This window comes from Oxyura jamaicensis, chromosome 15 (genome assembly GCF_011077185.1).
Source record: "Oxyura jamaicensis isolate SHBP4307 breed ruddy duck chromosome 15, BPBGC_Ojam_1.0, whole genome shotgun sequence".
Lineage (NCBI taxonomy): Eukaryota > Metazoa > Chordata > Aves > Anseriformes > Anatidae > Oxyura > Oxyura jamaicensis.
In genome coordinates, this window is record NC_048907.1 from 2,986,669 (window position 1) to 3,266,861 (window position 280,193).

At 44.0% G+C, this 280,193-nt stretch overlaps 13 protein-coding genes and 5 long non-coding RNA genes across 43 annotated transcripts in view; 9 read left to right on the forward strand and 9 right to left on the reverse strand.

The window, feature by feature from the left end:
* Positions 1-990: 990 nt before the first annotated feature.
* Positions 991-42,909, forward strand: IFT81 (intraflagellar transport 81). The gene is made up of 18 exons (XM_035340691.1): positions 991-1,380; positions 2,196-2,299; positions 2,966-3,146; positions 6,089-6,178; positions 7,240-7,305; positions 7,625-7,735; positions 9,000-9,084; positions 16,317-16,480; positions 18,665-18,760; positions 20,726-20,872; positions 29,122-29,271; positions 31,233-31,361; positions 32,392-32,481; positions 33,514-33,600; positions 35,213-35,284; positions 35,371-35,456; positions 40,314-40,359; positions 41,313-42,909. The coding sequence occupies exons 1-18, from the start codon at positions 1,237-1,239 to the stop codon at positions 41,493-41,495; spliced, it is 2,031 nt and encodes a 676-aa protein (XP_035196582.1). The 5' UTR covers positions 991-1,236; the 3' UTR covers positions 41,496-42,909.
* A 1,351-nt stretch (positions 42,910-44,260) lies between these two features.
* LOC118174915 lies at positions 44,261-49,775 on the reverse strand. The gene is made up of 2 exons (XR_004754805.1): positions 44,803-49,775; positions 44,261-44,602 (listed from the first exon to the last, which is right to left on the reverse strand). It is a non-coding gene; the product is annotated as an uncharacterized LOC118174915 (long non-coding RNA).
* A 5,834-nt stretch (positions 49,776-55,609) lies between these two features.
* LOC118175018 lies at positions 55,610-63,299 on the forward strand. 2 transcript variants are annotated; one of them, XR_004754851.1, is made up of 3 exons: positions 55,610-55,990; positions 57,524-58,002; positions 60,040-63,299. It is a non-coding gene; the product is annotated as an uncharacterized LOC118175018 (long non-coding RNA). The 2 variants fall into 2 exon arrangements; XR_004754850.1 differs by having other exon boundaries at positions 57,524-63,299.
* Positions 57,272-75,632, reverse strand: LOC118175021. The gene is made up of 2 exons (XR_004754854.1): positions 74,653-75,632; positions 57,272-57,768 (listed from the first exon to the last, which is right to left on the reverse strand). It is a non-coding gene; the product is annotated as an uncharacterized LOC118175021 (long non-coding RNA).
* On the forward strand, positions 66,934-73,857 carry LOC118175019. The gene is made up of 2 exons (XR_004754852.1): positions 66,934-70,210; positions 72,194-73,857. It is a non-coding gene; the product is annotated as an uncharacterized LOC118175019 (long non-coding RNA).
* Positions 75,633-75,642: 10 nt separating the features above from the next.
* On the forward strand, positions 75,643-120,809 carry ATP2A2 (ATPase sarcoplasmic/endoplasmic reticulum Ca2+ transporting 2). 2 transcript variants are annotated; one of them, XR_004754849.1, is made up of 21 exons: positions 75,643-76,302; positions 77,348-77,365; positions 77,457-77,539; positions 85,364-85,468; positions 88,329-88,467; positions 99,432-99,512; positions 101,300-101,385; positions 102,297-102,761; positions 105,428-105,516; positions 107,968-108,070; positions 108,602-108,733; positions 108,831-108,953; positions 109,130-109,348; positions 110,638-110,973; positions 111,197-111,417; positions 112,085-112,287; positions 112,715-112,800; positions 113,253-113,386; positions 114,382-114,499; positions 114,614-116,164; positions 119,709-120,798. XR_004754849.1 is itself a non-coding variant. In XM_035340882.1 (21 exons), the coding sequence occupies exons 1-21, from the start codon at positions 76,185-76,187 to the stop codon at positions 119,720-119,722; spliced, it is 2,994 nt and encodes a 997-aa protein (XP_035196773.1). In that variant the 5' UTR covers positions 75,643-76,184; the 3' UTR covers positions 119,723-120,809. The 2 variants fall into 2 exon arrangements, 1 of the variants encoding a protein (XP_035196773.1); XM_035340882.1 differs by having other exon boundaries at positions 114,614-114,734; positions 119,709-120,809.
* Positions 120,810-125,543: 4,734 nt separating this feature from the next.
* LOC118175020 lies at positions 125,544-126,839 on the reverse strand. Its single transcript, XR_004754853.1, has 3 exons — positions 126,765-126,839; positions 126,513-126,656; positions 125,544-126,319 (listed from the first exon to the last, which is right to left on the reverse strand). It is a non-coding gene; the product is annotated as an uncharacterized LOC118175020 (long non-coding RNA).
* A 4,442-nt stretch (positions 126,840-131,281) lies between these two features.
* On the reverse strand, positions 131,282-138,144 carry ANAPC7 (anaphase promoting complex subunit 7). The gene is made up of 11 exons (XM_035340884.1): positions 137,932-138,144; positions 137,366-137,552; positions 136,922-137,041; positions 136,142-136,253; positions 135,736-135,889; positions 135,488-135,630; positions 135,012-135,129; positions 134,365-134,561; positions 133,686-133,910; positions 133,143-133,293; positions 131,282-132,285 (listed from the first exon to the last, which is right to left on the reverse strand). Exons 1-11 carry the CDS (start codon positions 138,030-138,032, stop codon positions 132,096-132,098), a joined length of 1,698 nt encoding a protein of 565 aa, XP_035196775.1. The 5' UTR covers positions 138,033-138,144; the 3' UTR covers positions 131,282-132,095.
* A 1,124-nt stretch (positions 138,145-139,268) lies between these two features.
* On the reverse strand, positions 139,269-143,938 carry ARPC3 (actin related protein 2/3 complex subunit 3; the record flags this gene model as incomplete). The annotated part of the gene is made up of 7 exons (XM_035340892.1): positions 139,269-139,802; positions 140,640-140,734; positions 141,045-141,171; positions 141,426-141,494; positions 141,779-141,855; positions 142,627-142,726; positions 143,618-143,938. Coding segments are annotated over 7 exons (852 nt in total), but the record flags the coding sequence as incomplete, so codon positions are not given.
* A 549-nt stretch (positions 143,939-144,487) lies between these two features.
* Positions 144,488-148,771, reverse strand: GPN3 (GPN-loop GTPase 3). The gene is made up of 8 exons (XM_035340361.1): positions 148,623-148,771; positions 148,436-148,544; positions 148,174-148,341; positions 147,554-147,678; positions 146,743-146,858; positions 145,995-146,091; positions 145,706-145,834; positions 144,488-144,956 (listed from the first exon to the last, which is right to left on the reverse strand). Exons 1-8 carry the CDS (start codon positions 148,668-148,670, stop codon positions 144,894-144,896), a joined length of 855 nt encoding a protein of 284 aa, XP_035196252.1. The 5' UTR covers positions 148,671-148,771; the 3' UTR covers positions 144,488-144,893.
* Positions 148,772-148,804: 33 nt separating this feature from the next.
* On the forward strand, positions 148,805-155,284 carry DENR (density regulated re-initiation and release factor). The gene is made up of 8 exons (XM_035340362.1): positions 148,805-148,911; positions 149,650-149,764; positions 150,668-150,687; positions 150,934-151,018; positions 151,622-151,705; positions 153,245-153,361; positions 154,319-154,458; positions 155,011-155,284. Exons 2-8 carry the CDS (start codon positions 149,659-149,661, stop codon positions 155,053-155,055), a joined length of 597 nt encoding a protein of 198 aa, XP_035196253.1. The 5' UTR covers positions 148,805-148,911; positions 149,650-149,658; the 3' UTR covers positions 155,056-155,284.
* A 126-nt stretch (positions 155,285-155,410) lies between these two features.
* CCDC62 (coiled-coil domain containing 62) lies at positions 155,411-170,685 on the forward strand. 11 transcript variants are annotated; one of them, XM_035340351.1, is made up of 13 exons: positions 155,411-155,907; positions 156,026-156,171; positions 156,412-156,604; positions 157,233-157,399; positions 158,120-158,221; positions 158,572-158,740; positions 158,826-158,927; positions 159,776-159,864; positions 160,870-160,973; positions 161,579-162,307; positions 165,683-165,863; positions 166,032-166,163; positions 167,793-170,599. In XM_035340351.1, exons 2-13 carry the CDS (start codon positions 156,136-156,138, stop codon positions 167,853-167,855), a joined length of 2,067 nt encoding a protein of 688 aa, XP_035196242.1. In that variant the 5' UTR covers positions 155,411-155,907; positions 156,026-156,135; the 3' UTR covers positions 167,856-170,599. The 11 variants fall into 11 exon arrangements, 10 of the variants coding, with proteins under 10 accessions (XP_035196242.1, XP_035196244.1, XP_035196243.1 ...); XM_035340353.1 differs by lacking the exon at positions 155,411-155,907 and having other exon boundaries at positions 155,921-156,171; positions 167,793-167,883; positions 169,588-170,685; XM_035340352.1 differs by lacking the exon at positions 155,411-155,907 and having other exon boundaries at positions 155,921-156,171; positions 167,793-167,883; positions 169,962-170,685.
* Positions 170,686-172,723: 2,038 nt separating this feature from the next.
* On the forward strand, positions 172,724-188,974 carry HIP1R (huntingtin interacting protein 1 related). Of its 2 annotated transcripts, XM_035340348.1 has the most exons (31): positions 172,725-172,911; positions 176,703-176,766; positions 177,140-177,282; positions 177,469-177,525; positions 177,751-177,831; positions 177,963-178,039; positions 178,376-178,437; positions 179,529-179,669; positions 179,864-179,921; positions 180,011-180,086; positions 180,278-180,415; positions 180,501-180,632; positions 180,930-181,113; positions 181,205-181,293; positions 181,560-181,676; positions 182,083-182,184; positions 182,340-182,534; positions 182,730-182,877; positions 183,077-183,163; positions 183,441-183,548; positions 183,696-183,832; positions 184,620-184,730; positions 184,849-184,907; positions 185,204-185,234; positions 185,368-185,430; positions 185,937-186,037; positions 186,427-186,532; positions 187,347-187,470; positions 187,563-187,624; positions 187,788-187,991; positions 188,071-188,974. In XM_035340348.1, the coding sequence occupies exons 1-31, from the start codon at positions 172,819-172,821 to the stop codon at positions 188,116-188,118; spliced, it is 3,198 nt and encodes a 1,065-aa protein (XP_035196239.1). In that variant the 5' UTR covers positions 172,725-172,818; the 3' UTR covers positions 188,119-188,974. The 2 variants fall into 2 exon arrangements, with proteins under 2 accessions (XP_035196240.1, XP_035196239.1); XM_035340349.1 differs by lacking the exons at positions 185,937-186,037; positions 186,427-186,532; positions 187,347-187,470; ... (1 more) ...; positions 187,788-187,991; positions 188,071-188,974 and adding an exon at positions 185,511-185,697 and having other exon boundaries at positions 172,724-172,911; positions 185,368-185,480.
* Positions 188,975-192,939: 3,965 nt separating this feature from the next.
* On the reverse strand, positions 192,940-207,833 carry VPS37B (VPS37B subunit of ESCRT-I). Its single transcript, XM_035340605.1, has 4 exons — positions 207,679-207,833; positions 199,131-199,302; positions 198,424-198,506; positions 192,940-197,279 (listed from the first exon to the last, which is right to left on the reverse strand). Exons 1-4 carry the CDS (start codon positions 207,781-207,783, stop codon positions 196,782-196,784), a joined length of 858 nt encoding a protein of 285 aa, XP_035196496.1. The 5' UTR covers positions 207,784-207,833; the 3' UTR covers positions 192,940-196,781.
* A 6,205-nt stretch (positions 207,834-214,038) lies between these two features.
* On the reverse strand, positions 214,039-227,926 carry ABCB9 (ATP binding cassette subfamily B member 9). 2 transcript variants are annotated; one of them, XM_035340868.1, is made up of 12 exons: positions 227,802-227,925; positions 225,793-226,477; positions 225,348-225,462; positions 224,823-224,953; positions 223,252-223,457; positions 222,498-222,695; positions 220,789-220,917; positions 219,643-219,831; positions 218,873-219,046; positions 217,353-217,512; positions 216,821-216,957; positions 214,039-215,796 (listed from the first exon to the last, which is right to left on the reverse strand). In XM_035340868.1, exons 1-12 carry the CDS (start codon positions 227,883-227,885, stop codon positions 215,458-215,460), a joined length of 2,547 nt encoding a protein of 848 aa, XP_035196759.1. In that variant the 5' UTR covers positions 227,886-227,925; the 3' UTR covers positions 214,039-215,457. The 2 variants fall into 2 exon arrangements, with proteins under 2 accessions (XP_035196759.1, XP_035196760.1); XM_035340869.1 differs by lacking the exons at positions 214,039-215,796; positions 216,821-216,957 and adding an exon at positions 217,000-217,269 and having other exon boundaries at positions 217,327-217,512; positions 227,802-227,926.
* Positions 227,927-233,701: 5,775 nt separating this feature from the next.
* Positions 233,702-239,054, forward strand: OGFOD2 (2-oxoglutarate and iron dependent oxygenase domain containing 2). Of its 4 annotated transcripts, XM_035340872.1 has the most exons (7): positions 233,798-233,846; positions 233,929-233,985; positions 235,026-235,123; positions 235,885-235,984; positions 236,826-236,950; positions 237,456-237,713; positions 238,345-239,054. In XM_035340872.1, exons 5-7 carry the CDS (start codon positions 236,912-236,914, stop codon positions 238,618-238,620), a joined length of 573 nt encoding a protein of 190 aa, XP_035196763.1. In that variant the 5' UTR covers positions 233,798-233,846; positions 233,929-233,985; positions 235,026-235,123; positions 235,885-235,984; positions 236,826-236,911; the 3' UTR covers positions 238,621-239,054. The 4 variants fall into 4 exon arrangements, with proteins under 4 accessions (XP_035196761.1, XP_035196763.1, XP_035196764.1 ...); XM_035340870.1 differs by lacking the exon at positions 233,929-233,985 and having other exon boundaries at positions 233,702-233,846; positions 235,026-235,136; XM_035340873.1 differs by lacking the exon at positions 235,885-235,984 and having other exon boundaries at positions 235,026-235,136.
* ARL6IP4 (ADP ribosylation factor like GTPase 6 interacting protein 4) lies at positions 238,675-244,220 on the forward strand. Of its 3 annotated transcripts, none has more exons than XM_035340875.1 (6): positions 238,675-238,806; positions 239,822-240,003; positions 240,359-240,682; positions 241,117-241,234; positions 242,221-242,290; positions 242,523-243,399. In XM_035340875.1, the coding sequence occupies exons 2-6, from the start codon at positions 239,835-239,837 to the stop codon at positions 242,577-242,579; spliced, it is 738 nt and encodes a 245-aa protein (XP_035196766.1). In that variant the 5' UTR covers positions 238,675-238,806; positions 239,822-239,834; the 3' UTR covers positions 242,580-243,399. The 3 variants fall into 3 exon arrangements, 2 of the variants coding, with proteins under 2 accessions (XP_035196766.1, XP_035196765.1); XM_035340874.1 differs by lacking the exon at positions 238,675-238,806 and adding an exon at positions 239,363-239,430 and having other exon boundaries at positions 239,823-240,003; XR_004754846.1 differs by lacking the exon at positions 238,675-238,806 and adding an exon at positions 243,405-244,220 and having other exon boundaries at positions 239,709-240,003; positions 242,523-242,686.
* PITPNM2 (phosphatidylinositol transfer protein membrane associated 2) overlaps positions 244,099-280,193 on the reverse strand; it is a 133,992-nt gene continuing 97,897 nt past the window's right edge. For 2 of the 7 annotated variants that reach the window (XM_035340860.1, XM_035340861.1), the window contains 19 exons: positions 278,649-278,753; positions 277,697-277,767; positions 274,803-275,047; positions 274,120-274,309; positions 272,966-273,085; positions 272,469-272,680; positions 267,409-267,584; positions 266,884-267,054; positions 264,020-264,169; positions 259,016-259,180; positions 256,751-256,957; positions 254,851-254,999; positions 252,185-252,301; positions 251,362-251,478; positions 250,876-251,024; positions 249,975-250,124; positions 249,702-249,885; positions 248,273-248,401; positions 244,099-247,997 (listed from right to left, as the gene is read on the reverse strand). In XM_035340860.1, the coding sequence (XP_035196751.1) occupies positions 247,650-247,997; positions 248,273-248,401; positions 249,702-249,885; positions 249,975-250,124; positions 250,876-251,024; positions 251,362-251,478; positions 252,185-252,301; positions 254,851-254,999; positions 256,751-256,957; positions 259,016-259,180; positions 264,020-264,169; positions 266,884-267,054; positions 267,409-267,584; positions 272,469-272,680; positions 272,966-273,085; positions 274,120-274,309; positions 274,803-275,047; positions 277,697-277,767; positions 278,649-278,753 (3,155 nt within the window). In that variant the 3' untranslated portion in view covers positions 244,099-247,649. The remainder of the gene's footprint in view (positions 247,998-248,272; positions 248,402-249,701; positions 249,886-249,974; positions 250,125-250,875; positions 251,025-251,361; positions 251,479-252,184; positions 252,302-254,850; positions 255,000-256,750; positions 256,958-259,015; positions 259,181-264,019; positions 264,170-266,883; positions 267,055-267,408; positions 267,585-272,468; positions 272,681-272,965; positions 273,086-274,119; positions 274,310-274,802; positions 275,048-277,696; positions 277,768-278,648; positions 278,754-280,193) is intronic. The other 5 variants (XM_035340862.1, XM_035340863.1, XM_035340865.1 and 2 more) reach the window with 5 other exon arrangements.

The window sequence follows — 280,193 nt, forward strand, 5'->3', positions numbered from 1 at the left end:
CCAGGAGTCAGGAGACTCGGATTATGTTCCTGGCTTTCATGCGCCATCAAAAGCTCCTCATCCATCCCCTCTGTGACTTAGTTTATCCAGCTAAAAGCTAGGACAGCAATGTAGTGTCACTTTTCAGGCTCTCAGAGAAGATCAGTAAATTAGGATTTTATGAAGCATTTTATATTCCTGAGAAAGAAGAAAGGAGCTAATCTAAGATAGACGCAGTACTTAGAATTGCAAAGCGTTACATTTATGATTGCTATTTACTGAATAAAATTCCGCAGTGATTTACAACCTGTGCATTTCAATTGGCACCAATTTAATATGACTCACTGCATATTTTACTCCATCATCTGTGGACTCACGTGGGTTTCTGAGACAATCCAGAAAGCTAATTGTAGTAGCAGAGGCTCCAAAATCCACCTATTTAAGGTCTAAACGTGGTTTTTGAAGGATCTGCAATTAAAAAAATAAAAGTGCAAATTGGAGATTACCACTTTCATGAAGCAGCTCCGGAGTCTATTTTTGATTGTTTGGTATTTTTGAAGCTCCTGTCCTCGTTCAGATGTGGTATTGCTCACCGTGACTATGTGCTTATCGCTCTGCTGAGGCACACTGACAACCCAAGGACATAATTTGCCAATCCCCCCTCACGAAGCGCCCCGTTTTCCACACAGATCCCCCGTGCTTTCCTCCGCGGAACTGAGACAACCGTTCCAGTCACGCACACCGGCCCCATTTGCCGTCTTTTTATTGTGCCAACGACCGCCAGAAACCCTGACTGGGTAACTGCATCAATGTGTTCGCACATCTGCACGCCACAGCATCCCCCTAACAAACCGGGATGCTAATTATACGCGTTAAAGGCTGAATGCGTTCCACCCCCACCCCGCGCCGCTCTGCGCATGCGCAGCCCCCTCCCGCTCTCGGCCCCTCTCCAGCTACCCCGGCGCGTTGGCTGAAGCGCGCGCGCGGCAGCGTCGGAAGTGACGCCATCGCCCCGGCCTGGCAACCGTTACCATGGTAACCGGGAGGCGCTGAGGGGAGGTGAAGGCCCAGGCGGCCCCGGCGCCTCAAGGCGCTGCCCCCCGAGGGTCTCGGCCCTTCCCTCGGAGCCGTGGGGCTGAAAAAGGCCTCGCCGAGGTGGTGCCTGGCCCCGCTGCCCTTGCAGCCGTCCCCCGGTCCCGTCGAGGCCTCCTCACATCACCTCCGGCCGTGCCGCCGAGGCTCGCCCCGGCTTCCACCATGAGTGACCAAATGCAGTTCATTGTTGAAAAGCTCAATCAGGAGCCCTTCAGGAAGAGCTACAATCTGATCACGTTTGACTCCTTAGAGTCCGTGCAGCTCTTGCAGCTGCTCAATGATGTGCTGGGGGAGATTGACCCGAAGGTAAGGGGGGCAATCGGAGCTGCTCAGGCCTGGGGAACTGCAAGCATCACGGATGGGCTCGTCACAAAAACTGTGCAGAATGCTTTAAGTCTGGCTCCGTGTTCCTTGTGGCATGTTTGGGTTACCAAAATAGCTTGTATGAATCTTCCTGGAAATAAATGTGCCTGGCAAGAATCCTTTTTGTCTCTATGTCAATGTGGTTTTGGCAAACAAGCAAATGGTTCTTGGGCAAGGGATACTGGACCCTTGCCCCCTAGAGTCTGATGACTGTATTTTATCTTGGGAATCAGGACACAGATCTTAAGTTGCTCGAGACTGACAATGACTCCATTCTTAAGTCAAAAGTCAGGCTGTGTCTTGCCCACGTACATAGGACAGGGACTGACCAAGAACCGAGCCTTGTGATTTCTCAGTTGCAATAGATATCGAGTTGTTAAATGCCTCTGCCTCGAGGCTTCCAAACGTGTGTGTGAGATCAAAAGGGTTCATTCACATACCTGGGGTACAGATACATGTGCCCTGGTCTGGTAGGATCCCAGACTTCCTTGGTGGAAGCAGATGGTTTGTCTGTATAGAAGCAGTCCTGTGAGCAGGGAGAACATATGCCTAGAATAAAATTACCTAAATACACATGTAGGAGAAAAATCTGTTAAAGAGAATCTGAACTTGGTGATAAAAAAGAATGTTCTGTATGGAACATCTCACTTCATTGACGTATCATGTGATAATCAGATGAAGTCAGTTCTTTTAATGTTACCAGTTAATTAACATGACTTGAACAAATACTGTTTATTTGTTTATTTACAACTATGTAGCATGTTGTTGACATCAGAGAGGAGCTGCCAGAGCAAACAGCTAAAAGAATGTTGACTCTCCTTGGTATCCTTAAATACAAACCTCCAGGAAGTATATCGGACTTGTAAGTATATTTTTGTCTATAAATCACAGCAAAATGTGCTTTACAGCTTGTGCGCAATGACCTTTAATTCAGTAGTTTTAAAAATTTTTGACCTTGACTATCCAAACGGGCACGTGTAGCGCTTCAAAGATTGCTCCTCGACCGTCCCCATGGCGTACGGCTCCGGTGGTGGCAGCAGAAGGCTCCTGCAGGTGTAGGGCAGCCTCTGGGGCCCTGCTGCGGTGGCCGCTGTGCCCGAAACCTGCTACGGCCGCTGTTGTTGCGGAATCGGCCAGGAGAGGGTGCCGCATCCCTGGCAGGGTCAGTCCTGCCCCGTCTCCTGCCCAGCCGCACAAGGCTGCCTTGCACCCTCTGATTCAGGTTGTAGCCCCAAAAACCTGCGCTCTTCCCGCATTGCCTTTATTCCTGAAGAATATCGCTGGATAGGAAGAGGCATTGGTGCAGGCTTTAGGCTTTTGATGTGTTACATGTTTTTTATCTGCCTCAAGGTAGCAGAGTTAGGATCATAAACAAACTGGCATCATGAGTGTTTTTTGTTTTAACACCATTAATAAAACCATTAGGCAAATGGAGAGGGGATGTCAAAATACCTGTTCCCAGCCAGTGTTCTTGAGTTTGAGATTTATTGGTAGTAGATGATGTTTGCTTTTTCTTGTTTTTGTATAGGAGCGCATTTCGCCAAGGGTTAGTTACGGGAAGCAAACCTGTAATTCACCCTGTCTTACATTGGCTTCTTCAGAGAACCAATGAACTCAAGAAAAGAGCTTATCTGGCACGTTTCTTAGTAAAATTGGAAGTGCCAGTGGAGTTCCTGCAGGATGACACTGTGGCTGACGTCAACAAACAGGTAGTATTTTTCATGAATGCCAACATTTCTTTATGCTAATTAATTGAAGTGCCAGTAGGAGAAGGGATAAATGAATCGGAGTTACCGTTGAAGTAAATGTTCAAGTGACTTATGCTACCAGTTAAAAGCATGTCGGAATCAAGGGTGGGCAACAATTCATAAAGAAAAGTATTGACCACCTTTCTTCCAGTAACCCTGGGACTGTATGTTAATAGGTAGCATTGAATTAAAAGGGTTTAAGCTCATTAAATACTGCGTGCTAAATAATGGCTAAGACAAAGACTTAGTATTTTTTTTTAACACTTTTTTTTTTCGTTCCTGTGATCTCTGGCATGGATACTCTCAACTTTATAAATTACCGCTTCAAATCAGAAAACATTAGGACCAAAAGCCACTGCCTCCTAATTGTCAGCTGACTGTATAATATTTAGCCCCATATATTTATATTAGCATTACCCCACTTCTGCTTCAACCATTTATTTTTTTCATGAATAAGTCAATTTTTTTTTCTTGGGCTGACATTCCTACTCATTACGTTCCCACTTCTTTTGTGAGCATTAAGTGTTGGTTTTAGATAGCGAGGCTGGGTGGGTTTAAAATGCAAAGCTTAAAGTGAACCAACGTTACGTTTTTACATTTGTGTTATCTGAGGTACATATTTACTTAATTTTTATCCAGTTTTCTCTGCCTTTTGTTATACATAGTTACTTGCAAAATCACAGTGTTTTTTTAATGGTTGTAACAGGTAACTCCATTTATTAACTGTGCACCAGCAAAGCTGCGTAGCCTGTCTGAAGCTTGACTAAGCCTTTTCCTTTTTTTGTTGCCACTAGCAATATTTGATTTATAACTTAGAATAACTAAGCAGAAGTAGCATGGAGAGAAAGGAATGCAGATTGTAAGTTTTTTCAGTATGTCACAGTCCCAATATATATAAATACCCAACTCCATTAATTCCATTACGTAAAATGTGTTCCTTTTTGGGATTACAGTAATGTAACCATCTTATTAAAATAATACCCTACTGATTTAATTCAGAACAGAAGCTGGGTTAATATAGTGCCTTTATGTAATTTAGCATAAGCATGCAAATAATTTAGATACTAATGAATTAAAGAATTTTGCCTAGGTATTTAGATAGACAGGCACGGACGGGTGCATTTTAGAAGAAACATTTCAAATATGAGAATCTGGAAATCTTAGAATATGATCAAGTTTTATGGGTGTATAGAATGAAGCTCAATTATACTTTTGTAAATAATTTAAACAAGATAACTCCAAATACCTGCCACTTTCCCAGTGGTATTGTGATTTGGACATCAGACTGGCTGCGGTGTATAATTGTAAAAATAAGCAAATTTAGGCACAAATCCAGTCCAGTCTTCAATGAGTAGCTCCCAGGTGCCAGGAATCTCTAATTCCATGGTTTACACCTGGATGTTCTTTGGTCATTGAGTGTGTCACTTATTTCAGGTGTGCGTGGGCCAGCTGCAGAATGTCTTTCACTCAGTGAAAGTAAAAAACCTTCCCTTTACTATGATTTGGCAAACTGTGCTGTGCCCTTGTTTGAATTTTGCCATTGGTCTTGAAATTTCATATCCCAATAAAGAAGAGGCTCGCTGAACTCACCTGTTAAAAAATAGCAAGTCCACACAAAGGAGAGCTGTTGGACATCAGCAATCACGAATACAGTTGCTCAGAGATTACTTGCTATTTCATTATCTGTTGAAATACTTCTATAAAGCCTAAATGACTGCAGGCCAGTTGCTTTTTTTGCTAGTATTTTTTTTTTTAACTCATTCTTCATCATCCAGCCTGTGTATACCTTCTTATCATAACTTATTTGTTGTTTGTTTAACTAAGGTCTCTTCTATTATTTAATCTCTTTCTCAGTAGCCACTTTTTTTTCCTTTTTTTTTTTTTTTTTTTTTTTTGAATTCATTCCAGTTTGTCAGTGTGTGCTTGATAATGAAACAATCAGAAACAAATGAAGTATTATAGAGGCTGGTTTCTCAGGGTTTTATAGAATAGGATTGCTGCTTCACCGCTCAGGGATATGTCATCTTTGTTTGAACTGGCCTTTGCTGTTGCCATTTTGTGTTCAACAGTCATATCGATTGCGCTTTCCAGGAAGTCAAAAATGACTTGATATTCTTTGCTTAGATTTCTCCATCTTACTGAATGGCTGCTTCTGTGGAGATTATTCTTCCCTATATCTCAGCTTGCGTTTCTCCAAGTTGAATCTAAATTTATTTCCTATCCATATTTCTAAACTCTTTCTGTCCCCTGTTATTTCTCTGCCCACACAGACTTTCACACTGCCTCTCAGTTTAAGATTACTGGTGGGCAACATACTGGTGTGGAGCTAGCACACTGTCTACTTCTTTCTGACTGCCGAACTACATATATCAATCTCTATCACATACTGAGGGCACGATTATGCAATATATCAAAACTATTTCTCACATGTTAAGTCAGGTGTGCTCTCGGGCTGCTTTGCTGGATAGAAGAAGCTCAGTGCTCTATAAATTCAAGCCCTATTGCTTAGCTCAAGCATTTTGTTAGACCCAGCTCTTCCTTTTTAGCCTGATAATTTTAACGCGTGTGATGTACACAGATTTATAGTAAGAGAGAATAATTTGTTAATGTAGCTTTGTCCCTTTCAGCTAACATCTTCCTGTTTTGAAAATACACTATGCGTTGCAAGGGAAGAGGTGAAAACATGGAAGAAATTGTGAAACTTCCTAGTGTACCTTCAAATGGAAGATAATTCACTGACATTTTTTACTTTTGTTTTATAAGTTGATAAGCTTTAGTGGTGAAAAATCCCTTGAGTTCTTGTCTTCACCTTATTTCTCTATATTTACTGTCTCAATAATGCAGCATGCTGGTCTGACCGTAGCCCTAGAGCTCATCCTGCATATTTTTATCTTATTTTATAGTATGAAGAACTGATGGAAGCATTTAAAAACCTACATAAGGAGTGTGAGCAGCTCAAAACATCTGGCTTTTCTACTGCAGAAATAAGAAGGGTAAAAATATGACAAAACAGCACAACTCTTGGGTAGATTTTTTTTAAATGTCTGCTCTATTTTTCTGGTTTTGTAGACTCAGAGTGTGTACGTTGTAGAGGTCAGAGCTAATAGGCACTGCAGTTGCTTTTTTGAAACTGTTCTCTGTTGGCAAACATTAGAAAGTCCTCTCTCATGCTTAGAACTGAGCTTTCTGAAGCAGATTGGGAAACAAGGCTGCCAAGACTGTGTTCAGCCTGATTTTCAAATATTAGAACTCGTTATTTTTTGTGACCACAAACTGATATAAAACCTTTTCCTTTACTGATACAGGGTAATACTTTCAGAGGCTGTTGAATGAATTAAGGACTTAAGTCAACAAAAATGGTGCTTCTGTGTGGCTAGGGTGTTAAGTAAAGATATTTGCCCCGTTTCAGAAAAATATTTAAGCATGAATTCAGCTTTCCAGTAACACACACACACCAGTTAAGTAAGTTTTGGGATAAGGACTAAATTGGAGAATTTATTTCCTTTTCTCTCACAATTGTCAGTCTATGGAGTCCTGCTATTGTAAGATAGGATTAAAGGAGGATAATAATTGGATACATGTTTTAGAACTAGAAGGTGTTTCTTTTAACAAAATTTTAATGGGAAAAGTGGAAGCAAACATCTGTCCTGTGCAATTTCATGCAAATTATCTGCCAGGAAGTGTGTAATGGTGGTAACCTTTAAGAACATACGACTGCATCAGATGTTGAATCCATGCTGATTTTTGCTTCTTTCTGTTTGTTTGTTTTTTGTTTTAGAGAAATATACCTGGTTTTATTTTAAATGTTCACATTAGTATTCAAGGATAGAGATAAACTATTGTTAGCATAAAGAGTAGGGGAACTGAGGAGGAAGTAAGAGAGATGAAAGAGACTGGAATCCTGTGTGTTCTGATCATAGATCAATAAAACTACAACCAGTTCAATGTATTCAGAGAAGAATTATGATTTTCATATTAGTTTGTACAGTATTTAGTCTGATCCATGTTATATAGTAAAGTATGTTAACATTTATTTATTTTTGCTGCCGTTTAGGATATCAGTGCAATGGAAGAAGAGAAAGATCAACTCATCAAAAGAGTAGAGCGTCTTAAGAAGAGGGTAATAAGAGAAGTAACACTGTTACATTTCAGTGTCATAATCCTTGGCTTGCAACTCTGATTTTGGAATGCAAACAAGGATTAGGATAAACATACCGTATGTCTCGGAAGGAGTCAAATAACTAATTGACCCACAGGGAATCTCCCTAGGCGTTAGTCCAGACCTTTTAAGAATCTTGAGTCCAGTACTTTGCTGTCATTTCTGAGTAGTAACATGTATGGAAAGGAAGTGCTAAGTGGGCTTGTGAGACATATGATCTCTTTTAATGTATTTCTCAACTATCTGACAGTAACATGCACTATTTATCCACTTGCTGTAGGTGGAGACAGTACAAAATCATCAACGAATGCTCGAAATAGCAAGACAGCTTCGCTTAGAAAAAGAGAGAGAAGAGTCTTTGGCTCAACAGAAACAAGAACAAAAAAATCAGGTATTGACATAAAAGTGTACCTATTAAAATAAATTATTGTTGACATCTGTTTGGGGGTCATGCATCTAAAGAAGTAAATGAGAAACATTTCTCCCAACATCAGAAAATTAAATCCCATTTAAAATAGAAATAGCTATGTACATTTTAAAGGAAGAGGCTTGACCCTACAAGTTTTGAACATCTCATTTAAGATATTTGGCTGCCTCAGCTGCCCCTGACATAATCATTTAGCAATCCCAGGAAATGTTCCATGACTTACTGTGGTAGCACCCAAAGAGAGGTCATTATATTTATGGTAGTGAGCAAATGTTTCCTCAGTTTGATTATATCTCTGTACACTTGCACGAAGATTTCAGCGGCTAAGTAACACAGCAAGTACCTAGCTTTTCACCGTGGATTAGTGCAGAGGGAATAAATATTCAGGAGCAACCTTTGGGTTTTGGTCCCTAAGTCTGACAAAGATGATGCCATAGGAAGCACAGGAAGCAGCTGCAATCTGACTATAGGGCGGGTTTTATTCCTAAGATATGTTGTGGAAACAAGATTCTTTGATATAAAGTCCAGCACCAGACTGTTGTATCATCTCTCCAAATTCTGTTGATTTCAAATAAAACATGAGCTTCAACACTGTATTAAAAGGAGAAAAACTCAGATTTCTAGTATTGCAGTCTATATCTGGATTTCAAATTAATGTGAATCAGGGTTTCAAGCTATTGGGTCTTTGCTTGAGGGAGATCACAAGTAGAATGAAAGAGATGTCTATCTAATTCCACTTCTTATTGTGCATTTCCCCAAATCACAGAAATGCTATTCACTTGGATGTTGTTTGGCAACAAGCTTTGCAGTGTGTTCTCCACTTGGCTCAGCGATAGAACAGTGGATTGCTGTGACAACTCAGCTGCCTTGCAGGAACTGCAGTAAAAGATAGTTTTCTACTGCAGTCCTGATTCTAACTGTCTTTTTTTGTTGTTGTTCTAATGTTCAAAGCACTTAAACATTTTTTAACCAAACCTTCAATGAATTTCTGCCATAGAGAAAATATCACTTGGGAGTACAATAACACTTTTCTTAATTAACGCTAGAGAATATCAAGTCAATCCAGGCCAAGTGTTGAAAAATTGTTTTGGCATGTTTCCTTGCAAACCAGCTGCTTATAGCTACTGTTTTTTGTTTTGGTGATTATTTTTGATACTCTTTTGTTTTCATTGCTTGGATATGCATTTCAAATAAATTAACTTATATGTGTCCAATTGTCTCTCAAAAGTTGTTCCATGCAGAGCAGAGACTGCAAAGAGCACAGCTCCAGCTGAAAGAGATGCATCATGCAGTAGTGGATTCAAAACCTGAAAGTAAGTAGTGATCTAAAACGCTTGGGGGTTTACGCTTCTTCTCTGTTAGACCTGAAATCAAAACTTTATGACTGTCAGTAATATGGTAGTGCCAAAAAGTCTATAGGAGCACTGAGAAGCTAACAGAAGAAATGACTTGTGTTCTGAAGGCACGTGCTTGAGATCCTAAGGCTGAATGTGCCTTGCCATAAAATGCCAGTAAGTTTTATCTCTTTAATGTTTGTAATTGGGCATCAGTGAAATACTGCTTCTTAAAAAATTTCCCAGTGAATGTACAAATACATTGAATACTGTGTTTTAGTCAGTGTAGATTTGTGGGATTTTTTAGTTACATTCAATAAAACATTTGTGTGAAGGGCTTTAAGGTCTGTTTCCTATTGTAATTTTGAATGGTACCAAAAATAAAGCCACTTCCTAATTAAGCTTTTTATAGAGCATGGATTTTACACACGTACACCTATATATAAGTTTATATACACTAGATATATATTAATGTACAGACTTAATGTACAGGTATATTTATAATATATAAAATATTTTGTTCTCATGATGTCACTGTAGCTGATTTATTCGTATGTAGCTGTATTACATTAATAATGGCAAAACTGCTTCTGCTCATTTTCAGTGCTATCTCAGTCTGCAAATAAACTCAGCAAAATAAATTAGGCTACTTGTAGAGTAAGTTAGTCCTCTATGATCATTTATAAAAATAGCAGGTAGGAAGGAATTGCAGTAGATTAAATGCATAATAACTATCTCCAAAGGCTACAATTTTACAACATCTAAGCTGCTGATGGTACAGTTACTTTGAAGGAAATGTAAGATTAGCCTGAGTCAGTTTAAGGTTCAGTGTTTCTGATGCGTGTGACCACAGTAAGGTTATCAGTAACCCATCACAGGATTGATACAGGTTTTATGTGCTGTTTATACAGGCATTGAGGATAATTAATACAGAAAAATTCTACAGTATGGAGGATTGCATTGTGAAGGCATAAGACTCTGAATGGTTCTTCTCCCGGAGCTTTTGCAGTTGCATTCTAAGTTGCTCTGGTAAAAAAAAAAAAAAAGCCATAGAATGATTTTTGTTTTATCTACAAATTACTTCCCAAATGATAGCTATAGATTTAAATTTAGCAAAGTAAGTCATTGGCCTACTTTTTCAAGTACATTTAGTATTTCAGTTGCATCACAGAACAGCTTTGGCAGTTGTTTTGAGTTAGAGGGTTTTTCTCAGTCAACAGCACATTGTTTTTATTAGTTCATAATTTTTCTTTATTTTTTTTAACAACGTTCATCAGCTGCTGAACCACAAATGGAACTAAAAGAGTATCTGAACTATCTTCTTTACTCCAAGGGACCTGAAATTAATTTTGTAACTGTTCCATTTTTGCAGTAGCTACCAGAGAGTTTATACAGCAAAGCTGTGTCAACATTTCTATTTCAGTTCCAGGGGTATTTTTAAGGCCAGTGGAAACTTGATGGGTTCAGTTCACAGAAGCAAAGGTAACATAATAAAAAGTCAGTAAATATGTCATTTAATCATTGAGATGAAAATAAAGTTTACTCATTTAATTCCCTTGTCTTGAGTCCTGCTTGCAGGGGAAAAAAAGTGTTTAGATGATCTGAAGATAAACTTGGAGTCATTACTTAAGAAAACTTCTTTTGAAATTTTGCCCAAACAAAGACTTCAGGACTTAGCTTTGTAATTGCTTTTCTCCATAGTACTTAACAAAGACACTGCTTGTAGTAGCAATTACAGAAAGCCAAGTGTTTTTTTTTGTTTTGTTTTTTGTTTTTTTAATAATTAAAATTATGTGACCAAAGTGCATTGAGTAGGATTACATTTATTTTAAAAGCTTTGTTGGTCTACAGTTAGCACAATTTATTTTACTTAAAAAAAAAAATCCCTTTGGCTGAAGTTTTGTATCTCAGCTGCCTACTCACATCAGTATAGCTTGTATGCTGACAATTCAAAGGCTGTTTGGTAGTTGTGGATTTTCTGTGCAAATCAGATGCTTTCCCGTAAAATAATTGTGTTCCATTTTTAATACTTAGGTGTTTTTACTTCCAAATCAAGATAAAATTATAAAAGTTGTTGTTAATGAGTGGAAGCTTTTTTATACGTCTTATGGACACATGCTGCTTCAACTACTTCATCTTATAATTACTTTAGAATTAATTTTTTTAAATAAATGTAAAGGGATTCTTTAAAGGATGCACATGTTTAAGAGTGGCATTAATGTGCGATTAACATCAGTCTGCTTTAGCTGTGCCAGGAAAATATAACTTATGGTTAGTAGTTTATTTACTTTTAGAAATATAATACGTTATTTAGGAAACCTTGTATTATTTCATGAGAAACAGTTGATCATTGTGAAATGTCTTGTAGACTAAAATTGATAACATTGGTTTCCATAGTGCTCTCCTTCCTTGTTTATTAACTTCAGTACTACCCAGTATGTTGCCTAACTACAGAGAGGGAGTTCCTGCTGCTAGTACTGACATGAATTTCTGATTTTTTAAAATTCATCTTTCTTTGTTCCAGATATGAGTAGTATTTTTATTAATACTGATCACTAGTTTGAATAACCTAGCCCATGCTTCCTCAGCAAGGTTGCCATCTTTTTGCTTTGAATATCTCTGCTGGCACAAACACAAATTGTGAATGCCAAGAGGTGAACTGAATTACTGAAATTCTTGATCTCTGTCCATTTTACAGAACTTTATTGTTCATTTTATTAGCAGAAATACAGAGAAGTGGATGACTAGCTGGAAAATATTGATTAAAGAATGGGTTAAGAGGATTCTTGTTGATAAACAATGAAATGTGTAATTTATGCACTTAAGTTGATATGGAATAGCATATTTGAAGCAAAGGGAACATCAAAGATACCAGTTAAAGAGGAATTGTTTTGTACAGATGTCTATTTTATATCATTCAAAACATTTTATGAAAAATGGAAATTTAGGAGACTATTATTAATATTTTCCATTTGAATGAAAACATTAACATTTTTATTTTATTTGATTTAAATCTTCTTATTTGCCACAGAGCTATCTTTCCCTAAAATTCCAAGTTGAAATAACTTCCTCCAAAACTACAGACCAGGTTACAATTATGGCAAAGGAGAATGCTTAGGTGGAACTCGATAATACAATTGTTTAGAATTATCTATTGGAAATACAATCACTGTCAATTCATACAAGGTTAGGGGGAAACCACTTTTAAAGTCGTTTAATAAACTTTAAAAATTCAGCATGACCTATGTTAAATGGATTAAAAGGAGTTTACTGGAGATCCCAGGGTCAAAGCGTTGGTGCCATCCTTGCATTTAGTTATAGAAGGAAATGTAACAGAAAAGTTGTTAGCTCTTTTTTTAACTCAGATATTTCCATCACTGCAAAACTGCATCTGTGGTTTAGAATTTGAGATGATCATTGAAACTTAGATTTCAAAGAGACACAATAATATTATAGCATGGAAAGCATGCCTTACAGTGGAAGATTCAGGAAGCTGTTTAATTTTTGAAGGAGATATCGAAGGGATGATTTGTCATCATCTGTCATTAGTTGTATGTCCCAGATCTCTTTAACACAGGGAAATGGGAAGTGATATCATTAGAAGCTGCGGAGTGAATCCAATACTGCTTTGAAGAAGATGATTGCAGGCAGGGAAATGAAGGCTTTGACGTTTAGCAAGTGAATGCCATGTGGAAGTCTATTCTACACCTGCCTTTATCACATGGAGAGGCTATGACATTAAACAAAGCGTTGCCAATAACCTATAAAATGAGTGCTCCTTTTATTATTATTATTATTAAATCAGTTAGTGTTGCAAATGTTTTTTTGTATAGAATGCACAACTGGTAGCCCATAAAGGGAAAAGAAGTAATAATCTGAGCTCAAGGTGGATCAAATTTTAGATCCATTAGCAGAATTATGCAGGGAAACTTTGCTTTTTCCTACATGACTGAGCAAGCATTGAGAAACTCTTTCTCCCACCCATCTCTTTGCAATAATAATAAAAATTGAATGGAAAACATGAGGAATTGCTGTTAATAGCTCTTCACATGTAAATACATGGTTGGCACAGCCTTGCTAAAATAGCCTTAGGGCACAGAGCCAGACTTTTTGTGCAGCTTACGTATGTAGATTTTGTAATCATAAGTCAATGCTAAAACATTAAAAACAGGGTTTATATGTGTAATGGAAAGATTTAAAGTATGCTTGCTTTTCTTTCCTCGAGCCTGGGAATATGAAAAAGGGACGTCTTTCACTGAAAACAAATCTTAAAAGGGCTGCCTTGTGTTTGTTTTCTAAGGTTCAGTTAAGCAGCAAAAATAGCTCTTAGGTAGTTACTTCTCCATATGTCAAATCATATAGGAGGAAAAATATCTCCAGAAGTATTTAGGAAAGAAACTACATTAGTCATGAGGGATGTTGACATCATCATGTCTTTCCCTGTCAAGATGTCAAGTTTTAACTTGCTTCATTGCTTGGTGCACCTTCAAGAGCAAGTGTGAATGCAGAACCAGCCAGTGTTTAAAAGAAGTTGGTAATAGCTCTTGGGTTATCTGCGAAGCAAATCTAGATAGTGATCAGGGTTTTACCCTGTGAAGTCAACAGGCCTCTGCTCTTTTTGAAAGCAATCGTTTAGGCATGGTTGTTTCCTGAGTTTAGTGTCATATCTATGGTGAATTATTTAGGCATGTGCAGTTTTATAAGAAGGCTGGAGCAGGATAAGAAATAAAATATAAGTTATGTATGCAGACTTTTTTTTTTTTTTTTTTTTTTGCTACTAAGAAAAAAGCTAGAAAACAAGAAATTAGTTTGATTAAACTATTAATATTAAATATCAGGGTAATTTAATTGACATCACTTTGATTTCCACACTGAAGTTCTTGGTTATAAATATCTAGTTGGGAGTTGTGCTTCTAGTCAGTTCTGAGGTGATAATTCAGCTCACAGTGTACGTGGGAAGCTTTGCTGCATTTGCAGGGGTGGTAGATTTCTAGTGAGACTTGAAAATGTAGTCCTTCCTGCACAGCTCTGCGGTGGGCTGAGGAAGACTGGAACCCAGTTCTTTTGGAGGAAAGAAGAGGGAATTTTTATGGGTTGATTAATGTTCCCTCTGAAAGCCCAGGTGTGTTTCTCAGGTTACAGCTGCAGCGCCCAGTGCCTAACGGTTATTGCATGCATATAGTAACTACGCTTCCTATTCTGAAATTAGTACCGATGCTGTTTATTTTGTGCAAGATGAATGACCTTTCCACATGGAGGAAAGAACCTATGACACAGTTGCTTTTCATAAACACAGAGATCAACAAACTGAACTGCTGGAAAAGAGGAATTCCCACTCATTTTTAGTTTGCGTAGACTTTATTTTCTTTGCAGCACTGCCTTCCCTAGGGTCTATTTCCTTTCTTCTCATTCTTGAGGCTTTCTTAGAACTAAGAATGGCTTATTTCCTCTCTGGCAGCTAGACCAAGTAGCTTTCCTTTCAGTCTGAGCTGAGAGCAGAGGCTGAAGAGGAGCTATCAGTACTGTTTCTAGAGGTAAATAGCTGCAAAAGAATGGGCCTCTTTTCCGAGGCTTGTATTTCACTTTGTTCTATCTTCTTTTGCCAGTCAGTGATATGGTCAGCAGGCACTTTAGCCTGAGAGCCAAAAATCTTCTTTCAACCTGCATCCTTTCCTCTGTCTGTTTCAGCAACACCAGCCTTATTATTGTATCTCTGTACTCAAGCTTTTCTTTGTGCAGAGAAAGAGTTTTGAATTTCATGTTTTTCTTTGTGTTCCGTAGTAATTCCATATTCTCAAACAAACAACAACAAAAGCCACCCCACTCCCTCAGCAAGTAGTTTTAAAAAGTACCCAGGATACTTACCTTTTAGTCATCTAGATCATGAAAAATATTCTGAAATACCTGTTCCCACTCTCATCTGACATGTAACTTGCAGATCTTACAGCAGTCGTTCGTAGAGGTGTCTTGGAGGAGTAATTGCACTAAACTGCCTGTTGTCAGCAGACGACTGTGTAATGTAATTTAAATAGCAGCTTTATTTTATTCTGTCATATTTTTCTAGCTGTGTATTGTTCTTTACCTGTATGTGCCTGTGTTTATTTATAAATTATCTGTAGAGGAGGTTAAATTACTTTACCTGGCAAGAGCCAAGTCATTATAAGCATGGTATCATGCAGTGTGCATCAGGCTTGCGTAGAGAAAAACTTCAGTGTGATTGCTTTTCTCAGTAGAATTTTTGACATTACACAGCAATTTCTTATTTTTTTCAATTCTATTTTTTTTTCAGTATTCACAGTCAATATACTGTCCCAAGACCGAACATTTGTTCATAAAAGAAGCAATAGTCTGTTACTTAGAGAAAAGCAATTTATAAGTGTCACAGCAATATAGAAGACTCTGTTAAATGTATGTAGGCATCCGTTTAGTTCTACTCATTTTAAGGCCTTTTAGATGCCAAATTAGAACAAAGAAGTTTTATTTTAAGGGAGAATTTCCAAGTATATAACAGATCTTACATGAGGCTGGCCAAATTAAGATCTTTGTTCTATTTTGAGACACAGATAAAGGATTCATGCTGAGATAATTTCTGTCTGTAGATGATGTAATTCACATGAAACAATGACCTACGTAATCTATGGGTAGAACCGGCTTCAGGATGCTTGCTCCTCTGTGCCAGCCAGGGAAGCTGGAAGGGATACAATCTTCAAAGAAGCCCTGAGCAAGTCAGCACAGCTGTGACGTGTTTCGCTGTCCCTTACCCTGAATGCATATAAGACTAGCCATCAACTTTTAAAATTTATAAAGAATGTAATTCACAACAAAAAAGTAACACAGAATCAAGTATCTGGACTTGTGAGACATGCACAGGTTATCAATGTTGCATGTCGAATTTTACAACTGATTCAGCTAGACTTTCATCTAAGGGTTTTACTTGTTCATTGATTAAAATAATTTGTTGAGAAGTTAATAGTTACATATTAGAGATGCAGATGGATAATAAATGTAATGCATATTGTATTGTTTAACATCCAGATGAAAAAGCTAAAACAAGTAACTACCTGTTTCTTTGCGTTTTGAGAAGACTTGCACATTGTGCTGTTGTTACTGTAATCTGCTGCTGAATACTTTAATATGTTGGGGAAATGAAACTTAATTATCCTCTACATGACTTTGGCTATAGACATACATAGATTTAATTTGTTTTTAAGGTTTAATGAAGAAACTGGAAGAGGAGATAAATTTCAATTCATACCTGGCTACTGAAAAAATACCTAGGGAGCTTGAAAGCAAGAAGAAATCGGTATATTTCTTACAAAAGACAGTTGCAGAGCCAGCTATGAGTCAATCAGATCTCAATGTACTTGAAATCAAGGTAAGCACTTAACTGGTGTTCCAATAGCATCTCTAGAGTTCTTGTGTATTGTAGTTCTCCTATCCTTACTTTACACCCCTGAAAAAAAAGTTTAATTCCCAAAGGAACATCTTGCAGCTGTAAAAGAGAAGATGTGTTACTCGCTGAATGCAAGCTCTTAGATAAGTTAAAAATAAAATAAAATAAAAATCAAACCCCAAACCACAAAGCCCACCCTATCCTTAAATGCTGTATAGAAAACCGTGTTAGCAATTTGCTATGCTATGAGCAGAGATGTTAATTCAGCATTAAAGGTTTGAGCAAGTTAAATATCTGAAAGAAAAGTTGTTTATAGAAAAACTTAATTTATAATTCTGAAAAAGTGCAGGATTTGTTGCCACTTAAGTACATTTGTATGGTTCACTCAGTGAAATTTTCATGTTTGCATCGTTCTAAATTCAAGATTAAATATGTTATATGGTGTTTTAGAGGAATTTAGAGTAACGTGAATCATTAGTATCTGTTGCTGGTACTGAAAGTTTACAACAGTCTTAGCTAGGTAGCCTGCTTGCATTCACTCTGCGGCACATGTCAAACTAATGTAATCAATGCCCATCGTTTGTTTTTTGTTTTTCTTTTTTGTTTGTTTGTTTTGTTTTGTTCGTTTTTGGATCAGCTGTGAATCAGCAGTCAAGTGTCATCAAGAATCAATTCTAGTTTAAGGTTATGACTACTTTTTGTGAAAGAAAAAACAGCGACAACCCAATGCCATTTTGAATCCTGATTGGTATAACTTCTAAGGATGACAGCATTATTAAACTGTAGATTAGGTCTGAAACATTAAACTAACTCTGTGATTCAGCCTCTGCTTTCCCAGTTTCTTTCTTTAAATCAAAACAACATTTGTGGTTGCAGTTATTTCTTCTAGGCATAGTTGAAGCCCCGTTTTACACCTATCTTTTCCAAAAGTATTGTTAGGATTTTGGCAATATTTCAAAGAGCTTCAAGATTTCTTTTTCTCCATGAGGTAACCTTTTAATTTGTTATATTTTGGAAGTGTGTTCTTAATAGATAATAGAAACATATCATATACTTGGCTGTAATCGCAGCATGGCCTTAGCATTTCTTTCAACGGCAGTCTTCTATTACCTCAATGTCTTAAAAAGGAGCTGAATTGCAGTAAGCATGCTGTTTTCATGCGTTTTATAATATATAAAACAGGAATTTATTCACAGAAGGGAATCCTTGTGCCATGTTCACATTCAGATCTGTTCTAACCACTAATAGGAAAAGGAATAGGCTTTTGGAAAGGAACAGAATTTACCAGTGAGATATTTTTTTCAGGTGTTGGAGTATTCCTAGTCATATTAAGCACTTTATTTGAAATACTTAGCTTTAAAAGTGCACAGATATTACCCATAGTAATGTCAAGGTGATGTCCAGCACCGTACCTGCGTTATGTTTTGACTTTGTTGCATTTCAGCACATATTTACACTGCTTGCTTATCAGCACTCATCTAGGTAGCAGAGAATTAGAGGAAGGTTGCTAGGGCTGTGGTTCAATGGCTGATGAGAGTCCCAGCGTAGCATTAAGTTGGGAGTGGAAAAGCTGGAATCGGTACACTTGTGTAGCTGTTTATTGGTTTCCAGGTACAGTTAACCTTCAGCTAGAATGAAGATCAAGAGTTTGAGTCTGTGGACAAACAGGTGCAATTTGTGTCAGTAGAAAGAAGGTACCACAGAGATGGAATATGATGACTCTTCAAAGCAGTTCAATTTTATCTGTTTCTCTTTAAACTTCTGATAGATAGTTGAGTGAAAAGGAATTTTAGTTAATATTGATAAAAACACATTTTCACATATATGGCAACACTATTCTTTTTTCTGTCTGTGTGTGCCAATTTACATGCACCTTCTGTCTACGTGTACCACTTTACTTAATTTTCAGGGTAGGCTTCATGCTTCTGCCTTATCATAAAGGCACAGAACTGGAAATAGAAAAACATAGTCTCTTCCTGGCCAATGCTGAATGACTCATTCAGTTTTTTTTTTTTTTTTTTTTTTTTCTCTCTCTCTCTATTTTAAAAATGGAACTGGTGATATTTCCTTGTAACTGGGTTCTTAGTCTGGCTTGCAAAGCATTTAATTCTTGGAGAAGACCAAGTAATAAAGCTGTTTCTTTTAGTTTTCTGCTCTGTTTTTCAGATAAATGAAGTAAATGCACAAATAAATCAGCTTGTTGAGAAAAGAATGAGCAAGTATGAGCCAATTGATAGTAAATTTTCCATGTATCGCCAACAGGTAAGGAGGAACAAAACATTTTTTAAGTAGAAGCAGTAAAGCAATTTCAGTCACTGACTATTTTACATACTGATTTTTTTTCTTTAATTTATTAAAGCATAAATCAGTAGAAATAAATAACAGTACATGACAAAACCAAAATCAATAGCTGTTGAATAGATGTATGTTTAGGGCTTAGTCAAACAACTGTTTTCAGTCATACTAGTGAGCTTACGTCAATTGCTGTCCGAGGTGTCGCCCTCACAGTAATTCTGGAAGGATCATTTTGGAGAAACTATTTTGGTAAGTCTCCAGCTGTGGACAGATTCTTACAAGGCAGCATGTGGGCTGACTGCTGCAGTCAGACCTGGATGCAAAGCTTGCTTTGTGTTTGACCACATGCTACTTTTCCTTTTACATCTGTTAAGAAGGTATTCTTTGATTTTATTTATTTATTTTTTTTCATCCTGAGGCTATAAAATAGTCTCTCTATAAAATGGGTTCTGTGGTCTAGTCTTTATAAATTCGCAAGTTATAAAAGGGATTTATGAAATCTAAGATTTTTAGAGCTTACGCAGAAACATACGTGATTTCTTTGCCAGCTGACCTGCATAGCTGCTGATTTTATTGACGATTTTTATAACAATGCTTATGGTGATGATGTAAAAAATAAAAACCAAAAGGGCTTAGGTAAAATATTCAGTGGTAGGAAAAATTGTGATAAAATGTATACTATAGTTCAATCACATATGAAATATGAAACACCCAATTTTGTTTTGTAAGAGATAAACTTCTTCCCTAAAGAAAAGCCTGCTACATAATGTGCTGGTGCCAAAGACCACCTGGCTAGTGATACTCCTAGCTATTCTAGGAGTTCAGGTTGCTGCTGTGAGTTGCAAGCATATGGTCTTTGCTTTGTTCTTCTAGGGACAACTGGCTTCTGTTTCACAAAATAATCATATATATTGTACTACAGTTTGTTGCTGCAGATATCTCATGAAGCAAAGAGCTGAACGGATCCCAGCAGAATTCTGTTAGATATATCTGTTAGAAATAAAGCTGGCCCTCTTAATGTAGTCTGAGAAAGCCGTTACGTTTTGCTTCATTTTTTCTTATTTTTTTCCTTCAGATGAAGAAACCCACCATGCATCCAAATTCAGGCGCATACATCTAAATTCATGTGTTGTGCTAAAATATACTTTGGCAAGATAAAAATACTTTTTCCTGAACTAATATATACTTATGTTCCTAAATGTGCTAACTTCTAGCCAAACATTAGGTACTTTTAAATATTCTGCCTGGTACAAAACATTTTTTAAATGCTTTATGTTCTAGACTAAAAAAAAAAAAAGGTAATCTCTAATCTCTCTAATCTACACTATTTCTGTACTGTACCGCTTTATTCATTCTCTTTTAGCTATTTGCCAAGATTTAGCAGCTAGGTTCTGCTGTTAGCATAACATATTTCTGTAGGTTGGAGTAGGTTGGAGTTATAAAAATCTGTATTATGACATCTGTGAAATCTTGGATATCTTTCCAGTTAAGCCATGTTGATGTATCTCACATATGCACAAGAAGGGATTAAATAGATTAAATGGAGCAGCTAAAATGTGTACCTTTTTCTTCAATGAAAATTAAGAATGAGGTGAAGAAATGTGCATCCAAAATGTGAAGTAAATCAGCGTGAATCTGAGAAAAAGGCTATGATAGAAATCTTGGCTATACTGAAGAAAGTTGGGAATTTGCAATTCACTTCAATGAAGCTGTGGTTTAACTCTCTGTGTATAATGTGTAACTGATGCTTTTTTCATTGCAAAGAGAGATGCTCACGATTTGTAAGGAAAATTAATTTCCTACAGTTGAAATGTGTTTTCATTGGTGCCATGCCTGAAATTTAAGTGTTTACGTTTTAGTAATGATTAAACAAGTCTAAGCAAGTGCAATTTTTACTTTATTTGTCCTTACACATTTGTAATATTTGTGCAGGCATCTATAATTTCCCGGAAAAAGGAAGCTAAGGCAGAGGAACTTCAGGCTGCTAAGGAAGAGATGGCCAGCACAGAAAGACAGATGCTACAGAAGACAAATCAGGCCCAAGAGCTGGAAGGCTCTGAAGTTTTGAAAGGGGATGAGGTATGCAATTTAACTGTGCATGTAAGGAAGAGGAAATTTGTAAGAGAGAGATGGATTTTTTGTTGTTAATCAATAGTTTCCTTTTAACTTCACATTTCAAAAACTGTGTCTACAGTAGCTTATCCATTTTTATAGTACGGTGTCAAACTACATGGCCTCAGCACTGCAACAGGCTGAGCTCTGCTTTTTTATGAACTCTAAGTTAAAATTGGATGGCAAGCAATGTATTTGAAGACATTTTTGAAGTGAAGGTAGTACAGTGCTGTCTAGCACTTTCTAACGCTTTCCAATATTTATGCTGTAACACCACTTTTAAAAATACTTGTTTGTAGCTGTTTTCAAATTAATAAATTATTCACATGGTATCTAATAGATTATGAAGTATATGCAGACTTAATGTTGGGCTGTCTTAACATTCCAGGGCTTTGAGTTAAAATAACGTCAGTATCATCACAATGGTATAATGATAAATAACTTTAACCAACTATAGAAGTCAACAAGACTAATGAGGGGATTAGGACTTCAATTGATTAGTCATGTAGATCAATTCTATTATTCGATGTGTAATAAAAATCTACAATGTTATTATCTATTCTTTATATGATAGATGATCATAAGGTGCAATATGAGCAATTACCAGAATTGCAGGGTGGGGTTTTTTTTGTATTTATTACCCACAAAAGTTTTTAAGGCAAAAATTTTTCTCGGTTTTGAAAACCCTGCGAAATGCACTTACAGGCAAATTCCATAAAGATGACTTCAGCTGCATCATTCTCTGAATTAGTGTATCTCTTCATCCCTCATGTACTGTCTTCATTTGTACTGCTACACTTTAGTAAGAGTAACACTCTTTCCTTTCTTTTTCTTTGTTTCTGTGCTTTTTTTACATACTACTCAGTACAGTGAACGCCCTTTGTAGAAGGAACTCCCTTCCTGATCCCATAGGACATGCCCGGTCCACAAAAATCTGTTTTCTTTTAAAGGAGTCTTACAGAGTAAATAAGTATGGGAACTTGTGTGTGTCCACTCATGCATAAAGAATTCCTGCATATTATGGGCTCCATGCATATTTCTCTTGTGCCTTCTACCCTTCTGTAAATCAAGATGAAAATTAACGGTGGGATTATCACCCAGGTTACATTTAGAGCAATGAATATCTCAAGTCTGCCAAAAGTAACTCATGTTACAAGACTTCCGTAAATCTTTGAAGAATTAAGATGATGATTTCTCTTACCATGATGTACCACAGACATTCATAGGTAGCAACGGTAACAAGACCACTGGGTTAGACTTCTCTCCACCACAAGGTTTTTATCTCCACTGGGCACCTTGATAGAACCTTTGGCAACTTTAAGGATAAGAAGAGAAAGCAGACAATCTGTGTTTCTGTCGTGGGAAAGAAATATTTAAATAATCAACAGGAATGCATTACAGAGACATCACATATGTTTTACATTATCTGTAAATACACTTGTAAGGTAAGAAATATTGATGTGCCTACTCCTGAGCAGGGACAACATACTCTGATCCATAGCAATTTAAGGAGAAGAGGGCAGGTGGGAAACACGGTTACAGAACATAGGGTTGATAATGAAAAAAATGAATGTAACTGTCTGAGACAAGGAAGAGGCTCAATACAGGAAAAAAAAAAAAAAAAGACCTGTTTTGTACATAACATGCATTCCTTTTGTTCAAATCTGTTCTACTTTTGGCTTTTTAAATATTTTAAAGTCTTCGTTTTGATGCGTGCAGAATACATGATGGAGCACTTTGGGCAAAACATCAGCTTAAAATAAGAAGTGTTTGCCTTTTTCTAAAAACCATTTCCTGTTTTGTAAAATGCTTTCTGTATGTTGGCCCAAGGAAGCCAGCATTATATGATCACTGTTCTGTTCCTGTTTATTAGTTCATTAGGTACACTGTAGTGGTACTCACAGGCACTCCAAAGTAGTAAAAAGAGTGTTTCCTATGGCTTAAAACTAGCCAAGAATTTGGGTTCTTGAGGATTTTGATTGCTTCATTTTCAAAGGTCGCAGTTACCTCATCTGGAAGAAGGAGATAGTGATGTTATTTTTTTTTTTTTTTAAAAAAAATGTCAGCAAACAAAAATGCTGCAAAGGAGCTCGGTGCTATAGTTTTCCTATCTCCTTAAAGTAAATGCAAACACGTATTACAGAAGCAGTCCTGCTTCACAGTCAAGGCTATGAGAAGATGAGACTGATAGGTGATACAAATAAGTTGTTGGGGAAGAGGTGATGAAGCAAAAGAGAAGTGAACAGGTTATCTTTCATCAGTAAGCTTCAGTTCATCACTCACCTAGACAACCTTTCACTGTAGATTTATTTCTAATGTGATATGTTTTTAAATTTGTATTTTCTGGTTCACTGCTCTGTTACTCCAGCTTTGAGCCAATAGCAAAGGAAATCTTGATTAGTGTAATGGTGAGTCACTACTGCACTACATATGTTCAATAGAGACAGAGGTTGTAGATCCAACCTTCGCTTTCCACTGTCTGACAACTGAGAGCTTCTTTTATGCTTTCTTGTTGCAGTCCCACACATTTGCATTTAGTCCCTCCATTTTCAAAAAGGAAGAAATATTTTTTTTTAACAAATAGTTTCGCTGTCTTAAGTTTTAAGCAGGCTTTTAATCCTGCCATATTTAACTTATCTAAATGGTGTGTTTAAATCAAATAATTATTTTTCTCCTCTACTCAGTATTTCTCGTCTTCTCTTCGTCTACCTTTACTGCATCCGCTTACATCATAGCACTCGAAAGACTTGGCAATCATAGAATTAGTGCCTTCCTAGCTTGTGCTCCCGTACCACAATTTGGATCCTCAGTTGAGGTCTTCTTAGCACTTCATTCACCAAAAGGTCAATCCTGGCTTATGTTTTTAGGTGCTAGTATTTTGCTTTCTCCTCTAATCATAAGAAGGAATGTTACAGCATTCCAGTTGGTTCAAGAGGTTGTACAGCTAAATAGAACTTAGAAGAAACAGCAGGGAATAATCAATTCATTTACATCAAACACACACAGAAAAGGTAGGAATAAATTGTCTGCTTCAATGATTATGAAATCTTTTTAAGTACTTCAAACAAAGTACAATGAACACGGGGCAAAGTTGGCAGGCTCCTAGCTGCAGCTGTCAGATCCTGAAAATTAGGGAATCAAATGTTGACACTTAGAAGGCTAGATGGTTCAATTACAAGTGATCCTAGGTAAAGCTGTGATATTTTTAGTTCTTTACACAACACATTGTACTTTTCAGAGTTCAGCGTAGGGCCCCAAGAGCCTAGACTTTCCCAAGGTATCAGAATAGACGAGTACCATAGCTGTGCTTAGCTACAGTAGTTAAAATCAATGTTTTTGAGAATGTGGTATAGAAAGTCCTATCAGTTAGTTAGCAGACATGTGAGGTTTGCATATTAATGAGTTAATGCATATGAATTAACACATATTAAGGAGTTTAATCTTTTCATACAGATGCCTACCATGCCTGCCTGCACCCTGGTAAAACTATAAAAGAGGTAGAGGTTGATACACTTTGAAAACCCAGGACAGATATTTTGGCCATAGATCTTGTTATTCTTCCTCTAAAATGGTTGAGTCAATCCAAATCGATGAGAAACAGTTATCAAGCCCCAACCTAGGCAGATGGATTTTTAGGAGAGTAGCTGTTAAGGAGCTCACTAGTTGACCATTAAATGGCTTAAGCCAGACCAAGGACATGTTATCCTATGTTTACTACCTTTCTTTTGACCTTTTCATTAAGGTCTTAGGTACAATTATATTCCTGTCTGTCAAAGGCTCCTTAAGCATGAAACGCGGAGAATAGATGGCAGCGAAGTTGAGAGAACAAAAGTGGCAAATCTGTAGGATTCTTACAGAAGCCAGAAGCTTTTTGCTGTAAGAAGTTAACCGTCATTTAAGCCAAATGTATGCGGTGATTCAGACATAAAATATAGCTTCACAGAACGGAATGCTCTTTCAGCACCCACTGGCATGAATAAATCATCAATTTTATTGATCTGTGCATTTCCTGTGATAACTGAAAATGTTTTTTTTTTTTTTTTCATTAAAAATATTCTGATTGGCCCAAATTATTAGTAATGGCTACTTTAATATTTCTTTCCTGACCAGAAGCAAGCACTCCTAGAAGAGATATCCTACTCATGCTAATGAGTAGGATAGAGATATCCTACTCATGCTAATTCCTGATTGATCTATCTAATGAGCAGATTGTAGGATACTTTCTTTTCAGTAGATTGAGATAATTCTGGTTGGATCTTCTAGAAGTTTGCCCTTCTGTGTATGAGTTATTAACTATATCCAACAGTGGCTCTACTAGTTCAATTTTAGAGCCTCTTAAAAAAAATACTGAAAATCTGTCATGATAAGAAACTTTTCTTAACTGAGTGTTAATACTTTGGACAGTCTGTACCCCATTAATTGGTCTAGTTAGAAAATTAATTGGTCTAGTTAGAAAATTAAAACATCTGCTCCTTAATTGTTAATAGAAATAGAGATAATCAACTAAGATTTTCTGCAGTTACTGTCCTTATGCAAATAATGTTATTAACAAAACTGTTTATTTGGAACCTTCTTTTGATTTTGTGTTTCAGAAAGATTTTTATTTATTTTTTTTTACAATTAATACTTTATTTTCTGTAGCACTTTCACATGAAGAACATTTTGATGACTATAATACAATCAAATTGATACAGTAATCCACAAAACTTTTAATTGACATGAAAGTGAGGGATTAGTCTGGGATTTGTTCTTTTCTGCAAACAAGTTTATCTATTTTCTCCTTTAATGATAATCTTAGAACCTTTTGAAAACTTCACATGGGGCAAATGTTACTTTTAAGGAGACGAAAGGAAGGATTTATAGTTAGAATATAGGCACAAGCATTAGAGGAGCTGGGCTGTGATCATTTGATAGCTGCAATTCAATTTTGTCATATGTAGAATTACAATAATACTTAGTTACTTCAAAAAAGTGTTGTGAGAGAACCTGTTGATTGCAATTGTTTTCAGCTAAAGGAAGTGGAGAAGTCTAACATACCAGCACTGGTGGATTTTTCAATAAACATGGAACATAATACAGGAAATTTGCCCAGAGATGCTAGATACCTGCCTGCTCCAGGACCTTATATGAGATAGCAAAGTCCTGCTTCCATTCAGTCTGTTTCATAGTCTGGATTCCACGCTTTTTATGTTACAGTCACCCATAAAAATAGCCGAGGGGAAAATCATAGTCTTTCTTTGCTTTCATTTGGATAGTTTTTATATCTCAGGGGGCTCTGGCTCAGCTAGCAAACATGAGTCTACAGGCTTGTTTACTTTAACCGCTAACTCAGTGCCAGCATTTGGTCCTTGTCCAGTCATTTAATCTTTGAAGCTTAAATAACTATTTGCGTTAAGTTGCTTGAGAAAGAAGAGCTCACTGGTGGACATAGCCTTGAATGGTGCATTACTGGGGGCACCGACAGATCCATGGGAATTCTGTAGGTTGAGCCTGCAGGGAGCAGTTGACCTGGTCTATGGGAAAAGTGCTGTTGGTCAAAAATGCAATCCTTTTGGGTGGTTAACTTTACTTTAAAGTGGTATGTCTTGACACAGCTATTCTTTCTTGAACTCTTAGTAATATTTAAACCGTGGTAAAATCCAATCTTTTATAACATTTTAAGGGCTTGATTTTTCACCTACCTATAGATGGGAGCGTGAGATACACAAAGCTTGAGAAGTAATGCTTACACAAGTGAAAGCACTAGCATTTTGCAAGAAATTTATTTGTAGTTTTTGGAAGCCTAACAGAATGATTCTTAGCTTTTAGACTGGAGAAACCTAATTTTTCCTGAAGATCCCCACCAGCTGCTGACTTAAGTGGAGTTATATCTAACAGCCCCAGCTTTGAATTTGGCCCTGGATCTAAAGAAGGCTTCAGTTAGTGAGATTTTGAGGGGTTAATCTGTGCCACAATTGAAGTAGGTGAAGTCTTTTGAAAATTCCGCCAAAGTATTGATTGTTTTTCTACAGGTATTACCATTTTGCTGCCATTGTTTATATCTTGTTTCATCTTCTTTGTGGCAAAAAAAAAAAAAAAAGTTATGTGAAAACTTGCTTGCTTTTAAAAAGCCAGAGATTGTGGTGAAAGATAGACATCTATCTCCTAAAATGAAGAGATTTCACTTGTCAATGTGAGCAGCTTGTAGTTCATTTTGCATGAATTTTTTATTATATAGACTTAATCAACTAATAATAGAACTTCAGTGGAATCAGTTCTTTAATCAACAAGATCCTTTGACTCCCATTGTAAAATACATTATGCTGTGCATATTGAATATGCAAATACTCTACCTCCCACTCAAGCTATTTTCAAGACCTCAGAAGTAGTTATAAAAGTGAAGAGAACAATAGTTTGCTTTTCATCCTGGGATAAACTGTCAGAAAATTGTTCGGATTCAATTGGTGTATGTGGTCACACAAACGAAGTTTCATCCTTTACATATTTTTTGGTTATATTCCACTGATGGAATGAAATCTCTCAGGAACTACTCCATCAAGACCAAAGACTCTGCTCCTCTTAACTTTTCCTCGGTTTGCTGGAGAGATTCTATTTATACTCTTATAACCTCTTGAAAATCACAAAATACTTGGTGTTATCTAAGTGAGACCAGAAAAAAAAGTGTCTTTTGTATTAGCTAGGAGTATATAAGTGAATTTGCTATGAAAAATAATTAATTCTAGTGATTCTACACAAATTTGGCAATCGTATAATGAAGACAGTAGGACTGTAACAGAAGTGCCTCTGCTGTGCATTGCTGTGGCTTAGGTGACCTTGTCTATCCTTGTCCTAGGTAGTACGCACAATGTAAAATGGTATTCCAAAGCCACACATAGTCCAATCTGCATAGAGCACATTGAGTAATTTGTGGGTTTGTTCTTTCACCAAAAACGTTTATAGCTTTTGGCTTTAAAAATAGTTGTGGAGCATAGCAAGAGAGAAGCAGCTTTGGCCTAGATATTGCACAGGATGGCAGATGAACAGGGTTGATTTCATTTTGGGCGTTTTGCCCAGGACACTTTTTATAGAACATACAGTTACTCTGGGGGTTCTGAGGCTGTGGTCACATTGTTTTTTTTGAATTTCTTCTTTAGAAGGGAGAGTGGCATCATTTTGCAAAAACAAGAAAATTAATGTGCATTTCAAAATCTAAGTTCTTTTATGTTTGAGTTTTAAACTCGTATCAGTGGTAGCAGGGCTCCTATTTTCTGCCTGGGCCTGCCTGTTTTGCACTCACTCTGCACATGCTGAACCCTCCTCACTGAGGAACATTCTGCAGCCTGTTCTTACGCTATTTACTCTAATAAATTGTATTTGTTTTCCATCTTTGCATCTGAATGCATTTTAGAGCTGTGACTGGCAGCTCAAAGAGCCAAGCCTGTTTGACAGATGGAAAGCATTCAGGCAAAGAAAAACATTGTATGTTTCTTTCAGCACCTGATTTTTCGTATCTGTTACAAATTGAGCACACTTGGATTCTGATATAATTTAGCTAAGGCTGTTATCTGTAAGGATATGAATTGTTTTGCTTAGTCTTTAATAAAAATGTAAATTCTCCATTACATTAGGCTGGGGTGAAACATACTGCATTTCTTTGCTTTTGTACCTGTTTTTAAAACCTTAGCTTGTGATATCATTTAGTTCTGCAACAGTCAATGCAACAGAACAGAAAATCCTAACTATTGAGAACTAGTAGTTAAAAAGAAAGAGAATCTTTTTCCCATGCTCTATTTTGCTGCACTTTCCTACCATGCTTCTTGGTCTGCACAGCCTCTGCGGGTAGGCACTGCTGACCGGGTGCTCTGTTAAAAGTGCAAATTCCTATTACATTAACTTTTTATCATCTGTGATTCTCAAAACATTTTGCAAACAGCCATTAGTTTTCCAGCTGTCAACTGGTGATGAGTTGAAGTGAATGATGTCCGTATTACAAATGAGTGAGCTGGGACGTGGAGCAATATAGCCAGTTTTCTTATCTCACACAGCAAACAGTGAGCTGGAAATAAGTAGACCCTGGGAATCCTTAATTCCAGTCCTCTGTTGTAAACCCTTAACCTTCAATATGCAGTCCAGATAGGATAATTACATTTTATATAGCAACAGTCCGTGATGAGGTCCTTTTTTGCTTTACATTGAATGACAAATGCTTTGATTCTCGCTCTTCTCTCTCATTCCAGTTTAAACACTATGTTAATAAGCTGCGTAGCAAGAACACATTTTATAAAAAGAAGCGACTGGAAATAGCAGAAATTACAGCTGAGTATGGTATCCTCCAGAGGACAGAAGAACTTCTAAAACAGCGCCACGAGGCTATTCAGCAGCAGTTGGTAATACAGGCATTTACTACTCCCACAGTCCATCATCCTCGCTTCCCTGATAACTAGCTATATAATAAGATAGATGCTGTTTTGTTAGTTTCTAATATATACCATCCTCAGCGCTCCTGCTGTCATTAGTCATTAGGGTACACAATTTATTTTTGTCTGTTGACTATGCTAAGCTGCTGTACTTTATGTTCAGCAACTGTTTTTTTTTACAGGCATTCATGAATGTTCTGCAATTTCTTAGAATGAGGGGCTTGACCCTGCTTTTTGAAGTCAATGGTAAATCTTCACGAACTCCAGTTAGAGCAAGGCTGGATTCTTAAATTAGCTTTTGGTATCCACACACATAGTAAGGGCTTCGAAAATTACATCAACAGCAAGTAGGATTCAAGTTGCTGCTACAAAATATATAGGAATAATGTTTTTTAAAAAAAGAAGGGGCAGGAAGTAAAGATTCTATCCCCAGAAAATCTAGCAGGAAATGTGTTTCACAATAAATGAAAAAAGTTAAACTGGATGAATGATTTTTCTAGGCCAGAAGAGCAGAAATCTTTTTGCTCTTCTTAACTGTAATCATACAGGCAATATACAATCATCCCAAATGCAGAGATTCACTTTTTAGTTCACAAAAATCAATTGCTGTAGAATTTTCTTTTAATATCAGTATTCTTGTTATCAAAATATTTTGTTATTTATATCTGGTTTTGTTTCATGTACATATTTTGCATTTTTTAAACATAAAAGTATTTGATCGATTTAAAAAAAAAAAAAAAAAGGTACATAAAAGTCTGTGAAAAGATATTCACGTAGTTGCAGTGGATGATGTCACGGTATTTCAGTAAGGCAGTCACGTTTAATTAAAAATAAAACCAGAACTGCTACTGGGTAAAAAGAGGCACCTAAGCAGTAGGATCAGAATTGTTCCCGTGATTGCTACTCAGTGAGAAGGAGGGTGTGTGGATGTATGTTTTCACTTACTACATGTTTATTTACAGCAGGATAAGTAATGTACACCAGTCATCTCACAATATAATCACTGCAGACAAAAAGCACTGGAAGTCCTTCTGTGATGCGGCTACACATGGTCAATATATTCCTATACGAGTCTGACCTTTTCTGAACTACCTCGTAGCAAAACCAAAGAGCTTTGACTTCATAACATTCTTGTTATCCGTAGGTTCGTGCCTGGTACTCCCTGCCAATTCTACATTCTTACCCTCAGATGACTAGTGCACACATTTTCCCTATAATATCAAAGATAGCTTTTCTAGCCTTGGGCACAAAGGCCTGTCAGATTATACCCTGCTATTAAAGTCAGAATGCTCCCATCATAGTAGCAGTAGCTAAAAGTAGCTATAAATCTTTTCTTAAACGTATGGTTATAAAAGGTTTTTGAGGACAATGGACTTGGAGTTCACAGACAGACAACGCTTTTAAGAATTAACATTTTGTTTTGTAACAAACTGTGGATGCATAATCAACACCTAACTTTCAAATTAGAGCTCCTCCTTACTTAATGGGCAAGCATTGCTAAAGACCATTACATCAGCATATAATTAAATGTAAAGTTTATGTAATATAATGCTAGAATTGTTAACTTGGCATTAGTATTACTATAATGAATACAGCATTCACTTAGTTCAGCTTGACAGTTGTTTATAAAATAATTAGCTACATTGCATCTTCTGATTAAGCATCTGGATTTACAACCTGGGTTCCTTCAGAGCCTGACCTAAAGCTCACTGTACTTTGTGGAAACTTTCTGTTAATTTCATTGGGTGTTGCTGTACAGACACTTGATAAAAAGAGAGTTGTTGGAGCAGCTGAATTATTAATCACTTTCAAAACAAGTTGATTACAGTATGTTTCCACTTTCTTTAGAGTCCTCTTCCACCTCTTTGAAGGCATTTGCTTTATTACTCAATTAATGGACTCACACTCAGCATTTATTTATGTGTTTGCAGCAAGCAATTGAAGACAAAAAAGGTATTTCTGGATATAGTTACACCCAGGAGGAGCTGGAAAGAGTATCTGCAGTAAAGAGTGAAATGGATGAAATGAAAGGCCGAACACTAGACAACATGTCTGAAATGGTGATTTTTGTCTTAAGTTGTTGTACTTCTTCAATCTCAATTATCTGGTTCCTCAGAGCATAAAACTAAGTTTAATATTTTGGGTTGGATTTTATTTTTCCTTTAGTATATGTATATATATAAAATAGGTATGTTTTATATAGATGCCTAGTATAGACCTGCAAAGGCATCTTGGAAAGTTTTACTAAAATGTATATTTCTTTTGATGAGTGAAGAAGAAATTTAGAATTAAAAAAAAAACAAACATTTTTTTTTGTGGTTTCATATTTGTTCTCGCACAGTATTTGAAAGAGGTTTGAATCTTTAACAGAATCTTTTTTCTAAAATGTATCACTGGACTTAAGCATTCATTAAAAACCAATACTTAATATACCTAAAGAGCTAAATATTTCTTCTTTTTCTCTGTAGCCTAACTTTCAATTATACTTAGATCTGTGGTTTTCCAACTTCATACATAGCCACAGAAGCAAAATAAAAGAGCCCAAAGCAAAATAGCATTCTTTGAAATCATTAAGGCACGTTACAAATAAAATGGTATAATTAAATAGAATGAATCTCAAATAGAAAGCTGGATAGAATTTTAATTTTCAGTATAAATATTTTAAAGTGACTCTGTTTAAGCATGTTCAAATTTTCTTTAACCTGTGCATGGTGTTTTTGTTGTTTGTTTTGTTTTGTTTTAAGGATCCCTTCTATCAGTTCACGTCTATGCAGCTCCTTTGTGTTTCCCCACTCCTTAAGTTATTTAGGTGTCTGGCACATAGACTGTCTTCTGGACATGTCTGTGGTGTTCTCACTTCAAACAATGGGAGCAGAATATGTCTGCTTTGTGGTAATGACCCTACTGCAACATGGGCTCTTTCGCTTCATTAATTAGGCCTGTGCTTATATTATACATAGTTCAGTCTCCTTTTGTCAAGTATTTTTTCTCTCCATATTTTGGTTTTCTTCTCTTTTCTTCTCACATTCCTAATAATGTAAACGTAGTATTAATATATTATTAAAGTACATTATTTTGTCCTTCTATCAGGTAAAAAAACTGAATACTATGGTGGCAGAGAAGAAGTCCAGCCTAGCTCCTGTTATCAAAGAACTGAGACAATTGCGCCAGAAGTGCCAGGTTAGTAGAAAAACTTCAGAAAAGCTTTAAACAGTGCTTGCTAATGAGTTAGGGTAGGCAGCAGCAGACTTTGGGAGGCAGTCCTATGTTTTGCTCTGCAAAGACCACATAGAAATGGAAGTCAGAATATGATTAGTTTGATTCCACTTATCAGACACCTAAATGCTTCAAATAATGCAAATCCCTTGTGCCTCATCAACTTTATTTAATTGCACACCTTGTTTTGTGTGTTTTCTCTTGCCTTTGAAGTAGGTTTATTTTAATCTATTAAACCTTCCTTTCATTCTATGTAAATAAGGTCAAAATTCCAAAGAAACATAATTTACAGCTCTCTGTTGTGTTGTACAAGAACATAATCAACTCTGAAGGAAAGCTGGAAATATCAGAATAGGTCAACAGTGATTTTTAAGAAGCAACAAGAATGGAATTCTTAAAAGCTGACAGTATGGGCACAACATCAGGCAAATATTTTGTCCTTTATAGTAATTTCTAAAAATAATAATAACAATAAAATTTAATTACTATACCGGGGGAAAATTTTAAAAATCATGGGTTTGAAATCATAGCAAAGTTAATTTTCACATTAGTTTCAAAGCTTTTTCTGCTTTAAATGGATTGCAAATAATATTTCATTGATCTAAGACCTACGTTAGTCTGTATGAATGACAGATTTCTCTCATTGCTATAGAAGTAAATAGAGCTATCAAATTCTTAAATTCTTAATTTTCAGTTTTGTAATTCTTTTCCTTTCTTCTTGCAAACACCGCCTTATTTGTCTACCACATTAAAGCTATGGCTGTGGCTGTATAGAGGAAATCTGCATGCTATGTTGTGGTGTATACAGCTGATAGCTAGTATGCAGCTTTACCATGTGCAATAAATAATACCCACGTGCCGGCTAGTTTTATGTAAGTGCCGGTGAGCGTGCCAATAGGTTGATGTGCGACACCAACAAGAACAGAGTCTGCTTGAATGTCACATGTCAGTCAACTGAAGCTTTTATTTATGTACTCTTTTGCCCTTTCACATAAGGAATTAACTCAAGAATGCGATGAAAAAAAAATCCAGTATGACAGTTGTGCAGCAGGGTTAGAGAGCAATCGCTCCACACTGGAACAGGTAAGATGGTGGCTTGGTCACACATATTAATAAATGCTGTGCAACGTGTTATTTATTATGGCTCAATACATTCCCTGCCTTCCCTCTTGATATGGAAGCTCACTGCAAGTGGAAATGAGTAAGTGGTGATCTACAACTACGTAAATCACGCCGGAAGCTGCTGTGGACTAGCTACAGTCCCACACATCTCCTGTTCTGCATAGCAGCAAATGAGCTCAGTGGTACATCAGTGCACCCACTGAAGTCCAGGACCGATTAGCAAAAGTATTGTAAAAGATCCATCTGCCAGAAATCCTGCTGACCTAACAGTATGTGCTAGGAAAGAATCTGACAATGAAGTGTTCAGGATTAATTTGTGAAAACAAATCTTCAAATGCATTTAGCAGATTCGCTACATTAGCAAAACCAATCCAATGGTTAATTAATGCAGTGAAACCGATGGCAAGGATACTTCATTAAATGTGCCTTGTCTTGCATTCTTGAAAATTATAGACAAAAATACGTTATTATTATTATTTTTAATGCAGCCATATAGGTATAGCTAAGAGCTTGTCCGTATGTAGTTTACATACTGCTTAAACTACAGCACTTCTAGGAAGGGAGGTACCTAAACCAGTTCTGTACTCTGATGTGGGGTCAGTATTTATGTATTTATATGAATCTGCTTTATCTCACTAGATTACCTCCTATGAACTTCGTCTGGTCTTGATTTCTCAAGGGTTTGCCAACATAAGGAATGTATTTTGCAATATAAAAGGTGTACATTTAAAGTGCAGGTGGATATTTAGATATTCTTTCCCTGCAATAAAAGTATCTGTGGTTTAATCCAAGAATGATAAAAGAACATACAGATGAACCTACTATGAGATAGACCTTCTGTAAGAACTATTTTGCAATATCAACCCAGGCTTTTTCCTTGGCACACAAACCTTAGTCGTGTTCTAACACACGATGACAATCAAGTCCACTGATTAGGCTGGACATGACCGTTAACAAACTTTTGCAGTGAAACTGGTCAATTCAGTTTTCCAGCTCATGGTCTGAAATTCATATGGGTGACACAGCTTTGTTGACAACTTCATTGTGGCCTGGGAGTGTGTGAATTGCATTTGGATTACCAATATTCTTGGTATATTTTCTTGGACCATTTAAAGATAGGACTAGCCCCCTATCTCCATACCTCTCAACATAATTATTGATTGCTAATTGACATACTGTCAGCCTATAGCTTCTAACTGTCTATAGCTTCTAACATAAGTTTTGCAGACATGTTCTAGGAAATGAACCATATTTAGCACTTAAGATGTGCTTAGAAACAAGACTTCGGTAGTGCTTGTGAAGTGTCTTGTGGAAGTCAGACTTATTAGTAAACAACAATTAACAGTCTTCTATAACCATGACTGAAACTGCAAATCTAAAAATGTTACCCTTTTAGTTATCTTTCCCTTTAAAAGAGATTTCTGTAAAGCCCAAATATAAATATTTTAGAAATGATCAGTTCAGAATTATGCCTGTTTCTGTTATGGACTCTCATGGTTTATGTAGCAACACAGGGCATGTACTATGGACTTTGAGTTATGTTATCCATTGAAATCTTATTCCTGTACTGCAGGAAGTGAAAGGACTCCTTGAGGAGTGCATTCAGGAAGAAAGCAACTACCATTATGTAAACTGCATGAAGAGGGTAAGATCACAGGAAGGACTAAATCGTTCTTTGTGAAATGAAATAGGAATTATATATTTTTACAACATTTGTATCTTTGTTTATAGAATCTAGAAATACAGCTACAACGTGCTAAAGAAGAAATGAAGACATACGTCTCCCCAGATCCTCAGGAGAGACGAAAGGCAATTCGGTAAATGGATTATTGTGTTTCCTGGTGTTAACTCGAGGGATATTCATAAACTGAGACTGAAGTTAGGAATTTTCTCACTGACATTTGAACTGAAGGAGTTCACCTGATAAATTTAGAAACACTATAATAATCTAAAAATAAGCGTCTTGAATTCCAGTATATACTGTTGTAAACCTATGAATTCTCTCAGACATACCAAAAGATTTTCCCTTCCTGCTGGAGATTATAGGCCCCAGATAGCGGTTTTAACTTGCAGCCCCTGCTGGCAAAGGCTCAGAAAAGCTGTGCTTCAGCTAGGTCCCGCAGGAAGTGTGGCTCTACCGGACATAATGCCTCTGCCAAGTCTGTACCAAGACTCCGGCATGCAGAAGTTGGTCAACCACCTCTCAAAGACAGCAACCACACGCTGCCCTCAGATTCTGGCCACTTCTTACAAATCTTTCAGGTGTAATAGCTATCACCATCCCTAGTACAGAAATGGAGGACTGCATAGACACATCCTAAATGCATTTTGGTTTGCTACTATTTGCAGTTTTCACTTCAGACAGAATGATTAATGTTCCATACCGTCACAGTAACCTTCATTTTTACACTCAATTTAATTGACAGAACGGTTGCTTCAGACTGAGAGGTTTTTCAGGACCCCTTGCCTTTGTCTGGTAGGAAGAGAAACAGAAAAGGTTATGAAATAAGCTGATAAATTATTTTGTGGAGTTTTCCATTTCAAGTAATGCAGTCTTGCCAAAAAGATTGAAATGTTTTTTGAGAATGAGATATTTTGGTTTAATTATCTTTGCAAAGAAATCTAAATATTACCATGTCATACAGATTTTTTTATGCTTTACAACATACCAAATATTTTTGTAAAAGTATCCTGTTTAAAATTGTGTATATATTAAATCTTTTAATACAATATAAAAGTTGAAACAAAATTCAGGCCATAAAGTCTACAGGCTGGTTCAGCCCCACCAAAATTAAACACCAGGAAAAACCATAATGAAATATTTTTAACTTTCATTTGATAAAAGTGTGAAAATACCAGTTTTAAGCTTCATATATATTTTTTTAATTTTAGAAATGAAGTAGCAATTCTGTTTTCCAACTAGTTTTACTTTTGACCAAAAAAAAATCTTAATTCCTAGCTGTCAACAAACTGAGCAAGTTTAAGTTGTTGTGACGAGATTTATGAAGTTGTCTGTGGCTTTCACACAATAGTATTTGTCAGTCATGAAAATATTTACCCAAACAGTAGACTTGTAGTGGTACAATTAAGGTCTGCTGTGTTAGACCAAGAAGTCTGTTTTTGTTTTTTGTTTGTTTGTTTTCGTTTCACTTTTTAATGAATGAAATGAGTGAAAAACACTTTGATCTTTTGAAAGCAGGATTGGGCCTCCTTAACAGTGCCGTCACGCTGTATAAAGGAGTCTCTGCAGAGTACACCATTTTTAGTTCAGTGCAGAGGGGACAACAGCTCTGCCTTATACCTCTCCACCTCACAACCTGCATCAGTCAGCATTCCTACAGTTTGCTTTATTGTGTAGGCTTTACAAAGCCACAGCAATATCAATCTTTGACGTGTGGCCTCTTCCTAAAATTCCTGCATTTGTATTTCAGAGACGTGACAGATTGTTGCTTGAGATCTGTATAAACTGTCATGTCAGAGCTGTGGTTCACGTACAGCTTTCTGTGCAACGTGCCAAAATGCTTTGCAAAATCTCCCCATTCACAAAACAATTCAAAGACATGACTGAGTGGTAAAGCAAAGACAAAACTAAATTAGATAAATAATAATCGTTCTGCATTTCACTTTAAAGCTTTAGACAATCCATCATGCAGATGTCACAGCAGGAAAACAGAACCGCTAGTTGTTTATCACTTCTTAAAGAAGATGGAAGAATAAGTTAATTTCCCAAGATATCTGTCCTCTTAGATCTCTACCTCTCAGAACAATTTCTGGACAGTTCTCTTGCAGCGGTGACAACTAGGGAAGCAACCGTAAGTTGGTAGTAAACACAATCATAGAATGGTTTGGATTGGAAGAGACCTTAAAGATCAAGTTCCAACCCACCTGCCACTAGATCAGGTTGCCCCATCCAACCTGGCGAACAGTCAAATATCATTCAGTACCACCTGAGGCAATTTCTTCACTCATCGGGAAGTGAAGTGAAAAAAGGCAGTAGTTGATCACTAAGATTTTATGGGCTCTGGAGTGGGGCCATTGATAGAGACAGCCACATGTCAATGAGAAAGCTCCAAGGATTCTGTCAAGAGACACAGAGATGAGATCTCCTCTGTCAGATGCTTCATAAACTAGAAATTGTCCTGATGCACCTTGAGAGTGGTATCAGTGGAGCTGCATCTCCTGCTGTTCCAGAACATGAAGCAGAAGTTGCTAGGAAATGAAAGGCTAGATTAATATCCATCATAGAGGCCTTCTGCAAGGATCCGAGGCATGAAAATATTTAAATACTATGCAGAGAACAACACAGGAAAAATCAGAGTAAGAAATGAATTAAAACCAATAACGTTATGGCGAGAGAAAAAAAGGATGTAAAGATAGAAAGTGAGTGGAGGCTAAGGAGCTTCTTACTTCCACAAAATAACAGAATGCTGAAGGATGCAAAAGATTTATTGAATGAAGGCAGATAAAACAACAAAATGAAGCAGAAGGGTAAAAAGAGAAATCGCTGTGAGAAAAATCTTAGTGATGATGTGAACATTCATTAGTATGAAAGGCAGCAGAGCTCAGCCAAGCAGCTGAGAGGAAATGCGGGTCAAGCAGCAGGCACTGGCCTTTTATGGCCTTGCAGGGAAGGGGAGGGTCTGAGTTTATTCACAAATGTTATGCAAAAAAATGCTCCAGCTCCAACACTTGTGACAGAAACATCCACAATGTCGATACTCACGCAGACAAGACAAATGTTGGAATTAAGGGCGAGTCCAGCTATGTCATTCCAGGTATGGTGAGGAGAATGTGAACAGAGCGTTGCCACTCTCTCTGCTGTCCCTGCTTCACGTGCTAACTGTGGGCACAGAAGCTAGAGAAATTATCCCTCTCACGGTGACTACACACATTTCTGACCTTCCGTAAGAGGTCGCAGACCAGTTGTTTTTAAATGAATTACACCAAAGTTCAATATAGAGATTTTTACAAAAAATGAGAAGATAACAAAATGTTTCTAGACATCATTTTAGAATGTGAATGTATTTTTCAGCAGGCACTGGAATGTAAACGGAGCGAAAATGAACCATAAATAGAACAGCACTTTCCTAACAACGTATTGAGCAAAAAATGTCTTAATTCCAACACTCTTTTTTTTTTCTTTTTTTTTGAACATAAACTCTCTGTTCCGTGGAGTCAGTTCTTAGGAATGTGAAAAGTTAATTTTCTTCTCTAAAAATAGAAGTTTGTGTGTTGTTTTTTTTTTTAAATGAAGTTATCAAGTTGCATTCTTTCCAGTCATCATTATAAATAGCAAAGAAAAACTTACTAGGAAAGACATCTTATTTTCTGATGGTTACTTTGAAAATTCTATTAAAGAAAAAAAAAAAAAAGCACATGTTCTTGAGGCCAAATGTGTGTGAACATATGCTATGCGCCAGTGGAAATAAGAAGATTCAGTGTTGCTCTCATTTGGTGAGGATTGCTAGGGATCAGCTGCGTCTGCACAGCGCTTGGAGCAGTCTCAAGACTGCTCTGATTTGTTCTGGCTAGAATTGTCCGAGAGTGACAGATCATAAAACAATCCAGCTGCATTCCTTGCGCATCCCTTCTGCAGGGAGGATGGCAGGCAGGACCAGGTGGCCTGGGGCCCAAGTGCTCCAGTTGAAATCCTGGAGTAGCTCATAGAAATAGAAGGAAGGGATGTAAGAAACATGATGCATTGGTTCTATGCTGCTGCTCCCTATGTTGTAGCAAAACTTCACACTGATAGCAGGAAGGCTGGTATTTCTTTCTGGAAATTAGGATTTCTCTATACTTAGCTCTTCTATCCTGAGCAATTTGAAAAGCTCTTCAGATGAACTGAATTATTTTTTATTCCACTAGCAAACGCTCAACCTCCAAGTGTACCATGACACATGAAATACAGTAATTTTAGATTGCAATTGTCCTATTTAAAAAACAAACAAACAAAAACATGTAATGTATCTGAATCATGCCTTTATGGTTTGCAGTATTGTACTGTCAGGTTTCATGTATTAAGTTTGCCTGTGTCAGAAAGCAACCCAGCCACTTGTTACAAAGGTGTACAGCCAAGATTTTTAATAATGAATGTCAACAGTTACGCTTCTAAACCTATATTTAGGCACCTACATGTGACGGCTGTCTTCTGAAGGTGAGGGGCACACAGGGGTTCCATTGCAGTGACTGGATTTGTCAAACCTGGACTGAACTACTCCATTCCTGCATTTTCCCACTCATTCTGTCACTACGTTCATGGCAATTAATGGCTGTGGATTTGTAAACTCTGATGTTTGTACAAATTAGGGCCAAGGGCTAAGCTTAGAATGCCACTAGCATAAATACATCATTAAAAAGGGATCAAGTATGTCTTATCTAAACGATCTTGCTGTTGTCTTCAAGCTGGAAGCAGCAGTAATTATGCCTGCTTTGGAAATATAAGGGATTTTCTCCAATACCACTTATGCCAACTGCACAACTGAGAGAATCAAAGCAATCCCTGATATCAAGGTTATGTTGTCTAATGACAAAAAGGTTTCTTCATGCTTCCTCTTCTGACTATCTATCTATGAACCTCCTAACACCTTCAGAATTTTCCATGTTTTCATCATTATTCTGTCCTATTATATAGAACCAAATAAAATTGTAATAAAATTATCGTGTCTTTCCTTTAGAGAGCAGTACACACGAATGATCCTTGAGCAAGAAAACCTGGGGAAGGTAAGAATGAGGTTTTTACCCTGTAAAAACATCGTACAGTTCATATTTTTGTGGGCCTTACTACCAAATGTTGTGGTCAGTCTTTTATAAAAAGCATATTGCAGCCTACAAAGAAAATTCCATTACTGCTGGCAATGGTAATTAATACCCTGAAAAGAGATCATGGTAGCTCTTCAGGGCTTGATTTCCTGCAGAGTATAGCATGAGCCACTTGTAAAAGATAGTCAAACAGCTTAACGTGACAGCACATTCCCTGTAAACCATTTGGATAAGAAACTGAAACATGGACATAACAAACTGTGCCAGCTCAAATTTTATGTTGTATATAAAGCAACCCGTTGAAGACAATAAATTTTGAGCCTGTCAGCTTTATCACTGTTATTAAAGGCCAGGGGATCATCGTTGTAGCAGTGTTGAGCAAAAGCAGTTGTCCATTTTTAATCTTGCATGAAGCTCAGATCAGCACGGGAGAGGTTAGGCTTACCATTCACACTAAACATTTTTTTTTTATTAGTTTCCTTTTTATGAGTCAGTCTGTGAGGGATTTTTACAGGTTTGGGCCACCACTACTAATGATCAATAGCAGGTTTTGCTGTGAAACATTAATTTCATGTCTATAATATGATCATATGAATGCATTGCAGGCTGCAACTTGACACTGCAAGAGCTCTGTATGGAAATAAACTCAGATTTTTACCATAACTTCTCAAATATATGAGACCATTATTTAGACGGCTTTAAGACGCTGAAAGGATTGTCAATCCATACAAAGCAGATAGATCAGTCCCAGGTGCTGATTCATTTATTGCTTGCAAGGAGTGTTACTAACTTGAACAAAAGGTAATGATATTTCAGTAGCATATAAAAATCCTCGTCATTCCAAGCTGTCTTTGTAAGCAATTTTTGTGGTATAAAACCGTTTCAGTAATCTAATATTTTTGTATTTTTAACAGAAATTACGAGAGAAGCAGAAAGTTGTACGGGAAAGTCATGGGCCAAATATGAAGCAAATTAAAATGTGGCAGGACTTCGAGCAGTTAATGGAATGTAAGAGAGAATGTTTTCTAAAACAACAAAACCAAACAGCCATTGGTCAAGTCATTCAGGAAGGAGGTAAAGATAGGCTTGTACTATGAATTCTGCCTTCTTTATACCAGCATAAAGTGGGAAGACAGTGTATGGACTTCTTAAAGGTAACCTCTTACTCAACATTGTTGCTTTCATCATTTCTGTAAAAATTTGTTGTACTTTGTTTGGTTTTGGTGGATAAACAAGGACGGCAACTAAGCACTCGATGAAGCTTTTCCTCCATTGTTTAAGTGACAACAAACCATGGTTAGGAAGATCTGTTATGAAATCTGCACTAGGGTGAACCTCATCGTAAATCTGGTTTATGAGTCTGGGAATGGCATGCATCTGCAGAGAGATCAAAGGGAAAAAAAATCCTTTTCCAGGGTCACAGAAAACTTATGTAATTGCTCTGCTCCTTATTCTGTATCTCTAAGATTACATTTTTGCAAGGTCTGGGACTCAATATTGTATAATTGTGGACCTCCTGGCTTGGCCCTCTCCTTCCCTATTGTCTTTATTCATCTAGTGTGACTGGCAAGAATGGAGCCATTTTCTCTCTGAGCTGCACAGACCTTGCCTGCATACCCCTAGTCATACTTTCCTTGCATGGTTGAATTAAACTGATTGTGCTTCCAGGAGACAGTTCATTGCTACAGCGTCAGGAGTAGGTTCTGAGAACAATTACTTGGATTCTGAGCTTTTTTCCATTGTCTCTTGTTGGTTTTAACAAATGCGTTTTTTCTTGCACATACACCTTTTTCTGATTTTTCTTAGTTGCCCATGTGAAAGTGCCAACTGTGCTCCCCTAAAGGCTTTCTCCATTGAGGGCATTTTGCTGTTTTACCCGTGCAGCATGGTTCCGAAGTGGCTGCACTGCCCAAAGAGGGACATCCCAGGGAAGGAGGGCTATTGATGGATGTAGCTGTGGCACAGTGGTTCCTGTATACGTCCGGCCATGCCAAACAGGTAGATATGCAAAGCTCCCTCGTACTCTGGCTTTAACCTGTGAGCCACAGGCAACTGCCACTGCCCTTAAAATTGCATCGTGAGACCCGTGGCTGACCCAGGGTAAAAGGAATGCAGATGAGGCTTGAAACTGTCCCTCACGCTTCATCATTTCTGATGAGCGCCTCTTAGTCACAATCAAAGACTAGAAGCAGAGAGATAAGTCTGGGTGACGAGAGCTCCTGCTGTTCTTCTTTAGTCTCTTGGCTTACTCAATTTCTAGATAGGTTTTTTCTTCTTCTTTTTTTTTTTTTTTTTAATTTTTCCTGCCTAAAGTAGAATGGACTTCATCACTGATAGTTCTTTCAGATGTAATTTGGACACAAAAAATTATTTAACTTTCTCTGACACCTACCTATGAAATCTGCTGCTGTTTTCTCTATCAAGAGAGAGTCTGGTAACCGCATAGTTCCTAGTTTGCCTTTACATTAAATATGCTTGCTAACAGAACTAAAATAAAATATGATGACCCCATTTTGGCTCTGTAGTTTTATTTTTCACATTTTGTAGATGAAAGAATTAATAGAAAGTAAATTCTTTGCAACAGGTTTCTTGCTGTGCTACAGGAGAAAGAGGTTTGAAAAGCTCAGGGTCATTTAATGACATTTATTTCAGATGCCCCCCAAAAGGTTCAAAACCCCACTAATGCCTAAGGAGCACGTCCGTAGATGCTCAGGACATCCTCATGTAAGCCCTCCCACACTGCCGAATAGCTGAAGATTGTCTTTCTCAACAGCTGCACGCTAATCTTTCCCATGACAAGGAGAAGCATTCTCCCCTACGCACATTTTCAGGGAGCGTGGAGGGAAGGCCGCTGTGTAGGACACAGGCACAGGTAGAGTTAGCCCAAGTGAGGGGAAGGCGACGCGTTGCCACCAGTGGCTGCTTCCATGCTGGCAGCAAGAGAACAGGCTGGAGTAAGGCGCTGAAGGGAGACTGTATCTATCAGAAAGGGAGAAGCTCAGGAAAAAGGCATTTGTGGACTACACGGTGTAGGCACGGCCATCTCCAGAGACACCTGTAAATTTTCTCCTTGCTAGCCCCGTGCCATCATTACCATACACCACCTGCACTGCACTGTACAGTCTGTGGGTCTGAAGAAGGTTACGGGAGTCACATACCTGGACTTCCAAATGAGGGGTTTGCTGAATGGGATAATCACCAAAAACAAGCATCTAGGTTGCTTAGGATGCAGTGCTGGAGGACTGCCTGTGGTTCAAAGCCACCAGAACAAGGGGGGGAAGGGGATATCATACATTTCAATTCAAAACTTTTACCAAAATCCTAAAAGCTCCATTTGACTAGGCCATTTATGCAGAGATGTATTATGTGGATTAGTCTGCTGCCCAGGAAAAAGTAATGCTTTTGAAATTCACAGCAATGATGTAGAGTAAGACAGTATAATCATTTTCTGTTTTTCAGTTCAGAGTTATCCTAAAAATAGTTCATCTTTCTTCCTTGTAAAAACAGTTTATTGCTAGTTACTCAGCGATGACGTGATTGTTGCTCTGATCTGATTAGTGCTCTGTCATTTGTACTGCACCAAGAAAGGGCACACAGATTATACACTACAGCAGCAGCAAAATTACTTTCTGAGATGAAGCAGAAAATCATAAGAACTGTTATGAAAAGAAAAATGGAAAAACTCAAAAGCTATTTTTAGCTTTTATATAAGTGGACATTTAAGAAATGCAAATTTAATGGGTTCTGTTCACTGGCTTTTCCACATAGTTGGATGGGAGCATTCAAAAATCTTTGACTGAGTTTTGCAGTTGTATCTTTACTTCCTAACTTGCAACAAAAAGCTTACTTCTATTTTTTTTCTTTGTTATTACTAATAGTCTAGCTCGTTAATTAATAAGTTTAAACATACCACAGAGCAAAATACCTGCCTTTCCCTTGTGAAGGCTGAAATAAATAAAACATGTGCACAGTTAAACTTGGGGTCTCAGCACTTACCAAATTTCTTCCATTTGGAACACCGATCAGAGCAGTCACTCATGAACAGCAGCTTACTTTGCTTCAAAAGGCTTCTCCTTATCTTTATCCAGAACTGGATGAGAAAGTATTCCAGCTATAAAAACTCCTGTAGTGTTGTGCAGCTTTGCATTAGTTAGTCACGTTGACGTCAACTGTCCCTAGAGCCACAGGAGATTTGCACATAGAGCTAAGAAATGAAATAGTTACAGGCATCAGAAATAGGCATGAGAAAGCAGTACATTTACCGTATTAATTTACCAGCCATTTTATCATCTGGAGATCAGATTATTTTATTTATATTCACGGTAGCTCTTTGCCTCCATACGACCTATAGTAAGTAAAGTAAATGTTCTTAGGCTTCCTTAAGTAATCCAAATCTATAAATACTTGAACACCTTTATTCTCACAGATATTACTACTAGTGAAGTCATGTATTGTTGCCTACAGACATCGCAGTTAGGTGCTGCTATGGTGTTTTATTATGTTTAAGTGTAGTGATTTCCAGAGCTTTCTTGATAAGGCTTTCCTACAGCTGTGATGCTGATCACTGTTACAAAGCACAATACAGCAGTATTTAGAACAGTTCAGAGCCTAGAAAACGGCCTTATGATGAGCATGAAAAACTCCTCTCCAAATGACTTGCTGGTTCAGGAGCTGGAAATGAAGTAGAGAGTTTTTTTTTCCTTAGATCCCTGTTTCTTGTCTGGCCCAAATCAACAGTGACTGAAAATTCTCTGTTATACCCAGTGGCTGTCCTCAGCAAGTGCTCTAAGCTGAGCAACTTGGCAGTATCGCTCCAGTTCCTAAATCACCACTCTGGGAGTGTCTGGTGAGCCTGGAGTCAGCGTCCACGAGAAGGCAGGCAGACACGACTGGGAGGCCGCAGAGGCTGAAGTGCTGTCGCCTGAAAGGTGTCACCTTGGGAGAAAGGTCATGACACATGGCCGGGGTGGTGTGGGAAACTGGAACACCGTCATCTTGGTTGTGGACGAGGACAGCACGGATGCTCGCAGGTCTGCTTTCTCTTATTGGTCCTGCCTGGATTTGCTCAGATTTAAGTGAAAAAGACAAAGAACTCATTCTCAACGTTTGCCCTACATTATCTTTTGTAGCACTAGGTCTCCTGCTGAAGGAACGCTGTTAACTCTTCAGCTGCTTTTCTCTATCGCAATCTGTAATGGAAACAGAATTTTTTTTTTCCAGGGACGTCTCAGGGTTCAGTGAGGAAATACTACGTGAATCAACATTTTATCACAAGGTACCACCTGTCTTGACAACACCTAATTGATTAGTTGTTTTTTAACAATCAGAATTTGACCTACTTTCAGCTTGTTTAGAGAGTTCTTTAAATCTTCAGTATGAATTTAAAAGGGGTTCTCCACATTCTCAGTGTCTTTCTTTCTTTAGCGTTAGTTCCACAGTAAGTCTCCAAAACCTGATGGCAGCCCATCTTATTCCAAGGTCATTGGGTGAAAAGGGTATTTTTCACAGTCACACTACACTGAATTTCACAATTGTGACAAAAAAAAAACAACAATGCTGTCAGCCACAGTGCCGCGGTAACGTCAAACTCGGTGAGGAGCTCTGGTGTTAGCAATCATACTCCAAATAATCAGCAGGAACTGTGAGACAAATCATGCAGTCCTTACTCTCACAAAACCCTCACTGACTTCAGTGGGAGTTTTGCCAAAATAAGGTCTGCTGGATTTAGCTCTGTATTCTTCCTCCTGACAGAACAAGTAGGAATTAAAAGGGCCAGCATCAGATTTATGAGACAGAGAGGAAAAAAAAGAACTATAATTATCTTTAAAGTAATGACTTCCATCCAACACAAATCAATGTTCCATTAGACACATTCTAATTTATAACAAAAATTGTTTGTGCAAGTTTTTCTCAGCACAACCAGAGTCCACAAGCAGTTAGCAATACGATTTGATTTTTATTAGACATCTATGAGAGGCTGTCTTGCACAAATCTAGTCCTGGAGTATTTATAGGGTTTAAAATGCAGCCTTATGCATTACCTTGTATTTAGCAGTATTATTTTTATTTATTATAAAAATAAGAAGTATATTTCTACCTTTTTATTAAATCTCCATTTCTCATAGTTTGGAGAAAAGTATGTTTTTGCAGATTGGGATGCACACAACTGGCACTTGCTGAATGCCAAGAACTAGAGTACTTTTTCTGCAAGAGGATCTGCACAAGCCAATGCCTATTGCACCGTTTCAGCTCAGTCTGTCATTACAGAATAACATTTCATTTTTAAGCTTCTAAATTTTATTGCAACTGCTCAGGTCTTAAAAACACTCATTTAGACAATAAGCACTTAATTAGGTCTACTTCTGAAACAGGATAAAGCCAAATCCTGCACATTTTGCTAATACCGGAAAAAATGCAGTTGATAGGAGTATGGAAAATGGATCTTACCAATTTTCAAAGATAAATTCTCTTCTCTCTCCCTACTTCTTTTTCCTCTAATGGAATAGAAAATATGCCTGGCATTTAGGAAGCAACAACAAAACTATAAAGGCGTACATCTTATACAAAGATAACCATGTAAGGGAAATAATAAAGGAAATAATCTCACAATTTCTTCATTATAGATTTTAAAACTGGTTCATCCTGAAAAAAAAAAAAAAATTGATTGAGATTTTCTGCAATTAAAATAAATTTGAATGCAATTTTTTAACAGATTACTGTTTTTTAAATATGTTGAAACTCTAAGGTTATAAAATGGGAGGAATAAAGCAGTTTATTTGGTTTACATTATTGCAGCATTTTCTGGCAAGTAACAGTGTTTAGGCATTTCTTTGGAGTTAGCACATAAATCTCAGAGCCATTAGTGATGAATTAGCAAAAGCAAAAAGGGTTGATTAATTTGGAATTCTAAAAACTGAAGATCTAAAAATTAAAAATCATGTGAAAATGATGCATTTTGCGTATCAGCTAGCATTTAAATGATGCATTTCTCTGAGACAGCATCCTGTGGACTGCAACATTCAGAAACTGATTTTTTGTAGAGTATATATAAGACATTGTACCCACCTCCCTTTTTCCATGTTTTAAAGCTTGCCATGTTTTCACAGCATATTTAAAAGAAAACAGAACTGTATCAGAACACTGAAAGTCACCCACAGACAACCTGTTCCACTAATACTTTTACATTTATACTGCATCTTTCGTCCTAAAGGATTTCTCTGCTTCATTTTCATTTTATGTAGGCTGATTAGAGCGCTCAGGTATCTGCATGAGTGAGTCAGGAAACAGAGAGAGATGCAGTTAATGTTCAGAGGACAGCAACGAAAATTGGGAATTTATTATCTCATGGGCAATGACAAAATCGTCTCAAATCTCCTTAGGAAAATATCTCCCACAGCTAAAAATGAGAGGAAAACCTGAATCCTTCTGACAAAGAGATGGAATGTGGCATACTTCCTAGTGGGTTGTTAGTGGTGTGCCTGCTATTCCTTTTGTATTTTGTATTTAGCACACTGTACTTCAGCCATTTGTATGTGAAATGCATCGCTTTAAAATCTCTATACACTGAAGGTTCTTTTCTGCTTGTTGATTTAATTGCATGAAGTGAAGGCTGATCAGAAAATATAACGAGAGGAGAAGAGAGAACTCTTATCCTGGAAAAAGCACTATAAATATTTTCCTAGGATCATTAACACAACCCTGTAACACTTCACCCGGTGTAGCGGAAAGAATTATACAATCATTTGATGAAATTTCTCATAAGTGTTTACAATTCCATCCCGAATATATGTGGCTTTTTTCAAGCGTAAAGAAAACATCCTATAATTCTTAATTCTGTTGTCAAAGTTATTTTCAACCTTTGAAGGGATTCACTTGCTAGGGACTTGGCAGCGTCAAACAAATGTTCGACTTTTATTCTGACACTTCTTGAAGAATTTGATTGAAACTATATATGTCTAGATAACACCCAACAAAGTGCCCCTCTTGCGTTTGTTTCAAGATATTTTTGGAAACAACAGAGGCGACCTTGGATGGAGCTGCTTTTCCAATTTAGGACTTCATTTGGTCTAAGAGAGTAAAATTATACTCTTCAATCCTTTTGTGTAGCCACAAACAAAACAGTGTTATTATTTTATGCTATTGTAAAATTGTTTTTCTGTACCTTGCTAGCAGTGTTTGTGTGTTTAGGATAAGAATTATTTGAGGTAATCAACGGTTCCTTTCAAACGTACATATAAATAGTCCTCTAGTGTATCACATGTCCCTTTAAAACACTGTGTAATCTAAACGAGCACTGGTCCTTTATGTAATACCTTTGTTTCTTAAAACTAGTGTTAATAAATAAGTGTTAGTCTTTGTCTTTGCTTATAGACAAGAATCTGATTTCAAGCCAGGGCTTACACAGACTTGATGTAAAGTCTAAATGAGGAGAGTGGTAATGCTGGCAAGTGCTCCGTGATGGGACTGCCACCTGTCCAGATCACAGGAGAATTATTGTTTGTCAAGCTTCAAGTTTAAAAGCCGAGGTTAGGAGCCAGGTTCTGTACATCTAGAGTGGGGTGATTGTTTTCTTTTGACTTTGGTTTGCCAGCTGCGCAATTGTGTCTGCAAACTTTTATTATATCTAATCACTTAGGAAGTTTTAAATAGTTTGCACTTCATTTTTGTTACAATCGATGTACTTTAATTAATTTGTATTAGTGTCTGCTACAGGCACACTGCAATCTGTAACAAAATGAAATTAGTTTGTTGCAATGATAATGCAGTTTCATTGCTGTGAATAGAAACAGAATTGACAGAGTACAGTATTGTCGTTTATCCTCTATAATATTTACTGTCTTAAATAATAATTTAGCCCTGTGTCATCTAATGGTCAAATGCAAAATATAATAATGGGAACTAAGTCAATGGGATCTATTTGGCATAAATGGTATATGCAAATGCAGATGTAAATTTACTTCTCGAGGATATTGCTTAAACTCATTTGATCACGCTCCAATGTCAATACATATTTTTATAGCTCCATTTTCCACTCACTATGACTGATGGTTCAAGAGCTACCTCTAGAATCTGTGGGTCCCTCATTTTATGGCATTGTCACGTACAGTAGCTGTGGACAGCTTAAGAGCAGTAACTGTTAACTGATCCTGTGAACCTATATGTATATGACTATATTAGCACATGCACAAATCAGGTTAAAATAAACTATTTGGTACCGCAATTTTTATCGCAGAATCTCAAAATAATATACAAACAACCTTTACTAAAGTCTGTTGACCACACAGCCAGATAAACAAGTTGCTGCTATTATTATTATTTTCTAGGTGAACAAACCATGGTATGGAATAAAGCAAAAGCAAAACTAGGATGTGGTCCTTGTCTCTGTGCTCAGCCCTGGTTGTGGCCTAGGGGTATTCCCAGGATCCCCAGCTCGATGCTCTACAAGAAACCTCCCTGAGCCCTCTCCTGACCCTTGTTCAGTCGCCGTAACCCCCATCCTAGCCTGATGCTTACCAGTGCAGTTGTCAGCGTCCCAGCTCTGAGTATCCTCGTCTGACCTCTGCCACTCTCTAAAAAGTAACTCAGAAGTAAAACATTTGTACATTTGCAATGTATTAATTCATCAAAATGTGTAAAGGAAAGGTCGTAACAGGTAATAAACAAATACGATACAGATGGGAAGCCATTTTTTTCTGAAGTTTTTAATTAAACTCTAACAGGGAGTTTCAAACTATAAAAAGCATCGCAGCTACCTTCACTGAGCTCATGGAGGAAACAAGGCCAAATGTGAGATTTTCTGTTATCCTGACAACTACTGACAATCACAAAGAGAGAAATACCAGGAGAAGCAGTCCTAAGTAGAAGCACGGTGTGCACATGCATACATGCATGCAAACAAAGGTTAGGTCGCTTAGTTAAAAAGAGGTAAACAGCATTTTAGGGCAACTTATTTGTGAGCCTGTCCTGTGCCTACATTGTGCTGTAACTGGAACGTTAATTATACAACTAGAGAAATAACAAGGAACTTTTTCTTAAACAGCCAGAGGAAATTGAGTTATTTTTTACTATTCAGTGTTGCTCTCAACAATGTAAAGAAGCGTGACCGAAAGCACATGGGGAAACCTGTCAGTCTTAGAACACGGTGAGGGATGAGAGAGTTTGGTCTTCTGGTTCATTGCCCTGGCATTGCCTTGGTTCATTGCAATGACCTGTGGTCAAAGCTGTTTCTTCTGCTTGGTTGGTGTAACCTCAGTGTCCTGGCTGCTGGAATTGGTTGCAATGAGACCCTCTCAAATATGCAGGAAGCAGATTTATCACTGGAGCACTAATTTTTGCTTTTATATGTGAGAACAAATCCAGGGTCACCTCAGTTAATGAATAACCCGGTCAGTGGTGATAGGCCCTATTTATTCTGATAAATTTGGCTTTAAACAAAAATTGGACTTTTGTTGATACAAGCATATACCACAGGGGAATAAAAACACATTTTCCCCATGAAAATTATTCAATGTCAACAACACAAAAGAATTACATGTTCATATCATTTCTTGAAGAAAATCTGAAAAATCACGGCCTTCCCTAAAAACCAACAAACAAATAAACAAAAACCAAACTTTTTTTAATGCAAAGTTAAAACTTTCCAAAGAAAAATTATACTTTCTGAAAAAAAAAAAAAAAAAGGTTCCTTAGCAAAACAGACCAAACCAAACCAAACCAAACCAAACAACACTATTAGCTTTGATGGAAATCTTCTCCTTACTTACTAGATATTCAGCCTGTAATTCCATTAGAATCAGATGAACTGTTCACAGCAGGCTCAGTGATGCTTACAGCGTTGTATTCTCCCTGGAAAGGCATGGATACTGGGGTTTAAAAATAAGGGAATTTTTCTTTGCTACAGCAGCTGCATCAGAGCCAACTTTACCTGCAAATACACAGTGCTAATGCAATTTATCTTTGAAACAATCCCTATGGGTACATCGAGGTTTTATGAAAGGCATTCAACAAATAGAGTGGGTTGCAGTGTTATTGCTTCACTGACGCATAAATATTGAATATCCAAACACAACACTAGCTAATTAAGTTGGGGGTGACTACTGGTCAGAGATAAGGCACATGGTAAGTAAGCATGGATTAAGCCTGCCCTCTTACTGCACATACTGTGGTTGCTCCCTGAATACAATGAGAATGGAGGTTTCCAGGAAATTAAATCCAGCAATAATTTACACCTGGAAGCTAAAAGAAGATCAACAAATATTAGATGGAGCTTCTTCAATTGCAGTGTGTTGTACAGACTGCATGGAACTTCAGAAACAAGATCCGTCCAGTAAAATAATTGGGAGAACTTTGCATTTAACTGAAAGCATTACTTGGAATATACTAATACCTTCATGGAAGATTGTCTTTGCAAGGCAGACAGTAAACTACAATTCACAAAACGCTGTTTCAAAACCTGACATATATGCAATCCATGCACGCACGCACCCGCTGCCGTTAGACTGGAGCAGCAGCTGGCCCAGCCAGCCAATCTGCCAAAAGCAGAGACATCACAAAACATGTTCTGTTTACAAGATTTTATTTTCCAACATGACTTGGTTCATAGCCATTACTGCACTGATGGTAAAACACGAAATCCTCATACCTATGTGCGTGCAGTCGCACCCACCTTGTGCAAACTGCTTGCACAGCTGACTCCATGTGCAGAGTTTTGGAGAATTGACCCATCTGAAACCCTTTTTCCAAAGGTTGTTCACAGCCACCCATAGTGGACACACAGGCCCACAGACAGCGACAAGAGCCTGTATGCAGGCTCATGCAGTTTGCATATATATTTTTTAAGATAAATTGCTACATCAAGTGCTGTCCATGAACTAGAAGGGTCTACACCAAGATGAGTGGGCAAGTTAAAGAAAATGAAAGCAGGCTCCTGCTCCCACTTACCCTGCCTGTGGAACAAAACAGCTGTAAAGAAAACCAGACTGCCCAAACAGAAAGTTATGCAAGACAGTCTTTTTGCATTCAAAAGAATTCTGTCCCAGATGACTTAACAAAGCTTATGTTGGTATGTTCATTGACAGGTTAGACAGCACAGCAATACACTTTACTGAACGGTTAGGAAAAACCACCCAGTAGCCTGAAAGAGGTGGGACTGCCCTTCTCTGTGGTACCATTGTTTAAACCAGTCTGTAATTATTGTGAAAACATTTCTTCCGCTGTGCTGGCACAAATCTTTGCGGGGCTGCACAGCCAGCCTGTTATTAACTCAGTTACTCAGCTTATAGCCACAACTGAAGGGGAGAGCAGCAGGCAAGGAGCTGGGAGCAAGTGGGCTTGGATGAAGAAAGGGGGTCTGAAGCTTCCCAAACTGCCTTCGCTGTCAGAGAAAATGCAGAACTGCAACAAAGTCTGCCGTTTCTGTTGTCCTTGATGTGCTTTGGTGATTAGCCAAAGACAGTCTGAAGACAAATTAGAAAAATAACAACTGCTTTATTAAAAAGCTCATGAGCAAAGGTGAAATATCCCCTTCATCAGAACCTACGTCCCTAATGGGATGTTAAGTGATCACAGAGTGAAATAAATAATAATTAAAAAATAGACAGAAACGCTGCATCATTTAACAAATGCTTACCAGGCGACCAGTAGTGGAAGGCAGGAAATTAATACTCATAACTTCTGATTAGGTTTGCCAGAGGAGTCACATGCTGCTGTCCTTTGTGTGATTCTCAGAAAATGAAAGATGCAGAATGAGATTAATACATCCAAACTTCCCAAGCTCACACAAACCTTGGATTTTCCAGGGAATGTTCTTCCCTCCATCATCCTCCCCTCATAGGACATGTGTATCTGTTAACTAGACCAAGACGTGGGGGAAGCTGTTTTCCTAGCAATTTACCTGATGGCATAAATCAGCCTACATCACTTCCCTGATGTAAAATCTTGGGCAGATCCCTTCCCATTTCCTGACCAGGATTTTGGAACAACCAAAGAGAAAACAGCCTGCCCTAATTAGTGTACTCCATCATTAACGCTGAGCCCTGCTTGTTAGAAGGCAGGACTTCACCACTTCTACTGAGTGTCACCTTAATGTCCAGGCACGTTGGATCTGTTTCTCAAGGCTGATAATTAATGTGAGATAAAATACAGCAATAGGAGAATCATAAAAATGCTTATGCCAAAAGCAGTGGAAAGTTCCAAAATACTGGAATGCAGTTATGGGTTATTATGTAATTCAATTAGACAACATTTTTCAATCTCTTTAGCTATGTGAATCTAAAATATGCAAAAAAAAACCTACTTCATCGTGTGTCGTGTATGTGGTCAGCTTAAAGTATGAACGATAGGCACCACAATGGCCTGTTTTTCATATGTTCCTTTGCAAAAACAATACTGCTTTGTTGCAAAGGAAGCACTTAACAGTATTTTTCTCAGTAAATGCTCTCCTCCTGAGCTTCATTCAAAATATATATAACTAATACAAATGTAATAATAATGTAGAAAACTGCCAGCAACTCATGTCATAGCATTACGATATTCTTAATTATTTATTAAAAATGTCTTATAAAATCAGAATATTTGCTTATGGGAAATATGAGGCTTTTGTAATGATTAATAGGATGGCAATTATTAGGGGAATGGTTCATTTATGCTGTATCCCCTCCGAACTGAATGAACTAACCTCTTTTAAGTCAACCAAGTCACACCTAGCTAGGAGAAAAGAGTCCGACCCAAATAATCCATAATTAGATCATCAGCTGATAACACTATTGATCTCCTGAGATTTCGGGTGGCCTCAGCTGCCCTCATTCTCCAGCTGCAACTCAGAGAACAGACTTCATTCTTGAAAGAAAAGAGAAATTTTAAAAAGACGTGGAAGAGTAAAATAATGATGTTGACTATCTGCCTTAGAATTGTCTTAATTTGTTAACATATGATCAGAAATCAGATTATGACCATGTCAAACAGAACAGCAATTATATTATTGCTTACATAACTGGGGGTCTGGTTGCTGCCTTTTATTACAGCTTGCAGGAAAATTCAGGTGCTGTTCAAAGAGATTTAAGTCGATAATATCAGGCTTGTACCGTCAAAATCATTGCATAAGGTTAAGCAGCAAAGACAGCCTTTCCACAGTTCCGTTTATACAAAGCCAAACAACTGGATCAACAGTGAAGAGATAAAACAATAAATTTCTCTCTTCTCACGTATTGTTTTTATGCTTAATGCCTTTAAGAACATGATATTCTTGGAATAATTCAAAATGGTACACCGTGTCTCTAGTATTTCTTTTCCAGTGGTCAGCATATGAATGTAGTAGGTTATATTGAACTTTCTTAATGATGTATATTAAAGTAAAAATAAACATTTCAAATTTAGTAGCTTATGATGTAATTAAAAAGTGTTAAGTGCACCAATTTTGCTTTGATTTAGAATATCTGACTCAGAGCACAGCTCTGATGACTATTAAATCTGCTTGAAAAAGCAAATCTTATTGGTACCAGGTACAAATAAAACTCACAATCCTTTCCAAAAATATCTGTATTAAATCCTGTCAAGCACAAACATACTGAGACACACACACAGGATCCTTCAGAAGGATCAGGAGGCCCTCACACTAACTGCAGGGTTTTTTCCTCATTTCTCTGGCATATGTTGTATCAAAAATCACACCGAAAAGAATTTTCATGCTCTAAATTGAAATTTTTTTCTCACATTTAACTCAGCCAAAAATCCTGTGATGGCAGAATTAAATTTGGGTTTGTTCTTAAATGGTAAGGAAGCTACAATATGGAACAATTACTGGCTTTTTACTCCCCACTACAAAGACTGTTACTTTCTCTGAACATTTATAATCATTTTAAAGTCATCTGTAGCTATCAAATAAATCCATTGCCTCTGCCCAGAATTTCTTATGAACTTTGTTAGAGGAACTTGTGTATGTACTGATCTAGAAGAAATAATTAATCTTTTTTTTTTTTTTTTGTAAAATGCAATGAGTAGAGCAGATGGGAAGTGACATTCACTTATAAACACTTACATGTAAGCAACATCTTAACCTAAGCTGAGGCTCTCTTCCTCGCATGAAACATAAAAGGTGGACCTTAGGGCCAGATCAGGCAGCACATCTCTAAATTAAATTCTAGACTGGTCAGACTCGGACTGGGGAGAGAACGATTTTGGTGATTTCAGTGTCTTTGTCTTCCGCCAATATTTTGATTTTCTTGCGGTATAAATATCCCTAGAGGGAAAGATCTCACAGCATGTAACTCTTTTTTTCTGTTGAGTCATTTGGCTTGTTTATGTATCCTATGTAGAGGTGTAGTTTTACAAAATGCCTACTGCATGCACGAAGAACTCTCCTCTGAACAGATCCTCTACCTGAGCATCAGGGAAAGAAATAAATGTGTAACTGATGACATTTCAAGGGCAAGGAAAACAACTGTTCAGAGGAGAATTAGCTGATTTGGTTGGTGTTTATTTTTACTTCTATCTAGCAATCTGCTCTCCAACAGAAGATGCTTATTTGCAGCAGAGAAGGCTGTCTCCTGTTTGGACTGGCGCCCGATCTGGAGAAAAGGTGCGACTAAGGACAAGAGGTATGTCTCAAGCATGTATTGGCTAATGGAACAGGGTCCTGGTGTGGGAAGGGATATTGTATGTGTCACGTATGATAGCTGATGAAGGATAAATTCTGCATTTCTTCCCATCATGCTTCTCATCCACTACCATATCTTAAATCTGCCTTACACCCGGGAGTACTTATTCCAGACTAAGATATTCCACATCTGGAATTTTAGAATTAATTATTCATCAATAACTTGCATAGAGAAGCTCTAAGGCATAGCTCAGTTAATTTATTTTACACATGCTTACCGCCAAGTTGGAGGGCATAACAATTTCCCAAGTCTTTTCCTTTCAAGAACTGTTTGGAGAAACTTTGACAGTCCTGGTATCCTGTAATGAAGGTCTGAATAACTGCAGATTGCAAACTGAAGTAAAACAGATTGCAGCAGAATGGCGAATAGGTTAAGAAGCAGAAAAGAGCTGTTACTTTTTGCGGCAATCACTAAGAAAAATGTAAAAGGATAGAATCCACTTCCATCTGCCTAAGGCTCAACCCTTATTTTTAGGTTATTTCTACTGTAATGATTTTGTCTTGTATGCTCTCTCACGTAAGACATTAAATAATGCCGAGTTACTGATGTGCCAGCTATGGTATCCAGTAGTTACCGAACATAAACCTGAGTGTTTGCTTTCTCCAAGTCTTTGCCTCGGTAATATCTTTAAACATAATAGCCTCTGCCTGTTGGCTTGTTTTCTCATGGGGAGGGTGACAGAACATTTTGTGTTCTCTTATCTTCAATAGCAATGAAACAGGAGGAGCTCCACAATGCGAAACCAAATCTACTGCTATTAATACAACATCCCAGCCACAGAGAAGAGATTTGTTTATTTATCAAAGCTAGAGATGCCTCTCTCTGACCTTTCCAGAGCTTGTGTGCTTTAGCTGGGAATAGATTCCATAGAACTGGATGCTCTTTTTAAAAATATACAGTAAAAAACTTACCCCTGTCCCTGAAACAGAGCCAAGGCTCTATCCCCAATTACATGAAATGCCCTGTAATTCTGAATATTTAGAGTCTAACCAGGGCAACAGTCCGTGTTCAGTTTTGATTACTTTGCAGCTGCACAGAGACCGGCCAGCTTTCCAAAGCCCACTCGCCCTTCTTGCTGCCACTCAGCGGCATGCTCAGCTGGCTGTAACCATACATGGGCCCACTTCTCTCGGAGGCCTAACATCTGCCTGCAGCCTAAGAAACCTGCTAGCAGAGCTTGATTTTTCTTTGCAGAATTACAAAGTGTTACAGACTGTACAGTTTTGTTCATTTTTCTTCTTTTATTTTCTCCTCGGCCATCGAGTTCCCCAGCTCAGCATGTTGATTCAAACTGCACTCACTTGGTACCTGCTCCATGACTGCTCGGTATTTCAGCCTACACAGACTGTTAATGAGTTACAGAAGCAAACCTGGGAGTAGGAACTAGAAGCCCTACGTGTCCTGATTCCAAGGCAATAATCATATTATATAAAGGGAAAACAATATTTATGCCATCTCCTCCTCCTCCACCAGTTACAACAGAAGGCACACAGCCCTAGGAAGCTCCAGGCTTACCTGACAGCTGCGCTTGGAGGACGCCTGCTTAACGGGGCCCTTCCAAAGACCAGGGCTTGTAGCTGGCTTTGTGAAATCCCACAGACTGGGTTGGTTCCCCTCTCTTGCCCCCGATCCCTGCCCTTGGGCAGCTGCAGCATCCCTCAGCTGTGTTGGCACCAGTGCCCACGCAGAATTGCCAGCCGCATCACCGAGCTGTTCACCTGAAAGGTAACACAGAGAAAAAATCACAAGCAGTTGGTTCAGTGACTGATCTGTCTGTCAGATGTAGTGATAAAACCGCTTGTGGGGCTGAACGCTGAACCTTTTTTTTTTTTGCTACGTAACTTTCCAGTGCCTGTACCCATGTAATGAGGGGAAGTAAAGGGACTGAAACCAGCACCAAGGTGTAAGGCGGGAGCACTGCTGCTTCTTTGGGCAGAAGTGTACCAGGCAGGGTAAGTTGTTCATTGAACTATGTCTTATGTCAAAGTCTTGTTCTAATTATCACTTTCTAGGCGTTACATACAGGGTCCTGTGGTTTGACAAACCAATTATTAAAGTAGCCTTAGAAATAAAAGGCAAGAATCCAAAATAACTGTCTCCTCTCTCTAACCATTGGGCAATATTATCTATAAATAAAATCTCCCAAATATTATTCTGAACCATATAGCAGCTTGGAAGGCCAAAAATCTGTCTTTCATTACTCTAGAAACTACTTCACACTTTTGAAGGAACTGGTTTAGCAGTGATGCATCCCCTCATGCTCTGACCAACTTCACACTTCATTTTTTATCCAAATCCAAGTAACAGGCTTTGGGGACCTTGTCTGTATTCCTTCCTACTCAAGTCTGTTCCCATCTGCCTGATCCCCTCAGTGACTTTATAATACTTCTTTTGTGTCACCAGAACTACTGCTGCCTCCCAGTCAAACTTCCCACACTGGTCTCTAAATCTGCACTCCCTGCTTTGGCATGTTCAGATTTTGTATCTGCGAGTGCATGAATAAGGGCTTGTTCGAAGGCACAAAATTTACTACGGCCATTTCACATTTTGGGTTCAGACTGAGCTCTGTCTCTGTGGAAAATCGCCAAAAGGCATCTGATCCTGGTCATTAAGGGATGGTTATGCGAGGAACCTGCGGAAAGAGGGCCCTCAGCTTGCCCGCTCTGCAGCTGGGGTTTCTCCCTGGCAGTTGAGCCCGGTGATGTGAGAGGTTAGTCAAGAGTGGGAGCAGATTCCTGTGGGGCTTCACCAGCCAAATTCCTATCTAGCAAAAGGTTGCTACAGCAACTCTGAGCCTCCCGAGATACAGAAATTATTGTAATGTCTGCTGAAATGCCTCCCTTCTGCTCTGAGACAGGATAAGGAAAATCCTTCCCTGTGATACAGCCTGGTTACCCACTGCCACGCTGCCACACCAGCTCTGTACAAGCTCCAGGCTTCCCCAACTTGCTCAGGCCATGTTTCACCTGAAAGCAAGATGCAGTTACCCATTTGCATGTAAGGCAAACATAGGAATAATAAACCCAAACGCTACACAACTAGCACTACACTTCCAGCACATTTTTTGCATGGAGAGGATATGAGAAAAAACAAATCATAGGATAGGAGTGAATATGCTACTGAGTGAGCTGAACAGAATATAGAAACCTGTACCTAGCCAAAATGTGTATTTTCCTGACCAGAGTTTCTCCTTTTCAAAAAACACATAGATAGGAGAAAACATAAGGCAAAAAAGGGACAAAACCCCTCATAGCTTCCCAGTGACTGTCCAGAAGTTTTTTGGCTGCCTCCAGCCTGAGCATGTTTTCCTCTGGCATTTGGCCCGCTCACAGGTCATTCAGTCCACTGGCGTATGTAATAAATACCAGACAGAGATGATGCTTTGGACAGAATGGGAACACTTGTGACCTAAACAGGACCTGGATCTAGAACGGGGTGGACTAAGGATAACAGGGACATAGAACCAGCAAGTATCAGCATACTCCTAAGTGCAAAAAACTTTCTCAGAATGCTCCTGTTTACCTCCCTTTTGCTTTTGAGCTACTCGGTTTGCTCTGGCAGCCAAAGATGAAAACAGCACATTATCTGTTATCTGACATAGTACGAATATCTGTTATCTGAAATAGCACCTGTACTTAGCTGAAATAACTGAATGACTTTTAAAATTCTTTCTTTAAAAGAGAGGCCATAGCTTTTCTACAGCTGCTCAGTTTAAACCTGACCATTGCATTTTGGTCACAACAAAAAAGGATCAAATTGCTCTGGGTACAGATCCAGTAAGATTGATACAGTTACCTCCTGGCAGAATTTGGCCCAACACTCCTGGAACATCCTTTGGGATTATTCAATTCAAAATATCGCACTAATCCAATCTCCTAAAGTTGCCAAATGTTGTAATGTCTGGTATCAGCATGTGGCGTTTTATATTTTTTGATGCAAGCTTGGTCTCTTGTTAATAGGGTATTTCTCTGGTTTCTTACTTCCCCAAGGTCTGTGAGCTTCTGGGCTAACCCCGAGAAGCCTGAGAACGAACTTTGCTTCCAGTACATAAGAATACCATGCTCAAGTCAGAGGAAAGTGTTTTTTTGCTTCCTTCAATTTAGTGTCTCCTGTGAAGCTGATTCTCACAGATCAAGAAAAGCATAGCATTTTTAAAACAAAACATTTGTTAACTAAGGATTTCCTGGATTTTTCTGCTTTCTTATTTACGCTGTGATCTGGACACTGTAAAACCACTGTTTAACTTCCAGTATTATTTATGGAAGCCAGGCTGTTGCTGTTTCCAGCCCTTACAGAGAACTTTCAGTTTGCAGTTTCAGTACCAGGTGCACAACCCTGGCTTAAGTTAATCAACTGAAAAGTAACACACTGTAAGTACGCAACCCTCTGGCACCCTGTCTGAAGCCCCACAGGTAGAACCTTTTCTGCAGGCTGTAAGCTACCTCAGTAGTCAGGGTCCCAAATCGAGAAAGCTCCACGTCAGTGAGATCAGAACTTCTGATTGTCCAACCTTTTCGGTGCAGCAGGGGTGGGCACAAGTTTGGGAGCGTTCCTGTTGTGGACAGAAAGAAATTTTAAATTTTATCAGCAGACTTCATGCCTATGCACAGAAACAGATTTTAGGAAGTGAACAATTTTTATGAGGCTTGCATGTTACATCTACTGATCAAAACTCTTCAGTTCACAACAGAAAGAAACAGGCAAGGAAAAATGATTTAGCAAGCTGGATCCAGCTTCTGTGCAGTCAGCGTGACTACTCTGACTTACAACCATGGTGAAAAAAACAGTTTGAAGTGTGACCTCCCCAGCACATGGGCCCTGGGCTTGCATGCTGCAGCATTATGTGCTACCATTCACAGCTGCATAAACTAGGTGCAAAGTAGTCTGAAATGGTTAGAAAAGCAGAAATCAAGATTTTTAATTATTTTGCATGAGTAAAAATGACCATGTGTACAGTACGAGGCCATACAGAATCAGGTCAATGAAGTTCACGTGACTGCTATCTGAGCGAGGTTGTTAATGATTGCACAATAGGGAGCTTTAACGAACAGAAAAGGATGAGAGAGAGCACCAATAAGTAACTTATTGAAAACTTGGTTCGGGTGCTCCTTTACCTTCCAGTTCTCCTGTCCGACACCTGCAGCTTTCTGCCACCTGGCAGAAGACATAGTGTCATTGCACAAACTTCACCATCACACCAACACCACAGTTACAGCCACCAAAAGTCCTCTAGGATGACAGATAAAGGTTAGAGCCTGCTGATGACCCAAGTGGATGTCAGTAGGATGGAATACCATTACTTTCAAATGCTTTCTTGAAAACCAGGGGAAACACATCCCCAAAGTCTTTACTTAAAAGAGAAAGTATGAAGACTACAAAATCAAATACTTGCTGAAATTAGAAAATGCTGGGTTAGAAAAAGAAGCCCGGAATCACGTAATTAAAGATTACTTTAGGGTACATGCTTGGAAAGGCAACCTTTCTTCTGGCATTTTCTAACTTCAGTGTGCAGCAAATTATTCATATTTTGGCAAAGATGTTGGATATGTAAAATGTATATATTATATATAGAACCATATTTATCTCTGATATATTTTTGTCTCATAAATGCAGTTTCCTGTTTCCATGTTAGAAATTACAACATTAACATATTCAGATGCCAGTTGCTGGATTTATTTGCTTCTTGATAATCCAAATGCTGAGCCTGGATGTGCTCAGCCTCTCCATACTTCAGTCTTATCTAGCACTTTTTCTAAGCCACGCAGATAAATTATCTCAGTGTCCTGAGGTAAAGTGATTCTCTTGTCCAGGGTGTCTGGATTGCTCCATTTTTTTTTTTTTTCTGCCACACAATCATAAGCTCAAGTGTTAAGACCGATGAACAGAAGTTTTCTATATTTCACTAATTTAATTTTTTTAAAAATGTGCAACGCTGTACCAAGAATTTCGAAATAAAAGAAGTGGCTTTAAAAACACTGCTTGAGCAGGAATGTGGCCAATTTATTTCAGTGTGCAACAATCCACATAAATAAAACCAACACATGAATCTGAAAATAATCTTCATGTAGAATTAGAAAAGTGGAAAAAAGAATAGAGAAGGAGACCCGCTAATTCATTGTCTTTCAAATCACGTAAGAATGAAACATTCGTTTGCACTTGAACAGATTTAGCTTTCCAGAAGGAAGCAAAAAAAGTTTCCCATGATTTTTTTCCCTGTAAATTTTGTAAAAATCCTTTGAGTTACCAAGTTAATATAGAAGCAAAAAGAACATATTTAACTTTTATGGCATTCAAATTCTGAATCACACACCTCACTAAAAGATTTATTTTCATTCACGTCCTCTTCCTGTGATATGGTGTTCCGCAAAAGCAGCAAAACACTGCTCTTTGTTTCTCTATTACTGTTCAGTATCTCAAAGCACTTTAAGTGGAAGTAAGTTTCGCAACGTATTGTGCAGACACTTGAGTTTCATTTAATTCAGTGCAAACGGAGGCACTGCTAAATCTGAGAGCAGAGCGCAGTGCCTTCAGTAGCCCATCTGCACGCCCATTCCGTAGCCTTCCTCCTTCTTTCCAGCATACGTACACACTCAGAAAATAAAAGGCATGCAATGCACTTTGCATCCTCTGGCCTGGTTAGAGAACTAACGTGCCACGGACCCATACATACAAGATGCAGGACACTGAACTTGTTAGGTTCAGGAAATCCTGATTGCCTCCCTTCAGAGGTTAATGAAAGATAATTGTGAACATTTGCTGTTTGTTACTCACATATCACTTCCTTATGACAATACGTGTTACTTAATCTGCAAAGGTCAGTGAATTACTCTTTAGTTCCTTCCAAATGCCTGTGCAATGAACTTTGCCATTTTTAATACAGACTTCTCAGTAAAGAACTGGTGGTACAGGTTTGAGGCTTAGAACATCTCTCAACCTGAAAGCACCTTTCATGCCAGTGTACTTCTAGCACTAACCATAGACCTTTGTAACTCTCAGACCCAAGTAGAGACTTCCCTGAAGAGCTGATTCACAATTTGCACAGAATCTAGCACACACTGAGCACATAAGGAGTGTAGTTACTGGGTTTTTTTTGAACCCTCATGTGATATAAATACGATTACCCAATGTATTGGTCCTCAAACACAAGTGGAAAGAGATTTAGGAAAACTGAGATCGCTATCACCTGATGTATGATAATAGGTAATAGCGTGGGTGAACAACTTACTCTGCATTGTCAGTCAGATTACTTACAAAAAAGAGGAGCTAACATGGAAATATTGCAGATCCACAGCTGGTCAAAACTGTATAAACACATAGAAACTGGTACAACTGGTACGAAATCAGTCTTAAGGCAGCACAGAGCTGTGGGCTTTTCACCCACATGGGGCTCCACTGAAATCAGACATGTTTGTAGGGATCCTCAGCAGAGCTTACGGGTTTGGGGGCTGTATTCTGAACCGGTGTGGATAGTTTGAATAGCACTAGAAATCTCTATGTAAAACCAGGACAGCAGGGTTTAACTTAGCAGGTAGTGGAATGCACAAGCATAGCACAGAGACAAGACTGGGGAATTAGGCTGCTGGCAAGGAGCAGCTGAAAGCTGATTGAACACAACAGATTGGGCTTTCATACTGGACAGATAGGCAGCAGCTATTTAAATGGAGCATTAACAGTTTTGCTCTTAATTATTTCCAAACCTTCCAGCTAATGCAAACTTGGTATGACATGTATCCTGGCCTCATTTATGTGCTGTTTCTGCATGAATCCAGTTAAAGGAGAGTTGAATGGTGTATTGAGAATTTCTATTTAAAATCATTTTCCTCTGACTGCTTGGCTTCTTTCTTCAAGCAGCTCTCATGTAAGTAATCAAATATATACCTCACAAAAATGTTTACTTTCTCCACTTGAATTAGGATTTCTTTCTGAAATGACGCTGCCTGCAAGCCAAGGAATGGTCGTCATTCTGACCCGGTGGCAGGTGGAAGGCCAGTAAACTCCAGAGCGAAAGGGAAACTTTATACCTTCCCAAAAGGGAGATTCCTGTCCTCACAGTTGTGGATCAGTTGCTTTTTGGTCTGGGATGACCTGAGATTGTGGCGTTTCTATGTATAGCACAGCTTTTTCTAGAAGTTTTAAAAAGTATATTAGTCACAAGTTTTATCTCAGATAATTGTATAATTAGACTTGTGAGAGCCACAGGGGCTGGTTTATACCTCAAAGAACAAAAGTAAATAACCTCATAAACCTTTACTAATAAAAACGTCAAACTCAACTCAAACATCCCTGAAATAAGAGAATGACCTTCCAAACTCATGTTCCAGCAGAACACTTAATGCAACTACTTCCAAAAACGAGCACTTTGAGCCTTGTTTTCAGACTTGTCTTTTCTATACATCCTCCAATATACTATCTGCCAACAAAAACTGGAAACCTTCATCAATACTAATGTAGTATGGATCCAGGGTAGATATACAAAAACACTTGTGACTAGACTAGACTAGACTAGAACAGAACAGAACAGAATAGCTCAGTTGGAAGGGACCTTCATAGCTCATGTACTCCAACTGCCTTCAGGGCTAACCAAAGGTTAAACCATATCAATGAAGGCATTATCCTAACGTCTCTGGAACACTGACAGACACGGGGCGTTGACCACCTCTCTAGGATGCCTCTTCCAGGCCTTGCCCACCCTCATGGTACAGAAATTTTTCCTAATACGCAGACTAAACCCCCCTGGCACAGCTCTGTGCTGTTCCTGTGCGTCCTGACTTTGGTTAGCAGGGAGAAGAGATCGGTGCTTCCCTTGCCATTTCTCCTCCCGAGGAAGCTGTAGAGCAATGAGGTCACCTCTCAGCCTTCTCTCCTCCAGACCAGGCAACCCAGCCTCTCCTCACAGGACATTACCAGCTTTGTTGCCCTCCTCTGGTCACTTTCAAGGACCTTAACATCTTTGTTGTATTGTGGAGACCAGAACTGCATGAAATATTCAAGGTGAGGTCACACCAACACTAACTATAGTGGGAGGATCACCTCTTTTGACCAGCTGGCTATGCCATGTTTAATGCATCCTAAAGTGCAGCTTGCCTTTTTGATAATCCGTCATAATGATCTATCATAAAGACTGCTGACTGGCCCAAATCCAGCCCATCAGAAATCTGTCATGGTGAATTCATAGCCTGAGATTTGTATATTCCCTTCATTAAAAAAATACGCAACGTCTGCTTTTTATTTCATCATACTTTGAAAAGGAAAAATGTCCTCTCACCAAAATGAAGTGAGAATGAATTTAACTGAGCCTCTTTCCTAATCAGATTAATTGAATTCATTCTTCTTTGAGACAAAACAGCAAAAAAAATGAACTACTGGTACTGCCTCATTTTACCGTGGTCTTGAGGTATCTGTTCTGAATGAGTGAGAAATTCAGAATGAATGAAAATGCACAGAAAAAGTACCAGAGCACAATCTCATATGTGTCAGCCAGGATCAAACAAAAGGATTATCTGGAAAGTCATGGTTTTAGGTGGCAACCACAGCTTTACACAAAAAAATGCAAATGTGGAGGAGATAAGTGTTTCCATCAGAAAGCTGGACGTGCCACTTAGCAGCAGTTGCAATCAGTAGCCTATATTCCTAGCCACGTGGAAAGACAGAGGTTTTTCTCATCTGCCAAGATGTCTGTAGAAAGAAGAAACAGAAACAAGAGCTAATGGCTCTAGCACTTCTTATTCAGCGCAAAATGATTGTGAAATGCCCAGTTCTAATATTTTGAGGTCTTAACAGATGTCACGATGTAGAACAACCCTCAATTTGTCTCAACATACAAGGATATTGAGTGCTGACCATGAATCCATGTTTTCTTAGGGATTATGAACATCCACTGGCTTTGACAGAATGCCTGCAGAATTACCACAGCTCAATGAGTGTGGACATTTTGAAAAAAAGTCTGTAAAGGTGTTGCCTTTAAAGGTCAGTCTAAAGCAGTAGAGACCTTCCAGCTTTGCAGAGCAGCACGGAGATCTGCACAGCAAATATGAATGAGCAGATCTGCTCATCCCTTCCTACAGCTGTCATAAACAGGCACTATAGGCATACAAGCCAGAAACAATTCATGTCTTTATCACTCTCAATGAGATCTTCATTTGTCTTTCTGCTTGGTCTTTTCTGACACATTTGAAATGTGAAAACACTTAAATGTGAAAGGTAATCAAGTTCACACTTGGGAATGGTACATGAACTCAACATACTGCCCCAAGGCTTAGGCCTGAAGGAATTTCAGCTGTGCGGAGATCCGATGGAATAAATGAAGACAGAAATACAAGGCACATGCTGACATCGCTAACTATGAGAACAGACAGGCATTATGGGATTGATAAAAATAGTACAGGTTAGAGGTGCATGCAAACCAACATGATTTGCAACGACAGTGACTCACATTCCTTTTGCACATTGTTCTAGCTCGGTGCTGCCATGTCCTCCCCAGATGAAGGCAACACCACCCAGCACAGCTGAGCCCATGTGGGACAGCAACAAGGCTTGCTCTGTTCTCAGCGACTGCTGCAGAAGTTCTGTCACACCTAAATTATTCCTGGAGTACTTGGTCCTCCTCCACTTTCTGCATGGCTGATTGAAGCTGCAACCTGGCCCTAATTTTGCAGCTAGTCTCAACAAGTACAGTTAACAGCCCAAAGCATTCCTGGCACACCGGAGCAGACATGAGCAAATTTTTTAGTAGCTGATACCCAAAAGAGACAGAATATTTTTTCCAATTACGGATTGTGGATAAAAGTTAGGAGTTACGAACTCCAGCTAGACAGTTTGTACCTTCCATTTCAGCTACGGATGTGAAAGATTCTTGAATTTGCGGTCAGAACAAGGTAGGACAACGTCTGCTAATGCTTTTACTTTCTGTTTGCAGAGACTGGAAGAAAAAAATCTAGTTTCTCCACAATGGAGCAAGTTTTTGTTCCAAGCTTCATTTCGCTACTTCATTGAAGACAACATATAGTGCTGTATGTTTTCCACATTTCTTGTGCTATAAACAAGAAAAATAGATTATTTATTTTTTCATATTTAACCATCCTCATACCTCATATTTATCTGTTTCTATATCACTGTAACATCTATGTTAAATGTCATTATTTTTATTGTACAGATAGGGCACTGACACAAAATGCTTACCTACATAAGCCAGTGGCAGAGTTGGAAATAGAACTGTGGTGTTGTGATTTTTTAAAATTCCAATCCAATATTCATTAACAGAAAATTCAGAATCTTCATCGACAATGCACTTGGATTTAAAACATTATTCTGCCCAGTTTTAAGATACTGTATTATGTCTCCAGATGGCTTTTGCTTAGAGCTATACAGCTGGAGTACAAGTGTTCTGAAATGTCCCAACTGAATTTCAAATGAATATCAAAAATAGGCAAAGATATACATGATACATGCAGAATATGTATCTAGGGAAATCACAGAAGATCTAGTTTCCACTAGTTGGTTATACATAAATTATTTAGGCAATCTTAGTAAGCCTGTTGATTAGCTGGAGGCAAAGATATCTATTTTAGGTGTACCTAGGGTCAGGATTAACTCACAAAACGTGGATGGCATTGACAATAAAACAGCTAGAATCATTTCAGCAACCTCATTAAAAAAATGAAGTAGTCTCCTTTTATCCCTTTAAAAAAAAATCTTTTAAGCTTTCCTTAACAAAGAAGATGAGTTTTTTGAAAATCATGTGATAAATGTCTTATAAAGCTATACTAGAAACTATTTAGGGTGACTGGAGAAGGAACAGGACTGAGAGCCAGGAGACTATTTCTATTTCTAGTTCTGCCATAGACTGTGTGACTTTGAACCTCAGCGCCTGTTTTTTTGTGAAATGGGGATGATAATATTTACTGTTCTCTCAGGGATATTGTATAAGATCATTTTCATCAAGGTTTATGGAATGCCTAAGAAGTTAGATTAGAAGAAGTTTCAAATTATTAATACAATAACAGAAACCACAATATCAGCACTACCATTAGAAATAATGTTTGTTAATGTTATTAATATTAAATTATAAGCTTGATAGCATGGTTCTGAAGAAAAGCCCAACCTGCTCATAGCAGGAATATCATTCTAACACACTTTTAGGAACAAGAAAGCCGCCGGCATACTTTCAACATGGGAGTGGAAAAGAATTCATGAAGTTCTCTGTCTGAGCAATTGTAGGTGGTAGAAATGAATATCTTTTCAATAATGCTTTGTGACACAGGAGCAGAAGCAGCTCTAAGAGCTGAGCAGTATTTTTAAAATATGACTCAGGAGAGGATTTCTTTTGCTATCAGAATTGGGGAAAAAAAATGCAAAAAAACACCCAGGAATCAAACAATCTTTTAGAAATCAGGAACCTCGAAATAGAACAAGTATTGTAGGTCAGGATAATTTGAGTTCACATGTAACACCATTGGCACAGAAGAAATCTGTGCATAATAAACAGAGAAAACCAGACCTGACATATCGGAAGCCTTGAGCTCTGAGAGATTAATCATAAGAATTTTTGTTTTCTGAGTGACCAAAACTACCATGGGTAATTTGGGAGGTTAAAACCCCCTTCAACAACCTATCATTTTCATGAAATACCTAGATAGATTGTATTGAACAGCAGAAATAAGGAAGCAGAAACACAAAAGATCAATACAGCAGTTATTCCACTAAAGCAAAATGCATTCAGATTTGGTTAGAGTCACATTAACAGAAAATGAAGGCAGTCCTGCAGCTTCTCTTTTCTCCCTGGACAGCCCACATTAGGAAGCTGATGTGAAGACCTTAAGAAAGGTAGGGGAAGGTGACAGACACCGTTTAATTGCACCTATTAATTGCACACTGAAATATTGCCTTTTTAAAAATAAAACCCACACAGACCATGGGTTACACAGATTTCTGATGGTTCAGCCTGGAAGAACGTAACTGGTAAACCAAAGAGAGCATTTGGGTTTGATCTCTGCTTTTTTTTTTTTTTTTCCTATGTCACAGGAAATGAAAAATATTCAACAAAAAGAATTTTAAAGATTTTGGAAATTCTATGTAATATATCGCATGACTAACAAAAGGGCTTGTTGGATGGGATAGCCGAATTTTATCAATGTCTGCAAACTGAAGTGTGTTCCTTCAGTATGTTGGTAGTAACTGAAAATGAAATAATCTCCATGACTAAGGTGCTACTCACCTACATGGAGCACACAAGGATGTCATGCTTTCAGTCTTGAAAAGTCATAGGGAGTGTGACTTCACTGTGATTCAGCGAACAAACTAAATGATAGATACGCATTGCACAGGGGAACCGATCATGGCGCAGTACTGTAACACTGAGAAACACCCAAAATATACTGTTTACATACCACCCTGATTACAGCCTCTGATAGTGTCAAGAGATGCAAACCAGAAAGTTTTAAAAATAAGTAGTTGAGATGGTTCACTTCAACCTAAGACTCTTATTATACCAAACTTAAGTAAATATAAGGTGAAAGGACAAAAAAAATGGCATCTATTAGCTATATTCTGGCTGTCATTGCTGCCCACAGACTAATAAGAACCTATGAAAAGTTTAACTATGTGCTTTTCTCAGCCATCCTTATTTCTTTCTTCCATCCTATCACAGGCAGGACCATGCAAAGCACTGTGTATGAGTAATTTCCATTCTCTTTTCCTTTGAGTGTACAAGACTGGTTCTGTCCCCATAAATATCTACAAAGCAGGAAAGGAATTTGAATTTATAGTGCCCCTAGAGACGGATACAATGGTACTATTAATCTACACTGATTATTGCCCTACCTTGTAGCTGGTAGTTTCTAGGACTTGTCATTAGTCTGCTAAGCACCAGACTAACTCACTTATACCTGATTAGTATAGGAACAATGTGTATTACATGTTCAAGAGAGCACACAATAAAATCTGAATGCCAGGGTAGCATTTCTAATACACTCAAGAATCACAAAAAGAAAACCATCCAAAATAATTATCTGAAGTTTTAATACTGTGAGAAACCAGGCTGTGTTGTGTGTTTGTGTGTGCAGCTTGGAGCTGGCACTGTTCTAACTGCCAGAGACTGACTGATGGCTTCAAACCTGAAACAACCTCCTTGCTCTGAAAGTGGTGGCCCGCTAAAATCTCCAGGTAAGTAATATGTCGTGTGACCACAACTATGACATCCCAGTTAGCCATCAGCTTGTTACAGACATAAAATATAGGGCAATTTTATAACGCCTCCCAAACAGCAAACTCTACCATTTGATCAATATTGTGGCTGACCCCACACCCTTACGAGCTTGGCAGTATCCCTAGCCACTTCTACAGATAGCAAAATTGAGCTCCAGAAGCACACAAGGGATATTTACAAAGGAGAAAAATGGCAGCTAGCTGCCAAATTAATCAGAATTAGACCTTAATTAGATGGAAAATTCAGGTCAGGATGAGAACATAATTCAAATCTCATGGGCACCGACCAGTGCTTTATTTCTGAAGTTGTGCATTTTTAAGATAGCAGTCAAGCCGATTTCCCTTTAAGAGAAATGACTCGGCCAACAAATAAAGATCAAATTATTTTTTCAGATATGATGGAGCTTGGTTCTGATGCTCTCTCCCATATTTCTAGATCTCCTATTGACGTCAGTATTAGGATAGGCAGACTTTTCCAAACAGGGAAATGGAGATGATCATGGTAAATACTCTAATGGATACTTCAGTGAGAAACCAAGTGACTATCAATAGGACACGGAAACCAGAGAGGAAATCTACTAACCCAAACTGTGATCTCTTATTGCTATTGGCACCAAGATCAGAATCTGGCTTGCTGTCTCTTTTACACTACCGAGGCAGCAAGCAGCTGCTCTGTGCAGGAGCAGTGATCCAGTTCTAGAAATCTCCCAGCAGCAACCCTACCCTTTGTGTTCACGGTCTCTCAGGTCTCTATGGTAGTCAAATTCTACCTGCTGCTGATACAGGAACGCACGTTGCCTAAGCAGAAAACAGATAAAGAGTAAACTCAGATTATCTTAATTGTCAAATTTCAAACTCATATTTAATCCCTTATTTTTCTACTGGTTTTGTGTAACTGTTTCATTGCAGTTTTTTTTTTGTTTGTTTGTTTTGTTTTGTTTTTCGCATTTTGCTGTTTAAGCCATAAGCTTCTTAAAGGGAGAGAAGGGAAAAAAAAACCCTTGACATAATACCATGAAATCAAAGAGCAAGCTGACGGGAAAAAAACAGTTACTATATTTAAACTGCATTATCCTATCACAGATTTGCAGTTTTTAAACCTTTCCACTTTGATCCAGCATTTTTGCAGTATTTTAATACGTTTTGGTAGATTTCAAGTGGCTGAAACATTTTAATAACTGTAATTTAAGAGGAATAAAATGGTACCGTGGGAGGAAGAAACAATGCCCCCGTTTGTCACTCATGAAGATGTGTGTTTGAAATCATCTGGGGTAATAAGAGCAATGAGTCTGGTGGTCTCACCCTAAGTCTCATTAGGCAATTAGCCAATCTGCAAAAATCGTTACACTTTTTGGCACAGTTAAGCAGTGTAACTTTGAGTCCACTGAAAGAGATCCAGGCCTGGCATAGGAAGGCTGTTGCTGGTCAGCACAACAAACCGCCATTTTGTGTGTGGGTGCCTCTCTGTGCTGCAGGCAGATCCAGTAAAAATTATTAATCTTTGAAACTTGAGCTTGAACTTGATGTCTTTGCGTACAACAAGAGACAACCCACGTTACAACTAACAACTCAACTGCGAATCTGCTTTGCAGCAACATGGATGAGTTAATGTTACTGCAGTTTGAAGGAAGGCATCCTGCAGTCCTCTCTCAGGCCAAATTCCCATTTACTTCAATTAGTAAGCATTACAGGAACAGATTTAATACTGCTGCCTGAAGTGTTGGCTTCTTCTTCTAATATATTACACTGAAAAAAAAAAAAAGATAGCAGGCCAAATGTATGAATGGTGTACTTCCATTATGTGAATGGAATTTCATCAAGGCTAAAGCTTGTTGTGCTCCTTTCCAAGGTAACACTCAAAACAAACTGCAACTTTTTTTTTTTTTTTTTTTTTTTTTTTCTTGTAACAGCAAAATAAATCGGTTTCCTTCTTCCTTACAGATGGAGAATGTAAAGCTATCTCCACATGGGAAATACTAGTCTCCTGGAAGCTTTCGTCAGGATTAGACAGCTTAGGCAGTGCTGAGGTGCCTTCCTTCTGATTGGGGTCAAGATAACCATATTCTTTAAGAGACAAGACAAGGAAACTTTGTGAATCCCTAGATACCAAAAGATGGGAAGTACGACTGTCTTCAATTCACAATTTTAAGTTTATATGCTATCAGTTTATGCCCAAATTTTCAGGTGCTGATTCTGGCGCAGCATCTGCATGGGTATTTGTAGTTTGTTCTGCACTATGTTGTGTAGGCCAAGCACTGTGTCTGCAAATAATTTTCAAATTTGCAGCTGACAAATGATCTTTAAGGATTTGAAAGGTATCACTTCTGCAGAAATCCTCAGTGATCAGCCAGCATCAATCTTGCACATCTATGGAAAGGCAAGGAAACCATCATAAAGGAAATGCAGATTTTTATCGTGCTCTGGAAGAGAAAGCCCTGTAGAGCAGTCCTTGATTCTGCCATTCTTCTCCTGATGTTCACTGAGCTGTAACAACACCCGGTGGCAGAAAAAACACAGGCAGAGAACTGTATTTTCGGGTTCTTTCTACATTTCATGTAGGGTCTGTGTTCAAAAGATGCAAAAGAATGGGAAGGATCAAGTCTTCTGTTCTCAGTGGAAGAGACAGAAACAAGGGAAGTGGCGTTGTCAAGCTGTAGCTGGACTACTGAATCCTAGAGAATGCCAAGAGTTCACTGGGACATGGTAGAATGCAAACTCTACTCTCCTAGCCACATTTACTGCCTGTTAACAAGTTGAAAAGACACCATATCTACTTTTTTTTTACACACACTGCCAAGTTCTAATTGCACATGCCATTGTTCTGGTACGCCTAAATAATTTTCCGTAAGCCTTTTTGGAGGCTTACAAAATATAATGACATACAAAATATATAACAAAGGGAAATAATTATGAAATATGACCACTTTTTTTCCCAATACCAGTTTGTTTTGAAAATCGTTACTGATTCTTAATTATATTGCTTTTTCTATAACATTTTCAAATAATACTTCAAAGTAGTAAGAAAACGAAGTGCATGACTATCAAGTGCTTTACAGGGGTTCTTGTATACAAAGTCTAGTAAAATATGTTTGTGGGGAAAAATATTGGTGTGGTAAATGTATTTTTACATAATGTTACATATAATGTCAGCTGTGTTAATGTGGTAGAAGATTGGAATCTACCCAGATGTACCCTACTGTCAGTCAGTGAAATATATTAATTGAAGTAGCTGGGCTTACTGTGTATGTATCAGTTGTGGAAATTACATGTCTCTTAATGTTGCACATTCACATACTATGGGGACTGACACTGAGTCTATCATTTGGAGGTGTCTGATGACAGAGGTACGTCTGTACTTGTGTGTTGGAAAACTGAAAACTTAGGTGTGGCTTAGCTGGGCCTGTGACAGGCAGTCATCGGTTGTTCTGTTGGCACTGTGTTGTTTTTTTTCTAGGACATTGTTTTGTGAGAATATGAATTTCAGATGCATGTGTACCTTCTGACTTCAGTTATGTTTTTGGGATGATGGAATCATGTATTCATATTCACAGTATCAAGAAAAATATCAAAACAGCAACAAAAATATACAGTAAACTGTATATAAACTATATAGACTCTCATGTTAACATTCTTGCCTCTGTAACAGGGTATGGCTAGGAACATGCAGGGGATGCAGTGGTACAAGAAGCAACATAACTGTATTCAAGCAACTTTTGGCCATGCAGATTAATCCTGCTGATAAACAAGATAAAATTAATACAAGCATGGAATAACTAATTCTCGTACTTGAACTAGGTCATCTGACTGTAACTCATGAATTTTATACAGAACTGCCCTGTGAAGTGCAGACATGCAGTCAAGAAATCCTTATCTGGACATTGGCTGGTTACACAGGAATCTCTTCTAGGACAGCTGTACTTTTGCTAGAAAGGATAGAGGGCAACACACAGCTTAGAATGTCATAATTTAATATTGGCTGTCCCCTCTCCTCACTTCTTGTGCCAATACAGAGGTAAGATTAAGAGGTTTTCCTTCCAGATCAGACAGTTCCTCATAGCACGATACTGTGGGTGGTTTTTAACACTGGTGGATATGCAGATTGTATGTAGGATCCGCATTTATGTAAGCCAGGACACATGTAAAGATCAGCTTTTGTGGTTGCAAATGCATACACAGGAGCGTTGGTTGGAACTGAGTGCTTTTAAGGGAAGGTATTTATATTGTGTCCTGTATTGTTTGCTGCGTGTTATGTATAGCTGGTGTCACTAGTGTCGGTCAGTGCTGATCCCTCTAACAGCTTGTGTTGTGTTCCCTGAAGTTTCTGTGAATTGTTGGGGAGGATGGCTAAATCAGTCAGTTTTCTGTATTCTATATTAGTTTTTCCAGTCTGTGTCACTTACCGAGATACTGCGCTGAGGAAGGCTGGTATCTCACACCACACACGCTGCTGAAATCACACCGTGCAGTTTATACCTCCTCATGTTATCTCGCTGCAAGCCAGGGCTGAGTGTGCGTGTTACGGTTATGCTGGCGGGGCAGGGTGCGACGGCTGGAATGGGAACTGGGGAAGTCTCGTGGGAGGCAGTGCTCTGTCAGCACAGGCCCCGTCATGGCCGGGGCAGCACCTCTGGGGCGCAAACCCCTCGGTGCATGGACGCTGGCACACAGCTCGAGATTTTTTTCTCTCCTCGGGTGGATTCAAGACTGCACGAGGTTCCTGTCACCACAGAAGTGGAGACAGTCCCACTCCCACCCTTGCGTATTTGAAGCTCCTGTCACGACACAAGCGGGAGCAACCCCACACGCGACTCCAGTCACGACAGGCCGCTGCACCGAGGCACCTATCGCCTCAGCCCTCCTGACTGGGCGGCATCCCCTCGTCCCCTCAACCACCAAACGCGGGTTGAGACCGAACCAGGAGGCGGCTGCGACCCCGGGGCCAGGCCAGCTCGCCCCCCACCTGCGGGCCTCATCCCCGGCAGGGCGGAAGCTCTCCCGCCGCCGCATGAGGCCTGCAGCGCCCGCCTCCGCCTCCTCCCCCGGGCGGAGGGCGGCCGCCCCGCGTTGCGCAGGACCGCGCCAGGCACCGCCACCGCCACCGCCATCGCCTCAGCGGCCCGGGCGGGGCCGCTCCATCCCCCGCCCCGCTCTGCTCGCCCCGCCAATGAGCAGCGTCCACATGCCGCGGCGGCGAGTGGGGCCCCGGGCGGCCCAGCTCCCGTAAGTTACATTAGAGCAGCCGCCGCCGGTGCGCGACCGGAGCCAGGGAACCGAGGGGAGGGGGTGAACGAGCCCGCAGCCGTGACGGCGGCCTTGGGCCGTTGAGGGGAGGATCGAAGCGGCGTGTGTGTGTGTGTGAGGGGGGCGTAGCGACCCTTCCCCGGCGGGAGGCAGAAGGGCGGCTGCGCCTTTTTGTGTCCCCCCCCCTCCCCTCCCCGCCTCTCGGAGCCGTTATCGCCGGCCGCGGGGGCGGCTCGGAGCTCGGGGAGGCGAAAGGCGAGGCGGCGAGGCCACCCGGCCGCGCTCTGCCCCGCGCCCCTCAGGCCGCAGCGGCTCTCCTCAGCCAGGCTTCGGGGGTGCCCGAAGCCCAGCTCGGCTCCCTCAGAGGGCGTGTGGGGTGGGAGGGGGGGCGGGGGCGGTTTTTTTTTTTTTTTTTTTCCATCGGTTTTCCCCCCCTCCTTTTTTTAATTTTTTTTTTTTTTTTTTCTTCCCCTCCTGCCTCCTTCGGAAAGAGAGAGGCGGTGAGGTGGGCTCGGGGGTGCTCCTGTGGTGCGGGAGAGGTCTATGGTGATAGCACGGGGGCGGTGGGGGACAGAGCCAGGCGCTGAGGGGGCTGAGGAGGGGGCTCGCCGCTGCGCCCGCCGCTGACGGGGAGGAGGAGGAAGAAGAAGAAGAAGAAGCCAGGCACCATTTGCTGCTCCTTGCCCCAGCCATGGAGAACGCACACACAAAGACTGTGGAGGAAGTTTTGGCTTATTTCGGTGTCAACGAAAGCACCGGACTCAGCCTGGAGCAAGTCAAGAAGCTGAAGGAGAAATGGGGCTCCAACGGTAGGTGAACCGGCCCCCACAGGCTGCTTCGGGGATGCTGTCGCTGGCATTCGTCTTCTTTTCTCCCTCCGCTCCCTTTTTTCACTCTTTTCTCTCTTCCGCTCATCGTTCTCGGGGCCCGGTTTCAAGGCCTGACGTGTATGTATTTGCAAAGCCGGCATCTCTTACAGGACCCGGAATAGGAGCGAGGGAGAGAAGATGGCTGACTTGAACTCCACCTCGTGGGTTTCTTTCATACCCCGAGCTTGCAGGGCTGCTTTGGGAAGGAGGATGTCACCTCCGTTTCCTTTCACCTTAACGGTGGGAAATCTTCTTCCATTCTGAAATGAAACACCGTGGGTTTTTTGTCCATCTTGACCTTCATTTTTCTATGCTTTCCGATACCTTTCTGTCCCTCGTTTTACATTCTTCTGCCGAGTCGGGACACAAAATTCGTCAGATAGGGTGATTTTTAAAAGATCTTCATTATTTGGCCTAACCAGTCCCTTTTGAACTTCGATGGCATTGTGCAAAAATGAAAAGCTCTGAAAAAACTATATGTATTTCTTTTTCTTTAGCTTTAACTCTCCTTCCATGCCTCTTGTATTGCTAAATGTAATTGTAGGGAAATAGAGAGTAGAAACGAGAAAATCCTGAAATGGAGAAAAGCAGTTGAAATATTTTGAACCAAGTTCCTTCTTTTTTTTTTTTTAAGTGGTTGTGGAGGAAAATCCTTGTCAGAAAGCATTTGGAAAGTGTTTTAAGCTTTTGACCCTTTGTATGCAGCAACAGCAGAAGTCACACAGCTGGCTGGAGTGATGACTTGGCTGAATTTACAACCCTTAGCAGCTAACATGTATGTGTCTTAAAATGCAAGACTAGCAGGCCTATTCAGTCCTTATAACGAAAAGAGCCGCTTTAATGCCTCTGAAGGTATGGCTCTCAAACCCAACTGAGTTGAGTGTACAACGCAGAAGCGGTATCTGGTGGATGCCTTATAATGCTCTAACGTTTCTTCAATGATTTCTTCTCTTTGACATGCTTCCGGAAAAAATCTGACTGACAGAATTACCGGCTGAGGAAGGTAAGCATTTTTTTTTTTAAATCTTCTAGTTCTTGTCAATAGTTCATCCTTTTTTATATTGGTAACTAAATGTCATCTTTACACATTGCAGGAAAAACCTTACTCGAGCTTGTGATTGAACAATTTGAAGACTTACTAGTTAGAATTTTGTTGCTGGCAGCTTGCATATCTTTTGTAAGTATGAATTGTTCATTGGCTTGTATATTGCGGACTCAGAAGTGACGTATGTTCCAACATATAGGAACTGTACACACTTCTTCTCTTTCTTCAAGAGGTAGAAGTATAAGATGCTAAGTAAATTGCTCACTCTTAAATTGGTTGCCTTGTGAATGGATTTTTTTTGTATGCTAGAGAAGAAAGTTTTGGGGAATCTTTCACTGCATGAGTCAGAAGTACGTAACTATGCTAGGCAGGTATTTTAAAAGTACTTCTCATTCAACCCCGCTTGCTTATTTGAAGTGGGATTTCCCAATGCTTTTGTTGGCTTTGAAAACTAACCTTGAGTAAGTGTTTAACTGGTCATCCTTCTTGCCTTTGAGTTAATTGTTATCAAGCTCAATGTATAATCACTGCAAGACATTTTTGGATGCAGTGCAGACTGTAAATAGAATTTACATGGCGAATATTCCAGTTGCTTTCCCTTCCTGATAATAGCAAGGTGACAGTTGTTGCTTTTGACAGTGACAAGAATGATGACGGCTGTGATGGCACCAGTGTTGACCAAATTTGGTAACTGACCTTTGGATAGTCTAGTCATAAAATGAACATCTTGCTTTGCATACAGGATTAAAAGAACAAGAATGCGACTTAATTTTTTTTTAAAAAAAAAACACCTTTAGTTGGTCATCTTACGTAATATGTAAAGGGTATGCATTTACAGAAAAAATGGAAATCTGAACGAAGTTTTAAGTCTAGAAGGAAGATGAAATCTGTGCATCTTAGGGAGCTGGATGACAGGAAAAAAGTGCAGAATATTAAATTGTTTTGGTAGAAGTAACAGTTTATAGTAGACTTTGCCCTCCAGTTGTAATTAACTACTTGGAAAAAAAAAAAGCTGCAGCTGTTGGGGGTGTGGAAATTGTGACTCTAGCTAAGGGCAAGGCAATTAGATGGGCAGAGGAGAAACTGTTCTGTAGTGGGGGAGGATGTGGAGATGGGGGAAGGGTTGACCTGTTGTGGCTGCTGCCACATGCTGTGGTGCTGATCCTCGACCAAGGGAAGCTTTATCTATCCCCACACTGACACCTCCTTTCAAAATGCGCTGGGTTTTGGTATGTATATACAGTTACCAGCTGAGCAGCGGTTGGTGGCATTGATCTTGGCCGTGGAGACAGAGGTGCTTTACTCACTATTCTGTTTCCTGGGGAGGAAATCGGGCTGCCCATAGAAATTTGAATAAACAGGTCATTCAGGAGCCTTTTTTCCTCTTCTCTTTCTCATTTTCTCTTCCCAGAGGATGGAAAGGGGATGAGATAAATGACGGTACGGAACATTGTTAGCGTTTCCTTCCAACATATATTTTGTTTTTATTATAACCAAGTGAAGAAGCCAACTTTACCAAACTTAAAGATTTCATTGCTGAATACAAGTATTCAGTGCATTATTAGACTGACGGAAGTCACACAATACACACTGCCAAGCACGCTTTGCAAACTTTTTTAGTAACTGGATTCAATTTATTCTCTTCAGTATGCTTAATTTTCCTGCCTAATTAAGGGGAGACTGTAGTCGAAAGGAGCGTAGGGTAGATCTGAGTTCTCTGCTTTCGTGCAACTGGCATGGTGTATGACCTTGGGCTACTGCTCTGCCTTTTCTCTGTCTCCTATTTAAGTATTATGGCTACCTACTGTAAGATTATTTTGGGAATAGCATGGATGTTCATATGAATGAAATGTAAAGGAAAAAACTTGATACATTCCATTTTGGCTCTTTAAAAGCACTCCCCCTTTGTGTTTGTTTCTGGCCTTTTCCCTGTTCAGAATGTGATCATCCATTGTCTGATTTTGTCTTGACGCTTTTTCTTGATGAAAGCATATTAGAGACTTTTGTAGTAGCTGTAAGGAACTGCTGAATTGTATTGCTGTAAAATTGGGTGGAATTTACATCAACTAAATTCTAGTGTTCCTGAAAACATTTGAATAGAGTGTGTAGCTGTGTTAAGCTGTGGACAGTAGTTTTTCCATGAGAGAATTTAAAAACAGTACATTAAATACTGGAGTTGTACGTAAAGTTGAGACTAATTATGCTAAGTCATTCTTATGGTAGAACAACTTAATACTAAAAGTTAACTTAAATGCATGTATTATGCTGTCTTTTGCAAGCTTTAGGAATTCAGTCTTGCCATTTGTACTGTTGGAAAGCATGCAAAACTTCCTGTACCTTAGAGATCTTGAAATGGATAATTAAACTTAAAATGGAGTCAGCTAAATTTGTGTTGCTTTAGGATATTGAGTAATACCACTGAGAGCTGCTCTTTCATCTAATGTGACTTTGCCTTTCTTGGGGGCAGTGTCAGACCACTCAGACTTAGACATGGGACTGGATGTGCAGATTCACACTTCAGTTCAGTGACTACTTTTTACTATAATTTGCTGTTTTATAGACACTAAACTACAGTACTCAGGTGAGGTGTTGGATAGTGTACCAACAGAAGTAAGACTGGATAATGGCTCTGGTTTGAAATAACTTCCGGCTGAAGTCTTATAGACCTGGTCTATATCCAAAAGGGAGTTTCTGTCAAGATGCTTAAATGAATCGTTTACTTTGAATGACAATGAATGGGGGAAAATGGTTTAACGAGCTTGGGCTTAAGTGTGAATGACCCCCAACTCTTGCGAAGTCTTTGAATTACTAGTGAGAGGGCCAACAGTTGAAATAAGGCATGAGCATAGCATTGACTTTATTTTTAAGCTTTTTTGAGTATGTCACTAAAACTTGCTCAAATTTGAGCAGTTGAGTTTACTGAGGATCAGATGGAGAATGTACTTCACCATGTTAGTGGCAGCAGGTTGGCATTGCGTGCTTGTGGGAGAGGCATGGGTGCTGCTAGGGCAGTGAAAGTAGTGGAGCTCTTCATTGTCAGTTTAAAGAAGCTGTTGAACTCGAAGGTTCAGGTGTGAGAGATGGGACCTTGAGGTATGTTAGGGTACTAGTATATATCGTGGAAGCTTCTCTGGTATTTGTGTTGTGATCTTAAATCATATTAGATTTTTACTATTATGATTGATGGCACAAAATAAATCTTTAATGTCAAGATCAGCATTCAGCTACATTTTTGTGTAGAAGCATCACCTATTACATACCATAATATTCTGTGTTCAGAGTGCCTTTTGTGTCCTCTACTCCCACAAGCCCTGTCAGGTATGTGTCAGTAAAATAAATCAGACTAACAGCTGAATCCGTGTCACCCTGGCTGGTTGGGGGGTCATATGCTGCCTGTTGCCTTGGCTGTAGATACTGTGTGCTACATTCCAAGTCAGAACTGCTGTTACAGATGTGCCAAGTTAGTAACAGCTTCAATTCTTACACTGTTGTTTCTCCAATACTTTTACTGGCCCTAAGTATGGCTTTTGAAGAGAAACAGTGTAATTCTTGATTTGAAGTAAACGGATCTACATGCACACTCAGATCTTTTCCCAGTGTTTTGTCATGGTGAAGTCTATATAATTTGTGAATGTTCAATTTACCATGCAATCCAGCTTTTAATCCTTGCTACGTCAATAACATGCACTAAAATCTACAGTATTTACGTTAAAAGTAAGCTTGCTTTGCTATATAAATCATTGTTGTAAAATGTTACTTGTGCCCCTGATTGGGAATAATGCTTTGAAGAATGTGATGTATGCTTAACAGTACGGTCCCACCTTTGCATCACATTTCTACTGAGTTGTTTTTCTACAAGATGAAGTTTGTGCTAGAAACTCTAGCAAAAACATGTATTTTAGTTAAAACTTCAGCATCCTGAGAGCATACCTCTTTAGTTCAATTACTTCTGTAATGCCTGAACTAACTCAAAAGTGAATGTTCTGGGTCTCTTTCTGCTGGTGGATGTGTGTGTTTAGATTAAAACAATATATTGTGATTTAGGCTGGAGAAGTTGATTATATTGTGGAAATTAGCATGAGTATAGCCTCATCTGTGTTAAAAGGTGAACAAAGCTGCTGGTGAAGGGAGCTAGATGTGCCAGTAAAATGTTGCAGGCTTTGCCCTGGGATCACCCCAGAGCTACCTGGTAAGGTCAGGAGCTGTATGTGACATGAGATAAGGGTTGCTGAAGTACATTACGTTGGCATGCTTTTAGCCAAACTCAGATTACTCAATAGGACCCAAGACACCAAATGATAGGTGGGGTGACAAAGGAGTAAGAAGCAATTGCGATGCCATTTCAATTAGTATAAATTAAACTATAAGTACTGTGTATCTTTATTTTCCCTTGTTTCGCTACAGTAATCACAGGAATGTACTTGCATTTAGAAGTATGGAGTAGCATAAATGTTGGGTATTTACAATCTGCTAACCCAATAAAATTATTGATTTCTTAATAATAATTCTGGTCAAGATTTCTTCTTTTTCTTGGGTAGCAATTAAAAATAAAATCTGTTAGCAAATTGGGCATTTTTTTCTTTATTATTTCCTGGTCTTCAGGATAACTGTCAAGTAATTAGAACAAGTATCAGGACTACTAAAAAAGCTTGTATCTGCTTAAAATAAAGCAAATTTGTATTGAGAAGTCATTAAAAAGATTTTTGAGCAGTAGTAGCTAGCACTGTCCAAAATGTACGGAGTCTTAACTCAGAGTGTCCTGTGAGAAGAAGGCTCTCTTAAAAGCTTGCTGTAGATGACTAGCTTTAATTAGTCTAAGACTTTTTTTTTTTTTTGTCAGGATGAGGTCTTTATCTGCCTGCTTGCTTCAAAGTTTCCATTGTCAAAATGAAAAACAAACAAAAAAAAAGCCTTGTTAGGTTGCTGACAACAAACTGTTTGCTTTTCCTCTGTCAGTAGGTACAACCTGCTGGGCAACAGAATTTTATCTTGAAACTTCCATTCTTCATTTTATTCTGTTTCTGTTACTTAATGACAAATGGACACCTGAGGCAGTTTGCCACCATAACGTAACCTCGCAATCCGCAGATATTAATTTGTAGAAATGCAAAAGGCTGTGAGGACGCTTCTGTTCTTGTAGCTGTATTGATCTGTAGTCTGCCTCATTGCTGGCTGACTTCTGCATTGTACTTCTGACCCCCTTTCTTTAAATAACCACAAAGACTAAGTGCTGTTTGCCTGTTGTTGCATGTTTTTGGACTTAGTATCCTGCAGGTCCAACCCATTATGCTTTGGATAAAGTAGGCTTCTGTAAGCCATAGCTCCAGCAACGCTAAATCAGATGTGCTGAATGAAAGTTGTCCTCAAAGCTGCTTGTTGGCTGTTGGTATGGGACTGGTAGGTCTTGCTATTGGTTTCCCTTATGCTGTCAGACTTCTGTTTCTCTTGAGCAATTATTTTATCTTTTTCTTGTTTTTTAAAACTTAAATGATAACTTTTCCTACTGACCTGAACAGTGGAGATCAATGATGTGGTAATTAAGCTTCTCCACATGTGAGTTTAAGTGGCTAAAATAGGGTGGGGTCCTTCTGAGCAGTAGCCAAAGATCTTCATGGAAAACCTCTTCAGGGTTTTAAAGTGTGCTAATGGAAGCTTTTTTTGACATAGACTCAGTGCCTCGGGCAAGAATTGTAGTTTCTCCTAGTCTTTGACTTACGATCTGTTGTTACCAAAAATGCATAATGAAATACTCCTAAACCTAGGCGTATTCTTTGCTCTACCTTCTGAGCTTGCTGTGTTTTTGTTAACTTTAAGCTACTATCAAATAACCCCCACTTGTTAGTGCAGTATGTCTTGTCACAAATGTCCTCAGTGGAGTGCTGATGTAGCAGTAGTTTGCTATAGCAAAACCAAGGACTTGCGTTCAGGTACTCTGTTATTTACATGCCTATGTTTGCGCTCTAGAACTACACAGTGTAGGTTCTGTTCCACAGTTAATAATTTTGTGGAAAATAGTGGGTGAGATGTGTGCTGCTCGTCTCCAGGATTAACTGGGTATTTCATTTTAATCTAGTTACAGATTGATAACTTTGCCGAACAAGTTCTAAGGCAGCTTAATAGATTTGTAATGTTAGGATCTCAGGGTTCATTGGCTCTTTTTGAAATAATGGCTTATTGCAAGAAAGATCTCAATTTTGGCTCTCCTCGATGTGCGTGGATCATGCTGTTCTTGTAGCTACTTTCCTCCCTCTTGAAGTTGTAGGCTTTCTCAGTGTTGCCTTACAACCCACATGGTCTTCAATCTGCAAAGATTATGGTTTAGTATTACGTAAAGCAGATGTTTTACTCTAGTTAACCTAGTAGTTGTCTGCTCTGTAAAGAAAGCTACAAAATGATTGAATTTCCCTGCTTTTTTGGAAGCAGCATTGGTTGGGTGGAATCCCAATAAAGAAAGGGAGGGAAGAAATGGATACTAAGCAGCTTTTCTGATGGTGTGTGGTTTGTATGTGCCAAGGAAACTAGGACATGCTGTTAGCCATTTCTATAGCTCTGCTAGAGGCAATAGTGCTGGTGACGAGTAAAAGCTGCCCATGATATAAGGGGTGATGTGTTGAGTGAAAACTACCGTGTAGGCTGTGCTTCAGCAGGTCAAATGGCAGAAGCTGTTACTGGGGATAGAAGATAGGTGGTGTGGGAGGAGGGAAGAGGCATCAAGATGTGAAGAGCATAAGAATTCCTAACGAAATCTCTCTCCAGAGGGATTACGCAGACCCTCCAAATAACGCATTGCCAGTTGGAGTGGTTCAGTCTTACTAATCGTAACCTGGGTCTTACAAGTTTATTCTTTTGTAATAAAATTTGTTGTTGCATTGGGTTTGCTTGACAGTCTGTTTTCTGCTTGAGGCTTTCATGCTGCTGCTCCTTCTTCCTTTTAACATCCTGGAGTGTTTCACAATTGAGCAATAGCTCTGAGCAGCATGTCTGTGGAATTATGGTGCTTGCTTTAGTAACGGTTTGCTCACTGCAGTCAGTGATTCAGAGTGCTGCTGTTGCCTGACTACCAGCCCTAATTATCTCAACACGTTGTTCCTATTTACTGTCACTTTCCAGGCTTCCTGTTGCTCAATATGTTGACGAAAAAGCTCTTCCTCTCTGGTCACGTTAGCTTGACTTTTCTTCAGTAGCTACAGAACTCTGCAGAGGCCCTGATGCTTACCCATTCTGCAGAAGTCAAATGAATGGCAGAAGCCTAAAACTAGAACATGATTCAAAAGCAAATGGATTAAAATCTTCTTGGAGTCTTTTATGCAAGTTTTCCAGTTGATTTACTTAAAAAAAAAGTTTAATTTTTATCAGATCCTTGGCTCTGAATTCAACTTCAGATGTAATTGTGTGGTTCACTTAAATGCTTCAATAGGACATCACTTGTTTTAATTAGTAGATATTTTTCATATCTACTCACTGAAATCTGTAAAGCTGTTTTCATTTGTCTAAGTTACTGATAAAGAACAATTTAGTTAAAATTCAGAATCTAGCTATGCATAAACCTTAATCATGCAAAGCTTTAGTGCTCTAAGTAGTCAAGCTAATCAGTCTGCATCTTGTTTTAGACAGTAATGAAAATTTTTTGCAACTTTTCAGTGCTGTAGCCATTGTAATGACTTCTGCTTTCGTTTTTCAAGTAAGTGTAACAGTATGGTTCCTAAATAAATAGCTTTCTCCTTTAAAAGAAGAGCAGGCTTTGGATTGAACTTTTTACTACTTCAGTAAAGATTCGTTTTCTCCTTTTCCATTGCATATTGGCAACTCCTTCAGGAGCTACAGCTTGGAAGATTTGAGGGTTCTTCAAAATTGCTGAAGTCTGAGGAGTTGAACCTCAAGCTGATATTTATGGTGTCAGGTTTGCAAGGTGTCTATGTAAATCACTTGATTTAAATCAGTGTTTCTCTCTTACAGGTGCTGGCCTGGTTTGAAGAAGGTGAAGAAACAATCACAGCATTTGTAGAGCCTTTTGTAATCTTACTTATATTAGTAGCCAATGCGATTGTGGGAGTGTGGCAGGTATGCAGATACTTTTACAATACCAAATCACAAATGTCTTGGCGTTTCTTGGCTTAAGAGGAACTGCACACTGTAGTGTCAGGTGCTTCATACAATGCAAGCAATATGTACGGCTAGATTTAGATTTCTAAGAGTCTATGTATCATAAATTCTAGACAGAAAGTATTGACTAAAGGTGAAATGAAAGCTTCAGAAGTATTGCCAACAAGGCAAAGTGCCCATCAGTGTGTTTAGCCATACACTGATCAACACATCAACTCAGCAGTCCAGAATGAAGTCCTGAATTCAGGAAATAAACATTGCAAAGTGAAGAAGCAATCATTTGTATAGGTTTACAAAATGTGGCTTTGTCCCAGCTGAAGAACAAAGGATGGGACACTTGTAATTTGGTTTCTTGTCTGCTTCCTTTTGAGAAGAAATGCTAGTTTTAGCGCATTTGTTGAGAGAATTAACACAGTATTCTTCCTCTTCAATTACTACAGTTCTTAATTATAAAATGGTATTGGCAATGATGTGTACTGACACTTCTTAAAATAGTCAGAATAATATGAACAACTTTGATTTGCCGAATTTGATCACTTCAGATGGAACATTTTATTAGATTATTTTTTTTCTGCAGATAAAAAGTATTATGGGGTTTTAGGGTACCCCATAGGGTACCCTTGCAGATTTTTTTTAAAAAGGATGGTGTTAATGTAACAAAAGTACTTGCTATCCTAGCAAGTTAGGCTTCAGGCTTTTTTGTTCATTTGTTTGTTGTTTTTTAAAAACAAGACGACAAAACAAACAAAAAATGCCATCCAGAATAACAATGAAAACTAAGGGAAATACCTTAACCTGTTAAAACACTTTGGAGTCGAGCCTGAACACTGTTAACCACCAGAACTGTCTTTCAGTGGCATTGCTACATGTTTTTACTCTTTGCTTTGTTCAAACACAAGTAGCAGAATATCGATTTTTCTAGCCAAATCCTGCTTGCTGCACAGCAGCTAGAGCTGGCAGTGGACGAAGAGGTAATGTAGAGTGAAGAATGATAACAGTGCACCCATAAGTGTCAGTTGTATTCAAATCTTCATAAAGCAGTTGTGGAAGAATTCATCTTTAATAACTTGAAACTTTGCATTACAAGTCTGCACATAATAATCTGAAGCCTGAAATGTAAGGTAAAGCTATCTGGATAGTATAGTTTGGGAACTTGCTTGTGTAGTTGGATAAACCCTTGTAGGGAATAACCAATTTCTTCAGATATGCTAAGTGTGCAGAGAGTGCCTATACATTTACATGCAGCGGACTTAATTGTGAAACAGAATTGCCGCACAGATTAAATGACTCATTCCCTTGTTTTAATGGGCATGGAAAAAAGTCACAGTATGTAGTCTCCACCCATAACTGTATCTGTTTCTACAGGTACTGTGAGCAACTGAGTCATTGCCTTAGCTCTGCCCTTTTCAACCTTTCTTTCCATGTGCACATTTCCCAAAGCGCCATCTGCTAGTACTTAAGTGGTTGACAGGTCAGCGTACCCACCTTCAAATCAAGCAAACTGGGAGCAAAAAGATATGGTCTAAGATGCTGAGCTGACTATCCTAGCTGAATCATGTTAATTCTTTCTCATTTCTCCTTTTTGAAGTAAAAGTTATATTTAATGTTCTCTTTGTGAGACTTTCTCTGGCACCTTAAGGTTTGGCACAATGTTAACTCTTACTTAATGCATGGAAAAGTAATGTCAGCATTATATTGTTGAGGAGCAGAATCAATTTACCTGGTGGAATAGAGGCTAGTATTACTAACAGCTTTTGGGACTTGCACTGGAACTCTTCACGGCCTGGCACAGAGCTGTACCATGTAAACAGAAGTCCTTGAAGGTAGCTTTAGTGAGCTGCTTTGTTGTGTCAAAACACCTCATACCTCAACCTTGGACTTTCCGAGGATTAAGTGTCTTCTTTGATACATGCTGGGTCAAGTTTTTATCATCTAAAAAGGCTGGTATATATTTGAAGTGAAGACTTTCTAAAAACTAGGTGTACTAGCTGTACCTTTACCACTTTCAGGACTGTATGATGTTTGTACTTGCAAATTGAATTGAAAAATGCGAAATAAGTTATTCCTCCTTGAGCTAGAGCAGCAGTAATGATAGGCTGTTGGTTTCTTACGTTGTCCTATCTCTGGGTAGCATCATTGCATTGACAGCTATCTCTGGTAGTGTTAAGCTGAGGAAACTGCAATTGAGATAGGAAAGTTATTGTGCTAGTGTCTGTGGGAATAAAAACTTGTGTGTGGGGATTCATCTAAGTCTGTAAACTATTAGAGACCTTGGGGAAGCTTCTTGTCAGTGTGCCTAAATTTCACCTTAGTTTGATTTTAATTTGAAACTGACGATAATGCTGTTGGGGAAAATTTGAGTGTCTTAACTTGACTCTTCTATTGGTAAGTGAAACTCAGTATTGCTAGCCCACTCCAGTCTGAATGTAAGCTGCTCCAGCTGGTAAGGTACAGCTGAGGCAAGACTAGGATTGCAACTCGTGGATATACTTATGGCTGTTTTTGACATGAAAAAAAATTACTTCTACATAGAACGGTTTGTGCAGCCTCCCTGTAACAAGACACAAAGAATTTTTTTGATAGGAAATAGTGCTGAGTTTGAATAAACAGCATCTAGCTTCTAAATGCCCACTAATATGATTTCCAGTCAGCAACCTCATAAGGGGATGGGTCACATAATTTTTGTTGTGAATAAATGTAGCTGAGCTGAGTCAGTAGTATTTGTGTGATACTGCATTTGAAAAGTCAGGTCTGACATACTTATCTTTCCTTACCTTGGAGGCTCTTTAAACTGCATGTTTTTTTTTCTGTCTTTTAGGAAAGAAATGCTGAAAATGCTATTGAAGCTCTTAAAGAATATGAACCAGAAATGGGTAAAGTATATCGACAAGACCGAAAGAGTGTTCAAAGGATTAAAGCAAGGGACATCGTCCCGGGTGATATTGTAGAGGTGGCAGGTAAGGCTCATTTATGTGATACATACATGTATTAGTGTATATTGTAAAACTGTTGTGGGGGCCTTGTCTTAATGATTTGAGGCCCTGGGGGGAGTTCTTAGAGAAGTCTTAAGTATATGTTTCACTTAAAGAACAACCTTGCTTCTGTTCATCTGTAATTACTTTAAATGTGCATTTGCACTGAGGGGATTGTTTTTCAAATTGCCACTTAGTTTAATTAGCAGGTCTGAAAGCAAAGCATCTTAATTGGAGTACAGGTTTTAAAACACTTGTCGCTACTCTAAAACTGCATCTTCTGCAGTCTGGGTTCAGACTATCATATAACTTGTCTGTTTTCTATCACAATTTTTTTCCTTGCTCTTAAATGTGATGACTTAAATTTTGGAATGCAAGGAGTTTTTTTGTTTAGTCACACTCTGTCCTTCAGATAAAGAAAGCTAGAATTGAATTTGAATTTTTTTCCAACTCTTACGCTTGCAGCAGCAGTTCTTCTCAATTTCTCATTACAAATGTCTTCCTCTGTCCTCAGCTAATATGTGTCTGGCATGTGACATCATTGGTTTCTCATCTTTGAGAATGCCTTAGCACGTTTTTCTTTTATGTATTGCTGTACAGGAGGCTGCAAATAGAATAATTATTAAATAAAGTAGAGCATCCTGTTCTCTACTGTGAGCATTTGAACCCCATGCATTCATTGCTTCTTTTTAAAATAGATAAATAAAGCCCTAGATCAAAAGATTAGACTCTTGCATCAATGTTTTCAATAGACTTGTCCTAAAAGATGTATCTTTGTCTGGAAAGAGTGCAAAAATGAAAGTATGAAATGAAGTATGTAAAACCCTTTCACTTTGGTGATAATGCCACAGCAATATCTCTTTCACTAAATTGGACTGGTCAGTGACTTTGTTTCTGATTTCTTCCCAGATAAAAGTGGGTGGTTCTTGTTAAATGTCAGGAGTAATTGCATACTCATAGTTCGTAGGTCATTATCAACTGTTAGCTGAGTGATTGCTCCTTTGGGAACAGTTTAGGGTGTACATCAAACTATTTCTTTCCCCTAGCCTTCCTTTGCTTTTAGAAGTGGTAGCTGTCGAAGGTGGAGATAAATATATACCCTTAAAATTGACTATCCTGCTGTTTTTAATTAGTAGGCAGAGAGAGTATGCACTCAAAATGAAGTTGGTGTTGGCTGGCTGCCCAGCTTTCATTCCTTGAGAAACTTTAATGTTGCTAAGCCCTGTCCAGAGTTTCAATCCTGTGCACAGGATGATTCAGCTACAGCAGCTCTGTCTGAGGTGACCGTGAGTGAGCGTGAGTCTCGTCAAGGCTGAAGCTAGTTTGCTCTTAGTGTCTGTGGGTGAAGAACAAGTACAAATACAAAGTGCTGATAGCTGAAATACAGCGTGAATTATGATACCTTGTCACTTACTCTGCTGTTTTACCTCCCCGTTACCATATTCTACAGTCAATTTAAATCCTTGAGTTCTGCAGTTGAAATTTTAAGCAGCTGAAATTTTCTGCAGTCTTTTGAAGTAAACAGAACTTCATAAATTACAGATTTTGCAGTAGTTATCTAGTTGAAATCTTTCTCCCAATTTTAAGTGCTCGCAATAGAGCGGTAGTTCTGGAAGCAGTTTATCATGGGAACATACTGACTTTTGTGGGGTACTTGAATTAGTATTGGTAGAATAGCAAACTGATGACTGTATCTTATACAGGTTTGGGCTATCCAGCTAAGGAAAATTGCTGGATTTCATTGCTCTGACAGGTGCCTAGAGCACAGAAATTTCCCAACTGATTCTTTCTTATTTCAGAAGCGGCAGAGAAATCCCACTTTCATCTTGCAGAAAAAGACAAAGCTCAGGTTGTATGCACAGCTGGGGGATGTGCAGGCTTTACTTAGATTGCTGTGTGTTGTCAGTATCAATAAAATCAATTGCTTGTGACTTTAGACATCTCTTTAGAAAATCTTTATCTGAAGGAGAAAAATGAATTGGAAATAAATTGCTGACTAGCATACCTGTATTGCTCGGCTGTCTTTATCAAGCATGGTACCCTATTTTTCACAGGGGAAATATTGCATTATTTTAAAATCTCATTGTAGATCAGTGTCTGATAGTTTCCATGTGGAACAGATTTTTAAAAAAAACACATTATGCTTAGTAGAAAAACAAAATTACCCAACTTTTGTGATTGTCCTTTAACATAAATAGTCTAGCCTGTTGACTGACTGTAGAAGTACATACTAATTAAAGCACTCACTTAACCTGGTGGGTCAAATAGTCCCGAGCTAGTTTTAAGCACTCATTTTTCTTATATTATTTCAAATATAGTCAATTGCATCTTCAGTGAAGGTGACTGTGTGTTATATTAAGTATATCGTGTGGTTGTTTTATACAGAAAATAAGTGCTTCAGTGTAACATGAACACTGATATCGAAACATATAAATTCTAACTTGTAGTCAGACTGATGAAACTTTAATTGTATCAAACTCAGAAAAGCTCCCAAGCAAGTTGAGAAGAGCAATACACTATGTACCAGCGTTAGTGTCAAGACCTGGAGGTGAGGGAAGAGTGTGTGCATGCCTGTCTCTCAAGCGCAAGAGTATTGTGATGGCCTTTGACATGGTGTTTGCAAAAAGATGACCATGTAGGGAAGTGACGGAGCACTTCATACTAGGATACATATCTGGGTATGGAATTCTAGGCAAAGTGCCAATGACATTTGTGTGTCCAGGCGAATATCTCTCAACCAAGTGGTGTAAATAACCAGGTGATAGGTTTCTCCCCTGTGTTGATATCTAATTTTAAAGAACTTTCTGAAGGTCTTCTATTACAGAATAGTTAATGCTATAAAGGCTTTCTTAATTTGTAGTAGTTACATTGGGGTCTGATATAGAGACAACTTGTTGTAGGAATTGGTGGATTGGTATTGCAATTCATGCAAAAGTATACATTTATGTTTGCTTCTTTACACTGCAAACGTTCTCTGAGAATAAGTAGCTTTGAACCATTTCCAAAATCATTTGGTCTGTCTTGTAGCTTTGAAGCCATTAAAGGCAACCTGTGCAGTTTAACATAACCAAAAGATAATACAGTAATGGCCAATACCATTACTCTTTATTTTGGCTCCTTAGGCTATTCACAGAGCTTGACTGTGTTCATTACATAGACTACTATGCCTCATGGCTTTCTAAAAAAAAAAAAAGCTATGTGAACATACTTCCTTTAATTGGTTCTTCAACTGGGGAGATGGATGCCGGTGTATTTGACTTGAAGTAATAGGGGGAAACTGCAGGTCTGCATTGTCACTGTGCAGTAAATGTGGAGTACCTTGAAATAGATTAGGCCATCTATCTCTTGAGCGGTACTGTCTTATGCTTATCTTGGGAATCAGTGTGCACGCAGGCACTGTGGAGCACTTGATGAGCAATTACTGGTTATTATGCCTGGCAGCTAACATTTGACATAAATGCCACGCTATAATTTTGCAGGTGTACCAGCAGACAGTTGACGGTTTGAATGCTTGGAGACTATGCAGACATGAATTGCTTACCTGTATATGTTCAGAAAATTTTCTTCCAGGTCTACCTAAGCAGAGCCAGTGCAAAAGATAGTGCATAATCATCAGGAAATCTTTGGGATGGAGATGGAATTTAGGGGTTTGGGATATATGCCTTAAATTGGCTTGCAGAGCTCTAGGGGGCATAGTTCTCAGAACTGTAGTGTTTAAGGGTTACTAAGCTACACTGTTTGTTTCTTAGAATTGATGAACTGGAAAAAAAAAAGTCCAGATGCTGTCCTCAGATGGCTTTTCAGTGTGCCTGTCTTAAACAGATTACCACTCTGCTCTAAAACCTTAAGTTTATTGGAGGATGCACTCTAAATTGGTAACTAGTGGCTGCCTTAATAGATTAAAGATGTCCTTTGATGTTTTGAGTTTGTTTGCCTTGGTTAAAGGAATATTTTAAAGATAAACTTAAAACAGCAGGGCTTTAGTTCTTAAAGTTTTATATGAAGCCCAGTCTGACAAGTTGGGATAAATTGGTTGCAAATCACTTAATTATAAAAGAAGCACGTTTGTGAACAGTAATGAATTTTGTTCACTTCTGTTGCATTATCCTGTCTAAAATGTTCTGGTTTAGACGGTGAATCTAATTAGATTTCTGTGATTTAATAAATGGATGTTCACTAGTTGTAATTTGTAAGTGACCAAGCTGGAGTCACAGTAGTCCCTTTTTCCCTGAAATGCTGAATAGTGGTTCCTGTCATCTACTGTTACATCTGTAAGTACTCAACAGCTTAAAAATACACAGACTTCCCAGAAATTGATGCTTATTTAATTGGTGGATATGCTTGAATACTCAGTTTTAAGTTTATACCTGGCATAAAGTATGCAAGTGCTACTTTCCAAGGCTTTTAATTCCAACTGCAGAATATTTCAAGATACTTTCTAAAGCATAAATACTTTATAATTAAGGGAAGATGAATTTTGGCATTAAAGTTGGGAGGGAATATTCTTGAACTGAATTACATCAGACCCCAGTGTGGTTATGAAGGAGCTACAGGTTATCCGTGTAGTATGAACAGCAGGCATTGATTTTTGCAGAATTTATTCTAAAGCAATTTGGTCTCTGCACCTGTGTTACTTTTTAATGACTAAAATTGATCTTCAGTGCTAAAGATACAGGTTTATTTCTTGTGGAAAAGTAGCCGGAAGGGGTAAGGGTGGCATACCAAACAGCTACAACACAATGGAGTGAGACTTCAGTCCAAAGTGTTGACCTTCTGGTGGCTGTCCTAAAAGCATACTGCTGAAAGCAGCTCTTGATACGGGGGGAGGAAAGTCAACTGTAGATATTCTTGCCTAGTGCAAGTTGTCGGGTTTGCTTTGTAAAAATGAAGCACCAGCTGCTCTGCTTTTTCCAAAAAGTACTGCTCTTGCACCAGAAAACAAAACAAAACATGGAAATAAAACCAGTGATTAATAAATACATGTATGCATAGTACATAAATCTGTGGGCTGCGGGGAACATTTTGGCTGTGGGACTCTTCTAACACATCAGAGGCAGTTCTGAGATAAGAGTGCAGTCCAAACTTCACTCGGTACTCCACTGACATCATTACCACGTTGGTGGTTTATGCATGAGGTTCAAGTCAGGACACAGCCTAAACCCGTGTCACTCACAGCACGCATTTGAAAGTTTAACAAACTACTCTCTTGTTTTTTCCTGATTCTCACAGCAGTTTCCTCTGGAGTTGCTGAACTGTTAGTAAAAATTAGTGACTGCAATTCTATTTTAATTGTTGGTATTCATGGTATATCTGGTGTTCTATACTCTGAATAGAACTGATACCGCAGTGGGGTTTTAATACAAGCACAAGTAGTACCGGACAAAATGCTTGATCATCAAGATAATGTTCTGCTAATACCGTAATTGCCCTCGCAAAGCAAGCCTTTCCTTTTTTAATACTAGGGAAAACTTGCCCTTTAGTGCTCTGCTGCACTTCCAGAATGCTTATAGTTTGTTCTTGAATTGCCCAAATGCAGTTGGATTTGGAAATGGGACTTCAGCTTCAGTGGGGAGATGTCACCTGCTGCTCTACCTGATCTGGCAAAAGTTGAAGCTTAAAGTAACGGTTTCTTCTTTATGCTATCAGGTATTTTTATAGCCTGATCACAAGAGTTTCCAATCTAGAAGGTGGTGTTATAAATAAAGCCACTGATTAGAAGCTGAAGACCAAGTCAGATTAGAAAAAAGTGCAGACTTACAGGCTGGGCATCAGGTTGGCACAATTTACTAAATGTTCTGGTGCCCTCTTCAGAGAGAGTGACATTCAAATATGATTTTTCCAAAATGGATTAAAATAGGAATAATTTGTCTTATGTACTGCCTAATACAGCATATACTTTTCCTAAATAAAAATCTTAGTTCTGGCTTTAAAATACTTTGCTCCCAGAAAGCTGATTTTTTTTCTATTTTTCCCTGTCTCCTTGGTTGTCACTGATGAGAATGCAACATGAAAAACTTGTGTATTATTTTCTTCTACCTCTAACAGTTCTTAGGCTTGGATAGTTAGACCTCTGCATGCACTGTGCAGTAAGCTCCAAGGATAATTTCTGCCTGTCCAGAATAGAGGACAGCATGTGGTAGAGAAGGCTGTTTTGTGAATGCTCTCTAATCTGTAGCATGTGTCATCAATGCAAAAAAATTAATTGTCTCAGAGTATATTGGTTTGCTGTCTTGGCAGTAAAAGCAAATGCTGTTTTACTAGTATGGTTAAAACTGAAGAGACCACTATTTTAGTCTACATCTTCTCGAAAATAAATCCATCTTAACTATCTTTGGGTGTAAATTCAGGTTTACAGTGTGTTTCACAGTCACTCCTCATTTTGATAACTTGACACTTCTGACCTTGTATGAAAGAGTAGGTGGACTTCTTGCTTGGAAGAGCTTCTGATTTTTACAGCATTTTTATTATGCCCTACAAAGGAGATGTTATATTTAATTCCTGTAACAACAGGTTAAATTTGTGGTCAAACACAGTAGGAAGACTGGGTTGTATGTGAGAGGAAGATGAGTTTGTGAGGTGGGAAGATGAGCTAAGCTGAGTTTGTTAAAGAAGTTTAGTATCAAAATCATGCTGCAACGAATCAACTCCCAGATAGAAGCAATTCATTATGTTCAGATGTAAATTGCAATTGTTACGGTCTGTCCAGCAGAAACAATGCTCAGCTCTGTCTAGGGTCCCATATTGTGTTACTTAAGCCTGCTCATTTCAGTTCTTAAACCTTGTGGTGGTATCTCTACTTCAGGGATTTTTGATTGCTTGTTTCAATTGCCTCCGTTTCATAGGCAGTTTATTAGTAAATACTCCCCACTGGTATGTATTCTAAATTAGAAGGTAAACTCTATTTTGGGGCAAGAGTGGACTTTGAAATAACAGATTCTTTAAGAGGCTAAAGATCTCATTAGGAAAAGTGGCTTAAATAACTGTACCCATAATAGTATGTAATGTTGGAACAGATAAAATGGTTGTTAACCCTTAATGTTTTGGCAAAAAAAAAATACTCTTTTCTTTTGATGGCTTTAAGCAAGTGGCTTTAGGTTGTTGGTTTTTTTTCCTCTAACTTCATGATTTATAGAACATGTCTCGTCACTTTGTAGCTTCTTGGACTGATGCAGCCTTCAGAACTCAAGTGCATTTCTTCTGTAGGAGTCTCCCAGTAACCGTCTCTAAGCTCTGACAGTTCTGAAAACAAATGTTTAGTATGACTGCTATCTTGGGAACTAGTAAAGGGATATTGGTGCTCAAATTAAGTATTTTGATAATGAATTGATCATTCCAGGACATGGTCACGCCAAGGCGTTAGGCTGGGACTTAATGCGTTCTACACTTGAAGTCAGTTTGAAGACTTGGATCATTCAGGCTCACTTCCCAAGTCAAATCTGGCAGTCTGTGTGCTGGATTGTCCTTTAAGGCTGTTGTTCACGAGGAAGCCCTCTTTAGGGAACTGCAGTCACATCTGCAAAAGGCACCTGTTTTACTTGAAGTGTGCTCCTCTGCCAAGTAGAGTTATGCCAGGCTTTGAATTGAACATGTGTAAATGATTGCGCGCACATGGAGTGGAAATTGACCCGTAATACTGCCATGGCACTGGGAGGAGTCAGATAAGTGGGGAGCTTTGAACTCCAGAAGAAAGGCTAGGGGGCTAGGTGCAATCAAGATAATATTTCTAGGTAGTTGTAAATAGCTGAAAAACTCAGTATCTGCAGGCATTGAATTGTTCATATTTTCAGTGAGGCATTATGTCTTGTTTAAAATAATTGACGTTCACCTTTAACTTGTATTGCACCTAAATGTGACTCCAGTTTCTATCAAGGAGTAGAAACTGTAAATCATCTGCTACAATACAGACTCACGTGCAGTGGCTTTCTTTGACCCCTTTACATGGACTAGGCTTTTTTAAGATTCCTTTGTGGGATAAAGCTCGGTATTATAATGCTAAAGTACTATTTGGTGCGTGAACAAAAGGATTGTGAGGAAGGCTGTAATGATTTGAACCAAGCCCTGCTTTAACTGTTCCAAGAAGCAGTCACTTCTATAGTTACAGAGGCTGTTTTCTTGGTTGTTAAGTATTTGTCTAAGCTATGCTTTAAGAATATGTATCTAGATGACTTCAAAACCAGCTTATTTGATTTTTTTTTTTTTCTGGAGCTGCCGTAGAAATCAAGTGACTACTTAGGATTATTTTTTAAAAAATAATTGATGAAAATACTTCTTTAACTGACTTGTGATTCTAGGCTTAAAGCTATGAGATTATCTAAAGTTAGACTGTAGCAGCTCTGTATTAAGCAACACAAATATGTATTCTAATTTCTTGTTGTCTTCCAAGTTATGGCTTTGGGTAATACTTGTAGTTGTTCTGTGGTCTAAAATAGTTTAATAAAAAAACAGCAAAAACAACACAAGATTGTGTTAAAGTGTATGGAAAAAAGCCTTCTACTTATAGATGAGATCATTGCTAGACTGCTCCCCCAAAGAATTTCCTGTCTGTCATAGGACAAATTCCTATCTATAGTAAGTTTCACTTATGTTCATGAAAGTGTGACCATAAATGACTTAGTGTCATAGCTGTTTTGCGGAGAGCTGCTCAAAATAGTTCTGTAATAGATCCTGATAGAAAGTTGTTTTTTTTACATATTGGAAATACCTTGAATGTTTTACTCCAGCCTTCTCAAATAGAGATGGTGAGGGAATGTAACACATCTTACCTTGAATTGTTGAAATAAACTTAGAAGCAGCAGTATTGTAACATTAAATGCTTCAGCTCTGATGACTGAGGCAATAATAATCATGAGTAGCTCTTGTGGCAGTGTTGTTGCTTGAATATCAATCTACAAGAGCAGGAGTCTCTCCTGGCACATCAGATTTTTGTGAAGATTGTGTTTGAGTTTGAATGATTTAGAGCTATTCAGTAGTAGTGGACTGGGAGATGACTCTTGCACGCTTCTGTCCAGTTACTTCAAGATACTTGTCTACAGCTGCTTTTTGTATGAAGAAGCAATGAAGACTTCCACATAGTCTTGGCAAATGTGGTGGTGTATTGGAGTGGGCCGTAGCTCTCCAGCTGCTGTAAGAACTACAAAAATGTGTCCGTGGATTGACAAGCATTATGCCCCGTCGCACTGAGGCATTAGCCTGTTGTTCAGTGATATCTGAAAACCAGCTGCAACTACATGTCTGCATATGAACTTCCCCACAATGTCAGGAGAGCATATTGAATACTTTTGCCATTTTTGGCTGAGGTCACTGTTTGTCTAATGCTATTTTCTCTTGCTGCTCAAGGGCATGGTGGCTTAAATTAGTTTTCACATGCTATAAAGATACAAAAAGACAATTTGTGGCTATTTATGGGATCCCTTCATATACACATGCTGATAAAAAGATGCGCAACTCCTCAAGCTAAACTGCTCTGTCTCTGCTGGTTTTAATGGTTGTTGGGGCTTTTTTGATGTTATAAACATCATGTGGTGCAAATTTACTTAACGTTCAAAGTAGCACTTAATTCTCTTCAGCGTTTTGTTCCTCAGCTTTCCTGTCTGAGTGATTGTATGTTCTAAGGCTGTAACACCATTGCTGACTTCCTCATGGCATTATTTGTTAACGTGCATTATTGCTGTTAGTTGCATAAGCAGTTCCTGCAGGAATTGCAGCTTGTTTTAATTTTACTGCAGGGACACAGCCCATTTACTGCGAAAATCATCTCTTATTAGCTAGTTATTGAAGTATTCTCCCTTGTCTCTATGCATTCTTTTATAATAAAAATGAATTTAACACTTGAATAACTGCATTGCTAAATCACGTTAGGAGTAAATGTGATTATATGCATTGGTTAGAAATGCTGATGTGTGAATGTAGACCCCCCTCAAACATCGGTCAGAAATGTGACAATACACTTTTTTAGCAAGTTAAGTTGCTTGCATGCAACTGTTTATTTGAAGTAGTGACAAAATAGCAAGGCTTAGTTCTTTTACTTTCCTTAAAAAATAGGAAAAGCTCTAGATAGGAGAAACTAGCAAGATGGAAGGATTAATTCTGGGATGATAAAGATGCAGGAGCAAAACTGGCCATGCGGCTCTGGCAGCTGACTTCATCACTCTGCCATCTTTAGGAGTGTGCTGTTAACTCTTCTACCATCTGCTGCCTTGGTATCTCAAACACTTAATAGAGGAGGTGGTTCTTTATTATTATTATTATTTTCATCCAGTGTTGTGCTGTACAAAATAGAAATGTATGACAAACACAGCATAGAGTTCTGCCAAAATTTCATGGGGATTTGGACTGTGGTATATTTCATAGAGTAGCATTACTGAGAAGTAAAGCTAGTTTATGATCCGAATTTAGCTCTCAATTCTAAAATATCTGGCAGTATTCAAAGGATAACATTAAAAGAGCAGATCTGCATAAGCAGTTTCTAGATAAATAAACATGGATAATGTTCTGATCTTTGGAGAACAGAAAACTGACTTTGGGCATAAAGAAAACAACCAGAAAACTGGCCAGGATGGTCTTTCTGAAAAGGGAACTTGATTCAACTTATAAATAACCAAAATTTGTAGCTATGTATTCTGAAATTGGTATCTTTCTCCTGAGAATGTTTTCCCTTTGCTGTAATGTAGTCATGTGATTAGAAAAACAAAGCAGTGATTTGCAAAATGTTTCTTTGAGGTTGGGTAGGGGTAGAGATCTTGAAGACAAACATAAAATTTCCGAAGTGCACATTGGATACTCACAAAATCAGAGTATTGCAAACCACAAAATCTGTAAGAAGCTGTTAATAATCTTAATCACCTAAACAGTTACTAGAAAATTAATTTTCCTGGCTGATAAAGCTAATAGTTTGGTTAGAAATCTCACCCAAATAAATTTTTAACTTTGTTTTACTCATTTCTTTGTAGTTGGAGACAAGGTTCCTGCTGATATAAGAATTACGTCTATCAAATCTACAACTCTAAGGGTAGACCAGTCAATTCTCACAGGTATGAGTTCTACGACTTTTGGATAATTATGCATATATTTGGAAGTGATTTTTTTTTACTGTTCTAGAATAATATAGACTCTTTCACCATGGACAAGCCAGAAGCTATAGAACTACAATGTTGCGCTTAAGTGCAGTGTATTTCTGATCTAGTTACTGAAATGATAGTGGTTGAATGCGTTGACAGTGTCACTTGTGTTCACAGTCGTGGGATGAATTTTTTCTGAGATTTATAATACCTTTTTGGTATCTTTTGTAATCAAGAAGCACAGGAATCTTGTGGGAAACAATTTCTTTCCTAGTTTATGCATTCTTCTAGGTCTGAACATCCTGTCACTGCTTGAATATGAAAGTATGGAAATCTTGCTAAATGTCTTCTGTAACATCAATTTTCTCTCACAAGAGCTTCTAAAATACAGGCAGCTGTTAAATTGCTGTTACTAAAGCCTTATTTGCTGAAATTCTGTCCATGAACATTCATGTGTTTTCCGATACTAGCTCTCAAGCGCAGGAGCTATATTTAGAGCACTTTCAGATTAGTTGAAAACAAAACAAAGTAACAGTACTTCTGAATATAGGAAAGAAGCTAGGAATCAACCAAGCATGTTATAAGAGTTTTCTCAGCTGGAACATGAAGATCTATCTGCCTGTTTTGGTAGCATAAATAACAAATGTCAACTAGCTCTGAATTTTGAAACAGTAAATTATTCATCAAAAATTTATTTTTGATCCTTAAATTCATCTTGAAAAACAGGCTGCAAATTTTCTCAGTACATATCCTGAATAGCACAACACTGGTCAAGCTTACTTATGTTACAAACACTCCATGTTTGTAAAGCTATCAGAGCTGGAAGAAGTAGAAGTAGTCACCTGGAAGCTTGCATAAAGGGAATAATGAATTCTCTGCCATTAGTTAAATAACTGAAAATCCTTTTTTTTAAAAAAAAAAAAAAAAAAAAAAAAAGAAAACATTTTTTCAGCCTATTTTAAGTTGATGGTTGAGTCTTCTAATTAATAAAACAGGACTAAAGTCTAAGATGCTCATCAAACCTTTTAAAAGTAGGAAGCTTTGGCTCTCTTGGGCTTACAAAAAGTGGTATGCTTTTAGCTTCAGTCACTGAGTTACCACTCTTTTTGAAATCTGATGTAGTAATTAACATTTGTTCTTACTAAGAAGAAGCTTTGTATTCCTGTGTGATGTTTATGGAAATTGAGACATTCAAGGTTTTTATGGAAGAGATTTCCAGCTAAAGGAGTTAACTGACAGATGGCTGCATAGTGTTAAAAGGAGAAAATCAAGGTTTGCCAATAGATGCATAACTGGTAACATGTAATTATTTAAATGAGAATGTAACTCTTCCAATGCATAGAAAACAAACGCTCATGAATGCATGAGAAGCACACGACGACACTGAAGTAGAAACTTCTTGGTGAAATAATGATGAGAGGTCATCTGTGACGCAGTAGATCCTGCTATGTTAAAGCAAGGAGTGGAGTGACTGCCTATGTGAACACTTTAACATCTCTTAAAAGACGTGGTTTATGCTTCGTTGATTCTAACCCTATAAAATATTTACTTAAATCCTACCTTATTTTCATTAAAAGCTAGACGTTCAATTCTTTGGTCAGTTGAAATATTTCCTGTTTCACTTAAACAATTAAAATAATTTGAAGAAAGCAGTTTGACACGCAGTCTTTTTAGGACTGAAGTTTATAACTTTTGATTCCCTACAGGACTCAAGATGATGCATGTATAATCTCTTCTTAAGGCTATTATCTTCATTTTAGGTGAATCTGTCTCTGTTATTAAGCACACTGACCCTGTACCTGATCCTCGTGCTGTAAACCAAGACAAAAAGAACATGCTATTTTCTGTAAGTTGTTTTGAAAGTTCTAAAACATACAAAACAATACAGATAAGCTGAGAAACAGAAGTGAGGGGAATTTAAAGTCTGAATCTAAAGGCCATATGACTTTGCTGTATTCTCTGAGCCATATGTATGTAGTCTCCATGTGCATCAAACGGAATGAATTAAAAGTTAGAAGTAACTTGTATTTAAAAGCTGTCCTTAGGGAAGATGCTTGTTGAAACCAGTTTATGTGAGGAAATTCATTTTTGTCCTTTACAAGAAAGTCTTGAAGGCTGGAGTACATGCACTTTTAAAGTATGCCTAACTACTTTCTTTAAAGTAACTCGTTCTCAAGACTGATAAGAATGCGTACCTGAATTGTGCTATTGTGTTTGTAAAACTGAGAACTAGCTTGATAAAACAGAAATACAGAGTTGATTTGGAATTTGTTTGAAGGAAATGTGTGTGAAAGGCATTCAATAACTCTTACTGTTGAACTTCTTGTAGAAAACCGAACTTCTTGGTCACATTAAACATGTTCACACAGAATCCCACAGAGCATGTCTATTACTCACAGTAAATGACATTATTAGGATTGGTTCTTGCCAGGCTAAAACAAAACAAATCCACATAAGATTCCAGGAGAAATAGGTACTGCTTACTTAGCAGCTGGGTTTGATTTTGATGCTTATAGTAGACCAATATGGGTTTGTATTGGGCCTAATTTGTAAATAGAAATTATTCTATGCTGGAATATTCTCTTGCATATACTGGGAGAATGTCATTCTTCTTTTCTCCCTTTTCCATATCCTAACTAAAACATGTTCTCTTAGTCTGGCCTTGTATAAGTGTGTGTTGGTTTATGTTTTCTTTATTAAAAGAAACTGTTTACAGTTTGAATGCAAGTTGCTTTCTCTTCCCTTTATGTACATTAGGGTACTAACATTGCTGCTGGTAAAGCTATGGGAGTGGTTATTGCAACAGGAGTAAACACTGAAATTGGCAAAATTCGTGATGAGATGGTGGCTACTGAACAAGAGAGAACCCCTCTCCAACAGAAGCTGGATGAGTTTGGAGAGCAGCTGTCTAAAGTCATCTCACTTATCTGCATCGCAGTTTGGATAATAAACATTGGTCACTTTAATGATCCAGTTCATGGTGGCTCCTGGATTCGAGGTGCTATCTATTATTTTAAAATTGCCGTTGCTCTTGCTGTTGCTGCTATTCCCGAGGGTCTGCCTGCTGTCATTACCACCTGCTTGGCTCTTGGAACCCGCAGAATGGCCAAGAAGAATGCTATTGTTAGAAGTCTTCCCTCCGTAGAAACCTTGGGGTGCACCTCGGTTATTTGTTCTGACAAGACTGGTACCCTGACCACGAATCAGATGTCAGTCTGCAGGGTATGTTGAATTGGCTTGCTCTGTTTTTCTTTCTCTCCTCAGCCATTCAGTTTGAATAGTCAGCGTTGTTGGAATTCTTTTGATCAGGCGTTTTTTGGTTCTCATGTCATGAAAATCTTGCTTTATGTTCCCAAGATAAACTTCTACTTTTAATTCAGTTTTCCAGCGTGTAGTGTTTAAAGGCTTTTATCTCTTCCCTTATTTAGTCATGGTCAAAAATAGCTGTACCCACATTTGATGGAAGGAAAGGTTGTTTGCAAGTAGCTTCCTATTGGCTCTCTATAAGCACGTCAGACTACCGGCAATTAGTATGATTTGTCCAGTTTCAGAAAGTGGTAGGATGTGTATAAGCGTAAAAACATTCACCTCTACCTAGGAAGATGACAATGGTGGAGAAGCTTAGCAATGAGAAAAAGGCTTACTAGCAGTAGCTTGGATGGTCTGAGTTATCTTCTCTACTGTTTCCACCTTTATTTGGTTATCTTCGCTAGCCGCTGTTGCTCTGATGTAGATCCCTGTATTGGTTTCACTATGTATGACTAATCCGGCAACTTGAGGTGCTGTTGACCCCATCACCTGCACTGCCAGGGTCCTCTTCAACGTATGGTGCGCTTTTATGTAAGCATAAGTGATGTGTGCGCCTCCCTTTCTGCTAGTATTCATTCTTGTGCTGATTAATTTGAGATTTTTATAGCTAGTCACTTAATACAATGCATGTTATGTTTCTAGTTCTCCATGCTTCCCATGTACTTGATATTCTGAGTAGGAATTTTATGGAGAAAACATGAAGTTCTTTTCATAACTATAGATGTTCAGCAGCATAGCAAATCTATGATATCAAATGTTTGTTCAGAGTCATTACATCGGGTTAGAATTCCAAATGTGTAAATGTTGAGCACTACAGACTGGTATTTTTGGCAAAAGTTTATAAGCCTTAACCACTTGATTCTCATGTGATTGATTTTTCTTTTTAATTGGTGGTTGACTTATTCTACATGCTTAAGTATTGTAGTATTTATACCTAAGAGACACAAAGCAGCTGCTCATCAGTATTCCAGAGGAGGTTACTTGCAGTAGAGTTGCATAACTGCCCTAGTCTTTGCAGAGATTTTTCATCACCAAATGCAAGCTGCCAAAAATGAAGATGCCAAAAGCAGAAGGCTTCATGGTTAACTCATTTACGAACCTTCAGATGTGTTTACGTAAAAACTCAAATGCTCTACTCCTTCTATTCAGAGGGCTAAATATTCTACATCTCCAGAAGTACAACTTACTGGGTCAGGCAGCTACAGAAAAACCTTAATTTCTTTATTTTGCAAAGCACAGCAAAATCCTAATATCTGGAAACTGTGTATTCAGTTTCACTTGAAGCAGAGAGATTACCTAGTTTAAGAAGTATTTTTACAAGAGTAATTCCCTTTAGAGTTACAGTTTTCATAATGGTAAATAGTAACTCCTGAGTGTCCAAAGGAAACTTTTCCTAAATATTTCAGTCAAAAGCAACGTTTCTCTAGGAGATTTGAAGTCTTTTTTTTAATGTCCTCCTGCCCTCTTATCTCAGACAAGAACACATTTATTCTCTTTTGTGGTCTGTTAATTTATCTGCTTGTTTAGCTTTTTGGTTTTTAAAATTACTTTGAAGATTGCAGGGACTCCAGACATTGCAGACCTAAACATTAGGCCGTATTTTGTGAATATGCTTGCCTAAAACATAGGGCAGCGCAGTGAGGAGAAACTAAGATGTTAAGATGAGGTATAGCAAAATGGCTCATAGTAACCAACTAATAAGAAGTTTTGTTAAAATATGCTATCAATCAGTGAGGAAACTTTCTCCTCTACTACCAGCTAGTCCTGGTAGAGTATGACAACTTCTGGTGCCATGTTTTTATCTCCATTTTCACCAATTTAAATCTGCTTGCAGCTCTCCTAGAATGGAAACGGAAACAAAGGAAAGATGAACGGATGCGTGTGTCTTTGAGCACAAATTAGTGTATTCATTTGAAAATAACTTCAGTCTGTGCTGTAGGGGCACTTGAGCTGTCTGAATGGTTCTAATCAACCAGTGAAGATTGATTGTAGGTTAAGTCATTGCAAATGACTTAAAGAAACAGGGTAGGAAATGCTTTCACTGGTGTTAAGGGAAACTTGTAGTCTGCCTCTTGCCTCAAACCTTGCCTGCTACATATAAAAGCTTCTGTTATTTGTAGATGCTTTGTATTTTTGCTTTGGTAAGAATTGTCAGTGTACAAGCTGTCCCATACTGCTTTTGATTGGAACTGCTACTTCAAACATATACAGAAGAATTAATTTCTGAGTCTGAAGCCAAGGAAGAACTTAAGTATGGTCAGGATTGTGAACTAGTCTAGTCCTAATAGCTGATGTTAAGTGTACGCTCTATAGGACTTTTTTTTAGCTCTTTGATCTACTTGTGCCTCAATTGAGTTTTCAAATAAGATCTTCTGAACTGAAATGCTGTGTTCTGTACTTCATGCTTCAGTACAAGGAGCTGTTCAAACATGTATGGGAGTGAAGTTCAAAGTATTGTCTGGATTTGTCTAGTTTGTTTACTGAACATGGACTTGCTTCTTGTACCTGCATACTTAAGGTTTAAATCTCATGCATTAATTATTTTTCAAAGGCAGTAACGCTTCTAACTCTAATTTCAGATGTTTGTCCTGGACAAAGTAGATGGAGATAACTGTTCTCTGAATGAATTTACTGTAACTGGTTCAACATATGCTCCAATGGGAGAAGTGTAAGTGTTAAATTAAATATTTGTCTATTTACTCCTTGACTGTTACTTTGACTTGCAAAGTGATGTGTATAATACTCAGTAATTGAAAATTCAACCAGTGAGAGTGCAAACTGCCTCAGAGAAGCTAGTTTTTTTTAAGTATCTTATGAATGTGCTGAAGCTTTCTTAAATTTACTGTAAATTCCTCTGTCCTGCCCTCAGCAATTTGTGGGACTTGGTGCCTCTGTACTTGGACAGGTGTAGATGTTTGTCTCAGCCTGTGGCATTTGAGCTGGTATTAAACCCCACTAGCTTTGAAAAGGCACGATCCATTTGTTTTACTTTAGCAATTTCAAGTCTTTCCCAGTGGGATAGATGGTTCATCCTGACAGCTTCTAGAATCTTAGGGTTCTGATTCTAGAGGGAGAGCCTCTTTCTATCAGGCCAGCCTTTCACATATTTTTCTCACTTCAGTTTTACAGAATTAGAAACTAGAACTAGATTCAATTACTTTAAACATCCCGACCTTATGGAGTTTCACATACAGGCCTGTGACTTCATGTAGTCTTCAATCTCAGTAGCAATTATCCCTCTTTATGGTCTTAACTGCTATCAAAATTAATGTTCTCAGCAGCTGGAAATCTTAATTCCCCAAGTCTCTTTTTGTTTCAAAGCTAATTGCTGTCAAATGCTTATGCTTCTGTTTCAGCAGACAGAATTAGACAAGGTGACACTCTAGATCCTGAAAAGCATCTAGCTATTATGCTTTTGCTGCTCTCTCAAGAATTAGAGATAAATGAAATAATAAAATTCAGTGAGGTGACAAATGTGACTATAAGAGTCATCAATGTATGTTAATGTTCTATTTTTACTTGCTAAAGCTGGGGAAATATGAACAACTGTGTGAGTAGCACTGCATTCATGTACATAGCATTTTGTAGTGACTGATAAACTTTTCTAGTGATGGATTTCTCAGTTAGGAGACTGTGTCCTGAGGCCTGACAAAACGCTCTAAACCGTTTGACAGCATGCATGCTAGTTTGCAAAATGAGTGCATGAAAGTAATGGTGATTGTTAAGAACTGCAGCAAAAGCTAGTGGACTGCATTTCTTCACTTGTAGCTAATCAAAAAACCTGAAGCTTAAGAAAAACCTTCACCTAGACCTGACCCCAGCAACTTTGATTCCATGTGTACTTGTGTTACTTCAGACATTGTGATTGCTGATAAGGAACAGGTGGGGGGAAGCTGGTATAACAAGTTAGGGATATTCAAATATGCTGGTTGTCTGCAAGTTCAGAGCAGGTGAAAGCGGGACGTACCAGCTGTGATAGATGATGTGACAAACAGAGCTGCTGAGAACTTTAAGAGTTTAGAGCTGCTAAATTTTGCTTATGACTGTAGGATTATATGCAAAATGGAACTTTAAAGCAGGATTATTTTTTAAGATGCATTTTGTTCATACGCTATTATGCAACACTGAATCTATTTGCAGTACTACAAGAGACTGAACAAAAAGCTTACATAATTAGACGTCATAGGCTAGGTTAAGCATTCTTATGGAGCAGTGATCCATTTCTTTCTATCAGACGTTTTTCTCCTTGAGGGCTTTAATAAGAGCCGTTACATGAGAATTATGTCTTGCTGATTCTGGTAAAAATAACAGCATTGAGCACTTCTTATGATTCCTTTATGTTTACTCTAGAAGTGTGCTGATGCTACAGAAAATGAGTTCATTTATTATCCATTTCCAAATGTGAAAGCAAAGAAGTTCCTTTTATTTGTGATGCCTGAATGGTATATTGCTTCAGGAAAATGTACCTTTGCTTTTCCTAAAGAGCTCAGATATCCATCATTAAGTGTATATAACTACGAGAAAAGAGTATTTCTTTGCTAGTGGAATTTGTATTGTGAATGACCTAGCTTTTCGTTGGTTTAGGAGATATGCATACAGCACAGTTTAATTTTTAAGAAGTTACAAAGACCAAATCTACTCCCTGTCCAGTTCATGCATAGCAGTAAATCTGCGGTTTGTGCAGTGAGACTAAGGAAGTTAAGCTCCTAATGTATCTGGCAGTATCCTTTTCCTTGGAACTCCCCTCCAAGTCGTACATGCTGTAATAGTGATTTCATATTCTTCTTTCACTGAACTCTTTACTTCTGTTTTGTGTTGCTGTATGACTGTCACTGGAAGAGATAAGGCTTTGTAATTCAGGTAGTAATTTCATCAGTAATGTTGTTCTGCTCGTTTCTGTCAGACCTAAAATTCAGATTTCACCTTTATCAAATTTATTTTTATTGTATCTACTAACTGCATCTCTTTAAAGATATTCAGATTCTCTGGTGAACTCTAGTTCCTCCTTACTAAGCATTGTACTAAATGGCAATACAATAGAAGGTTTAAAGAGGGGAACCATGAAATGCTAATACTAAATAACTAACATAAATTTCCCCCTTTTTCATCCTCTGGGAAGGCATAAAGATGACAAACTTATTAAATGTAGCCAGTACGATGGCCTTGTGGAACTTGCAACAATCTGTGCGCTCTGCAATGATTCCTCTTTGGACTACAATGAAGTAAGTACATATCCTGGAAATATCCTGGAACAGAGGGGAGTGTAAGAATGAGGATAAATGTTTGTTCTCATCTGTCTGTGTAATACCTTTCAGTGGTAAATCCCCTTCTATTCAAGGAAGAGTATTTAGGTCTTCTTAAGTATTAATTCTGGGAATGACTTGTTTGTTGAACACTGAGGAAACTTAAGCCAAGGCAGTAAGTGTAATCTGGAACTTCTCTTACTATGGAGAATGCACTGCCACTATCTTGCTTTGCCTTGCCTCCTTAAGGTTGCTACATCTCAAAATGACTTAATACTTGATAAAATACTGACATCATTCTCTGCTGGTATTGAGAGGAAAGGCTTGAAATCTTCTACAAATTAGACTCCTCAAAGTTGCTTTTTAAAAATAGTTCTGCTTGTTTCATAAGCCATATTAAGATTTGTTAAGCGTTTTTTTCCCATTGCGAAACTTGAACTTTGTCTCCAGTAGGTTCCAGTTGAGGGTTAAAGTAAACTCTTGTGTTTGTTTGCTTTGTGTTAACTAAAGGCTAAAGGAGTATATGAAAAAGTGGGTGAAGCTACAGAAACGGCACTTACCTGTCTGGTTGAAAAGATGAATGTATTTGACACAGACTTGAAAGGACTTTCTCGAATTGAACGTGCAAATGCTTGCAACTCGGTCAGTACTCTTTTATCTGGAATTTATTGGGGAGTGAGTTTTGGTGTGTGTATATATATATTATCTAAACATACTGTTACTGTTGCATTTTTAAAAGGTGATAAAACAACTTATGAAGAAAGAATTCACTCTGGAATTCTCAAGAGACAGGAAGTCTATGTCTGTCTATTGTACACCGAACAAACCAAGCCGCACATCCATGAGTAAGATGTTTGTTAAGGTAAGTTCTATGCTGGAGAAGTGCACTTATGCCATCTTTGCAGCCATTCCGTAACAATAGAAATTAAGGCCAAACTAACTGCAGTTTGGACATGAAGAACTTCGGTAGTTTAAGCAAATGCTGTGTTGGGAAGGATTTTTTTTAACTAAGATTTCTTTCTTTTTTGCCTCTGCAAGGGTGCTCCTGAAGGTGTAATTGACAGATGTACGCATGTCCGTGTTGGAAATGCTAAAGTAGCATTGACCCCAGGAATTAAGCAGAAAATAATGTCTGTTATTAGAGAGTGGGGAACTGGTAGAGACACATTGCGTTGCTTGGCTCTGGCAACCCATGACAATCCACCTAGAAAAGAAGAAATGAATCTTGAGGATTCCTCAAACTTCATTAACTACGAGGTAATTTCAGTAAAACGTCCTTTTAATGTTTCTTCCTCTCCCAAACAGGGGAATGGTGACTCCTTATGTTTGACCCTTTTCTTCAGGTAGTTAAAGCTGCAAATGTCTTACTGGCTGTTTTTGATGTCAGACACAATTAGCCACATCTATGGAGGGAATTGTCAGTTTGTAGAACAGATTATACGTAGCTTTGAAGAAATTCAAAGGATAAAATCTGAATATTCTGTGGTTTCTGGTAACTGTCCCCCCCCTTTCTTTCCCAGTTAATTTTGGGTTTAAAAGAAAAATCTGCATTTGTTCTCAATGTCTGGTTATATGTGCTTAAAACAGGAGAAATCAGCTAAAAAGCCACCTACAAGTTATACTGTTTTGCATATATGCATACAGTCCTGAAGGTCATAACAGCGTAAACTGTTTCAGAGACTGAAAAACCCTCCCAAAAGTGCATTGTGGTTTCAGCTTCAATGATTTTTAGTTTGACGCTGCTCAACTGCGAAGACCTTTGGGGATTTTATGATGAAACCTCAGTACCATTTTGTGCTCTGAGGATCAGGTTTACTTCCCCTCCTCCATACTGTCATCTGTGAAAGATCTGTCCGTGATTATCATCTTAGCTACTCTGTAATTTTCCAATGAAATCTGTATCAAGGACTTAGGCTGGGGTGGAGTGTTGGGGGGCGTGACAGCAGTTGGTGAGTTTTAGCTTGTGCGCTGTGCTGCTGGCTCTGATTGCGAAAAAGAAAGACTTGACTGTAAGTTGAATTTGCAAGGATGACAATTAGATCACAGCTAATGAAACGAGCATATTTGGGGCAAGATTTGAAAATGCAGGATCACGTTTTGGTGTGCACTTGTGCTCTTGGAATTAACTCTGTCCTCCCATGTGTCTCTGCATGTGGTACCATGTAGCATTGTGATTCCGAAAGCACCAAATGCTGCCCCTCCTCCTCTTACTCGTCAATGTGCATATAGATGTGACATTTTGGTTCTCCCACTGTCTGAATTAAGTGCCAGACCTTAAAGCGCCGTGAAAACGTAGCATGGTGAAACAGGTGATCCTTCCAGAATGAAAACAACAGGTGTATCACGCATAATACACTGGCTTTGGCTAAACATCAAGTTGATGTAGGCTTCAGTGTCCAATTGCTCAATATAGAATATTGGGAATGGCAGTGAACACACAGGTAGCTATGCTGAGGTGTATGTTTAACGTGCAAATAAAATGTGTGTTTTGCTAACATCAGATGTCTACAGGTTTTGTGCTAAAACTCAGTGCTCTATTGTTTCAGACCAATTTGACCTTCGTTGGCTGCGTGGGTATGCTGGATCCCCCAAGAATTGAAGTAGCTTCATCTATAAAGCTGTGTAAACAAGCTGGTATTAGAGTTATTATGATTACTGGTGATAATAAAGGCACAGCAGTAGCTATTTGCCGACGCATTGGTATCTTTGTGGAAGATGAAGATGTGTCTACAAAAGCCTTTACTGGCCGTGAATTTGATGAGCTCTCCCTTGCTGCCCAAAGAGATGCTTGCCACCATGCCCGTTGCTTTGCTCGTGTGGAGCCTTCCCACAAATCTAAAATTGTGGAGTTTCTTCAGTCTTTTGATGAGATTACAGCTATGGTAAGGAATTGACCTTTTTACTTGATTTGAGAGGCAGATACTGTGTTTAAACCTAAATTATGCCCTGTCAGACTGATGCCTTGTTCAGGACTTCTGCTTTTTCCTGAACTACATCTTACAATAGTTCTGTGCTGAAGTGATTTGTAAAGATCTAAAATGCCAAACGCTATGCAAAATTCCTTTCTTGTGTCTATTCTTTTTCAACTTTAAATTCTTCTTTTAGACTGGTGATGGTGTCAATGATGCCCCTGCGTTGAAGAAAGCAGAAATTGGAATTGCTATGGGTTCTGGTACTGCGGTGGCTAAAACTGCTTCTGAAATGGTTTTAGCAGATGATAATTTCTCAACTATTGTAGCTGCTGTGGAAGAAGGACGTGCAATTTATAACAACATGAAACAGTTCATCCGTTACTTGATCTCTTCCAATGTTGGAGAAGTTGTCTGGTAAGTATTTTGGTGTTTTCTTTGGCCTAGAGTAGTGATCGAGTCCTTTTTTATTTATTTACTTCCAGTATTTCTCACTAAAACCAGAGGAACGGGTTCTCCAGGTAGTGGCTCATTGTGACTGTGTGGAATGAGGTCTGTATACTTCCAGGGTCAGTAGCATTTACTGGAGAATTTCAGCATACCACAAAAGATAAACGTTGCATTGCATGTAATACTCTAGCTCGGTAGGTGGCTAAGATGCTTTACAGCTACTTCTATGTTTGGAATACTTCTCTGTGGAACTGAATTTTAAAAATTAGAGAACAAAATCTTACAAGATCTGGTATTTCAGATAACATAGCCACAGATACAACTTAAATGTTTCTGTAACTTAAACCTCAAGTTACAGAAGAATGTCATACATGTCATACAGTGCCACAGAATGTAAGTAATCATCTCCTAACTGTTGCTTACATCAAAGCATATTTTCTCCCAGAGCCAAATAAAATACAGCATTTGTCTTGCCCTATTTTTTGTAAGCTTTAAAGCATTGAAAACTTTAATGCCGTTTGTGATACAAAATGGATAACTCCATGTGAGAGAACAGAAAGGATGCTTTAAACTTAAGCACTGAATTTATTTGTGTTCACAAAAGTAAGCTTATAATTGGTGGGTTTTCTTATAGTATCTTCTTGACTGCTGCCCTGGGTTTTCCTGAAGCTCTAATTCCTGTCCAACTGTTATGGGTAAACCTTGTGACGGATGGTCTCCCTGCTACTGCTCTGGGCTTTAATCCTCCTGATCTTGATATCATGAATAAGCCACCCCGCAACCCTAAAGAGCCACTGATCAGTGGATGGCTATTCTTCCGTTACCTAGCTATTGGATGTAAGTAGTAAGAGCTTTCTTATTTCTCTTAAGTAACTACAGCATGTAGATTTTTTTGAGGCCCTCTTTGAAAGCAATATCTAACCTTTGCTCAAGTTTGAAAACTAGCAATAGATGATCTGTAGAACTGGTATTCTCTTCTGAGATTCACTCTGTACGTTTGCAGGCAATGCCATGGTAGAATGGTAAAGCAGTAATTTCTTCTTTTCGTTAACAAAGGCAAAAAAAGTCATAATTGCATAACATCAGTCGGACATTCACCACTTCATCAGAATCTTTTGATTAGATTCTAGATTTATCTTTTAGATAAATTAGTCTTTTTTTACAGTACTTGGAGGTCTCGAAGTAGGAGATTAGATGTGGCAAGTGAGCTCTGCTCTTACATAGAGTTCACAACACTGAAAAAAGTTATTTATTTTTCCTTAAGGTTATGTTGGTGCTGCCACAGTGGGTGCTGCTGCTTGGTGGTTTATTGCTGCTGATGGTGGTCCAAGAGTTACCTTTTATCAGCTGGTACGTGCTTGGTTTAATTTCTGGGGGGAAAGGGGCACATTCTTTTTATACTTTTTTTCTTGAAATGACTATAGAAAAACAGTAGCTTATTTTAAAAAAGTTTTATGTAATGAGATATTCTTTCAGCCTTGTTAAAGTAAAACTTAGTTTAAAGACTAATCAATCGTGATCAAGCGCAAAGGGGGCATACCTGAGCTTCTAAACCATTTGGAGGACTGAGTGGTGTCTTGTGAGTAAAAGACTAACAGAAATTTTTATAAAGCTGGCAAAAGCTTTTTGTATTTTTGGTGCTTGTAGTGTCATATTAGATACTTGTCTCCTTGTCTCTTCTGTAGTGTGGTGCTTGTAGGATTCATATTTGAAGTTTTTTATACTACTACATAGTTCCTAATAGCCTGTTTTTACTTTTTAAAGTTAAGCTGTAGAAATGAGATCACATTGTTCTGTTCCAGAGCCATTTTCTGCAGTGCAAAGAGGACAACCCTGACTTCTCTGGTGTCGACTGTGTGGTATTTGAGTCTCCGTATCCAATGACAATGGCTCTCTCTGTACTTGTCACCATAGAGATGTGCAATGCTCTCAACAGGTTTGTATCTCCACATCAGAAAGCAAAGCTTTTGCGTAGCTTATCCAAAATCCCACCTTCTGTGCAGTTTGGTTCCGAGTGCGTGGACAGCTCAACGATGAGTCATACTTCCTTGCCAAATCCTGGCAGTGCAAACAATGACTCTCTCGTAGATAACATTTGAGATCTCTTATCATAAGGTGTATTTTTAATTCTTTCAGTTCATTCTGGCACTTTACTCAGCATAAGCAACTGACATATTTTCCGTTACTTTTAATCTGAGCTTAATTAATCAGATTATCCCTCCCATGTGATATCAAGGAGAACTAAAATAAGAATGTTGAAGATATGGAAAATTTTTCCTGCCCGAAGGGAGTGTGGGTTTAGCCAATTAATGTTATTATAAATGGAAACCACTAAGTAGCACGATGTCAAGGGTATTTTCTTCAAATAGCTTAGAGGTCACTTAATTTTAAAAACCAGCTTTAAATGAAAGTGTACTGCGGTAGCCCTACATAGTAAGGTACTGCTCTACATTTGGTGTTCTGTATCCCAGACTCCTCTGCAGATTGAATCTGGAGAGTGGATTTAAAGAATAAGGAGCAAGTACGTGGCCCCCTCTGTATTTCCAGTCTATAACTGAGCTTTGGAGGAGATGGGGAGGGAGGAACAGGGCCCCAGCAGCTGACAGACAGGAGGATTCTGTCTCATGCTGTTGAACCCAGCATTCCCTCTTCACATCCTTCCCTCTTGTGGAGAGGATATCAGGGTCTTAGCAAAAAAAAAAAAAAAAAGTAGATTAGGTCAGGAATGGGCAGAATGCACAAAAGCTTTCAAAAACAAACGTGAGACTGAACTGTGGCCACTCTGCGAAGCAGTCTTCCAGGGTGAATATAAAGTTGTAACCTACTTAAACCATAGGGAGTGCCTTGCTGCTCTTTCCAGCTGTTTAGTTCTTTATTGAATTTCCTGTTGGTGTCGTGTATGCACACACACGTACCGTGTTTCTGTTGCAGTCTGTCAGAAAACCAGTCCTTAATGAGGATGCCCCCGTGGGAGAACATCTGGCTGGTGGGCGCCATTTGCTTGTCCATGTCACTCCACTTCCTTATCCTTTACGTGGAACCGCTGCCAGTAAGTGCTTTATATCCTCATCCCTGAGCTTGGAGATGGAGCAAAAACTTGTCGGGAGCTTAAGGCAAGGGGTGGAGGAGGAGCAAAAGGTGTAATACTTGGCTTTTCTTTCAGATTATCTTCCAGATCACACCTCTGAATGTGACGCAGTGGCTGATGGTATTGAAAATCTCACTACCTGTCATTCTGCTGGATGAAACACTTAAATATGTGGCCCGTAACTACCTGGAACCTGGTAAAGATAGTGTGCGGCCTGCCACCAAACCGTGTTCTTTGTCAGCATGCACCGAAGGAGTTTCCTGGCCGTTTGTGTTCATTACTATGCCCTTGGTTATCTGGCTTTACAGCACAGACACTAACTTTAGTGATATGTTCTGGTCTTGACTGACATGGTGACAGTTTTACATTGAAAGAAAAAGTTTAACTTAATCAATTTTTTTATTGTTTAGAGCAACTGTCTATTTCTGCTGAATTTTCACATGAACATATTTGCCGGTGATGGAGGTTTCATACTCTAGATTTTGGTTTTTTGCTTTTTCTGACTTCAGTGGGGGCAATATATTCCTCTTTTATACACAGTTAAAGTGTCCATTGACATGTACAGAGAACTAACACTATTTTATGCAATTTTTTTGTAGATGAAAAGCATGTACAGTGTTCTGTTCAATAGTCTATTCATCATGTAAAAAAAGTAAATTTTTTTGAGCCAGCGGACACTATCAAACTAAATTGGCAGCAGATTTTAGGGAATGAATGTGTGTTGTCTAAAACTAAAAAAGAAAAAAAAAAGCATGTAACTGTTTGTCTTCTGCATGATCATCCAAACTTAATTTGTCATACAGTCAGGTTTTATTTTTTTTCATAAGCCGAACTTTCTGCACTGGGTAGAGAGTACTGCTACCTTGGTCAGGATTTCTTTTGTTTCCCCTCTTCCTGCTCCCTTGCTCTTGGTTCTTGACTGTCCTTGTTTACACCAATTTCTGTATGAGGTATGCCTAATCTTGCTCGTGCAGAAAATACCATTCCAGGTGCAGCCTGCTGGGGTTCTTCCATATTCTCAACACACAGTTTTTTTTTTTAAAGATTATTTATTTAAGTGTCTATTGTATTTTTATTGTAACAGGACCTTATTTTGCCAGTGTTGCCCATGATGCAGGGATAGGGAGGTTTACTTCTGTCTACTTAAATCTAAACCAAGCCTTTTTAACCAACACAGTCTGTTTTAATTCCAAAAGAGGGTTTGAGTTTTAATACCTTACTTACACGTGTCAGATCTTTTTTTTTCTTTCTTCCCCCCTTTAAGATCAAAACTTGTAACGAGACCTGGAAAAATAACTTGCACTGCATAGCTAGAAATTGGATTTCCTACACTTAGGGCACTAATGCTAAGTTGTATACATGGAGTTACTCTGCTGGCCTGTTGTTAGCCTGACTTGAAGTAACAAGCTCGTGTGTGTGTTTTGTAAAATCTGTAAATAGCACATGACCAAATTGAACATATTGTATAGAACTATTTTTATTTTAATGTGGCACTAACCACCTTCATTATTACGGTAAATGTTAAAGCATGTTTTCAAATTCAGTCCTGTATCAACAACGTGTAAGTCATTAACAGTCCTAACTGTGGTGTTTTTCTCCAATGCCTTCCAACTTTCATCGACTAAAGTGAGTATTTCTCTTCCATTTCACCATGCCAGTGGTGACTTGCTGTAAAATAGCATATGCTGTATACATGTTGAAGAATAAATAGTAATTTCCTTCATTCCCATGCTGTGTTTTGTCAAATTCTGCTGTGCTACATTATTATCACCACTTTAGACTCTCGTTCTATGGTGTGAAGCTGAAATTACTGATTCTGAAGGTAAAGCGCTTGCTTTTGTTTTAGTGCATCTTTGAGCTTGTTTTAGAGCAGCCAGGAGCCTTAGTGTACCTCAGATCCTACAGCTTTTTTTTGTCTTAAGTTTGAGATGAAATTGGATAAATCTGTAACTTAAGACAATGACAAGTGTTTATCTGAATGTTTAGTGTGCAGAACACTAGTACTCGTGGTCAGGTGCTGGTTTACTCCGAGGCTTTTTCCTCCTCTGAGCACACCAGCCCTTCTCTAGGAATAATCAATCCACAGTGCTCAATGTGCAGTTGCTTCTCTGCTCCTCTTTGCAAAAACAGCTTATTGTTTCCAGTGAATGGAAACACTTTGAACAGTGGTCATACAAAAAGACAAAAGAACAGTCTTGGCTTCACAGGATAGTCTTTGAAAATTGTACTAGGGTCATAATGCCTTTGTTGAGTAGCAGGTGCTGTGTTATCTTGTGTTGGCTCGAAATCTGCTTTAATAACCAAATTCAAACAGCTTTCTTACTCCTCGTAGCTTTTAACTTCCATTTTCCTCTCTGCTCTTTTAGTGCCAGCTGGAATCCAGTGAGCACAGATTAATCCTTTAGGTTTCAAGCTTTCAGATGTACATGCCAACCTCAGAGCACAGACCCTATTTGAAAGCCCACTACGTTGCGAATACTCATGTTTATGGAAATGTTGATATACTTTAACTGATGCTGAAGTGACTCAGGTAGATGTGATGATGTAAGAGGTGTTTTGTAGAACTGTAAGCATTGAACTCACTTGAATGCCCTCTATGCAAGGAAGAACCTGTCTTTGCCAACCTGGATATTTTGCATACCACAAAACCAATGGCCAGCACCAGTCGGATGCTGTCTGAATACTAACTGAGCATTTTAAGGCTTGCTCCTGTTCCTTCAAACAGGAAACTTGTCATGTAATTTAGAATTCCTTGGGATCAAAATATGTCCAAGTCCATTGTCATTTGTTGGAAACAATAGAATTGTGGCCAGATTTTTTCAAGGGGGCAGGGACAGCCACTGCATCTTTGAGCAATGGCTCTGTGTAAACCTCCAGAGCACCCATGTTGGCGTGCTTTTCTAAGCCACGTATGTGGCAGTAGTTGTGATTCTTCCTGTAATAGACAGGAAAAGAACTGTACACCAAATCAGCCTGCTATGTAACACCTTTCTCCCTCCCCATCTCTAAGATGCTGGCAGGGAAAATGGATTAATTAAAATTTAGTCTTTTGACACCTTCTGTCGAATCTTTGTCTGGCACACTCAGTTGTGCATGTTGAAGACAAGTCTTGCTGAGGGCTCACTCGTATCAGTTATCTCAGGGTCTCACTTGCAGTAGGAGCCTTCTGTTTCTTAGAGTACCTCTGAAAGCTAGACAGCTGGTGGGTGAATGGAGTGTCATTTATCCCTCCTGATGGCTCCTAGAACCTCAGGAGCCTGGTTTTGTAGGGTATGCCTAAAGAGCCCAAGCGATCTTAATCTACCTTGCTTTTCTTTTTCTTTTTTTTAGATGTCTCCTAGTCTTGCTGTCTAAACTTCTTTGCAGAAATGGAGCAATAGGGTTCCCTAGGATCAGTACTTAATTATTGCTGGTTCAGTGGCAACTGCTGTTAAACTTCTGTTCTCCAGGTGTTGCCACTATTAAGATGTTTGCCAGCCTGGTGTGGTCTGGACTGGCCAAACATTAAGACCTACCATATGCTTCTTCCCCTGTAGTCAAGCACCCAGCCCTAAAATTGCTCTGCTGTGGGCTTTCAGGTTTTATTTCCCATCTGAATTTTAGAAAATAACTTCATACCTTTTGTTTCTGTTCACTCTGATCTCACTGAGCTTCATCTCTCTGGTCTTCTGAACTCCTCACACCTTGCTTATTTCCTAGCATGCGAGGGGTACGTAAGGTTAACGTTGGTTGTGACTGATGGTATCATAGGTGAGAAACACCAGGAAGGATCCCAGCTTATGCTGGGAAACTGGTGGGTTTTGCAATGACAGCAGTGCCTCCTGAATTAAGTGTTCTGTGGGCTGGTCCAAAGCAGAGCAAAGATGATGGTCAGGCAGCCGCAGTCATATGCCAGCAACATGGAGACAAAGGCTTTTATCTTTGTCGTGCCCCAGGTGTCTCAGTTTTCAAATGCGAGTGATTCAAAGTACTGGTTTTGAGCTGCACAACTGGCTGCTCCTTCTTGCCTGTACCCAGGCACTAAAAATGAAAATAGTCTATGGTTGGTTTCTCAAAGCATTACTGCAAATAAATCAGTATGAAAGAAGCTGCAGAAAAATAATGTACCAGTGTCTCACAGTGCTGCAAAGCTGATGGTTGTAGAGAGGCCGTTCTGGAGAAGGCTCATGGTAAGAAAATGAGTTTTTAATCTGATGATAAAATGCAGTACAGCAGTCCTCTGTCACTGTTCGAAGAACACAGCTGATGCACAGAACATACATGGTAAACTGCTTAAAGATGGTTAAATTTGCTGAGATGAAGGGAGGTAAAACTGATACAAGGTTGTCTGTCTCTTGCACCTGTCTTGTTTACCTTCTCGCACTTCTAACCATTAACTGTTTCCCTAATCTCTGCTAATTACATCCTTAATTACATTAATATTATGCATTCTCAAATCCTAGCAGGAGAGCCTAAATTTTAGTGTTAAGCAGTGTTTTGAAGAGCCACCATTTAGTTCTAGGCGCTCAGAGTACACTTTTTTCCAGACCCAAGGCTTTTTCCAGACCCAAGGCTAACCTTACGCTGTATTTTAGGGGTACAGTACAGTAGTAGCTATACTGCACTCTACCCTCTGCCTACGCATTAATCTGTGTAGTTTAATGACTTCTTCAGAGCTTTCCTACTGCTTCCCAGAACAAGCTGCATAACTTGAAAAAGGGACATTGTTAGGTCACTTCAGGGCCAAGCTTGCACTATAATGCCTTGATTAGAAAAACACCATTAAAGATTATTTTTTTAAAACGGGAAAAAATAGCTCAAACTGGGTACTACGAGAAGCTGAAAGACAGAAGAGTCTCCCTTTACTTTTTACTATTACCACTAGTCAGGCAAAGCAATGCAAAAACTATCCGAACGTACCTCAAGTCTCTTTCATTTATGGTCTTCTGGAGGAGGTGCTGACTTTGCTGATAAAGGGAGCTCTGCTGAATTCAGAAGAGCTGAGACATAATCCAGAGTGTCCTGGGCTGTAAGAACAAAGTAACCTGAGAGTGTCCCTTCAATGACAGAGCAGTCCTTATCAGGCTTAACATTCTTTCTTCTGTCACTGTTGATCTTAGTCTTGCTTTTATCATGATACTTTGCATTCATCCTTTTATTAACTGTTTCCTTTTCTTTCTTTCCTTTTCAGCAATACTGGAGTAATCGCTTCCTAAACAATTTTGCAGAAATGTAAGGTTGTTTTGTTGCGTGCATGTGTTTTTAGCAACACATCTACCAAAACTTCTGCATGTATCATGTGTAAAGATTCTTTGCTTTCCCTAAAAACAAAACTCATTGTGTTCTCTGTGGAAGAAATGTGTGGTACCATTAGGACTTCAGATGTACAAATGTGCAATATAGTTACAGAATTGGAAACTCTCTCCAGAGAAGTTTGGGTTCTGTGCAACATGGAGAAGAGTTTATCTTTGAACAAGAATCGCCGAGCTGTCAGCCAATTTTCCATATTCCTGTATGTAAAATGTCAGTTTATAAAATGTACAATATCAAAACTGCATGCCTTCGGTTGTAGACAAATCTCTGTATTGTATCATCCGAGCATACTACTCTATAACAGCTTATGTACAATGCTATCCTATTTATAAAACTCATTGAAAAGATTACAGATGAATGTTAAACTGTAAGCCTCCAGTTCATACCTTTGGATTTTTTTTATCATGTGTGCAAATCAACCTGTTTTGCACTGTAATGTAACTTATTTAAATCTAAGGCAGTAAGACAGATGTTGGTGCAATACAAAATATTGTGATGCATTTATTTAGAAAGCAGCAAATGACTTAGCCAGTTACCACAACTGCATGTATGACCTTTAGAAGTTGTAAATAAGATCAGTTGTCTATTTACATGCTGACAGTAAGAAGCATCACACCTAGTTTCATTTGTATCAGGTAAAATAAATTTATTCTACAATACATACTTTGTGTGTTATTTTATGCACTTTGTTTTCCGCAGGTACATGCGTACATACTTCAGCGTGCTCTTATATTAATGCCAGGATGACACATATTTGCACCAACAGCATTGCAATCTTTCCTTCTAGAACTATGCAGATGCCAGCTGCTCTTCCAGCAGTATTGACCTCCTCGCTGGTGTGACTTCCTCTGTCCAGGGGCTTGTGTGTGTGTTTAAGGGACACTGTCAAGTACTTTGATCACTCAATTTTTTTTAAAATGCTCCATTGTTTGTAAATCCCTCTGAGAAACTTAAAATAAACATTTCTTTCCCAACTACATCTCTATTTTTTGTCCTTTTCTAATTCCTAAATTGCCCCAGCCCCTAGTAGCTGCTGGCCTCTTCCCCCTTCCATAGGCAAAAGGAAGATTAACCAAGATTATCTAAGAGTGCACTTGCTACACGCCACGAACAGCCTGCTTATGGCTGCTTTTGTTCGTCATGGCTTACGCCATTCCTCAAAACTTAAGCAATTCTGCCGGTAAGCATGCTGCAGCTGTGCAGGTCCCACTAGGTCACAGCATCAGAGCCCTTGTTACAGCGTTAGGCAAGGCTCAAGCACTCCGAAGGGTAAAGCTGGGTTAGCCAAGTGCCCTGTAATGCTCTGCTCTGACTCCCATAAACTACGTTTTGTTTGGAGTAAGTGGAGGGAAGTAAGGGCACAAGCAGAGCCTCTCTAACTATGCAACATCAGCCAACTTCAAAGGGGAGTAATGTGTTTTAAATTAACTGTAATGCCTCTCGAACTAGCCCACGATAGCAGCACAGTGCCAGCAAACAGCGTTATCCAAATTAGGTGACATGTCTGAGCCCCTTCAAACACAACAGCACGAGGTTTAAAAATACTAGAGCCGAATTCCGCGGCTGAGCTCGGCTATATGATGGTAGGCGCTGCATTAATACATAGGGCTGGAGGAGAAGGCTGCTTCCTACTATGGTAGTGTTGCTCCCAGCAAGCTGAGCTCTGCTCCTAACCTCTGGGCCAAGGCTGTCAGAACCGAGTTCAGCACAGCTTTTATCTGCAGCTGCAGCTCTTCCCTCCACCTTATTTATAGACCGGCTCCTGCGCACACCAATAGCGCTGTCACCAAATAACCTCACCGAGCTGCTCCCAGCACAGGCCAACAAACAGCAGCTGTCCGTTACACTGCACAGACACCTGAGCTAAACAATTAAAATCATTTGTTCAGCCCATTAGGGAAGAAACTGCCCCATTAACAAACATCTCCAGGCTGGTGTTCAGGAAATGATGAGAAAAACAAAGCTCTCTATCGACTAAAGGCAGCTGAAGTCCAGTTTCTCAGAAGAATGCACACATGTAGTGCACCAACAGCTTGTAAAAGTTATTCCTGCTGCCCAGCTGAGCTGGTGCCCTCTACTACTTGCATAAATACTTGTCAACAGCACCGATACCAAACGTAGACTGGAAATTATATTAATTCATTGTTCAGCAAACAGCTTCAGCTTCCACTCCGTGCTGCTGCCACGGTTAGTTACAGTGCGAGGATGGTTTCGGCATTTCTGCGTTGACAGCACATCACTGGGGAGTGAACTGAGACCAAACCCTTAACATTCAAACATTTTTTTAGTTATGATCTGCAAGAATAACTAGTCCCCGAATGAACTGCAGCAGCACTTCTGGAGTAGAGCCACACAGAGAAAACTTTGTGAAGCTCAGTGGGTTGCTAGGTACTCGAGTGCGAGAGCATTTGGGGTAAGAGATGCTGAGATAAACAGCTTCATCGCCCCCCTCCTCCTCCTCACCTTGCTGCACAGCCCTGGCTCCAAAGCACCGCATGGATGGGCCCCGCTCTGACAGCTGTGGAGGGAAGAGAAATGGTTCCCAGCACCCTCAGGCATCTCAGGCAAATTACATCAAACTCCAGAAGAGGGGGCAGAAAACAGCCCCGTTTCACAGCGAGGTGAATGTGACTGTAAGATCTGAACCCACAGCCACCCCCAGGCGGGTGGGTGAGAAATGAGGAAAGCACTCGGTAGAGGAGAAAGCTCATTTGTTTCACAACCTCAGCTCTGAAAAAGAGCCTCAGGAAAAACTACGGGCCAAACCCACAGAAGCCGCAGACTGAAGAGCATCCCACCCTCTGCTCAGCCTGCAGAGCTCTGAGCACCTGAAGAGTTTAAGAACATTTCATCCCCAACGATTTGACTGCTCTAAACCAAACTCTACCAGAGCACCAGGTACCTTCCCCACCACCAGCCAACTTCTTTCCCCAGCAATCTAACACAAGCCTGCTGCTGTTCAATGCCCAAACCGAAGACGCACAATAACTACCAGAGGGAACCAATCTAATTGCAGTCATGGCCTCAGGTTCTGCTATCAGCCACGGACACCTCAGAGGCTGTTAACTGCAGCCAAGAGCCGAGGCTCTGCAAAGCCCGTGGGATGCTGCACAAAAAGCTCTTAGCTAAGTGGGGCAGCATCGAGAGCTACGACCTGGGGCTGACGTGGAAAATGTAGGTCAGATCTACGGCTGCTGAAGAAACCCTGCAAGTTCACCTCAAGAGGAAAACGGACTGGGCTCTGTGGCAGAGCGCGATGCCCCGCCGTGCCCGCACGGCATGTGGGATGTCTCCGCACACACGCAGCCCTGACAAGGAGCCCGACCAGCCCCACCACCAGGAGCAGAGCCCAAGAGACTGCTGCTTCAAGGCGCCTGCTCCAAAACATCCCTCCTGGCCTGTCATCGTCAGTCACCAGGCTCAGAGTGCTCAGAAGCCTTCTGACATCGGTTTAGCAGGCTCAGCTATTTGCCTAACGAGGTCAAGCCCCCTGCTATTTGTTTAAATAGAGACAGAGGGACAAAAATGCATTCAGGCCCTATCAGCCTCCTGGAGCAGCTTGAGGGAATGCACAAAATGAGAGCACCCAGAAACTTCCCTTTTAATTAGTTCTTTTGGAGGCAGTATGAACTCACACTCGCACATAATCCTAGGAATAACACAGGATTTTGCTGACATCACCAGCTTGAAGAGAAGAGAGGTAAAATTCTCTAGTCTTGTTCTTCAGCAATGGCCAGCCTCCAAGAGCTGCTTGGCGCGTCCAGCTCAGTGTTTCTCTGAGACGGAGCTGCCATAACCAACTGAAACAGACTTCAGAAACAACAACAAAATCCCCAGACCTGATAAGCCTGGCCTGCTATAAACCCATGCTATTTTCGCCGGTGGCAGAGTCAATTTTTCCTACAGAGGCAGGCAAAGAACACGGCTTTACTATTGGGGTGAGATAACATCAGAGGCTAACAATCAAGCTGCAACCAGCTCATGCATTCAGAACCAAGTCACACAGCTCCAGCGCATTGTGATTGCAAAACATCGACGGTTTGGTCTTGTGCTTGTTCCTGCCCTGCCCTGCATTCAGTGAGGCACGACACCCCAGACAGAATTTGTAACTTAAAAGTCAGTTTCTCTTATTGTTGCCCTCCTGCAGGACTCGAGCACTAGCAGAGACCTTCAGTTTGAGACCAACCTTCATCAAGCAAAACAGGGGCACGCAGGAAAGCTCCCACCACCCCTGAGCTCACCCCAACGTGCGTCCTTTCTGCTCCTGAAACAAACTCACTGTCTGTAGCCAGGCTGATGTGCAGCTGCCATGCCAACAACAGCCCCTATTCATGGTGCAACTCAGTTTTCCAAGAATTCCTCATCCCACCACACCGCACACAGCAGTTCTAGCCCTGTCCTGCAGTAGCTGCCTTGCCCTGGGCACGCTTTGTCTCAGGATACAGGTTACAGGTACCAAATTCTGTGCCATCATAAAATCTAGGCCTCCAGTTTATGGACACTGCCAGCTTCTTCTCAGGACATCCACCATGAGGCTCTGTACCTTCGCTGAACCGCTAACACAGGAATCCACCCACCCGTGCTCACAGAACAACCGGCAGGTGCTGGAAACCTCAGCCTCTGCCAGGCAGCACTGACTGGGTACGGACTGCTCGCCAAAACCGTGCTGCTCTTCAACACAGCTCCCAGGCGTTTCACAGATCAAAAAGAAAACCAGAAGGAAATCGCTGCAGCATTGACTCAGTCTCCAGTCCATCAGACGATGCATGCAAACCGCAGCTGGCCTGTCAGAAAACAAGGCCAAGCTCCCAAAGCACCCCGAGCCTGCTTTAACAAGTTCTCTGCCTTGCGGAATTACGGAATCTCCCAGAGTGACACTGCAGAGCTTTCCACCGACATCCCAGTGTTGAGTCAATCAGATTCCGCAATAAAACAGCAAAAAGCTGCACGTAACGTGCCAAAACTAGCCCGAGGAATGACTGTGTACACTGCGCAGCACCAGATCTGTATCAGCGCATGGAACAAACAGAGGAAAGCGAGTGCTGCTGGTGGCTGTCCACAGCAGTGGGGAACAAGATGTTCCCTTAGTTTGGGTTGAAGGACAGAGATAATAAAGGTGTTGAAGTAAAATTCAAGCACCTAAAGTCCTGGAAAATTCCTTTCTCCAGTTGACACTGACCCCGCAGCACACAGACTCCCCAGGATACCTCTTTTCTTCCTGGAACTGCTCTGACACCTTTTGCTGCCTTTCTGCATGTGCTCGGAGCTGCACTGGTAAGACCAGTTCAGCATTTAGCTCTTCCTATGCTAATCAGGTTCCACACACTCATTAGGCAGTCCTCAGCCCGAACCACAAGGGCTTTTTTTTCTGACAGATGTACGCTGGAAGACTTAACACCATCCGGCCTTTCACAAAATGGAGTTGCTGTTGCCCTGCTTTTAAAGCATAATGGGATTAAGAGCTCGTCTCCTCCCCTCACCAGCTGCCATTTGTCTTTGAAGTCTTCATCAGGACAATTCCATCTCAGTGAAAGCCCCACTGGCAACGTCCCACAGAACTACTCAATTCCTCTCGCTAGCACCCTTGTGAAAAAGCAGCCGTCATGGGGTTGGCACTAGGGCTAATCCAGGGTTAGAAATAGGACACACGCTTTTCCCTCCCCTCAGGGCAGGGGAGAGGAAGAGCAACCTCACCCTTCAGGCCATGCCCAGGAGCTCCGTTTCCTTCCCAAGGCAAAGAGCCCAGCAGCCAGCGAGGTTAGCCCCTGTAAGTGTCTACACCGACGTAAGGCCAGATGGTGCACGTTCTTCCTTCCACCATGTAAAACCTCAGGATTTATGGATGGTAGATCACAGCACAAAGGGAGATCAAACCAACCGCCTTCCTATTTGCTCTTTTCAGACAATAGAGGCAGCAAGAACAAAAGCTGAAATCAAAGCACAGCACGGGAAGAGTTAAACCCCTCTTGCAAAAACTCAGATACTTCCAAGGATGGAGTGTTACTGGGTGGAAGGTCCTTAAAACTTCATAGAGCCCAACATTTCAGTAAGGAAAGTGAACATTTGACAGAATCCTGCAGCCTTATCTAATTGTCTGAGTTGCAGTGTGGCATCCTCTGCAGAACAGACAGTGGTTAGCTGAAGCCACCTTTCTGCCTGCCTATTAAAAGCTGTCCTAGCGAGCTGAGGAAGCATTCAAGTCCATCTCCATACACAGCTTCTCCTCTTGCAACAAGGAGCAGCAACACCAGAATCCAGCAGTTATCCAGGCAGCTTGAATTTACACTAACACAGGAATGACTGCTTTTCAGAATAACGCCAGACTTTCCCCTCATTAAACAGATACTTCAGCAGATACTTACAGAAGGCACGAATTGTGTTCTGGGCCAGTTTAGAAGATGCCTGCATTCCAGGATCACTCAGGTCCACCAGACTGACAGCCCGCTCAGTCCGTGCAAACGTTGCCTCCTCCTTGCTTTCACTGTGGACCTAAGGAGGAAAACCAAAAACTGAGGTTAGGAAATCTTCCAATTTGGTCTGCCTGCACCACCGCTGGCTACCAGCCCATCAAATCTTCCAAGGCAGAAAAGCTCCTCAGTCATTGACTGCAGATACTCGCTGGCTTCCCAGCCGACAGGCTTTACAAACATTTATTCCAAGAACCATATGGACTGCAGCTTACCCAGACCAACCAGTGTAAAGAAGATTCCTATCTGCATACTGCTGTTCTTGCTCTACTGATGTCATCATGCTGAAGATTCCTGGAAAACCACTTAGTATCCAACAAGATGAAGCCAAGTTACCAGCTTCAGCTCTTCAAACCATACTACACATCAAGGGAGAACACAATGTATTAGACAACAAACATTAGGCAAAAAGCAGAACAACAGAAATCTGATAAATAGTTCGGGGAAAGAGCTGGCATCTTAGTGACCTTTACAGCAATGCACAAGCAGTGTGCCATCTCTCCAGCCAATGCAGGAACAGGGCCTTTTGTGCCGCCAGATCAAGCTCTTGGATCAGATGCCAGCATACAGATCTCACCTCTGCCAACTGCTAAACCCTCACAGCCCCAGGGAGCCCAACTGGGAGATGTTCCAAGCCCCCAAAACCCCTCGTTAGCTGAGCATCATGTGCTGCTGCTGCCTGCCCGTCAGGAGACTTTGATGTAATTGGACTTTCTGCTCTCTGTAAATATTTTAGAAATTTATGTCAAGTCCAAGTCTCAGGATGTGGGCTTTTTTCCCCTCTTTTTCCTCTAGACAAGCATTCAGTGGCTCACTGTGGCTCAAGAACAGACAGCTGACAGCTAAAAAGAAGCAAGTTGAAGTGACCAAAGGTAAAATTTCAGAATGTGAGGTCCCTGTTTCCTGCCAGGCCATGCACTTGTTAAACATAATAACATAGTCAGGACACAAGCAGGACAGCCAGTTCAGCAGATGCCATCTATTGTCCTTTAAGAAACAGTACCGTCTGTGAGAGACAGATGTAGAAAACTCAATCCTTTTTAAAACCTTTATGTCAGGAATTATACTGCTGCTGGTAGATCCCCAAACCATCTGCATGCATCAGCATTTTGATAGACAGATAGAGAAAGAAGGAAGAGGAAACTGATCTCCAAACTTATGAAGCCTTTTGCCTCTCCCGGGAGCTGGTTGGAAGCAGGGAAGCTGTTTGAAATGGAGGCTTTTACAATGTAAACATCTGTCAGTGACCCGCCACGGTGAAAGGTTCCCCTGCACATTCCATATAGAGTATTAAACAACCCATTAGCATTAATGTTAGCTAAGTATGCGCAACGCTCGAGACAGCAAGTGAAAACATAGATCATTCCTTCTGCTTTGTTGTCATCAACAGCAATCGACATGGACTAGCCAAAAAGCTTTGCTTAATACATAGATATTGGACATTGTTACGCTGAAATTCCTTACATGAACAGTTTATTTTTCACTGAGCGCTGTTTGCAACAGAATACATCAGAATAGCTTCTTTTTCTGCACCCAAACACCCAGCTCTGTGTACCTCCCTGCCTCCTCCTGACCAGCTTCCAAAATGACATCTTAACCAGCCTGCCAGTTCTGAAAACAACCAGAACTGCAGCAGCAGCAGCTGCCCAGTTCTCTCCCTTTCCACACCACCACATTCTTCCTATCTTGTCATCCTTCCCTCCAAGATCTGGTCACTGGACCGTCACAAACCTGTTAATTATCAGCAGGGCCTAAGGCCAAAGCTCCCACACAGCAATTCAAAAGCAGCACAGTTCCCAGACCCCTCCTCTTTAACATCCTTGAACCAACAAGCCTTTCGTGGGGCCACGAAGCAAGCAGATAAAAAGTAAACAAAATAGGATGGGAAAGGAGTGTGAAGATTTCTGAGGGAATTTCAGGAATCCTGTTACAGGATTACTTTTCAAACTGTTACCCTGGCAAAATGGGCAGTACAGGAACACGACTGGTAAGGGAATAATTCCTTAACCCCACACTGAATCCTTTCTATGAAGAAACTACTGCAAAAGTGACCGCAGTGTAATTGCTTTTACTACATAAAGTTGTACCAACTTACTAAATTTAATCCCACCTAAGGCCGCTAAATTTAAAACCCCTGGAGACTGCATTAATTTAGATGCTTTTTAAAAAAAAAGATATTTGGCTACAATATACTTGTGTAACTTGAAATCACAATAGCACAACACAGCCTTTGAGATTTCCTTAGAGCTGAGATCCGAATGAAGAAATAGGGTTTGCTGAATAGAAAAATATTCCTTGCCTCTATCTTGGACAGATCACTTTCCACATCGCTGAGCTCCTGAAAAGTAAGGATAGAGGAATCACTACCAAAAACAGGCTTAATGAGACAGTTATTGGGAAAAAAAAAAAGCCCTAGTTAATCAAAAATCTCTCCATAATCAGCAGTAACAGAAAAGGAAAAAGCAGCTCAATTAGACAAAAACATTTATATTGGCCAGCAGTCCTCAGTTCTTTTCATTATCTGTGCTTCCCAGTTCCTAGATTCTCAAGATCTGGAAATCAGAATTCTAAATTCTGCCAGTATTTTAGTTGCTATCAACACATCATAGGAAGCACTGGCCAAGTTGCCTGCACACAGAACATACATTAGATAATTCCTAGCCACATCATTGATGCATGATACTTTTAGATTCTAGTAAATTAAGACTTTTACCTCATACCCAAGTCTATGTAAAGGCTTTAGATCTGAAGAAATTCCGTCCCCTTATATCACTTCTGTATCTTTCCTATCATAAAGCAGGCAGGAATTAAGAACCTGTTAATGACATCTGTGATTTAAACGTCAAACAGCTCTCAGGATTTCAAGCAGTCACTCTATCCTTACCCAACCCAGAGACTAGTGCTAGCAGATGTGTCAGTGCTGTAAAATACAACTGGATGGCAACAGCTTCTTGCCTCCCCTAAGAATTGCTTCACTTTTGGGAGCTTACATCACGGATTTGACACAGCCTGAACTTCAGGTTTTGGCTTTGAGATCTTTACTTCTAGGGTGCAGAGCACATGATTTAACAGACAGAATGAGATCAGCTACTTATTACGAGCTAATTGTTCTAGTCCCTAAACTAGAATACCAGTAACTAAATTTGAGAGTACAAGATTTCTGCAAAACCCGAGATCATGTTCTAAAAGTAGAGCTCTAATGAGGGCTCATTAATAGGCAAGAAGAACCCCCTTAGAATTCTCAAGCCAGCGCTAAGTACATCTATCTTCATCATCTCAAATGCTTTGGCACATATGACATTTTAAAGTTCCTTATTCTCTTACAGTACAATTACTAGCAAAGACTACAAACAAGTGATATAACCCTAATACAATCAGGTCCTGACAGAAGCATTATTTACAGGTATCGTTTCACTGAAATTTTCACTTTCAGTAAGGTGCAAAGTTCTCAGAAAAATAAAGCAGCAAGGATTTGACTATTTTGACAGCTATCTCAAGGTGTTCTTTGGTGTACCTGGACTTGTTTGCTAAAGCTGCACATAAGCACTCTGATGTTTTCTTTACAGCATGCTCATCTTGTAGTTTCACCTCTATTCTACAAGAAGAGGTTATTAGATTATCTACAAAAAACACTACAGAATGATTTAGTAAAACTGGTTCTCAGCCTTCCTGTTCTACACACATGTTGTTTCAGAAAAATGAATGAGATTAGTGGTTTCCACCTGTGATTAGTGACTTATTTCCAGGAATCTTTAGAATGGCTAAGCAGCTCACAAAATCTGCATCACATACCTCATACACTTCTCTCATCAAAAATTAAACGTGTCCATTCTTCAGTTTAGTAACGTTAAAAACTCCATTCTTTCATCCACAATGGAGGTTTGAAATAAGAAAGGTAATGAACCTATCTAACTTTCAGACACAGAATACAATTTGATGAAACCTTGAGCATGAGGAAAACACAAGGGAGGTGAAAAAAGAAAAAATGCTTTGAATTTGCTTGTACATGTATACTTTTTCATCAGACAGCAATGGTATAAACACTTAGGTTCTTCATTTAAAAAAGATTCAGTCCTCTCCTACACCAGAATGCAATTAACAAAGCATTCACTCTAACTGAAATACAGCCATTTGGTGTATTTATTTAATTAAGGAGCAGTCACAGTTTATGCCAATTCAATCACCAAGATAGCAGCGTTCTGTTCTTTTCTGTTCTTCCCATATATTCTTCAATTAAGCATAACTAAGCTTGATATTTTGGAAAGTCTAAAGCCCCCAGAATTCCAGAGAGACCACATACCCAGCTGCTTTTTTTATTTTTTTAAACGGATAAACTATTAGACTCATTTGTAAGATGTGACATACCAAAGCATCTTCAAAATAGGCTATAATAGGAATAACTGCCTAATCTTTTTGTTGTGCGTTTTTCTAATTCATGTAGTGCATATTACAGAGGAAAAGAAAATTTTACCCTTATCTGCATTGTACTTCTACGATTAGGGGGAAGCTTGTTTTCCATCTCAAGTATTTGTACCAAATAGGCATTTTTCTTCCAGCTGATACTCAGAACTACTTTTTAGTCTTGTAATAAAGTCTGTCTGCTCCAGCATAACTGTGGTAACAGAATAAATACAAAAGGAATTAAATTGTCAAGATAAAAAGATGTTTTCGTAAGGCTAAGGAAATCAGAGCTGTAAGAAAAGTAAGAGCACAAAGTAATTCCTCCTCCCACACATCAAGCCCACAGAATTGAAAGTTTCTGGATTACATGAAGAAGCTCACCCTGGAAGAGATGATGCTGAAGAGAAAATGTTGAGAATCTGTACGCGAAGCAATGTAACTTGGCTTCAAAAGGTGAGGGAAAACACAGAAATTCAAACATAATCTCACAAAAAGAGGAAGTATCTAAACATGGCAAAATCAAGACAATACATACTTGTAGAATTTTAACATTTTTACCATAATGCATGTGGAAAGGGATTAATTCTTTTTACATCATTTTAATTGTCATTGCTGTACGTAGAATGTGAAGTGCTTTGAGTCACTGATGAAAAACCATTTAATAATATACTGAAATAAAACTAAAGAGCGTTTAAAAATAAATGTTAATGTACAGACTTTATGTGATTTTATGGTTCAGTAAGGATTGGGCAAACTGCTGTGATTCTCCAACACTGGTACAATTCTGTACACACAGAAATCAGTCAACTACAAAAATGTCCTCTAAGTCAAAGCGGCGTGGCGTACCAAACTTCTCCTTTATAGCACACAGAAGATAAAAAGACATGCCTTATAAAAAGACAAATTAATTCAACAAACAGCAAGAGAAAAGTGCTGCTTTCAGCCACACCGAAGCAATTCCTCCAGACTTCAACAGGAGTGTGAGCCCGAAAGGTAGCATACAAACAAGGGAGAATACAAACCTTTTTCACAAAGGAATACAAACCGCTGTTATTTACAAATCAATCAAGCACACTTAGCCCTGAACACAATGTAGACAGTTCTCATCATAAACAAAAGGCTTATTATGCACTTTAGATTCTAATGCTTTTAGTTTTAGCAGGGATTTTTTGAAATTAAAGTTGCAAATAACCTCCAGTACAGTTAATCCCCTATACTTAATAAATAAGAAGCATCAAGAATCTTCACGGCATTGAGATGCATAGAACTATTAAATGGTTTCAGAGTCTATAAAAAGAAGTCTTTGTTACTGCAAAAATCATAGCTGAAGTTCTTCAAAGAACAATGGCCCCGGTGGTATGTTCATGTGCCAAAACAAGCCTCACGAAGAGAGGCCATCACTGCATGCCAAACCACTGTTCTTGATCTGCCCACTGGGCTGCTTCACTATCACTGCCTTCCAAGTCCCCCTCTTCTCCACTTCCCTCCATATCGTCCACATCTTCTTCCTGGGTTGCATCTGTTGGACTTTCCTCTTTTTCCATTTTCTGCATTCCTTCTAGTGACTTCTGATCGTTTGGATCCAAACTGAGGGAGAGAGAGAAGAAGAAAGCACTGACTTAAAACAGTATATTTTTTTGTATTTGTAATGTTAGCATTAAAAAAAATCACCTTGTTTTCTGCACTTCCTGTTTAGCATCACCAAGAATTTCAAATTAGTAGATGCAACTTCACCTCAGGCTGACAATAACACCAAGTACTGCATCTTTATACAAAACCATTTTGAGCCTCACGAATGCACTTCTCTAAGCATCACACTCTTTAAGGAAACTTAGTCAACTCCTTCAGACAACGCTAATTATAAAGCAATGTGGAAGTAATAAAAATTTAAATGACTATGACTAAACGCATCATTTACAAGACAAAAATAGCTGATCCATTTACGCAACACGAGTTTATTGTGGATGTAATGTGCTAGCTTTAAGGTAAGTTTAACTTTTGGAAATCGAAATATGTAACATTTAACATAACAACTTTATAAGATAACATTTAGGTTCTTTATTGAAACACCTATTTAAATTTACGTAATAGCTCACGCTCATAGAGCACCTTCTATTGTGAAGGAACAGATCCTAAAGTTGCCAATGTAATAATTAATAAATAAATCCATTCCTTAATCCTTTCATCAGTCAAGGAGCTGTATGCCTGGTGACATGTTTACCATTAATACCATCCCTAAATTTTGCACTTCTCAGTTCAAAGCCTCACGAGCAACTAATTCATTATCAGGCCATGATGCGTTATGTTTCCGTTTTAAGGGAGACTGATGTAGAGCTACCTCTGATGCATGCCCTAACCAATTAGTGACTCAATGCTCAGCTTTCTACTTGGAGTTGGTTATTGGTTCTTATAAATACGCTGCAATCTTGGAGTCTCTGTGTTACCTTAGGGCAATACTGTACTGGTCCATTGCTTCCTGGTATTCGTTGACAGCTACAAGAAAGTCTCCGAGTATTCGATGCAGAACACAGTCACTCTGATTAGCCAGTGCGTTCCTCAGCAAAGCAATTCCATCTTCATACTTCTGTTCTCTACCTGTTTATTTGCAAAACTACAGTTTTAATTAATTGTTTAGACGGATCTATAAAAGTCAGAGTGCGCAGTAAAAGCCATCACAACACAGAACTATTTCTTCCTTCAGAAGTGACAGCATGAAGGATAGTAGTAATATACTTTTTGTAAGCAGTAACTGCTACACTCATGACTACGTATACTTTGAAGTCAAAACATTTTGTCTGCAATTGTTTTAAGTGCTGCAATGTCAGTCGCGAGATGCAATTAATTCTTGTGCTTTTCCCTTCAGAATAGAACTGACAACCCCCTGGGCTGCAACACCACCGTGACATTCCTCGCATTGATGAGGCTGCACAATATTATAAAACATAATTAATGTTTTAATTAAGTTGACATGGAAAAAGTGAACTTACTAAGAAGTTCTGCTTTCTTTACCACAGCTTTAATGTAATCAGGTCTTTGTGTCAGCGCTTTGTCCAATAATGTTTTTGCTTTTTCCTGTGTGACTGGGTCTTCAAGACAGACTGTTGCTAACAGAGTGAGGGTCTGTGCGTTTGCTCCCAGAGTTTTATACACATTATTTGCCATAACCATAGCTTCTCGGATACTGTTAGATGCTAGGTAACATTCGATGAGACCTGATGATGAAAAAGATAAACATTTTAACGTTAACTCTGCAAGAAAATGCATATTCCTCCGAACATGTATTGTCCTTAACTACTTACCATATAATTTTGTTCCTATTTAGGAAACAGTATGACAAAATGAAGTTCCCAGTGCAACTAACTACACAGTTCACGTCATCATCTGAAACTGATTTGCTCAAAACACCCAAGTCTCTTTATACCCAGATTAAACAATTTAAAAACAAACATCTTTTTTGAAAATCATTCTTATAAATACATGCGTTCTCTAGTATCTCTCATCTAAACACTTTTAATAGAACTTTATAGCTTTGGGGGTAATAATAATTTATTTACTAGAAAGTCAGCAGGAGAAAAAAAAGCTCCTGTCTATTCTCTTGCTTGATAACAGCAACAACCATCACCACCACACCAGTGTTATCTATTCGAGTAGCTTCACTTCACTCACCTTCATAGCAATCCAGCCTGCAAGGCGCAAGACGTATCGCTTCGCGGAAGTGTATAATTGCTTCCTGTACCCGGCCCATATTCCTAAGAGCAGCTCCTTTCAGCAACAGTGCTTGAACGCTATTACTATTAAGCTGGATAGCTTTGGCTCCTAAATATAAGGCACGGGAGTATCGTTTACTATAGAAACTATGACACCTACGGAAAGACAAGATGGATTGTAAACACGTACTGCCTGCATGCATTCACAGAGGCTTAGAAGAGAGAGGGGAAATAAAAAAGATTACAAGCAACTGTTGAACTTCTTGGATTCCAAGTTAAAAATATATATTCATGTAAAAACAGACTGTTCTTTTCAAAAACTAAAGAAAAAAAAAAAAAAAAAAGAAAACATCAGTATGAATATTAACCATTATAGCTATTTAATATACCACTGTTATTGCACAGGTACAGTAAATCAAAGAGGTTTAGATGTACTTAAAACAACCAAAATAGATATTTATTGCTAGCTAAAGTTACCCCAAAACCAGAACATAGCTAGAAAAGCACCCTCTGAACAAAAAAAGCTGAATCCACTGTGTCCACCGTAACTCACCTCATGCAACAAATCAAGAGGGTCAGGGTAAGAAAGGAAAGAGAATGTCTTACCCAGACACCACCCAGGGCTCTGCATGCTGATCTGAAATATTGAAGAGACGGCAGCCCAAGTTTTCCACATCCTCCAGTCGACCTTCCCGTGCCAATAAATAACCATATACATCCATTCCTGAAGCGAAATGTTTGAAGGTCAGTCATCAAGAAATGGAAAGCTCATTCCCAACAAGACATAATAAAAACAAACTTCTTAATTAAATTATTTTTAATATATGTTTCTTTGGCAAAGCACATAAATGGCTATGCTGCCTTTTAATTTTAAATGACTTGTAACACAAACACCTACTATGAACTGTGCAAGTACCAGGAACTAGTCAATGTACTCAATTTCTGAGTGTAAATTCTGAACTGAAAGCCAGGTACAACAATATTTAATATTCTACTGAACGTCTGTTTGCGTGTATCTGCCAGTCTAATGTTACTCACCAGATCATTACACTAAGCAAACTTTTTTTTTAGGATTTTCTCACCTTTTATTAGGTAAGGATCCAGCATTTGTGCTTGTTCAAATTTTAGAATAGAGTTTTTATTATCTCCAGCTCTGAAATACAGGTCTGCTAAGCTCCCCAATAAATCTACATTATCCCGCAGCAATGACTTTTTCTCTAAAGAGCTTTAAGAGAAAAGAAACAGCTGTTATTTATACAATGTCACTTTAATATAATTATACATCAATATTTTATATTATTTGATTACATCATGCCCTTTCAACTCTTACCAAATGGTATTGATTGCTCTCGTGTTATCTCCAGTATGCACAAAAGCATATGCCTTGATCCACACTGAAAGCCAGTCCAAGTTAGGAATACTCTGAATTACATTCATCGTCATAGAGGCCACTTCTGCACCTTTCACCGACAGCGAGAGCAAACCTATTCAGGAAGATAGAAAAATAAATTTATTAAGTCACCATAAACAACTTTAAATACAAATTAACTGTCTGAAGACCAGAAACTCCACCCCTGACAAGCACAAAGAAGCAGTTTCTTACAACGTTCTTTATAATTCCCATAATGCAGGCATTGTATATTATATGCAAATTACAGTGAATTATCTAGTCCTAAATATTATTCAAATTATAGCACTTTTTAGTGCTGCAGTACTTACAGTATCGAGAAACCTACCTAGTATGGCATCAAGTGCTAACGGACACTGTCGCAGTACTTCTTTGTAGCTTGTAACAGATGAGCGTTCTTGACCCGCTTTCTTGTACAGATTTGCCAGCATCATGTTGATCTGTAAGGAACACAACAACACTACAGTCAGGTATGAGAAAGGAGAAATCCTCACTAAAGAATAGGTCACAACTTTGCCTTCAAACACGCTGCCTCCCTCCCTCCTGTTCTGGGCAAAAGTTATAATTGCCAGCTTTTCTTCTGAGATCACTGTAACATACCATATATACTATAAAATTGATTATTCTGAGTACAAATATAACATTTGTATTCTTCTGTATTGACATAATACATCCTGAAATCTCAGTATTTTGCACACATTATGTCAAAAAATGGGCAAGTATTTTATGTATGATGCCCAGAAGGACCACTATACCCACTGCATTAACTTTCAGTGCAAGTCTCTGATCAACAGAAGTTTTAAAGAATTTAGGAAGGCAGAGAAAGTTTCCATTTAGCTTCTGAATAAAGTCATGATTGATGGAAAAAACAGAAATGATCTGAGCTCTACGCAGCCCAATTAGTTGTTTTCTGCTACAATACTTCATTTTACTAGTGTGTATAGGTTAAAAGTTTTCTTTCCTTCATCTTTTCTTCTTTTCCTGCTCTGTAATTTGGTCTTTAGACAGAACACCAAGCTCTATTATACTCGGAGACTACACTGCTTTACTGGCCTAAGGATTAGAAATACACGGACCAAGGACTTGTGAAACATCTGCCAGAACAAACCTTTGGGGTTCTCTGTCTGGAAGGAATCCCATCCAGAATAGCAATAGCATCTTTATCTTGCTTCAGCATTGTATAGCATTCAGCCATTTTATATTTCACTTCGATTTCAGATGGTAAACACTGAAATAAAACACAAACGTTAAAGCATGTTACAGTCACATAAGAAACGTAAATAAGGTCTCCTCATTAAATGTCTACAGTATGGTAGAAAAGTCTACTGCAAGAAAATTAAAAACGCAACTGACTGCTGGTTATGTTTTCAAAAAGCGTGAACTGCACGTATAAAAAACTCACGTTCCAAGATAATCTTAAGGTTTTCATTAGAAAATAGGTTTATTTGATGTGATAAATCCACAATCTAACAGTACATTATTAAATCAGCATCATTAACTGAACGGGAGGGGCTGATCATTTTATGCAGCACATTAGTCAGTTTTCAAATACCTGGCTTTGGGGGGTTGATGCAGCATTCCCAGTAGAAGGTCTTACTTTTGAAGTTTTACTTAAAGCCTTTTTCTGCTGCAAGGCCATTGTGTACTTACTGACAGCATTTCTATATTCCTTATCATGGAAAAGAGAATCCGCATGATATACGAGGAGTTGGTATTTCTGAGATGGTGAAAACAGTTCCCTAGGAAAAAACGCAAACAGACTGAGTTCAGCTAAAAGCCAAAGAGATTCCAAAGTATGTGAAGCTTGGTTTGTCTGCCTTCAGCTCCCAACTGCTGCTGCTCCCTTGCTGCACTGGCAGGGCCCCTGGATAACAAGTACAACTGCTCACAACGGTGCCGCCTTCCCACGTTGAACTGTGAGGATTTCAGAAGGGGATTCTGGCGTTAATTAGTACCTCAAGTAACTCTCCTAAACAAAGGCGCACAGAGGCCAATATAGGCAAAGAGAGCCCTAAAACTGAGCCCTAAAACTGAGCCCTCCTCCTCCTCCTCCTCCTGCCCCTGTCCCCAGGCTCCCCGCGGGCCTCCCCCTCAGCCGCCGGCGGGAGGGCCACTCACGGGTTGTTGCCGCTCATCGTCAGGAGAAGCCCGCTGAGGAGCCGCACGTTCGAGTGGAGCCCGGCGGAGGCCATCTCCCGGACGTGTTCCACCACGCTCATGACGGCAGCGGGAGGGCACGACAAGGACAAACGGGACGGGGAAGGGACCCGGAGGGGACCGGGAAGGGGCCGAGAGCGGACCGGGACCGCTGCCGCCTCCACTCCAAAATGGCGCCGTCGCAGGGGCCTCGCGCGACGCCGCCTCCGCCGCTGCTCCTGACGGCGGGCGCGCGGCCCGACAGGCGCTCGGCGGGGCAGCCCGCGGGCGGGGCCAAGGCCCCCCGATAGCTCCGCCCGCGCAAAAGAGGCATTCCTCAGTCGGCTGTAGGGCGGGCGGGGGACGGGAGAAGGGGTTTGTGTCAGGCTGGGCTCTGTGTCACACGGGCTGGAAGATGTCTTCTTGCTCAGCTCAGTACTGTTACGTGTAAAGAGATTCAGACTCTGTATCTGCAGAGCTCTTAAACCTAGCCGTTTTTCCTCTCAAAACCGAATTTTCTACCAAAACTTCTTTAGCTGTTGGCTGTGGCAGCTAAGCATGACAGAGGTCTTGGAGATAGCAGAGGTTCTGCCTGTAAAAATAGACAACTGAGAAGAAAGACCCTTTAAAACCCAGGGTTCTGGGACACAGGCAGAAGAAACACTTTAACTTGTGCCACCATTAGCTATGAGGCATGGAACTGCCTCTCAGAGGAGTCAACCTCACACAGCAACAAGATAAAAGACATGCTGGGATATTTTTCTTTCATCAACTTATTTTTTTCCACTTCTACTGTGAAAGGGAGTAAAACGTGTAAAATGTAAATCGTGGCTACTCTACATGCACGACTGCCACCAACAGCAGGAGGAGCTGTCAGCTCGAGGCCCCCACAGCTCAGTGACTGCGCCGAGCAGCCCGATGTTAAGGAACACAAAGTGTGTTGGTGCTGTACAGCGGCAATGAAACAAGAGTTGCCACAACGTATTGCCATAACTGCAATTTTCTGTCTAGAAAATAAAATGAACTCACATTTGCAGATCTTCAGGAAGCCATCAGATTGATCAAAACAATTTTTGCTACTTCATGTGCTCGCAGTGTTTGACCAAATCTGCCATCGCAAAGGCAGCCTTGGATTAAGTTGTATGTAATCTGCCTGCATTACTCTTTGAAAACATTTTAGTACGAGGAAGCACTGCTCTGCAGAAGATGTCAAATAATCAGGACGTTGCTGGAGACCACAGCCCCTGCATTAATTCTGTTTGCAATAAGAATGATTCACTTCTTTCTGATTACTTTACCATTACACAAAAATGATGGCCTTTTCACCAAAATCTTAATTTTATTTCTTTGAAAGCTATCCATAAGACATAAAGCAGTTATCACATTAATTACAAGCTAAGTTTATTGAAAAAATGTAAAAATCACTGTACTTTAACACGTGATACTGAGACTCTAGCCAGCAGAGCAATTACATACGCCCCCAGGCACACACATTTCTCCTGTTTAAACAAAAGCCCTGTTTTAAATGCTAGCTGTAACCACTGATAATAAAGCAGCCTGCATCTGAAACAGCACATTAGGAATCTTTTATTAAGCACCAGCTTAATATTTGCTTACAGTACTCAATGATCTTTTTGCTTTAACTTCCTTTTACCTCTCGTTGATTATTTTTTTCTTCATAAGCACTTAATTCTTCCTTGGTACAAAACATATCCCAAAAAAAAAAAAAAGGCAAAATCCTTTACACGTGTTCCTGTGGAAATGCTTAATGTTGTTGCTGCTTTGCCTCTTCACTGCCCAGGACCTGACAGACTCTTGTTCATGAACTGTCTCTTCACGAAGCAGATCCACCACTGCAGAAGAAAGCACAAAATAAGAAAATATGCAAAAGCAGTTTCAATGCAATAAATTAAATAGTGACTACCAAGTCTTCAACCACTGACAAATAACAAATGTTAAGGCTCCCATTTTGCACATACAATTTTCCCTATTGGTTTCTATTGGAATTTAGGAAAACAAGATGACAGGAGTGGATCCAATGAGATATAATATACGGCTGCAGACTCTGAATTAAAGCAGGATATTCTCCTTTCTACTATTTCAATACTATTTTGACAGTTTATTCTGTGTATGCTATTTCTTCCAATATATTTAGTCCACTATAATAATAAACAAGGAATGCATCAGAAAGCTATGCCTTTGAAACTACATTTGCCTAAATACTTTGAATGTTAAAAACAGTCATATTTGCACATGAAACATATAACCAGGAGGTAATTCATGCATTGATTGGCTATTTTTTAAAATCTGGGTATGAGGCAAAACGGTCTACTTCAAGGAAGCTATCAGATCAGAACCACCCAGGAAAATAAACAGCATTTCTCATGCCCACAGATTTCTGAAAACCTTGAGTCCTTAGCCAACAGCATGCAGCACTTTGAAGAACTGAATGAGGCACCACTTATTACTACCCTGCTTTTAAAAGTAGCCAAAATCGTCATTTGCTGTCTTTAATATTACAGATGAAATGTATTGAAAATGTATTGAAAATATTGCTATAAAACCAGGGAAGCCTGCTTCCTGCGCGTGGTTCTGTTGCCCACATCTGATCACTCACCCCATCATTTCACTTCTCTGAAAAAACAGCCAAGCCTCTCATTAAATCTGTGTTGATCACACTAAAGCCTTACCTTACTAGGCTTGTCACTCTGAGGATCAAATACTTTTTCACAAAGCCGAAGACCGGTTTCTTGCCTGAGCTGCTGCAAGTAGGCTCTCATCACCTCTGAAACACAGCACAAGCACAAAACAGCATCAAGTGAAATTGGAAGCACTGGGCTCTGTTACAGAATTTACCTAGCAATTATGTTGATGCAAAAGCCTCAGACCCCTATTGCTCTGCTCTGTTGGATTTATGGATCCAGGGAAGTTTTTGGGCCCCTGAGGTCAGAAAATACATCTTATGCAGCCCTTAGAAGACAGAGCTACAAATTTAGAAGATTCAGTTTTCAAGGTCACTTTTCTAGTAGTCGCAAAAATGCAGCTGCTAAAGTACGGGCCAAAAAAAGCCTCCAGAGTTCTTGGTTTAGTCTTACCTTCCTCCTGCTTGTTGGTAGGTTTGGCATAAATGGCATTAAGTGGAAAGCCAGGTTCCCCGGGGATTGGGAAGTTAGTGATTCCTAGTGTGTACATCTCCTTCTCTCCTTGGCCTTTGGAGTTACACTGGAAGAACCAGGCAAACAATTGATTAAAACTGACAAACAAAAGCCTTAGACTCAAATATTTTACCAGAAGCTAAAACATAAAGACTCATCAAGATCAGCATCACAACATCTCTTTGGAGATCCACAGCCTCAAGTATTGGTGGCTCTGACAACTGGGACTGTGGTGAGCAGTGTTAGTTGTACCCCTAGGAGGAGAGAGTATCAGCAAATACTCTCGAGTACAATCCCAGAACAGACTGTTTCCCTGCTTACCTTCTGCAGCTTTTTCAAGCACTCAGAAATGTAGAGAGTTATGTAGATCAGTGTTCTGTCTGCCTCATTCTGCAAAATAAGAGCACACACAGAGCCCAGGCACTGTCAGACTACAGGACGCTTTATGGAAGTGGTAAAAGTTTGAAACAGGAATGAATTCAAACCATTTGGGATAACAATTTCCTCATCAGAGAGGAACTTCTAATTCATGACATTTATCCAATTAAAAAAAAATAAATGGGAGAAAGGGGAGGTTTTGTTATCTAATAGAACTATTTAACTTGAAAATAAATGGATATTTGTACCACCAATTATCCAAGACTTTCTGTATACACAGTATCACAAAAAATTACCTTAATTTCATAATTTTTGAAGAAAACATTGGCTTTGAAGTAGTAGATGGCTTCATCTATAATATCTACATCCTTAGCTTAAAAAAAAAAAAAAAGAAAAAGTTAAACGGTGTACCAGTACACAACATTTGATCATAACTTTTATTCACTGAAGTACATAAACAACTGTTCTTGCAAAAACAAGATCATTTACGAAGTGCAGAAAAGAGGGCTACGCTATAGTCTTTTTCATGTGAAAGACTGGTGAACTCAGACCATAATATTTAAGTTTCCTGCTCTTAGCAGGAGTTTTAACTCCCTTTTCCTCCTTCCACCATGACTTCTCACTTCACAAAGGGCAGCAGTTCAGCAGTTCCTCAGTTTCCTACCAGTTGAGTAACTTGAGTGTTCAGTGTTGGGATGCCCAAGACTAAAGTTTTGGCTTTTTGCTACCCTACAGTGCTGCCTTTCTTCCTCCTCATCCTTCGGCTTCAGAGCAGCCGAGTGTTCTCAGCCTCAGCCCCAAAGTGAGAGTTCTCTGCAGTTAAACCTCTGCTTCCTCTGACATCAGAGGGTTTGCACCACCATGTCCTCAGAGCCTGCTGACAAGCACACTGAGACATTGGAGGAAGTGTGAAAATAGTAACTGTAGGCTTCATTTTAATTACTAAAGTAACCAAATTAGGCAGAGCTGTTCCAGGTAACTATTGTATGATAATTTTCTATGGCTTCTAACACATCAGTATCTGAAAACGTCATCTACAAAGCACTCCATTTCTTAGCCACAACTCCTCACTCTTACTAGGTCTGGGACAAACTGTGAAATGACTTTAAACAATATACAAAGGGGCTTTCAGAGATAAACTTACTTTCCCGGGGCGCTGGGCCTTTGAACTGGCTTCTGATGGGTAACAGCGCCATGTTCCCAACCAGCTTGGTATCAGAGTCCATTAAAGTTGAGTGGTAAGCCTACAGACAGGGGAGAAAGCTTGTTATTAATGCCACTGAAAATGGGCATTTTAGCATCCTCTTGGCAGTGCAGACTGATCACAGATCTCTCCTGTATCTTCACTGAAGTCAGTTTTGTTGGTTAGCTGCACTTCCAGCAACCTTTCCTTGCACAAACAACTTATATTTTTTAACAGGGCCCATATCTCAGCACCATTCTGGTGATGACCATCACCCTGGATACCATTTACATTAGCAGTGGTGGAAAACAGGACAAAATTGGTCCGGCCAACCCGTGTGTGCTGCTCCATCCCTGGGCTGCCTGAACCCCAGCTGCATGGCTCCTCAGCGGGAGCAGCCCTGCAGTGGGGCATTGCACAGATCACAGAATTGGTCATTAAACGAGGTAGTTACTCCATCACTAGAAAGGGATTTTGTTCCATGTCTAGCTAATAATAATAGATAATAATAACAAAAATCAGGCTTATCACATACACGCTCAAGAAGATTTCTGTGTGCTACAACAAGTGTAACTGGGGTAAAAAGCCCAACCCTCTAAATATGACACTTCCTGGAAAATTGGCTTTGACCAAGTGACCATTTAGGAAGCCTTCCCTGCCCCGCAGCCCTGCCTTTGCGGGGCTGTGGCAGGCTACCGCCCTCCCACCGGGGGGAGGAAGAAGAAGGAGGAAGATGAAGGCTCCGGCCTTGCAGCAGCCTCCCAGCAACGCCAACCCCCCTCCAAAGTGCCAGTCTCCAGCGGCTACGGCCCCGTTCCGCTCTCAAACCCGGCCCCGTTCCCTTTTCACCCCCGGCCCCACAGCCGAGCCCCGGCCCCACAGCGCCCGGCCGCGCCCGGCCTCCCGCCCCGCGCCCGCGCCGGGCCTCCCGCGGGCTGCCCGGGCCCCTCACCGGCATCTCGGAGGGCAGGGGGCAGCTCGGCGGGGCCGAGCGGGTGGATGGCAGGGATGGGTTCACAGCAAACCTTCCTCTTCCTCTTCGTCGGCCGCCGGGGCTGCAGGAAATGAGGCAGCAGGGCGGTGCGAGCAGGGGAAGCCGCAGCCTGCGCCGCCCCGAGAGGCGCCGCTCCCGGCCGGGGAAGGAGCTGAGGTGGGGAGCGGGTTGAGGCAGCACGGAGCCAGCCCCACCGGGGTGGGTTTGGGGCGGTGAAGTGTTTGAAGAGCCCCAAGTTCGTCTGGTACTAGTGACCCGTGGTCCTCCTGGAGAGCCAGTGTGTCAAATTTCACCCATAAATGGACTCGTTGTGTGAGGCAGGCAGGAAAAATTGGGGGGATTTGAAGCTGAAGGGCTTGGACTTCTTTCCATGCTCCATGAGCAGGACATGGTCAGAGGGATGCCCCATCACTGGGGGTACTCAAGGCCAGGCTGGATGGGGCTGGGGGCAGCCTTGGGTCTGTGAGGCCCTTTTCTACCCAAACCATTCGGTGATTCTGTGACTCAGCCCTAGGATGTGCCAGGCTGGAGGTGAGCTAAACCAGCAAAATTTAATTCAGCCAGATCAGGCCCCAACGTGATGGGATTAACCCCAGATAGGCATCAAGACTAGTCACATCATGAGTTTAACCTCCTCTGTAACTATTAAAAAATGAGTATGTTTTTTGACTCCATGTTTCAAAGTTCTGAAGAACTATTACCTGGCTGATGTTCATGTTTTGTGGGAACAGGCTTAATTTTTAATACACAAACCATATATCCTATATAGTGAGAGGTGACATGCCTATACAGAAGCATCCACTGAAGTTAAGCATTACATAACCATGCGACCTTTACGGAAAATAATTTAATTCAAGGAGTCCATGAGCAAAACTCATTCCTCAGGGTTAAGGAAAAGGCAAGGTTAATAGATACTTGGACATGAGCAGCAGAACATCCTCCAATTCAGCTGAAAGTAGCTGAGTAAATATTAGACTAATACATTTTAGGAGAAGAACTAAAAAAAATAAATTGAAACATTTAAGAGAATCCGGGAACTTTCTGTACTTAGAACTAAAACCAACAGTATAGTTCACAATATTCTGTCATATAAACTGACATATAGCCCCCTTCTCAGTAGAAATTTTAGTTATCTTACAGATAAAACATCAAATATGTTTGTACAGCAGTGGATTTTTTGTTGTTTTGAACACACAGGCAAGGTATTTTCTTCCTCCTTCTGAGCATCTATTTTTCACTCATTTACGTGATCTTGAAAATACTCATCCACAAGAGCAGATTTATCTTCTTCATGTTCCTGCCAGAAAGAAAACAAAAAAGGTAAACCCGACTTTTCCCTAGTGGCTGTTTTACATTGTCTGTTCTGCGATGCTTTATTTTAGAAACCACAACAGGAACAATGTCTAATATTGTTCCATAAAACAAAGAGCAAAACTTTCTGAAAAGATGTTTCTAGAGGTATGAAAAATGTATAGATCAAAATCTAAATGCAGGTATTTTGCATATTCAGAGAGTACAAAACCGAATTGAAAGCATTATAGAAGCACTGGACTTGTTCCTTATGAGTTATGAGCTGAATAATAAAACTAGACAAACCCTGGAACTGATTTTAACCCAGTGGTCTTCTATCATATATTTTACATGATAGATGTATGAGAGATACAGATTAGGAATAACTTTGCAACACGAGATATTGATGCAGCAGTTTTTAGGGGAGTTTGAACAAACGTGAAGGAAAAGATCTTGGTGATCTTAATGGCCCTTTCTGACCTTTAAAGGTTAAAATGCTATTATTTTTGAAATTAAAGCATTACTTTCAACACAACCATTTGAACGGTACTTGCACATGCAAGACAGTATTAAAGAATCTCATTTTTGTAACTGTAAATGAAGATGATATAAGCATTGTCACTAAAAGACTAAACATGGCTTATTTTGAACCATACGAAGGCAATCATTTATTAACAAGGCAAAGAACACATTTGTATCATAATTTGTATTATGAAGCCTTTCTAATTTTTCATCTTGTCATCAGAAGTACCTTACCTTTGGTTCTTTAAATTCAAGATCTTCTCCATACTGAATGGTAAGGTCTATGTGCTGCAGAACTATGTTTATACTTTCCTCATCAGAGCGATCAAAAGGCAGAAATCGAACCATACCATAATCATCAATCTAGAGAAAGGATTCAAAAGATATTTAAGACACCAAGTCTCCTCACAGCACTCTAAACCACTGCCTTAAACTACACTTATATTTTCCTTGCCCAGACAGCTAAAGCCATTTGAAAGAAAACTGTAAACCAATGGTAGTTCCCAAATCAGAATATACATACCAATCCACATATGGATTTAGTCAGTTTTTTAAACATTTTGCTTTTCAATAGGTTTGTAGAATCTTCAATCATAGAATACATATCCGGATCTAAGTACCTGGAAGAAACAAACTCATCACTAACACAGACATACAGAATACGTGAGCGACTATGCTTTTAGACAGCTACCACAGCCACCTATCATTCTGTGATCTGAGTGAACTACTTATGACAACTTATAACCCTTGTTAAATATAGTTTTTGTAAATATTTTAATATTTCAGATTATGATTGCTAGTAGAAAAAGATTTTTTTTTTTAAAAAATGTCTTTTTGCTAATACACTTTTATACTTAAGAAAGGAAGACCACAGGGAAAACTATTTTTTTTCAAATTGTAGTACAAATGTAAAAGTAACACAGAGGTAATTCAGTATGTTCAGTACCGAAACAAGTTAGGATCACCTCTAGTTTACGTTTTCAGGGAAGTGCAGTACCCCAGACTGTCATTCAGAATGATGCAAGTTATTCAAGATGATTTTTTAAAGAAAAATCTAGAGATACATACACACATGGAGCTAACCTTTTGACTTTGACTAAACTGTAAGCATCCTATCCAGGCATTTAAAGACTACATTTGATGCAGAACAAATTCATCTTTTCCCATTCCAAAAAGAGTATATTTTAACTGGGGGAAAGATTAGACTGAGTTCTGAGTGAAATTTACCTCAAGGTATCACACAACAGAGTAAGAAGTGTTTTGGAACTTACTTTTCTATTTCCTTCTTAGCTTTCTTGCTCAACAAATCCATTTTAGTCATGATGTTAATCTGTGGAATCTCTAAAGAGATCATTGCACTGAGTGCTGCCAGAATTCCAGAGATAAACTGAAGAAATATAAAAAAAATAACATAGTTAAGTACCAAAAACCACAAAACCATTGAGCAGGACACAATCTACCATACAGCAAGTCTAGCTAATGAATACGTGAAACAAGGGCACGAGGCCAAGTGGGGAGTCATTATCTCTGCTGGAAAAGGGAGGTGCCAAGGTTCCTGTCTGCCAGCTGTTTCCAGGGCTTTGTATCTGGATCTGTCACTGAAAAGGACATTAAGAAAACTCAAAGCCCTTCTCGGGATTCTTATTGCTGGATAAGGCAAGGGTCATGCTCTCTCTCCAAATCTGAGAAAGCTCTCATAGAATCACAATTTAGGCTGGAAGGAACTTTTAGAGATTATCTGGTCCCTACCAACACTCAAGGCAGAGCTAACTTTGCAGTCAGATTAGGTCACTCAGGGTTTTTGTCCACTCAAGTTTTGGACAACTCCACAAATTTACATTACGCAGCCTCTCTATGCCCCTGCTCCCGCCTGACCATTCTCACAGTGCAGGGTATTTCCTTTACATCCAGCTGGAACTTTCCTTTCTACAACCTTTGAGGCAGCTCAAGCCAGCAATCAGATCTCCCCGTTTAGCATTCCTTTCTTCGGCCTAAACAAACCCAGGTCCCTACATCGATCAGATTCCTTGTTCTACATCAATATGAACTTTTACAACTGTTTACAAGATTTCAAATGGATACCTTGAAAGATTCCACCATAAATTGAGAGTCAACGAGAAACACTCCACAGACACGGAATTCCCACTGCTGAAGCTGCTCCACCAGCTGTTTCATCACTGGCAAATGTGTATAGAGTTCAATCTGACCTAAGACACACTTGGAATATTAATATGCAGAAATGTAAAGCTAACAGAAACATTTCACAGTTATCGGTTATAGAAATACGGGCATTACACTCAGTATGAATGACAGCTGATAAAGAAAGCCCCATCTTTCAGACAACTGTGCCTGTATTTGGAAGGAATTGTACTGGTTAAGTGGGAATGAATTAAAATTGCACCAGGGGAGGTTTAGATTAGATGTCAGGAAGAATTTTCTTTGTGGAAAGAGTGGTTAGGCATGGGCCCAGGGAAGCAGTGGGGTCCCCATCCCTGGCGGTATTTAAGAGACGCATGGATGTGCCCCTTAAGGACATGGTTTAGTCGTGGACTTGGCAGTGTTAGATGATGGTCGGACTTGCTGATCTTATGGGTCGTTTTCCAACCTAAATGATTCTGTGATTCTGTGAACAGCATAGAAATCATCTTGAACATGTTATGCTGTGTACAAAGCACGACGCCGACACATAAACGCTCGTTTACCTGGGCAGTCAAACAGGATGTAGTCATCCTCCACGTGCCCCAGGCTCTCCTCCAGCCAGTTGAAGTTGTTGGCGAAGTACTCCATGCAGAACACCAGGCCCCCGTTGGGGCCAAACCTCAAGGAATCATCCTCCATAACATCATCCACCTCTATCAGCTCACGGATATCTGCAACGACAGGCACACACGGCGCGGCTCCGGCGGGGGAGTTCCCTGGCCTGCCACCACCCCGGTCCCTCAGCAACCCCCCCGGTCCCCTCACCTGCCATCACGGGGTACCCGAACAGCTCCGCCGCCGGGTCCAGGTTGACCACCTGCACGGCTCTGCCCAGCGCCTCGCAGTGCTGCACCATGGCGGCGCAGTACGTGCTCTGCAAGGCACATGCGAGCCGTCAGCGCCCTCCTCACCGTCCCGTCACCGGCCCTCGCCCCCCCTCGCCCCTCCTCACCTTCCCGCTGCCCGCCGGGCCCATCACCAGCTGCGCGTAGCGCGGCATGGCGGCGGCCCGGGGGGGGAGTGTGAGAGAGAGCTCCGCGAAACGGCCCCGCTCGGTCCCTCCGCCGCCCCGTAGCTGGGTCCGGTCGCCTCACGGAGCGGCTCCGCCCCGAGGCTCTCGCGAGAGGGCGGCGGCGGGGCCGGGGGAGGCGCGGGGCCTGGGGCCTGCAGCCGCCGCCGCCGCCGCCGCCACCATCACCGGAGGAGCGGGAACCGCGGCCTGAGGGGGCCGCCCGGTAACGGTGCGTGCCGCCCGGCTTTACCTCAGCCCCTCTCCCGGTCCCCGCAAGTCCCCCTCTCGGTCCCTGAGGCCACATCCCCGCACTCCCCATTCCTTCTCCTTCTCCTCCCGGCCCTTCAGGTGCCCCCCGCCGGCCCCCAGCCCCTCACGGCACCCGAGCCCCATCGCCTCCCGGTCCCGTTCCCTCAGCGCTGTCCCGGCCCCGCGCTGCTGCCTTTGGACTCCTCTTCCCGAGCCCCGTGGCTGTGTGTGTGAACCCTTGTGAAGTGTGGCAGGGGGTGAGGGCGGTTTGCTTGTGGGGGTTTTATTGGGATTTGTTGGCTTTGCCGGTGTCCCAGGACCAGATCTGGACTCTTCAGATGACTTAAATGACCCCTTTTGTTAATTTGCTGGCGGTCCCTCCACCCTTCCACACAGCATGCCACTGATTTAACATAATCCCTCACGTTTTGCTTAAAACAGCATGTTCCAGAATCCCACGTGCTCTTCTTGCACATCTTTATTTTACACTACATTTTCTGCCTTCTCCCTTCCATACTACAGTTCCAGTTTGCTTGGAAGCTTTTGCAGCCATTTTCTCCTCATGGTTACTCCCAGATTTCCCCTGCTGTTCTTACGATTTCATGTCTTTCCTCCGGGCCTTGTACTTCTGTCAGTCTCCGAGGCTTTTGCAGAGTACAGAAAGATGTGAATAACACAAAACTGTTTTGTTTCATTCATTTAATTCTGTGACCCGCAGGCTTGTGACATGGCCACAGACGTAGCTGATCCTGTGGTCCCTGACTGCAAAGGAGACGTAAGGAGCGGTGCCAGGTCAGATGCTGACTATCCTCTTCGGGTTCTCTACTGCGGAGGCAAGTGCTGAAGGGGCAGTGGGCCACGATTCTTCCAGTGCGCTGCTTGTGAGAGCAGCCTAGCGGAAAGAGTGAGAGAATTGGAGATCTTTTTCTGGTCAGCTTTTGTTGAAAAGATAGACCACGGTCAGCGTGACCTTTCTGAGCTTCTTTCTGAAGTAGTTTGTGTGGTGTGTTTTATCCAAAGCGTGAAATGTGGGGGGCTCCTGTAAAAGTTACAATAGTGGGGATGGTGCTCAGGCTGCAAACTTCTCAGCAGAGATTTGTTCCTGCAGAAAGCTAGTAAAAAGCACCTTTAGCACAGACGAGATATCTCTGAATATCAGTATGTTAATAAATAAAGTTGGAATTAAAATAATTGTTGCACTGCGTTTAGAATTGTTTTACTCATTACATTTGTCATTATAGAGATGAATTTTTAAAATGAAATAACGTACTTACCTAAAACATATCCCTCGATTATTTATTTTGCATTGTGCTTGAACGCAGTTGCAGGGGATTAGAAAAGAATCCCTGCTGTGCGTGAGTCTGCACGGTTTGCTTGGGTGTGTTTTAGAGTCAAGCCCATTCAACAAGTTACCCGTCATCTTTGATGGGCTTGGGCCTAGATTTTCTTGGGACACAGTTTTCCAAACTGTATGCATCTCCTTCCTTCAGTGACCGATTGCTCTTGCTGTGATAGCTTTATTCTAACGCACAGCATGAGAGCAAATGACTAATGGGAGGAAAAAATGTGGAGTGGTATCAATAAAATAATCTTTCGAGTCAGCATGAGGTTATAACCAGAAGTTACAATGTAAGAAGTCATCCCTAGCTTCACAACACCAATTTGAATTAACACCAAGGTTGTATGTTGAGAACTTTTTTGTAATTTATTTTTTTTTCCCTCCCCTCTTTCTCCAGTCTGTTCACTGCCAACAGAGGTGAGTTAATTTTTTTTGTAATTTCTGATCTATGATTTCTAAGATGATTCTTTCTGACCTTCTCTGGCTTTTAATTGTGGCAGTTCTGTGCTTCAGTCGCTCTCATCTTTAGGATGCCACGAGGCTCCTCATGTGCTGCTAGAGTGTTGGTATTGAGTCACCCTAAAGAGAAAGGGCTGAGCTAAACAGAAAATGTATTTTGCTCTATTTGTTTGTGACAACATTCATGTGTCGTTTCTTCTCTAGTACTGCGAATACATGCCTGATGTGACTAAATGCAGACAATGGTTAGAAAAGAATTTTCCAGATGAGTTTGCAAAACTTACAGTAGGTAAGAATCTTTCTCAATTTTCTGGCTTATATGTGTACTTAAATGTATTCAGAAGTCTTTGAGCCTGTCCATTTCTCGTCTTTCCCATCTTCCAGTTGTCTGAAAGTTAAACCATTTTCTCAAAAGTCTAGCGTGCTTTTGGATGCTGTGCAAATAAGAAAATCTCAGAAACAATATTTGAGCTTTATTAAGGTTTCTGCTGTAACCAGTCATCCGTGCATTTGTTTCCTGTCAAAGCAAATTTATCCAGTTTTTATGTCATTCCAGTTGACAGTGGATTGCTGGAGGAAAGGTCGTTAGTGATAGGGAGCTTGTTGATTAGAATTTAAATGTCGTTAATTTCTGTCCCTTCTTGGAAACTATGCAGAGACTGTATTGAAGCTAACTGCATCCTCGAGCTGAATGTCACAGGTCTAATTCGTCCCAGCACTAGAATGAGGTTGTAATATGCATCAGTCAAGGAACCGTGGCGCTAAAGCAAGCCGCTTAGGGATCTAGCAAAATGTCAGTGTGCCTTACTTCCTGTTTCTGTAAGGGCATGTGGTAATCTGACCACTCATTTTGTTCTCTTTCTTCTCACCACTCCGTTCTGATGTACGTAAGAAAATTCACCCAAACAGGAAGCTGGGGTTGGAGAAGGCCAAGGAACTGCAGGAGAAGAGGAAGAGAAGAAGAAGCAAAAGAGAGGCAAGGTCTAAATAGTTGTTTGTGGAATTGATTCATGAACAGTTTGGGACATCTTTTTCTCATCTGTAGGCCTGGATGGGGCATGGCTTTCTTGTGTTTTGGTTGTGTTAGCTACCCTTCGACTCCGCACAAAGGATACCATATACAATTCTTCCAGCTGATAGCAGGGTTGGTACAGCGATGTGTGCCGTGTTAGTGAAGAGACCTGGGCTGCGTATCTGATTGTCCCGTCATTGCAATGGCACTTATTCAGGGAGTAATCATTTTCATCCCCAGATCAGCTGGCATACCTCCCCAAATGCCTGTTTTTACACTGTTTAACGTGAGCTTGTAGGTTGCTTGCAGAGTAGAACAAAGATTGCTTGCCTCTAGAAATGCCTCATGATGCTGCTTTTGCCTTTTTTCCTTCCGTTCCTCCCCAGTATTACTGTTAGTTATTTCTGTTTAATTAACACCCTTTCCATCATAAACCAGAATGCTGTGGTTGTTCATATGTATTTGCCTGCTTATTGTCAGCATTCTGTAGTGCTTCATAAATGATGGTTAATGGCCCAGCAGGATTCAAATTTTAAGCCACACATCACTGCAGATGTTTTATTTCTGTGTCTTGTTAACCAGTTATGTTTACTTCGTCAGTGGGATGTGTGTAGTGACAACAGTAACTTGGAATCTGTAGCTTGGATGCTTCTTCCAGAGACTTCAGGACATTTTTTTTCAATGTTATTTTATTGTGTGGGGTGCTATGGCTAGTATGGTTTTCGTTATAAAGTAAGTATTTAAAATCATTGGAGATTTTCTCCTAGAATCTCAAGTTTCATGTAACTTAGGGTGTGGTGTTAAGTGTGATGGTACAAGATACTCTAGAAGAGAGGGTGAGGAAAATGAGCAAAAACTTAGTGCAGATGTTGACTGAAGAAACTTTGAGATAGCTGACCATTTAAGACAATAAATTGTTATCAATTTATAATAATGTAGAACTGAAAGTGCTGCACATTAAGGAAAAGAAATATTTGCAAGGGGTTACTTTGCTTGTCATAAATTCTTGGAGAATTCTTGGTTTTCTTGGTGAGAAGGCTCTAGAACAAAACTTCAGTTACCCTTGGGTAACTTCAGTTTATACAAAATCAACTGCTGTGGCTGGCTTCTGTCTGAGGCATGCTTTTTTTCTACTAACCCATATATATAAAATGTTTCATCCGTGTCCTGCATGAATATCTAGAACTTCACGTGCTGTTTAACCCAGCAGTCCAAGCAGGCAGGTTCTCCTGGCCTTAGTAAATGGACATGAGTAAGTTGCTTTGCATCAAACCCAAAGTAAAGTGTTGGGAACCCCCCGTTTTTCTCATTGTAACGGGGTTCTGATGTGTGTGCTATGCTTTAATGCATATTTGACATGCAGAGCTTTCTTGTGCAATGTATTTTTGCTTACATACGTAGATGGGGAGATAGGTTTTGTTGTTAATGGGTGAAATCTTACTTAGTCTTTTTTCTTTTACTGTTCTGTCATTTAACCGTGTAATCTTACCTTCTGTTTTAAAGGAGGAAGAGGTCAGATAAAACAGAAAAAGAAGACTGTACCACAAAAAGTTACAATAGCTAAAATTCCTAGAGCAAAGAAAAAATATGTCACAAGAGTATGTGGCCTTGCAACCTTTGGTGAGTTGACTTTTGTTAGGTGTATTTTGTTGCCTTTAGATTTGCCTTTACCCTAATATCACCTAGAGTCTTGGCTTGTTTCCTGTGAGTAAAAAAGGTTTCAATTCTGATTTTTTCCCCCCACTGTATGTGTCTTGTCCTCTATTCTGTTATATCCCTTTTAGTTTGTATTTCTTTACACCTTTTTTTTAAAAAAAAAGTTAACTTAAGGCTGGGTATTGTCTTTTATTCTCTGCTGGTACACCTTGTCTGAAATATTTAGCCATTACTTGGTTAATTCTGTCAGTCACTACCTGTTTTTTTAAAAAACTTGTAAATAAGTTATTCGCTTTGGTCAGCTGCAGACATCTTAGCCACTTGGTGTTATATCTGTAATAACATTTTGTTTCGCATACGGATCACTGGCTTTGTCAAAGTTTTAATCTTGGTTGTATTAAAAAGATACGTTACATGTTTCCTGCATAAGAGTTTTGTTGGTTTTCTTGAGGGACCAGTAATAATTCAGGAGCTCAATCTGAACTGGTTGTGTATATTTGTGCTGGAAACCAATCTCAAAGATCACTGGGACTTGGTTCTAAAAGAAACAGACTGAAGCAATTTTGTAGTGAAAGAATAGTTAAATCACTGTAGAAGTTACTCAGAACTGGATGGGTTTTTAATCAGTTCTGCATTTGTGTTTTTGGTGAGTGCGTGCAGCCTAGACGTGCAGAAGCAGAACAAACAGATGACTTCTAGTGATTTTGGCCTTGAAGAGTTTGCAGATTTCTTAAGTCTGTTGTTTTGTATATAAGTATCAGACTTGCTTTCAGTGGAAATCATATTAAAGTTTTAACTGTCAAATACCACTCGTCTTTCAACAGTTAATATTTAAATTTTGGTTTTAAAAAACAAGTAAAAACTTGAGAAAAACCTGGTAGACAATGACTGTACTTACACTGTCAATTTTCCCATAAACAGAAATTGATCTTAAGGAAGCGCAAAGGTTTTTTGCTCAGAAATTTTCCTGCGGTGCCTCAGTAACAGGAGAAGATGAAATAATCATTCAGGGGGATTTCACAGATGACATTATCGACGTAATACAGGAGAAGTGGCCTGAGGTAATAAACAGTTTCTTTTGTAAGGCCTCTAGTTTTCCACAGTAGCCTGTGACTTTTCCAGTCATTTTCAAAAATGGGTGTCATCTTTGGTAGACTGTTGTGCAAAAATAAGACCGGTTGTTGCCCTTCCTCCTACATCTGAACAATCAGGTTAAGGAGTGATTAAAGTTGAAGCTGAATGTTGCTTCCATTGTCCAAGAAACATTAAATCATTTTGAAAAGAAACGTGAACTCATTTTGGGTTGGGCTGAATTGTAGATGGTTGAGAGGTTTGGTTGCACTGCTGTAAGTGCAGACAGCTTCTTTGACTCTCCCTTGTTCTGGTATTTCCTGGTTTTAATTCCTTCTGAAATAACTCTGTAGGCTTGTTCAGAGCCTCATAGGCTCAGCTGTGTGATACAGGCATGTGTCACTCGCTTGGCATTTACAGCAGGGAGTCTCAGATGGCACTGTGTGCTTCTCTTGCACTTCATTACATGTACAGTGAAGAATATTGAGTGAGATGCATAGCAAGGAAATATACTTAACCTGTTTTGGCTTTCTTCCCCGTAGGTGGATGATGACAGCATTGAAGATCTTGGAGAAGTCAAGAAGTGATAGTGAAAGACTACCTTTATTTAATTTTATGGTTATTAATGACGTAGCCAAAGTGAGGCTTCTAAATCCATTGACTCTGCAGTGAAACTGTGGAGAACCCGTATCCTTGGCATTTTCACTGTTCTGTATAGGCTGCTTCTTTTTTTGTTGTGATATTTGCCAAAGCTAAATTGGGGTTCTATCATGCTTACGCATGAAGTAGATTTAAATAAAATTACTGTTCCTCACTGAGTAGTGTTTGTGGTCTGTAGAGATACTTTCCATCCTAATCTCATAGGAAAATAATAATTTAAGTAATGAAACGTTTATTTTTCATCTGCCGCCTTTTCTGCTGAACAAAGTATTTAAAGCATGTATCTGATACCTCTGACTTACCTGCGTAAAGTCTGACTGCTTGTTTGCTTCTGCACACTGCGTTCACATGGAAGGTGTGGTGAAATGAAAGCTGTGCAGCCTTACCAGGCTCCTAGCAAACAGCTCTGAGCACGGGTTTGGTGCTTTGTATTTCATTGCCCCATTTAAAAACATTAAATGCTCCCTGGTGGCGTTGTCTTGGAATTGCTGCTATAAACTTTCACGAGTTCAAAGCCATTGTGTACGTTATCCTCTGCCAAGTCCTTTTCTCTGCGATTTTTGATGATAAACCCCTAGATGTAATTAGATTTTAATTAACGCGACAGCCGCTTCTCTGCAGCTGTTCCGCGACAAACCCGAGGGGGGCGCTTACCCTTCGCTGACAGCGCCCGGCGGCCGCGGGACTCGAACCCGCGGCCCTTCCCCTCCGGGGCGGGGCTTCTGCCTAACGGCCACCGGGGGCGGGGCTCAGCCGTGGCGTCAGGGCTGAGGGCGCCGGTGGGTTTGGGGGGCGGGGGGGGGGGGCGCCTCAGGGCCCTGTGGGGGGCTCCCGAAGGAGGGTGTTTTTTTTTTTTTTTGTGATTATTTTTGTGTGGTTTTCCCCCTTTTCTTGCAGGGCTGCCGGATGAGAAGGCGGCTGGGACGCCTCAGCCAGCGGGAGCCCCCCAGGCTCCATGCCGGCTGCTGCCCGCTCCGGGCTAACGCCTGGCAGCGGCTCCGGCCCCTATGAACCCGGCCCGGCCGCGCTCTGCTTCGCCTCAGGTAAAAATAAAGAAATAAAACGAGAACCGGGGCCGTGGACAGGGGGCTGCTGGAAACGTGAAGTGCTCAGCGTGCTGCTGACGGCTTCGGGCAAAGCCCACAGGTGGCACCACAGCCGCGGGGAGTGTTTAGGGGCGGTCTCTGTTCCCAACATACAAATACTTCAATTTCAACCCACCCGGAGTTTATTACCAACTCGTTCTTCGTGCTGAAGTGTGTTCTCCTTGTTGGCTTTCCTAGAAGTTCAGCCCGAGCTTTGAGAACAGCACCGTTGAGAAACAGAGGCGAGAGCTGCAGGTTTTAATCGCAGAACTGAAAGCCCGTGAGGAGGAGCTGAACGCCATGGTTGCCGTGCATCAGAGGGAGCGCCTCGCCTGGGAAGATGATCGTCAAAAAATACTGACTCTGGCAGAACGATGCGCCTTATTAAACAGTAAGCATTGTGCGTAAAGAATAGGACCCTGGACTTGTAAGCACGTTCGGATGCTCTGAGCCCGTAATGACAGCGTTGCATCACGTAAGGAACCGTTTCCTACACTTCAGCCTTACGTTTAGTTGTTTTCTTTCTGAGATCAAAACTTCTACAATGGTACTAAAATGGTCTGATCATGTAGCATGTTCATTTGAATTTGTAAATTGCTTCTGTGGACTCTAAAAAAATAACTAATGAAGTAACCATGGAGAGAGAGAACTTGCAAACATGCCACTGGTCTGCAGAGCCCCGTGCCCTGAGGTTCTGCTGCAGAGTTTTGATATCATCCACCAGCCACCTGGACAAATCACCTGGCAGGTCTGAACAGCCTTGTTTGACAGCCATGCCACAGAGGTCACCATGGAGTTTGTGTTCTGTCTGACCTGGGTAACTGGTATCCTAATTCAGAGTGCGCAAAGTGAACATTCATTTCTGAATTACATGATTTTAACTGAACACTCATTTAATTCATGGACACAGGATTAAATTACTGTCCACACATTAACATAAAATCACCGTCCAGTAATTAAAATCTCAGAAATATCTAGCCTGGTTTCTCACAAATACCTTGTCTTTTTTTTTTTTTCAGATGAACTGAACAAGAGAAATGACATTATAAAATCACTAACCAAAAAGTTAAAGCTCTTAGAATCTCAGCAGAGTGACAGTAAGATGATATGTGAAATTACACAACAGAAGTTTGAAGAGCTGTCTCAAAAACTAACACACGTTACTCTTCACTGTCAGGGTCTGGAGGTAGGAGTTGAATAACGGTCTGATTTTGCAGTCCAAATCTGTGTGGAATGCTAGTGACACTTGTGAAGTTCACTGGTGAATGAATATTTCAGATTACCAGGCTCCTGAGTTGTATTTGTCTTTTAGTACAGTAATCTTAGATCAAGGTATCGATCTGGACCATGTGGGGGGAAGAAAAACAACAATAACAAAAGCTTTTCTAAGCTAGGATTTGGAATTTGATGTTTGTTTGCTTAGTTTTGGAGAACATTGTTCAGAACCAACTTGCTTCCAAAAATCTCAGGCACCATGACTTCATGTTAACCCCCAAAACTGTACTGGTGCTTCACTAGGAAGTTCCAGAAAACCACTGGTTACTATTAAGAACTGTTAATATTCTATAACTGGTTTAAGGATATGAATATAAGTTTTGTTTGTTTGTTTTTAAAGCGATTTGGCAATATTGTGTTTATTGGGATAATTTTTCCCCATGTCCAAGACAGTAAAGCAGTATTCTGTGTTTCCATCTAATAGTTTTAAGGCGTGCAGGCTATTAAGGCCCTTGATTACAAACAAGTTTAGATGTAAAGAACGGGGAACAATTTTTATTCCAGCCTTCTTTTTTCCAAATCCTCTGTTGCCATTCGTGATTTTTAAATAAAGTTGTTCACACATTTGCTGGCAAAACAGTAACTTTGAATTAGTGAAGTAAAAATTGGCATTGTTATTTCTGTTCACTAGGAGGAAAATCAAATTCTCCGCTGCTCAGTTTTGAAACTGTCTGCTAAAAAAGGCCAGCTGCAAGCTAGAGAACAGGAGCTCCTTAAAAAGCTTGAGCTGAAGGTAACATCTGTCATCTCATCAGGCACTAACTGTGATCAAAATGCAGGGCATTTATTGGTGCCTGACACAGTGTTTTAGTCGGTGTTGATTTCACATCTGTTTAATACTTTGGCGTGACTGAGAAGGAAAATGTGGTCAACAAACAATAAACTGGTTTATTTTCATAAAAAGGCATGTTTCGGGGTTTTTTTTTTTTTTCTTTTTTTTTTTTTTTTTTTTTTCCCTCAAAAACCCAGAAGGAAATTTGTGAAGTAGCTACACCTACTGCAGTAAGGCGTACTGTTGTTTTGTCAAGATCCATACGTGAAGGTAGAACAATAATCAGGAATACATTCTATTTCATATTTCAGGGAGAGGATATACTTGAAACAACTGATTACGTTACTGAGTTTACATCTAAATTTAAGCTGGAGAGTGCACTGCATGCAGCAAAGGCAGAAGAATTCGGTCTCAACAAAGAAAAGCAGGACCTCAGACTGAGACTGAGAGAACTAATACTTGAAACAGATAAGCTGAAAGGTAAATGTTTACACCAGGCACCTCATTTAGTATAGACCAGCGTGAATCCTTTTCATTCTGGGAAATACTATGTTTTCTTTTAAAGATGACCTCTGTGAAAAGATTAAAGAAAATAATAAGCAGCAGGAAGAAATCATTCACCTCAAACAAGAAAATGTCTCCTTGAAGAATGAGCTTGCACTTAATGGTAAGTGCGGGCAGTTGGCTTTTCAAGCCTCAGCTTTCAACAGATCAGAACCTTCTAGATGACAGCAGTTCACTGGAATCTGAGGGAGGAAGCTTTATTGACATTTAATAAAGGTATATGCCCTTGTGTGTTATTCTGTGAAAGCAGTAGTTAGGACTTCTGCAGGGACAGTTTATAAAATCTTGCAAAAGCACAAAGTTCACCAATGTGACGATGTGTGGAGGAGTAAATGGTTCAGAGGATTCCCTCTTGAGAATTTTTGAGACTTTCATGTCTCTCGTGGTATTAACACAATAAATGGGGGTGGTGTTCTTCTGACTTAGGTTGCATAGAAGTTGGTGATCTACTGAAAAGATGCGACATGCAAAATCTAGAGCTTAGGCCACGTGAAATTACTAGCCCATTCGCTCCCTCCTGTGGGCAGCAAGCAGGTGCTGCTATTGAAGCAGCAATATGTTCACAAATTCAATTTGGTACTTTGGTACTCAGTATTTCCCAGCACTTACCTGTACAGGGTATGTTTTAGAGTTAATTACTGAACTTCTTTTCCATGAAAGAATGTAAACATGGAAAAGTAAAATATATCCATCAATGAAGTCGAATATTGCTACTAGTAAAACTAGATGCTGGTTTGGGTGAAAAGCCCGGAGAAAATACTTAGTAAATCTGTGAGACAACTTATGTTTTTGTTCAGAGGGAAAAGAGATCCTGTTGATCTTAAGAAAATGCTTTTATTTTGTTTAGGTACTTGCTTCTACTGCTACAGACATGCATAAAGAAATGTATTTGATTGTGTCTATTCACTTAAAGTAAGTAATTTGAAAACTATATAATATGTTTTGAAACAGTTGAGAAAGCAAAGAGAAAGGATCAACTTCTTCAGTTTGCCAAGTCTAAACAAGTACGGACTGACACAGAGCTATCAAGTTTGCGAGAGGTATGACCCTAACTGTGTTTCTACTCTGAGATTATGAAGATGTTTTTCAGTAACATCAGATTTGCATAGAACAGTATGAAAGTTAAAAATGTCTGTTCTTAAATAAGAAAGGAAAAAAAAAATTACTGTTGCTGCCTTGTTGAGATCGCTACAAAATGTTGATTTTTTTTTTGTTGTTAAAACTGAAAATCCTTGATACAAATCCTTGTGTTTACACGGGCTTTTGGCCTCTTGTGTAGCTGTATCTACTTAGTTCTGCAATGAGTAAACATCCCCGCAGCACCCTGATGAGGTAACAGTTCATCAGTGTGTGTATAACCAGAAGGTGCTATGCTCCGAAGTCATCTGAAAGGCAGTGGGAGTTGGGTGTGCTGGCTCACATGTGCCCAAGGTGAACTCCTGCAGCATAAAGGGGCAGGGTGTACCAAAAGAGCTTGCTTCAAGGGAGACTTTAACCCACTGTTTTCACCTGTACTCATTTGAGGTTTCCAAGGGACGTTCAATTTTTTTGTTGTTGCAAATAATTGATCAGTGTGTTATCTTTCAAGTTAGCTATAAAAATATTCCGTGCAGTGAAAACCAAAACTGCAGTCATCATTCTTTGTCTTGTAATTTTGCTTTGAACAACATAATAACAACTTGTGCTGAGTACTGAATAGCAGTAATGATATTTTATTTTTGGTTCATTGTGGTTCAGTTACAGAAGACCACTCCAGTCCTGTAACAAAAATACTGTTTATGTCAGAAAAACATTTTCCTAAATACATGGAGAGAGAGCCCCTTAGATTTGGTTGGCTTTGACAATAGTTTGACTACAGATATATAAAAATGGTTTGTTTAAAAACAAACACACAAAATAACAACAAAACCTGCACATATATTTAAAGAAAAAAAACTTTATAAAAATATTTTGAGGCTATATTTGGAAGACAAGCAGTGTGTTAGTGCCTGACAGCAGCGTTCTTGCATTCCAGAATTTCATTAATGTGCCTTGCTATCTTTAAGCAGATCTATGTAAAACAGCAGCGTGACTTGCAGTTTCTTCATGTCAACTTGGAGAACTCTCAAGAATTAAGGCAAAAGCATGAAAAGGTGGTATATGAAAAGAGGTACAGAAATCTTTTTTTTCTTATTATTTTTTTCTTTTATATACATAAATATGTACTAACTTATTCTCCAACAGACTTCACTGTTGAGCCACAACTGGCATTCAGAAATAGATCTGTGCTGTGTCAAGATGGCTTTGCTGGACTTGACCACAGTGCAGTTGTCAGGAAGCTGTTTTACATGGTCAGGACACCATGAGTATCAGTCACAGAATGAAGCATTGTATGGAGGTCAGGCAGCTCCTGATCTTTTTTAAAAACTGGAATATTCTGGTGGTACGGCTGTTAATTTGGCCCGCTATTCCACATTTGAAAAACAAAGTTCAATTTGCTTTCAGATTAGGAAATTGGTGCACACCCTGAAAGTTCAAACAAAATTATCAGTTGGATAAAACATGAAGGAACTCTCAGACTCTTTTTTAAAAGTAACATGGTCAAATATGGGCATACTTCTGTTGGATTTGAGCAGCATGCAGCTGTTTGTTAGTATATAAGCCACTGCAGAACCATGGCTACAGCCTCTAGTTAATGTATAGCTTTATCCTGAGTAGTTACGTATGCTCTTTAAATAAACTGTTTCTGATGGTTTCTTTTTCACACCACTGTAGCAAAGGTACGGTATTCCCTGCTCCTGAAAGTAACAGCCAAACAGAGTCGGTTAGGACTGACGGTACCCACAGGGTATGTGAGGATCATGGAACTGCTCAAGTGCTGAAAAGCAGGGTAGAAAACACCTCTGAGATGTGTGAAGTAGATAATAGACTGTTACTGGATGCATCAGGCTTGGAGAAAACTACATCAGCACACTTAAATCGGTGTCAAAAAGTTGTGAAAGGCTTGGCAATGGAAGAAGAAGAAAAGCAGGATGTTGCATCAAGCTCTGATGAGCTAGACAGCAAGCTATTTTATGAGGCAAACAACACGAGGCTGTTGAGAAACAGGGAAATCTCCGAGAATGAAGTGGAAAGCAGAGACCAGCAAACTTTTGAGTCATCTTCACCTGAATATTGGCTTAACATCACTTCTTGTGTAGATTCTCAAAATACCTTGATCCAGAAAGCCACGTCTGACAAAGCTGATAATGAAAATAAAACCTGGGAAGAGAGAACTGGAATTCTGTTTGGTCAAAAAAGCAAAGAGACTTCTGTTACGATTCACACGTCTGAATCTGAGTCCTTTAGTAGTAACTTCATCCTTAAAAAAGATGCAAGGTGGAAGCCAATATCAGATCCAGAATGGCTGAAGATTTTTAAACCTATAAAAGGAAACGGAAGTAAATTGCAGAGAAAAGGTGGTCTCAAGACTGCAGAAGAGATGAAATATGCCAGTTCAAAAAGGTTATGTACTTGTTACATTTAAGAAATAGGGACAAACTAGAGTTATGGAGAAACTTGAGTGGACAAGCTCTCAATAATTTGTATTATTTCAGGGGATGTTTAAAGTAACTGCTGTCTTATAATTAGACCACCAACTTGAAGAGTGGCAAATTTAAAATAAGTTAAAATAGCTCTAAGGTATCGTTATTCTATTTTTATGCTGCATAACTCACCAAATTAACCAGTCGAGGAGAAAAATGCAGATTTTCAAAAATCTTGATTTTTGGAAATCCCAGATGTTGCTTGTAAATCTGGTGGGTTCCGATTCAGACCAGACGTGGGCTTGTACAGTGACATTACTGTAAGGCAAGAAACAAACCCAGATTTTGTGTGATATTTTACTGTGTTATTTCTGTTGAGAAATCACACAGCGGCTGGGCGAGAATGTAGGTCGTGGCTCTTCTGCACAGGCTGCTTTCCTCGCTCAGGGCAGGAAAAAGAGATGGCAAGATTTAAAGGGCAGCATCTTTGTTCGTGGGGCTTTCTCCCTGTGTTTATACTGGGGGAGGAAAGCACGACATGTGGTTGGGGACAAGCAGAATGAGGTTTCTAATTCTGAGAAGTGTCAGAAAAATACTGAAGTGTCTCAGTGGGACTGGAAGGTGTCTAAAATATAAATGCTGCTTTGCAGTTATAGAAGTTGTTTTTATGCCTGCACAAGCAAGGGCATTCAGAGCTGTGACTGTTTCTATGGATTTTTTGTGCTGGTTCTTCTTCGTCCTTTTGAAAAATTGACTGGCTTTCCAGTTAGCACCGCAGTTTTAGAAGGATTTCTGAAGTTTTACAAAGCTACTTCAGAGCTGCTTTTTAGATGGGCAAAGAAGAGGTAGCTTTCCAGCTGATAGCTACATGTACAGTAAATGAACAGCTGTTTAAACCTGAAAAGAGTTTTAACCAGCAAGTCTGGCCCAATATCCAAACAATTTAATGTTATGGAAGGGAAATATCTGATTGTACTGATGCTTTTATTCTATATTGCTTTTAAAACAAAAATACTATAGAAATCATTACTGCAGTGAGACAGACCTGCTCAGAAACAAGGTGAATGGGCAGCTGCTGGAAAAATAGTGCTGTCCTGGCACATCTCCATGCAGCTTAGCTGATCTTCACGTTGTGTATTGGCTGTCTTTAGTTTCCACTGTCCACAAGTCATAAAACAAGACTTCCCCTTACCTCTACCCTCACCTTTCTGTATTTACTCTGTCCAGCAGCACAAATGACACACTGTCACCCCTACAGATCTCTTTTGAGGCTGAATCATTCAAGCTGCTTTCATTTTTTGACTAGTCCTTAAGGGGATTTTAGGGGAGAAGGAAAAATTTGACCCAGGCAGTGCACACAGAACGGATGTCTGTCGGTACAGGGGGGCTACTCCAGCCACTTGGAGTTTGCTGAGCTATCAAGTTTTGATCCTAGGAGCTCTGTTAATTGGAGATGGATTGACTCAGTGCCTGCCTGCTCTCCAGCCATTGCTGATTCTGATTTGCCACCAAATACATTCTCACCCTGTAAATGGGAGGGGAGACTGTGTGGTATTGCAGCCCTCAGCATGGGCATCTTGTTTGGCTGCTGCCACTAATGCCTTAACACAACATTCCTCCTAGGACTCAAATCTGGATCCTCCAGTTTCCCATCACTGGCCTCATAGTGCTGATGATGTATTCTGTGTGTAGGGAAGGGTGCTGGCACCTCCCTGTCAGCCCAGCAAATATTTTTGACATGAGTTCTTGAATTCTGGACAAGCCAACAAGCAGCCTATTAACTCTGCCAAATACCGTAGCCAGCTGCAGGAGAGATCGTGAAGTACTGTAAGGCAGGAATCCTTTCTGTGTGCTCTGGCTTAAGTGACTCCATTTACATTGGACCAACATTTACTGGCTTGGGATGTTTATTTCAGTTCTGTTTTTAAAGACAGTGGTTACTTGTTTGGTGTGTCCCTGCCGGACCAAGCCACCCATTCCTTGAGTCAGCTCCCTGCCTCAAAATCCAACCCCTTTCTCCCCGCTCCCTCCCAGCCTGTGCAGTTCTTCAAACCTGGCTGTGCTCATTGCCTTACCTCTCTTGCCCTGCTGCGAGGAGCTTGTTCCGTCACAGCTCTCCAGAGCCTGCTCTTGTCAAAAGCTCACAAACATGAGCTCCTCTTTCTTAAAAGCCTGTTGTATCCCCATGTTTTACAAGAGAAGTGGAATGAGACACAACATACAGTTCTCAGCTGGCATCTCTCACAAGGGCTTTCTCTTAGGTTGAGTGGCATTTAAAAATAAACCTTTTTGTAGCAGCCTTGCCAGGTATGGAATGGATTGCTCCACCAAAACAAGTATCTAAAGAATACTTAACAAAACACTGGGAATTTGAAAAGTCTTTTCTTTAATGGATGTGTATTTAACTAACTGATTCAGGCAGTGCTAGCAGTCATTTTTTGTTCAGAAGAGCGAGGAAAGTGGAAATGTTTTATCTGGGGAGCTGGTTGCCGTTTTATTTACTTTTTGAAAACTTTATGAAACAGAAATAGCAGCTGAAGATGAAATGCTCTGCATAGCTTGAACCTGTTAGCCGAACTTGTAAGTCAGTGTTTGGACCATAATAATGTTCTGGGCCTGATGTGTTGCTTTAATTGATATTTAAATTCCTTTTCAGGTACTCCTAAATATACTCAGGTACACCCAGTGCTAAATTAGTATTTTGTTTTGCTTTAAAACCTAGGGGAAGACCTATGCGTGCCAATAGCTTGTTGTCTTCAACTCCACTCCGAAATGGTAGTCAGGCAACTGAGTTTTGGGTTTAATCGCAGTTTACTCAAACCAAACCTTAAATGTACTGTTTCCTCCTGTATTTATAAATAAATATAATAAAGCCTCTGGGAAAGCTCTCCCATGATCTCCAAAATGAGATAATGGCTTTAAATGTCTGAGATTCTCTTGAAAAAGTGCACCTGCAAATATTAATTTGCCTAAATGGTGATTTCAAAAAAAGAAGAAGAAAAAGGAAGTAGTGTATGAGAGGAGTACCACAGGAGTACTGGGAGGAAGTAGATACTACCTTTTGTATGCTCTTTGCGATATTAAATACATACTCTAGCACGTGGCAATATCTTATTGAAACTGGTTGAATGTCAGACCCTTGTCCTCAGAGAATGAAGCTCATCTAGTGAAGATGTCAAACATGGGAACAGCTCTGAGGAACAGAGCAATCAATCTCACACGTTTGATGGCTTTCTTGGGTCAGGGACCTTAAATATTTTTTTGTCCCATTATTTTTCTTTGCTAGTTTAAAATGAATTGTGATGCTGTTTCTGGCAATATCTTATTTTTCTTTTTTTTTTTTTTTTTTTAACAATGGAGAAAATTTTGATCTGAATTCTTTTCACTTGGATTCTCCCTGTTTTTTGACTTCAACTCAGAAAGGAGACAGATCTCAAAGACGTGAGAAGTTCTCTGATGCAAACTCCCCTCTGGACATCGGTAACCTTTCAGTGACTGAGCCAAAAAATAGATGCTGCGATCCTAGCATCCACAAAGTCAGTACATTATTGCAGAATGTGTTTTATTAATTTTATGGGGAATTGTGACTGATTTTGAACTGAGGCATTTTAATGAGATTTATATTAGATTCTTGCTGTTGTAACTCTTTAACCTATTCTAGAAAGATGATTTCATAACCGTGGCTTGCTTTCTGTCTCCTCCAGGATGCCTGTTACCCCACAAGTAAGCTGCAGCCTGCATTGGCCGAGTCTCAACAGATGGTTGCTGATCTGGAGCTTAGCACTCTCCTCCACATGAGCCTTCACTGCAGTCCAAACAGCAGCAGCATTAACACGGTATTTATTGCTTTTCTGTGACTAGATTTAGGTGGCTGGGAAGAGTCACTGTGAAGGCTGTGCTTGACCTGTGTGACATTATAAGCAATATCCTCCTCGTGCTTTGCTGTAGAGAAAATGCCTGCATGCCTTCGCATGAAATGCTTGGATTTTTTTATAGGATTCTTTATGGCTCCTCAAGGTCGTGACAGGATTTGACTTTTGCATGCGTCTAAGCAGATGGAAGGAAGGAATCATTTTGGAGCAAGCTGTAGGAGGTCTAGAAAAAAGCAAGCACAAGTATGACTTGCACTCAGAACTGGTTTATTATGCTGGCTATATTTGTGGGAAGGAGGACAGTACAGGAAATGGTGATACAGAGAATAGTTTTGTGTGTGAAAATAAGCCTGACTCTCTGTGTAAATAACCTTTGAATTTTTGTAGATTAATAGTTTTAGTTCTTTCATTACGGGGTCAGAGAGCACCCTGAAGGGGCAAAGAACCCGTATAATAGCTGTCACAGCAATGCACTTTATGAACGTGAACTCTGATAGGAAGTTTCTGTCCTGAGTATGTGAGCTACAGGAGTAATTGGAGAAGGGGGCACTTGTTTGTTTTCATAAATAGCCTTAAGAATTTCTGCTTTGTTTGACAAGATTTGTAACACAGGAGATTGTATCACTTGTCACTAGTGTTGATATGTATCACAAAGGGAGAATTTGGGCTCCTAATGAGAAGGCTGCATGCTGAAACTTCAGCTGTGCTTTCCTCTGAAAGTATTACCTCTCCCTAAAAATGTTGCAAGGCCTTAGATGAACTTGACCAGAACAATGTTACCGTAAGTACCAGACAAACAAAAGTAATTCTGATAACATTCAGAACCCAAAAACCTGAGTTGTGCTGGGACCGACTGACAGAGGATTAAGGTTGTGTGCCAGCATTTGCATAAACTGAAAGGATATTTTGTTCAGAAGTTCATCTGCAGGATTTCATTCAGCCTGAAAGACGGCAGCAGTGTAGTCCTTTGCAAAGACTATCTTGTGGGATGGATTCCTGAAAAGCCCTCTGCAGAACAGTAGTTGCTTGTGGCTCTTGCCCAGCCCCATCAGATGTCTGGCTCCTGCTCTGACTGGCATGCCACAGCTCGGCTGAACTGGCCGTCCTTTAGGCGAGAGCACGACTCTGCTTTACAACCTGACACTGCGTTTTTGGGCTTGGGAATTGGCTTCTCCTTTGGAATGGCTGTTGCTTCGGCGGGTAGAAAATAAGGCACGCTCATATTTGCTGGCAAGGGTAGCTTCTGCACCACATCTGTAGAACTTTGATCTACTTTCAGAGCAGTTCTGGGCAAAAACTTGTCAAGCGTGTTCTGGTTAATCTATGCAGACTAACTAATCTGTGCTTAAAACCAGGCCTACCTGAGGCTGTTTTAAACTGCTCTTTAAAACACGATGCATATAAAAAATAACCCTTAAAATTTAATCAGTGAGAATTTGTCTGATGAATGCTGTGCCCCCTTTGGGGGAGTGGGGGAGAAGAGGGAAATAAAAAGTGTACCATTGCTGCCTGGCAGTTTGAATCTGGGACCTCTGTAATTCTTATTGTCTGAGTTCCTTGATTTCCATGTCGTGTTTTTGCATTACAATATAGACAACAGAACTTGCAGAGACTTCACAGGACGCAGTTATCTGGTACAGAAGAAAGAGGTGCTAAGCTTCAGTTCTTTTCTCTATGATATTTTGTGAGTATGCTTTTTTTTTCCCCTCACTTGATTTATTTTTGTTTGTTCTTATTATAAATGTATCTGCAATATTAATACAAGTCTATGGGCTTCTGAGATGAGCCTGGCACAAGATTCTAAGTGCACTACTCTGAATGCATTTCCAATAAAACTCCTGTGAGTACTGTAGCAGCAAACATATACTAAGGCAGCCAGTAATTCCTTTAGTCAAATAATTAAACTTTTCTCAAGCATGTTTCTAATGCTTCCTGCTCAGAAAAAGTCTGGGTTGTCAGATCTTGCAGTTCTGTTCCTGAGCTTGCAGCCTTTCTTGTACCTGCACACAGCTTATTGTAGTTGGAGTCCTTCTGTGTGTTACAGATAACAGGATCAAGGATATGAACATTGTTGAATAAGAGATTGGGAAGTGTTTTTCAATGCCACAGCCTTTCAATGCCAAGGGCTGTTTTAGCATATTGTTCCAGGGCTCGGAGCTCCAAAAGTAGAATGTATTGAGCAGAGCTGTTTCAGAATATTAAAAAAAAAAAGCAGCCTTGCCCATACCAGATTGTTTTTCCTTTTTAAAATCAGGAAATTTCTCACTGTCTGATTATTTGTTCTACCAATGCGAGTTGGATGCTTGCAATAGGCACCATGTCGTCTGGTTTTGAGGACAAAAGGGTAACCAGATATGGTTAAAACACAGAAAATCACGTGAAACTGAGTAACAGCTAGCAACAATGGGGGAAAAAATAACCAAAAGGAAATCTTCCAGTGCTGACACAACCCCAGAGCGTGTCTGCAAAGGGGAATTATTACTCCGTAAACAGGAGTGTGAAGCTGTGTGGCACTGGCTTTCTTGTACTGGTTCTTCATGGGGACACTGGGGATGCTCTTATGCAATTTTGGTCAAGTGCTCAGTTCTTTTCTCAGTGTATTCAAACTACACTCCCTAGTCTGTGTCTCTTCTGTGGAGCTGAACCTTTCGTGCCCCTGGGGAGTGGTGTTGGTTTACAGCACCCCGACGTTCTGCTGTTTCGGCAGGTACACTTTGCATTAAGCGCAGAGACACTGAGTCTTGTCTCAAAGTGAGTTGGGTCTGCTTACTGCACGCTAATGGGGCTCTCAGAGGAAATGGATGCTGAGTAGCTGGAATGCCCTGCCTCACCGTGCTGTAATATTCCTGTGTAGAGATCTCTACTTTTCCTATAAAGATAAGCCCCAAGATAAAAGAAACAGAAGGTTTTGTAGATCGAAACCAGCTCTGTGACTCGCATCCTGAAACCACTGATGTTAAAAAGTTTCAGGAGCAAATCCCCAAAATTGCTGAGCACCGTGCTGATGCAGCAAAGTGGTAAGCACATGCTTAGCCTACAGAAATAATCTCATTTGCTTGAAGTGAGAAAGAACTGATGGAACAAACATACCCACTCTTAATCCATGACCAGGTTTAGTGACTCTGCAAGTCACTGGCTGCTGAATAAATCTTATTTTTTTTCTCTTAATAAAAGGCGTTGAATCAACTGTGCTCAGTTAAAAACAAAGCAACTTTTGCAGGTTCAGAAGTAACTAACATGTTCAGGTAATTTTGTTTCGAAAAGTAATGGAATTTATTTTTCTGATTGCTTTTAAATCGCCTGATGGCAGGTGCAGTGATAAACATTAGGTTAATTTCCTGCTGACAGTGATTTAGCCATTTTCATCAGTCAGTCATTTTCTCTTTAGAGGGAAACTGAGTTGGGGAGAGCTGAAGAGCCACGCAAAGGAGGAAAGCGTTGGGAAAAAGGATCTGTTTGGTTTTGGACTGCTTGTAAACTGTGACTCAGTAGCAAGCCAAGGGCACAAAGATCACTCCTTTTTGCAAAACAAAACAAAAACATTTTATTTCATAACACACGAGTGGAATCCCTGAGACTGTTGTCCTTCTGTGAAGCACTTTGTTTACAAATCTGTCTCCTCTTTATATTTTTACTGTATTTTTTGGTCTGTCTTCAGTATGAAAATGTATATAGTAAATTGACTTATATGCGATTGCTTAATATATTTCAGAAGAAATAAAAGCCTTCTGTCTTTTAATACAAATCTTTAATTTTCTGCAGTGGATTAAGACATTGCCATTATAGAATTATTTTTGAGAACACCAACCCGTCAGCTACCATGGAAAGTTACCTAACTTTTTTTTTCCATAGTTCTGTGAGTGTTTGAAAGACTCACAAGTGGCAAAAGATGTGACTACGCTGGAATACATTTCAACTTGAAATAAAACCTAGAATTATGCCAAGGTAAACAAAACTATTTTTTATAGCTGTGAGGTCAGGTTAAATGCTGGCTTGTTTTTTTAAGAATCTTCAATGCGTAATTGTTACCACACAGCAACTATTTTTCTTACCTTTTTTATGGTGGTTCAGAAATAATTTTAGAGCATGACACAGCCAAGCATTCATTTTTGTTAGTTTATTGTTTTTGTTCTGAACTTCTTGCCGTGTAGAGAGATGAATAATGTTTATAGGAAGTTCCCAATTAGTCTTGTAACCAGGAAATGCCTCCTACATTGTTGAAATTGGACAGCTGTCACCCACAAGGTGGGCAAAACAACTCTTCCCCAGTCAGCAGCTATTTATTCTAACAAAAGCTTACAGCAAGATCAGGTGTTTGTGTGGACTGTTTTAGCATTGTAATGCAATGGCTAACCATAATGTAACTGGCTTTTTAGCATTTAAACTCTTTTTATCTTTGACTACTGAGTACGACACTTCATTTTCAATTTGAACTTCTTTTAATGAAAAGGTCAAATAAGCTAATAAAAGAGATTCTTTTCTTACATCCTTCTTGCATATTTCACACGCTGTCCAACACATTCAGTACTTAATTAATGATGATTCTCCAGGACATGCAACACCAACTGCCAGAAACACGAGTGCAGGGCAGGCTCTGGGTGGCCACTCAGCCACGTGTGGCTTGCGAGCAGCCTGGGGCACCTCTGCCAAGTCCACGTCCTTGTGCACGGTGCCAGCTCTTTCACTGTGTGGGGGCAGCTGAGTGAGGGGAGTCTCTGGCCCCATCCACTGCCATGAATGAACTGGAGTGAAATAAAACACTTGCACCATGGTTTCCCCTTGTTAACTTTCACATAATTTTCCACTTTCTCTTTAATTACCTAAATGACAGCCTGCTTTCCATCCTGTACTAATGGCCTCAAAATTAGTTGAACAATTCCGGTCACAGCTGCCATCCTGCAAACTTTTCCTCCTCTGCCTACAAGCGTTACAATCAGAGGGAGGTTCTTGCTTCTTTTTTTCAGGAGACAAAGGCTATTTTCCACAAGCCTTTAAAGCACATTTGATTCCTCTACCTGCAGAGAAAATTTCTAGGCTCCGGACTCAAAATGTAACACTATGGGTATGACAAAAATTCCCCAGAAAACGTCTCTGACAGCAATAGCACGATGCTTACCCTGAAGCTGTCCAGCTGGCCAAGTTAAAGTCAAACCCAAGAGAAATTCCTGCAACTTCCTAGCATGAGCTGAGCTTTCTGGCTTAAATGCGTTGTGTTAGCAGGCAACCGTACCGAACCCTCTTGTGAATTTAAAATGCTCTGCTGCTGGCATTAAGATCGGAGTGGAAAAGTGAGCTCAAGTGATATAACAAGGATCAGAAGAACCACAGGATTTCTTGTTGGGGCTGCCCTAGATTTCTGTTCCTGTTGAGTTCCTGCCTGTAGAAAGCACAGCCCTCCCACAGCACCCGCATGCCCTGGTTGCTTTTCCAGCATGCGTGGGGCTTGTTCCGGAATGGGAAGAAGCAGAATATTGGGGCACATTTATTCAGGCATTAAGTGACTTACAAACCAGCTGTATTATCTACTGCACTCTGGAGCTTGCGTTGAAACTCAAGCTGTATCAAACTTGGCTGCCTTATTTCTGGAAGCATTACAAATACTCCAGGGAGCGCCTTTGCTATTGTACTCTCATACTGAATTATTATTAAAGAAAACAAAGCTCCTGTTCAACTGCAGCTTTCCACAGGGGTGGATGAGCCCTCTGCTGCTTGGCCGTTCTGAATGGAAGGCCGAGACGTGGGCAGCGATGAAACTGAGTCCCTGAAACGTGTGGCGGGGTTTAGGGATGGGTAAAGAAGGGCTGCAAAGCTGGTGAAGAATACAAGTTCTGTGAGGAGCGGCTGAGGGAACTGGGGGTGTTTAGTCTGGAGGAGGCTCAGGGGAGACGTTATTGCTCTCTGCAACTACCTGAAAGAAAGGTGTGGGGAGCTGGGGTCAGCCTCTTGTTGAAGATTACTTGTGGTAGGACTAGAGGGAAAGGCCTCACGATGCAGTTTGGTTCGACGAGGTTCAGTTTGGAAATGAGGAGATATTTCTTGTCAGAAAGAGTAGTCAGGCGTTGCACACGGAGGGTTAGTAGACGGGTTGCACAAGGAGGTGGTGGCGTCACCGTCCCTGAGGGTGTTCAAGGAAAGGTTGGATGTGGTGCTTAGGGACATGGTTCAGTGGGTGACATTGGTGGTAGGGGGATGGTCAGACCAGATGATCTTGAGGGCCTTTTCCAACTTTAGTGATTCTATCATTCTTCTGTGAAGGGGCTGACTCATGAGGTGAATAGGAGAGCTTGGTCAGGGCGTTAGGACAGAAGCCTCCAAGGCCATGAGGCAAGGACGAGGGGGCCGCGTGGGATCGTGTGGGGCCATGTGAGACCGCGTGGGGCTGTGTAAGACCGCGTCAGGCCGCGTGGGGCCCTTTGGGACCGCGTCAGGCCCCGTGGGGCTGTTTGGGACCGTTTGAGACCGTGTGGGACCGCGTGGGGCCGCGCAGGGGCGGGTGGCGGCCGCCAGGGGCGCCGTGGGGCCGGGCGCAGTGCGCGGCCGGGAGGAGCCGCGGGCGGCGCCGCTCGCTCGGTGCCCGGTGCGCGGTGCGCGGAGCCCGGTGCGCGGAGCGCGGCCCGCCATGAACAGCATCAAGAGCGTCCCGGCGCGGGTGCTGAGCCGCCGAGCGGGGCACAGCCTGGAAGCGGAACGGGAGCAGTTCGACAAGAACCAGGCAAGGGAGGCGGAAGGGGTTGGGGGGAGGACCGGGGATCCAGGGAATCCGGTCCCGGTCTCGGTGGCGGCTGCTCGGGGAGCGGTGAGGGCGCTGCAGGACCGGCCCGCTCCGTGGGGGTTCCGTGGGGGCTCCGTGGGGCAGCGGCGCTGCACAAGGGGCCTGGCCGGGGGTGGCTGGGGGGAGACTGGAGGCCACCGGGCTTTGGGGACCCGCCGTCCGTCCGTCCGTCCGTCCTCGCCGCCGGTTCCTCCGGGCAGCGGGCTTCAGCACGGGTTTGTTCTCCCCTTTCCCCCCCATGTCGCCCACCCTGCCCCGGCCCCCGGGCTGGTTTGGTCCCGGAGAGCCCCGCCGAGGAGCAGGTGCCGGTTTCGGGCGTTGTGCCATCACGGGGCCGCTCGGCCACGCTGGGTAGGAAGTGGCGATCGTCGGGTCTGGGGAGCGACACGGGGAAACCTGCAAGTCCTGTTCCTGCTGGACCCGTCTCCTTCAACCGCCCCACCGGGCAGCGCCGGTAAATAACCGCGGCGTGAGCGCTGCCTCGTGCACCCAAGGGCAGCCTGTGCCGGCCGGGCAGGAGCACTTCCCTCCACCTCCTTCCATCCCTTTCGGCTTTTCCTTCCCTTGGCCCAAGGCACACGAGCGAAGTCACATCGTACGAGCACGCCATGTCCCCACTTTCTGGATGCGACTTCTTCGTTCGCATGCCTCGGGCAGAGCCGCTGACGTTGGACGCTGCAAAACGTCCTACCAAAGCTTCATCCTAAGCAGAACCTTTCCGACATCGTTACGGGGGTATCGGTCTGCCTTTTCTGTCTAATTACAGCTGTGGGGATGGCCACCGGGCGGTTGAGGCTGGTGGCACGGTGGATTTCATGTCCCCACCATGCTGCGGCACCGGGAGGCTGAAACCGAGCGCTGCCCCATCGCCTCTGCCCCGTGCCGCTGGTGCAGGTGGGGTTGCTGGCCCTGGTGCTCGTGGGCAGTTTGGAGGCCACACCATTTTCCTGGAAATACTTTTTGAGGTCTTGATGCAGGTATCCTCCTCAGAGAGGTTGTGTGTGGGACGTGGGACCCTGCTGTCCCCGCCGGGTGCTCCTGCTGCAATGTCATTGGAGGTAAAACTCATGTTTTTCTGCGCCCAAGTTTTTCCTTCTCTTAGACACGTGCCAGAAGGTAAAAATCCAACCAGCTAAACATCTATGAGGCGTATAGCTCACATGGCTTCCGCGCGGTGCTTTTCTGGTATGATTTGGGAAGGAGAAGCATTAGGAAGGGAGCTCTGGAGAGGATCTGCAGCTCGGCTGATCCAGCAGCCCCTGGCTCGCCCCAGGGGAAGTTTCCAGCCTGACATCCTTCTGCCAAAAATCGTCTTCCTGCCAGAAATCGCTCCCCGCCGTGGTGTCGGGACCTGGCATCCACCTGCTGGGTGGGGATTGCGGCACCACAGGATGCCGGGGCTCGGGGGAGCCGTGGGCGGGGAGGATCACGCTGTAATTAAAAACAGCCTGGAAAGAAAGGGTGGATGTAAACTGCGCTCCTTCATTTGGGCGCTTTGATCCTGGCTTTAGTCACCAGCTTGGTACGTGAGGGCTGTGAGTAAGGTGTTCGGGCTGTGCCCGTGTGGGTTCCCGGGGCCCGCAGGTGGGCAGGTTTCGGGGTCCAACCCCCCCCCCCCCCCGGTGTCAGCGCTGGGGTGGCAATGGGGAAATCGTCCGCAGGTTGCACAAAGGTTTCGGCCAGGCTCTTTGTGCACCCGCGCTCACAACCAGGACGTGTCCATCTCCAGATGTCCCTGTTTCAAACACCTTTTTGGGGAGCTCCTGGCCTGTCCGGGGTTTGGAGGCAGCAGAAGCGCATCCAAGCTGCTGTCCTGCAGCGTTGGCATCAGTTTGGTGCCGTGAAGCTGCAGTGGTGAAGGTGGGCTTGGGGGCTGCTCACCTGCTCTGGATATAAAACAGCTCCATTCAACCCTCAGCACTGAATCACTGTGTAAGAAACCAGCCTCTCCAGCAGCCCCTGGGCTCATGGGCAGCGAAGGCAATAAAACCACCAGCACCGATGAGGGACTGCGGTTTGGTTTTAGGACAGGCAGGCTGGTCCCAGCCCCTCCTGCTGGGCAGACACGGGTGGACAAGCTCCCATCCCCTGGGATGGATCATCCCCTGGTGGTGTTTCCCTTGTCCCAGCCCCGTGGGGATCGAGGCTGAGCCCAGCTCCTGCTGATGATTTGAGCTGAGCTTGCTGTCACTCCTTGCAGGGCAGGAGATGGCTTTGCCCTGCTGCCCCCCCGTGCAGGGCGCCTCGCTAAGATGCAATAAACCACCGTTAGGGGCTCGTTAGGGGCCTTGGGGCTCGTTAACCTTCGGGGTTAAGAGGATTGCATCAAGTCACCGGCTTAACTCTGCTGCTGCTTTACTGACCCACACGGCAGGGGAATGCCAGGGCTTCCCCGAGTGCAAGCAAAGTGAAATCGCTGCGGGGTGGTTTTGCTGCTGCCGTGCCCAGCTCGCGCTGTGGCCAGCAAAGCCTCACTGGGGAGGCGCAGCCGTTTTGGGCTCACTTTGGGCAATTTGGGGGCATGAACACCTTCAGCATCACCCCTGTGGCTGGGCGGTGGCGATGCGAACCCCTGAGCCTGCAGCTGCGTCCTGAGGGCTGCTCGGCCCCAAAATGCTGAGACGAGGAGCGCTGATAATGCCCACGGGGGGATCAGCTCCGTGAGTTTCTGGTCCCAGCTGACGTTTGACGGGATGGCAACGTGCTGGAGCTCAGGGCACTGGGTTCCTTGTGCATGAGCTGCTCTCACCATGCAGAATACCAGGTGACACAAACCTGGGGCTGGTGTTGGGAGCCCCGCGTGCTGCCGGGAGGTAAGGCTGGAGCAGGTTTTATGGCTCGTGTACAGGGAGGGACTGTGTTTCTCTTCCGGCATGAGTGCCAACAGCGCGCTTGCTTCCTGCCTTCCTGGCCACTTGGTTTTTCCTCCGCGAAGGCACCGGTGACAAAGGGCTCGCAGACGCAGGCATGGCCCCAGCGCTCGTGCCAGGGCGGAGCAGCCCGGCTCAGCTGAGCCTGGGACGGAGAAAAATCCTCGTGGTTGCCAGCAGCTCGGTTTTGGAGCCTGTGTTCGGCTGAGAGATGCGGCTGGCTCCTATTTTGGGGACAAAACCATAATTTGAAGTGTGATTAAATCCATTAGTATGTAGATAACCATCCCGATAAGGGCGGCATGTGGCACTCCTCTCCATTAACCTCACTGCTCCGGATCGTGGCATCGCAGCCCTGCTCCCTTTTTGCTCGGGAGCTGCGTTTTCCTGGAGCCGCTCGCCCGCAGGGCTGCCATCAAAGCCGTGGAAAAACACCCGGTTCAAAGGCTTCTTGTGATTACACAAACAAGCCGAGCATTTGGCATCTCGCTGTCGTCCTTTACCGCTCGCCGTCGCTGAGTTCAGGCTCCAAAAATGCCGTGTGTTTACCGGGCCAGCCCGGGGTATCAGTGGCTCTTGTTGAGCCGCCAGCCGTGCGCCGACGGGGAACGGGGAGGGCTTCCAACAGGCTGCTTTGTTCAGGGATAAAAAAAAAAAAAAAAAAAGCCTGGGTTTGCGTGTCACGAAGGGTTTCAGAGTGACAAACATGGTATAAAATTCAGAGTAGTCCCAAAGAGCCCCGGGTGGTTGGGCCGATCCCAGCTGGCGGCGCACCCGGCTCTTTGGTTGGGGAGGACGTGGGTTGGGGACGGGGCGGCCCCGAGGTTTGCTGCTGACCGCCCATCTCTCCTCCTCCCGCAGGCCATCAGCATCAGCAAAGCCATAAATACTCAAGAAGCACCGGTGAAGGAGAAACATGTGCGTCGTATCCTTTTCCTCGACTGCTTGGTGATGTGAGAGCTCTGTTCCTGTCCCCACAGGAGATCTGGTGGCTCTGAGCAGCGCGGTGCCAGGGCAGGAGGGTTTTGGCCTCCTGCAGGAGGTTTGGGGTGTGGGATGGCTTGGCTGGGGTGGCATCTCGGAGATTCATCCATCAGTGGAAATGCTCCACGGGATGATTTCAAATGCTTGTGGCAAGAAAACATGGGGGTCCCTGGTGCGCCCTGCAGCCAGGAGAAATAAACGGGGTCTCATCTGTGGGCACATCTCCGTGCCGGTGGCCTCTGAGCCTGTGGTGAGCTCTGAGCCCGCAGCGCGTCCCCCCTGTGTGTGTCTGTTTGGCCTTGACTACTGGGAAGGGATCATCCTGGGGACGCACCATGAGAAGGGTGCCTTTACCTTCTGGTCCTACGCCATCGGGCTGCCCCTGCCCAGCAGCTCCATCCTCAGCTGGAAGTTCTGCCACGTCCTGCACAAAGTCCTGCGCGACGGCCACCCCAACGTGAGTGTCCCCTCCCAAACGTCCCTCCCGCCAGCTCGGTCTTTTTGGGGGGAAGCGTGCTGTGTCTTGTGGCAAAGCTCCCCGTTAGCTCGCAGCCCTGAAACCTCCCCAGAGTTTGGGGTTGAACTTTGAGCTGTGCTGCGAGGGGCCGGATCCCCGTGCCACTACTTTCACTTCTGCCCCTAGGTCCTCCAGGACTGCCAGCGGTACCGCAGCAACATCCGCGAGGTGGGAGACCTGTGGGTAAGTGGCCGAAGCTGGGGAGATCGGAGGTCGGTGCCTTGCTGGGGGCTTGGGGGTGGGCGCCGGCTCCCTGCGGGGCTGGGGCTTCCCTCTGGAGGGGATTGGAGTGGGGGCTGAGCCCCGAGCACCCGTGGGAGGTGGTGAGAGCTGTGGGGCTGCTGTGGGTGGCAGGTGGTTTTCTGCATCGCTCCAGTTACCCCAATTTTCCCCTCGTGTCTCCATCAGGGCCATTTGCACGACCGCTACGGGCAGCTGGTGAGCATCTACACGCGGCTCCTCCTCACCAAGATCTCTTTCCACGCCAAGGTGAGACCCTCTGCAGCGTCCCCAGAGCTCCCTCCTTGCTGGGACACCCTGCGGGGTTTGCAGGGGCACCACCCAAAATATTAGCAGCAACAGCTGTTTGTTTTTTTTTCTTTTTTTTCCCTTTCACAAAGCACCACGAGTTCCCCCCGGGCCTCGAAGTGTCAGATGAGGTGCTGGAAAAGACAGCGGGGACGGATGTGAATAACATGTGAGTGTCCTCGTGGGAGCCGTGTGCTGCCCGGGTGGGTGCTTCCTGCTAACAAAACGGCCCCGTTAAAGGCAGCTGGCGGCGTTTTTAAATCTCTCCTGGTCTGTCAGCGTTCAGCAGTGCCTGGTTTCTCCCAGAGCAATGAGACGGAGTGTAAACACAGGGAGCAAACACACCAAAGTCTTGTAAATCGGAGGGCGGGGGGGGGGAGGGGAGGAAAGGACTCAGCGGGAGGAAACACAGCCTGGAAAAGTAGCGTCCTGTAGGGGCACCTGTAGCAAGCTGGAGCAACGCTATCCGTGCTGCACAGTGACCCGTTTGGGTTTTTTTTGGCAGCTTCCAGCTGACGGTGGAGCTGTTTGACTACCTGGACTGCGAGCTGAAGCTGTCAGAGTCAGGTGAGGAGGAGGCAGGTCCTTCCCGGTCGCCCCCGGGGCTCTTGAGCAATAGTTTCGCTCTTTGGTCAGGAAGCAAGTTCCAGTCTGGGTCCTTTCTCCTCCTCCTCCTCCTCCTCTTCTTGGAGACTTTGGAGAGAGTTTCTCAGCTGGTTTCCCCGTCGCTGTTCTGTAGAGGCAGTTGTTGGAAAATATTTCAGAAATGTGGTTATTTTTAGCATACCTGAGCAGTGTGAAGTGTACAGCGCTGCTCTGAAATGCCTTTGTATGCCTTTTCAGCGCAACGATGTTAATTGTGGGCATTACCCAAATCCTTTCCACCCCCCAAAGCAGAGGACGGGGGCTGTGTTCCTTTATAAATATTCATTTCCTCGTGTTGAAATACCTCCAGCAGGGCTGGTGGCCCCTGCCCGTGTTTGCTTCCCTTGCCTCATTCTCCAGGAATTTTGAGATGCCTTCAAAATGCGGCGGTTTCTCCCCCTCCAGCACTCGTCAGGAGCACGATGCTGCCCTGGAGAACAGGGCGCAGCGGAGGGGCCGCGCTCCCAGCTTCGTTAGCCATCCGCATCTCCTCCTGACCCAGTTATACGGCGAATTTATATTCATAAATATTTTAAAGCTGAGCGGGGAAGAAGTCAATCGATGCTCTGGCTGGATTTCTGCCAGGGGAAGGGATCCATTTCTGTGCCGGGTCGGGCGAGGCTGTGGTGACAGCGGGGCCGTCCCCTGCCCTCGGATCCTGCCCCGGCTCTTTGCAGGATTAAACAGAGCAGGGCAAAAACCATCGGCTTTCCTGGCCACCCCTTGCGGCGGCCGTTACCGACGGCAGCTGTCCTGCCCATTTATCATCCCGGGTTAAAATCCTCCTATTTGGGATCGGGGATACCCGGGGCAGAGCTGAGCCCCCATTACTTCTGCCACCACGGTCCCTGGGGGTGTTTTTCCTGCACGGAGCGGGGTTGTTCCCTGCTCAGCAGGACGGGACGGTGGTTGGCAAAGCCACAGCTGTCGTAGTTAATGATCAAGCCGAGCCAGCCGGAGCCAGGTGGCTCTGCGAACGCGTCCCCGGCTCCTCACCGTGCTCTCCCCTCCAGTTTTCCGGCAGCTCAACACCTCCATGGCGCTCTCGCAGATGTCGGCGGTGCAGTGCCGCCTGGCCCCCCTCATCCAGGTGATCCAGGACTGCAGCCACCTCTACCACTACGCCGTCAAGCTCATGTTCAAGCTGCACTCCTGTGAGTCCCCACACCCCGCCGTTCCCCTCGCTGCATCCCCTGTCCCTGCCACCGCAGTCACCCGGGGATGCCCCGTGCCCATCCCGGTCCCACCTGGCCCTTGTAGCCGGAGGGATGTGGGCACGTGGGAATAAATTCACAGCCCGGGTGGGGCAGAATTTGCAGTCACCGCTGTCCCCTTCCCATCGCCACAGGTCTGCCAGCCGACACGCTGCAGGGCCACCGCGACCGCTTCCACGAGCAGTTTCGCAGGTACCCGGGGCTGACAAAGGGCACCACTGGGGTCCCTCCAAGCCTCCCCTCACCCCCTTCAAACCGTTTTTCTTCCCTCCCCCCTCCAGCCTCAAAAGCTTCTTTAAGAAAGCCTCCGACATGCTGTATTTCAAGCGGCTCATCCAGATCCCTCGGCTGCCGGAGGTACGGCAGGGTTTCAGCGTGTGATGGTTTGAGAGGGTTTTTAGGGTGCACGGGGGTGTCCCCACAGCCAGGGGGGCTGGGGATGCTGCAGAGGGACACGCCAGCATGCTGTGGCAGTGAGGGGTCACCTCCCTCCCCGTGGCGCTCCCCAAAAGCCAGGGAGATGTCACCGTGACTTCTTGTCCCCACAGAACCCCCCAAACTTCTTGCGGGCGTCCGCACTGGCAGAGCACGTCAAGCCGGTGGTCGTCATCCCCGAGGAAGCCCCCGAGGACGAGGAGCCGGAGAACCTCATTGAGATCAGCACAGCTTCCACCACAGAGCCCCAGGTGGGGGCGCGGGGATGGGATGGGGAGGGGCAGAGATCCGTGGTGGGGGGCAAGGACTCAGCCTGACGCCCTCTGTCCTCCCCAGATCACCTCAGATATATTTCAGCAAACCTTCGGGCCGCCCAATGGCATTCGGGATGACAGGGACGCGCAGATCGAGAGCCTGAAGAAGGAGGTGGACACGCTCCGCGCGGAGATGGAGAAGATTAAGCTGGAGGTAAAGCTGGGTGGAGGAGCAGCTGCTTTTCAGCAGTGTAGCGCGGAAACCCGGATGGGACGTGGCAGGATTGGGGCACAGGGTCCTGGTGCCCTGTTTTGGGACCTCTCCCAGTGCCGGCACCCAGCTTCCAGGGAAGCAGACGGGACAGAGGACAACTTTAGGGGAGACTTTTCCCGGGACATCTCGTGGCTGCTTTGCCCAAACTGCAGCTGGGCACCTGGGTGGAGGTTTTCTGGGGCAAGGTGGTGCCGGCACTCCCGCGGGGCAGCGCCCGAGCACCGTTTGACCCCGCAGGCGCAGCGGTACATCACGCAGCTCAAGGCGCAGGTGAACAGCCTGGAGGGCGAGGTGGAGGAGCAGCGCAAGCAGAAGCAGAAGGCACTGGTGGACAACGAGCAGCTTCGGGACGAGCTGGAGAGGCTGCAGCAGGTGAAGCAGGACAGCGACCGGTCCCTGCGGCTCTGCGCCGAGGCAGAAAGTAGGTGCAGGGCAGCTGCTTCGCCCAGCAGCACCCGTTGGCTGCAGGAAGCCACTGGAGCGGGCGCTGATGTGTTCTCACCCCCCTCCAGAGAAAGCCAACGCCACCGAGATTCGCTACACGAAGCTGAAGGAGAAGCACAGCGAGCTCATCAACACCCACGCCGAGCTCCTGAGGAAGGTAACGCCACTGTCTGCAAGGACCAGATGCTGCCTTTGTCCCCCTGTCACTGTGTCCCCCCGGCCCAACCCTGCGTCGATCCCATCCTCCTGCACTCAGAGCCCCCCGAGCATCCCTTAAATTCGTGTCCACCACCAGCCAACACTTCGGATGCCACGAAAAAGGCATCGCCCCTATTGCCCCAGCTGGGATTTGGGCAGAGGGAGGGCAGAGGTGGTTTTGTGGCGAGGGTCACCTCTCCGAAAGAGCCCCATGTCCCCGCGCAGAACGCTGACACGGCCAAGCAGCTGACGGTGACGCAGCAGAGCCAGGAGGAGGTGGCGCGAGTCAAGGAGCAGCTGGAGTTTCAGGTTGAGCAGGTCAAGCGGGAAGCAGAGATGAAGGTGAGTGAGCAGAGATGGAGGTGAGCGAGCCGTGGGGCCACGGGTCCTGCCCTGTCCCCGCACGGAGCCCATCGCAGCCTGGGGCACGTGGTGGATGGGGGGTGGTTGGGGGCAGTGCCTGGTCCAGGAGGGAAGGAGCTGCCCCCGCTCTTTGTCGCAGTGTTATTTGATGCATGCTTCGTTCGCCTCTTGCCCAAATCTGCTGTTTCTTCCCCCCAAAAAAATGCTGTGCTCCAAACCGCTGGGTTCAGGTGCTTTCCTTCCAGCAACTTGGGGGTTGCTCCCCAAAGTCCTGCCCTCCCCAGGAGACACTCCCCTCGTTCCAAGACCCCCAGACACCATTCTGCTCCCAAAACTGCCACCAGGCTCATTTCCACTGAGCCCCAGTGTGGGTTTTTGGTTGCAGCTGGAGGACCAGAGCGTGCAGATGGAGCAGCTGCGGCGGGAGCTGGACGCCCGGCGGGATGAGCTGGACCAGGCACAGTGCTCGCTCAGCCATGCCAAACAGGTACCCGGGGAGCACCCAAATCCCTGCTGAGCCCAAGAGCAAGCTCGTCGGGGTCCCTCAACGTGTGTCATGAGCTGAACACGTTCTCAGCCCCCTCTGTGTAACCGTGGGGCGACGGCCGGTGGGTGACAGGGGTCTCCTGACCCTTCTGGCAGGCAGGCACGGAGCTCAGCGCCCAGGTGGAGACCCTGCAGGCTGAGAAGGAGCAGCTGAGGCGCTCAGTGAGCGAGAAGGAGCGCGAGCTGCTCTCCACGCGCAGCCTTGTCCAGGAGAAGGAGCTGCAGCTGAGCCAGGAGGCCGACAAGGCCAGCAGGGAGATCTGCGAGCTGCAGGGCAAGCTCCTGGAGAAGGTACGGGGCTGCGCCCCTCGCTCGGTTTTGGGGAGGGTGCTGAGCATGTGGGGGGCTCAGGCAAGCTGGTGCTAGACGGATATGACTTGCACCACCAGTAACGGGATGCTGGACTCTAATCCTACAAAAGGGGGCTCTTGGTGATGGGGTTGCTGTGCCCCGGCCGCGTGCCCATGCCTCCCTCCCGCCCCGCAGAGCAACCAGGAGCAGAGCCTGCAGCAGAAGCTGCTGGACGAGCAGTTCGGCATCCTGCAGGAGGCGGTGCGGGAGGCCGAGGGCATCCTCCGCGACGCGGTGGCCAAGCTGGACGACCCGCTGCACGTCCGCTGCACCAGCTCCCCAGGTAGTCCCCGCAGCCCCCTCTCCCCCTGAGACAGGTAACGTGGCATCCCCCAGGCATCCTCTCCCTCCAAACATTAAGCCTGAGGAGTTTGGGGTCTGACTTCCAGGGAGGGAATTTTTAGCTCTCCCTGACCTGGTCCTTAAGGTTTCCTTCCCACCCAAACCATTCTGCGATCCTAACGAAGCTAAATTCCTCGCAGATTACCTGCTCAGCCGTGCAGAGGCGGCGCTGGAGTCCACGGATGCGCTGGAGAGCGGGCACGCGCAGTACGTGGCCTCCATGGCAGGTACCTGGGGCTCGGGACCGGCAGCATCGCTTGAACGTTGCTGTAATTTTTTATATATCTGGCAGCCCCTGACCGTTTTGGGGCTGTCAGCAAGGATGCACTGGGGGAGGACACAGGCTGGAGCTGATGGGTCCCCATGTGCTCATTTGAAGAGCCACCTGCAAGCTGGAGGGGTCAACACCAACCTCTCCAAGTCCTTGTGCTGACCCTCGGATGCCTTTGAGGGGGCGATGGTGCCCTGGGCCAGCTGTCCCTGACCCTATTCTCCTGCTGGCAGATGCTGCAGCGCTGGTGGGGGCTCTGGCTCTCTTTGCACACCTAACAGCCGACACCATCGTGAACGGCAGCGCCACGTCCCACCTGGCTCCCACCGACCACGCTGACCGTGAGTGGATGCAGCGGATGCTCCGGGCGGGGTTGTGTTTGTGGGGGGTTGGTTTTGGTGCTGTTTTTGGTGCTGGGCGCTTCGTCAAGTGGACGTGGGACATCCCTGCACAGCGAGGGGCCTGCCGCTGACCTGTCCTCTCCCCAGGGCTGACGGAAACGTGCCGGGACTGCGGGCAGCGGAGCCTGGACTACCTGGGCGAGCTGAAGGACAAGCAGACGCTGGGGCGCGCTGAGCTGGGGGACGTGCGGCAGGCACTGCGGGGTGTCCTGGGGCTGGCCCAGGTAGGTGCTGGAGCCCAGTGCTCCCTGGGTTTGGGGACTTGTTGGCAGGGGGATTGCCTGAAGGAGAAGCCAAAGCAGGTGGTTAATGCAGGAGGACGTTGCCTCCGTGTGTCCAGGTGGGATGTTTGCTCACAGCCTTCTGGCTGCATCCCAGGGAGACGATAGAGAGCTGGTTTTTACTTAAAAAAAGAAATAAATAAATATGAAAATGTGGCATTGCCCAGAGCTGAAATTGGAGATGCTGGGTTGGAGTGAGCATTTTGGGGCGGTTTGTCCCCATGACCTGCAGGTTCTGGTGCATTCCCTGAGCCCTCTCAGCTTCTGAGCACTGAGACACTTCCTGATGCATGGGGATGGTCACCCTGAGATGAGCAGAAGTCTTTCAGCTCCGTACCCCTGTGGTATACTCCTGTGATAACAAACTTCCCAGCTTTCAGATGTTTCTTCTTGTTAAGCCTCCTATTAGTCTTTTCCATTAAAATACTGTGAATTCATCAACTCTCTAGAGCTCTGTCATGTTAGATCTGCCAAAACTTCACCTTTATCTGAGTTTTGCCACCTTGGTCTGGGACATTTCCTGCCTCTGAGGTCCTTGTGTCACGTTTGCTGCAAGGTGCTGACACACGTGCCTCTGCCCTTGCTGCCTGCACAATGCTGCTCTTGCAGCTTTATTTATTTAGGGAAGACAAAAAACAAGTTGGATGCCTTCTCTGGTTTTATTCCTTACAAATACTTTCTTCTCTTCCTCCGCTGAAAACCTCCTGGCTGTTGCTGCCTCCTCTGGCAGGAGCTGAGACCGAAAAGCTTGGACATCAAGCAGGAAGAGCTAGGGGACATGGTTGAGAAGGAGATGGCCTCCACTTCTGCAGCAATTGAAGATGCTGTCAGACGGATAGAGGTGAGACGAAGCCATGGGATGGGCCCTTGGGCAGCGAAATGTCCACTGGTGCCTCCTCTCCTGCAGCCCTCCTTGCTGCAGTGTGGTGTCCCACCTTCCCTTTCCCGTTTCCCAACAGGAGATGATGAGCCGGGCCAGGAACGAAAGCTCTGGCATCAAACTCGAAGTGAACGAGCGGTGAGTGTTGGGAGGTTGCCATTTCGGTCCTGCAGCGGTTCTAACGGCGGGGCTGGGTGGTGTTCTGAAGCCTCACGTGCACTCTGGACCTGCATCCTTCTGATGCTGAGCCTAAAATTGCCTTTGGAAGGGGGGGGGGGCTTCATATTGCACATCTAAGTTAATATTTGATGGCTTCTCTGTGGGCTGCTTAAAGGTAACCTTCAGCAGGCTGGTCTCTGGAAAAGACTCATTCATTAACTCAGGCCAAAGAGGGCTCTCCTGGATGCTCAACCCTTTTTCTTGTTTCCCTACAGGATTCTGAACTCCTGCACGGACCTCATGAAGGTCAGTACGGCAGGAGCTGAGCTTCTCAGGGGGTCACAAACTACACAAAACTGTCACTTGCCACCACTGGCAAAATCAATCCTTCTGTACAAAACCCGCATCGAACACCAAAACCTGTTCTTCCTCATTCCAGGCCATCAGACTTCTTGTAATGACATCCACGAACTTACAGAAGGAAATAGTAGAGAGTGGCCGGGTAAGTCTTCCCCTACGCTCATCCCCGTGCACTGAGGCAAAATACCCACAGTTTCCCACAATTTGCAGAAACAATTGCAGAATTGCCCACGGTTTGCAGAAACACCAGCTGTATTTCTCACTTTCCCCTGCTAGTGGCACGTTTGCAGCCCTGCTGGCTGGCGATGGGCTGCTCAGCCCCGTGCTCTTTGCAGACCTCGCAGTCTCCTTTACAAAGCATCTGAAGATGACGTCCCAAATGTGTCTGTTCTAAACCCAGACCAAATTCACAGTCTCGAGGCTCCAAAGTTACTTTTCTCGGTCCGTATTTAAGTAGGCCATTAAGAGCATCCTGGAGGGCACAGAAATGCTGCCAATCCCTTGATTTATGGCTTTATATATGGCTTTATAAATTGTTATATCGTATGTGGATTTTTTTTTCTGGCTTTTAATAAGATTTATGGATTTATTACATGTTTATATGGTAGAAAGAAGCTAACGCAGGCCATAATATTCTCATAACAACAGGGGGCAGCAACAACTCAGGAGTTTTACGCCAAGAACTCGCGCTGGACTGAAGGGCTGATCTCTGCCTCGAAGGCGGTGGGCTGGGGAGCCACGCAGCTCGTGTAGGTACCCGGCTGCAGAACGCAGCCGTTACCCCCCTCAGATACTCCCTGGCTGCTGGGGTGGTCGTGCACGAATGGTTGGGGTCAGGGCACCACATCCTGAGCTGTGCTAGTGTGGAAAATAGAGGGGCTCGTTGGGAACAAGCTTTAAAAATCTTGTCCTCTGTATTGCAGGAGCACGCTCCTGCCTCCTGTGGTGTTTTATCCCCATCCAAAACTTCTGGATCTGGGGTTTGAGTAGTTTGCTTTGTAAATGAGCTTTAAATAACAAGACAAAGCTGTGGTTTCAACATCTGATGCTGATTTCTGAGGGTATAGTGGGAGGCAAACAGCCCCCACTTGCGCTGCACTGCGAGGTGTCTCTAACACGATCTCTCCTCCGACTGCAGAGAATCAGCAGACAGAGTTGTCCTGCACACAGGCAAATACGAAGAACTGATCGTCTGCTCCCATGAAATCGCTGCCAGCACGGCCCAGCTGGTAGCTGCCTCCAAGGTGAGCGTCCCGGCAGGGCTGGCTGCACACCACGTGGCAGGTTTTAAGTCCTTTTGTTCCCATCGTTTTGTTCCAGGGATGCTCTCAGGCACTGGTGCGTGGCAGTCCTGCCCATGGCCTCCTTCCCAGGGAAGGGAAGCTCTTAATTGGAAGGGGATTATTAAAATTGGAAGGGGATTATTATTTTCAAGTTGGTCTCCGCTTTTAATATGCGTCTTCACCTGCAGTCATGCTCCCACACCTCGCAGGGCTTGCCTCTGAAATGAAGCTGTGTAAAACCTCCCGTCTTCCTCCTGCCCAGCTGATTATGTAAAGAAAGTGTGAATAATTAATGAGAAAGCCAGGGAGAGCTACTGCAGGAGGCAGCATTGAGAGGGAATTTCGGTCCTTACCACTTTTCCTCTTCATGGTGACGGAGATTTGTTGAGGTTTCAGTGAGCAGAGGGTTGAAGGGAGGTGTGGGCCAAGACTGATTTTTCTGGCAGATTATGTTAAAATGAAGAACAGGGTCGTAAAAAAGTTATCTGTGCACCAGTGCTGCTTGTTTGTGTGTCCTTGGCTCCCACCCATGGGAGCAGAGGTGGCTTAGTGTCCCCAGGCTGAAGGACATCACCTTGTCCCTGATGGGATCAGCAAGTCCATCTGTCCTTTTCACATCTAGGTTGCCATTCCCAGTTAGACCACTCTAACGTGGTGTGGTTGGTGTCCCTGCTCTTGGGCAGGATTTGGCCGCCTCGGTGCGCACCCGTGCCCCCGAGCTGGCAGGCTCTGGGGCCACGCTGGGGACCCGCGGCCATCTGTGCGTTCGTTGCAGGTGAAAGCCGAGAAGAGCAGCAGGAACTTGGGCAAGCTCCAGGAGTGCTCACGCAATGTCAACGAGATGGCGGCCAACGTGGTGGCTTCCACCAGGACGGGGCAGGAGCAGATCGAGGAGAAAGGTGAGGTTTGGTAAAGTGGGAAGGGAAAGCTAAAAGCTAAAACCCCTGGTTCCTTTTCGGGCCTGGCAAACACCCCCTGCTTTTCTCCGCAGACACCATGGACTTTTCAGGCATGTCCCTCATCAAGCTGAAGAAGGAAGAAATGGAGACACAGGTAAAGCCTCCACACAGGGAGAAAACGAGGGCAAATTTGATGCTGCCCTCCTCAGGCAGCGTTCATCCTCTCTAGGGGGACACCATGACACTTTGGGGGGTATTGCAGCCCCGTGGCCGCTGCTGCCGGGCACTTGAGGACCAAGCATGCTCTTGTGGTGCAGGTGAAGGTGCTGGAGCTGGAGAAGTGTCTGGAGGGCGAGCGGGTGCGCCTGGGTGAGCTGAGGAAGCAGCACTACGCCTTGGCTGGCGCCTACGATGCAGCGGAGGACGGGGAAGCCAGGCCGGCACCGGCCCCCAGGCGAGGCATCCTCAAGAAGCCAGCCCTGGCCCAAAAACCCGGCCCTGTCCCAGGGCCGGACAGAGAGGTAGGGCCCTTGGAAGGGGGACACGGGGCTGGGGACACGTTTGTGCCCTGATCTTTGGCTTTGGCCCCTCTTGTTGCAGCCCGAGCAAGATGCCAGCCTGCACCGGGCACACGCCATCAACTTCTAGCGGGACCGAGGGGACGGAGCTGGGGCCCAGCCCCATGCTGGGGGCAGCCACAGCAACGCTCTTATGTCTGTGTTTTAAACAGATCGCCTTGCCTCTGCACTGGTGTGCCTTCGTGCGCGGGGGGTCTCCTCCCTGCCTGGCCTGAGAAACTGGAGTTTTGTTTTTTTTTTTAATTAACATTTATTTTTTTTTTCACTCAATTCCTAGCAGCAGAGTTGTTGGGGTCCTGCAGCTCCCCAAGCAGTGCAGGATGCCGTCCTTGTGGCCTGCTGAGCAGCTCGCCCAGTTTAATTTAATTTGGGATTCTTCTGGGTTGATTTTATTTTTATTTTTTATCAGCACTAGACATTTTCAGTAAATGTAGCTCTCTACTGTACTGCTTAGACCCTTCCAAAGAACTGTGAACTGTTTTTAAAGTAGGAAATTGCTGGGCTTTTCTTGCAACTGTTTTTTTTTTAAAAAAAAAATTCCCCTTTTTCAGGAATAATTTGACTTAGCTTTAGCAGAGAAGGGGAATTTAACAGGTGTGAGGAACGTTTTGTAAGGGAAAAAGCAGGTATTGACACACTGGCAATAAGGATACAACCCTTTTTATTTCCTTTTCTATTTTGTATTACTACAGCGACAGCAGGGGATCAGTTGCATTATGTTTTATATGTAAGATAATTAGCAGAATTAAAACCTAACTGTGGCCTGCGGGAGGCGGGGGACGTTAAACGTGGCGAAGTCTGCAGCAATAAGGAAACACTGATGGGAAGAGATGGGGGGGGGGGGGGGAGCAGAGGACATGTAATCAGCTGTATCTTCTCTTGGAACTACTACCACGATGTAGATTATTAAAGCAGCAATATTTAAAGGAGGTCTGGTGCTTGGGCAGCGGGGAGAGGTTGGCACTAAAGGGATGCTCCAGCAGGTGCCGAATTGATGGGCAGCACTCGCTGAGGTGCCTGCTGGTGGGGAAATGCCTCGGCAGAGCTCAGTGATGGTGCACGGCTGGGATGGGGGGGACGTGGCCGTGAAATGGAGGCTGCTCGCTGGCCCTCTGGGCACACCTGGGCAGGAACGAGATACCACGAAGGGTTTGAGCCACGGTGGCTTTGTGGCGGATCATCCATGCGATGAAAGCTGTGGCACCTGCACCCAGGGCTTGCTGCCGGCCCAAAAGTCAACAGGGAAGTTTTTGGCAAACCTCACGGTTACTGACAATTTCTTTGAAATTGCTTCCGCTTTCTTTGGCCCTGGGAGGACAGGAAGGAGATGTTTCAAGGAATCTCATTTATTCTGCAGGGCTGAGTTTCAGTTCAGCTCCTGATGCAGCTCAGATGCACCTGTGAACGTGGACACCTGAGGCAAGGACACCCATGCAAGGGTGAGCACAGCACCTGTGTAGCTAAGAGGAGCACTGTGAGGGGGCATTAAAAAAAATAGTTATCCAGAGTCAACATTTTCATCCAGTTCCTCATACCACTAAAGCAATTATGATAACATTTCTTACACGGCCCAGTACAAAGCATGTAGTTCACATGATTAACAATAGGCTGTAAAGCTGTTTGGTAGAATTACAACTTGCTGTAGCTAAAGAATTAAACCCTTACAAGGCATTTTATTATTCAATGTTGTAGCCTCCTCTTGAAGACCTAAGCTTTCTGAGGCTGCACATCACAAAACAGATGGTACCAGGTTATGAACAACCAACCCTGGCAGCGTGGTGAGCTGTAATTCTCATTTCCCAACCAATCATACCCAAAAAGAAGAGCCCACATCTTGAAAACGGGCTTTGGTGTTAAATAGTGGTGTCACTGGGCAAGACAAGCCCCTAGTTAAATTCTGCAAGCTACAGCGAGTGCTTCTCCAGCCCGACAAGGCACATCCTTCCCTGGAAGGCGAGGAGAATCTCTTACCTGGGGCGAGAGGCTGTAATTTATTGGGTGACCAATAAATACCACACCGTGCTGTCATGTTACAGCAACGACCGTGGCCAGCCCCATACTTTGAAGTTTCGTTTCGTTTCTGAAACCCTTTCTCTTCGCACAAGGAAGTGCTTGCTGCGGTAGCTTGCAGTCTATTTATAGGCGGTGATAAAGCTGTATTTGCTGGGAGGCTGACGTCACCCTGACCACTCACACCAGCACATCTCATCATGGAAATATTGATTAATCAAGAATGCTAACTTTTAAATTGTGCTACCGTAAATCTAGCCACAGCTCTATTTAAAATTTAAAGAACTCAAAAGCAACGTGATATTGGCTTTAAAGGCAGCCCTAGGGGTGAATGGGACTTGTTCAGCAAAGCTGCTGTTTCATTATGATTTACTGAAATCAATACTTGCAGAGGCTGCAGGTAAAGTGACCCATGCAAGTATGCACAAAGTCAAAAAATAATAGCAGAAACCAGCCCCAAACGCCCTTTAAAATATAACTTACGTTCTAAAGTAGTTTTACATCAAAATTACGCTTTCTGTCCATTCTAACACTGCCTCAATTCCCATACTTTTTGGAAAGTATTTGCTAGTCATAGCAGCCATTAAAAAAATAAACCGCACCACAAACCATCTATGCAAAGGTTTATTCCAGGACTCCATCAAGACGCCCTGCTGTACAGGAGCCAATTTGCTAATGAGTTTTAAATGCCATTATTGTATCTATGGAGCAAGGAAGATGCTTAGAACTGTGTCAAGACAGTGGCAAATAACCAAGAGAAAGATGTGAAACATGACAGTCTGCTCCCTCCTACCAAGGTTAGCTCAGTGCAGTTTATTTTTCTTGAAGCGGTTTTCAAGCAGCCTCTTATTGAAGCCCTCTTCTGCCCCACCCTCTGGCTCCCTCGGCAGCCAAATCTCATGTAACCACAGATGAGTTTGGACGCCAGCACACAAAGCAGCTGAAGTTCGGTACCTGCCCTGCTAGAGAGCGAGGTTTACAAAACACAAGTCTCTCAGATCACTGAGAAGAAAAACTCCATTGAAAGTAAGCACCCAAATAGAAAAACGCTGCCGTCACCTGCTCTAGGAAATCTGGTAAGGAAGAAACTTCTGTAAAAATGTTTTTAAGAGCCCTTAAAGCCGTGAGCAGCAGCCACTCACTTGCAGGGTGGGTTATTTCCCTTCTGAGCCTAACCTGCAGGGCACCAGGTAAATGCGTGCTTCTGTGCAACACTGTTCTTGGCACAGGCATTCCCTGAATGGCCCAACTGGGAAAATTACTTGGGAAGTAAAGAAATATCAGCCAAGACAGCCATTTTACAAACAGCCCCAGGGTCAGCTAGCTTAATTTAAAACAGCATGATGCAAAGAGGCCATATGTAGCCCTTATGAAACGTCACTGGTAGCGTGAGACAGCTAACACGCACACACACCACCCCAAAGGGCAGCATAACATTTCCACAGCACGGTCAGTATTTTCTCTCCTCGAGCATTGGTCTCGTTCCCATGCCAAGAACCACATCCACTTTGTTGCCCCCGTCCTCCAAGGGACGTGGCTGCCTTTCTTCCCAACCTTACCGGAGAGGCTGAGAACATGCCCCAGGCTGCCCAGGGCCAGCCTTCGGGACATCAGCCGGGGCACACAAGTGTCATCAAGCTTCACATAAGAAATTCTCTCAAAAGAAATCAGTCTAAAAAGCAACACGTGTTTCAATCGCAGTGACAAAGCCTCAGAAGTAAACAGGCAACCCTGTAGAAGATTCCATCGGGGTCGATTAACGTACAACTGGAAGAGGACTGAGATTAGAGGAAAAAGTGTTACAGAAGGATGGGTGTAGGCTTGCGTGACTTCCAAAGCCAGCTTCCAAAGGAGGGCTCAAGACATGAAACACTACCAGTGTATCACCAGCACACCATTTCAGGCTTTTATGTTACTTATTTTGTTACCCCTTACACAACCGACATGTGGGTCCCCTACCTGACAGCATCTCACCGCACCGGCTTTCTCTCCTTTGGCTAAGGAACAATCCCACCCAGACCAATGGTTTAGCACACGGTGGCCCCATGGAAGGGCGTCCGAACACCCCCGTTTCAGAACAGGCACTTCTCGAGGCTTGGTGCACACCTTCAAAACACGGGCGTTGCTGCAGATTCTTAGAAGAGCCGCGTTAAGGAGCTGCAGCTTTTACATAACACCACCTCCTTCCCTCGCCCACCTGCACTGAGTCAGCACGGCAAGCTTTCTGTAGTTGTAGCTTCCTATTTCTGCATTAGCAGAAGGTGATCGAATCTCTGCAGCCACCACAAATGGAACACATCAAGAAGAAAAAGGAAAAAAAAAATTAAAAAGGGATTTTCTCCCATACATTATCATCAGTTATTCTGCAGCAGGACTTCTATTTTACATTGCTATTAAAGTGACAGATGTTACAGAAAATTACATCAGGTTCTTTCTGCTCTCTGACTCATATTCCTAAATAATTTTGGTTGACTCATTTCTCCTCACTTGGCTGAAATCTAAGTTTTTCCTCTATTAACAAATAAAAGCGGGCTTCCCCCTTCTCTCAGCTTTTCCAGGTCAATATTAGACACTTCCACTGTTCTAGGTAAGCGCAGGAAACAAAACTGCAGAGATTTGACCTGACAAAACAGCCCACCCACCTCTTCGCTACGATTAAGATGTGTGGAACCTGAGTATACCTGTCCTATATCAGTTGCACACACACCGTATATCCAGTCACTAAGACCACGAGCAATGGATTTATTATGAGCATTGTGAGCATTATATTCTTGTAAATTAAGTTCCACATTCACCCACAACTGTATGTGATGAATATACATCATTAGTGTTAAAAAACATGAGCATTATCTCCACCGTGATTGAATGAAGCCGCAATGGGAACATGACACCAAGAGATATGATATTTTATTTAAAATCAGACCACAGTAGATTACAGAAAGACTTATTATGCAAACAAATCCACTGTACATTTCACAACTTGCTAGGCATATAAAATTGCCCCTTTATTCAGCTGTCCAGCATTACACAAAGAAACCATTCAGGTGCAGGATGACTCTACCTCCTCTGAACTCAACATTTGCCAAGTAGCTCTGCGTTCAGGCTCGAGGAATTGTCAGCTGGAGCTCTACGTCTAATTCACTATTCCAGTTTGAGAGGGCAGAAAAGTCCACAAGAGGTGGAGACTGAGGTTATCAAGTGGGAGCACTGAACAAAGCAGCCACCCACAACTGGACTGTGCCCAGGGCCCTGCCTCCTGGAACCGCATCAGAGCTTGTATCCTAAATAGTCCCTCCAGGGTCACGGTACAACCACGACCTGTGTGGATCAGCTGTGTCAGAACAACTGACTCCGCTTCCTCCGAGAGACAGCACTGAGGTGCAGCGAAACTCATCCTAGAGTTAGACCCATTCAATGCTGACCATCATTCCCAAAAAAAGCCCCAACAACCCTAACCACACACAACTGAATTAGTCATAGCTTACAAAATCTGCGTACAAAAGACCGGCAAACGTAATGCCATCCAAAGAGAGCATTTTCAACCCTACCAATACTCTAAAGCCGTGTTACACATCAAGTTTAAAAGATTTTTCTCCGCTCCAATTGCTTTGGGGAAGTATATGCTATTTGCAGCAGACATGAAAAATCCTCAAGACAACATAACAGGTATTTTGGCAAGCACACTGAGCTACCCCATCTCGAGTCTCGGCTTGCCTATGGCATTTTAATCTCACTATCTTATAAACAGTGCAAATTAGTACAATTCTAAACATCCTAGCCATAGCAGAATTTATTAACTATAACAGAACAGGAGAAGCTGTCAAAGGGCAACGGTTCAAAGCACTGACAAAGCTCTTGCCCGACTCATTCGGATTAGTGTTCTGTAACATTTATTTTTCCTGAAAGGATTTAAACAGCTTTCCACAGTCATCTTTCTCCTATACCCTTAAACATTACCAGCAGTCAAGTACATATTTACAGTTTGTGCGCACACACACACACAATTAATGGCAAAAACGTTTTCCATGAGCAGCTGGATTTCAGTTACGGGACTGCTATAACTGAAACATCCCATTAGTTGTATCACCTATGTTCAAACTAACCCATCAGTGAAGGCAACTAAATGCTCACAAATAGCAGATACAGCCTCTCTTGATTCTAAAGTATGAGGGTGAGATTTTTTTTTCCCCATTTTTTTTTTAAAGAAAGTGCTCTTGAAGAGCCCTTAAATTAGAGTTAAACAATGGCTATTCAAATGATAAAAATGCTAGTATCCTAGTATTACAATCACAGGTAGTGATCCTAAGGCACATCAGCCACATGCATATGCAATAATGCATTGTTTTGCTTTCAGACAGAAAAACTGCATTAGCTTTGTCTGTATTTAGTTAGCACAAGAGTCTGTTTTTAGATAAAGTATCCCTGAAAGATCATGTTATCACAAAAGTTACCAAAAGACAGAAAATTTAACAAGTAGTAAAAATACTTTTGGACTACTAATACCAATAAAGTTAGATACATAAAATGCAGTGCAAATTCACAATACACTTATCTATCACCTCCATCACTTCTGAGGATCTGCAACTCTCAGAAAAAAAGTTGGCACTTGATAAGTGTAAAATATACCTGGTTGTTTTTATTAAATGTTAGCAAAACTAATTTGGGATTGTTTTAGTTTGTGTAGCAGGCTCAACGTATGAATTTCCATAGTCCATCACCACCCTGGTAGCCCCCACCAACTTTTATTCTTCCTAGGACACAAATCATTTCTACAGCAGATTTATGTTTAGCATTCAGATACGACAGTTGCCATCCAAATACCAACACTAATAGCACAGCAAAAATTTTTTGAAACAAGTCATAATCAACCATGCTTACACAAATGCTTCAATGAGAAAATAATACCAAGAGAAGATATTACACTATTTTAAAAAACACATCCTGTACCATCACTAGATTACAGAAAAAACACACTTTGCAAACAAATCCAATGCACATTGCTTCACAAACTCCCCCATCTACAGCAACTTTCCAGATTTACACTGGGGAATTGGTTCAGATGCCAGTAACACTGACCAACCTTCTGCCTTTTGTCTTCAGAAGGCAAAACGAGCCAAATAACCGTATTTTCAGAATAGAGAGCTTCCTGTTATGAGATTAATTTCAGATCAGTATTTGCTAGCAACCACCACACTCCAGAGGAAATGATTAAGGGACAGTCAAGGGCCTTACGTAAAGAAAAAAATAATCAGGTATTCTAGATTGACTGAAGCTGTTTGTAGCACAGACTTCCAAACAATGTAGTGCATTCCAGGACAATGATAAGAATGTTTTAAAAATAGTGAAGAAGATATGGCAGATTCTGGATCATGTCTTCCTTAAGTTCGCATGAATTAGTTGAAAGTTGTTTGTGGGTATGAAAAACTGATAATGAATTTGTGGACATATTCTGCACAAGCAAGAGTGTTAAGATTTGCCTCTCCCAGTGCTAGATTAGATTACCAGCACGCGCCTAAAGTCATATTGAGAATGAGATCTGAACTCCCCTAAGCAGCCTCCCCCTCCAGTGGTATAAAAAGTCAAAAAAGGATGATTTAAGAAGCAAACAGCCACCATGGAGTTCATTTTTTTTTCCTGTTTTGACTGCTTGCACAGAAATATTAACTGCAAATTCCTGATAGATTAGCATGCCAAAAAGTGCAAGACGGAAGGAAATGGAAAAGTTAAAAACAGTTCTGCCAAGCAAGAGATTGAGATTAAGGGACAAAATGAAGTTGTGGGCAATTACATGATGTGAAAATCCAACACTTAATTAAGAAAATACCCTGCCTGGATTCCTGGAATCACATGATATCAAAAGCTAAGCACCGGTGTATAAAAAAAATTAACTTCTGTATCCAAGGTGTGGGAAAAAAAAATAATTAAAAAAAAATATGAAAATCTTAATAGGTAAAGAAATAAAAATTCCTGGTAAAATTTCTATAAAACCCTAAACTGGCTCTACAAACAGTTTAGTTTCAAGAGAATTTCAAGAGACCAGGACTTTCAGAATATCAAACTATTTAGGAATGGGAAGAGTGCGTACTTTTATTATGAAAAGTCTAAGGTAACAACTGAAATGTAGAACTGAAACTCTTCTAACTTTTACTGTTTAAAAACCCTAGAACATTAGCTGACAACAGTTTCAGCTCAGTCAGCTCTGAAAGTGTTGTGCACCTGGCCACAAATGCCACTGTCTGGGCGCACTGCGAAGGCTGCTGATGCAGTCCCCTCCAACCCTTCGCCCCACATTCAGGTATGGCTGTTACCATCCAAACACTGGCACTGGTATAGAATTCTTTAGAGAGACAAATAGCTCCCGCTTGCCACACACATCCAGCTGTGACAGGAATACATCAGAACAGAAAAGGATGCTGATTTACCATCGCTAAAGAATTCGGAGGTTTATAACGTCAGGAAATCCACTGTGCACTGTTTCACAATTTGATGGATTTACAAAATTTAGCCCCTATCACCTTCCTAGAAAGTTCTTGCTGTCACTGGTATTTGAAAACAAAAATAATCACATTTACTAAACACAATTTCAAACCTCTGTGCCAGAGCTCAAATTTTATACTCCACTGTGCAAAAAACAGAGGCTTTCCATTGCCTACGTTAAGTCTCTGACAGGGAGAGAAAAAGGAAATATAAGCACCAATACATAAGTCAGGCGCACCAAAATATTCACTGGAGGATAAAACCAGGATGTGGTGGGAAGCGAGGCGGTCTTTGGGGAAGAGCTGGAGGGTACGGTGGGACGAACTGAGATGGGTATCCTGGCTGTGACATTTGACTTGCAGACTGAGCTCCCGGCCGAGGTGGGAGAGGAGGGTATGGAGCACCTGGATAAGAAAGAGCTGGTCCTGAACTCATGGCTGCAGTAAAGGGAGTAGGAAAGCGTCCTGCTGGGACTGAAGGCGGAGGGGGTGGTATTCGTCGGGGCACAACTGAAGGAGGAGGGTTTGCATCCGAAGTGTAGGAATCTTGAGGTGCTGGTGTTGTGTCGGGTGCTCTCGGCTGAGCCAGCGGCTGAACCTGCGGAAGTCTCTGTCCCTTCAGCACCATCTCTTGGAGCTTCTCAATTTTTACACGTCGCAGGTGAGCCAGTTTACGCTTGCTCTGGTACTCATCAATGAAGGAATCCAGTGGTATTTCACCATCAAGAAAATTTTCTGCCATATTCTATCAAATATGGAATAATCTCTTAGAAAACAGCATACTCTGAGACAACCTAAAGGGCTTACATCCTAAAAATAGTGTAATTTTGCCTGTGATTTTCCAGCTTGCATATGGAGGATGACTGGCATACTAAGAATTCTAAGCAGAATTTTGAATTAGTTATTACTTAGAAGCAGTGGGAGTTAAATACCATTTTTGCTGAAATTTATGCTGAAGTAACAGCAGTAAGAACATCTGAATCTGTCTCTGAACATTTCCCTGATCATCAGAGGCAGGACTGAATCAAGCTCAACAGCTTTCCAGATTGCCAGCTAAGCTGAATTATGGTTTAGTACTGCTTGCAATGCCAACAGAAACGCTGAGAACTCTACAAGCCTCGGTACTGAGAGGTAGATTATTGCTAAACCAGATTTAATGCTCATGTTTACGTGTGGCAAAGCAAAGCTTTGGGAAAACAATGTTTTAATAATCAAGAGAGGTGACCACATGTATAATCATGAAATTCAACTTGTCCTGGGAATGTTGTTTTTGGAATCACAATTCAAGGCCAATTCTTTTCCCTGATGCTAACAAACTATGTACTTATACAGAATGTCCTACAGGCAAATCCACTAACAAAACTAACCACTCCCGTTGCTCTAAAAACAAGCCACCCTTCAAGCACTTGTAGTGACCGTTGGCACCTACACAGGTACATTGAAATCATAATGGAATATTCCACCGGAACTGCTGCAGAATCATCCCTCTCATCTTACAAACCGGCACAGGCAGTCTTTCATTAGGTTACTAATTGACATTTGTAATGGATTAATACATATATCAGGCAAACACCATTAAAAATATTTCCACATTTAGATGCTATTAGTTTGAAGGCAATGCCAAGGAACTAAGAGAGTTTGGCTTTCTCTTCTGAAAAATAGTGTTGTGTCTTAAACCTCAAAGACCTCAACAATAAAGAAAAATTACTCAAAAAAGTGTCTCTGAAATCAAATGACTGCTTATGGAAGTTCAAAGCAAAGACCAGACCATATACTTTAAAATATCCCTTTAGACTACTTATTATATGTTCAATGGTATTATATACTTCAGCAACCCCAAGCCTTCACTAATGGATATAAATGGCAGAATTGAAGTGTACTGTCATTACCTCTGTGTCTTCCTCAATCTTAGCCCCCTCCGTCTGAAGGAGCGCTAGCAGTGTCTCCAGTGAAGCATTACTGGATTGTCTGTCTGTAACGGCATGAAAACAAGAGTAAGTGACAGCTGTTTTTAAGTGACTTTTAACTGAAGCTATGAAGTATCATCAAGCATAAAAATCTTCTCAGGCACATCTGTATAAACAGCATACTCTACTGATCTAGACAGGATGACTGTCAGACTACAGTGAGACAATACGACATTTAAGTAGTTCGGAATATTGTCACGGTGCTACAACCAGAAATTATAGTTTATAATAATGAAAAAACACAGCAAGTGCAGTATCTGACGCATGATACTTCATAATTCAGTATTTAATGAGAACATAAATAAATACAGGATTGTTTGATTTATGATTAATCACTGGATATTCAAATTGGGTTTTACTTTTTAGCAAGGTGGGCAAATTTGATCATTTAGCAAACAATAGCTATGTAACCACATCAGGAACAGAAAGAATCCGTAGTGGGGTGTAAGAGACACTTAAGTCATTAGGTGCATGATCTATTTCAGAACTATGTGAGAGTAAGATTTGATTTTATACCCTAATTCACACAGCTAAAAATGAGAGAGTGAAAAAAAAAAAAATCAAACTGCACAACAGATTTAAATTCGCTTAGAAAAGAGCAAATCATAATAACCAAGAGAAAACGTCACCTAGTTTTGTTTTCTTTATCTGGTACGCTTCAAAAAGAACTTGCAGCTCTTGATATTTTTGAGTCAAATTTGCTTTCAAAGACTCCAACTTCGGCTGGAACAGAAGATTGTCCTCTGCCAGACTGCGGTTGCTGGCAAGAGTCATGTCCTTGCTGTGTTGAACATTTTGGGCCTGTAAAAAGAAAGGTGTGTGAAGTGACAGCGACGATATTGAACAAGATCAATGGTTATGTAGACAACACGGGAATTTTGAGACTACTACATAAACAGTAAGCTCTCTACAAAAACAGTACTACTGCATTGGAGCTGGAAATAACAACAGTATTTTGGGATTTTTTTTATTTGGGGATGTCTCCTGTTTTGGCAGGTATGGTCAGCTCCAGCTATTGCGCTCATTTCCCACAATCTCTTTCTCTCGTACGCCAAATCCTTCCTCACAAAGTGTATTTTTGCTACTCTGCAAATATACTATTTTACTAAAAGAAATAAGGCCTATGCTGCAAACAGCACGTTAGAGACATCCACGAAGACAAGCTCAAACGCAGGGAACATCCCCTGAGTGATTCCACTATGAGCACGGTTCTGCCCCTCAGCCAGCACCACCCGTGAATTCATCACTTCCAAGCAGGAGCTGAGGGCACCTTCCCACGTGTATTTTTAACCCCCACATGCAGCAGATGGTTCATTAAGCAGTATTATTTCCAGCTTGGAGAAGAATTACTTTTATTCCAAACATTTGAGGAGTTTGTGCTGTGGGAAAGGACTCCCAGGAGGAGCCTCCCATCTGACAGGAGCAATGGAGCTGACACCAGGCCCTGCCGGTAGAATGGCTTTTGCTGGGTCAGGACAAAAACATGAATTTGGCTACACCAAATGGCCCGCAAGAGTCCTGTTTCACCCCATTGTAGTGGTTACTGACTGGAAATCAGTGCCTGGGCACCCATTTGGACATCTCTGCTCCACAGCAGTGGAGCACAATTTGTGTCACCTGAGTTTCCCCTAATTCTTGTGAGATCAGTTTCTCCAGAATATTCTTCCCAAACTATGTTAAATTGAACCTGGATTAATGCCAAAAGCCTGTGTTTCAGCTCAATCATGCTGCTTAACATATCCTAGCCCAAAGACGTGGTTCTTAAGGAACAAATGACAATTCCCATAAAACCACTGTCGTCAGCAAGATTCTGAGTTTGTTCACACACACACAATTTTATCAAGGCAGTGTTCAGGAGCTTTGGGAAAGACAAGTGTTCAGAGAACCCTGTCCTGGACGTCACATTAGATTCATTAAAAAAAAAAATCAGACATCAAAAAGAAGGGAGGAAAAAGCAAAGGATCTGATTTCAGCCTGAATCTACAAGTGGGCTAAATTTCCCATGGCACAACAGACTGACTCTATTAAACTTTCTTCAAAACCAATTAAATGCTTGGTGCACTTCTTGTGACCTCCTACATTAATGTGCCCCTTCTACCCCGCCTTCAGTGCAGGCATGAAGAGTACGGTGCTTTCTTCCTTTCACACTCCTGGGGGGACATAGAAGGGGCTCACCCTTCAAAGTGCAAAAGAGGAAACCTGAATGAGAGGAAAACTGAAAATCCCTGAAAAGGAGAGGATCAGAACTCATGTGTTCCTGACAGTCTGAGCACAAGGTCATGTGCAACAGGTGAAAACATTTCCCAAGTGTAGCAGCAATGTCTTCATAAGCAGTTACTTCCTTTTAAAATTTTTATACACTGCTTTAACCTGCTAGCTTCAAATTTGACTCTGTATTGCTTAAATACATCTTTAATACTTAAATACATCCCGAGACATTGCTCCTCAAATACCCAAGTTTTACTCTTTTGTACTGTTCTTGCTAAACCACTCAAAAAAAATATAATCAAGTCAAGAATAATGCTGAATCCTAAACTGTGCATCAATCAAAATAAAAATCTATTCCAAGCTGTACAAATGGGAGGAACTATTTGTAATACTGTTTTGGCTTCTCAAGATTCTCACATCGAGCCTAAACAAGCTTCCAACCCTATGCTTGTGTTCAACTTGAATACTTTCCAAGAATAAAAAGTAAATCCTCTCTTCTCACTTTTGATTCCAATGCAAAATAATTTAAATTAAACTCGTTGCTTCCATTTGTTTGTTCTCTTATGATCCGATGCAGTTAGACTCAATTTTATTAAGCTGAAGTCCTTGTTTTACATTTTTTTTCCTAACAATAACGAATGGAAACCAACTACATGCTATTTAACAGCTTAATTACTGACATCCAGCTTCTTACCAAATTACCTGCCATCACCACAAGTTTTGTTAACTAGCTGCCTTGTGAACTGCCAGCCAAAGAAGATTGCGTGCAAAAAGATTTATGCTTTCTGATGCCTCTCCTCTTTCTCCACTTTAACAAGCAAACTACTTCCTTCAAGTGACTTAAATTTGATCTGGTGATCACATTTTCACTGCTGGTAGGGCTGACATTCTCATTTCAAAGTAGTTGTGCAGTCAGGCTGGGAAGACCAGTTTTATGAGCGGACTTTGATCTTTCTTCAGGACGAAGAACATGTTATGTACATTTTTTTCTAGAGAAAAAAAAAAACAGTGGAATGAAAGATACGCAAATCTATAAACGTTTCAAGAGTACAAATCTCTGGGAAAGGGTATTACTCAAATCGTATATGTAATAAGGAAGAGAAGAACTCCAGGTAAATAGGCAGAATAAGAGAAAAGGCTTCTTTAAGTGATACAAAACTTAGGCTGCTTAAATAACTCTCCTCCTTAGGTACCATAATGTACTTACCCACTTACATAGCGTGCAGCAGGGCTATGGATGTGAACAAGGAGACAAACACCTAGCTTTCTACAATGACTTTCTGAAGAACTTCACTTCTGAATCACTATGAATACGTAAGATCATCATAAACATCATCATAATGGGATATACTTGTCTTGTAGGTGTAAGAAACAAATTAATATTACAACGACACTTGCAAACTCAGAGTTACCTGGCTTGATGGCAAACAGACACAGGTAACCCACCTACGTCTGACGCAGTGACACCCCTTCCTGACCTTACCACACAATGTCTAGCCATTACGGACTAGTCTCTACTGAACTGAAAGTCTTAAAAATATTTGTTTTAACGATGACATTAAGTTACGGTGCTTGAAATTACACAAGCCTTAATGACTCAACTTCTTCTGTATTACAGCACTTCTAAGAAGGGCACATTTTTCTACAGAAATTGAACAAAAAACACAATTCATATTTAATGATCAGGTGTTACTCTTGCAGTCTTCACTTCCAGCTTTAGTCTCTGCATCAAACTTCTTTTAAAAATATGGGCAGTTAAACAGATGAGAAACTTGTATTAAGTCTTGCTCAAAACCATTAGAAGAATCAACTCTTCAATTACTAGGTAAACTTAAGAACAACTTCTTTCCAAAAACAAAGGTGAAGACCCATTCACCTATTTGGAACATTTTAATGCTTCATTTCACTGGAAGAAGTTTGAGGAGGGAGTAAATTCCAATTCTTAACAAACAGAACTAATATAAACCCAAGCCAACGCAACTTTAATACCATCATAATTTTACACACCAGAATAATCTCTGACACAGATGTAAATTCAGTGTGATAAACTTTTCTGCAACTATTCCACTACATTTAGAAGTTAATTCAAGGACTCAGAAAAGCAAACACTTGAATTAGCCTAAAAAGCCCTAAAGAAAAGCTTTCAAAAACGTTGCCTGATTTAAAACCAAAAAAATAAATAAATTGCACAATCATCCAAGGGTCAAAGATACAGCATAGCGTGACCAGGCTACTAAGAGTACCAACGCAGCACAAAGCACGCTTTCAGCATCCATTCAATGGCTATAACAGAACAAGGAAGGAATAAATCCAAACCAAGTTATTTTGTTGTCAGATCTGCTCTGCAACAACAAAAAATGTATTAATAGGGAAACTGCTACTGCATCAGATGTTCGCCTGCCTAATGGAAGTAGAGTGAAAAAAAGTTACCAACAGAAACAAGCTAAGAGCACGCAACCCCAGCAGAACTGCTAAGACGACTGTTGAGGTCGCGTGCACTTCATCAGGCAGGAAACCTGAATGTGAAAACAGATGAAAAATACCAGCCAGAACCATGAGACATAATGAGACAGGGCCATATTAAAGTAGAACATACCTTTTTTTTTCCCCTTTTTTTTTTTTTTTTAACTTGTTTTCCTTTTAACTTTTAAGGTCTCGCTATGAATTCTGAATGGGACAAACAGGGCGACTCAGAGCTGCTTACAATGGGATTTTGATGGCAGAGGGATTGCTCACCACTGAAACCAGACTGTGGGCAAGGCAAGGCAATGAAGTCACTTACACATGGAAGTTAAAGACAAAATCAGGGATTATGAAGTTATTCAAAACTTAAGATGCTTAAATAGTTTCTTTAAGAGACATAATTTGAATAGTTTTACTCGAGGATTTACTTAATAAGCACTTGTAAGAACAGGCAGCAGCAACTGCTTTAGAAATGGAAATCCTACTGATCTGAACTGCAGCTTTGTTTCATCCCACTTTTAAAGTGATGAAAAGTGCTGGACAAAGTTAAAATACAAGGAAGTACTAGGACTAGCTCAGCAACATTTTTACTGTTTACCATTTATTCCAAAATAAATGTTTGCTGTAAGAGCGGTTTGTTCAAAACGACTCTGAGAAGCATCCCTCCTGTTGATCTAAGGCACGTTCCCAGTAGGACACGTCCAGACCAGGTCCTTCTGCCACGGTCCGAGCAACTGAAACCCCAAGGAGCCACAAAGTGCACCCAGTGCTGCTGTAATTACAGGCTGGCTTTGGCAGGCGTCAGGACAAGTAGTCTACTGGTACTTTCAAGAAAAAGTCTCTCGAGGAGCTACAAATAAAATAAACACTCAAACTCTCTCTTTCACTTGCATTACATACTGGTTATTTAGGACTCAAATGCGCTGTCACACTGCAGAATTATAACTATGCACAGTTGGAGTGACAAATTAACCCTTGAAATAGGAGCCAACAGGTGCAGAGGAGGAGAATAAAGACATCTTTTACAGAAGATTTAGGAATGCTTTTCATCTAGTACTGGTGAACAATAATACACCCTCTAATGGCATCTGTTTGGTAATAAATATTAGGATATATTCCAAAATAATTAAATTTGCTTAAGTTAGGTCTTCTGATTATGTGAGTACTAGCTTAAAAAAGTGAGAAAATAGAGGTCAAAAGGTAAGTTGCGATTCCTAAATGTTTACTCCTGCTGCCCAGAACTGCAGTTTGTGCCCAGCAGACACAGGCAGGTTATTCATTCCATGCTTAGCTGGAAAAGAAAGTCCTATAGTTGTCACCAAGTCTAATCCTTAACTTTGTAGCTAAATTTCATGTTTGGCAAACGAGGACATAACCACTCACACCATGCGGTTTTAGGACCGGATAAGGAATCCAGGAAATCTGGGCATGCATTCACATCGTTTGAACTCGGACTTTCTGCGCTGCCTGATCTTTTCAAACAGCTTTTGAGAAAAGGGCTACACTCAAAAACCCCTTCCTTGCCTGCCAGTGCATTCTGAAATGCTGGAACGAGAGGAAGGCGATGCATTTCTGATGACTTCATTTCATACGATTAGGGTTTTGAAAAGCAAATAATGTTGGCAGTGGAAGTCGAGCGTTCAGTATCACAATGCTGCACTGTTAAATGCAAAGTCCTAGTACAGGTCACGGGACGACCAACTCTCACTGGAGAAATTCATCAAGCTACCATCGCTATCACATCACAAACTCACCTGTGCTGTTCAGAACGACCGTTCTGAGATTGACTTTTACAAACAATGCACTTTTATTTCATGAAGACGAACACCGTTGATGTACTACAGAAATTAACCTCAAAGGATTATCAAAAAACCTCCTCGATTTCAAAAGACGAGGAGTACCAGACAATTGGCTTCCTTCCTCTTTCTACCAGACAAGATGTTCGTTGTTCGAGCGCTAAAAGCCCAGAGGCTTCAAAAACAACCTTGCAGACAGAAAAAGCAGCTTAGCTCTTTGAAGCCACATTTTTACACACCTGGGGTTATAGCACGAAGGACACTGCCTAAGCACATTACCCCAGTGAAATATATCTGCACGCAAGCACACACACGCAGATATATATATATTTATATATATATATATATGCCTACACCCCCATGATGACATATACAAATCCTGCTCAAGTGCTGCACAGGAACACATTCCCTCTGGAGCTGGAAGGAGCCTATTTTTAGCTATTAGCAAGAAAGCCAAGTGGTTTTCCAATCCCTTCTCTCTGTGAACAAAACATTGTTTTTCTGAGCTGGGTTTCCCTCGCAACGACGAGTACAAAGGTTTTTTCAATTATGGGATAATCAGCTTTAGCCAATTTTGCCACTGAAAATACGAGTGACCTCAGAGAAGTGACTCAGGAAACATGATTCAATTGGCATGGCCCAATAAAATTACTAATTTAAGGACTTTGGAATAACGCTACAGCCTAGATACATCCAGACTGAAAACCAAATACCTACACAAGCAGCAGTGAAGTTACCATGGCTCCCCCTTAACGTTCAGGATTTCCCTCTCCCCCTCTTCCTGCCACATACTTCATTGTGAAAAATCAGGAGCCAGAAGCACAAACCCAAGGAGTAAACAATTCAATGAAGGCAGTAACAAAACGAGGAAGCATTCGAGCAATTCCAGGATGGGTAAATGCTTCTGAGTTGAACAGACTCTGGTAAAAGCCTCCGTGCACAATAAAAAAGGATTATACCCAACAGTAGTACAGCCCTACTTCCACACAGCTCAAATACCTTCCAACCTAGCCACACTTTCCTAATACCACAAAATATTCCCTCGGGCCCGGGGAACTTTACAATTTAAAAGCCTTCTGTTGCCAACTAAAGAGGGAAACCGGAGGGTCAGATTGAGAAGACGGGGTAATCCCACAGAGAGAGACGTTATTTTTCACAAAGGTCAAGAGGTTTTTTTGTCACTTCTGACCCACAGTCCGAAGTGTGCATTGACCGAAAACAAGAGGCTGGCTGGGCCAGCCCACCTACCGCCGTACCTTGCCAGAGGTCACGCTGCAATCGGCTGCAGTGCACCCGTTCATATCTGCACCAAGTTAAGCCCGTTATGACCCGCTGGCTATCCTTAAATCCTCAGTCTTGCCACAGAAGGGTTCTCCTGCCTCCCAGTAAGCCGCTGGGGTCTCCAAGATCTTTTCACGTTTTACTTTTTACAGCAGCATCTGTTCCCTCAACGATTTCTTAAGTCCTCGACGTATAAGCTGGTACAGAAAGCTAATACGTCCAACCCCATCTCAAAAATCTATTTACACCAAGTTCAAGAGACAAACGCTGCACCCAAAAAAAAAAAAAAAAAAAAAAAAAAAAGGAAAACAAACACAAAAAGTCCTTCCCCAGGACTCCTCGCTGCCAGCCTCGACCCTCGGAGGGCCCCTCCGTTGTCTGCGATACTTTAACGCTGTGGTGATCCCAAACGACTTCCTTGGAAGCACCAGAAGGGCAGGGATCGTACTTCCAGGAAAAGCAACAAAAAGGGATCTTACTCCATAGATGAGGCTTTTTACTTAGCTAAGCCATTTTTGTTTTTTTTTTCCCCTAGGACTTCGGTCCTCTAATTTAAAACAAAACCAATAACACCAGATCCCGGGAAGTACAGTACGCTTGCTTCTTTCAAAAAACGATCGCAGCAGCGGATCCATCTTACTTGCCGTCAGCTGACCGCTCGGAGCCTTTTTCGGGGCGTTTGATGGAGCACAAAGCTGGGGGAGGCTGCTCCCAGCACTGCCCTACGCTTGCCCACCGGCACCCGAAGCCCCCGTACGAGGGGGCCCCGTGGCAGCGAGGACACAGAAGAACACTTCTTCTATTTGGTCTCAGCAAGCCCAGACCCGAACCCATGGTTTTGGGGCTGGGGCGCTGACAAAGAGGCTCCAAACGGGTATGAAAAGCTCCGGGAAGGCTGACAGCCTCCCCGTTTTCGCTTCTTTTTGACTTAAAATCGTGCTGAGCTCGAGAGCACGACTGGGACCGGCTTCACCCCAAGATCTCCCCCTCTCGAGGTCCGGGCACAAAACGAGAAATGCGTTAATAGAAATATATATATATATATAAATAAATACGATACCGTCCACCTCTCTCTAATTTAGCCCAAAAATGAGCGATTTCGGCGCTGCCAGGCCCCCTCCTCCGGCAACCGGCCTCGGGATCAACGGGGATCGGGCGGGGGGGGGCAGCAGACAAAGGGCGGGGGAGACCGCGACAGGAGGACACCGAGAGGACCGGGAGGGACCGGGGGGACACCCGGGGGACCGGGACGGGGCTGGAGGAGGGGACCAGGAGGGACCGGGAGGGGACCGGGACGAGGCTGGGGTGGACCGAGGGGAACGGGAGCCGACCGGGTGGAGGCCGTGGCACGGAGCCACCTGCGGCCGGGGGACTGAAGGTCGCCGGTACCTCCCGGACACCGAGCGGCGTGGCGGGGGTCTCCGCTCACCTCCTCCATCTCGCGGGCCATGTCCTGCAGCCGCTCCTCGTCGTCGAGCAGCGCGCTCAGCTCCTGCAGGCTCAGCGCCTCCAGCCGCCGCGCGTCCAGCGCCATGGTGGGCCCGTCCCGGTCCCGTCCCGCTGCTGCTGCTGCCGCCGCCGCTCCCCCCCCCCCCCCCCCCCCCCCGTCCCCCCCCCCCCCGGCCCCGCTCCCGCTCCCGCTCCCGCTCCCGCCGCCTCCCGGAAGTGGCGCGGCCCCGGTGGCCCGGCCCGGCCCCGCCCCGCCCGCGGCGCCCCCTGCTGGGAGGGGCGGGGCGGGAGGAGGGGGCGGGACGCGCCGCGGCCGGGGCGGGGGGCGCTGGGGCGGTGCCACGGGGGAGGACGGCGGGGGGCGGGATGGAGGCGCTGCGGGTCGCTGCCTTCGGCCTCCAAGGGCTTGGATGGGGCAGTGGGGAAGGAGAAGGGCCCACGGTGGCGGTGGTGCCCCAGGCTGTGGAGGGGTGGGTGGGTTTCCCTCAAGGTGCCAAGCCTCAGAGCCCCTCGATGCCACCCAACCTGAGGGGCTGTGGGGCTCGCTGAGGCATCAGGGCTTGGTGTGTCCATTTTGTGGTCACCGACCAGCTCCGACTGGCCTCCGACCAGCTCCGAGCACCCCGCGAGTCCCGGGTGACGGTGCTGCTGCCTGACAGGGCCGTGGGCATCCTCGTTCCCCTTTTGTGTATAGCTGCAGCTGTAAATGAGGAAGGAAAACCAGTAGAATTATTTAATTCACACTTCCTTACCTGGTAGGGAGTTGGCCACAACAAATCTCTAAAGAGTGACTGCGTTATTGTTCTCAAGCCTAGGCCGAATACCTATTTGCACTAAAAATAGATAAAAATCATATCTTGCCAAGCTTCAGTACTAGTCCTTTTGGCCATCTGAAGCACTTTCTTCATCAAGCATGAAGGTCAAGAAATGATCTTTCTTTCACAATGTATTTTATAGTGGATTTAAACAATTTTGAAATAAAACCTGCAAGTTTTACATTAAAAAGCATCGGTCAAAACATCATGGCTCAGTTTGGTTTGTTTCTGGTTTCTATCCATTAAGTACACTTGCAAATATATACACATCAGCGACATTTTGCGATGTACTTTTGTGATAACACTTTGGAGCAGTAGCTCTCCAATACTGCTGATGCTGGAGCGTAGATGATACATACAATTATGCCTGGAAATAATTAATCGTGTTAATGTAGCCTAGGCTGTATGCATCTCTAGGCATGCACCACCTTCTGGCCTGCTTTTGTAGCTAATTGTGGGTGTGGGTGCGCCCGTTTCCCAGTGTGTAACTGGAGGGAGAACCAGGATAAGCACATGAGACAGAGGAACAGAGTGGGAAATGGCCATGGGGTCCTAACCCTTTGTATTTGGCTTTTTTGATCATTCTGAAGAAAAAAATAAATCAATGCGGTGAACTGAATCAATCTCTGATGTAATCCTACTCAAACATAATGACATTAATCACGTTCAGGAAGTGACCCAGTACTTCCTGGCAGACCTAAACGAAGACATAGCAGCGTTGTGTTTTTTTTTTTTTTTTTTTTTTTTTTTTTTTTTTTTTTCTAAATTGTCCTACAACTAAACTCAGCTCTTCATCCCCCTCAAAAGCCCTCTCTGTCACCTCACAGGTCGCAAAGCCCGACAGTAACAGGCTGCCAGCGGAAGGCTTCCTGGCCTTCTGGCTGTTCAGCGCAGGGCTTCTGTAAAGCCATGGGGTGAGCTGAGTGCATTCAGAGGCAGGTAAGAGAGCTCAAAGCATCCGGCAGCTGAGCTTGCCTAGGGTGGGGAGAACGCGATTAGCGATATGGGCATGTGTCTGCTCTTCCACGTCAACATGCCTGCGTATCGCTGCGCTATGTGCCAAACTCCTCCTTGTGGGGGTGCTCTGCTCGGAGCAAAGATGAGTAAGCAGCTGTACCCCTTGGCAGTGACATGGCTTTTCAGGGCCACTACAGCCTGACCTTGTTATTTTAAACCAGCAGATAGCTGCCATGTCAACACGCTATCACATGCCGTATTTGCACATGGCCATCAAGCAGGCAGAGTTGTAGTCTGGTGTTAAACCAGTCTATAAATCTCTACATGCATGCAAACACATACACGTGTGGACACACACATATAAACAGAGGAATTAGCTGAGGGATTAAAAGAAGCCCGTTCTTCTAAAGAACATTAGTGATTCTAACTTCATAGCATAGCAAGGTAATTGGTATGGGGGGAGTGTGGTGTAGAAGAGTCTGACTCAGCTTCATGTTGTAAATCTAGTTTTACCACTGCCTCTCTGTGTGATCCTGAGCGGAGTTCTCAGCTCCCCTCAACCACAGGGCCTTTTGCTTAATAGGAAAAATCAAAATAACCACTCAGACCCATGCAGAGAGTGGAAAGGAAGAGTTCACAGTGAATAATGCTTGTGGGGGTACTGTGGGTGGGCATCTCAGGTGAAGGGCACTACAGTATTACCATCACCGTATTGTCAATATGCTGATGGAAAAGATGATTCTATATTACAGTGACCTTCTAAGGGGATCTTCTACCTAATTATCTAATTTGTTCTTGTTTCTTTTGCATAGAGTTGTTTCTGGAATTGTATTGCTGTAGACATCAAGGAATGGATTATTTGAATTTATCAATGGTAAACAATATTCAATTAGCTAGAAGCCATATAATGCAGAACAATGAAGTCCTCAGAAAACACACAGGGAAAACAGAATTAATTTGTGCTCAAGTACAACATATATTGAAAATACCGTTTCTCCCTGTGTAGATAAATTTGCATTCTGGAGGTGCTGGAGAGGAGTGTCAATATTAAACATCTGGTCTGCTTTTTAGTACTCTGACCAGAATCTGCATGTGATTGGGAATTCAGGTTTGGCCAGAAAAACAACTGAGGTTGACAGACAAAATAGGGGTCAGCTGCTTTTGTATAATTACATATTCTACTTGGATAGGTTGGAAGGTGCCTTTCCCTTCAGCAGTCTTCACAAAAGATTAAGGTTTTGTGACAGCACATCACTTCGAGAGAATGTGAGGAATAGCAGATAAACTAGGATTTTAGGCTACAGGGATTATCAAATACTGCAACGCTGAGATTTATCAGCTGCCAAGCCCTGGATCCTCTTTACCTTTGCTAAAATCCTTTTGAAAGGTGACAGTACTCATGAATGTTAAAAATGTAAGCAGGCAAAGTACAGAAGCCAGGATTTCTTATTAGACGAGAAATAGAACAAAAACTCTGGGAAAACTACAGTGGAAGCCGTGTCATGGTGAATAAGAAGTCAGGCCACAGTCATGGGGAGAACTGGCATCCAGCCCAGTTTAAATTAAATGATAGTTGTATTTTATTATATATATATATATTATTTTTTTAAAAACCTGAGCCTGGATTTCCTTACATCACCTCATATCCCTTTACGGTCAGCAGCACTGTGCCCATACATATTTATTAGATTTAGACATATTTTGCAAGTCACCTTCACAACTTCTTTTCCTGGACAAACTGGTTGGTTACGTAGAGACTGAATTTGTAAGTCTAATCTTTGGAGTTTATTAACCCGTTTTAGTCTGGTTGCTCAATAGGTAGATAAGTTTTCAGGCTTCTTTGCAATTTCATTTCCCCATTGAAGTCCACACTTCGGTCTCAATTTCACAATTTAGAGATTCCTTCACACGTGAAGTGACCTCTATATCCAGCCTCCTGGGGGAGAAACAGCAGTTCTGCTGTTTGTACTGCTTTCATTTAGAGAGCCAGAGGCGTGAAACGAGCAGGTTTATACACCTGCATACACATTATTTGCCCTAAACTCCCAGTGACGCTAGAGGAAACAAGGCAGATGCTATTTCTCCTCCCCACACTAAGGTGCAGCTCCAAACCTGAACTGGAAGCACTCTGGGTGTTTATTTGCTTGTGGTATTTCCAGCTCTGCTGAAGGCCTAGAAAGCCCCGCCACTGAAACACACACAATTGCACATTGAGGCAGGGTTTGGGGTGCTGAGAGACAAGTTGTAGGAATAAATACAGCTATGTTTTTTTCCATTACACTGCATTTATATTTACCTTCTCTATGTAAATGTACAGGGGTAAATACATGTTGTTTGGGAATCGCTAAGACTGTAGGATCTGCTCTTGAACTTTGTCTTGGAGAAGGTTCTCCAATGTTTAAATCAAATAAAGCTGTGGTTATACTCATTACAGGGCATGGTTTGAGCTTATTAACTGTGAGGAAAACAACCTACCACGGAGCACAGAGCCAACCTTTGCCATCATCTGTGCTTTCAAATGACCATTTGCTTCCAACTCTGCCGTGACAGCCTTTAGTGTGCTCCACGAGTTAAGGTTTCAGAGAAACCCATCTGAGTTCCCTGTGGAGAAAAGACTCCCTTTCTAGAATAAACTTATCTGCCTTACTGTCATCCAGAAGTGCCTGAACAGACCTTATTTGTGTTCCCTTGTAAACATCAGCTCCAGGCAAACACACAGCCACAAAATATTACGTGTCAGGGTCTCAGAGGGAACAGCGGCCTTTTTCCCAGAACAGCCTGAAATTTGGATGCTGCACACAGGCTGCGAGGCCCAAGGACAAGGGCAGCTCCAGATACAGCACAGAAGGAACTGCCACTGCTGCACCAATACAGCCTCACTCTTGGGCCTTGCTTGGCCAACAGGCATCTCTGACACCGATTTTTACGTTACAGACAAACCCTGAAGAGGAGACAGTGCTCCTATGGAGACTTAGCACAGTGTTTGTTTGTGCTCATACTCTAATTTAGCTTTCCAAGTAAGTCTTTATGAGTTCAGGCACTTGGTTCCCACCCAAGGTTTCTTCTTCGGCTCCCTTGGGAGATCCAGGCCGTGCCTGAAAGAGAGCAAGAGGTCTGGAAAGAATGCTTTCAGCTGGACCAGACATGACACTCCTCATGAAAACAGATTGAAAAATGCTGAGCAAGTGACTTCTGCATACACAGAACTGCAGATGAATGCAGCACCCCCGCAAGGTAGGGGAGTCCCATCATAAAAAGAAGTCATAGCCGGAATTATTTTGTAAAGCAAGATTTTCTCTGCAGTTACAGGGTTTGTACAGCTTTGGGAACAGGGGCAGCAGACATGCCTGTATTACATTAGTATTGCTGGAGCCCTGGTAGTGTGTGGAGCTCCCACCACACTTCCAGGCCCTAAGAAAACCCTTACAGCTTCAGCACTCCAGCAGATCCACTTGTCACGTGCCAACAGCACAATAAAAGGACTTGTTCAGGCCCCAAGATGTAAAGCTCAGTGGAAAAGTAGCCTTGAGTTTTCTGGATGCAAAGGAGAGAATTCAGCACCTGTGGCAGTGAACAAAGTCAGGCCCTGTTATCAGCTTGGCTTGGTGCCACCACAGAGACAATCTGCCCATTCCAATTCCCTTTCAATTGAAGCTTTTCGGACCCGAACTGGGAGTACAATGCTGGGATTATCATCACAACAAGCTCGGAAAGCAGGGCTCCCTTCCCCGAATTCACTGTAGCCTTTGCAATGAAACTACTTCATGTGTATCCTCAGATTCTCCTTATTGCAGCACTGCCTGGGAGGGCACATACATCAGGATCTAATTTTCTTTTCTGCCATCTCATGTAATAATGAACAATGTCCTAACAGCACTTCCCGGGGTGCTGGCTTCCCTAATTCCCAGGTTACCTTACTTTATTTTTTTTTCCTTCCAGTTTTTCAATTAAGCAGCAATCAATTCCACTTCTACAATCTGCTGGCCACATTCTGCTCAGTCCCTGATTTAATTAACGCAGAATTAATCGCTTGCCTTCCAGCACTGGGAGGAACCCCCAACCTCTTCATACCCACGGTGAATATTGTCATCAGACAGGAACATACTGGCCACTTACTGAAATGGTGAGGAATGATTTCAGTGAGCTTTTGCAGCGTGATAGAGGTTTCCCAAGTGGAGGAAGGTAAGACAAAGAGAGCTCTCTTCCTTCTGAGCAGATTTTTATCCTATCACGAAAGCAAGCAGCTGAAAAGACTCCAGCCACAAAGCCCTGTGCTTTGAGAATGGGTCAGACTGCCTGTCCTTTTGTGTGAGACTGACTACCAGATGGGATCCGTGATGAAAACAAGTTCTTAAACAGGTTATACCTCGTGCTATGGTTGACGGCCATTATCAGACGCTGAAGGCTGTTACATACCTAATTCTCCGTAGGTACTTCTTGTTATTCCCCATGAGGGAATCAGAACATGTGTGGTACACAGCTGTAGCCATCCATCATCTCAGATGAACATTACCTTGAAAACCCAGATGTTTTGAATGCAAAAAAAAAACACCCCCCACTAGACTGGCTCAACGTTGAGTGGCAGAGGTAGTATTTTATTTTTTTTCTGAGCATCCCTCCTCAAGGACACTAAAGAGTTTGTAAAACATCACCAAACGAAAACAAAACAGTGCCAACTACAAAACTGTAAAACTGCCAAAAAGTAAAACACAGCAGCATTCAAATATTGAAAAACATGAGAGCTAAAGTGCTTGAGATCATTTCTTAACTATGCGCAGTCTGAGTCAATCTTTCCCACATAAAATCCAATGCTATTTTTCAATAGCATCTGCCTGGCTGCATAGGTTTCTTCACCAATCTATGGCAGCGTAACACTACTAAGCCAGAGCCATCGCACAAAAGGACTAGGAGCAACATCTTTCTTTCTTTCCCTCTTAGTAAAAGTTAATAAATAGTACTCATACAAACACATTTCACAGTTCAGGCAGTGGAAGCTTGACTTCCAGGAAAGTGACTGTACGGATTTCCCATGCAGTGAAATCACTCACATTGCCTGAAGCTGAACAAAGCTTTGGTGGGTTTTATAAAGTGCTGTCTTTCATTATTTTATGCCTGTCTTTAGTAGTGTTTTTTCAAACCAGCACCGGGGTTGTGAGTTTAAAAAAATACTGAAATAACAGACTGAATTTCAGTGGACACTGGAGCCAGACAGACATTGTACAGTGCACACAGAAATATAGTAATTAAAAAAATCCCTAACCCAATTATGGTAAAACTCTTCGTCCTTAAAAAGAAAACCAAACACCCACCAAGCACCAAGAGTAAATCTGAAAGCAACACCTGCCTCCTGGTCCCCTGGCTCATTCCAGGAAGGATGATTACTACATGAAACAAGCTCAGCAGCAATGGTTGTGAGCCTGAGCCTGCAGGCACTCAGTGCAAAACTCTCCCAGCATTCATGGAAGTGATCCCATTTTCCCCAGAGCCGAAGGGAGCTCCCTACAGACTTCAGCAGACTTTGGACTGACCCCATAGATTGACAGCAGGAGCAGGACCTTGTTTTACAGTCGCTGCTTTTCTACCCAGCCAAGAAAGCCACCCCCTGAAATTCCTGGAGGGGTTTTCAACCTTCCCCTCCATGCATGCATTTAACATCCAGTACAGTTAATAGCGGTTACACATGCATATCAATGGGAGAAAAGTCCCAGTCGAGAGGAATTACTGGTAGTAAGAAAAGAAACCCAGTAGAAATGCTGAGAATTGCTAAAGACCCAACTCCCAAGTTAGTTTCCCTGTTTAACCAGCAGGCGTCTGCCCACCGGGCTGTACTGCAGGAAGCTCTATAAGTGTGTGGTTTTGTGTGCACGGGTGCGTGGCGCACGCGGGATGGGCGAATGGGCGGCGTTGTGCGGCGTGCCGGCCTGTTGGCAAGCTGCCTCCTGCCTTGGCATCCCAGCAAGCGTCTCGAGCGCCGGCCCTCGCTGCTCTCACTTGTGAGCTGTGTTGTTATAATCGTCCTGCGCCATGGCCGGGAGGGAATGGTCTATCCTGAACTCTTCCTCCAGCCCACTGGGCGCCTTCGCTGAATCTCCCCGGGCTTCGGGTTGGTGGCCGCCCGTGCCGCCCGCCTCAAGCCCCAGGATCTGTCTCTGCACCAGCTTGGAATAAAGACCTCCTTCTTCCATCAGCTCCTTGTGTGAGCCCTGCTGCACCACGCGGCCCTTGTCCAGCACAATGATGTTGTGTGCCTTCTCCACAGTGCTCAGCCTGTGAGCTATGACGAGCACTGTGTGGTTCTGCAAGTCGCCGTAAATCGCCTGCTGAATCTGCGCGGGAGGAAAAGCTGTTAGCACACGAGCATCGCTGGCACCGCTTTGGGAGGGGAGAAGAGCAGCTTTGTGCCTCTGTGTTAAGAAATCTCTGAGCAGGAGGTTTGCTTTCCTCTGGCTACACAGAGGACACGAGAGCAGGACTCCCTGTAGCACTACCAGCACTGGCACATCCATCCTGGCTCTCACTGCTTAGCCACAAATCCTCTCAGTCCAGCCAGCTCACGGATGCGGTATGCATCCATCCACTGCCAGGAAAGGGCTAGGGTGGTTAAATGACAGGTCTGCTCTCGTTAGAGCTGGGATGCAAATAAAGGCCATGCAATGTTGGCACAGACTTCGGGAAGTTGATACCTGGGAAATGCAGCTGCCTAGAAAGGTGGGGCTGTTTCCTGGGAGGCTAACAAGGCAAACCAATAGAGCTGTTTTCCAGCCAAGAGACAGACAAAGGCACTAAGATCTGACGGCAGGCAGATGGCCACCTGTCAGATTGACACCCCCAGCTATCCAAAACCAGCTCAGGCCGGCATCAGATACCACATGCGGTGTTGAGGACAGTGCCCAGGCCTCAGCCCACAAGCAGCCCCGCAGGGTCAGACACTCACACTGATCCACACCGTGGGCTGGCAGCACTCAGCCTCCAGCACCAGGAGACCCATCCTCACACCAGCACTTAGATCTAGATTTTCCTTGTGAGGATGAATCAGGCAGGCCAAACTCTGCTGCTGGTAGAGCCGTTTGGTTGTCACATCCCAGCCAGATAAACCACAGCACTGCTCACAGAGAGCTCAGGGCCTTTCCTGCAAAGTATGGCTGGTTCGGTGCCTCAGCTGGGATTTCAGCTCGGGTCATCCTACCCTGCCTACTGCAGAACTATTTTTACAGTCTTCCTTTGTGTCTTGTCCCAAAAGGCTGCACGGTGTTGCTGTACGCCAGCTAACACTTTGCACACTTCAGCAGCTGGCAGGGATCCTGACCTGACAGGGCTTGGCAGGCCCCGACACCCGGGTCACCCACTCACCGCGTGTTCGCTCTCTGCGTCCAGCGCGCTCGTGGCTTCGTCCAGGATTAGGATGGGGGGCGTTCGGATCAAGGCCCTGGCAATTGCCACTCTCTGCTTCTGGCCACCCGACAGCTGAGCTCCTTTTTCGCCTGCCTCTGTTGGATTGAGAGAGAAGGGGGCAAAATAAAAATGAAGAGCTGCCCCCAAGTTCAGCGCCCAGCCAACAGCACCAGGGTGGTGGCACGCTTTGAACCAAAGACTGGGTAAGCGCTCCGGCTTCTGCTCACTTGGCAGAGCAGCTTAAATGTATTAAACAAGGCAAGGCTGCAGTCCTTCCCTCCAGCAGCAAGTTCTCCAAGTCCCAGGGTGTGAGGGACTGATGCTCATGGAAACAACCAAAGGAGGAAGTCCCCGAGCCTGGGACATCATCCAGGTCCCAGCTTCCCTCTTGCCCTGACCCACGGGGCTGCATTGCTGCTGTCTGCCCCTACAAGATAGGCTCTGGAAGCTGTGCAGTGAAGTCGCAGTGCAAACGGAGGGATGTCAGTACCTGTGTGGTAGCCGTCCTGTAGCTCCGTGATGAAGGCATGTGCATTAGCCTTCTGGGCAGCCTGAACAACCGACTCGAAGGAGGCCGAAGCTAAGCCGTAGGAAATATTATCAGCAATGGAGCGAGCAAATAGCACCGGCTCCTGGCTCACCAAGGAGATCTGCAGAAAGGAAGAGAAGAACAGGCGGTTGGAGCTGGAGACACAGCATCTGACGTCTCTGATCATCAGCATTTGTTCCTGCCAGGTAAGGACTCGAGTGGGCAGAGCCCCACCATTAAACTGAGACACAGAAATGCCTCAACGTGAGCTTCCAGCGACGCTGGTACTGACAGGGTGCTGGGAGGCTATTGCATAGGAAAGAAAATGCATGCAGTGCTGCTATTTTGGCACCTGGTATGGGCACCCCCTGTCCAGCACCCTGCTGTGGGTTTTTGCTCCAGGCCCATCATTCCCAGTACTGTCTGCTCTTCCCAGTATGGGAAACCAGTTGCTGGGACAAGGCAGGCTGGACAGACCTTCTCCCAAAGTCTTGCTAATTTCCCGTTCAAGGCTAGTTGTCCCAGATGGGCCCTGTGCATAAGCCCTCCTGCGCTTTTTAATCCAAAATTAGGAAGTTCTGGACATAGCTGATGCAATTCCTTAATTGCTTAGCAACGGTCTCCCTGCCCTACTGTACAGCCATTGCTGCTCACTCTCAAATTCAGCCTTTGTTAAACAGTCTATATTGAAATAAATTGAACCCTCCAAATTATTGCTCAGAACAGGACGTGAAGAGAGCCAGCAGGATACGGTCATATTTTAATTGACTTCTCCCCATGCTCCTAACACCACACCAGGCCTTCTAAGCTGAAAGACTTGCTTGTCTTTTAGTTTTCACTCAGTACAGGCAGGGAATGTAAATTAGTCACACTGACTTTGGCTTTCCAGCCTGCTTCTGATCAATTGTTTTCAGGTTTTCCTGCTGACTCGCGAGGCCATTCACTCTGGGGGCAAACAAAGCGGGCAGTTACTTGCAGAGGGGATGGAGACTGATCTGTGCTGACACGCAGACAAGAGCCTAGGGGCCCGGACCCCTCTCCTGGGCAAAGCACCCAGCCCCTCCACCGCTCCCGCTGCTGCTGCTGGCATCTTGAGCAGTTTAAAGCCCAAAATCTCATCTGAGAATTACTTTAAGGTCTTAAGGTGGAACATGCTGGAGGACTGTAAAACACTTCTTCCAAACTCAGCTTAGACTAATTAATCAAACAATGAAAAAACTGTATTTCTAATGGGTTGGCCAAACAAATACAAAACAAAACATGTTGCTTGTTCTGGTTTTGGAAGACTTCCCCTTAGCCACAAACTGATGGCTGCCCCTTTCCCTTCTGCCCCCACAAATGGACTAAATCTGTTTGCTGGACCACCTCCAGCTTCCCGGACATTTTGGAGGTTGCCAGCTCAAATCCACATGCAACACTGCCATCCATCCCCTCCGACCACGGCAGGCGCTAGCTAGAATACACGTAGCAGTCGCTCGTACCACTGAGTGCAGGTACTTGTGATCGTACATGTTAATGGGACGCCCGTCAAGCAGCACCTGCCCGTCTTGCAGAGGGTAGAAGTTCTCCAGGATGTTGACGCAGGAGCTCTTCCCGCTGCCCGACGGGCCCACCAGCGCCGTCACTTTGCCGGGGTGCAGGGTGAAGGACACGTTCTGCAACATGGATGGGAGAGTGTGGTCAGGTGCTGGTCTTCACTGGGGTCCTGGGGCAGTGGTTTGGGCACTGTGCAGGGGATTTAGCCAAATTGTGCCCCCCACCTCGATGGCAACCTGCTTCAGCCATCTAGCCTGCAAAAGACTAGTTATTTGCTTCTCCTCCCAGCTCCCTTCCTCTGAGGAAGCAAGAATCCTGCAAACTCGCTTTGAATTTGCCTGCTTGCGTGGCAAGACCTCCAAAAACTGCACAGCTTTGCTGCCTCACCCTGCCCTGTGACCCCAGCCCCTCTCTCACATGGAAGCAGCTTGAGACAACTTGGCACAAAGCCCTGCACCACGCTGACGTGTTCCATGTCTGAGCTGGGAACAAGGGTGTTATTAATAAAACCCCTTCCCTGTAAGGAAAGCCAGCTCTAGACACCCACTGTTCATTATGATCTGCTTGCCAGCATGCCACTGAGCCTGCCTTTATGCATCTCCAGGAGGGCAGCTGACCTTCCCTGTGGGCTAGGGATCAATTATTGTCGTGACAAAGGAATATCGCGATAGAAATATCCTCCCGATGGGGAGCTCTCTGCACTGGTGGGGCTCACCTGGAGGACCTGCGTGGCGGAGCGAGTGCGGTAGGAAAACGTCACGTTTCTGAACTCCACCTTCCCATCCACGTGGTCCGGGGCCAGTGACCCGTCATTCACCATCGTTGGCTTGCGGTCGATGAACTCGAACACCTTCTCAGCAGCTCCCACTCCCTGCATCAGGCCGCTGTAGACGGAGCCCACGGACTGGAAGGGAAGAGGCAACGATGAAACCCTCTCACGTGATGGAAACAGCAATCACGGCCACTCGTAAGGAGAGCGGTCAAAGTATTCGCAAATCCATCATCTGACGTTAGAGGCAGACAGAGAAAGCTCTTACCCCCACCCAAGGTTTATTCCTCTATGGAATAATGCCCCATCATGCTGGCCCTTCTCACTGTTAAACCCAGAATTGCTGAACAGCCTGTACTGCAACTGCCCCTCCCATCAGAGGAAAAAAACCCAAACCATACGAAACACACACCAAAACCACAGCCTGGAAACACCACCGGAGCCTGCAGTTATCAGCACAGATGGTGAGAGCTGGGCGAGCTGTCTCCGGCTCTGCTCTGTCACTGAAGCACCGCTGAAACCGAGCTTGGCGGTGAGGAAACCTGGACTTGCTAATTTCTGCCTCAATTAGCCAAACTGACACCTTGGCGAGGGGGAAGCAGCCCTGGGTGGGCTCCACCATCCCACCCACAATCCCAGCTTGCTAACCTGCTGCCAACGCAGCAGCTTGCAGCCTGTTCCAGGGAAGTTAAAAAAAGAAGAAAAAAAAGAAGAGTAATGTAATTAAGCTCTTAATGAACCCTGAAATTTAACAGGCAGCCGCACAATCTCTGCATCCTTCATACCAGGAAACGTGCTTGGGAGGCAGCCAGGACTCCCCCGTTCAGCGGGGCCAGCCCAAAATTTTGGTGCTGATTGCCTTATTGGTGCTGAGCTCCTCTGGGTCTTTTCAGGTGTCTCGGCATTAGCCGTGGCTGTATCTGTGGGGCCACAGTGGGATGGGAGCAGGGAGCAGAGGGCACGCAGGTGGGCAAAGCCACCCGTGTGGTAGGGCAGGCAACACCGCGTCTAGTCCTGCAACTGCAGGGACTGGGAACACCTGGAAGACAAATATCACCTTGATACGGGGTGTCCCAGAGGGGTCAGACTCACCTCCATGCAGTCTCCCAAGACGAACTCATAAATGATGAAGGATATCAGGTTTCCGCTCGTCATTTGCCCAGAGATCACGAGGTGCCCGCCGTAGTAAAGGATGCTGACCTGGACCACCAGGAGGGTCAGCTGAAAGCAAGCAAACACCCCCAAATCAGCAAGGACAACCGGTGTTTCGGTGTCGCTGTAGTTACCCACACAACAGCCCACAACTCAGGAGCTGACATTTATTCTGTGAGCCCCAAACCAAGCATCCTCGCAGCGCGTGGCTGACAGCAGTGAGGATGGATATGAGAAGGGAAAAACAACTCAGGTACTGGGCTGGGGTCTTCCAACAAAGCAGGAGTCAAGAGGAACAACAGCCAAGGAGGCAGAATTTATCCGAAATAAAAGTGCCTCATGGATGTCTCTTGGACTAACATCCTCAAGGATAATAATCCACGCTTGACTTACCCAACACATGCAGTCACCTCGCCACTAAAATAAACTGTTACGTGACTGTGACACATTTTAATTTAGAGCACCGAACCAAGCCAAGAGTTAACGCACCAAATCCCTGCATCCACAAGTCCCTGCAGCTCAGCCTCAGCTCTCGCTTGAGATCGGTGTGTGGGGGTGCCACCTACAGAGACAGCTCAGCCCTGATGTGACAGATAACAGCCCCGTGCCTTTAGTCAGCCTGTTTCTTTCCACGCAATGCCCAGTGCTCTGCGCAACGTTTGTCACGCAGGCTGCTACAGGATTACACGAACATCCAGAGCCTTCCCAGGACCACAGGCGGTGGGAAGGGCTGCTGGCTATAAATTCACTCACGGGGAAATACTGGGGAAAAGTTCCTTTTCTCTCCACCAAGATCTGACCTTAAGATCCTCAGTTTCCTCTGAGAAAGGCTCCGCTAGGGCTGTGCTAAATCTGTCAGCTTCTTTTTTACGTGAGCCCCACAGGAGCAGTTTTGATGGTTTTGGACTCCTTTGACTCAGCGGGATCTGTTCTGACCCAGTTCTTGCCGCTGCCTTCACCTGGATGTGCGGGAACAATGCTAGAAATGCTCTGATTTTGCTTCCAGCCTTGGGAACCCGCAAGCCTCCCACAGCTGTACGAGGGCGTCGTACCTCAAAAAACCTTTCAGCAGCATCCCTGAACGCGCGTGGGTAAGGGCAGCCCGACACGAGGGCTTTGTGCTGCCTTAGCAGCCGATGCAGAAGCCCAGGACCATCTGGTCCCAAGCAATGAGAAACCACTTTGCAAAAAAAATAAAAATAAAACACAACACACACACAAAAAAATCAGCAGCCTCCCCTCGCCACTGCCCCCACACAGATCTCTGTTTCTGAGCAGAGGCTCAACCAACGCAGCGGCTGCTTCCTGGCTGGAGCAGCCGGAGATGAGCTGGCACAGGCATGCAATGCAGCAGCCCAAAAACACGGGGTTTTCCACGACCTTGAGCAGTTATCAGTGATATTTTTATTTACAGGAGAAGGCAGACTGTTCAGCGGCATGATGCAACGCTGCCCTAAGGGGGAACGGAACGTATTTTTGATGAGTTAAAAAAAAAATAATAATTAAAAAAGTATCAAGAGATGGTGGTTTACTGGCAGCAGACACCAAGGCTGGGCTCATCCCACAAAGCTCTCTGAAAGCACGGAGCAGCCACCACGCGTGGTTTGTCACCTGATGTCCCCTGCCCGTCCCTAGTGCCGGCCACCTACCCCGCTGGACCACACGTAGTAGGTGTAAGCCAGGGCCTCCCGCTTGTTCAGCTTGTACACCTGCTGCAGCTTCTGCCAGTACACGTTGGCCTCTGCCTCCTCGTTTGCAAAGCTGCGGACGGTCTTCATGGCAGAGATGGTCTCCTCGGCGGTGTTGTTGGCCTTGGCCAGGGCATTCTGCACGTCCTTGGAGAGTTTCTGCAGGGAGAAGAAGCAGAGGGAGCTCAGCACACGCCCAGCTGCCTGCAGCACCTCTCTCAGGCTCAGGAGAGGACAAAGTGACATTTTCCAAGGCCATGGACCGAGCCAAGGCTGAGCACTGGGACGTATCCCCCACCTTGGGACAGTGGGGGCGTGTGGTGCTGGACTCACGTGGGCCACAGGCCATGGCGTGAACCATGGGGGACAGACCTTGGCATACAAAGGGAGCTTGGGGCTAGATTTAACCCTCCACCCAAGTCACTCCAAGGGCAGAGGAGAAGACAGACAGCATGTGAATGAGCAGGCACATATGGGACATCTCATGGCCAAGCTACCTCTCCTGTCAGCTCCTGAGCACGAAGGGAACAGCCAAGCCTACGCTCATCTGCCCACGTAGATGTAATGCTGCCCTCCTGCCCCCACTGCAGGCAGCAAAACACCCAAGTATCAATCCCTCCAGCTCCAAGGCCGCCCACAATCCCCACAACAGCTTCCCAAGGGGACCAGCCCAGCATCATGGCACACGACAGCCACAGCAGCCCCTCCTGCCTACCTTGTAGTACTTGCCGTAGACGTCAGACACCAGCATGATGATGGGGAAGCCCATGAAGGTGACGAGCGAGAGCTTCCACGAGAGGCTGAACATGAAGAAGATCACCCCTGTGGCCTTCACGACGTTGCGCAGGAAGATGTTGATGTTCTGGGAGACCAGGTCGCTCACGATGGTCGTGTCCGATGTCAGGCGGGAGATGACGTCCCCTGCAGGAACGAGGGGTTGGGGAAGGGAGAGCGGGGACACGTCACCGTGGCAGGTCGCTGCCTGGCCGTGTCCCATGTCCCATGCCATGGGCCGAGGCCACACGTGGCAGCCCTGGCAGATGGAGCTCCTCATCCAGCCCAGGCCCTGGCTGGGGTCTGCCGAGCAGCATGGAAGGAGATAGCTCTGCTGTTGTGGACGTGAAGCAAAGCAGAGGAGCTCAGGCTGCTGGATGCACAAGGGACATGAAATGCATCCAAAAGCACAAAGTATATCCTCGTGTCACTCAGGACATCTGCAGAACAAAGGGGACTGACTCCGCACTATACCCTGGAGGGCACCCCGTGGGCACACAGACTGCCTCGTGGGTGCATCGTGGGTGTTGGCTGGGCTGAACACCCCTCTGGAGCTGTCACCACAGCCCCCAGCTCATTTCTGAATGATGCCAGGAGCCCTCCACGAGCCTGCCAGGGACTGCTGGCACCCTTCCCTGCTGTCCTCGCAGGACCAGAAGCACTCCTGGCACAGCACGCCCCGCAGAGCACGAGGCAGCTTTGGGTTTAGCTGTGTGTCCTGCAGCCTGGAGGAGGCCCAAGTGACCTGGAGGATGTGGGTGCGGCGACTAAGGACAAAGCTCCTGCAGCGGAGATGAACATTAAAGAGCCAGCAACCACCACCCTGAATTTCTAAGTACTTGGCCTGCCTTCGAGTGCAGCCAGGGCCGAATCCCTGTACTGAGCAGCTGCTAGTCCAGGGTTACTGGATCCCACTTCCAATAACATCTCCAGTGTCCTCGGCCACCAGGGCAGCTTGCAGCGATTGCTAAATACGGCGGTAACCTCAAAACTAAAAATATCGCCGGGAAGAAATTAAGTGTGGGAAAAGTTGCAGCCCACTGGGACCACGCCAGAATGACACAGCCAGGGACGGGACTGAGTGGCAAGCTGGGAAAGCCACAAGCAAGCACAGCAAGCTTTACACGCCCGAGGCTTCCAGTGGAGCAGAGCTGGACGGCAGCTGATCAGTGGGAAGGGAGGCGCAGGAAGGGGAAAGGAGGTGTTTGGGGGATGAGATGGCCAGAGATGGATGTGTCAGCCTCAGGGCCGCTGGATGTCAGGCTGGTCAGTGGCAGTGACATCCTCAAGGTGCTGGGATATCCCGACTCCATGGCAGGGAGGTACCCAAAAGGTTGAAAAAGTAAAATGAAAAAAATAGCTTTCTATCCCCATTTCTAAACGCAGGAATTTGGGTGCCATCTCCAGCTACTGACAGCTACTTGCCAGGAGGGCAAACCAAGGGGAAAAAAATACCGCAGGCTGGGACGGGATGGAGGGACAAGAGCAAACCCAGGGGAAAGGGGAACCCACCTGTGCGATTCTCATCAAAGAAACTCATCTCCTGGGACACCAGCGACCTGAAGAGGCAGTTGCGGAGGCGGATGTTCAGCCTTGCAAATATGAGCGTAAAAACGCCGCCCCGGATACCTGCGGCAAATGAGCTAATTGCAGATAAGAAACGTTATAGACCAGTGGACACGAAACCCACTCCTCAGCAACACAAACACACCAATGCCCACGCCGAGGGCTTGGGCAATGCTGTGCCGGTACATTTTTCCACCCCGGGAAATGATGGTTTTACCGGCCCATGCCTCCACGGGGCGCTACCAGGAGGGGACACCGGTCCTAACCCTAGCAATGACACCCATCAGGATGGGACACGGTGCTGCCAGGACAGCCTTCCCTGGGGGGCCTGTTCCCCGTGCCTGCTCCTGCTCCCCCACCATGGGCAGATGGACATGGAGGGCTATGCGATGGCCTCCCCACCACCACCACCACGGTCTCGCAGCGCCGCGAAGCCAAAGTGCATCCCTGGGCTCCAGCCCCTGCGATTACCTTCCTATGGCGAGCAGCGACATGACCAGCACCGCCGTGGAGAAGCGGTCCATGCTCTTCTGCACCACGATGCCGTCGATGGCCAGCCCCGTGTAGTAGGGCAGGAAGGTCTCTCCTGCACAGGAGCACAGGATGAAAGGTTACAGACCCACCACACGCAAGACCAGCACAGGACCTGTAATCCCAGCCACGAAGGACAATCCCATCCCCACCATGGAGATACTTGTACCTCACATGAGATGTACCAGGAGGCACAGCTCTCAGTAGCACACAGAGATGTCCCATTTCCCATTGCATTTTATTCTCCACTGTCCATTTTTGCCCTATTTAATTCTTCCCCCAGCCCATTTAGGAGGTGCCACGTGCCACTGAGCCCCCCACATGGCTCCTTCCCTCCCGACGAGGGGCAGAGCACCCCATGGCCCCCTCCAGCCCCTTCGCTCACCCAGTGCGGCCACAAGGAGGAAGAAGGAGGCGATGCCCAGGAAGAAGGCGTCCGGCTTGGTGTACGACAGCAGCTTGTGGATGGTGGGACCCGCCGCCTCCTCCCTCTTGTCCCGCGGGGCGTCGCAGCTCTCCTCCGCCTCGGTGCGGGACTCGGAGCCAGGCCCCAGCGCCTCGCGGGAGGACGTCACGCAGGCCAGCAGCTGCCACAGCCCGAAGGTGGCCGCCAACGCCACGTAGGTCCAGGCAAAGAGCCCCCAGAACCACGGGTCCTTGATGGTCCTGCGCACCTCCGAGTAGAGCAGCAGCTTCACCATCATGTAGATGCCCATGAGGAGGCAGACGACGGCGATGAAGGTCCGCGAGGCCCTGAGGCGCCGTGGGCCGTAGGCCGTGTTGGTGGCCACTCCGATGGCGGCCCCCAGCAGCACGCAGCTGCGGTAGAGGCAGCCCCCCCAGACGTCCAGCAGCGAGTTGAAGATGTTGAAGTGCCGCAGGTCCTGCAGGATGTCCCGGCCGCCCCGGCCGTGGGCGTAGAGCAGCGTGGTGACCGCCACATCAGCCCCGCTCAGCGCCAGCGTGCTGGCCACCGCCTTCCAGGCACGCATCCTCCCGGCCGGGCTGGGAGCCACCGAGGCGGTGGGGGGACGGTCCTTAGTGCAGGAAGGACATGGCCACGGTGTCCTCTGCGTGGGGTGAGAAGAAGGGGATGGGGTTGGTGTTCGCCACCGGGAGGTGGTGGGGAAAGGGGAGCAGGCCACGTGAGCCACCCAGCATCCTGATCCCAAACGCCGCTATCTGTTCCTTCGTCCCCTCCTTTTTCCCTCTGTACATGCTCCAAGATATTTTGTATAATTGGAAGCCCAAATGAAGACAAATTCCCCCTCCCAGATGTCTCCATCCATCCTAAATCCTGAGCCTGAAACCTGCCCTCGCATCTCAGTGGGAAACTTCATCCTCGCTCGCTGTGATGGCCCCAGGCCCGCCCCAGGGTCCCAGCTGGGCGATGATGGGACACGGGGACAGGACCACAGGTCCAGGACATCTGTGCAGCGCTTGTGTCCTGCGCTATGGAGCCGTGTAGTTACTGAACCCAGACATTTGGGACCTGAGGGTCCCTCCCTGCTTTCTCTGGGAGGGAGCTGAAATCAAGCACTTGATCAAAACCCTACTGAAACCGTATCAAAGCAGAAGGGAGAGCAACTCTGCTTTGTAACAGCTTCTCCTCTTAGAAAACCAACAAAAAAAAAAAAGCATTATCTTCAAAAAATGCATCATCAGTGATCTCTTGAGGTCCCTTCCAACCCTACAATTCTGTGATTACAGCTCCAGCAGCCACGGCATCCTCCCAAAAAAACATTTGGGGCAACCCTCCGAACATGCTGCATAAAATTCAGAGGCATGCAATAAAAAAATCGCGAGGGAAAACTACAAAGCAGCAGGAAACCCACACCCTCATCCCACGGGAGAGGGAGGCTCCGAGGCGGGACACCGCCCTTGCTGCCATGCGTGGCTCCGACCCCACGCAGGGACGCATGGGACTGGCTCAGAAGTGATATAAAAAGCAGTAAAAAAATAAAAAAGCGGGACTTCCTCCTGCCCACCTGTGCCATGCCCAGAGGTGCTGGGCTTCAGGACGAGGCAGCGTGACCGATCCACGCGAAAGCAGCCCCGTGGAGCAAGGAAGGGCCGTACAAAGACCCCCCGCGATGCGTGGGCACCGGGACCTTGCGGGGTCCACGGAGAGCTCTCCGTGGACCCGCAACGCCCCGGTGCCCGTGGATGGGGTCTTGCCCCATCCCAGCCCCCTGCATCCCCCCACCCCACCTACCCGCACAACCCACGCAGGCAGCTTTTCCCCGAGCCGCGCCCCCTTTTCCCAACAACCACCACCTCCGGCCATCCCTCCGTGCTCCGGCCATTCCGCAAAAAAAACAAAACCCGGCGCGGAGCCCCAAAAACCCTCCCAAATCCCCTCCCCACGCAGCGCGCCCCTGCCCCGCTCCCTACCTGCGGCGGCTCCGGCGCCGGCGCGCCCGCTGCGGGAGAAGGTCGTGGGTGGGCGGGGCTTATCCCACCAAGCCACGCCCACATGCACTTAGCCACGCCCCCTCGCTGCGGCTCTTTCCCGCCGGCGCCACCGTGCGCCGGGAACGGGGTGACCAAGGGGGGGGGGGGGGACACACAGGTGTCGCCGTCCTGTGTCACCCCCCGTGTCCCCCAGCCCTGCACCGCCTTGGCCAGGGCAGCCTCAGGGCCCCGCCCCGCCCCGCCCCCTGCAACAGTTCACAGAATTTATTTTGTTCGGGTAGGAAATAAGAGGGAAAAGATGAAAAGGTCCTAAACCAGGCTTGGTGGCGTTTTATATTGACCCCAAGTCCAAGGAAACGTCAAACCCGGCTTGACAGGGCTTTAAATTAACCCCTAATCATTAACCCCTACTACAAGGAGTGCTACGAGCAGTCCGTTTTCAAGAAACCCGGCTTATAAATGTTTTTGTCTTCAAGCCCAGACAAGCTTGAGCCAGCCAGAGGGCTGCCAGCGCTCGGCCTCTTCCCTGCTCAGCACCCAGGTGGGTGACAAGTGACACCAGGGTGGCTTGGGTCAGGGGTCCCAGCGCTGGACTTTAACAGGGTCTGCAACCCCAGCAGTATGGGATCTGTGGGATTCCTGGAGTTCACCCCATGTCTGGGGAGAACAGGAGGAAGAAGTCAGTTTTCTCCGCCTGGATAACCAAAAAAATGAAAATCTCACATTTCGTTGTCGATTTTAATTCTGCTAATGAGTGCTTACAACTAAACAGCTCGCTTCAAACCATCCCCACGGCCACAGGGGTGCAGCCAGACCTGGCGTGGCTCTTCCCGGGTCGGGCTGCCAGCGGGGAGGGCAGAATTAAGCTGTTGGAAGCAGACTGCACCCAGGCGAACGCCGTCTCCTTTCTGGTCCTTTCCTTGTCTGCACCCAGGGCGCTCTCCAGGCCTCAGTGCAACGACTCCCATGTTCCAGGTGGAGAGGCGAGACCAAGCCCCCTGCTGCTGCCCCCAGATGAGGATGGTGCCACTTCTCTGTGCCGTAGGGATGGTCCAAACCCGGACCGGGAAGGGACGGAGCAGAGCCCCTTGTCTTCCCCTTCCTCGCTCCCCAAGACAGAGCAGGTGCGTCCGTGCCCTGGGCTCCCACTAAGCTGGGACACAGCCCTCGGGAACAGTTCGCTCTGCTGGCCCCAGCCCCGCAGGACCCCCAGAAAAGCTCCAGCGGCTAACTGGTTTTCTTCCCCCCGGCCATGCTCTGCTCAGGCGGCAGGACTGTCTCGATTTGGAAGGACACAAACTGGCCCTTCTTCAGCTTCTTCAGGGGAGAGGTGCCGTTGCCCCCAAACACGTTGTCTTCCACTTTGAAGGCAAGAGAGGGCAGGCCCCGGCTTTTCCTCTTCATGCTCTTGCGCTCCCGCTTGTAGGCTGTGGTCATGTTGGCGATCACCTGTAAAAGCAGATGAGAGGCTGCTTAAAAATCAGCTCAGCCCTGCTGCAGATCTGCTGGCAAAAACTGTACTGACAGCGTCAGCACTGCTGGCAGCACCTCGAGGTGCGGGAGGCACCAAACGAGGTCTTTCCACCTCATCTCATCAGCCCCAAACTCGCAGAACTCGTGGTAAGAAACGATGATTTGTGGCTGTGCTCAGAGCTCTCCATCAGAGGGCAGAATGGGATCTAGGCTGGAGCTTCGGGAAGCTCCAAACACCTCCTGTCAACCACAGCTCCTGCTCCTGCCCTGTTTAGAGGTGGTACCAGTGACCCAGACACCAGACGGGGCAGGACACCTCAGTGTGACCTCGTCTAGCATTTTTTTTTGGCACACAGGTCTCCAAGCACTTTCCAAAGGACACTGAGGCAATTTTTTAAGGCAGGAAACCTTCATGGGAGAGAGCCCACAGACAAGGGACTCCTGCGGGGTGGCATTTCTGGGCAGGCAGGGGGCTCAGCTGCAAGACTTACAATTTCTTTCACGGCGTTCTGCTGCTCCTGCACGGCGGCTGTGAACGGCGGGAGGCCGTCTGCCTTGCTGGAGCTAACGCCCTGCTCCTTAGAGTCCTTGACAAAATCCACCTGCAAGGCACAGACATGTGGGCGTTACCCCGTCACCGCACCAGCACCGAACCTCCTGCACGACTCCGCTCTGTCGAGAAGTTACCTCGGAGGACAGGCAGACGTATCTGTTGAACATGAGGAAGAAGGGGGTGTACTTCGTGGCGGAGTTGACCGAGGTGCGGAAATCGAAGAGCACGGGGTCGAGGTGGGCGTCCCACTCGCCGGGCTTCTCGCTCACCACGCTGCAGATGGAGGATCTGAGCATCTCGGCGCTGCGGTCGTCCAGGCTCGCGCAGTCGGCGGGGTCTGCAGGGGTGAGGATCTGTGAGATGTTCCAGCGCTCGCACAAATGCCGGCTGACCTGGCAAAGGTCACCACAGCGGTGAGTGTCCTCCCCGGCATGAGACACGGCCGTGCCACGTGGCTGCAGGGGGGGGGGGGACACTCACAGTGCTGCTTGTAGCAAAAAAGACTGGAGCAGAAATGCTCCCAGAAGCCTGAGGTACTACAGGAGAGGGAGAAAGGTGTTAGCGGGCATGGCAAGGTCCCCGGAGAAGTCATGGCCTGACCAAGTATTCTGCAACAACCGTTACTGAGCTTGAGGCTTCCCACAGCACTGGCAAACTGGGATAATCCCAGCGTAGGGCAGAAAGCTTACGGGCATCATCCCACAGGACCCTTCCTTCCGAGCAGAGAGGCTGCAGTGCGGCTGGAGGACTTGCACCACCTAACTGCGGCCTCAGATCCCTACAGCGTGAAAGCTTTGGAAAGCACTGCTCAGGCAACAGGGCTGGGGCTGGGAGGTGGCAGCACCAGCTCCTTGCACCCCGTGCACGGCGTGTTGCGGCTCTGCCAGCTGGACCTGCTGCCCAAAAAAAGCTCGAGATCACGTTGCTTTTCCCTGAACCACCCAGCGTGTGACCTACCTCCTCGCAGAAGTCCCAGCTCTGACTGGCGTAAATGTTCTTGGATGCTCCGAACCTGAACAAGAAGAGGACACACGATTGGTTTTACTCCACGGATCACAAAGCAGAGCAGCTGATCCTCACAGAAGCCAGGGTACAAAAGGGACAGAGGGTCTCCAGTGGGGAGAGGCAGGCCCGAGTTCACCTTGCCAAGAGCAGGGAGAGCTCTCCTTGCCGTATCTGTTCCGAAACAGCCAAGCCTGTTTGTTCAGGAATGATAAGGCAGCAGGAGAAGCAAGCAAACTTTCTTGCTCTGAATGCAACCTCTGCTGGCCCCATGCATTTCCCAGGAGGTACCATGGTGAGAGGCACCACGTGAGTGCAAAATGAACACCTCCTGGAAGGGATCAGGGTACAGTTCAGAACTTCTGCAGGGAGCTGGGGCACAAACTCTCTTGACCCTGGAGCTACACAGAGAAACACTTCTGCCTCTTCCTCCCTTCCCCTGATAACAGGAGGAGACCAAGCTGCTCCCAAGGACTTTGTAAAGAGCAACTGCGAGGCACTGCACGGCCTCTCCTGCAGGAGAGAGCGTGTGCTCTTGTGGGGAACCATCTTGTGGACACAGATTCTATCTGCAGCACTTCCCAGAGTGCCCCACCTCACTGCAGAGGCACAGCGTAACTAACAAGAGAAGAGCCCACCTGTAAAAAATTGTAGCTAGGGCTTTAGCCACCGACAAGGGATCTTTCTTCTGCAGAGGAACAGCCTCGATCCACTTAGTGAAATAGTCGGTCACAAGGAGGACATGTGTATTGCTCTGGCTTGTCTCAGGGAAAGGTCCTGCATAAACAAGCACCAAGAAAAATCAACGTGATGCCGCAGTATCGCCCGAATGAGGAAGGTAAAAACCGAACCCAGCAAAACAATTGCTGCGACAAGGCAAACAACCCTGATTCTGTTTGGCACTGTCATTTAGACTACAGCTCTGTGACCTTTGTCATCAAATATCCACCCATCACAGCCTCAATCCTGAGAAGTAATGCACGCCCACAACTTCCATTGTGTGTTGAGTGGGAACCGTGCCAGTCACTGGATCAGGTTGCACCTCGGTAAGATGCTACGGCCTCCGTGACACCTCCTCACCGCAGAGCTAGGTGGCTTTCACTCACGTGTGGCCTTAAGTCTGCCACGCTTCTTGACGGCTGGCGCAGAAGCCTTGTAGAGCCTGTCTGACAGCCGCAAACACTCACCGTGAACATCTAATCCCAGCACTTCCCAGGGAGATTCCACTTTAACAGGTCTGGCTTTCCGCGATACGTTCTTGTTGTGCTCCGCGTTCTGGCATGTTTCGCACATTTTGATCTGGAAAAGGAAAAATTTGTATCAAAAGACTTTAAAATACACTGACAATTTCTGTCAGATTCAGACTGAACAGGTCATGAATGGGTAGGAGAGGCAGTAACTGTGAGCAGCTTAAAAATAATGGGACAAAAGAGAAAGAGGACAAAAGACAACAGGCTGACAGCTCACCTCTGACAGAACTCACCCAGACAGCTTTCACAGATGCAATAAGCAACTTTCTGAATATGATCTATAGCAAAGACAATTCTCACCCCACTTTGGAGCAATTATTTATCATATTTTAAACTTATTTTACCAGCTGGAAAAACTGTCAGCCCCAGGGTGCTGGAGGGGCACGGGCTGCTTGGAGCACGCAATGTAACCACACTTCTCAAAGCAGGCCGTGCCGCAGAGCCCTGCTGCAGGGGACTTTCAGCAATACACCGGGTGAGGCACAGCAGCCCGGAGGAGCTGACGGCAACACCAAGCAGCTCTCACTGCAATAGTTTAGCAACCTGAGGAGCTCTGGCAGGAATCCATCCTGCTCAAACGTTCCCATGCTGGCCAAAAGCGCCCTGCGCGAGGATGCCTACCTGTGCAGGCTTTATCAGGCTCCGGGGAAAGACACCCAATTTACCCAGCTGTCTCAGGCCGTTGCAGTGGCTTCACGGCAAGAGCACCAGAAATGAAACCACCCCTGCGTTAGGGCTCCTCCAGCTGCTCCCTGGGGTCTCCTGCCTGAATGCCTTGGGAAATGCTGGTGGTGCCACACTTACCCAGTCCACCACATCCTTCACGATGCCCAGCCAGTAGTACCGGCTCTGGATGCGGTGCACGGTCTTCTTCTGGCCCAGGTGGTTCCCGATCTCGGTGAAGTGGCTTTCCAGGAAGACCTGCCGCCTGCGCTCGGGGTCCACGATCACCTCACGCTTCTCCTCCTTCTTGGGCCCCACGTAGTAGAGGCAGCCGCCTGCGGATGGCAGAGAGAAGACATTTTAGTGTCACGCACCTTGTGCCTGCTGTCCCCCTGCCCCAAACCCCACGAAAATCCCCCACCCCACAGCAACAAAACCCTGCTACAGGCAGCGCCCCCCCCAGCACCACCTGGCTCCTCCTGGAGGCTCCCCCACCCCAAAACCACCTCACAGACCCCCGGGGGGGAGAAATTCCTGTCAGCACCGAGCCCCCCACTGTGAGGCGGTTGTGTGTGTGTGTGGGGGTCGCTGCCCACCGTCGAGGACGAATTTCTGGGCGTAGCGCTTGAGGTTCTTCCTCTGGATGGAGCAGAAGCTGGGCGGGAAGCAGCCCTCGGCCAGCAGCCGCTGGATGTCGGCGAACTTGCTGCTGGGGCCGCCCGGCTCGGCCGCCGCCGCCGCCACCACCTCCTCCTCGGCCACCTGCAGCGCCGCCTCCATGGCTGGGCTGAGGGGAACCGGGAACGGGGCCTCGCGCGCGCTCCCGCCTCCTCTCCCCCCCCCCGGGAGCGCGCACCCTGCCGGGAGCGCGCCCGCGCACCGAAGCCTCCGCCCCTCCTCGGGAGGCGGGCGGGCGGACGGAGCCGCCCGGTAGCCGGTGCTCACGGTCCGGGTGGAAACATGGCCGCGGCCCGGCCGTTCCGGGCGTGCTCCTGCTTCTTCTCGGATAACATCTTCGTGAGGCGCTGCGGGCTGCACGTCCGCTACCGGGACCCGGAGCAGCTCCGCAGCGACTACGGGACGGTAACGGCGGAGGGCTGAGGGGGGCTCGGGGTTCCTCCCCCCCCCCCCCCCGGCTCGCTGCTCACCGAGCTGTGGGTTGCAGGTGCTGAGGGAGAGGGGCTGCGGCAGCCCCGAGCTGTTCGAGGCCGTGGTGCGGGAGGTGAGCGGCGGGGGGACGGGGGTGGACAACGGGGGGACGGGGGAGGCCTCGTTGGTGCTCTGTAACTACCTGAGGGGGAGGTGTGGGGGGCTGGGGGTGGGTCTCTTCTCAGAGGTAGGGTAAAGGGAATGGCGTCACGTTGAGCCAGGGGAGGTTCAGGTTGGACATGAGGAGGGGTTTCTGGTCAGAAAGAGCAGTCGGGCGTTGGGACGGGTTGCCCAGGGAGGTGGTGGCGTCACCGTCCCTGGGGGTGGTCAAGGAAAGGCTGGGCATCGTGCTTAGGGACGTGGTTCAGTGGTGACATTGGTGGTATGGTGATGGTTGGAGCAGATGATCTTGGATCTCATTTCCAACCCTAACAATTCTGTGTGATCCGACCCTTGGATCTCATTTCCAACCCTAACAATTCTGTGATCCTGCTCGGTTCCCTGGCTCCCCAGGCCTAGGCCAGCGAGCTGTCACACTGCCGCCGCCAACCTCACCCCTCCTTCCTCATTATCCTAAAGTGTGCCGTAACTAATCCCACAGGGGGTTATTAAAGATGAAGAGTTGCCCGAATCAGCTGCTGCTCCAGCTGTTTGCTCTGCGATGACAGATCAGCCTGTCCCGACAGCACTTAGCAGTAATCCCTTCGTGACAAGTCTGGTCTCCTTCCTAGCAAATGTCTTCATCTTGGACAACGCTTGTGCTGTCAGAACATAAGCCAGACTCTCAAGGCGTAGGCCGGTGACTCATGAGGTGTCAGAAATGCCTGAAAGGGTTGAAAACTCGCAGCGCCATGTGACACGTCCATGGAAAGACTTCAGTTATTTTTTTAAGCCAGCCACTGTGAGAACGTGTCTCAAATCTCTCTTAGGCATTTGAATTTTTAAATATTTATAGGGCTTGTTTTGACTACAGAAAAGCAAAGGCACGCACTCTGTCTCCCAGAGGTACCCCAAACAAAAATAACTGGTTTGAAACAATTAGCAGATTCCTTGAATTGTTTTAGTTATCCATTTTGATTTTCTAACGAGATGGCTTTTTTTGTTTATTCCTAGATCGAGGCAGAAGTGCAGAGAAGAAAGCAGTTAATCCATCAGTCGGCGGAACGCAAAGCCGTCATCGCCAGCCGTTACAAACGAAAACACCCCGAAGTGTACATTCTTCAGGTAGACGCTGGGTTTGAAGTCTGTTTTGCACCCAGAGAGCTGGCCGAGAGTTTGTTTTTTGCAGTAGGGAGCCCTCTGATCGTCAGGATAGTGCACAGTTCTAGAGCTAAATAACTGAAGTGGCTGTGGCAGCCCTGGCACGTTCTGCAGGCAGGATTCTGCCGGGTTTGTAGCCAGATGAGGGCCGTTTGTTGTTGAAGCTGCACCAGCACCTGGTACTGAGCTCAGAATATCATCAGTAATTTGGATCTGAAGTGTCCCTGCGGCACGCAGGGTTAGTGAAGGCTGAGGGACAGCTACAGAAACCAGCGTTTCTGCCCCTAACACAGAAGTTCTGAGTTGAGCTCAGCTGGAGGCTGGCAGCAGGCTGCCTGCCTTTGTGCACCCCCCACAAGTTGCTCTGTGCTGAGGCCAGGAGAAGATGCAAAATCCTTTAGGAATGACTTTGCATTTATCTGTTAGGTGTCCACGCTGTGAGTCAGGCTCTTTCCCGTCGTGCTAAGGATAAATCTGGTCGGTTATATTTAGAAATACCCATGAACTACAGGAAGACGCAATTTACTAAACCACTAAAAACACCAGTATCGTTTTCTGCCACAAAAGTAACCCAAGAGTCACCATCAGCCTCGCTCCCTAGACTATAAAATTTCCATGCCTTTGTGGAAGCCCGTTTCCCTCTGGGGCTGTAAAAGACAGCGCAAGCTAATTGTGTGTCTGTTTGTATTTGTCTTCCTTCCTTGGATGCCAGGATTCGTTCCTGGCCCCGGAATTTTTAGAAATCGTTAGCTACTGCACTTCACCAGATGCTCATCTCGATGGCCTCCTGCGCTACACCGAGTCCTTCTCAGGTAAAAAAACAACAACCCATCATCGACAAAGAGCACGCGCGTGACGCTGAGCCTCAGCGATGACAGCTGTTTTCGAGCCCTGTCTTTAATAGCCAGGATTTGATACACAGCCAAAACGAGCAGGATGTTATTTTCTGCCTGATGAGAGCCTCTGGAGAGGCAGCGTTGTGCAGCAGTGGTGCTCTGGATGAGATCCTGTGTTCTGCCTTTCCAGTCCCAGCCTGCTGATGTCTCAGCAGAGGCTCTCGCTGCAGTAGAGCTGGGGTTTTGGTTGTACCGTAACCTCGCAGGGGAGCCCGCTGAAGGAATCCTGCTTGCTAGGGGGGCTTGGTTTTCCCTCCCCAGTGCTTTCCCATTTCAGACAATCCCCCAAGGTTAGTCTGAGCTGAAATATTTTCAGTCTGGCTTTCAGTCTTTTTCAAAGAGATCTGGGTTTTCAGCTTCCTCGGTGGCATTTGTGAAGCTCTGTTCCTTCCAAAAATGCTGACAAAAGCTGCAAAGTTCTCTCCTTTTCTCAAAAAAGAGAAAAACGCGTGTGCATGCAGAGCTCTGCTCTCCAGAGCTTCTCAGAGCATTTCCACGGCACCTACAGCAGACATTTAAATCGGTGCCAGGGCTCAGGGCTGGAGAAGCCTGGAAGCAAAGGACCAACATGCAAACTAACCAATACATCCCAGAGCTGATCCTCAGGACCAGTGCCAAGCCTTTGAGCAGCTGGAGCACGACGCGAAACGTGTGGGTGCTGCGCTCTCACCAACACGAGCACGGTCTAGCTCGGCCGCACAGCAGCTAAGCACACTCCTGCCTGTGATTTCCCCAGCTGTCTCCCATCTCTTGGCAGATAAGAGGATCTATCGGCTGCCAGTGTTCACGGAGGAGTTCTGCCGAGCCTTTGTTGAGGAGCTGGAGAACTTTGAGCAGTCGGACATGCCGAAGGGCAGGCCCAACAGTATGAATAACTATGGGGTAGGACACGGCAGCTCTCGTGCTTCTTTAGGGGGAGCGTTCGTGAGCAGACTTTGTTTACCTTGCTCCACCATCCTTTCCGTTCCAAAACGTATATATTTAAGTACTGCTTTGTTTGGGTACAGCCTCCGTAAAGTGGAAGGGCTGAGGGAATGTGTGTGACTTGTCTGGAGACAAAAGGACAGGGAAAGGCAGGGACAGGGCGTGGGAGCTGCTATCTCAGAGCAAAGAGCGCCTCGCATTTAAACAACACACATCTCAATCGAGGTGTCTGTTTCTAAAGAACACTCTGTTTCTAAAGAACACTCACCTGCTGATCTTATTCTTTTCACCACCACTTTCCACCTGATCCTCTTTCCTCTCCCTGTAGCTGGAGTCTTTGTTCTTTGGTTCTTTATCTGAGTAAGCAACAGCGTTGGAGGAGAACAAGGCAGCTTAGTACTTCGTGAAGCAGCAGAGAACCCAGCTGTCGGTCAGCTGCTCCCAGCTCCTCTCTTTGCGGCAGGTCTTGCTCAACGAGATAGGGATGGATGAAAACTTCATCACGCCCCTGCGGGAGAAATACCTGCGGCCCATAACGGCTCTGCTTTACCCCGACTTGGGGGGCGCCTGCCTGGACAGCCACAAGGCGTTCGTGGTCAAGTACGCGCTGCACGAAGACCTGGATCTGAGCTCTCACTATGACAATGCAGAGGTCACCTTAAACGTTTCGCTGGGAAAGGACTTCACAGAAGGCAACTTGTACTTCGGGGATTTCAGACAGGTACTGGGCACATTCCTCACCTGGGTCCTGCTTCTGTTCCCCCCTAACCCCAATTTCAAGGCATCGACTGTTCTAAACCACAGCTGTTCACTTCTGACAGTCAAATCCACTCTGTCCCTTCCCCTTTTTTAAAATGTAGTGGTTATACAGGAACCTTTTCTGCTACAAACAAGATCTCAATGCTCAAGCTAACTGCAGCCAAATCAAAGAGAGGAGAGAGCTGTTGTAGGAGCTGGAGTGAAACGAACCAGCCCATCTTCCCTTAAGGAAAGTAACGAGCAGGGAGGTGCTGAGAGACGGGGAGAGAAGTCATTTACTTCATACGAGACTCACGCCTAATTCTGTAGCCCCTGTTTTCAGGGGATTCTTCACAGGAGAGGGGTTAAAAAACACACCATACACTGGTGAAAGAGTTACGTGATTGAAACTCCCTTTAAATTCCCTCTGGACCTGTCACTGGGAATGCCTTACCTGAAAGCAGTTGTACCAAACTGCTGCCAAGCCACCAGTGGCTGCATCTGAGGATGGCCCATCCTCTCCCTGTTGCTTGTTGAAGAAGTCAAAATTCAACTCTTTGGACGTTGTTCTTGTGGGACTGGTGTAATGCTGTACCTGCCTCCCTTTGTTCCAGGATCCCAGCCCTGTGCCAAACTACATCGAGGTCGAACACGTGGGGACCCGGGGGCTGTTCCACAGAGGGGGGCAGATCCACGGAGCGCTCCCCATCGCCTCGGGGGAACGCTGGAACCTCATCGTCTGGATGAGAGCCTCAGCCATCCGCAACCGGCTTTGCCCCATGTGCAACCAGAAGCCCGAGCTGGTCGAAGCAGAGGGGTTCGGGGACGGCTTCACGGAAACCGCTGAGGATGACGTGCCTGAGACCGTGGATCTCTGTTCGCTGTGGTAGCAGGCGGTCGGGCACCGTTTCTCCGGACCAGGTTGCCTGAAGCTGCTTTCTGTCCTCTTGGGCTGCACTGACCGACTCTGGTGGATGCGTGAGTCGCGTCAGAAGTCGCAGTCACCTTGGTGGGGATGCAGAACCGGTCCTGCCGGGCTGGGGAAGCCGGCTGCGTCCCCTGCTGGGACTCAGCCAGGCAAGGGCTCACCCTCGGCCTGGCGCGGCGGAGGAGTGCTTGGAAAATGTAAAAAGCCTTAAGTTGGAGTCACTGCAAGGGCTCTGTAAATTTTCAGGGGTACAGGAAAAATAAATGAAGCCGCTCGGCCTTTGTGGAGACCTCTGTGCCAACAGCAGTGTTGCAAGACTCTAAATGGAAAAGAGCAGTGCAATAAAACCACGTACCCCACAGAAACAGTGCAATAAAACCCGAATTTTGCCACTTCTCTGCTATTTGCGGGGAGTCCTGGCCTCTTCCAGGAGAAAAGCTTTTGGTGGCGGGGCAGCGGTGAGAGATCGGCCCCAAACTGAGCTAGAAGGGCTCAGAGCAGGCTGCTGGGAACGGCGTGGCGTTGGCACCGCTCGAGGGTTGCCCAACGCAGGCTCAGGGGCGATAAAGGAAGAGTTGATCCCCTGGGGCAGGCTTTGTGGCGGCAGGACCTGGGGAAGGGGCGACAACAACGGGGCACCAATAGCGGGGCAGGCCGAGCCCCGGAACCAAAGTGCGCGGCTCCGTTGCTGGCCGGCGCCGAGCGCACGGACCGGAAGTGAGGGAGGGACCGGGCCGGAGGAGCGGCGGCGGCGGCGCGGGCCCGGCCCGCGGTGAGGCCCGGGGGGCGCCTCGGGAGGGGGGGCAGGACGCATGCGCGCGGCGGAGGCACCGGGGGGGCGGGTGAAAGGGCCCTTAAAGGGGCCGCGCGGCTGCGGACGAGCTCTTAAAGGGACCGCTCCCCTCTTAAAGGGACAGCGCATCTCTTAAAGGGGCCGCGCCCTGCAGACCGCTGGCAGCCCCTGGGATCCTGTGGGGGGTCGAGGAGAGGCGTGCCGCGGGAGGGGGCGTCGGGGTGGCCCCTAATTAACCGGGGGGCCTCGGAGCGGCCCTGTCCCCCCGAGCTGTGGTGGCTGCCCAGGGGGTCACACACCTGGCTCAGGCCGGCCGGGCTCAGCTGGGCTTGGGGTAATTCTGGGGACGCTGACGGCGCTGTCCCCGCAGGGGCTGAGGCGCCATGGCCCGCAGCCAGCCGCGGAAGCGATCGCGGAGCCGGAGCCGGCAGGAGAGGAAGGAGAAGAAGCGCAGGAAGAGCAGCAGGGACCCGCAGCCCGGCAGCAGCTCGCCCGGGAGGCAGCCCTCAGGGCCTCACAGGCGCAGGTCGAGCTCAGCAGCTGCAAAGGAAGGTAGGGAGAGGTCCACAACCCCGCTTTTTTACTATATTTTCTTGGGGCAGGTGCACAAAGGGGGGCTCGGGTGGGAGGAAAGGATCCCTGCCCGTAGGTAAGTCGCTGTCAGCGTGCGCTTTGTGCCCGTTTTGGTGGTGCTGAGAGGTGCCGAGCCCTGCGGCTCCTCCTTGCTCTGCACTGGCCGAACAGCTCCGCACGGTGATGTGTTGCGGGTGGCAGCACCGAGGGGATTTGCCCTGGGGCTTGGTCTTCGCCTGGGAGAGCGGGGCAGCATCAACTGCAGGGGCTAACGGGAATCCCTGCTGCCACAGGGCCAGAGCTGCTGTGCTCACCCTCTTCTTATGCATTGCAGAAAAGAAGAAGGAAGGAAAGAGCAAAAAGAAGAGGAAGGCGAGCACATCTTCCTCTGAGACATCTTCCTCCTCCAGCTCCTCGTCTTCATCTTCTTCCAGCTCCTCCTCCGAGGACTCCAGTGACAGTGAGCCCAAAGCGAAGAAGAGTCGAAACAGCAAAAAGAAGCGAGTAAAACACAAAGACAAAAAGAAGAAGAGAATGAAAAAGAAATCAAAAAAGAAGTCAAAAGAAAAAGCTAAGGAGGAGAGAGTCAAGGCAGAAGTGGTGCCCGGCCCCTCGCTGGAGCAGTGGCAGAAGGAGTCGCTGGTGGACTCCGGGCCAGGTAACGGTCGTGTTTCCCTCCTGCTTAGCCAGGGCTCAAAGCACTGCACAGGGGAAAGGCTCCTGTGTGTTATCCCCATGGGATCCACACGGGGTGCCAGTAGCAGAGCTGTGCACAGAGCAGTCCCTGACTCTCCTCCCTGATAAGTGTCTGCCTCTGAGCAACACCAAGTAAATGTAAGGCGCTACATACATAGATTGGTGAGTTTTTAGCTCTAATTGTGGCTGTAAGCTGGAAACAGAGACACCAAATAAAAGGATACCATCAGCAGTACCAACCTGGCAGAGCTCTGGGGCCGTACAGCAGCCCTTCCTTCATGTGGCTTGTCACCGAACCGCAAGCACTGCCCGGGATCAGCGCTGCGTTCCTGGCTGCTCCTTGCAGGGCGCTTTGGTGCCCCTCGAGCACGCCTCTGACTAACTGACACCTTCCAGTCCTGACAGACGAACAGAAATCCCGCATCCAGGCGATGAAGCCGATGACGAAGGAGGAATGGGATGCGAGGCAGAGCGTCATACGGAGAGTCGTGGACCCCGAAACGGGGAGAACCAGGTATGGGCCCTTGGGGCAGGAAGGAGGCAGGATGCCCCCATACAGGCGGTGCAGGGTGGAGGCCTGGAGGAGGCCGTTCTGCAGCACTGCAGTGCCTGCACGGAGCCACATCCCCCCACGTCCCCTTTGGCAGGAAAGGCCTGAGCTGAGGCCTCGCAGATCCCTCCTGTCAGCCCTGCGGGTGGCACGCTGGGCACTGAAGTGTGACATTGTGCAGGGTCCCCCATGCAAGGGGGCACTGGGCTGCCTCCCAGCAGAGAGCTGCAGGTAGCAGAGCTCCCTCTTATTTATTCCTTGTGGCATGATTGGTTCAGCTGCTTCCCATTAAACAGGGCCCTGCCCCTGCAAAGCAGGAATCAGAGGGGTGGTGGTGCCTCCACACACCTCCTGCTTCGTGCTCCTGCCTTTCAGGGCTGAAACGTGCCGCCACTCCCAGCCAAATGTGCTCTCAGCCCCTTAGCACCCGGGGCTGAGTGGGCAGGGAGCGTGTTCCGCTTGGGGTTACAGACAACGATCGGACTGAAGTTCGTTTAGCTGCCAACCAGGAATGACCCAGTTTTTAATAAACCGCATCCTCCCAGCGAGCAGAAAACATCATGCTGAAGAGAATTGGGCATGACAAGTCCAGTCTTAAAATAGAAGGCAGCCTGCGGGGCTTAGGGAGGTGTGGAACTAAGGTCAGTTCCCCGTTAGGCACGTAATGAAGACAATTAAATTCCTGCTCGTGGTTGGAGGTGGGAGCTGCCTCTGACACTGCCGTAAATTTGCTCAGGCGAGATGCTCTGGGGCCTGACTGCCTTTCAGGCCCAAACTGGCTCCCGTTTATGAATGGCCCCTGTGTGCTTTGGGCAGTCGGGAGCAGACCTGAATTCAGTGTATTAAAAACCAAAAACAACAACAACAAAAAAACATAAGGAAGGGGTTTTGCAGAGGCTGGGTCTGAATCAGGAGCTGTCGCAACTCGTGGCCCTGTCCTTGTCTTCCAGGCTTATTAAGGGAGATGGAGAAGTTCTAGAAGAAATTGTCAGCAAGGAGAGGCACAAAGAGATTAACAAGGTAATGGGGGGGGGGGGGCGCCCCCCCCCCACAGACTGCTGAGGGTGGGGGTAGGGGGCACAGCCGAGGGGGTGCTGCACCCAGGGATGTTGTTGTGCCTCCTGGGGACCCGAGTGGATCTGCCAGGGCAAATCGAGCCCTGGCAGCCCTGCAGCGACCCCAGCAGGTGGGTGCTGGTGGTTTGTTGGCCTCGGGAAGGCTGTGCTCTGAGTGCCTGTATCTCCCTTTCCAGCAAGCCACCCGGGGGGACGGGCTGGCCTTCCAGGTGCGGACGGGGATGCTGCAGTGAGAGCCTGGGCTCCAGCCCTGCTGGGGGCCCCGGCTCCGCGCTGACGACTGGGACCCTGCAGGCAGCACCGCATCAGGACGCTTCCCGGGGCAGTTTCCACCCGCTCTGTAAGTTACTGACTGGGAAGGAGAGCAACTTTAATGGTTTGTCTCCCAGTAACCCCCTTCTCTTCCCTCTCTCCTGACTGGGGCCAGTGTGGCTGTAACGCACTTGGGTCCTGCTTGCCCTGGTGCCTCTGTTAAGGCCCGAGGAGCTCAGCAGCACCGAGAGGTGCTGACGCCCCTCAGCTCTGGGCTTTGGCTGGCAGGAGGCATCGCTGTGGCCAGGGTATGCACCAGGGCTGCAACACTGGCAGCTGGCTGCCGCGTCTTCCCTTCAGGGGCTGCTCTTGGTCCCGTCCTTGCTGCCCTGTGTGTACCCAGCTCACAGGCCCTTTGTGCTCACCCACCCTGCTCGGAGCAGAGCGCTCGTGGCTCTGTGTGGCTCTGCTCAGGCTGCAGCACCCAGCCTGAGCCCTCGAGTGCCACCCTGCGCTGTGCCCCCGGGGCAGAGGCTTTACTCATGCCCCTTTCCTACAGCGCAGGTCCTGGGCAGCAGCAAGGCTCTGGGGTCTCGGGGCCCCTGCCTGCAGCAGCTGTGATACAAATGACCATCACTTTTCCCCACTACAAAGGCCATAAAGCTACAAACTGTTAAAAAAAGAAAAAAAAAAAAGGTGGTAGTTAATGGACAAATGAGTCCTGTGAGACTGATCCGCGCAGAAGCCCTCCGTGTTGTGTTCGTGGCTGTAACCCTCCATTAAACTGGCGCCTGCTCCCGTCCCGGGCTTTGTGACTCGTGTTTCTAGCGGCTCCCAAAGAAGCAGACGAGAGACGAGCCTTCCCGTTTCTTTAATCTGTGTAACTCACAATGATACTGTACACAAAGCACACCCAGGCATTGGAACGATGCACTAACAGCAAGGAGGAGAAGGAAAGTCGTACAGAAGGTTTGTCACACACAAGCACGTCACCTGCACGGTGCTGCGCACACAGGGGCGTACCCAGCGCGGCCCCGGGAGCGCCGGCTCGGGCTGCTGCTTGGCCCGGGCTGCGGGCGGGCGGCCGGCGCCCTCGGGCATGCCCTCCGGTGGTTCCCCGCACGCGCGTCTGTTACCCCCCAAAAGCAATTTTTTATAAATAAAATATAATTAACATCGTCGAATATAAAATTGACAGTCGAGGGTATCGACAGGCAGAGGGTGCTCAGGACGGGGAAGGGACCGTAAGGCTTCTAGAACTAATAGGAAATGCAGCAAACGGTGGCAATACCTGAAGAAGGGGCTGCTACAGCAAGCACGGCGGCTGCTGGGCGGAGCGGGCGTTTGTTAGTAACCCTTTGGCTAGTTACTGCTCTCGGCTCGCGTATCGGACACTGTAAACGTTTTTGGTATCAGAATTTCGCCTCATCTGACGGCGTGAGCTGGCCACCCGGGGAAACAACTCGGCGTGAACGCATGGGGGTCCTTTTTTTTTTTTTTTTTAAAAGACTCGAAAGGGACAGCGTCAGGTAGAAAGTCTGGCCCAATAGTTCCGTGATACAAAAAGCTTTTTATAAAAATCTGAGCTCCACGGCAGAGTTTGATTCCCATGGAAACAATTAAAAAAAAAAAAGGGGGAAAAAAAAAAAGGAGAAGCCTGAGGCAGCCTGTGCAGTGCGTGCTGTATTGTGCCAATGTGCGAGTACAGGACGTGGGCTGCAGCAGAAGCAGCGCGACCGTCAGCGGTCGTGCTGGTGGCTGCCCAGACAACAGCGACAGGGAGGAGTACGAGAAACTTTTAATAGGCTTTCATTTCAAAGCAAACCCGTTCTTTGTAACAAAGATAAGTTAGGTCTTGAACCTGACAGTGCCCCTTCAGTAAGGACGGGAGATACATTCATCTTTCCCTCACCGCGTCCAAGTGGATCCTCTTCCATACACGTGGCAAGACATCGGGTCACATGCATCGCTCTCCGAAACAGCTCAGAACAAACAGGTTACAGACACAGAATTCAACTATTGCTATTGTTCTTTGAGTGAGTAGCACGTTGATCTTTGCTTCAGAGAGATGAGTGCCAGATGGGGGTGTCTGAAGATAGACTGATGCAGACTGTGATGGACTGAATCGGTGGAGAAAACTTATTGGCATATTTCCTGGTAACTACACCCACGTCATCTGGTATTATTGCAGCAATAAAGGTCCTGCTCTACAATTGCTTCTCCGTGTTGGATTTGTACAATGGCAACAGATGGGGGGCCAGGGAAAGGACCCGGGGAAGTTTCAAGAAGCTCAGTAAAGGATGAGGACGGAGGTGCTATGATTGTCAGTCTAACTGGTTAGTAGCTGTTTAAAACATGAAGTGATGGAGAGGTGAGTATAATATTGCACTTCTGCATTCATTGACAGTTACATTAAACTTGGTCCATGAAGTAATTGCTTTGTACATAATGCCTGAAACAAAAAGCTACATTTTTAAATATTAATAAACCCTGAAGGTTCCAGTTCCTCCAGACATTTCTTCCTCTACATAAATAAATAACTTTCCATTTTATATATCCACTTTGTATGTTGAACATTTACATTCGCCTCTGTTTTACACTATCTACACATAAGAAAATGTGAACATCTCATCAGCATTGGAAAATGTACAGACCATGCCTTGGCCGGGGGCTTTGAGGAAAAGGTGAATTTTGCAAAGGCCATATCCAAATTTGCAGAAATTGTTTTGTGATGTGGTTTGGTGACTTCACAGGATGGATTGTGGCTTGGCTTCCTACTCGGATGGCAACTGTTTGATAGAACATTCGACTAGCAAAAAGCTGCGGGACGATTCACATTGTTTGGAAACCCAGGAAGCTCCGGGTGTACATTCAGAGAGAGCTTAGCTGGGCCCACAGAAAGGGAAGTCAGTTTTCGGTAATAAAAGTCATCGGATACATTCTGTAATCGAATAATTATCAAAGAGAAGTGGTTCAGCAGTTTGCAGTCAGGCTGCAAGGACGTGGGAGATGCACTGTGCGGGCGGGCGGCTGGCTTTGAGCGCCCCACCGGCAGCTCAGCACTGTCCCTCCGCTGGCGGCGCGCGCTCTGCGTCCGCATCGACGCCCCGAACACGAGGTCTACCTTGGATGCCTGATGAGTTTTAGGTTTGCCTACTGTGGCCCGGAGCCAAGTAGCAGAGCAGTGTTCACAGTGCTGTGTGTCTCAGTGCGGCCGTCCTGCACTTCATATTGAAAGAGTTAATAAAATGAAGCAGCCAGTCTAAAAAATTTTGTTATAAATAAGATCCTCGTAAGTAGAAAGTGATATAAATACAGGTAAGTGTGGTGGGGGAAGCAGGGTTACACACAGTCGAGGAGCTCGGTAGGACTATAAAATCTCCACGTGAAGAGGCCAACTGGAGGCTGTAAATGGGCACCCCGAGCTCCCCAGGGGTGCCCCTCTGGCCCGGGAGGTGTGTGCAAGGAGGGAACCAGGCCCCTCGCCGCGGCCAGAAGTCCCGGCCAGGCTGACCTGGGGGGGGGACAGGGCTACGGGGCTTTCTGGAAGCCCCCGCTCTAGGCACTGTTCTCTGCTGCTGCAGCAGGACACACCGCACACGTCTCGGTGTCACCAGGGGGTGCCGGACAGCAGCGATGGCTTCCCCCGGGCACCGGGCAGCTCCGTCACCTCGCACCCAGCCCCGGCTCACTCCGGCAGCACACAAACCACCGGCTTGGGCACAGCCGCTGAGAAACACACCAGGAAAATTAAGATATGGCCTTTTCTTAAGCTCGCCTGACTTTGTTGGCACACTTCCTTACAGTCTCCTTACTGCTGGAAAAACTTCTGCACAGAGTTGTTGTGTTTTTTTTTAAGCTATATACATATACATACACATACGTGTGTGTGGGGGCCTGTGTATATGCACGTGGATGGGTATACACACACACCCACACACACCCTGGCTTAACAATATTTGTCATGCACTACAAACAGTTAGATGTAGCTACATGAGATGGTAACAGGTTTCCATTCTAAAAATCATCAGTGCAAAAAACAATGAGGTTTTACAGTTCAGTAACTACCGGTAAAAGAAGCGAGTCTAGTTCCCATTGAAGCTGCTACTGAACCTGGAGAGAACCTGGGAAGAAGAAAACGTCTCAGAGGTGGGTGTTGAGAGAGTCAGACCCTGCATTTGGATGAGAAGAACTGCTTGCAAATATATGGTGGTTAGGTCTGGAAATAATATAGAGCAATATTTGGGGACTTTAACAGCAAATTAAGTGTCTGAGGCTTGTAACAGCTCAGAGTAGCTTGTATTCTTCTTTTAACAGGTCAACACGGTAAATTCCATCGGCTTCTAAAATGTCTCTTTAAAAAATAACAGTAATAACGACCCCACTTCCTTGGGCGTGAATCTGCCGACATTCTGCCCCTACCAACAGCAGCTTTCTGCTTTGCCACTGCACGTACTCCTTGCGGAAGTGGCCGAACTTGAAGCTCCTCGTACAGGTAAAGCTCTCGGTTGCTCTGCCTGGCGCAGCCCACGGTAAATCCCTCGCCTGGGGCTGTCTGTGCCGGGGAAGCAGCGCGCTCACTGAACCCCAAACCCACCCCGTGCCAGCACTGGCAGAGCACCTCGGTCTGACTCCTGGGACAACCAGGAGCAAGTTCCCCCAGCCTCATCCCCCGTTCCTGTGGCTCTGAGGACAGCACTCGGTCACGCGTATCGGAGCGATGGCTAACAAGGCGAGGAGGCACGTATTTACAGTCACTAAACCTGGATAAGAGAAGGAGGCAGGAGAGAGCGCGATCTTGACCTGGAGACTTCCCCCCCCCCCCCTGATTTCCAGCTGTTCCTTGGGCTCATGCTGCACAAACCTGACGCTCCCGCTTGTAAGGCCTGAACGTTCCGCATGGGAAACATCCCATCTCTTCCCAGAACACCACGATGTTATTAGAGTAGCACCATATTTACCCTTCCAGCCCGTAACGCCGGCCTCGTCCCCTCTTTCCTTTTGTTTTCCCCTCCGGTGGCTACAGCCGACAGTCGCTGGCTCTGGCTTGGCTACTTCTGCCCCAGGAGGCCAGACTCCAGGCGGGATGCTGTGCTCCGGCCCCAGCACCCCGTGGCGATGCTCATGCTTCTTTGGCTGCGTTCCCTGTCCCTCTCCTTGTCGCTGTCGGACTGGCTCTGAGTGCGCTCGGGGCGGTGGCCGGCGCTGCTGCCGCTGGCAGCCGAAGGCTGGGAGGAGATGGTGCGCAGCAGGTGGTTCCTCTTGCGCAGGAACTCCGTCTGGCTGGGCAGCCCGAAGCTGCCCTTCCGCAGCGCCATGCGCGTGGTGTTCTTGGCAGGGCGCGAGCGGTGGTTGTACTCCAGCTGGGCCAGGTGGGCCGCGTACCCCTCCGTGATGAACTGCGAGACAAGGAGGACAAGGGCAGGCGTTAAGAGGGGCAGGAGGCGTTTCCCCGCTAGGCTCTGGGGGCTGAACGCTTTTGCTGTGCCAGGTTCGCTGGGTGATGTACAAGACACGGAGCCACCCAGACAGACGTGACAGGTCCTGCTACGTGGGACCTTCCTGTCTTGAAAAGCACCGGGTCAGAGAGCAGCTTTAGGGTGACCAAATCCCCACTGCTCTCCCTCCCACGGGAGGCCCTTGGCTTTTCGGGCTCTGACGAGCTGGCTCCTACCTGACACTGGCTCTGCAGCTTCTTGGTGGGTCGGCCAACGATGTAGATGTGGGTGGGCGGGAGGCTGATGGAGCTGTACACGGAGATGTCCTTCGTGGAGCCGTATGCCGCATGGATCCTCATGTGGAGCTGCAGGGAGAGAAAGCAACACGCGGTCAGACCCTACGGGCGCTCCTCGCTGCTCAACAGGCAGGGCTTTTTTTTTTTTTTTTTTCCTAAACAGCGTTTGTAGGAATCTCAGGTCAATAACTTATGTAAGTTCCCAGCTGGATAATGCACCGCTGAGCAAAGCGTTAACTAACAGAGCCGGGGATGTTTACAGGCCGGAACAAGAGGAGTAACAGCAACAGGAAAGCAGATCTCCTCTGGCTGAACGGCTGCCGTGCCTTGAGGTCCGCAGGGGGCAGGGATGCCGCACACTTCACTGCCTGCTTGCCACTAGGGGAGAGGAGTGTTTTGCAACCCCCTGCACAGCCATCAGCAGCACGGAGCCTTCCCCTCCGCTGGCCATGCTGCCACACGCGACACCGCTGCTCAGCGCTGTGGGATGGAAGGAGAAGGGACAGGCAGCAACACACAACTGCCTTACGGGGGCTCATCTGCCTGCACTCCCAGCGGAGAGCACGAGCAGCTCCTGGACAAAGCCTTCATCAGGGGGTTGAAGCAGGGGAGGCGCTGACACTGGTGCCACCACAGACCAGGCTGCTTTGTCCCCAGAGCTGCAGGCAAGCCAGGAATATGGACTCTTTGGCCCTGGTCACAGACTTGTCTTCCTGGAGGACAAGAGAGAGCAGCTAGCGAGGCCCTCGTGGCAGCAAGTCAGAGACAGCTGCTCCTGCCTCCATGGCTCAGGCCAAAGTGAGAGTCCAAGGGTTAACGAGGGGTTCCCTGCTCTTCAAGGCAGGGCACGAGTGCTCTGGATGCTGACAGCTACTTTGCTTGCCAGGCAGAGAGAAGCTTGTTTTATTTGGAGCTTTTCTCAGCCTCTGGGCTGAGTGACATTACGACCTCTCTGGGGTGAATGCTCGGAAGCTGCTCTACGCAGCCTCCTGTCGAGGGTAGGTGGTGCAAGGCCACTCCCTGCGGCAGCCCCACGCCATCCAAAGGGCACCTCAGACCCGCAGGTTGCACGATGGGCAGACAGAAAGCCACCGAGCAGGTGACAAAAGCACACGAGCAGGGAAGGGGAGGCACTGCTCCCTCTGTTTCACTTGGCATTTGGCGTTGGAAGAATCAGTGATGAGATGGGACAGTGCAGAGCGGAGATGACACAATTGCGGAGCAATAAAAGGATGAAAATAAAATGAACAGAGATTAATCTTCCACTGCAGGTCGCACTGCTGCCAAGAGACTGGTGCTGACAGGGGCAATTGGACGAGCAGCAATCTGAACCCATGCTACGATCGTATTTCAGCAGACGCAGGCTTACGTCTGTGATGAGGGATTTCAGGAAGTTGGCCTTGTGCCGCAGCGGGTCGTGAACGAGCCCATCGCAGAACGAGACGATCCCGTGGGGGAAGTTGTGCTGTGCTAACCACGCTACCACCCTCTGCTTCTGCATGTCGGGGCGGCCTGTGACGTAGATAATGAGGTAGCCAAGGTCTTGCCAGTGCCTAGAAGAAAACCCACAAGTCCAGGGATTACAGACCTGGAGCAATGCTACAGGTAAAGCAAACCGACTGCCCCAGCCCCTGCCACTCACCGTACAACGTCAACCGCTCCAGCGCGGACTTTGGGGTCGCTGCCCATGATGGAGACACTGGCTGCAAAGGAGCCGTCGATGCTGAACACCACAAACTCCGTCCCCTTCGGCAGAACTGTGATGTAGCTGTCTGCGTAAGTGTGGTCACCCCTGAAAGGGAAATTGGAATTCATAGCTATAAAGGTACTGAGGTTCTTTCAGAAGTAGAGTGCACCACGAGCCCAAAGCAGCCGCAGACCTGGCCCAAAGGCTCTAACTGCTGTGCTGCCCTCGGTTCGAGCAGCGATGGGCACTGCAGGAAGGACTCTGTGTTGAGGTAGGGTGGGAAATAAAGCTCTGGTGTCAGTGCCCGTCAGTGACTCAGAAACACACTCCCAGAAGAACACAGCTGCTTTCACCACTGTACAGATGCTCCTCTTCTCCCCCTTCCAAAGCTGAATGCCAGCAACTGGAGCTGAGCTGAAACCTCTTGGGCTGTGAATTACCATGAGAACAAAGTTCTGCCTCTCAAGGACAAGTTTATAGTCTTTAAAATATGCTCGGCTGTGCAGTTTTGCAGATGACAGTGAGGCCGTACACCTATGGTACAGAAGGCATGCAAGCTCCTGCAACCAGAGCTCAATTACCATCCTGTTCACGATGTAAGAGGCAGAATAAAACATGAATCTTCCTTTTATAGCTGCAGAGTACAAATCATTTTGCTCTTGTTGCTGGCAAACCAGGCTCTGAACACACCCAACAATCAGAGCTGCCACGCAAGGAGGGACCTTACTCTACAATTATCAAATTCCTCTTTTGTTCTGGGTTACAGGTCTATGACTTTGTCACACAATCACGTAGCCTGTTTCAAGCCTTTTTTGTCCCCTTGCAAACTAAGCCACGGCCGCCCAAGGTACATCACCTGACCACCATCTTGACGGGGTACACGCCAATGCCCAGGCGCCGGTTCTCAGGGATGACGTAGGAAATTCTGCCACTGCTGTTGCTGATCTCAGTGTCAAAGTAAACCCACTCTCCTGACGGCGGCTGGGTCATGATGTGGATGTCCACCTGGGAAGACAGCAAGTCGGGGTCAACGACAGCGATAAAGACACCGAGTTGTAGGATGAGCCAAGCACAAGCCCCTTTGTTCAGGAGCTGGGTCCTGCTCCCACCCTCTGTGCTTTGCAAGATCCGAGCTGCGAAGCAACCGAACATCAGGATGCTGGAATGAAACCCAGCCCCCAGGATCACTGCTGTCCCTGGTAGGAGGCACCGCACAAATTTGAGCAAGGGAAACAAGCCAAGGCACAAGGGTAGGAACCCAAGCAGGCAGTGAGGGAGCAGCCTCTGCCCCTGTCCCCCTCCCTTTTCACCACGCGGCGCACAACCCCACGGCAGGCCGTACCTTTTCTCCTGTGAGTGTGACCATATCTAGCGGGCCGTACATAAACCTTCCAGTTAAGGTCTGGGGCCCATCTTCGTTAGCGATGGTGTCATTTATCCTGTGGTTGGCTGTGACATTCTACACGAAACAAGAAGAAAAAAAGAAGTTCAGTGATGAACAGTCTCAGGGGGAATGCCAAATATGACTGCACAAAGCAGTGTGTGGGTTTCTCTGTCCTTCCCTACCCTCACCCCCCAGGTCACCCACAGCTCTCAGCTTCTGAAAATAATTTGACCTGTAGGGGAGGTGAGACTTTGTGCCCTGCACCGATGGGTGGGTGCGATGTACGTGGCTGAAGAGCTCATTTAAAAGGCAGTTTGCGTGTGTAATGCTGCTACTGTCCGTTAGGTCTTACACTTTTGATTTAAGAGGCAATACAAACAGTCACCAGAGAAATTTGCTGACATTGTTTCAGCTCTAGCAGAGAACTGCTCTCTTTCAGGAATCAGAGACATTTCCTGGGAACGAAGGGCATTCACACAGGACTTGTGTTCTTGACCTTTGGAAGAAGCTGCCTCTCCTTCCCCGACCTACAGCCACACTCGGTGCATTTTACACGGAGTGAAGGCCAAGACCTTGCTGATACAGATCTTCTGGGTGCCTCTTCCACAACTATCTGAGTGAAATATCACCAACATACATCAGCAGCATAATGTCTCTGTCTATATAACATGGCAAGTGCGTGGACAGACACAGGTGCCCACGGTGGCCACCTTCAGCACCGTTCTTGCAGCCCAAACTGAAGCCCCCCTACGTGACAGTGGCAGCCCCCAGCCCCCCTCACCCGCAGCTTCACGTGCGTCCTCTTGCGGAGCCACTTCTCGCGGGGCTTGGAGGGGGTGAAGACGGACACCTCCTTCCCATCCAGCTCCAACACGCTCGAGTTCTCGTGCCTCATCACCTGTGGGAGGACAGGTCCCGTCTGCAGATCAGCCACTTGTGCAGTGCCCCCCCTCATCCTGCCTGCGCTTTCTGCATCTCCCCAGCCTGTGCTGAGGGAGGGCAGTGCCTGGACAGAGACGGCCGAGTTCCCCTGCTGGGCATTTGGCTTGTCAGCTACCGCTTTGAGAGGCTGCTCTCTTGCAGGGAAAATTGGTTTCCTCTGAGCTAGCAAAATCTGTGGCCAGCACTCATTTAATCCTGGTTGGCATGCAGGTAAAAAGGGCAGGTTATTTAGACTGTCAGGAGGTACAAAACTGGCCCAAACACAGCAGAAAGTGCTGCGTTTAGGGACCTCCCTTCCCGCAGGCACTCACTAGTCCCATGGCCTGGCAGGGACTGATCTCCATGCCGGTGGGTGTCACTGCACCCAAACAGAGATCCGAGAGGGACAAGGTCACGTCCCCCAGCCAGCCTCTGGGAGCAGCTCCTGCCTGCCAGGACACAGGCAAGAATGGAGAAGGAGGAACCTGGAGAGTGGAGCGTTATATCCTACCTAGGTTGCTCTTCAACCCCAGAAGGGAAAGGGAAGACTAACACCACGGACCTCAAAGGTGAGGAGGTGTCTCAAAGGCTGGGAGGTGACCCTGCAAAGAGAACTCCAAAACTGGCCTTTTGTGACCCTGACCCTCCAAAAGATTAAGACGACTCTCGTGTGTCAGCTCTTCTACAAGCTCTTGAACACACTCTGTGGGGTCAGCAGCTCTCCAGCTGACCCAGGCAGCAGTGGTCTGGCACGGACCAGCTCGCTTTGCAGAGCTGAAGTTGTTTTTCTTCCCGGGAAACAGAAAAAGGACCCCAGGGAGGGTGAGCTTGCTGGGGAGGGATTTCATGGAAATCCAAGGTAAACAAAGTAACAAGTTTTACTGAAAATTATTTAAATCTGGAATCTATTTTGAGTCCAATTTGGGCTTATTTTAACAAGATTCAGTCTTTGGAGGCTAACATTATCCAACAGCTTTCTTTTACACTTTGCCCAGAGATCAGGAACAAGTCCTTATTAGGGGAAGAAGTGGTGTGGTGCTCTGGAAGGACAGCAAGAGGAAAGGGCATGAGAAAAATGACAGTCTCGAGGCAGAGATGAGCGAGTAGAGACAGGCACTGGGGAAGCAGGGGTGCCACACTACAGTCAGCCACTGGCAGGCTTTGAGCGGATGGAGAGCCGCAAGATACGAAGTACCCCCACTGTGCTGCAGACCCAGGTTTGGGCTGAATCCTGAGTAATTGCTTGTGCTATTTTGGGAGGGGGGCATTTCACGTGTGAGACCATCGCGGCTGTTCCCACTCAGGCACAATTACGGGTCCCTCACTGCCTTCAGTCCCGCTGGGCTAAGTTTGATGCGGGGCTGTGGTTTCACAGCAGCTGAGCTGGCGAGGTGTACACAAGCACGGAGACGTCTCGCTGGGCGAGACACAGCCAGAGAAGAAAGGGTCTCGCTGGATTAACGCTACTGCTCTGCTGCCACCAGCACCGACATCTCTGTTGTTTATGGTTCGCACACAATTTGGAAAACAGCACTGAAAGAAAGTTTGCCAACAGAGTCATAAATAATTGAGAGCTGCAGTCGAGGAGGCTGGAAGAGAGCGGGGACAACTTAACAGCTGAGCTAACACAAAGCAAATCCAAGCGCCGTAGTGGGCAACACAATCCACAGAGTTGCTTTTTGTTTTGTTTTGCTTTGTTTTTTTCCACTTCCATGCTCTAAGTACCTTTCCTTGAGGGGGTTCATACTTTGTAAGGCAAATAACACCCCTTCATCCCCCAAGGAACTGAAGGAAAATAATTTTGTTTAGGAAAAACTTATTTTAAACAGTGAATTTAAATCTCAGGCCAAATTTAGGTTGACAGAGTCTGAGGCATCAGACTGCAGAAATTCCCATTTACCTACCCCCAGGAGAACTGCTCTGTACTGGAGGAACAAAAACAAAATCCCAGCACAGTGACGATGGTCTGGGTTCCTAGAGGAGACTGCAGTAACTCAGAAACCCAAAACGAGGAACCCAGCCCTATCTATCAACTCATGTCAAACTCATACAGAACTTCTTCGTTTTTATCGAATTTCGTGATATTTATATTTAGACACCAAGAAGTTTCTTCAAGTTTCAGACTTGGGATCCAAACTCACACACAGAGAACAGCTCTCTTGCAAGAAGCAAGTGCCTCCATCTTTTGCCACTGCGCTCTGATGGGAAACAGCCCCAGGCGGCTTGGCTCACTCCAAGGCTCCTTGGGGAGACTTCCTAAAGCCTGCTTTTAGACAAAACCCAGACCTGAATTAACTGGGTGCAACAGCACCCGTCCGTTAATTTTGTGTGGGTGCAGCTCTGCTTGCAACACAGGTCAGAAACAAAAAGACAGGGAAGAAGGTGGACCTGCACAGAGGGCATTTTCTCATCTCTATGCATCAAGAAGAGTAATGGAAGGTATAGTTGAAAAAAAAAATCCTCCCCCCATTTTTTTCCCAGAAGAAACAGATCCCAAGGTCGATCAGGGTGGGAGGATTACCGTACCTGTCTCAGCAGGAAGGAGACAACGTCTGTGGACTCCCAGTAGCTGGCGTGGAAGAGGTGAGGTAAGGCAACTGTGGGGAAAGCCGTCAGGGCGTCAGGACAGTAGAGAGCATAGTCGATCCTTTTGGTTCCCCACCATTTGGCAGCAACTAGAAGGAAAAGATTTGTTCAAAGCGGGTTCACGTGCACGCACAGTCTGTCACAAATGGTATTTCAAGGTGCTGGCTCCAGGTAGGCCGTGATGTTTCTCCCCGGACGGTCGCACTGTTAAGAGGGAACAACCAACCCAGGGCTTATTGTCTGCTCAACCCAAAGGAGGAACACACGGAGGCAACAGCACTTGAGCTCTCCTTTATTTAAGGAGATACGAAGGCACTAGAGGGCAGGTATTACCTCGCCATTCATCCAGACTGCAGGGAAAGGATCCAAGGCTCATGTGCAGTGAGCCTGGGAATCCACATTCCAAAGCAGAAGACAAAATGTGCCTCCTGTGGGATGTGGGAGGAAGGCTGCCCACTGCAGTGTGTGCCCAGGTCATCTCCAGCCCTGCTCCAGACTCCTTTAGCTCTCACCAGGGAGTGAAGGACTCTTCAGCACCCAGATCTCAGCCACACTGCATAGGACCTGAATGCTGGGAGCCCACGTGAGATGTTAAAGGCACCACAAGGCAGGGTGCTACAGCACATGCTGCCAGGATTGGCAATCCCCAGTAAATCCTCATTGCCTTCTGAGGCTACCACGGTGCAGGTGACAGAGACGCTTGGACCAGCTCTGGGCCAGGGGCTTTGGGACTCCACTGCATGGGAGGCTGAAAAATGCTCTGAGATTTGGGTGGGCAACGTTACAGAAAATTCAGAAAAGTTTCTTCCACCGAACGGCTCACGCACAAGTGGCTGACAGCCACCACTCGCACACCACCACACTTCAACGCTGCCCCGGACACGCACACATCCTTTCCAGCTCCAACACAAGCATGTTTCAGCACAAAGCCTAAGACCCCGATGGCGTGGGCAGCTCTCCCAGCAGCGAGGAGCCCTCAGCTCCTGCCCGCTCTGGCCTGGAAGAGCAGCCGTGGAAAGGAGAAGATGGGTCAGGCGAAGACAGCAACAGGAAGAGCTGAGTTTGCATGCAAGTTGCAAGCTGGGGTTTTGGCAGAGTTTCTCCTCAAACTTGTTTTTCTCTGTAACAATTTTCCCTTTTTATGGACTTCCAGGAAAGCTGCCAGGCATAAGGTACAGTCCAACAAAGCCTTCTTATTAAGGGAAAGCTGCTGGTGATGAGCCCTGATGCTGAACTTAAAAAATGGACCCATCAGCTCCTTCCAGAGACCAGCACAACCACTGCGAAGTGCAGAGACTTACAGCAGCACATCCCCATGGCCCAACCCCTGGTGTGCCGAATGCCCAGGCCACTTGGGGCCATCCTAATGGCCCTTGAGATTCTGAAGAGCCAGGGGAAAGAGAAGGAGGGCATTGCTGGATCAACACGGCTTTTCCAGATCACAAAGGCACCTCCTCGCAGCCACTTCTGACTCCCTGCCTTCCAAATTGGCAGCTCCTGGTCACGTCCCAACCTTTCATTTCTCATGCAAGTCCCCAGCTTGGGTAATTCCTGATTCTTTGCAGGAAGCAACCAGGATTAATTCTTCTGTGCTCAAAAGATAGTACGAGGGTGGTAGAGGCAGAAGCGTTGTCCCCACAACTCTGCCTAGAAGAACTTCTGCTCTTGCCAGGTGTTAGCAGTGTTATTTATGAGTGACCTTTGGAGCAAAGTGACAGAAGTACTTGTTAAAATGCAATCAGAAATTGCAAGTGCCTCAGTGAAAGCGCATAGATTTCTTGTGAAGATCTGTGACCACTGAACGAGAGGAGGTTGACTGGAGCAGGTCTCTCCAGAATACCTTTCTTGATGTCCAGGTTGGGTATCCGAAGAGCACAGTCTGCATCCTGACTCGACACCCCTTTGAGTTTTCTTCCCTTTGAAGGGACTTCATCATGTTTATGCTGCCTGCGTCTCTTGGATGAAGTTTGGGTGGGGGATTTGTGAGGGAGTGCAAGTTGGGACAGAAGGCTAAACCCTCTACAATGGTTAAGGTGGTGTTTGGTTTCTAAAAAGAAAAATAAATACAAAAGCAAACAAAAAACTGAAATCATACTTCTTATGGCACACACGATGCAGGCAACACCACTTCCATCCTCCAGAAGCTCACGCTGTGAGGAAGCTGCACCCTGGGGAGGGCTCCCAGAAGGGAAGCGCCATTTTGCAGCGCCCTTGTGGCCTGCAGGCCACGTCCAACCCTCAGCGCATCAGCTTCATACTGCCACTGCACTAACGAAATTCAGCATATGAGCTGCAAGGCCGGGGCTCAGGGGCTGTGGCAGCACGGGGAGGTGAAGGAAGGGGCTGAGACACCCTCACAGCAGGGAGAAGGAATGGGGCTGGTCACAGGCCAGGTGCTGGGGACAGGTGCTCTGTGTGGCCCCATGCTGCTGGCCGGGTGCTGCCCAAGTTTTCATCAGCACCTGGTAGAGCCTCTGGGGGGGCAGATGCGTGCTGAGGGCCGGACTTCTCCCCTCTGGTGTCACAGACAGGTTTTGATGGCTGTGAAGTGTGTGCAGGAATAACTCACACAAAACATAAGTCAAAATAACTGGAGGAAAGCCGTAAGACTGCCCAGACCTCTGCAGGCAGGCAGGGGGACGTGTTGACGGACACGAGGGCAGCAAAAGGTGCCCCCCATGTTCGCCAGCGGGTTCCCCACCTACGCAGCACGAGCGCCGTGCAGGCCTGACCCTGCCCTCAGCTGGCGGAGGCAGGATGGCTGCGGGGCCTCACACGGGGCCTTCAGGCACCATCCCACCCCGAACCCTTCCTAACAAACAATGGCAGCCCCCAGCTTTCTTCCCGGGACGGCTGAGGTTGGCAGTTCTCTGTGGGTGTGAAATGAGCACAAAACAAACACCTTCTCCCCGAGGAGCCTTCCTCCCATGCAGATTAAAATTTAGCAAGAAAGCTCGTCAGGACAAATACAAGAACGCACGCTGGGATTACAGCATTGGCTCTTGGTTGTGCTTCAGGGAAGAAAAGCTCATTTGTCCAAGGGCAGCTAGTGTGTTCCTGCTGCAAAGGTTGCCTCAAACAGGACAAGAAGCCTCTGTCCCGTGCCCACGGACTTCCAACAGCTCACACTTGCCTCAGAGAGTGTTACTAAGCTCGGTAATTAATTATGAAGCAAGTTGTTCATAGCCCTGTAATCTGATGTGCTGGGAACAGACTATCTCTAAATTTTCACCACCTTCTGGGACAGAAGCTTGGGCTGATGTTTTTTTGGTTTTTAAATTTGTTTGGTTTTCAGCCTCTTTCCATCTGAGTTTATCAGAGGTCCCCGAGGATATATTCTGTTAATCTCACACCTCAGCTGAAACGAGGAATGGGCTGAACTGCTAACAAAGGCTGTTGTTCCTCACCGTGTTAGCTGGGAAGTTATACAGGTTTTGATAAAAAAATAAAAAACAACATCCTTTTTCTCCTCACTCTGCTCCGGGACATGGCTCCTAATTGACTGACTCTTGGAGCTGCCCTCCAGGCTACAGAAGAGCTGAATTTTCGATGCAAAGTAAAAAATAACCCAAACCTTTTCCTGCCTTTCAGCATTACAGAAGGGCTTACTCGTCCCCTCCTCTTGTGGATCATGTTTAAGTAATCTGCATCAAGCCACGCACCACATCCTGCATTGTTAATCTAGAAGTGCTGATCCCCACTAGCTCTGCCAGACTCTTATCAACAGCAGTGCACAAACATCCCTTTGGGTTAACCCTCACCACACACAGCAGCCAAACGGTGCTCAGAGTTATCAATTATTACCATTTTTGAACAATTTACACCAGAATCACCAGCACAGTCCAACATGCATAACACGGCAATGGCCCCTGTGTTGTAATCTGGCTCCTCCAGGGGGTACAATAACACGCAGCACTGACTAGGACAAAATCAGGTGGAGGTGAAATAGTTCCAGGTTTTGTTATAAATGGAAAGCATACCCCAGACAGACAGACAGACGGACAGAAGCTGCGTGGCTCTGAGCCAGAGCGGGACGGCTCGGTGCACGGCGCTGAGACAGCGGTGTGGTGGCGAGCAGAAGTGTTGGAGGGGGTGAAACACTTACTGTTGGCTATGTTGGAAGCAGTGTAACTGTCTGCCATTCCTGAGACCTGGCTGGCAATGCTGATCTCACTGGCTCTCCGGAAGCCCCTGAACTGAGGGGCTGAAATGGGGGTGGACAGGGACGCGCTTTCCATGAAGACGGCACCATGAGACTGAACAACATCTGCTACAAAGTTGAAACAGGGAAATCAAAATATTAGACCAACAGACAGAGGCTGGGCAAGATGAACTTGAGAGGAGGAAGAGGAGGCAAACAAGGCTCGGAGATGCAAAAACCTTTCAAAACTGATCGGAATGAAAAACATTTCATTGGAGCTCTGGTTTGAAAAGGAAGCAAACACCACAGCAGGCAAAGAGGCATGTGGCAGGAAGAGCAGTCTTTGATTGAGAATAGCAAAATAATTAGCTAAAAAAAAAAAAAAAAACAAATCCAAAACCCCAAACCAAAATCCAGGCAGACTTATTTAAGCAGCAAGAACAGAAGCATGTGTCATACATACAGATGTGAATATATACAGCTTTATATATTCACACTGAGACAAAATAATAATCAGGGGAAGGAGAACAACAAAAAAACAGCCTTTAAAAAGGGATATTTGTTTTCTTGAAACATTTAGACTTAAATGAACATCTCCAAGATAGAAGCATTAATGCAAGAAATATCAAGAAAACATTTTCATGCCTGGCAGGGACTAAATTTGAACTTGTATTTTATTGCTGATGGATACAGCCAACACTCGTTAAACTAAAACAGGGGCTACTGAGGAAAAAGGAGCCTGGTGCTGAGCACTTACATCTCCAATCGGTGTTGGTGGATCGGGGAGCGCTCAGTCTCTGTGAAAACAGAGCTTCTTTTGTACAATGTGCAAGTCTGGATTTTAGATCCCAACCTGAGGTTTACCAAGTGTGGCTTAACCCTCTAGTACATAACTACAGAAAAGGAGGATTTAAAGGCATGCTCACGTGGACCTTATATATGTATTAGAGGGAAATGGACCTAAAACGTTCAGGACTGGCAAACCAAGAGATGCTGAAAGTCAAGATAAAATCTCTGCATTTCATTTCCCCCCCTGTAACAGTGGTATGAGCACCCACCCCTCTGTGGATGCTCTGAGGCCAAATTAAACGTCTCTGGGGCATCTCACCATCCTGCACTGCAGAGGGTTTGTGGTGCCAATACCACGTGCTTCACAGCAGGCAACACAGGTATGACAGTAACATGCAAAAGCAAAGCTATTTACTATCGCTTTAATGTTGCCCATCTCTGTTGTGCCTGAGTAGCAGCATCTGAGCTTTTTTTCCAGACAGGGCAAAAGTTAGTGCCCAGCTGGGCAGTGGATGCCATGGGGAACACAAGTACATTACTCCCCTGCACCAACATCCTCCGCCTACTTCAGCCAGTTTGGCAATCCCTGGATTTGATCCCAGCGTGCGGCTGACACAAGGCGTTGTTTTGGCAACTGGTTTATTTTAATACAGATCTTTTTGCTTGGGGCTACTGCTCTGCTTCCTCCGATCTTTCAGTTCACAGCAGCAGTGTCTGTGCCCACACAAATCCTGCTGCAGCGGAGGGAAAGAGAATGTATGAAGCAGAAAATGTGTAGATAAGTGTCGGTAAAAGAGTTCTGTTCTCTGCAGGGAAAATCAGGCCACAAGCTGCTCTGTGTAAAAGCTTTGTGGACTGCAAGATCTGAGTCCTAGCGGGAGCCTGACCTGATGATGAGCTTCACACGCTGCCCACGTCGTGCCTGAAAGGCCATTACCAGCATCACTTTCTCAGCACTTTCCTCCACTTTTCACCTTGCCTCAAGCTGCTGGCTGTCAAGGCTGCTACCAGCATCCACAGCCCAGCCAGCCCCACTAGGCCAGCACAGTTTTCTTACTGCAGAAAGCACCAGCACGAGGCAGGAGAGACATTTTGACCAGAGGCTGTGCTTGGGGAACATGAGCCAAGGCAGGAGCTGGCTGAGTTCAACCCCACAGACAGGGTAAGGGGTCTCACTCCCACTGTAGGCACCTACTGACTGCATGACCCGGCACAGCCCTCTCACCTCTCTGGGTTACCCCTTCTTCTTGCCTGTACAGACTGAGATCCTGCTGCAATTATCCATCCCATCACACAGGTGCCCTGACACGGCTGCAACACAGGTGATGACCGTCAGCTCCCCTGAACTTGGTCAGATGCAAGGAGAGGTTCGGCTTTGTCCAACTAGGAAAAACGCCAGGCTCAGGTTTAGCTTGCACCTACCAGCGAGGCCTGAACTTCTTTTTCTCCCTTAAAAATAAACATCTGTGGCTTGAATTAGGAAGCAGCTGGAGTCTTACACCAGTGTTCCACAGGAGGAAAGGCTGAGCCAAATGGGTTGATCACAGCTCTGGCTCTGTTAGCGTGAATTTTACCTCCTTTTTTCATGGGCCCGGGAACTGGAAATAAGTAGAGTTAAAAACAGTGGCACTCTGGGCTTCCTTTCTTAGTCATCTGGCTTTCTGTGCCTAGCTGTGGATTTTTGAGTCTGAAGAAAAAAAACAAAGCAAATCAACACAAAAACCACTTCAACAGCCCCTCCAGCACCATGCTAGCTAGTGTCACCACAGGAGTCATTCTCACTCGGATAAAACCTAATCTGTTTTAGTGTTACCGAGCTGTCAGAGGCAGGAATCTGCTCTGCAAGGGCTGATATGCAGCCCGACTGCAGCGTTCCTGCGTCCAGCCCACTTGGGTGGCTGTCATGTTTCTCCCTTTTCTCAAGCTATGCACCCTCTGTTCCTGAAATATTAAATTTTCTAAGAAAAATGAAGGCCAGGAAAAAGCAGGGCAGGAAACATGGACAGAAAACTGCCCCTTTAGCCAGGCCTCCTCAACCCCAAAGCTGCAGTGACAGCGACTTCCAGACAAAACCCTGTGACCTGACCCAGAGGAAAAAAAGAAAACAAAAAACCATGAAGAAACAAACTAACAACATCTTTCCTAAACTCTGTGTAGTCTTTGTACCAAATCCTTTGGGCCAGAAGGTTCTTGCCTCTTTGAAACCAAGGGGGCTGTCTTTGGGAATGATGTGACCAGGGCACAGATGCTGCCACAGTGGCACAAAGTGACCAAGCCCCTATGACAGCTCCTGCTCCAGAAGGGCCCTGTTTTCTGCTTTTCACAGGTGGCAGCCCGGGAGGTTTCTCCAGCAAACACTTCCAACCCAATCCCGATGTCTGGAACAGGACCAGCACCAGAAAGATCAGGTTTAGCCACAAACCATCAAGATTAGCTGTTCCTTCAGGACATTAGAGGTGGACAGAGGTGCCACTGGTTTACTGAGCTGACTGAAATGTGCTTGTAGCATGTCTGAGAGCAGACCTCACCGAGTGAGGAAGCTCCCATAGCTGGAGAACTGGCTCGAGTGGCACCCTGAGCACCCCGCTCCCGGCAGCACACGTCAGACCGATGCATGAATCGAGATTTAACTGCACTTCTACAAGAGCTGCTGTAAGAAGCAAAATCACCTTTTTGTTGCCTGGCTATGGATCTTTAATACTCATTTCGGTGCTGTACCTTTTTGTTTATGGACCCATTCGTCAACGTCCTTACTAATTGTTTTGCACTCAGTGAGCGGCACCGGGCCATCCTCCTAATGTACTGCTGGCACCGAGTTAAGTCCTTGGGGCATCCAAATGGCCACCAAAGCAGGAAACACCGAAAGCAGTTGAAGATATGGAAGGCTCAACCAAACCCAAAGAAGCCAGCCAGCTGCTCAGCACAGGCCAGACCCTGCCTGCACCAGTCACCAGCCAGTGCTGGGCGCTCTGCAATCGCTACCCTAAGATCAAGAGCCACACAAATTTCAACACAAATTTTCATCATCCTTAAGTTGTTATGATTCTGGAGATCCATTCCCAGTGGCTGAACTAGGAATCAGCACCTGCTGCAGTCAAACCAAGCCCTGCTTGGCCACATCATGCTCTTGAAACACAGGGTAGAGAGCAGAGAAGCTACTGAAAGCCCTGTCCTGACAGCGGGATGTATCAGATAACAGCTAACGGGCATTTCATCAGCGACCTCCAAAGTGCTTAATTAATAGTGCCAGATCCTTTCCCTCTGCTTTGTTACAGAACATCACAGCACGGGCAACGTGGCAACTGCACACCTGAAAATCATCAGGGAGAGGCTACCTGGGATAGTCAGTGATGTTGCCACCCTGTATGACCACATAACGTACTGGACTGCTCATGAACAGCAAGGGTCAGCTTGTTAAAACAAAACAAAACAAAAAAGGCAGCTGAATCAGGCTCCCAACACAAAATAAAAAAGAGGCAAGAATGGGCAAATAAGACACGGGAAAGAAAGAACCGAAACAAAGTCAAATCTCATTAAAATCACAGATGCAGCACCAGCCACCACCAGAATAAATGAGGCCATGCAGCATTTACAACGGTAAAATAAGGCAAAATGAATGCATCAAAGTTTGCTTTTAAGGCAGAAGTCACAAAATTAATTTTCAAAAGCCAACACATACAGCTACCTTGGGGTCTGAAAGCCTCAGTCAGTGTATTCAGCAGAGCCACAAGGACTGTCCAAACACGAGACACTCAAATGGACAAAACCTGGTCCGACAGGCATTAGACTTCTGGCCACGATGCAGCGTGGCTGAGCGCTGGGGAGTTGCACGCTGCCGACAAACCAAGCCGTTCCCAGGGGATCCTGCACACGAGCAGGGCCACCCGGGGACTCCACGTCTCCGTGCCAAAGCCTCTTCCCAGCAGCACAGCCACCACAGAAGGAAAAAACTGAGCATGTGGCGGCAGTCTCCCCTTCCAAAGTCAGCACTGTAATGCCAACTCATTCTTTTTCCTGTTGGGTCTCCCAGACCCCAAGCACGATCCCAAGCAGTTTGTTCATGTGGCACAGCCTGAGACACAGCATGAAGATTTCAGCTCCAGGAGGTAACAGCATGATCTCCAAAAAGCACCCCGAGTACCCAAGACCACAGACAATACAAAAGTGTAGATTACACACTCTCAGCAAAACCGGCACTTTTATTGGAAACATCTTGCCAATTCAGTACGGGAACAGGGATACTTGTTTCCATGAAGCTGTCCTGGTGCTGGAGAGCACCCAGAGGGCTACTTTCCATGAGGAGGATGGGATTGTTCTGGATTGTCTCAACTAGAAGCAGATGGGAAAATAAAAAAACAACAACAAAACAAAAAACAGAAGGACAAAGAACAACAGACATGCGGCCACAAAGTGTTAACATACAAACAGTTACAACTGAGCACTTCAACTATGAGTCAGGGTCTTCAATGAAAGGAAAACCTTCAAATAGAGGAAAAGAAACAAAACATGGGTGACTTTCCAAATAGACCCACATCAGAGAGATTAACTGGTAGCAGAGGAGAGCAAAATGATGGCATTTCAACAACAAAAGAAAAAGGAGTCTCTTAACCAGCTCCTCCAAATGAGCCAAATCCATAAATACCCAGCAGATCCAGAGAAATCTTTTTTACTACAAGGAAGAAAAAAATACATGCTCTAAGGGAGATTTACTTGAATGAGGCTCACAGCCTACACAGTGCAAAGCACAGGAGTAAGCAGGGATGTGAATTTGATTTCACTCTGCACGTTGGTTGTGATCAAACAGGGACCCAGCATTTAGTACAGATGGCAAAACCAAAGTCTAAGAGGCTTCCTGAGCCCTGGACAAAAATAAATAAATAAATAAAAAGCCAGCTATCTGTGCCAGGAAACACACACAAATAGCGTTACAGAATGTTTAGTACATAATAATTATAATTGAGCACCTGAATTGCACATGATCACCAAATCGTATCTCTTAATTATGGCAACAATTAACTTTTCTGGAGCACCCTATGGTGAACGCTCCTGCTTTAGCAGTGGCTTTGCAAATCGTGGTCAGAACAATCCTGGGTAATGCATAAATGTCAACGTAAGTTTTACTCTAATGGAAAGGAATAGTCTGTTACTTTATGATAAGCTAACGAAGAGGCTTCATCTTACTCAAGAAGAGAATTTAAAGTTGCTTTTTTTGTCAGTTCTATTCACCGTGGCAAAGCAGCATCTCTTAATAACAACGCTCAGACCTGGAGAGGGTTCTGAAATCATTCTACCCTTCCCAGAGTTGAGCTAACAGCTGTGTAACTCCTCTCCATTACATTATATAGAAGTGTCTCTCTAAACTTAGACACAGTCAACTTAACAAAGGTCTAGGGAGGCCCAGTAAATTAATAAGATCACTGCTTGTTGCACAGAATGATAACCAGAATGAAGGTTGCTCAGTGGCAACCGGGCTTTAGCTTCAGGCTTCACTGAGAACAGGGGATTTGAAATATATTTAAGGGGAAGAAGGAAAGATGTTTAGGATTTTTTATTTTAATTTCTATAAGAAGCCACTTGCAGCTGATATCTAAAGCATACCCCTCAAAAAAATCTGCTTGTCAAGTTGCTACAGATTCCCCGAGCTGTTGTAACTGGACTGGGTACAAATGCAGTTGTGGGTGGATCCATTTTTAAAAAGTGTTGCAGCAAGATCTTTGCTAAATTTGATGAGTGAGTAGGGCCTGCAGAAAGTATTTTATTCACTCCATTAAACGTGGATTTTAGTTTATGGCCATTTAACAAATCAGATTCAGCAATTAAAACAATGCTTAAAGATACAGATACACAGAAGACCACTGTTCTGCATTTTCAGGTTAAAAGTGATGCAGAGTATCATTTTTTGTATTCACCTCTGGATACGTATTCCTCTTCATTTGGTCCTACATGATCAAATAAATGAAAAGTTACCAGAGTTTTAGAGAAAAAAAAATCCCAATCTTTCTAGCTGATGGCTTTCATATTCGACTCTGGTTTGCCAGCATGATTTCTTGTATGCTGTAAATCTAGTTTTACAGTAGAGACTCTTAGTTGCTCTGTTTACTGTAAGTAGCCTTTGACTAACAACCTACAACAGGGGAAAAATTATGGTGGAATTGTTCTTCCTGCCCCAAAGCCTTGACCCTCCAGGGAGCCAAAGCTTTAGGTGAAGCAGAAAGGTCAAATTTAGTTCTGCACAGTGCTGAGCTTCCTGAAGAGCTCCTTGCAATGAGATCTTGCACTGAAATGGCAGCAGACCATGAGAGTCTAGGCACAGAAGTGAGGTGAAGATGGTAGGAAATATAATTTATTTAATTAGATCAACTGCGAGAGCACTGATGTAATGGGAGCTGAGGCAGGGCATGGTCAGGACACAATTGCTTCAGATGCAACCCAGGCAGCCAAAAGGACATGCACGCAGCCATTTTAGACATTGTTACTGCTGCAATTGGGCTAGAGCAAGTGAAAAGGCCACTGATGGCAGAGGGATCCTAGGTATCCTAGGAAAACAGTGTCTCACTGGCAAGGTGGCAAAGGCAAGGCGCTGTCACCAGCCCACCCGTGTGCAGTAGCCAGTCCTTTGGCTGGTTCCATGAAAAAGCAAAGGGTGCAACCAAGTAAATCATCTCATGATGTCACTATTGACTCTGCTCCTTCCAGTCTTCACTGGCATCCCAAACATCAAGGTCCTAAAACTCAGCCAAGTTAATCATGGTTCATCCAGTCCCAACCACAAGCGCCAGCTTGGGTGTTAAACAGGGACCTTCAAAGACAGGTCACCACATTTTGACTCTCAGCAGCTGATGGCCTTTGTGTGACAAATGGCAGGCATTTGAGTCACAAGGCACTGATTTTGTTGGAAGGGAACTACTTTTCTGATAAAGCTGGAACAAGGTTAACATTACGGGGCCAATTCCCTTTCTTGGCCTTTCCAATTGCTTTGATAACCTCATGTGAAGTGTGGATATAACCCTCCAGACAGCTAACATGAATCCAAAGTGACTTACCCAGAACAGCAGAATTGCCATCACCCAGTGGGAACCTCTGGTAACGGGGAATATTAAAGGGGGGCAAAAGGTAAAACTTTCTCTCCAGAAGAGGCTCGAGGCGTGAAGCAGATGGGTCTGCAGGGTGGAACAGGTTATAGACCTGCTGGCAAGCTGGTCTGAGCTGAAAGACTAAAGAGATGGAGAAAAAAATATTCAAGTATCACACGGTTATTTGTTAGGTTACTGTAATTATTTGTCTGTAAAACAGGTAACAGTTTACAAAAACAGAAAAAGCACTGAAGATTTATCATCTCCTTCATGTTCCAGTTTAATCAATGGAAACAATTTATCAGCACATCATTTACAGACTCAAAAATTTCCCAGTATTTTTAATGTTTTGAACTAAATGGCAAATAAATTGTATCATCAGTGTCGGCTAGAGCATACAGTGATCTGATTCCTTATGGTGCAGTAAGTGTTATATATAAATATTTGTTTTTACTGCATTACTCAGTGAGCTCAGCAGTTTACATCAGGACTTACTGTCAAGCGCTGGAATGACAGTTTTTCGTAGTGCAAGAACCAGACCCAGGGGAGAACCAAAGAGGAAGAAGTCCGTGATCTCAAACTCAAACTTTCCAATATTTCCTCCATCCAGCATAGTGGAGCTACTAGATCGCCTGGATCCCGGGTCATTTCTGAGAACACTAGAATGTAAACTAGAAGAGCAGAAAAGACATAAATTTATTCATGTAGTTTTTTCATAATGGATGACCAGATAAATGATTGACAGAGAGAAGAATTCTGTCTCTTTAGGGAAGAAACGGTGCCAATCAACCCACCATGCCTCTTCACTGTAGTTTATTATCCAGCAAAGTGTCCCCTCAAACAATGACCTCATTTCATTGGCATAATCTAGACTGTACAAAACCAAGCTTCAAGTGGGTTCATTTACACACTCCACTCTCCTCAAATATTTATATATATATATATTTAGGAGTCAAAAACTTGGTTACTGCTAGCAGAACAGTCATTGGCAAGCTAAAATAACCAGCAAAGCAAAATTACTAGAGCACCAAGGGAAGAAGCAGATTTACAGCGATTCTCTCTATTAGACACATCACTGCTATGCTTTCTGGTCGTCAACATTTGAGTTCCTTCCATCACCTTACTCTCAAATGTTACGGAAAGCTGTGCTTACCCATTTCTTCCTCGTGCAAGTAGTTGGACAAACGTTACAGTATTAAAAAGGAAAAAGAAAATGGGAGGGGAAAAAGAAAAACAAAGATCAAAATCCGCAAGAGACTTTCTAACATCCTTGTGCACCAAGTTTGAAGCACAGTTTCCATGCACGTGCATGGCACACACCGAGAATGGAAATTTGGGGTAATTAATCCAGTGACCATGGGGTAAACTGTTTTTACCATGCACCCAGGACCTTCCCATCTATATTTTGCCCATGAGACCACATGTGCCAAGTTATTACCATTCAGACTACCTCTCAACCCCAGCCCAACAACTCCAGGTAACTGCACTTAAAAGATACAGAGTGTGTCTAAGCTTTTTCCGTTCCTTTCAGTTGTCAAATCTCCTTGAAAAATTCAACCCGTGTGCAGTGCAGCCTGGCCGATACAGAGGTTTAGAAGTGGGATTTGACGTCACATATCCTTTGGCCACTGAGGCGAAGGAAACAGGAACCCTCAGATAACAAGCCTGGGAATCCACCCCCGTGCGAGGAAGCAGTGTTTCTTTGCAGGCTAGATCTGGGATAAAGCTGAAGTGGCAGATGTGTAATACTAATAACCTGGTTCACAAAAGGTTTTCTGAGATCATTCTCTCACGACCGAAAGGCTCAAAAAAAGCTGCAATTTCTTTTCCTCTCTGGGTTCTGCAGATTCAGGCTGCAGCCTTGCTGGGCTCTCACTGCTACAATTGCAAGTGGAGAGCCTCAGACAGACTACCAGCAACATCTTAACGGGGTATTTTCACACACTTTAACAAGCATCAGAACAGAGTCTATAAAATATGTAGGATAAATGGATACCACAGCAGTTGGGCTGCATAAGAGGTTTACTGGCCTGCAGTCAGGCATGATGCAAATGGAGCCCCAAGATGAGGTCCCAGGTGCTCAGCAGCACTTGCCCGGCTCTGCGTGCCACAGCCCTGGCTCACTGCTGCTGCTTCTGAACGCGACGTGTGCCTGCCCGGTGCTCAGGGAAATGGGAATGCTCCCTCCCCACCATCTGGAGCCCTGGAACCGTTGCACTCGCTCACCCCTGTGCACGGTTCCCCTCTGGGGTAGCTGTTTTCCAGTAAAAGAAAAGCTGCAAATATGCAGATGGGAAGAGAAGAGGGTTTCACTTGTGCTGCTTGCCAAAGCAAGAAAACTCAGTCCATTACCCCAGAGACAGCAACTCTGCTGGCCGCTGTTCCCAGCGGTGCTCAAAACCTTCTTTCTCCTCGTGCCCCGCTGCCAGGTAGTGCCTAAAGGAGCCCGCCCGCACGCCTGCGGTACTACTCCCCTGGTTACCATCCGCAGGGAAATAACAAGCTGACTTATGCCAGACATACGGATCACAGGAAGTCAAAACAGCGATGTCAAAAGCGAGAGGAACAGGAGGTTACGGCAGTGACAGCTAAAATGAGGATGTTCCCAGTTCTGTGATGTGAACGAGCCTCCCCGAGATCACACTGCCAAGATGTGCAACGCTGAAACAGATTTAAAAACAAGCCACCTTCAGCGAAGCTACAATTATTTCAGCTGTCAAGACTGCAACGCATTAAGTTTGCCGTGTGTAAGGAATACAAAGTTACTTAGAATAAGCTGGGTTTTGCCAAAGACAGGGCAGCGGCAGCGTGATTCCGAATGAACGCGCCACAGAAAGGATCCTGACGGCGGATGTGTTGCGGCAGGGCAGGTACAAGGCTTTTTGTGTATTCGCTCATCTTCCCGTGGCATCTCCTCGTGGGGAACGGAAGCGAATGAGGACAGTCTTACCACTGAGCAATTTGGACAGCTCCTCTCGTTTTACCGGGAACCTGATAGTCTTTTTTTTTTTTTTTTACAATCAAAAGAAACGAGAGCCAAGGGGAACTCTGAATCCATCAAGCTCCAAGCAACCTACAGCGCCCTGTTCTCCCTTTAAAAAGCAGCAGATGTACTGTGTGCATTAATTAAACAAGAGCTTATGGATTTCAGAAGCAAATCAACTCATTTACAATAATACAAGTACAGCACAGCCAGAAATAATGTAGTTGTGCAGAAGGACTGAATTTAAAAATAAATGTGTGATTGTAATCTCCAGATGCTGCTCTGGCTTGCTGGGCATTATCCCAGAGAAGCGGGTAGGTCTGATACATGAATAAAAATGAGTGTCTTTGGCACAGGCTGGAATCTGCAATAGGCACGGATAGAAAGGCCCCCATATGCCAGGCTGCCAGAATGCGGTGCCCATTAGGAAAACTTGGCTCTGCTCCGCCAATCTCCTGCACGAAGCTGTGTCACATCAGAGCTTAGTTTTCATATGGGAAAATCATTATTTAGTGACAGCGGGAGCGCTGGGGCACTCAGCCCATGACTGCGCTGCTCAGCGATGATGGCTGTGAGCACGAGGTCTGAGGACGGGGCCAGGTGGGACACCCTGCCAAGATGCTGGAGTGGAAGAGGAGAACCCCTGCCCCTGAACCGCCCCTGAGCCAGGGACCGGAGGGGGAGAGATGCAAAGAGAACTCGTGGCATCAGGCTGCTCTTTTTCACGAATTAATCTTGCTCTTGAGCTGTGGGAGAGGCTTATTTTTGACCCAAGGTCTAAAGATTGATTAAAAAAAGACATGAAAGCCCCAAAGGTGCAGCAACCCATCAGTGTACTGAACACTGACAGCCCTTTCCACGCTCCCCTCGAGTGCTTCCTGAAGGGAGCAGCCACGCTCCTTAGGAGATGGAGCAAGAAGGAGCAGGACAAAGCTATCTGAAGAGACAGATGGCACCGTGCAATCCCTCAGCCATCGCAGGCCCACTGCTTCTGCTAAACCAGATGCAAAAATGCAGCAAGACGCCAGCCCACTTCCCTGCGCTCAGTCTGTGCTCGGGAGGTCAAGAACAAGGAAGAGAAAGCACATTTTTGCATGACTCAGATTTTCTCCTGTAATACAGGAGGCTGTTTCAATAAGGTACGAACAAGAGACTGATTGCCTTTTATTAACCTGCTAGAAATAGCTGAGAAGCTTATTGTGTTTTTTTTTTTTTGTTTGTTTTTTGTAAATGCAGCTTATCTTTCTGAATATAGCAACTCTGTGCCCCAGTGACATTCCCTTTGGTGTTTTCTCTCTCCTATGAATCTTTTGCCAAAGGGCCAGGACAACAGGAGCCCCCGGACTGGAGCAACAACTGCAATTAATGAAGAAGCAGAAATTTGAGACAGGATTTCAGCTCAGCACAGGGCAAAAGAAACAGCCTTGGACACTGACAATGCAGATAACAGCGTTTGCTGGGGGAGACATTGCTCCTCAGTCCCTGGGACGTGGGGGGGAAGAGGGATTAAGAGGATGATGCAGCCTGTCTGGTCCTGTAGGAGAGAAAGGGACAGGCTATCCAGTTCCACAGGCAAGGCAAATGAGTCAGAAAAAAACAGTCAGAAAAAGCCTCTGGGCTTACAGAAGTAATCCCTGAATGATCAGCAGCAATGGAAAGACCGTTATGAAAATTTTATCAGTTATGTTAACGGATATGTTTCTGAAAGTCCATTTGAAGAAGCTTTGCAATGTGATACTGAGGGCTTTGACAGTGAGTAACAAATGTGAAACGTGACCTTGGTGCAAGGGTGCAGCCCTGGCAGGGGACAAAACCCAATCCCCCGTCCCTGCTTCATGCAGGGGCTCAGGTCGCTTCGCCAAATAGTCATGTAAGACAGCAGAGAGACAACAATCCTCCTGTGTAGGTGAAGGCTGCTCCCTGAGTCAGCCAACCAGCAGGGGCTCGGGACTTCTTACCCAGAGCATCTAACTGTCCCAGCAGCAGAAACCTACTCCTATAACAGGAAAGAGCACTGCAATTCAATCTCACCCTTGAACTAGGCCAAAATTAAAGGACACAACACATGCTCAGCTTTCCCAACAACAGGTCAGCTTTCAAAGATGCTTAGAAATTAAAGCAACACCCGATTCCCAATCCTGCTTCCCTGTTCTCACTCATGCTATTTATATATTTGCATTATGACCTCCCTGCCCACGGCAGAGGGGTTGGAATTAGATGATTTTTAAGGTCCCTTCCAACCCAAACCATTCCATGCTGCAACTGCAGCACAGTAAAAAAAAAAAAAAGCAGTTACCTGACTGCCCGGGTTGTCAAGAGACAGGATGAAGGGCTGCTTCCTCCCATTGTAATACAAAGGCAGTAGAGCAGCTGGATTTTCTCCCTGCCACTAATGGTGCTGTTAATTTTTTTTGTGTATGCAACACGCTCAATGAAATCTATACTCCTCCAATCTAAAATTACACTTTCCTCCACCTTCCTTGTCACAGGATGACAAAGCAACATTCAAGTTTCCTAGGTGCGCTGATCTCAGCTCCAGAATATTGCCGGTTCTGTTTCTTCTAAATCTCACCTTGAAAGGAAGGCTTGATGCTGCTTGATTGTGTCCAGTTCGTAGGTGGATGAATCACTCCTTTTTCGTGGCAGCTGCTTCTTTGGATCTTCTCCATTGCTACGGGGAATATCAATGTTGCTCCTGCTGAGGTGTCTGCTGGCTTCCAGATTAGAGCCACTGGAGCAATAGGTGTTGTTCACTGTTATTCCAGGAGACAGAAGGTCGGTATCCTGGGATTTGAAATACCTGGATTTACCACTCTGGCAGTTGAATCAGGAATACACATGCATTTTATCTTTCTCCTTCCATCCTCCTCTCCCCATCTACACCAAGATCCCATTCAGGGCAAAGCCACCAAGTCCTGAGACACACTCTAGGACATACCTGTTGGCCTGGGCATCAATTAGGAAGACAGTCTTTGGTCTTTCATGCAAAGATCCTTACTAAAAGCAGGGGCTGTGGAGGTGTTGTGGCCAGCAGACCCATTCCCAACAGACACTGAGAACCAGCATTACCTGGACACTCACAACACTCCCTCGCCGACTGCTGTTCTGGCTCTCGGACACAGTTTGATTGCTGTAGCATAAGGCATCAAATCCCAGAATTCCTCCAACACAATCTCCTACCAAACAGACCTGAAAAAGGCAACAGAAGTGGGGCGGGGAAGAACCCTTTGACTTCAGTTCAGAGATGACAGTTAAAAGGAGTGCTGGATTATACGCGGGAAAGCTGCTGTAACAGGATAACCAGTGCTTTTATCAGTAAATCTATTTCGTCAATCAACAGCCATTCAGACCCTGCAGACTCCTACTAGCTAACACGCTAACATGTTCTGGCTGTCCCCACATGCCAACTGGAACAGGGTGAAAGCAACAAAGAGTACTGACTATGGCCCTAACTCCAGCCTCAAAAAGACAAGCCCGATTCCCTCCTCACCAGCTCTCTGTGCTACTTCAGGCAAGCTTCCCTGTGCTTCTGTTCCCTGTTTGTGCTGTGAGGAGATAATGCTGTCCTGCCTCCAAGCGTGTTCAGCAGATAGGCACAATACAGCACTGAGACCCCTGAGCAGGAGAGGGCTGTCTGGGGCCCCAGGGCTGGGAATAAACTCGGGGTGGATAAATCGCACTGCAGCAAAGCAGTGGGCACAGCCTGTTCAATAGCTTAAATCCCACTGGGCTCGAGAGTGCCTTTGCTCACAGAGGTGTGATGCTCAGTCATGGTATTTACAGGGCGCAGCAGCTGTGCTGTCTCAAAAAAGAAATCCACTTTTGCAACAGGCAACCCCGGTGAGAGCTGCTGAAGGTCCTTTAAAGACCGGAACACTCGAACAGCCTCGGTTTGCAATGGGAGTAGAGATCACATTTAGTAACAAAGGTAGCATTCCTGATTTGGAAAGGTGTGTCATGCTGAAAATTGATTAACTTCACAGCTTTGTAGCTTCATTTCTGAACACAAGCTCTGACTTTGTTTGGAATCCCAAAGGTTCAAGACAGAGCATAAGCAATAATCTCTCTCTCTTTCAGAAAGAAATGGAAGCATGCTTTCTTATTGCAGCTCAACTCTGTCGTGCTTCCATCCCTCCTGAGAGAGTAATGAAAATAGAGCTTCAGAAGGAAATTGCTTCACTTGCTCTTCCTTTCATTGTGGCTATAAACAGCTGCTGGCTCACCTGGCCATTGAATGACATGCCCTCCTGGGATCTGATGAACTCGCTGTAGGCCTGGTTGGCTCTGACGATGACTGTGGCTACCGCTTCTTGGTACTGCGGGGATGATGTCGCTAGCAGAGGGAGTGCAGCAAGGGGAATGTGGTCCTGGCTGTTGGATAGGCAGCCTTCATCATAGCTATATGGGCTGAGGCTGGAGAGGGCGAGAGAGATGGGAAACACTCAGCCTAAGATGCAGAGTGGGGAAAGCCATTTATGGACAGTACAGTTAGTAATGAGGATTGCTAAAAAAAAAAAAAGAAAATAAAAGAAAAAAAAAGTGCCAATATAGAAAAGGCCATTTACTCCAGTGTGAATGGGTGAGAGCTTAATAAATCTTTCCCTCCCATCAAACGTAAATCTTCAAGGACAACATACTTACAGTGATAGAACAACCCTCAGACAAGGAATTAAAGCCTTAGTATTTATTGGATTAATTAGAATAAATCAATCAGTGAACTCTTGCTGCATGATTACTGTATTCACTGCGGCTAAGTATGAAATCGAGATTGAATGCCTCTCTAGTATATTAAATAAGTGCATTCTCAAAGCGTGGTCAGAGCTACCACTACCACATACAGAATATTGCATGGATTAAAAAAAAAAAAGAAAAAAAGGCAAGCATGAAATGTAACCCATCCACTTACCTGGACACCAGCGAAAAGGCTTCGGAGCAGATGGCTGGGCAAGGGACTAGCCTGATGGCAATGTGTCCAAGAGCAGCTGGGTAATGCACCCTCATCACTGTGTCAAACACGGTCGTGATGGTGTTGACATCTCCTTGCTTAGAGCTCTGATCACCACTTCCTGAGTCCAGGATGTTCCCTCCGTGGAGTACCAGAAGGAGGACGTGGATTTTGCTTGGCTGCATTAACGGCTGCACCGACTCGTCCTAGGTGGGGGTGAAACAGAACACGGTAGGAAGGCTTGTTCTGCAAAGGAATTGTATTTGTCCCATATGCATTTTATGCAAATTTTATCACATTTTCTCCCCTAAGCTAATGCATGGTACCTATAATACGTGCATTAGCCACATCAATGCCACAGGAGGATGAAATGCCAGCTCTCAAGCGCAGTGGAGATGAGAAAAGAAAGCTAGGGAAGGAAAAGAGATACTTAATTCAGAGGACAGTGCGGGCACTGGCACAAAAGAGCATAAACTGATCCTGAATAAGTGTGTGAAAATACTGTTTCTTAGCGCAGGAAGCATGAAATTTTAGAATAATCTCTCCATGTTTTGGACTTAACTGTCTTGTAGAGAGAATTTGCTTGATTTATGGAAATGGACCTCAGATACACCTGGATGCAACAGCAGAGAACCTGGCTCCTCCTTTCAGGTCTCATTTCCCACACAGGAAAGAGAAAAAAAAAAATAAGTTCCCTGTGAGCAAGGACTGGCCAACATCTGGCTGGGAGATTGCTGCATGAACACAGCAGGGGCTTTTATCACGGCTGTCCAGGTACTTTGCTTCCTACACCGAATTAATTCCTTGCCTTAACAGACAGCCGGTAGTTTGTATCTGAACCGGAGAGGATTATTGCCACCAGAGCAGCCGTACTCCCAATTCTGATGCCCCAAGAGAAGGTACAAGATCATCTACTTGCGCTGGTTGCACATTATAACACAACGGAGCACAAACTATTTTTAATATCTGTCCACTACCAGGGTTTTCAGTGTTAATGGCTCCCATGCAGACTCAAATCCCACTACCGTACACCTCTGAGACATGTGGAAGCAGGAGATGCTGATCTTCTCTCCTGTGCCTCACCCCACGTGCTAGCAGAGGACATTTGAGAACATCCTGGCTCCTTCCCCAGAGGAAGGCAACTCCCTGCAGCCATTGGGAGGTGGTGAGGAAGAGGTGAGAGGCAGAAGGGGTTTCTATTTGGCAAATTCGTCTCATTTTAGCATCTTTAGCCCGTTGTCTTTTGAGCAGTAATTGAGCCCCTGACGAACATGCTGGTGGGAGGGAAGCATGCCTAGGCACACATTAGCAGCCTAGCAGCTAGCTTGCATTTTTACCAGATAACGTTAAAGCGTGTGTTAATACACAGCCCACCAGAAGCATTAAAATTCACATCCAAGGCTGTAATAAAGATTTTCCAGGCTTCCTGCGCAAGAATGGCCTTTAATTATTTAGTACCGTTACATTGTATTAATGCCTGCTCTTTAAACCTCTGATTCCAGTTTACAGTGCTTGCAAGGTGAACTTTTGCCTGGCTGGAGGCATGGGAGGAGTTCTCTCCACATCTCGGCACCGCTTTTGCTTTCAGCCAAATGTTTAAGTGCTCATGTGGAGAACAACATGAGTCACCAAGCTCAGGTCATCTGGAGGCTTATCAGCAGCCATTTGGAGGCACCTTTCCCTTCCAGTTCATTAACCTCTGCCCTTAAAGGAAGTGGGGAACATGCAAGCAGCTGCTGATTAGTTTGGGGTGGAGGTGGCTGTTTCGAACTTTCTTGTGAGACCTGGAGTCACTTAAGACACCTGATTCTTGGACTACCTTTCGATAAACTGAAAGTGCCCACAATGGTGGGTAGGAATTTCAAACGGTTTTAGTGGACTGTTAGTGAACAACTACAAATAACAAGTATTTTCACTTCACTTTCAAGCTCTTTTTCTAAAATGAAGCCAGAAATGGGAGGGACACGAATCTGTATAGCCCTCTGAAGAAGACAGCAACTTCTCTGCACCTTTTCACCTTTAGGTAAAATCTTAGGGCTGTAACTTGTGGATGGCTTATGTTGAGGTGGCTGGAGCTATTCCCACCCCCAACCCCCCACTCTCCCTACAGCCCTCAGTGTCTAAAGCAAAACCAAAGCACTATGAACGTACAGCTCGGCACGTAGAACAGTACCAAAGACCATACCACACTCGTGGTCTTTGACTGACTTTGACAAAGCTTGGGCAGCTCAGCAGGCACTCTGCAAGCAGCTACATCTGTGCAGCACAGATGCTCGCAGGGTAGGATGAGTACAGCCACTCCACGACACTCTCACTAGGACTCTGAATTGCCAAAGCCTGTATATTCAAAATCTGGAAAGCCAGGGGGTAATTATTTATTATTTTATCCCGAGCTCTGATACAAGCTGTGCTATAACTGGTTTCCAGACAAGTCCCTGAGCAGCTCAGAGGAGTGGGCTACAGCTGTGTCAGTGGGACTACGGCAGCCTGCACCGTGGTGCTGCAGGAACGCGGCTCTCCTGCTCCCACGTCTCCACCAGCTCATTTGGCATTATCAGGGCAGCTCTACCAGCAGTGCCTCAGGCAGCAGTTATCCCCACAGGATCTGTGTTTTTTTTCCAGCTGGATACCTGACACTGCCTGCAAACGACAGAGAATTTTCGATATGATGTTCAAAAGACAGGTGAAGTAATCCCTTAAGCCTAGCCACGGAGTACAGAGCATGCCAGCGTGGCTCCAAACAACACACAAAGACAAGACACCACTCGCAGCAAAGGAAGCAGTTTACCCCATTTACCCGACAGGGAGACTTGCCAGCAACAAGGGAGCTCATTATAAGAAACCAAAGCACTTACTTCAATGATGCTGAGCCTCTCTACGCTGGAGCCAACGTGGTACTCTGCTGATGTCTCGTGATACAAGTCACCTGGAAGCACAGAGGTTTAAAACATCAGCACTGCAAGACACTTCGGCAAAGACAGTCTTCCAATAAAGGCAGATTGTGCCAATGCCTCTCAGCCTTTTTGCCTCATAGCGCTTTAATTATTTCGTCTAATTGCCCTCTCTTTCCCACCCGCCTCCTTCCAGAGAAGCCTGGGCAATGGCAGGTCACTTATTTTCCAGCAATTTCTCATAACCTCAGTAAGCAGGAGAACACAAGCACGCTGTTCTCTCGTTACAGCAACCCAGCATCCTTACTGCATTAAGCATGGCAACAACGGGAAATCCCCGCACAATTGTCAGAAATGATCAATTTGTGGGGAAAATAAAAGGAACAGCTTGAACTGTTCGGGGGGAGCAGAGTTCTGATGTGTTCGTGTGTCTGTGCCTACACAGACCGACTTTGTACCAGAAAGCCTAGGTGTCAGCTTCTACTGTGCTGCTACATGAATCGATCTGCTTGAGGAGTCAGCTTCTTTTCAAAACGAGCAGGAAATAAAACCAAGGCAGGTACGGATTAGAACAAAGGATGGAGCAAGAGGAAAGAAAAGCCGGGAGAAATTCGAGTAATTCAAGACGGAGCTGGAATATTTCATCATTATACGAGAGAATCCTGGCTGTCGCAACAAAGGCACCCAACCAACGTGGAAAATAAAGAGAATCGAGAGCTTCCTTATGCCAGCTCCCACTGGGCAATTCTTTTTCAGCAGCACTGGGCAGTCATTTTTGTGCTCTGTCTCAGCTTTTCTTTTTATGAGACAAAGATAACAAGTTTTACCTTTTTCAGACTGGGGCTGTAACAATTACCTGGAAATACTGTGAAATGTCACATGCAGTTTTGGCTAAAAAAAAATAAATTAAAATTACCCTGGACATCATCGCATTCAGGGGTTTCGATTTTATCCATCAGATCATTGGAACTCCATTTGGTTATTTCTTTCGGGAACATTTCCTCATTGTCAGACAAGTCCTCTTTAAAAACAGATGTTTTGAGAGTCACACACATACAAATATGTATACAGGCAAGAGCACAGAACAGAATTTTAAACAAAAGTCCCCACAGCTCTATGTAATCTCATAAACATTTGAATGGTTTAAGTCTCAATACAACACGATACTCTACCAGCTTTTGTTAAATATAGCTGTTGTTACATAATATATTCAAAAGCCTATTTTGAAATGAAAACAAGACCTTTTAGTTGCATGTTGGTAAACAAACAAAAATCCTCAGATGTGGAAAAAATCCCATGGGTTTTTAACACTACCATTGGAGGTACCAAGTCTGATGTTTTCCTTGCCGTGCTTTCTGCTTGGCACCACCTTGTAACACTGCTCGAGGATGCCAAAGCAGCCAGTGGGTTCCAGCAGAGGAGAGGACAAAGCAACATTCACTGCTAGGATCCTCCCTGAGCTGCTTGAAAGCTAAGCGAGGTCTTTGGGGGAAGCAGTGATAAGGATCACTATTGTTAATAGGTCTGAATACCTAAAAAGGCATGAGTAAGAAAGGAAACATAAACTCCCCAGGCTATCTTTAGCCCAATTTCCTTAGGAGACGAGGCCACACTGCCTGAGCGGCTGCCATTTCCCTCCTACCTCGAGATCCTCTTCCCTAGTTAATTTTACTACAGCTGGGAAGGAACGAGGGTCCCAAAAATACGAAGTTCCTAGAAGCATAACAAAAAGGAAGAGGCATACGAAGGGCAGTCCCTATAAAACACCCTCCAGAAAGGGTAACAGCCTTGCTCTGTATGAGCCCTCGGAGGATCGATGCCAGGCTGGGGGACGAGGACAGCAGGCTCGTGCCCTGCGCCCACACAACACGTGGATGCACTGCACAGCCCTAACTGCCAGCAGCAAAAGCCCAAATTGGACTTTCGGGGGAAAGAAACAGAGCCCAGAGCTCTGGAGCTGCCGTTTGAACCCACAGCAAACAGCAGCAGTTCAAGTCTTACAACGATGCTTTTGGTATGAGCTGCTGGTTCCTTTTTTTTTTTTTTTTTTTTTTTTTTTAATTAAGGATGTATCTTTTACTGTTGCAGAGGTTAATTGGTTTCTAATTTATTTATTGTTCTGTGCTTATTATTTCTTTCCTGAAAATTTTGGGCTTGTAAATTTAATAAAGAGCTAGAAACATAATAATAACAGCAGCATTTACAGATGTCTTGGCAATCTAAAAGCTGTAATCTTTGGAGACCCAGCCTCGGATTCCCCCTTGTTGCTGTACAGGTACTAAGAAGATTGTTAGTTGGAAGAATCCTGGAATCAGGAACAAAAAGTTTATGAGATATATTACCCTTTTTGACATATCTGAGCTGGAAGCTCAGATCTAAGCGCAAGCCAAGCAAAGACCAATCATTTTTAGGAGTTTCTATTTACACACTGACCATAAAAAGGCAGCAACCTGGAAACTTT

Excerpts from the sequence above, each read along its gene's own strand:
- ARL6IP4 (XM_035340875.1), top strand. The coding sequence starts at position 239,835 with ATGGCCCGCAGCCAGCCGCGGAAGCGATCGCGGAGCCGGAGCCGGCAG. Across the intron at positions 240,004-240,358 it reads CTCAGCAGCTGCAAAGGAAG|AAAAGAAGAAGGAAGGAAAG; the intron begins GTAGGGAGAGGT and ends TATGCATTGCAG. Across the intron at positions 240,683-241,116 it reads GCTGGTGGACTCCGGGCCAG|TCCTGACAGACGAACAGAAA; the intron begins GTAACGGTCGTG and ends GACACCTTCCAG.
- ABCB9 (XM_035340868.1), bottom strand. The coding sequence starts at position 227,885 with ATGTGGGCGTGGCTTGGTGGGATAAGCCCCGCCCACCCACGACCTTCT. Across the intron at positions 219,832-220,788 it reads TCTTGGGAGACTGCATGGAG|TCCGTGGGCTCCGTCTACAG; the intron begins GTGAGTCTGACC and ends CTTCCCTTCCAG. Across the intron at positions 215,797-216,820 it reads ACGCAGAGAGCGAACACGCG|ATTCAGCAGGCGATTTACGG; the intron begins GTGAGTGGGTGA and ends CCTCCCGCGCAG.
- DENR (XM_035340362.1), top strand. The coding sequence starts at position 149,659 with ATGGCCACAGACGTAGCTGATCCTGTGGTCCCTGACTGCAAAGGAGAC. Across the intron at positions 151,706-153,244 it reads GAAGAAGAAGCAAAAGAGAG|GAGGAAGAGGTCAGATAAAA; the intron begins GCAAGGTCTAAA and ends TCTGTTTTAAAG. Across the intron at positions 153,362-154,318 it reads ATGTGGCCTTGCAACCTTTG|AAATTGATCTTAAGGAAGCG; the intron begins GTGAGTTGACTT and ends TCCCATAAACAG.
- GPN3 (XM_035340361.1), bottom strand. The coding sequence starts at position 148,670 with ATGCCGCGCTACGCGCAGCTGGTGATGGGCCCGGCGGGCAGCGGGAAG. Across the intron at positions 148,342-148,435 it reads CGGGTACCCCGTGATGGCAG|ATATCCGTGAGCTGATAGAG; the intron begins GTGAGGGGACCG and ends CTGTCGTTGCAG. Across the intron at positions 146,092-146,742 it reads GCTAAGAAGGAAATAGAAAA|GTACTTAGATCCGGATATGT; the intron begins GTAAGTTCCAAA and ends TGTTTCTTCCAG.
- ATP2A2 (XM_035340882.1), top strand. The coding sequence starts at position 76,185 with ATGGAGAACGCACACACAAAGACTGTGGAGGAAGTTTTGGCTTATTTC. Across the intron at positions 108,954-109,129 it reads TGAGTAAGATGTTTGTTAAG|GGTGCTCCTGAAGGTGTAAT; the intron begins GTAAGTTCTATG and ends TGCCTCTGCAAG. Across the intron at positions 111,418-112,084 it reads AATGTTGGAGAAGTTGTCTG|TATCTTCTTGACTGCTGCCC; the intron begins GTAAGTATTTTG and ends GTTTTCTTATAG.
- OGFOD2 (XM_035340870.1), top strand. The coding sequence starts at position 233,724 with ATGGCCGCGGCCCGGCCGTTCCGGGCGTGCTCCTGCTTCTTCTCGGAT. Across the intron at positions 235,137-235,884 it reads CCGAAGTGTACATTCTTCAG|GATTCGTTCCTGGCCCCGGA; the intron begins GTAGACGCTGGG and ends CTTGGATGCCAG. Across the intron at positions 235,985-236,825 it reads CTACACCGAGTCCTTCTCAG|ATAAGAGGATCTATCGGCTG; the intron begins GTAAAAAAACAA and ends ATCTCTTGGCAG.
- HIP1R (XM_035340348.1), top strand. The coding sequence starts at position 172,819 with ATGAACAGCATCAAGAGCGTCCCGGCGCGGGTGCTGAGCCGCCGAGCG. Across the intron at positions 184,908-185,203 it reads AAACTCGAAGTGAACGAGCG|GATTCTGAACTCCTGCACGG; the intron begins GTGAGTGTTGGG and ends GTTTCCCTACAG. Across the intron at positions 187,471-187,562 it reads GGAGCAGATCGAGGAGAAAG|ACACCATGGACTTTTCAGGC; the intron begins GTGAGGTTTGGT and ends TTTTCTCCGCAG.
- IFT81 (XM_035340691.1), top strand. The coding sequence starts at position 1,237 with ATGAGTGACCAAATGCAGTTCATTGTTGAAAAGCTCAATCAGGAGCCC. Across the intron at positions 2,300-2,965 it reads CCAGGAAGTATATCGGACTT|GAGCGCATTTCGCCAAGGGT; the intron begins GTAAGTATATTT and ends GTTTTTGTATAG. Across the intron at positions 7,306-7,624 it reads TAGAGCGTCTTAAGAAGAGG|GTGGAGACAGTACAAAATCA; the intron begins GTAATAAGAGAA and ends CACTTGCTGTAG.
- CCDC62 (XM_035340351.1), top strand. The coding sequence starts at position 156,136 with ATGAACCCGGCCCGGCCGCGCTCTGCTTCGCCTCAG. Across the intron at positions 159,865-160,869 it reads AGCTATCAAGTTTGCGAGAG|CAGATCTATGTAAAACAGCA; the intron begins GTATGACCCTAA and ends GCTATCTTTAAG. Across the intron at positions 165,864-166,031 it reads GCGATCCTAGCATCCACAAA|GATGCCTGTTACCCCACAAG; the intron begins GTCAGTACATTA and ends TGTCTCCTCCAG.
- VPS37B (XM_035340605.1), bottom strand. The coding sequence starts at position 207,783 with ATGGCGCTGGACGCGCGGCGGCTGGAGGCGCTGAGCCTGCAGGAGCTG. Across the intron at positions 199,303-207,678 it reads TGGCCCGCGAGATGGAGGAG|GCCCAAAATGTTCAACACAG; the intron begins GTGAGCGGAGAC and ends TTCTTTTTACAG. Across the intron at positions 198,507-199,130 it reads GATAAAGAAAACAAAACTAG|ACAGACAATCCAGTAATGCT; the intron begins GTGACGTTTTCT and ends ATGCCGTTACAG.
- ANAPC7 (XM_035340884.1), bottom strand. The coding sequence starts at position 138,032 with ATGAGCGTGGTGGAACACGTCCGGGAGATGGCCTCCGCCGGGCTCCAC. Across the intron at positions 135,631-135,735 it reads AGAGCAATCAATACCATTTG|CTCTTTAGAGAAAAAGTCAT; the intron begins GTAAGAGTTGAA and ends TTTCTCTTAAAG. Across the intron at positions 132,286-133,142 it reads CAGTACAGTATTGCCCTAAG|TTTGGATCCAAACGATCAGA; the intron begins GTAACACAGAGA and ends TCTCTCCCTCAG.